Source organism: Abramis brama, assembly GCF_963993115.1.
Source record: "Abramis brama genome assembly, chromosome: 6".
Taxonomy (NCBI): domain Eukaryota; kingdom Metazoa; phylum Chordata; class Actinopteri; order Cypriniformes; family Leuciscidae; genus Abramis; species Abramis brama.
The window spans coordinates 17,332,131-17,620,488 of record NC_139968.1 but is presented as its reverse complement, the minus strand read 5'-3'; the positions used below and the strand labels follow the sequence as shown (position 1 = coordinate 17,620,488).

The window sequence follows — 288,358 nt, the reverse complement described above, 5'->3', positions numbered from 1 at the left end:
AAACAGCAGCAGTAGTAATAAACAACAGCAGCAGCAGTAATAATCAACAGCAGCAGCAATAAACAACAGCAGCAGCAGCAATAAACAACAGCAGCAGTAATAATCAACAGCAGCTGCAATAAACAGCAGAAGCAGCAATAAACAGCAGCAGCAGCAGCAATGATCAACAGCAGCAGCAGCAGCAATAAACAATAGCAGCAGCCACAATAATCAACAGCAGCAGCAGCAATAAACAATAGCAGCAGGAATAAACAATAGCAGCAGCAATAATCAACAGCAGCAGCAATAAACAATAGCAGCAGCAATAATCAACAGCAGCAGCAATAAACAATAGCAGAAGCAATAATCAACAGCAGCAGCAATAAACAATATCAGCAGCACTAATCAACAGCAGCAGCAATAATAAACAGCAGCAGCAATAAACAGCAGCAGCAGCAATAAATAACAGCAGCAGCAATAAACAATAGCAGCAGCAGCAATAAACAATAGCAGCAGCAGCAATAAACAATAGCAGCAGCAGCAGCAATAATCAACAGCAGCCACAATAATCAACAGCAGCAGCAATAAACAACAGCAGCAGCAATAAATAACAGCAGCAGCAATAAACAATAGCAGCAGCAATAATCAACAGCAGCCACAATAATCAACAGCAACAGCAGCAATAATCAACGGCAGCAATGTCACAAATCCACAAGACTAATTACATTAACATTGCCATATACAATAACATGCTAACATGCTGTTGTGATATAAGTTTGGAATAAATATGATTATTTTATTTATTTTTTTGTCTTGGTGAGTCTTTTGTTTTCACCAAGGCTGCATTCATTTGATCAAAAAATAAAATGTAATTTATTCCTGTGATATCAAATGTAAATTTTCAGCATCATTACTCCAGTCTTCATTGGCTCATGATCCTTCAGAAATCATTCTAATATTCTGATTTGGTGCCTAAAATTTGCTGGTTTATTATTATCAATGTGAAAACAGTTGTGCTGCTTAATACGTTCTATTTTTTTATAGTGTTGTAATACTTTTTTTCAGGATTCTTTGATGAATAGAAAGTTCTAAAGAACGGTTTATCACAGTTTCCACAAAAACATTAAGCAGCACAGCTGTTTTCAACATTGAAATTTCAAAAATAACATTTAAACATGTCATAAAATATATTTTGATAATGTACATAATAATAAGTTATATTGTTGTTTGGTCACAGTTGAAAGAAAAAAATTGTTAGTCACAGTCTTTTCTCTTTCCCCTGGACTCAAATGTGAAAATGAAAATGCGATAAAATGCAATTTGCACACCAAACATCATTACATTTTGAGGGCAAATATCTAATTTCAAGGGTATCATTCCTTTTCTCCCCTGAACATGCTTGTACAAATTAATGTTATCTATTTTTGATTGTTTTGTAACTACCGTTCCCAGGATCCATTCCTTGGGGGAATTGAAATAGGCACACGACCACAGCCAGAATCCCAGATAAGGAATTTTTGGTGCCCATGGCCATCGGTGTTCAATTTCTGCAAGAAGAAGCCGTAATCAAATTCTTATCAAACACACTCCAGGGCTTAAAGACACTGGCAATCACTGACAGGGAAAATGAGATGGTTGTGGCACCATTTGTCACATTACTTCAGAGGTGGTAAAAGATACATGTGAAATAACATGCAGAGATTACTGAGCCAAGCTATATAACCATCTTATTAAGAGCTGTTTAAATATGACTCACTATCACAGGTTTTTTTTTTTTTTTTACACAAAAATGAAAGTTGATATAATTTATTCATACTCATATCTATCTATCTATCTATCTATCTATCTATCTATCTATCTATCTATCTATCTATCTATCTTAACTGTTAGTTAATGTAACTAACAGTTAAGACCATTTTTTTATACTTAGGATGATTTAATAAAGGCTATGTATGTATGTATGTATGTATGTATATATATTTATAATTTATTCATATTTATTTTTATATACTATTGTATAGTCAATTGATTAAGACTTTTTTTTATTTATAGAATAATTTAATGGGAGCTTTGTGTTTGTTTTTTATTTGTTCATATTAATATAACGGGAGTTTTTTTTTCTATTTGTTTATATTAATTTGATGAGGGCTTTGCATTTGTTTGTTTTTTAATTGTTTATATTATTGTAATGGCAGTTTTGTATTTGTTTTTGTATTTGTTTATATTCATTTAATGGGAGTTTTTTTTTTTTTTTTTTTTTGATGAGGGCTTTGTATTTGTTTTTGTTTTTGTTTTTATTTGTTTATATTATTTTAATGGGAGCTTTGTATTTGTTTTTGTTTTTTACTTGTTTATATTAATTTATTTAAGTTAATTTCTAATATATAAAGCACAATTTAATACAACAACAGTTTCCAAAAGTGCTGTACAAAGAACTTAAATAAAATACCATATTTAATGAGGGCTACTTATTTATTTACTTAGGATTTTCAATACTTGCATAGACAGTTGCTTAAGACATGAGGGCTATTTATGTATTTATATGTTTTCACATTTATTCACATTTGTATACTTGGGAAAACTTTTATACTGTAGATAATTTATTATTAGTAGTATTATTATAGAATAAATGAATGAGGGCTATATATTTATATAGTACTCGCATTTGTTTATATATTACTACAGAATTAATTGAAATGTTTTACATTCATGTTTAACAATTTATTTTAAAGCAATATCAGGCTTTGGTGCGAGAAATGAATATCACAGCACAGCATTGTGCAAGCTTTATTCCCCCGGACTGATGAAAAAGCGTTCCTGCTAGACGAGAGCTGAGCTGAGTGATTGTTCTCTCCATCTGTCTGTGGGGGAAGCTCTTCCTGCAGGGTTTATCTGGTGTTCATCAGGACCGGCCAGCACAGATCCACGTTTGCTCTGACCCGCGTCGCACCCAGCCCCAAAAAACCTCGGATAGATCTCTCTCTGTCTTTAACCAAACAAGAGCTCCCTTTCTGACAGCCCAGATTAAGTTAAAGAGACATCTGAGCCCAAATCCAGGAAAGTAGGTCTCTGTGTTTAAGGTGTCCCTTGTTTCATCAGGCAGAGCGGATGGAAAGGAACCTCTGGTGAGAGGTAATGAGCACTGGCTGTTTATCAATAAGAACGGATGGAGGTGATTACCTCTTCAATTCAACACCGGATGTTTGTCTCTCTTCACCACACTGGAGAGATGGGGGAAAAAAACACATCCTTGACCCCGGTGCACTTTGTGTCTCTCAATTACCAGATCGAGAGTGTAAATAAGAGAAAATGAAACCCGTCTCACTACAGCAAGCAGCGCGTAGGTGTTTAATGGCAGATTCCTCACATCAGCGAGTCATTACATTTAGTCATTAAAGTTTTTTTTTCTTGTTTTTTTCGCTTTTCTCATTTGAAAGCACCAGATGCATTATGGGCATTCTCACCAAACTGATTAGCAGTTAGATGTTCGCACGTACAGCATGTTAAAGCTAATTCTCACTCTCTGTGTTGAGGCAAGAGACAACAGGCAAAACAGTTGTTGTTTTTTTCATGCACTGCTCAATTTTGAGCTGGTTTGCTTCTATAACATCTTATTTCAGACTAGTGGAAAGAAAAGTAAAATACAATATAATAAATCTAAAATGCACATTTAACTGTCTGTAGATTTCAATTACTTTACATATCTTTAACCCCATAAAGCTTGATATAATGAAATAATAGTCAATTTTTTTTTTTTTTTTTTTTTTTAATGAAACCGTTTCTTGAATATTTAGACAAAATATTTTAAAAATATACATTCAAAAGTTTGCATTGGTGTTTTTTATGTGATACATCAGGCTTTTATGCCTCAATAAGTGAATATTGAGCACAGACTTGAGGAAGAATAAACCTGAATTTTATTCAAAGGCCCAAACTGAGCAAAAATATGCGATTTGGTGCTGTTTTTGATTTTTAAAAGTATGAAATTCTGATGGCTTGTAATGTCAGGGGGCGTTTACATGAAACTGTTTTCAACTAAAAACTGAAAACTTATGCATTTTCGTCGCTCATTTACACAACAGCAGCATTTTGGCCTGAAAATTCAAACTTTTGATAACAGGGTTCATAGTGTAAGCTTCTGAAAATTATACTGTTATTACCTCCATGCAGTCACGGTGATTTTCCCAAAGAAGACGAGTTCCTGGATCCGCATAATTTGTTGATCCTGGAACAGCATTCTCGTCCGAATATTTAGTCGTAACCCTATCTTCCCCCTGAACCTAACCCAACCCATAACAAAATCAGAGGGAATGATAGGTGAATAACACTGATGTAGAAGCACCTAACCCTGGTTGGAAGCCTAAACTTGACTTTTCCTTCAAATCTGATTGGTTGATTGTAATGTTGATCCAGGATCAACAAAGATCTTGCATTTGGTGAAATCATATTCACCGTCTCCATGCGCATGCATTTTACATGCTTATTAGTGCTTAGTAGTATTGCTATACAAAGTGACATCGCCAACTACTGGCCTGACATGAATACTACAGCATTTTTGTTGTTTTCGCGGATCCGTGTGAATGGGGATCGTTTTTGACAACGTTGTCGTCTGTACGCGAAAAACGCAAAGGAAAACCGTTTCTGTTTTTAGAGCATTGTTGTTGTGTAAACGTACCCTAAATCAATAAGATCTTTATTATAGTATAGACTATACTCACATACAGGGTTGCCGGGTCTGCACAACAAAACCAAATTATATGATCAATAAGTAATGACAACATATGTTTTTACATGGCTTTAACTCATCAAAATAAGTTATACAAGAATCAACTCATTTTTATAAGATATACAAGATTCAACTCATTCTTTTAAGTCAGTTTAATGTAATTTAAGTTGAAATTACTTAAAACTTCCAAGTTGATTGTACTTAAAAATGTAAGGCAATAACTTTTGTTTTACAGTACAATTGCGTTCCGGGGGTCCTCTGGTAAAAATGTTCTGGGCGTAAAAATTGCATTTTGGGAGGTGGGGGTTCGCTTTAATCCGCGACAACTCGTGGCAACAGTGTAAAAGTAGCCCAATTCTCCGGGAAAACCACAGACTTGGCAACTCTTCTTACAAGCAGTGCATAAAAATATCAGTTGTCACTCTTTATCTCCCAATAATACTGTCTTAGTAAGATGATATTTAAATATTTTTTATTGTTGGGGACAAGACATATAATGCAGTGCAATACAATACAATGATGCTTGAGAGATGGACAAATAGAGATCCCTTAAAAGCTTGTATCATATTTCAAACACATTTTAACATGATGTTTTTGCTTTATGGATAATTGGATAAATCAACTGGGGAGGTATGGTACAATTTTAACCCTTTTCACCTGTAGTGTCTTAAATGAGATATTTCTGAAATGATCAGCAAATGAGCCAACGTGGCTTTGATGTGTTCGTCGCTTTGAAGTGCAAGCCATTAATAGCTAGCAATTCTCAATTCACAATTATACAGGGTCCAAAAGTCTGCTTAGTGACTTAAATGGTGTAAAATTGTAAATATTTCTTATTTGCTCTTATTTCTTGTTCGTTAAATCCTTTCTGTTCTGTCTGTTTCCAGGATTATCTTGGTTTTGGATCCCAAATGTGGTCCAAGACACATTGCATATGAAAATATGTGCAATTTCATTATCTATACTACACTGCTTGCAGCATTATAACGTTGCTAGGCTTGTATGAAATATTGGAATATATGGTTGCCATAGCAACATATTATGTAAACCCTGAAGTGAAGTGGTGGGGGAAAATGATTTCATTCATCATTATAGCTTCGGTATACAGAGGGAAAATGGGCAGCGAACAATACAGAGAACTGATTTGCACTATACGGGTCACAACAAGACGTGTTGCAAATTATCAGGTTGTGTTGATCCTTCAGCGCAGGTGAACAAAGTCTCCGTCAAGCAGAATTTCAAAGGTACTTGAGCATGAACCAATGAATAATTAAAACGATTCTCTTATGACGTAAAACAAAATATTTTTGTGGGTTGCCAGAAAGAAGGGTCTTCGGAGACAACACAAAATCCACTTTGATACAAGGAAGACTTGCATGTGTTCACTGGTGTTTGGTAAGGAAAGCATCACTGTTATTTCTCTCACACTTATAGGGGTTTGTTGGAACCTGTTGTTTTTCTATTGATGTTCTGCCAGGTAGATGATAAAACAGCCAACAAATCTACAAGACATATCTAGGGTTTATAGTGTCATAGACGTCGGGGTGGGCTGTAAATGCGGCCAGTACGCAACTACCCAGAACACCCTAGCAACTGTGTAATAGTTCAATATCCAACATCTCATTATGTCACAGAAGCTAAAATGGTCAATTTCCTTTTTGTTTTCAGTTAGTCTTTGGTTAGTCTAGTCTTTTTTTAATAACACTGTTTGCGACATGCTTTAACAATAAAAAAATAAAAAAATTCCATACTGTAGAATTAAAAGTCAATGTGGTCAGATGTCGTTTGGACTCCTTTCACTTTCATTGTATGGACACACACAAAAAAAATAACAGAGCCTCTGTCTTTAAACAAACCAAAAAAAGCTGTTTTATTCCACCGTCATGCATTCTTTTTTCTTTTTTATCAACACTTGGTAAGTTTCATAAAAAATAAAAATAAAATAAAAAAAAAGCTGACAAAATAGCATTTTTTTTTAGTTTTGTTTTTTAAGACTACACCGTGCATTAGCAATGCTTTTATCGCTTGTGTCTGCTTCTTCTTCATCTGTGTTTTGATCTGGAGATTATGCACTATTTCAGAAGATGCGTAATAGCGCCCCCTACCGTATAAGGCTGTGCTGCCGAAACAGTTTTTTTTTTGCGTTTTCAGCTGGCTAAAAAGACTTTGGTGGACACATGGCCTAACAGTGAAAACATGGAAAGCCAGAAAATGCTGTCAATGGCGGAGAAAGAGTTAAGTGGGTAAAAAAAAGAAAAATAAACACTAAAGTTTAGCTAACTGCATTTAATATAAACTATATTTTCATTTAATTGTAATCAACATGCAATTAAGTGTCCGAAAATATTTTTTATACATAAAGTATATTATTCTGTGATAACTAGGCTACTCTTTTTAAAAGTATGCTAAAGTGGACTTCGTTTTCACACGGGTTAATAGCTTAGCATTGTGCTAACTGGTTGAGAAAAGCTCTTTTCATTAGCCAGAACGACACGGTTTTACATCAGACAGAGGGATATTGTTGAGGAAGGCAACAATTTTGCATTAGCACCAATAGTTCAAGTTACATTTTAATTTCTTTTTTCTTTTTGTCTGCTTGAGAAGTGAAATTTAATTAGAATATGTCTGATTAGGAAGTGAAATCCCTGGGTAGACTTTGTCTTGGCAGGTACAGTATTCCAGAGAAAGCTGCTTGTGCACTGAGGTCATGGGGGCTCAAACAAATTGGTCTGATGGAAATCCAAAGACTTCCTCTTTCCTCTTTTCATTCGGAAAGCGTGTTGGGGAAATTGCAGGCAAGATTGGGCTTATCGTTACTGGTTGTCTGTGGCTTGTAGAAAACAACCTACATGAGCGATCCCTGCTGAGATGGATTAGGTTCTTACTGTTTACGCTACATCAACCATTTTCAGAAAAATCATTTAAAACATTCAATGCTAAGTTAATGCACTCTCTCCAGCCACACTCTCTCTTTTCCCCTACATCATTCACTCATTGAATAATTTCTTTTCATTTTTTCTTTCTTTTTTTCAGAATTGCCTTTCAGGTGCAAATGGAAATGAGATGTTTTGGTTCTTCAATAATCAAATAAAGGAGCAGCGGACAAAGACAAAGTCCCACTTTGGACTCTCTCCAACATTTTCTTCCCCCAGCAGCTAGCAAACATTCCCTTGGCATTGCCTTATTGTTCCTTCTTATAGGCTCTTATGGATAAGAAAGTTCTGGGCTACTTTTTTCCCCCCAATCTAACCTAGATAGCGTTTACCGCTGTACAAACCGGTGGGGGAAGCTAAAATAGTTTGGCTGACCATGCAGATATTCTCATTCTCATTCAAGCACCAGCTACACGGTTTTCCTCTAAGGAATATTGAGCTTATTCAAATTCACAAGAAGGATAAGGCCAGCCCAGTTTTGAAAAAGAAGCTATTTGTTCACAATTTACAATATTTCTCTCAGTACTCCAGTTTGTGCAGCCGTGGCATCTTTTAAGAATCGTTTAGCCAGTTTTTTTTTTTTTTTTTTTTTTATCATTATATTTGCGTAACCCAGGTCTAATTTCAGCCCAAATCCCATCATCTGAAAATATGTCTTGCATCTCTAGAACCACATTTTAAGTATAGGCCATAATTTGATGGGGGTTTTTTGACAGGTACAATTGTCTTTTCACTTTGACTTTATTTACTTCTAATTCAATTTTATTTCAAACTATTAATATTTCAGTTTTAACAAGTATGCTACTTGTTAGATCCTGCCAACAACGGCATAAATGTTAGATCCTTCATACTTCATCTCCGGATAAAATAATATCATAATAATTTCTGAGCAAATATAAAACTGGCTTGATATTGTATCTCAATAGCAAGCCAGCACTGAACATCTTTGACTCATGAATATTAACTAAGTAATGTGACTGGATTGAGTGCCCAGTGATCACACTTCTAGGTAATTAATATTCATGAGCCAACTAGGTGCAAATTAAATCTTAAAGGGATAGCTCACCCCAAAATGAAAATGTTCTCATCATTTACTCACCCTCATGCCATCCCAGATGTATATGTCTTTCTTTCTTCAGCTTAACACAAACAAAGATTTTAGGAAAGTAATGAATCTCTATGAGTCCATATAATGCCATTAAATGGTTGCCGCTTTTTGATGCTTGAAAATCCCCAAACATCGGGACGGAAATCCATACGACCCCAGTGAATGAGTCAGTGTCTTCTGAAGCGAAACGAAATGAGTGTGTAAGAATAATACTAATATTTGAAACTCTTTTTATCTATAAACCATTGCTTCCAGACAACTGTCCCATAGGTGCGTTCACAAGTTCAGCTTTCCATAAAATGATACCGGTAGTAAGTAAGAAAGTTACGAGAACGAAGCCGTTGTCAAAACATTCCCCATTCACACGGATCCGCGAAACGCTGTATTATTCATGCCAGGCCAGTAGATGGCGATGTCACTTTGTACATGCCTATAGACTGAACATGTAATTTTCATGTAGTTTTTTGTAGTTTACACAGAGATGATAATGGTGCTGTTTTCAAAAACATGCACTTTGAAACCCGTTTTCAAAAGTTTGCGTTTTCAAGTCCTCAAAACACTGTTGTCGTGTAAATGAACGGCCAAAACGCATAAAATGTTTACTGTTTTTAATTGAAAACAGTGTTGTGTAAACGGCACCTAGCAAACACCTACCGCTTCGCTTCAGAAGACACTGATTCATCCACTGGGGTCGTATGGATTATCATCACGATCGTTGTGTGTGGTTTTTCAAGCGTCAACCAAGCGGCAGCCATTCACACATTATATGGACACACAAATTGATCATTTTTCTTTGTGTTTATCTGAAGAGAAAAATACATTTACATTGAGGATGACATGAGGGCGAGGAAATGATTAGAGAAATGTAATATTTGGGGGAATTATCCCTTTAAATTCTTGGGTAAAATGCAGACATATTTAATGCCACAGAATATTTCAGAAATTATTTTATTTTTGGCTAAAGCTATGCTATACAACACCCTCTCATGACAATTCATAACTATTTTACATGCAAATTCCTACAAAATCACCAGCTTGAAAAATAATTACATTTAGTCATGAGATTATAATGTAACTTATATATTTGCAACTGTGCCAACCAACCCCAATGCAGGAATGGTTGGCACAGGTTTTGAGGTTGGTTGGCACAATATTAAAAGGCTTTGGTTGCAAGAGAAAAGCAACAAACACAAAAATGTTTTTCATATTCTTATATGCTTTTTTTAAATCCCTTTTTTAATCCCTTTTTATTTTCTTTCTTTATTTTTATTTTTTTGGCTGCTTCAGTTGCCTTTTAAAGCTCTTTACATAGGCTTTTGAGTTTCATGTTAAAATGTGCCTGCCATAAATGATGTCAGATTTATCACGGTCTTCCAAATCTTGTAGTGAAATATAACTGGTTTGTGCAAAGTTTTAGTAATTAAATCAATTGGATTATTTCTTTTAATTGAACCATGTAATGTAAATGAAAAAGATAATTATACATGAACATAAATTGACTGTTTAAAACATGAAAATGTTGTGAATCGGCTGCTTGTATAGCTATTTCTCTTTAGATGTCAGTATTATAGTTGATTTGTATTGCATTATAACTCATTTGATGAGAAGCCCTGCAGCATTAAATGATCCGAGCTGACCGAGGGGATCAGATAAATCCTCATGTTCAATAAACGCACGGAAAGCGTCTTTCCCCGAAACGCAATCATCTTAACGGGCACATAAGCGCTGATCCTAATCCGGAATGTTTGCTGCGGCCGCCCCTGAAACGGCCCGGCTGCCAGCTTAATCTGCTATGAAAATCATTTTGACGCCTGACTTCATGTGTCTTTGCCTGGACCAGGGTCACAGCTCTCTTGCGTGTTTATCTTTTTTATTGAACACAGCGTTCACTGTCATCTATCTGACAGGCAGCTAACGGACGGGTTGATTCCACCTGTGATCCTAGAATTACACTGTTACCAAACAATCATTTACTGAATATAAAAGATGGCAGTTTTATGTGCATCCTAACATGACAGTAACTCAAATCATGAAAAAAAAAAAAAAAGAAAAGAAAAAAGAGTTTTTCTGTGCACACAATGAAAGTCAATGGGGTCCAAAGTTGCTTTTTTTGGACCCCATTGACTTTCATTGTATGGGCAAAAACAGTTTTTTTATTATTTTATGTTCAGCAGGTTTTGGTGAATTACCCTCAACAAGAATATTCAATGTCCAAATTGTAAAAATAATTACATAAAAAGCCTTTATGGCATAATAATGACATTTTTGTCTCATAATTTTGACTTGTCCAAATTTCGACTTGCCACAATTTAGATTTTTTTTATCTCATAATTATGATTAGGACAAAATTATGACATGACACAAAATCTAAATTATGAGAAGTCATTATGACATAAGTCAGAATTATGAGAAAACTTGATTTTTGGCTTTTTTTCTCAATTTCAAATTTTTCTCAATTTTGATTTATCTCATAATTATGGCTTGTTATAATTTCGACTTTTTATGTCAATTTACAAAAGCATTTTTTTTTCTTATGTGGCGGAAATGGGCTTGCATAGATCTGACATGAACAGTCAGGGTTGAAATAATGGCCATAAAAAAAAATCATAATCTTAAATTTTCTTTCTAAAGCTTAATCTCCAGTTCCCATCACATGTAATATAGGCCTAGCCTAATTGCATGTATTATGCAATTTCTCTTCATCCGAGGTATACTGTACTGTTTTTGACAGTTAACTCATGTCATTTGAGGATATTTCTGGTCTTTGCAAAATCGCACTTGTCAGTTGTCAAATTTTTGGCGTTTTGCATATGGAATATGCTCCAGGGCATAGTGAGACATTAGTTCACTGGTGAAGTCAAGGAAATCATATGATGCATTCCTGTGCTTTTAAATGCATTTCAGAACTGACCAGTGTATAGGAGTTACTCTTCAACTACAGGCACTTATATGTCCCAGGGATTGAATTTTTAAGAGATTTCCAAGTCTTTTTATTATATGAAGGTCATTTCAAAAATGATATTTCTCATGCCCTTTTTTTTTTTTTTTTTGGCTATTTCTAAAAAAAAATCATATACTTTCTATAAATAAATAAATACCTTTATGCTCACCAAGGCTGTACTTATTTAATAAAAAAATATATAGTAAAAACAGTAATATTGTGAAATATTATTACGGTTTTGAACAACTGTTCTATTGTAATGTATTTTAAAATGTAATTTATTCCTAATCAAAGCATAATTTTCAGCATCTTTACTTCAGTCTTCGGTGTCACATGATCCTTCAGAAATCATACTAATGTGCTGATTTGCTGCTCAAAAATTATCAATGTTGAAACTGATGATAATAATAACAACATAATAATTGCCTTAAACTTTTGTCACTATTTATCAATTTATCAAAGTATTAATTTCTTTAAAAAAACAATTTTGTTTTAGAATAAATTTTATACATTGTTTTATCCTTGTCCCGATGTAAAAATCCATCATAAAAAATATGATTTATTCCAGGTAAGACATGATGATCATGTAAAAAAAAATTAAAAAATAATAAAAAGAAGTGAAATAATCTAAGTTCAATATTCATTGTGAGAAAATTATTTATATCATTTCCCCCTCAAATTATGAATCTCCCTTGGTCATAACGTCATTTCCATCATGACCAACCATTTTGCCCCTAATCATTTTTAATTATTATTATTTAGTGAACTTGGTTACCATGTTTTGGTTACCAACAGTTTCAGTGAATAGCATGAGATGTTGTTGAGATGAAATATGAGACCTGATATGTCAATAAAATAAATAAAATCAAAGTAAATATTGCATGTGAATAGAACATTTTTAGTCATATATATATGTATGGCCAAAGTCGAAGAAACACATGCTAATCCAGGGATTACTTTCAGTTCTTCCACATGATAAGTGGCTGAAATCAAATCTGCTGTACACAATGTTGATGTGGTATTTGGAACAAACTCTCGCATTTCAAAGGCTCTTGGCTTTGGTGTAACATGAATCAGGGGCCAAATCCCGAGTGGCTGCAGTAAAGGACCTCTAAAATATAAAACTAAGCCATAGCCGGTGAAGAGTGTCCTCATATTTCATCAATTTTAGATTTATAAAGTCGAAAATTGACATCCCCCTGGCACCCAGCAGTCTCAGAGCAAGTCTGTGGGCTGTGTGGAGTTTCATCATCCTGACAGAACCTGACACCTCGGCTGTGCACTAGACCACTAGTCTCTTTGCTTCCTCCCTGGGTGAGCAATTACACGTGAATTCTAGCCCTGGTGTCATTTCTTATGGCTTTCATATCCTTCCCCTCATCACAAGGAATGGCTAGAGTCAGACCTTCTTCAGTCTAATTAACAAGCTCATTGAGGACATTTTCAGGTCCTCATCAAACTCATCCTCATCATACAGTTTCTAAAGATCAGAATCATGTTACTTTAAGTTATGTATATTAATATATATATATATATATATATAAACGTACAATATCAAACAGTTGACCCAAAATGGAAAATTTTGTAATTTACTCACCATCATGTCGTTTCAAATCTTGTTCTTGTTCATCATGTTCGCTTCAAATTAACATAGAGGTGAATTTTAAATATTTAGTATAATATTTTCGCCTATAATCGCCATGTGATTATAAGTGTACTAACTGAAAATGGCAATTTAAGTCATAAGCATTAACTAGAAAAATGAAAGAACAATGTAAAACATTTAGCAGGCTATTTAGTAATGTTAGGCTCAGTTGTTTGTTCTTAGTTTCGTTTTCATGAACATAAAGGGTAAGCTACGTTCACACGACATTGATGTGCTAAAAACCTAAGAGTTTTTTCTTTGTACAACGTTATCAAAACGATCCCTGTTCACACGGATCCGTGAAAACGACTATAACGCTATGCATGTCCGACAAGTTGGCGATGTCACTTTGTAAAGAAAGACTATGCGCCTGCGCACTACGCATTGTTTTACTACTGTGCATTTGAGCCGAGCGCACATGCCTATAGTAACAAATTACATTATATATCATTTTTTGTCCCATTTTCATTCTAATGATGTTAATCTTGATGATACTGTAAAATTGTAAAAATATAAATTTCATCTTCACAAAACCAGAAACATTCACTGTAGCCTATCTCAATTTTAGAATATTCTCCTCTGAAATTAAGTCCCTTTTTACTTCCTTAGGAAAATGTCAAAACATTTGGACATAAAGGCTTTGAAAATATATATCATCATTGAGTCTGTTGTAAGGAACCTTTAATTAAAAAAAACAAAAAACCTATAGAGTAAACGTAGCTTACGCATGTTCATGACGTCACCGTGTTTCACAGATTCGCAGGGTGTCGTTTTCAAAAACTTGCATTTTGAAACCTGTTTTAAAAAGTTTGTTTTTCAGGCCACCAAAACGCCACTGTCGTGTAAATGAACACCCAAAATGCATAAGTTTTCCGTTTTTAGTTGAAAATTATGTCGTGTAAAGGCCCCCGTTTGTTTTCATTAATCGCATGTGTTCCTTTGTTTGAGTTTCCCGCCACTCATCATTTTCTATGGACACTAATCATCATCACAGCTGTTCATTTAGTTAATCACCATGTGTATTTTCCTCACGTGCACTCGGTGTTTGGTCTCGTTAGGCTATACATGTTGGATGTGTATTAAACTCTGCATTTGAACTTTATTACTGACTATCACCTGTCTGTCTGCACCTGGCCAACAATATATAGAAATATAGCTATATATACTAAATGTTTCTTCATGTTTTCTAGGATATATTGTTGTAAATAGGAATCAATTTGTATGTTTTCAATTTATATTCTGTTTTAGTTGGCTGGTTTGATATTTTGATAAAATATTCCATCCTGTTTTTTATCTTGTTTTGCTTTATTATGTGGTTTTTAAGATGTTTTTTATTTTATTTTTTATTTTTTTAATAGATGGTTTTTAAGATGTTTATTTTATTTTACAGAAATCTTATAATGATAATATAAAATATTAAAAGATGGCTAATCAAAATGTATTTCTGATAGTCTGATATACCTTTTTATAGACATCCTCTAAATTTACAGCACTGCCATATTCATGATTTAAATGTACAGTAACAGAGTTCAAAAGGTTCTTCTTAACAGGAATGACCCAAAAGATGACCGAAGATCAGAAAGCCTGCTATCTCTGGCCTCTTCTCTTGCAGCTCTTCATCCTCATTGACTCATCAGGGTGAGTAAGTTGAGGGTGACTTTTTTTTTTATCTGCTCAGTGTTTTGTGATTGAACTGAGAAATTGGACTTTGGGCATGTGAGATAACATCAGATAATGTGAAATGGGTTGGTGGGATTCTTATCATGGGAGATTATCCGTTGAAAAGTGCCAAATTCGCTGATGATGCAGACACTATTCGCTATAGCCATGGAATGCTGTAGAGGACCTCTAAATGCACACACGGTCAAACACACACTGCTATCAAAAGTCAGCACGAATGACATATATTATAATTTATTAAAATCTATTTTAAAAGTGACTGACTTCAAGACTAGAAAATAATTAACCATAATTAATTAGAAACTAATTAACTGCACCAGGTCATATTATTTATTAATAATTTAGCCTTTTTATATATATATTTTTTATTTTATTTACATTTTTATTATATTTATTATATAATAGTATTGGGATAGGCTTTAGAATCCCTTGACCTCACATAGGACAAGTGGTTTGGAGAATGTATGGAAATATTTTCCAATGCATGTTCACATTCCGAAAGTGAATATAATATACACTGAACAAAATTATAAACGCAACACTTTTGTTTTTGCCCTCATTTTTCCTGTGCAATAATCATGCTGTCTAATCAGCATCTTGATATGCCACACCTGTGAGGTGGATGGATTATCCCGGCAAAGGAGAAGTGCTCACTAACACAGATTAAGACACATTCACACAGATTTGTGAACAATATTTGAGAGAAATAGGCCTTTTGTGTACATAAAAAATGTTCAGCTCATGAAAAATGGGGGGCAAAAACAAAAGTGTTGCGTTTATAATTTTGTTCAGTATAATATAATTAAAATTCATTTTAAAAGTGACTGACTTCAAGAATAGAATTAACAGTAATTCATTAAAAACTAATTAACTGCCCCGGTCAGTGATCATATTATTTATTTATTCAATTTATTTTATATTATATTATAAAAATTAATTTTAAAAGTGACTGACTTCAAGACTAGAATATAATTAAAATCTTATTAACAGCCCCTGGTCATATTATTTTTTATTTATTTAGCCCATTTATTTATTTTTATATTATGTTATATTTATATTAAAAACAATATGGAAATACTTTCCAATGCATGTTCACATTCCGAAAGGGAAATTGATTATAAATGCCATGGTATATGCTTTGGGCAGAAAAACGCATTTCTGCCCAGAGCTAGTTGTAATTTCGGCACATTTTCATTTACTATACGCTGTGAGAGCAAAGTCAGAAACATGGCCTTTGAGCATAAATCCAAGAAACCAAGAGCTAAGCCACAACCTCATTTAAAACCCTCAGATTTTGCATTTGGCAAGCCCTAAATGTCACCCCCTTCTTTATCGTCTGCATCTTATTTTGTGTGTGGGCAGCAACCCGCTTGCTCAGACAGCTGAAATCCATAAACCCCAGAAAATTCAGATCGCTCTCACTGTTGTGTTCCTCCTAGCCAAGCAAACTATAGAGTGGAAGCATTCTTTGGTGGTCAGATGTGACCAAAACCAAATATAACAGCCATTAATATGCCATGCTGGGCCGCGGATGGAAATGTTAGCCGATTTATCCTCATGCTTAAGTGCACTCTGGACTGTTTGAAAAAACCTCAATCTATTCCAGGGCTCTTTAAGCCTCGACCACTCAATTGATTGGTCAGGAGAGAAAGCTGATTGACTTGTCTGAAACATGTTTACTAGATGTGCTCTCAGAGGGGGGGGGTTTAAAATGCACTGAAAAGATGATAAAAACGCTCCAGGCCCCTTTTACAGAGTTTATTTTGGGTAAACTGTTCCGTTACCAACATAATGTTTCATTATAATTGGAATATAAATTAAAGAACTTTCTCCAACAGTGACGGTGTGTTCTAATACAGAAGAACCATTGCGATTAGGTTTTGTAAACAACATTTGTAAACGTAAATGCATAAAAATGTTTGCCGTTACGCACTGTGGATAAAGAGCCTAACCGTTTTGAAGCTACGAAACTCTATTACCGCTCACAACTGATTCACAAATGATTGAGACTTAGTCATTCACAAGCCATTCCGACTGACGTTCTGCTTCTTGAAATTGGAAAGTTATCTGCAGAACAATCACCAAAAAAAAGCTGGAAGAAAGCCAGTAATATTTAAAGTCACGTTTCATTCACTCCTGTCTCACATGCAAGTAGGCTAAACCTGCGTTGCTCCATCGCCGTAAGGATCTTATCAATCACGCTCGCTGATTTTAGTTCAGATATTATACATTAGCAGGATTTTGTGGTGATTCAGCTCGCATGCACTAATTTCTTTTGACACCGTAATTTCTTTATCATTAGCATTAGCATATCATGGCCTTAGGTGCAGCAGACTAATTACAGACTAGTAATTGCAACACAAGTTGTCGTGTCACATTAACTTTACGTTGTTTCAGAAGATCAGTGAATCAGACGGCCACAACTTTGTTTCTCTTGACAAAGTCGTTTGTACTGACAACTTTTTTTCTTTGTTTTTGGAAGGTTGGGTGGGGCATGTTGTCAACCACAGGCTTGCATCTGATATAGAGGATGTGGATTTCACACATCTTGTATGCGAGTGGCAGTCCAGCGCAGTAAATAATCATTTTTAATATATTTCAAGTGATTGTTGAGGTTAGTGGTGGATGCTGTTGTTCTAGAACACAATAGTTGCCTATACATGCAGCACTCATGTAAAAAGTGAAGTGTATTCACATATTATAAATTAAATCATTGTTGAATATTTTATACATTTTAATTCTAAGTATATATATATTTGTTGCTTTGTTGCTGGACTATTTATGGGCGAAGCTTCTGACACTGGTAGGTTATGACAGTGAGAGCACAGTAACCAAGGAAACAAGGAAACAGGCCTTCCTTAGCTCAGGTTGCACAAGTGAGGATCGATAAATCACCGTGGCCGGGACAGAGGCTTAAGTCAGGAGAAAGGAGAATAAAGTGCTTTTGTTGGCTTTTCCAGTTTGGCGACCTCGAGATAATCTCCAATTCTTGTGAATTTTCACTTTAAGGGTAGGAGAGGATGTATTCGGGCCACTGACGTCTGCAAACAGTCATATTCTTTGTTTTATTTTTGGAGATTGAGCCAGCTAGCCACTGTCGGAATCAATATGTATTCAATCCATGCTGTGAGCGCATGGTGCGCAATGATATGCAAAATGTCAAAAAAAAAGATTACAATAGGCAAATTCAATCCAGGCTATTGTGACGATTGTGGAATGCGGAAATCCCTCTCAGTATTCCGAGGTTGTCTTGGTGAAGTCAGAGCTCCTGCAGTGTGCAGTTGCTTTTATCACTGTCTTTGGGCCTCAGTAAGAACCAAAGGCTGAGACACGCCAAAATGAGCCTGAACTATCCAACATCAATGCTATTCAGATTAACAACATGTGCTCAGATCAACTGTTCCTTTAAATTATTGATTATCTATCTGTCTTTCTGTCTATCTGTCTGTCTATACATCTGTCTATCTATCTATCTGTCTGTCAGTCTGTCTGCCCTTCTGTCTGTCAATCCATTTGTCTATCTATCTATCTATCTATCTATCTATCTATCTATCTATCTATCTATCTATCTATCTATCTATCTATCTATCTGTCTGTCTGTCTGTCTGTCTATCTGTCTGTCTCTGTCTGTCTGTCTGTCTGTCTGTCTGTCTGTCTAACCACCTGTCTGTCTGTCCTTCTGTATGATTTTTCTATCTATCTATCTATCTATCTATCTATCTATCTATCTATCTATCTATCTATCTGTCTGTCTGTCTGTCTGTCTGTCTGTCTGTCTGTCTGTCTGTCTGTCTGACTTATTTAAAAAAAAAATATTTAAATTTCTTGTTTGCTTCAAATGCTTCATGTAGTATAGAACATGACAGCATAAGTACACGTTAAAAATAAATGAATTACATTATACACACTCATATTATAAAAAATAAAATGTATTAATATTACATTTACATTAAAAGCATTTAAATAACATGGGATGTTTTCATTGCTGTTTAAAAGGAGATTTGGGGCTCAATAAGTATTAAATACTTTTCGTGGTAGTGCTGCTATAATACCTGAGCCATTTACATAACATCCTCTTTTCAAAACTATAAAGTGGTGTAAATGTCAACATCATCTATTAGAGGACTGAAGTCTGTAAGGCAAAACATGAAATACTTTTATACTGAAAGCCATTTAACTGTCATTTTACTTACTGGACTGACCAGGGAAAACACTGATGTTTTTAAGAGATTTGTTTATAGCTTGACACCTGCTATAGATACTTTTTTTTATCACATTATTATTATTATTATGTAATTGCACTGAATTGTCTTGTTAAATTCACATTCTATTTTTTATGTTTGAATTCACGCAGATTACCCATCCTTTTTTGAGTGCACTTAAAAAAACACTCCACAGCACAATTAATTAATGATAAGTTCCAGAATGCCCCTCTATCCTCAGTAAAAAAAAAAAAAAAAAAAAAAAAAAACTTCAGTTTCTGTGCCCTCAGGGAAATTCATGCATCATTCAGATCACTCTGCCCATCTTTACGCCCGACTGTCCTGGTGTCCTTTGTATCGTGGACCTCCCACCATAACGCACATTCCCGGAGTCAATGGGGTATGGAAAACTCATCATTTTGAGACTTTTCTCAGTTCGGCAGTCAGACCGGGGAGGACTATATTACAGGAAGAAGCAGTACCCTGTCAACCGCCACCTGTTACGGCCCACATTTCAGACATTTCTTGAGCCACAGAGCACAGAAGGTAGGTGTCATCGGGTTGTGAAAACACCTCACATGCCAGCTTTAGAAACACCACATCAGACTCGGAGAAACGGGTGTGATAATGAGCAGTCCATATTAATGACCCTGGCTCAGTACTGTTTAATCACGGCCTTGTAGTGGTGCAATCTGTGGAGCTTACTGTGAGCAATAAAGTTCTGAGGGCTCCCGGGATCCGCCAATGGATTTACATTCATAGAGAACCGTACGTGTGAGACTGGCTCTCTCATTTCCTTTTTTTGTTTTGGCTGTTGTTCTAAACTGTGCATGCAATGGTGCCCCAGATAGCATATCCGGGCCTCATCTGGTCCAACTATGGCACATATGGCTCAGTTCTGGCCGCGGAAAAGGTCATATGGGCCACACACATCAAGCTGGTTTTAGTGTGAGATGTGCCTTGCTGTGTGTGGCCCAGATGTGGCCATGTGACCTTTGCCGCTGCCAGAACTGAGCCATATGTGCCATAGTTGGACCAGATGAGGCCCGGATATGTATGCTATTGCCAGCCACACTCCGGTTGAGCCATCGTAGTCATTCCATGCGGTATATGGGCCAGAAGAATGTGGGAGATGTGGGCCATAACTGCGCAAGATGTAATTTGCCATCTGGGCATCCGCATCCTTCCAAGCGAATGTCCTGTAAATTACATGACTCGTCGCTGCCCTCTGACATCTGGTAGGGTATCAAAAAGCAACTGAACTGCACTGTAAAAAATTTCTAACCCTCCCAAATCCAAAATTTCAAGTGACCGATAACATCAAAATTTTTCAATTGGCCCAAGTGAAATTCTTGTTGCAATAGTCTGTTAACATTGGCTCAATGAGAAATAATACGTCAGACTAATTGAAAAATTTAGATGTTATCGATCACTTGAAATTTTTGACTTGGGGATGTAATTTTTTTTTACAGTGTGCACGTTTCAGAACGCATTCATCCACACTCATCCATAGTTGAGTATACTTTGAAAGCTGTGCGGACGCGACTGTGCTCGCGAGATGGAGCAGAACGCGGAAAATGAAGTATACCTGGACCTTTAGTGGTGTTTGCTATGGCAAGCATCACAAATACTCAGGGTGAAGTATTGCATAAAATGTATTTTCCTTAAATTTGTTCATGGTTTTCAAGGAAGAGAGGGCATGTTATGTCACTTCTCTGTTAGCATCTGGCTAATTTGGCCAGTTTAAACTAACTGGCAAATCAAGCCAATCTCTTGAGAAAACTGTTTCATGAAATTTCATATGAAAAGCATGATGGTCCAGCCCTAAACCTGCGTAAGCAGATCGTAAGAGAAAATGAGTTTGAAAAAATTCGCCACTAATTCGCTAAAACATAAAATAGTTGTGAATTGCCATGAGGGCGTGTTGGACAGATACATTTACATCAAATACCAGAGTTCAATTTCGACACACCACCTTTGACAGAAACAAAATATATGGTTGATATTTTTTCCTTGTTGCACTCGACCAGAGCTGCGCCTCACAAATTGAGAACAATCTACTTCAAATGACCCCATCCCGAAAAGCACATAAAAACTGTAGTTGACCACTTTACTTGTCAGTCAGTAGGACTCTTCCTTTCTAAGTGTGTGGTGCTTGATGAGAATAAGCTGAAACAAGCAAGTCTGGCTATGCAAGCTTGTTATTTTGGCCCATAGACAACCACAAAGCAACCATTGAGAATGAGCACTAACATTTTCGTCAGCAAATCTAAAAGTCTGGTTATTATTTTTATTTTTATTGAGTACAAACATCTCTCAATGCTGAGGCAGTACAACTTTCCGACTGCTCCAAAGCTCAGTTTCTCAATCGAACTATAAGATAAATATAGAGGAGTTAATTTCAGTCACTGAAAGCAAGGGTGATGAAATCTTAACGATGAATGGCCGCTTTAACAGAATTATCCTGAGCTGATGTCAGCAATCAACAAAACAGAACCATTACATCACTTTTATGAGTCAGCAGTCACAGAAATCCCTTTCCTGAAGTCAAAGGCTTTGATTAATAAAGCTTTGGCTAAATTTCCTCAGGGAGCAATTGAACGGAAATTGAAGGAAATTTAGAGCAAAATTAACAACACAAGTCCGTTGCACTCCGAAAGATGAGAAGCATTGCACAATTCATTAGAGGAAAAAGTGCACTGATAAAATTATTTAGGGTTGAAATAACATTATGGCATTTCAATTGGTATGATAATAGTTTCATAATATTAACTAATTCATATCCATAGATAGTATAAAGCACCCAAATAAGGAAATACAAATAAATTACATTATTGCAGGAGCAGATAAGTACTGAATAATTACTGCAAAATGATACATGAAAATTCTGGGACACTTGGCTCTTTATCCGACATTGCATTAACAGCACTGCATGGCTTTAATCATCATCTTGCTCCATCTGTTAACTCCAGAATATAATATGAATGTCTGAACCTTTAGAGTTACAGCAGTTAAGGAAGTCGTGTATACCTGAAGAAAGCCATCTGTTAGCATCAAATACTTGTAAAAACCTAATGTTAGCTTTAACAATGTATATAATACTCAGAGAAAGCTAACGTTAGCATCAAGGAGGTCTATAATACCTGGAGAAAGTTATCCGTTATCAAGTTACAAGCTACAGTAATTAGTTATCATCAAATAGGCTAACTGAGGAAGATAATGTTTGCATCAAGGATGTCTATTCTTGTAGAAAGGTAACATTAGCATCAAGGAGATCTATAATACCTGAAAAAAGTCAGTTAGCATCATGGTGGTGTTGAACCTCATGAAAGTTAATTTGTTAAAATAAAATACCTGAGAAAGCTAATGTTAGCATCAATGCATACCTGAAAAAAGTTATCTGTTAGTAACAAATGCCTGTAGAAAGACTCTGTTAGCATCAAATATGTATATAATACTCTTAGAAAGCTAAAGTTAGCATCAAGCGGATCTATAATACCTTGATAAATATGTCTATTATCATCGACTAAAATATCTATAAGAAGCTTGTTATCATCAAGGAAGTCTAGGTGCTTTTAACATCAAGAATGTAAATATTACCTGGAGAAAACTATCCGTTAGCATCGAGGAGGTCTGCAATGCCTTTAATTAGCATTCCCATTCATCTCAATAGCAGCTGCTCACATATTTGTTTTGACCTCTACCAGTAAGGGCTAACTGGACTATAATGCTAACCAGCCAAACCTTTCTGCTCTTTTAAATCAATTTGAGTAATTTTCCAGTGATTGTAGAATTAATAGGCTATGTTAATGTATACAATTCAAATTCTCAAACTATAACAGCTCCCATGCGACGGGCAGCAGTCAGGCAGTTCATCCCTGTTCAATTATATATTTATTTGATTATGTGCAATGAAGCACATCTGCAGAGGATTGCGTGTCGGAAGCCGCTAAATGAAGGGAGATATTTGCCTCTTAAATTACTCTCATGTTATCTGAGGTCTTATTTTCACATTTAGTGAATCAGAGAACTGAGGACACATGGCCTTTGAGGTTAAGCTTCAGTTTCTTTCTTTCTATCTCGGTCCTTTTTTTTCTTCTTCTTTTTTACATTGAGGTGGTCTCAGTGGTTGAGGATGCGGGATTGCTGGTTGACTAAAGAAACATTAACAGCATGATGGTGTAACTGTACATTTCCTTTCTACTAACACACACTGATACTTGCAATAGCAATGACAGAAATATATTGGCACAGTTAAAATAGCAAAATATGTGGGAAAGAATATTGTATTGCAATAGGTAGCATTTTGATGTTAATACTAGTGCTGTCACAATTAATTGCAATTAATATATATATATATATATATATATATATATATATATATATATATATATATATATATATATACAAAACAAAAACACAAAATTACTCCAAAATGCCTGTTTTGTCGAGTGTCCTCGCAAGCACAGTCTTAAATTAGTTTAACTAAGTCTTAAATGAACATAAAGAGTTGTGAGAAAAAGTGTATAAGATCCGTGTGATGTGTGTCGGGTCTTAAAATGACAGCAGCCTAATAAACTTACTGTTGTCGGTCCTTAAGGATAATCAAAGAACTAAAGAGAAAAGAGAAAATCACTCACTACTCTTGACTAAATAACTTATGTAGCTTTAATAAGGATGAATCTATATTTAATTTATAATTTATGCAGTGAAGACTGTGAAGTGTTTGGTAACTTTATTCGATTTCTGTATATATCCTGTTAGACCTACCTAAAAATCTTAAAGCACTGTTTAATGTTAAATGGGTCAAAAACAATGAAAACAATAATTCTGATGCATTTGATACCGCAAAATCTGCAAAATTAAGCAAAAAGAGTGGTGCGGGTTTAATGTGATTTTTATCTTAAAGGGGTCCTAGAATGCCCTTTTCACAAGATGAAAAATAAGTCTCTGATGTCCCTATAATGTGTATGTGAAGTTGTAGCTTAAAATACCCCACAGATATTTTTTTATAGCATGTTAAAACTTTTTGAGTGAGAGCAAAAACACTCTGTTTTTGTGTGTGTCCCTTTAAATGCAAATGAGCTGCTTCTCCAGGCACAGTGAGTGGAGCTTCAAGAGTTTGTTTGTTTGTTTGTTAGCATCTTCGATTACCTCACACAGACATGCATTGAAAATTTCAAAAACGTTTAGCCTTTTATGTTCAAACCAGAGTCGGACAAAGATGGAGAGACTCAAGAAGACGTCAAGAAGACAACATGTAGAATGCAACAGGACATTTCTGAATGTTTAGTTGATGAATGTATGAAGCTGATGTGGAGTTAACTATCTTCTAGTCATTGATTAGCATATTCTGTCATGATAATCTACGTTCCTGGGGGACGTAATATAATCTACCAGCCGTTTGTTGTAACTTTGAGCGTCGTAACTTTGCAGATGTTGTTTATACTTAAACAGCAACATTACACACTAACTAAAGTTAAAAAAGTGAAATCATAATCAACCACCCCTTTAAATTGTTGTGTGGTGATTGTTTCTTGTATTGTTTGTTGAGCCTTTGTCTGAAGATAATTTTCTACCCCTGTGGGGATAGACAATAAAGCTTTCTGAAATTTGAATATATTGTATAAAATGCTATTTAAAACATAATGTGACTGGAGTGCTGAATTGCAGAGCTAGTGGTCTTCAACCACTGTGACAATTAGCAGACTCCTGAGGTACACAAATCTCGGCATACAGGCTTTAATCATTTTCAGCACCTGTGCCTTTAAGGCTGTGACACGCCAAGCCGTCGTAAAAGAACTAGCGGCGACGAAAGCTGACTGTGTTATCAGCTGCTCTTGAACACACCTAAAGGACTACAGACTTCTAAAATTAGAACAGCCTTCTGTCTGTGGCATCTTGGCTTCTTTGTTCCCTTTCATCACTTTTCCTTTTATTCTCGTGCACTGCCACGTTTGCTTAGCTGAACAGCCAATCAGAGTGATCTCTCTCACTGACGGACGCCGATTCAATATGCTCAATTGAACAGAATACCCCCAACGGGGTCCAACTAGAGGCGACGTAGAACACGACGCAAAAACTGGGCCGGCCGACACTCAACAACCTTTGGCTTATTGTGTCAGGGCCTTTAGGAATCACAAATGGCTTTTCTGGTAAGGAAAAGGGAGTTGGAACAAGAAAGCAAAAGTCTTTGTTGATTTCAATCGTACACAATGCAAGTGATGTCGCTTGTTATATACAGTAGGCACAAATTTCGAAGTCTACCACTTGTAATTCAATCACTGAGAATTTGAGAAGGATGTAACTATCAGTTGTAAACAGAGTCATGGAGCGCATTCAGGTGACTCAAGTTCAAGTCTGGGTCGTGTTCCTTCCTGATGCTGTTCCCTGCTGAATGAATGGCCAAAAATATGATTTTTTTTCTTTTCCAAGTAAGAGATTGAGAAAGTGAGAAGGAGGATGTTCACACCTCCTGCTGACAGCCTTGTTGTGTGCCAATACTATGAAGGAAGCACACTGAGATCTCTCAGCGGGGACTTCGCACACACTTTCTGTTTGCCTTGTAACTCTGCACATTAGAGAAATAGGCCCATACTTTTACTGAGACAGTATCCAGCTTAAGGTACTTATTACTCAGATGAATCACCGCAAAGAAGACTTTCCAGGAAGCTAATATCTAGTCATTAACATACGTCTGGAAATGAAAAAGATTTTAAAGCCGACTGCAGTGTCTCCATCCTTGACGGTGGATGTGGCTCCATATTGCAGAGGTGCCAGTGAAGCATGAATTAGCTGAAATGAGGGACCTTGCTAAGGCACATTAGCTACTACCCCATTGCAACGAGGAGCATTTTGTTATCTTTGGTAGGCCCATTTTCCAGCAAGCACTCAAGCAGACACATTTCCTATTTGTTCATGATTACTTGCCAATCCATTCATCAGACTTTTTTCATTGGGGTCATGGTGGCGTTAATGTCACATTCATTGAAATGTTATAAATAATGTTTTACTGTAGAGATGCACAATATATTGGTACCATATTGGTTATCTGCTGAGATTGTTTATTTATCAGTATATCAGTTGATATTGAATATTTATTTTTGCATGCACTTTTTCTTGTTTTTACATTTACATAATTATGTTTTTACATATTATATTTTTTCCATACTGTACATTATAAAGAACATTTACTTATAGAATTTAAAACACATTTTTAAATGCTTTTAGTTTTTTAGATGTTTTATGTTTCATTTTAGACAAATACCTTAGAAAATATACTATATCATATAATTTTGTTTTATTTTATAGTATATTAAGATAGATAGATAGATAGATAGATAGATAGATAGATAGATAGATAGATAGATAGATAGATAGATACTGTAGATAGATAGATAGATAGATAGATAGATAGATAGATAGATAGATAGATAGATAGATAGATAGATAGATAGATAGATAGATACTGTAGATAGATAGATAGATAGATAGATAGATAGATAGATAGATAGATAGATAGATAGATAGATAGATAGATAGATAGATAGATAGATAGATAGATAGATAGATTAATTTTGCTGTAAAATACTGTAAAAATAATGTTTTTGCAAGTCTGAATTGATTATAATGTACAAAACAATATATGTAAATTCACCGTTAAGTATTGTTAAAAGTTGTAAATGATGATGATTATCAACCAACCGTTGACTGTTTACGACTTCCAGGCGATAAAGCATATTTAGTACGTTGATATAGGATTTCTATAATGCAGTCAGGTGCATTTACAATGACTCAAATAATCTGCTTTTAGACCTGCTATAATATGTTTTATAAACGTTATTGCGTTGTACACAATAGTGATTTAAATGGGTTCTTTAAAGCGGATGTTGTCGCATGAGACCGAGTGAGATTATAGTGCAATAAACAAAATGAAGATGGAAAAAAATTCACAACAGACTGCCAGACTCACACTGTGACATGGCAGCAGTCGCCTGCAGCTAAATGGAAGAACTTCATTTGCCCTTAACACTGTGGGGAGGAATTAAGACAGAAAGAAAATCAATCTCGACTCTTGTCCTCTGGTAAGTACCTGAATACTCTTAACTGATATCTTGATTGTGTGACTGAATTGTGCGAGCATTACCAAGGAAGGGCGAGGGTTTGTTTCAAAGCAGATTTGATTATGACAGTATGCGGTTCATTTAAGCAGTGAACACAAGTTTTGAATTTCGCTCAATTTTGTCATCTGTGGCTCTGTTCCAATACATCTACAGCCTACGTAGGCAGCTGACTTCTAAGAGAGCATCCTAACTGAAATATAACCGCATAAGTGACAGATTTAAGCTAAGTTTACTTAGTCCATTTGATTTGGTACTACATAAATAATTTTTGTCACATTGATGAACTATGCAGTAGATTTCAGGAGAGCAAATTTTGAAATGAATTGCTGTTTAATGTGTTTTTAGTAAAGGAAACTGCAGTGTTTAATATTCAGTTATGTTTGACATTTTAATAGAGGTTCTGTTATTTATTTTTGTGGTTACCATTTTTCTGAAGGGTAGGCTACATGTTTTAAAGCTAGATGTTCTCAATATCTAGACATCACATATAAAACAGAGGGAAACGCCAACATACGCATTAATTCTAAAAAATGTGCATACAAATGTATTAGGATCAATTGAGGCGGATACATTTTTTTTATCCAATAAGAAGATAAAGATCCATGTATAAATTATGATGGATACACATTTACCGAATAAATCCCTCGATGTGCAAAAAACCCTCACATGACTTTGCCTCAACAGTGGATATGATTGGACAATGGTTATTGTTATATTGTATTTTATTGCAACACTGATAGATGGAGGAGCTTTGGTTTCAGTAGCAAACACTATATGTGTTCTAAAATCAGCTCAAAATATCAAACATGTTTTGATATCCTCCTACTGGATGGAAGTAATGGAAGTATTTTGATGTAAAAATGGAGTCCGTGCCCATCATACACTACACGATTTTCTGTGAAATTTGTCAACTCTGACTGACCAAAATCTGCAGACTGCGGAACAGACTTTCGGCAAATATTGTCGACTGATCTAGACTGCAAATTTGGGGGGAAATCTGTGCAAAAGTCAATTTAAGCTTTTTTTAATGTTAGTGTCACATGACTTAAGTTACAATTGATTTCAGTACTTTGGAATTAGCATGTTGCTAAGCTAACGTGACACTGCAATACTTGCATACATAAAAATACCAATATTGGGTAAAAAAAAAGTCATTCTGAATGAGATTTAACTGTTATTGTTGATAAGTGTTGGTTTTAAATTAATTTTAGACCTTTTACCTGCATTCACCAACATCATGCTTTATGGGACTCCACGAAGGACACAAGTGCATCATAAAAGAAGGTAACTTCAAAGGCAGCATAATTATGCCTATTTTTGGCACAGACCCCTGTGATACATTGCAATGCTACCCATGTAGGCTCAGAAAATGGGATCAGGAAATATCATGAGCTTGTATCACCCCCCAAAAAAAGCATCAAGGCTCAGTGTTTCAGAGCATATGTGCTAATTAGACCATGACTCAGTCTAGGACATGATGCTATCTGACTTCCCAAAGCCACATTTCTCTCAAATACTTATATGTAAATAAACCTATGATGGCTGAATACTGCAGCCATCACCACACCCATACACAAAAGAAATATATTGAAATATATTTTAAAGTGTCAAAAATATATGTGGCATATATTCCAAATACATTGAAATATATTTGCATTGTTGTTCACTTATATTTATCATTTTGAAATATATTCTGAAATATAACAAAAATATATGATGTTAAGTGTGAAATATATTTACATTTATAACATGTAATGTAAAATATATGACAAAATATATGGTCATAAAATGTTTAGCTTGCTAAAGAAGGGTCGAAAATGTATTTTGATCATAGTAATTCCTCTACCTTTTCCCCTATACACAACAGTAGGCTATCATATTTCACTAATGTATTATGACACACAGCTATAATAAATACTGTACTTACATTTAAATTACTGCAATGTAAAATGACAGATAGTTGCTTTCCTAGGACTATTAGGCCATATTAGGTGGCACGTACCTAACACTAAGTGCAATTATTAGATTTATTGTTGTTTTATTGACATCTTTCCTGAAGTCATTTAAATATTGAAAATATGCACAATATTTATGATGCAAGTATAACAGTGACACGCCAATCTATTGACACTATCTATCTATCTGTCTAACACCTCATACACACACTATTAAATAACTTTATTAGGCCAATAAAGTCAGTAAAGAGGCAGCTGTGGCCTGGTTAGGGCTTCGGGCTTGTAACCGAAGGGTTGCCGGTTTGATCCCCAACCAGTAGGAAAAATGTGGGTGGGGGAAGTGGTAGAGCACTGCTCTCCCATGCCCACATCCACGGCTGAAGTGGTCTATCTAAAGAATAAATTGAAAATGTGTTGTTTGTTTGTTTCACAATATATTTCAAATGAAACAATTTGCAAAAGTTAAAACATATATGAACATATATGTAAACATATATGTATATGTAACTAAAATATATTTATTGGGCCAATTTCAAATATTTGCATATATTCCAAAAATATATTTTGAAAATATATTTCAAATATATTTATTTTGTGTATGGGCACACTCAAGCAATTAGAGTCAAAGTATAACTTTTGATGCTTTAAATATGGATTAAATGCCAGAGTCCTGCACACAAGAAAACTTCACAGGAAGCCTTTTAAGATTACAGCCTTTCAGTGATAAGAGAGTCATTACTGGAAAAGGAAAGGAGTTATTCTATCTTTCAAAAGGGAGATTGTGCATGCTGTTATTTAAGTCCCGTTTATGATAAAATATTTTGCCGCATTAATTGAAATGTATGTTTTTACTTCGCTAGCAAAAAAGGAGCTATGTAATAGGTGATATAGTTCTGCATCCGGATTGTCTTTAGAGCTGAATTCTTCAATATATTTAAAGGAAAATGTTCACTCTTTCTTTGTCCTTTTCTTCCCTTCTTGTTTTCTCAGTCTGACTCAATTTTGTTACAGCTACCGCCCTCCTACAAGAAGCTTGTACAGTCTCTCTGAGCTGTGAAACAGAGTAACAGCACAGAGGATTATCAAATTATGTAGAACGTTGCTTCCAGCTAGGACATTTGTCAGCCATCTGCTCTGTTTCTGAGCTGCTGTCTACATTTTACTGTCCATCCAAAAACAAGATCCAAAAACATACTGTATATCAGTGTGAACATTTGAAATCTTTGTTTTTATTAAAAACATGCCGTACATGTGCCTGTATTTGCCCAACCTGATGAGTGAGCGTGTATCACCATTTTGTTGTTTTTTCCATTGCACTACTTTTCCATTGTTTTTCGCTGTAAACATGGGCTTGATGGACGTGTTTGACTGTTGAGCTTGTGTCTTGCTCTGCTTGCTACCCCGCGTTCCAGGGGATAAAATTCGCATTCCGGGGCGGTGGGTGTCATCCTAAGGTAAAAATCGTGTCCCAGGGGGTGGGGAGTTGTAAGGTAAAATCGTGTTCTGGGGGTTGTCATCCTAAGGTAAAAATCGTGTTCCAGGGGTGGGGCGTTGCAAAGTAAAAATCGTGTTCTGGGGGTTGAGGGTCATCCTAACCATCGTCTAAAAGTAAAGGTAAAAATCGGCCTAAGGTAAAATTCACGTTCCGGGATGTAAAACTCGCTTCCTGTAGGGTAAAAAACGCATTCCAGGGTGGTTGGGCCTGGTACTCCATTCAACCCGTGGACTAAAGATACAACCCGCGGCAGTGTAAAACTAGCCCAATTCCGAGGGAAAACCACGGACTTGGCAACACTGACGGCAGTATAATATTTTGAGTGTAGACAGTAATGATAGTGCCACTTCCTTAAAGATTTTGATTTGTCATCTGATTCATTTGTTTTTTTTTGTTTTTTTATCCCTTTAGTGTTGTGCTTACCTTTAAACTTTCTTCACTTGTCACTTCACTTCATGTAATTCTGTTAATTCACAGCATTTCTCATTAGCATATGCCTTTTCTCTCTGTTCTATATTGTAAGGCACCCATTTTGTTACATTTTGTACTGTCATTACATCTGTAGCATTTCTTCCAGAAGGTAGTCGTTTTCATCTCGTCTTAATGGATTGGTTACCATGGCACTTATTAGGAAGTGGAATTAAGGTTCCATTAAGGTTAAGGTTGGTGAAACCTTAAGGTTGGTGAAATGGATTAAGGTTGGTGAAATGGAATTAAATCCCTGTTAATGCACATCCGAGAACTTAAAGAGCCCCTCTTTGCTCCTTTTCCATGCGTCACATAGTAGAACCCACTCAAAGGCAAAACTGTGTCACGTTTATGATCTGTTCATCTTCAGATCCTCAAGAGGGTCCTGTGGTGAACAGCCAGTGCACTTAAACAAATGTGGTTTGTTATTTCACAGCTGTCAGTTAGTATATAGGGCTCTGGCACGTTTTCTTCATTTCATAATTTCAGAGATTTGCCCAAAGATAAATGAGCATTACATGATGTTCTTTGGCAAGCTTGATGTATAGGGGATTGTAATGGCATGTTACTGTAGGCTTTGCATGACAGCAGTTTTTGTCTTTGTGTTTATTTATTGGGTGTAGGAGGACGTCAAACCATATGGCCAACACAGACTTTCAGAAATTTCAGACCCACCCTGAAAAAATAAACTGTACAAGTCAATGAAATTATGCTCTTTTTTTTCTGCATCTATTCATTTATACAACAATAAATGAATAAAAACATCAAATGTTTCATAAGCATGTTTTTTATTTCTAAAATAAATTCATCTTGATATTTGTGGGAGGCATAAAGTCAAAATGTAAAAGCAAAATTACATTTTGAAATATATTTTTATAAATTTAAAAAAAATACATGTTTTAGTGCTATTTTAAGTTTAGTGCTATTTTAAGTTCTTTTTTTTTCAGGTTTAGTTCAATTAATGAAAATCATGTTTAGTTTCAGTTAAAGATAACAACACCAGGTCAAGTATCTTAAAATATCAAATTTGATATGAAAATTTGTCCTTTTTATGACAAGGTTACTTCAGGTTAAATGTCATGTGGTTTGACTCCTCAAACAATTCATCCAGAATAAATGTTGTGATGTTATTTCCATCAAAAGGTGCATCAAGTTTTGGTCAAGATCTTGTATTGTCAATGCACTGTCTGGAAATTAATTGCTCTTATATTTGCACCGGTTGCCATAGTGGCAGGGATGGCATGCTTCTGTTTGAGGAGTCAAATGAGTGACTGTTACAGGCTGATGAAACAAGCAAACACACCGGTTCATTATCAGGCAGGATGGAAGGGCAGTGGTGCGGGTTAAACTGGGGGAAAGGGTGGCGGTACAGGAAGGAAGAGTGCTGACTTTTCACCCAGGATACACACCAAAGAGCATGAATTGGTATTTGCTGGGCTGTGGAAATTCGTCCCAGTGGTTTGTCGTTATTTGAGATGGCAGCACTGCATACCCAAATGCAAAATTCCGCTTTGCCTAATGTCTGGTCTGAGAAGAAAAATGGAAACATTTCCAGAGTTTTCCAGCAATTTCATAATCGAGGTTACAGACAATGTGTCATTCAGTGAATCGTTCTGCGCGACCCAAAATACCCCCAATACTTTGGGAATTCTTACACATTCCTCAGGAGTATAAATGGAGAAAAATGTACAGAGCTTGCAAAGATGGTGTTATTTATGGAGTTTGTATTGAAAAAGGCTGTTTAAAATAAGTTAAGTTTAAAATTGCTTAAAGGGATGGTTCAGAGTAATTTCAACCAACCTTGAGCCAAACAAGGCCTTTGTTTGGCATCTTGTTCTATCTTTTAAATCACGCTGCAGTAGTCTGAGGTAACTGTGTCTGACTATCTCACAACAATCCTCTGCTCAGTCACGTCAACAAAGTCAACAAAGTTTCATACGAGAGTATAAAAACATTTCGCTGAATTTTGAAAGTTTTATAAATGCTTGTATTTTCAGATCAACACTTAAAATGTATTTCGAATATCATCCAGTTATCAATAAATTTCTATGAGTTTTAAATTCACTAGCTTTTCCCTTACACTTGTGAGTTAGGCAAAGGACTTTTATGGGGTTTTCCCCAAATCACGGAAGTGACCTCGACGTCCGGGTTAGCGGTAGCATAAGTGAATGGGCGTGGCTTCTGGCTATATCAGCGGACCATTTCGCCATAGGAATCAGGTTTAAATCAACTGAAGCGACAGCACCTGTACCAAGCGTAATAGCACGGCAGGGTACGCAATACGCGTTCCCTTACTCTCAGGGAACCGAGGTTACGTTCCCTTTCGAGAATGGTCTCTCGTATTGCGTAGCTATATGCTATGGGAACCCATTTTAAAATGCCGTGCTATCAGCTACACACATCACCATTAACTATCACCTAGGGCTCGAAGCCCGAGGTTAATAGTAGAGCTAAAGTCAAATCCAATGGGGGCCGGACCATGTCACCTTTTGCCTGCATTAGGAGGTCCCTCCTCAGCGGTATAGGCCAAGGAGCTGTTTCCAGCAGCTGCGTTAACCCGGGGAACCAGACCTGGGTCTTCCAGAGAGGGGCTATTAGGAGGACAGCACTCTTGCTCTTCCTGATCCGTTCGATGACCTGAGGGAGCATCGAGACCGGAGGGAATGCATAAAGAGGGCGGCTGGGCCAGTCGTGGGCCAGCGTGTCCCTGTCTTTGGAAAAGAAGATTGGGCATTGAGAGTTGCCTTCTGAGGCGAAGATGTCGACCTCTGCCTTGCCGAAAACACTCCAGATCAGCTGAACTGTCAGGGGGTGAAGAGACCATTCCCCCGGGGGAACGTTGTCTCTGGATAGCATATCCGCACCCTGGTTCAGAATGCCTGGCACATGCACCGCTCTCAGCGAGCGCAGGTTGGCATGTGCCCATAAGAGAAGGAGTTTGGCCATGGTTTGCAGGTTGTTCAACCTGAGACCACCCCGGGGATTTATATAAGATACCACTGACATATTGTCCATCTGGACCAAGATGTGGTGCCCGCCAGGTTTAGGAGGAAGGCTTTTAAGGCCAGAAAAAACACACTCATTTCGAGGCAGTTGATATGTAATCGCCTTTCCGGGCTCAACCAGAGGCCGGAAACAGGCCTGCCCTCGAACAGGGCCCCCCAACCTAGGTTGGAGGCATCTGTTGAAATCACTTTCCTCCTCGAGACCACTCCCATATTCACGCCTGATTGTTACCAGTCGGCTATTTTCCAAGGAGCCAGGGCTCTGATACAGCCGTGGTTCACCTTGATGCGCAAGTGGCCTGAACGCCATGCATGAGCCTGTACTCTGGGCTTTAGCCAGCGCTGCAGGGGACGCATGTGCAGTAGGCCCAGTTGGAGTACTGATGATGCTGAGGCCATAAGGCCCAGAATTCTCTGAAATGCGCTCGGAGAAGCCCTTCACAGCAGGACCGAAGAGGCCAGTGTTAGAGACTGAGGAGTCCAGAAAGGCAGTCTTGTCTGTGTCCTTAATCTCCATCAGGTTTAGCCAGAGGTGGCGCTCTAGCACAATCAAACTGGCCATACTCCTTCATACTCCGCCTGGGCGGTGGTTTTAGTGGCACGCTGGGCTAGATCAGTGGCACTGCGCAGGTCCCTAAAAACCTCGGGGTTAGGTCCAGACTCATCCATGGAGCGGAAGAGTTTAGCTTGGAACACCTGGAGGGCCGCCATGGTGTGCAGGGCCGATGCAGCTTGGCCAGTGGCGGTCTAAGCTTGGCCGGCGAGAGCTGGAGGTCGGGAGGCCGCCGTCCACTGAGCTGCGTCAGCCGCTTTGCCATAGGTTCGTGCAGTTCCCACAGCACAGAACAATGAGCGCGCTAGTCAGCTCTGTGCATTTTAAAATAAACGCTTCAATATTCTTGAGAAAATGAGTTTTCCCATATATAGCGTATAGCTACACAATACGAGAGACCGTTCTCAAAAGGGAACCTATTTGTACTACTGTAAAAGTTTGGCACCAGTCCGGACATTATTAATGGGGTAATTTACGAGATACAACCTTGGATTAGCGCCTGCACTAAACCATTCGGCTGATATCTCTAAATAAGCTCTAACTTTAATAATGTTCGACCAAGGGAAAAAAAGCTTCTGGGGGGTGTTTGGCTCGAGGTCATGGTGCAAAGGACCCTAGGTTGAAATTACTCTGAACCATCCCTTTAACTTATTTTGATGAGTTAAAGCAATGTAAAAACATATGTTGTCATTACTTATTGATCATATAATTTTTTATAGTGTAGTTGCTTATTAGCATATATATATGCTGTTTATTAGTATTAAACCTAACAACTACCTCTAAAGTGCGACCAATTTGGGTATCTTTAAGTTTCTTAAATATTTATTTGTCTCATTTTCCTTTTCAAAAAAGTTTCTCACAACATCTCCTTTGTGTTCCATGGAAGAAATAAAGTCATAGGGGTTCGCAACAACATGAGGTTGAACAAATTATGTCAGAAATTTTTTTTGAGTGTACTATCCACAAACTGTAGTTCAAGCTTTCCCATTGGAACAAAACGTCTGCAGTCCTCACTATAATCGAATCTTTCACACAGGCCGGCTTAAAGCAAACAGAGTGAAAGATGTCTTTCCAGGGAAGGCTAGAATTGCAGTACTGAGTGATACCTTTTAAGCTACTTAATTCTTGATGAAAATCGATGCTCGTTGGTGTCAGAGCGGAAAATGGATGAAAAGTGAAACCACTGAATCAGAAAAGGCAGGGATGCTAAAATGATACAAGTATCCATCTAGTACTATCTTCAGATTAATAGCTTCATACTGACCAAGAACTTTTGACTTAGGAAATTCTAACCTTTTACGAAATGTTCTGTCTCTCGCCAAAACCATTTCATTTGAATATTGAGCTTTTAGCAGGTAATTCTAGTTTTTCTTGCCATTTGTAACAGCCTTTGCAATTACGCAGTAATGAGCGGCTCAAAAAAGGCATCTAATTTCCCTCCATTAAAATTTCTTTCATTGTGCCCTGACACTAACCCTCTTATAAGAGCGATGTTTCAGAAAAGCGTGCCTTGTTAGTTGTCATTTCCACATATAGATCAGGACGGTTATTGAATTCTGTTAGATTGTCATCTCCATTAAAGAATGTGTAGTAAGAAAAAGTATAGCACTTACTTATTGCAAACCCAACACAATATATTTAGAGTTTACCATCATTAGTCAAAGGATGCCACAAAACTCTATAATCTTTTATATATAGTTTTGTGCACACTTAGCATCTTAACATATCACACCTTAATCATGTGTCCTCGTGTGGTTTTAGCTGTCGCAAGTACACATCCTGTTTTTGTCAATGAATGCAATACAACTGCTAGGCCACAGCATAACATGATAACAGCATGTAGGTTTTCATTGCTCTCTCATTGTTTATGAATTCCCCTGAGCTTATATTGGATGATATGCATCACATCGCACCTTAACCTCTTATGTATCATAGGGTCATTCTGTGTCAACTCATCCAGTGGTCCCTGGTTAATTATTTTTTTTTTTTTTTGTTAAAGATAAATGAGCATTACATGTTGTTATTTGGCAAGCTTGATGTATAGGGGATTGTAATGGCATGTTACTGTAAGCTTTGCGTGACAGCAGTTTTGACATTGTGTTTAATTAAAGGGTCAAACCATATGGCCAATATGGACGTCAAACCATATGGCCAAAATAGATTTGCAATAAACAAGAGGAGTGGCTAGCCGCACACTGATCCACTCAAGACTGGAAGTCTACAAAAACATATTTTATTTTTCAAATTGCATCGTGCAAAAAAGTGCAAAGTGCATGTGGGTTAAAAACAGAATAGACACCAGCAAACATTTCAGCACATTGCTATCTTCAGATAAAAAAAATTTTTGTATAAATGAATAGATGCAGAAAAAAAGAGCATAATTTCATTGACTTGAACAAAAAAGTTGACTTGCACAAAAAAGAAAAAGTTTCATTGACTTGCACAAAAATGAAAAAGTTTCATTGACTTGCACAAAAAAGTGCAAAGTGCATGTGGGTTAAAAACAGAATAGACACCAGCAAACGTTTCAGCAATGTGCTGAAATGTTTGCTGGTGTCTATTCTGTTTTTAACCCACATGCACTTTGCACTTTTTTGCACGATGCAATTTGAAAAATAAAATATGTTTTTGTAGACTTCCAGTCTTGAGTGGATCAGTGTGCGGCTAGCCACTCCCCTTGTTTATTCTATATGCCATTACATTTTGAAATATATTGATACAAATAAAAATAATACATATTTTGGAATGGGTGTTATTTTAAATATTTTATTTAATATTTGTTTAATTTTATTTCAGATTTAGTTCAATTAATGGAAATAATGTTTAGTTTTAGTTAAAGATAACAACAGTGTCAAGTATCTTAAAATATCAGATTTGATATTAAAATTTGTCCTTTCTATGACAAGGTTATATATCTGAGTCCAGAATAAATATTGTGATGTAGAAATGAAAAGCTACACTCCATATATTAGGGTTAAAAGAACTGTTTCCAAACATATAACATGCTAGAAACATAATAATCACTGCAATAATGATCCAGTCATAGACTTTTTTTTTTTCTTTTTTTTTTTTGGTTGAGCAGTGATACATGACCTAATGAAGAAATGAGGAACATGGCAATAGAAGAAAACAGAAGGCAAACACAAATGACAGCAAACTAAGTCCTTGACAACAAAACATTGTTCATTATCAGGCAGGATGGAAGGGTGGTGGTGCGGGTTAAACTGGGTGAAAGGGCGGCGGCACAGGAAGGAAGAGCGGATGCAACACACACAGGCTTCAAACGTTCAGAGTGCTGACTTTTCACCCACGATACACGTCATGTTTTGTCCAAAGTTTGCATGCCTGCAACTCAAGAAGTGTTAAAGATACATACATACATGACATTTAATATTTTGGCTTTTATCACTTTTGATGTTTGCCTAAATCAAACAAAATCAAATAGTTTCCAAAATTTGGTTGATTTGACACTGAAGGACCCTTTACTCTTCCTCTCAAAGAAATATACGTTTCTTGTATTTCATTTGTATATAGGCCTATCCGAAATAAGATATATAGATTGTACTGAATGTCACCTTGCTTATTTTGCTCAAGATGAGGATTTATTAAGTCCACATGTCATGCAAACAAGATACTATGCTTCTAACCACAGGTTTAAAGCTTTCGTTTCCAACCACACAACTTTGAGATGCTGTTTGCGAATTTCCTTTGGAACTATGGTTTTGGTGAACACCGACTTGTTGAACTATGCTGATAGCGACAGAACTTGAGACCATAGTTGGTTTACTATGCTTTTGGGAAACGTACCTTTGAGCCGTGTGAAACATGGTTGGGTGAAATATATCTCGAACAATTTCAAGTAGGGAAAAAAAGGTTAAGAAAGGGCTGGTCCAACTCTTCATCTCATTTCCAAAGAGTAATTTATTCTTCTTTTGAGAAGTTCTCTAAGGGCATGTGCCTCTATCCTTTGATAGCATTACAGTGATCACAGTGTTACTGTACTTCCCCATGAACGGTTGAATGAGATTGGTCTTCACCGCTGGCGCAGTCAATCCGAACAGACCTCTTATGAAAGCCGAAGAGAGGAGCCCTTGCTGGCTGTAAAAGGACCAATTAAGAGAATATGCCTTTAGAAAAACGAAAGGGTGAGCGAGTGGGAGAGAGATGGGCTCTTTTTTCATCTTTAATTCATTAATTTGAGGCATGTGGCAGCTTCAGAGCATGTACCCTTTCAAGCTCTCACCAATTATAGATCCCTTCGCTTTCTGTCTTTCTAGAGGTAAATGTGAGGTGGGAAAGAGGGGCTGTTTTTTTCCCTCTGTGACTCTCCTTGCTATGCTAACGTAGTATGCTACAAAAAACATGTCTATAAAGCCACCATTACCCTTTGACATTGTAGTCCATGGTGCATATCACAGGGTCCGCAGAGTGCCTAGTAACATTTATAGATCTGACATCGACCTTAACTGATGCAAAACAAGGAGCCTTGAGCGTTTCTTAAAGTATTAGCACATCGGAGTTTGAGCAGTGAAGTGGGTGGATAGAAGCATTCAACCAGTCCAACTGTGAGAAAAGAGTGAGCTGAGAGATGCAGCACAAGTCGACATAACAGATATACTTTAGACTCCAGAGGCTGAAATGTGATTGATTTTTGTGTGTAAGTGTTCCATGATCATTTAGATGCCACATGCTAATGCTACAATGCAGCGATTCACAAATGGGTTCTTTGGAAAGTATTCAACACCAAGGACAATAAATATCTTTCAGTCATGAAACTCTAGAGGGCACAGGCTGATAGGTTCTTTACATGCAATCTGCAAGCAATCACATTATTACGGCATGACACAAGCTGATTGGCTTCTGCTGATCCTGCAGCCAATGAGATTGCTTGCTCAACATTTAAATTGTCTGGTTCAGTGTTTGCTGTAATCTAGTCCTGCAGTGTGCTATCAGAGGCCATTGTATGTATTCTGAATGGCAGATTCTACGCTTACGAGAATACTTGATTAGTTGGTGGAAGTAACTACACATGAATGAGCACATATAATTTTGAAAGAACAAAGTGTTTTTGCTAAGAATCAACTTAAAAAATTACACAGTGTAGCTTTAATGTTTACACTAATATAGTTACCATTCTTGGTGCGAACAGGCCTTTAGTCAAAATGTAATTTAATTTGACCATATTTTTGCTTTATTAATGCAAGTTCCTGGTCTCGTATACGTATACATGGAGTTAATGATGAGGTAGCGAAGGAGACGGAAGGAGTGCCCTCTGGTGGTGATCATTGGCACTTCAGCTGGCGGACATGACAGCTAACAAATATTAATTTATTTAACATCGACTTAAAATTTATTTATAAATAATATTGTAAAGTGACGTTTAATGATTTACCAGTTAAAAGGAACACATTTATGGGTTGTTATCAATAACTGGATTCTTGAAGCTGTGGAGATAGGCAACAGAGAAAAACGGTTGGGAAACAGACTGATACATATTATATATTAGTATATAACTATAATATAACTATAACTATAATGTAACTATAATAGTTCACATACATACAATTTAGTCTGGGACTAGGCTTAAGCCGTCTGTGAAACCAGGTAACAGAGTATCAATTATCTTTCTTAGTGACACTGCCGCTGTTGTATCAGGAAACGTCTAATAATGTATTCTTAGACATTCCCTGATAACAGAGGTAGTGTCACTAATAGAGAGGTGTTAAATGATGTTTTATTAACAAAGTTAGGGAGGAGCACGTTCAGAAAATTAACCTAATTAACACGGGAGGAGCTCATTCGGTTAACCACCTCAATTAGCATCAGGAGGTATTTATACAGCAGACTTACCTCTGTTCTATGATCGTTTTCTGATCCCTCCACCACCACTAATAAACTAGGCCAATGGGATGTGGGGGCGTACTCTGGGTTCAGGCCAAATTCTGAGCTCGGAGCCCTCCACTCGGACAGCAAGCCAAAAATGCATAACCTTTACTCTATTTAATTATATGTAAGTGTGAACTCACGAAATGAGCTGTCACTCAAGACAATAGCTGTGTCCCAATGCGAAGGCTGCATCCTCCGAAGGCCGTATTTGAAGGCCGATTGGCTGTATTTGAAGGCCGATTGTGTCACCGCGGCGCGATGAAGGCTGTCCCAATTCAATTCTGCATCCTTCGAAGGCCGTATTCGAAGGCCGGTTGCGTCATCGCGCCACGACGAAGGCTACCCTGATTCAAAAGCGACGCCAAATGCACCCTTCGTTTCCTCGTGAAAGGAAGGATACATAAATTGATCCTTAGCGGCCTATCCTACCTTATCCTACCCCATAAGTCATTGCACGCCGGTGACGACAGCATTTTAATTTAGAAAAAAATGCGGCCGAGAGTTTGGTGGTGGACAGCAAATTCACATTTAAATGTAAGTATTATGTTTTCATTTACTCATAGCAAGCGAAACCACAGTTAAAAGCCACAAGTTTTTCTTTCTTCAAAACTTCATCTTAACTCTGTCACCATTGCGTGGCTTCATTTGTCAGGTGGTTTGAGGCAAAACTTGTGCTAATATTAGTTTAATAATTGTTTCAGGGAGCAAGGAGCAGACAGCTCAATTTATTGAATTTGGGCTCTGAAAATGACCATTTCTTTACGGGGGCAAGACAACAACCTATTTGTAATATTTGCACTAGTCTGTCTCACTTGTGTATTATAAGAAATATCACTCACCCTATAAAGGCCACAACAATAAGAAAAGCAGTAGATAAGGCAATGGGGTTTCACTTTTATGTGTTTTTGTAGTGCTGTCATGAAAGCTATGTCTACAAAGGTTTTAACCAAATTTGAGTATCCAGAAAAATGATTTCTGAAGTATTTTGTATGCATGTCCTGATATGTCATGTTTTGCATTGTTAACAATGCACTGTTAAGATTGCACCCCTGTGTTAATATTTTTCATAAGTACCCTTTTCTGCCAAATGGGTCTGCTGGGGAAGGGTAACTCTCATACAGGCAAAAACAAAAAAAAAGTAAGAAAGTTAATACACACATCTTTGCTGAAATGTATTGTGCTGTTGTCGTTTACAAGCCATGGTTAATTTGCTCTGCCTTAGGATTGCAAGTGACGTGTCCTGGGACATGTGAGGGTGTGAGAGTTCAGCAGTGGGTGCCCACGGTAGGAGCCAGAGGCAGCACCACCAGCACCCGCACCACCACCAGCAGCAACAGGAGCAGCAGGAGCATTAGCACCACCAGCACCAGCACCACCAGCAGCACGAAGGCGGCAAGACAGAGAGGATGAGTTTTTGGACTTGATCAGAGAAGACATGCAACTACAGAGAGAGGCAGAGGCGAGGAGAGCACAGGAGAGTAGGGAGAGGATGGACAGGCTGTTTTCTCTTCTTGAGAGAATGATTGTGTATATGTGTATGTGTATATGTATATATATATATAAAATTCTATATATTCTTGTTTAACTTTTTTTCACTTATTTTTTAAAAGGAAAGAAAAATTCTGTACATTATTTATTTTTATGCAGCTTTAAATGTGTAAATAAAAGAGAATGAATTGTTTGTTTAGGACATTGTTTATTTTTTGAAATGACAGTCATAATTTCTACTTGAAACAGATTCTTCTATACTTTTTTTTTAAATAAAATTGGTAAATTAAAATAATTTGTTCTATAGGCCACATAAAAGTACTTTTTCCAACTATTTACAACATAAGTTAAACATACCAAAATAAACATTTCAATTTACAGTACATAAAATAAGAAAAAAATGATGTAGACTTGTATTGAGCTGAACAGGGAGACCCTGGTGGTGCCGCTGGACCGGGATGGGCTCCACAATAGAGACCCTGGTAAGGCCTCCTGCTGGTGGGACATCATCTGGGATGGTCTCCAGAGTGTTTGAGTGCATATTTCCACTAAGTTGTCAAACAACAGGTTCGCAGGGCTGACTCAATCGACGGCTGCCATGTCACTGATTTTTTTCAGAAAGAGTATATTTTTGAAAAAAGTAATTTTAATAACTATTAATACCGCATTGGGGAAAAAATACAGCGTTGTCCCATATCAAAGAGCGCATCTGAAGCGTTCGGACCGGTCTACCCTACGGAGGAATTATTCTTGTCGCCTGGCAACTGTGACAGCTGCCAATGACAAGCGGTAGTAATATTCAATATTCAATATTCGGTTTTATATTCAAACAGGGTTGAAAACCTGTATGTTCACCATGGTCCATTTGTGTACATAATAAAAAGAATACACTAGCCTACAAAATCGCATCAAGGTAAGATATAAGAGAACATTTGAACCTTTGAATAATAATAATAATAATAATAATAATAATAATATATATATAAACAGTATATACATATATATAGGCCTATGTAAGTTTTATTTTATTTATTTTATTACATTATTTACGTAAGTTAACACCCAATACTTGAACAGTTTAAAGTGTAATCTGCCAATTCAGGATGCAGCCTCTGAATTGGGACGCAGCAAACCAGCTTAATTTATCTGGCCATGGTCTTGGCTAAGCCTAAAATACATGATCCGGCAGAGCCGGGGCTGAAACATCCTCACCATGTCCTCCAGTAAAATATCAAACATAAAAATGACAATAGCCAATTCTGGCTCCATAGCTGTTTACTCAATTATATCAAATGAATTATCAGGATGGCAGCTGTCCTCTCACACCTTGGTGCGAGGAGCGGTGATCGGTAACATCTGGTTGCGCAATTAGGAAATCCTACGAAGGATACATGATGCGCCCTTCGCATAGGCTGCATCCTTCAAAGTCTGTGGCCTTGGAAGGATGCAGCCTTCACATTGGGACACAGCTAAAGTCTCCAACAAAACTTACCACCAAGCAGAGTAGGCTTACGTACGTGCAGTTGCGTGATTTTGCCTAAAGGAAACCTGATTATCTGTGTCTTCTCCAATATCACGCTTCCACACTATCACGAACATAACGCATTTTAAAGACAAATAATAAAAAATTCACTGCGTGTTAAACAGTGTTAATATACTAGTTAACAGTCTGGAAGAAAACAAAATACCACGAAGTGTTCTTTTCACGTAAAATACTCAATTTAGAACAACTGCGTGGAAATATATTAAATGAGACATAAAATATTTTTACATAGGCCTAAATGTAAATACAATAAAAAAACAGACAGATTATGTTTATAATTACTGAATATTATTCTCAGTCGATTAATTCACCATGTTTATAAAGTGATGATAACGTGATGATGGGAAGTAATGAAGCATGTGAAGCCGTAGTTTCCCTCTTTTTGTTTTGCTAATCCTTGTGGATTTGAGAAGATGTAAAGAATGTAATTGCAAAATCAATAAACTCAAATTTAGGCCATGGAGGGTTTTTTTTTATTTTTTTTAGCCCATTTAAAATAGCAAGCTAAATTTAATTTACTCAGTTTGCCAGGAAAACACTTAGCGAGATGAAAAAGAGCAGCTAATAGCCGTGTTGCCTGCATGCTTGGTCTGTTATTTCTTTGTAGATTGCACGTGGCAAGGGTGCAGCAGGGGTCAGTGCTGGAAGCAGGTAGTACAACATGCTTTTAACTGGACCTCAGCATGCCCAACAGCTGGGTTTATAGTGCACCACTGGCCTTAGCAATTTAATAAAGCGCCCTTTGACTGACTACCTCAGACTGGAACAGGGCTTAAAGCCAATGTTTATGTGGCATATATGCACAATTTACACAGCAATGACCAAAATGATATGGGCCGGAAAAAAGGAGCATATACAGTATAGGTGTAACCTGGGGACGTGCATCGGAACGTGTGGAGAGAGAGAGAATCCAATCTGCTATATGCTTCCACCAAAGGCTGAATGTGGCTATTTAAATGTCTTCTGATCGTGCCAAACGGGAATAACTAATTGTATATTTCAAATGCAAAGCAATTCCACTGAGGGAATTCGGAAGAACTGCGTGAAATAGGATTTTGTGTGTCGGTTCCCAGAGGATTCCAATACATCAGCATGCCAAACACTCTTTAGTCCGACTCACATGACACAAAGAAATAAAAACAAAAATGAATCCTTAAATAAATAAATAAAAATTTCTTTGCAGTCATAGATAGATAGATAGATAGATAGATAGATAGATAGATAGATAGATAGATAGATAGATAGATAGATAGAACACTGTATATTTTGTTTACTGTACACTGTAAAAAAATATTTTCATGATTTGTTATCGCAACTTTTTTCTTTTGTCAAATCAACTTACATAATTAATATGGTTCAGATAACATAATATTTTGAGTTTCAGTTGATTAAACCAATCTCCTTCTTTGTATTAACTCAATTTTTTTTCACTGAACTGAAAACCAGGTTACTTAATTTTTTAAGTTAAACCAACAGTTATTTTATACATGGTTTGTTTAGATTTCAATTACTCAATTAATATTTTTTGACACAACTATTTACAAATAATGACACAATACAATTTTACATTCTCTAACCATTTTTATTTTACTGTGTAGTTTTCTAAAATAATTGTGGCCATTTAAACTTGCACACAATATAAGATCTACACAGCATTTCTTTTCCTCTGTCTGAGCCAAGTCACTTATTTCAACTTTGGAAAGCATTAACAAACCTATAAAGAGACTTAAAGCAAAGAACAAGTACAGTATGTACTTCAGGCTAATACTTCTGGATCTGCTTCTAATAGCTCTCGCATTGCTTTGGGTGTTTGTGACTTTCGATGAGCAACTGCGTAGTCCTAATAACATGCAGGCCCCAAATGAACCTGCCTCGTGAGATGCTTTATGAGCTCCTTATACAGCAGCGCTTTGCAATGCTCCATTAGTGCTTAGTATAAACTGTACACACTGTCACACAATACAGCAATCCCTGGAAGCTGGTATTCTATGAGGAAGCTCATTAAGCTAGAAGATGAAAACCTAATGGAAATAACAGCTAATCTCTCTCATGGATGTGAATGCTTGGTTTGGGGTCCATTCCACAAAATGCAGCTTGCTCCTCTTTCTCACTTTGCTCCCTGACGATAAAGCGTATCTATCATGAGAAATACATGAGAACACGATGTGTAGGAGGTATTTTTCCATATTAAGTTATTGAACTGCTCTGGGTTCAGTCAAAATAGGAGTGTGAAAACCCTCCTCCCAGCAAACAGGATGGAAAATCGCATGGATTTTTATTCTTCAGGCTCCTAATTTCATTCCTACAGAATTCCACAGTGATCCTGAACTTCAAAGCCACTGGAGTTTGACTAATTTTTCACTTTGAGGGCCGCTATATCTGCATCAAGATCTACTTTTAGACTCGAGCTGCAGCAGGCCTGCCAGAATTGTGTGCTTATTGAATAAAATGGTGAGTACAAGTACCCGGTGTGTTATCAAACCAAAGGTTGTATTATCAATATTATGCATACTGTACTTAGTACAGTATGAATAATATTGATAATATTATTATATTAAATATTACTTTCATTTTATGGTTTTTGTTTGGCAGCCAGTCATTTGACCATTTTTTTACGATTTATTTTTAAATAGAGGTATATGATCGTGATAATTCAGGAAATACCTGTAAAATAACAGTGTTGTTCAGTTCAGTTTATTTAATTTACTTTAATGTTACAGGTTTTTTTGGGGGGGGCTGCCAGTCATTCAACCGTTTTATCAATTACCTGTTTTGTTACTGTTTAATTACATATTATATTTATAATTTTACATTTTTATGTAATTTAAGAAAACAGAACAAATACTGTATGAAAAATACAGTAAATTTTCTGTATAAAAAATGTGAATTACTGCAATTTGTCATTAATGTCACAATACCCCAAATAACAGCTGAATTTTTATTTTACAGATATTATGTGTAATTTTACAGAGTTTTGAGTACAATTTAAAATTAAAGAAAATGAACGTCAAAAAAATCAGTTATTTTCTGTGAAATTATTTATTTTATTTTTTTTTCAGTATATATATAATAGATTTATTGCACAAACCATTACATAACTCTATTTTTGCACAAATCATTGCGGGTCCAGCCAAATAACACTGTATTGAGGTCTTGTATTTGGTTTGCTGTTTGCCTTGTATTTGGTTTGGTCTTGCGATATCAGCTCTTTCTTGTGCTTGTTACCATATCAAACCAACGGCTATATGTGATGTGACACTTCCCGTGCTGCCCGTGCTCCAATTTGCATGCTAAAGTCTGCGCGTCTTCTTTAATCTCTGCTCTTGATGTTGAAAGCACAAATGCTGGGAAAGAGTAAACAAAGGACGAGTGAGGTCCGGTCAGTCACAACAGCTCAGCCCGAGTGGAATATGAAATGCTCAACATGTTGGAGGTCTCTGCTGATGACAAGTGTGTGTCAGATGTCATGATATTTTGGGCACTGAAAATGATTGTGTACACACGTCAGCCCACAAGATGAGTATACAGGCAATGAGTAGATACGCATTTGTATTATGTACTTGAAAAAAGTGTACATTAGCTCAACATTTCCAATGATTATTCTCCAAGGACATTTGTAAAACAGCATCACAATTGTTTGCAAGGTTAATTTTCTTCATCTTCATCAGGCAAAGAAAACAACTGATGCAGGGAGGAGATCAAAGTCAAATTTTATTTATTTAACAGCAGACAATCAAATAATAAATGAAGAGTAAAATTAATTCATCCATAATCAGGATTAAAAGAAGAAACATAAAATAAACAGTTAAAAATCACTTCTAATATTTCTAAGTAAAATATAATTAAAACGAGTATAATATTCTTAGCCTAAAGATAATTAAAGTTGTTTGAGAGATCTCTCTTTGAAAAGACAGGTTGCGAAGGAGCAAGGTCTGAGTCCAAAGAATAGGCTGTCCTACAGAAATTGATCTTCCTATTATACAGTAGCTAAGTTCCTCTTTTCATAGTATACTGCATCGAACCTAAGTCAGTCAGCTACATTTAAGGCATAAAATGTTATAAAAGAAAAAAATTAAACATCCATTTCAAATGATATAAATGATTAATGATAAAACATAAGCAAATGATAAAACATAAGCAAGAAACATAATTTTTTTCTTTTTCCGATTCATCGACAACAAATATCAACAACTTTTATATCAACATGATGAATAATCAGACCTGACATGGGCAATCATTGAATTGACCAATCAACCAATAAACCAGTGAAATCCCATGAAAAAAAAAATGGTGTTTCAGTTGCGATGCCTGCGAAAGATACTACGAGTATCACTTTGATCGTTTCCGGAATGAAGTAATTTGCCAGTGATGCAAGCTGACAACCGATGATAGAGGAACAGCAATGGCGGTTGTAATAGTTTGACTACGTCTGCAGAATGACTGATATCAGATTACAATACCAATTCCTCTGGAGAACACAACCTTCCCAATGGAAAGTCCAGCCAGTGGCACCAAAGAAAATGTAGGTGAGGCAAGTATAGGATACAAGGAACCACCGTATCGACCTCAATCAAGCAAGGTATATCGGCATGGACCGTAAAGCTTGGAAAAGCATTGTGCAGCAAGTCCGAAATCCTACGGCACCCACAGCACCGTACTGGTTACGCCGCTAGCTAGCTAGGATCAAGAGAAAGATACCTGCTCAATGGTACACATTGTAGGATTTTTGGCTGTCTCAGATGAAAGATGACCGACCGTGTCGATTTCTGTGGTCGTGGCTCCTAAACGGTGGTCCTACGTCGTACAGTGAGAGAGGTTCAAAGACCTCCGTGTCATGGTCTTGCGACCAAAGATTAGTTAAAGATAAATTTTGCATTATCATTTCACAGTGTGTTTGCTGCTACAACCTATACGTCTACTGACTAGCCAATAAAAATGCAGCATGAAATGGCGTATTGATCGACGAGACATGGCGCTAAAACTTAAAACTGCTACCTCAGACTAGACTACCTCAACCTCAAGCAAAATTGCCCAACCAAGTTGCCCTCTTTTCATAAGCCCTAACCGCATCCACATTCTCCTCTTTCGCTTCCTCTTTTTTTCAGCGCACATTAAAAAACACAATTGCCAAAGTGTGATTCGTCTTGCTCTATTTGTTTACAAGTAGCGCATGCTGATGACGTTATATTCTTCTATATACTAACTTGCGTCGTAGCCTACGATTCAGTAGGTGCCATCATCGTACAGTCTACATACATGAATATGTGCCGCTATTACGTTTAACTTAAAAATACACTGATGAGCCAAAACATTATGGCCAGTCACAGGTGAAGTAAATATCATTGATCATCTCCTAACAAGGCCACATATCAAGGTCTGGAAAGATCATAATCAGTGTGTTGGATGCAGGAGAAATGAGCAGGAATAAAGATCTGAGCGACTTTGACAAAGGCCAAATTGATATGGCAAGGCAAGTGGGTCAGAGAATCTCTGAAATGACAAGGCTTGTGGGTTGCTCCGGGTCAAACCACAAACCACCACAGGGTGTTTTCAACTTGAGCGCCTCATTTTCAGAGTGCTATATGCGCAAGACTGCTAAAGGTTACATCTACACTAATCCAGATACATTCTTTTTGTCTACATTTTGGCATTCCATCCACACTGACACAGCATTTTAGTCCTGTGAAAACTGAGCTTTGGCAGAGAAATTAAATTGTCACTTCGCCCGCTTTGAGGTGAGGAGCACAGTCACCGATGCATCTCCTTCACCTGACGGCAACAATAGCTACACACTCACTGTGCAGGAGCATGAGGTGAGGGGGGTGCTCAGTAGAGTAAACCCATGGAAAGCTGCAGGTCCAGATGGGGTCACAGGCAGGGTACTAAACGACTGTGCGGCACAGCTCTCAGAGGTCTTCACAAGACTCTTCAATCTGTCCCTGTCCAAATCCATTGTTCCACCATGTCTCAAATCTGCTACAATAATTCCCCTGCCCAAGAAACCTACCATAAGCAGCTTAAATGACTACTGCCCTGTGGCTTACACCAGTGATCACTAAGTGCTTTGAGTGGTTGGTCCAGCAGCATATCATAGCTAACCTTCCAACCACCTTTGGTGGGGGTGGAGGGGTGAAGGGGGGTGAAGGGGGGGTGAAGGGGGGGGCGGGGGACTTTAGCTCTGCTTTCAATACAATAATTCCTGGGAGACTTGTCACCAAACGTATCGATTTAGGACTCCCCCGATCCATCTGCCAATGGATTAGGGACTCCCTGACCAACCGAGAATAGGTCACATCTCCACCCAACTCACACTCAGCACCGGCTCCCCCCAGGGCTGTGTGTTGAGTCCCCTCTTCTACTCACTCTATACATACGACTGCACCACCATAGGCCGACTCGTCTCGCCACCCACATCAACCACATTAATTATGCGGACGACACAACCATGGTTGATGTGGGTGGCGAGACGAGTCAGCCTATCGGGAGGAGGTCCGCGGACTGGTTGAGTGGTGCAAGGACAATAACCTCATCTTGAACACATCCAAGACAAAGGAATTAATCATTGACATACGTAGGAAAAGGGCAGACACGGAACCACTCCACATTAATGGGGAACGTGTGGAAAGGGTTCCTGTATTCAAGTTTCTAGGTACACACATCACAGAGGACTTCTCTTAGACCACCAATGCCCACCACATGGTCAAGAAGGCCCAGCAGCGACTCCACTTCCTAAGAATCCTCAGAAAAAAACATCTGGAGGAGAAGCTGCTGGTGTCCTTCTACTGCTGCTCCATTGAAAGCATGCTGGCCAACTGCATATCCACCTATGCCATGCTGCTCAGCAGCGGATAGGAAGGCCCTCCAGATCAGAGGTGTCAAAAGTAATCACATTCATTACTCAAGTAGAAGTATAGATACTAGGGTTTAAAAAGACTTCTGTAGAAGTTTAAGTATCAACTCAAGCTTTTTACTCAAGTAAAAGTGTAAAAGTACTGGTTTCAAAACTACTTAAAGTATAAAAGTAAAAGTAATGTAAGTAAAAAAATGCAATTAAGGACAAAAGCTTAGGCCGCACCACAGGGGCCTATAGTGCACTACCCCACCTCCTCAAGAAAACATTTTTCTAAAGGCCATAATGACTATAATGTTATATTAAAATGTTAATGTTGAAAAATTTGGGATGCACTAGGCTGTTTCAGCCGCATATATGCCCATTGAAAATGAACGCATTTTAGTACAATGCAAATGCATTAAAGAACCATATATGTGCACTACTGAGCATTAACATGTTTTTCTTGGATTGGAAGATATGATGACTAGTTGCCTGTAAGTGCAACAATGTTGCCAGATTGGGACAGTGATTTCCAGCCCAAAAGCTCACCAAAACCCGCCCACTCCAAGAAAAAAAACCCCCAAAAATTTTACTGCTAAAAAAATGTGATATAATTTTATTACCACGTCATTCAAGGTTGATAAGCACCATTTTTATCTCCTTAAAACAAAATAACGACGATTAAATAAAATAAAAAAATAAAACAATTTTCCAGGAATATAGCAGTCAAAACTGATTCATGGTTGATTCAAACCTTTTTCAGCAGCTGAGACAAGTAGAGTGCAGTCTGTACGGTGTAAAAGTTGCAGATGTCTGGTTAGGCTAGTGTGCACATGACCATGGACTGGAGTCTTCTTATATTTGATTTCAAGTCATTCAACTGTGCTCTCTCCTCTCACACCATCGAGTCATCTCCCACCACATGTGTACGTTTTTAGAGTTGCTCACTATCTCACTCTTTACTGTAGAAACAACTTATTGTATTATGTCACTTTGGCATTAGCGATGATGAATACAGAAATATAACGTTACAGCTACAACTTATCGAGCGAAATCGCATCTGCCTGCTGATCGCTGATTGGCTAAAAGTGCGTGAACGATGAATCCGGAATGAAAACAAGCCTAAATGAAATAGGAGTAGGCTAACGATGCTATTTTTAAAATGTAAGGAGTAAAGAAAGTATAGATAATTGCGTGAAAATGTAAGGAGTAGAAGTAAAAAGTCGGCTGAAAAATAATTACTCCAGTAAAGTATAGATAGCCTACCCAAAATTTCTACTTAAGTAGCCTAAAGGCGGGCATACACTGTGCGATTTTCGTCCGATTTTGAGCCGAATTCTGACTCGTGCGACGGTCGGGCCGATTTTCTGCTTTGTCGTGCGTTGTTTGTCGTGCAGAGTTCGTGCAGTGTACAGGGGGAAACGAGAGGCGATTAACCTCTCACGACGGCAATCGGGTCGGATGAATTTCTGGCATGTTAGAAATTTTGGTCGCTCCTCGTGACTATATCGCACAGTTGAAGCAGAGCTACGAACCGATTGCCCTAAACTCAGTGTTTTTTCCCTCACTGCGCCTGTGCAAAAACAGTTTCATCTGCAGCAAAAAAAAAAAAAAAAACGAAAAAAGGGAGATCTTTAAAGGAGAAGTTCACTTTCAAAAAAACTTTTGCTGATAATTTACTCACCCCCATGTCATCCAAGATGTCCATGTCTTTCTTTCTTCAGTCGCAAAGAAATTAAGGTTTTTGATGAAAACATTCCAGGATTTCCCCCCATGTAATGGATTCTATTGGGACCCAAACGGTAGAAGGTCCAAATGACAGTTTAAGTGCAGCTTCAAAGGGCTTTAAACGATACCAGACGATGAATAAGGGTCTTATCTAGCGAAACGATCGGTCATTTCCAAAATAAATAAAAAAGTTTAAGTTTTATAAGCACAAATGTTCGCCTTGCTCTGTTCTGTGATGCGCGTTCGTGACGTCACGTAATACGCAATTACGTTGAAAAGGTCACGCTTGAAAAATTTCTGTCCTGAAGAAAATGTTCTTTTTGGCTTTTTAATATTAAAACACCCAGGATACGCACACGAAATGGGCATTTTAAACGATAAACTGACACAAATACATTTGAAAATGTGTATATGGTCCTCCTTCCGCACATTTGTAAACACGTCAAGCGTGACCTTTTCAACGTAATTGCGTATTACGTGACGTCTTCAACGCGCATCACAGAACAGAGCAAGGCGAGCGTTTGTGCTTATAAAACTTAAACTTTTTTATTTATTTTGGAAATGACCGATCGTTTCGCTAGATAAGACCCTTATTCATCGTCTGGTATCGTTTAAAGCCCTTTGAAGCTGCACTTAAACTGTCATTTGGACCTTCTACCGTTTGGGTCCCAATAGAATCCATTACATGGGGGGAAATCCTGGAATGTTTTCATCAAAAACCTTAATTTCTTTGCGACTGAAGAAAGAAAGACATGGACATCTTGGATGACATGGGGGTGAGTAAATTATCAGCAAAAGTTTTTTTGAAAGTGAACTTCTCCTTTAAATTCTGTAGTTCAAAGCTACAAATTACTGTTGCTTACCTCCAGTTCGTGTTGCAAAATGGATTAACCATTACCCACTTCTTCCAAGCCACCTGCGATGTAGGCTACACTTTGCCTCTTTTATTGTTAAAAAATGTTTTTGAAATAAAGCTGTTTTTAATTTTCATTGATGAATTATTGCAGTGTTCGGACATATTATAGACTGTTAATAATTAATTATATGTATATAATTCATTGTAATCGACCTAAATGTTTTAGACAATTTTTAATGCGGAGAAGTAAGCTTCTATGTAATATTTTATTATCCTCACAGTGCGTTGGTTATGCGGTGATGCGCTATGAAATTGTTGCGTGGCAATTTAATTATAGTAGCCTATCACTTTAATAGCCTAGGCCTTCCCTAATAATAATAATAATAATAATAATAATAATAATACAATAATACTAGCCTACTAATAATTGAATATATAAATTGGAAATGCTAAATCTTCTTGATATTGATAGCTGATGCTTGTTTTGACAATACCTCTGGATAGGCTACATGATATCGTCCATATAGGCGCAACCCGGCACAAGGATTTATCGCGCTAATTCGTCGCAGTCAAGTCGCAGCTCGACGTTCGGACCGTACAGTGTGAGCACATAAATCCTGAGCTTTGGCTTTACATCGCATGCGATCTACTCGTTCAGTGTGAGTAGGTTCCTTGCTGAAATCGCACAGACATCGCACAGTGTATGCCCGCCTTAAAGCCGAGTTCAGACTGCACGATTTTAGCCCCGATTTTGGCTCGTCGACAGGTTTTGAGAAATCGCCGACAAATGCCCGAAATCACAGGCAAATCGGTGCTCGTTCACGCGAGTGACAATCGCGATCTGAGAGAATCGCCGACGAGTCACCGACGCCCGTGAGATATTTGGCATGCTAAATATCTGGACCTGTTGGCGATTCAAAATCCTGCTGTGTGAAAAGTGTTCTGACTGAAAACTACATCGGCGATGACCGACAGCCAATGAGAGAGCAAGATACAGAGCAGCGGGGAGTTCGGGGAGGAGTTATAGACCAGAATATCAGTATTTTAATAGATATATTTACAATTATATCAAACAGAAACAAAGCACAAACATTTGCTTGACCAGCAGCAACAGCAGCACATTGCAAAATTATTTATTTACCCACAACTCTCTTTGCAGAACACAGTCCTTGCTCCCCTTGTCTTCCTAACCATTTCCTCCTGCATAAACTGTTTATTTTTCTCCTTTTTGCTGCAAATCAGCGCACAGACAATTTGGATCGCAATCTTCTTGCAGGCTATCATTTTTAATAACAATTTCAGTCTTGCGAGAGCTCCGGTCTCACGCACGCGTGATCTTGCGTTATTTCCTTATCACTTCTCGCGTGTGTTTGGTTGTGAAACGTAGTTTGCGGACCAGACAGAAGTTGTCGGTGATTCTTTCTTTTGTAAAGCGATTCTTCTTTTGTCGGCGATTCTTTCTTTTGTAAAGTCATGCAGTGTGAAACCCCCTGCCGCTGATCCATCGTGCAGTGTGAACACACCAGCAACTGAATGTTACCCCAGATAGTCATGCAGTGTGAAAAGAACAGTGACCCAACTACTTTGAAAATCGTGCAGTGTGAACTTGGCATAAGGTAGGCTAATGAAGTGTTTGTACTTCGTTACTTGACATCTTTGCTCCAGAGGGTCATTAACACCGCCCAAAGGATCATCGGCTGCACTCTGTGCTCCCTGCAGGACATCTTCAGTTCTCGCTGCCTCACCAGATCTGACATCATTCTAGAGACCCCTCACACCCTGGGGGATGAGAAACACCATATTGATATAACATTCTTGTTTTTAGATTCTATTTATTTGTTTGTTAAGCACCGAGAGAAATGTCGTCAAATTTCGTTGTACCCTGTACAATGACATTAAAGAATTCTATTCTATTCTATTCTATTCTATTCTATTCTATTCTATTCTCACAAGTGGATACATTTGAAAAAAAAGACATGGAATGCTGATTGAGTGCAACCTGTAAGAGGTGACATATTTGCTAATAAAATGATCGTGCCAGAAGAATAGAAATCAGAACTTTTGTCTCTCAGTATCCTCTCGGTGAGCTCAGTGAGCCGTGTGTTTTCTACATTTTTAACCTATTTGGCCATGACACAAACTTTCTGTTTCCTGCAAAGGTTAAACATTATCAGAAATATCAGTTCGCTGGTACCTACGCAAACATTTTCTGACCTTCAGCAGTCTATTGGGAGTCTATTATGTGTTTTTAATGGTTCTGTCTCTCAGAAATGTTGATAATCTGATTTATTTGCTCTATTCCAAAACTTAATGGGCTGACAATAAGGAGGCAGTATTTTAAGCTACCACAAGGATGTTTCGAAAGGAATCACATGTATCTGTGATAAAGGCAATCCCAGAATGCATTGCAATCAGGTGAGAGAAATGTCATGGCAATTATAAATAGAATGTCAGTGTTAATTATAAATTTACTTCTATTTTATTTAATGTGGCCCCCGGTAAATCTCAGTACACTGCTACGCCACTGATTTTATTCAATAAAGTTCTGCAGTTATGACTTTTTTTTTAGGCCAACCCAGAAGCTTGAATCACCAAGGTTGCTTTGACGAAAACGCAACTGGATTTTCCCACTGCATTACACTGCAATTTGACCAACAAAATTGTATGATTCTTACAACTTTTATGCATTTTGAAGCCTAAATACAATAGCCAGAAGTAAAATGCTAAACGAACTACACCACGGTCGTATGACTTCAACGTCACCAACAATAAGCTTCCAACAACTCTTTCCAACTTTATTTAAAAAAAAAAAATCATTTTCCCTGAAAGTTAGAGTTATAATAGTTTGCAAGAGCGCGATTATAAGCACAACGAGGCTGTGAAAGCGGACTAATGAGTTTGAATTAACCTGTTCACCGTGATGATGTTTAATGTCCCTGACTATTTCTGTAGTCCTATTTAGCTACTTGTTAGCAACCGCCTTTTACAAGACAAGTAAAAGCTTTAGAAAATCATAATGGAGCATTACTTATAATATCTTGTGATATTATATACAATTAAACTTATGTTCACCACAGACCTTATTTCAGGCATTTAATCAAAAACTCATTCAAAAAACCCATTGACTTTAGGACGATGGAACCAGAAGTGCTAAAATGCTAACTGTTTTTTTTTTAGGCTTGAGGTTTTGGCCTCCCTGCAGCACTCTATTCTTAAGTAGATAAAAATGTTAACAACATGTTAACCTCAAACTGGAATCAACAGAACTGGTCAAGCCTATGCCCTATTCCCACTGAAATCTTTACCTATCACAGTGAGAGCTGTTAAAACGTTTTAGCATGCTTGTGTAGTGAAGTTGTGTGACGTCAGTACAATTTGGTAGGTGGCCAATGAGCATTCGCCCATTGGGGCATATAAACCGTTCATTCATGCCTCCTGGTGTGTGTCATGGTTGAAAGCCCGCCCCTTCCTGTCGCAACTATGGATTGAGTGTGCCGTTGGGTGGCTGAGGGTTTGTGCGCGTGGGTGGCTGCTTACTCCCAGGTAGGCTTGGTACCATCTTGGGGCGTAGTGGGAAGTTTTATTTTTGTCCTGACTTGGGTTGTGACAATTTGTTTCAGTACGGTGTGCCTTCAGGGCTTCCATCGGTGTGGCATTGCAGCTTAACTGATCGGAACACCACCTGTTGCAACCAACAAGGCTGTTACATGATTCTCTTACGGTATATGTTGAAGTGTAACGATCGTATTCTCTGATCTTCACGGATGCTAAAGTGGGTTAAGTGAGCAGTCGCATTAAACAGCGCGCGCGCTCTCTCTCTCCGCCACTCGCTCTTTAAAGCCACGCTGCTGCTTTCTACACACCATTACATTTAAGTCAAACATGTTTATGCGGGCTTGAAAGATTATTTTTTTTTGTTATTTGATTCTGAGTGATTGTGTTTGCTTGGAATTATTTTTAGGTGTAATGTCATTACTGTTAACGCTGTATTTGGTGTAAGTTTCTGCCGCGGTCACAGTAGATCTGTTTGTTTCTCTTGAATGTGAATGTGTTTTTTTCTTTAATGTGAATGTGAGTGTTTAGAGTATTTATATTTTGGGATGCATTGTAAATTGTTTATTTTCTTGTTGGTTTCCGTCATGTTAGAGTCAACAAATTGACTTTGAATGTTTCTGTTCTTTGTTTATTTAAATTTAGTTTGATTATCTATTTTTCTTTTTTTCTTTAGGAGCTGAGGACTTCCAGGAGCGGGCTGGTTGTCGGTTTCACCGCAGGTTTTGCTTCACTAAGAGTGTTATTGCAGTTTCATTGCCGTGTCACTACCATTGGTTATTTGCAGTGAATTTGGTGGGTGTACGTTGGGTTGGCGTGCTTCTTATGGTAGACCTGCTGCCAGCACACTAGCCTGCTCCTGACCGGAAGCCTCAGCCCCTGTGAAAGTTTATTGTGAATCTTGTGATGGTTTATTGTGAATCTTGTGATGGTTTATTGTGAATCTTGTGAGGGTTTATTGTGAATCTTGTGAGGGTTTATTGTGAACCTTGAAGGTTTAATTTTGTCGCTTTGTCCAATTCAATCATGACCCATGTGAACTACTGATTTTAAATTATTGATCAACTTTTAGCTTTAAATAAACATTTTTGCACGGAAGCCCATGCCTCTTGCCTTTTCTAGGTGGAACGTATTTGTGTGCTTTATTTGGGTTGTTTTCCCCGTTAACCTGGGGTGGCGTAGTCGCTAAAATTGAGCCACTTGCTACATGTGGCGTAGTCGGCAGGATCCACAGGATTTTTTGGCAGAGGCGTGGGACCGTATAGTAGTTTGTTTTGTAATTGTGTTTTTTTCTTTTTTTTTTTCTCTTTTGTAGGAATAAAGCAGCAGCGTGTGCTCTGGAGACGGTAGTTTCTGGTTTGACTCCCTTCGGTGACGTCCCTTGGGGTTGGGTATAAAATATATATATTTTATAATAATGGAGGGAGAATTACAGGAACTTAAAGAGCTGGTGGCTCAACTTCGAGCTGATAACGAGAGATTGCGACGGGAGGGGGCGTCTGAGTTGCAGGGGGCTAGTGTTGCTGGACCTAGCACCTCTGCCACAGGCCTTTCCTCCATACCTCCACCATTGACTGGTACTAGGAGGTGCCCAAGTTAGTGCATATAGCCGTCAAGGCAGAGAACTTGTGTATCACTCGTTTCTCGTTGTATAGCCGTCAAGGCAGAGAACTTGTGTATCACTCGTTTCTCGTTGTATAGCCGTTATGGCAAGAGCACTTGTAATCAGTGTTTCTTATTATGTAGCCGTCAAGGCAGAGAACTTGTGTATCACTCGTTTCTCGTTGTATAGCCGTTATGGCAAGAGCACTTGTAACCAGTGTTTCTCGTTGTATAGCCGTTATGGCAAGAGCACTTGTAATCAGTGTTTCTCATTATGTAGCCGTCAAGGCAGAGAACTTGTGTATCACTCGTTTCTCGTTGTATAGCCGTTATGGCAAGAGCACTCGTAATCAGTGTTTCTCATTATGTAGCCGTCAAGGCAGAGAACTTGTGTATCTCGTTGTAGAGCCGTCATGGCAATAGCACTTGTAACCAGTGTTTCTTATTGTGTAGCCGTCAAGGCAGAGAACTTGTGTATCACTCGTTTCTCGGTGTGCAGCCGTCATGGCAGAGAACTTGTGTGCCACTTGTTTCTTGGTATGAGTGTCAGTTAGTCTGAATGATTTGAGTATGATGACGCTGATCCATTGTTCTCTGTATTCTCAGATTTTAGGTGCGGTGAAGCATATCCATTGCCTTTTTGTAAATGATTTTAAGTGTTGTCGCTATGGTGGTTTGTTTAATTTTGTCTCTACCTACTTTAGGCCCTGGAGTTGAGTGGCAAGGGTTTGCTTATCGTCGGGGCGACGACACAAAAGTAAGGGGTAGAATGTAGTGAAGTTGTGTGACGTCAGTACAATTTGGTAGGTGGCCAATGAGCATTCGCCCATTGGGGCATATAAACCGTTCATTCATGCCTCCTGGTGTGTGTCATGGTTGAAAGCCCGCCCCTTCCTGTCGCAACTATGGATTGAGTGTGCCGTTGGGTGGCTGAGGGTTTGTGCGCGTGGGTGGCTGCTTACTCCCAGGTAGGCTTGGTACCATCTTGGGGCGTAGTGGGAAGTTTTATTTTTGTCCTGACTTGGGTTGTGACAATTTGTTTCAGTACGGTGTGCCTTCAGGGCTTCCATCGGTGTGGCATTGCAGCTTAACTGATCGGAACACCACCTGTTGCAACCAACAAGGCTGTTACATGATTCTCTTACGGTATATGTTGAAGTGTAACGATCGTATTCTCTGATCTTCACGGATGCTAAAGTGGGTTAAGTGAGCAGTCGCATTAAACAGCGCGCGCGCTCTCTCTCTCCGCCACTCGCTCTTTAAAGCCACGCTGCTGCTTTCTACACACCATTACATTTAAGTCAAACATGTTTATGCGGGCTTGAAAGATTATTTTTTTTTGTTATTTGATTCTGAGTGATTGTGTTTGCTTGGAATTATTTTTAGGTGTAATGTCATTACTGTTAACGCTGTATTTGGTGTAAGTTTCTGCCGCGGTCACAGTAGATCTGTTTGTTTCTCTTGAATGTGAATGTGTTTTTTTCTTTAATGTGAATGTGAGTGTTTAGAGTATTTATATTTTGGGATGCATTGTAAATTGTTTATTTTCTTGTTGGTTTCCGTCATGTTAGAGTCAACAAATTGACTTTGAATGTTTCTGTTCTTTGTTTATTTAAATTTAGTTTGATTATCTATTTTTCTTTTTTTCTTTAGGAGCTGAGGACTTCCAGGAGCGGGCTGGTTGTCGGTTTCACCGCAGGTTTTGCTTCACTAAGAGTGTTATTGCAGTTTCATTGCCGTGTCACTACCATTGGTTATTTGCAGTGAATTTGGTGGGTGTACGTTGGGTTGGCGTGCTTCTTATGGTAGACCTGCTGCCAGCACACTAGCCTGCTCCTGACCGGAAGCCTCAGCCCCTGTGAAAGTTTATTGTGAATCTTGTGATGGTTTATTGTGAATCTTGTGATGGTTTATTGTGAATCTTGTGAGGGTTTATTGTGAATCTTGTGAGGGTTTATTGTGAACCTTGAAGGTTTAATTTTGTCGCTTTGTCCAATTCAATCATGACCCATGTGAACTACTGATTTTAAATTATTGATCAACTTTTAGCTTTAAATAAACATTTTTGCACGGAAGCCCATGCCTCTTGCCTTTTCTAGGTGGAACGTATTTGTGTGCTTTATTTGGGTTGTTTTCCCCGTTAACCTGGGGTGGCGTAGTCGCTAAAATTGAGCCACTTGCTACACTTGGGAGTGATGTGTCCATCCGTTGAACCCTATAAAAGCTTTCATTTCTAAAGGTCTTTTTTGAAGTAGGTTTATTTTAGAACAGTAGCTTAACTTAGCATGGCGCCAGCTATGCCAAGGGCATGGGTTCAATTCCAGGAAACACACATGGAAACAGAAATGTACCTTGAATGCCAATTATCTACCATGGATCAAATAAGATACAATTTAGTGGCAACACACCAGTGGTAGACTATTTAAGCACTTCTGTTTGGAAAGATGCTACATAGCTACCACAATTATTATTCCTTCCAAGTGCCCTGCATAGAAATTGATGCCATTTGAAACTCACAAAGTGAGTTGCGTCTCCCATGCAGAGTGCTATTTGTGTGCTCTATCAGAGGACGAGCGAGTTATTATATTTTGATTACGCATTACAAACGCATGCAACAGTTAATTGTTCACAATAACACCAAGAACACGCGTTAAGAAAGCCAATTTTCATTTCCGTTAGGATGCTGCCTTAAAAAGTAGCTATTTAGGCAGTGAGGCAGCTCATTAGGTTTGGAACAGAGCTGGAGAACACAGCCCATGTGAATGGAAAGAAATCTGAACTGGAACAATACACTGTGTGCCAAGGAATGCTGTATTGCTCAAGATAAAAGTTCGATACCTCAGTTTGTGTTTATTGTTTAGAGTGCAGCATTTTAGGTATATAAGCAAACTGACTTTTAGTGATTCAAAGTCAGTTATGCTCTTTTTTTGCCTTTTGGTACTTAATATTAGGAAATCTCACCCTAAATATATCACGTTATTAACATGCAGGCTTCTGATCAATCAGTTTGTGGGAAAATCAATCTGTCCAGAATCACCTCTTTCTGACTAATATGCTCACGCTGGTCAGGTACCTGAGCTAATGGCTCCCAAAGCACTTCTGTCAACGAGAAAGCTTCTATTAATTATTCAGTCTCACTAAGGCTCTGAAACCACAGTGATACCTTGCGTGGTATTCACAACAGTCTGCAGCCAGTGCTGACACAGGGCAAGTCAGCTTTTAGTGTATTTCCCCCCGGATTGGATAATTAGAAAAGGGTGAAATTAGACACATTAGAAAATGTGAAATGTGTTGCAGGCTTATAGACAATGGGGATGGGATGGGATTGGGGCTAGTTGTCACACAGAGAAGTTGGCCCACGTTGTTCCAATTTTAAACCATTTGTTAATTATTATTTATTTTAGTCAAAAACTATTTTAGCAACCGCCTTTTTCAAGACACGTAACAGCTTCAAAAAGTCACGAGTGGGGTAATACTGATGTATTTTATGTTGTAGAATAAAATGTGGAAGTGTCTTGTGTTAGGGGTTAACAGTTTAGGACCCAAGGACCAGATGTTTGAAAGAAGAGTCAGAATTATAAAAAATTGAAGAAAAGTTTTACTGAAGATAGTTTGCAGTTTCATCAGCAGAAGTCAGCTTCAAGACTCACACAGGAGTTCGTAGGCCGCCCCGCTTACAGTTACAAAGATCACAGTTATACCATTTCCAAGGTCTAAGCTACGTCATTGCTTACAGGTTGAATGATTCTCATTGGCTAAGAAATTGATAAACATAGTAGCCTAATTTTCCCCACATATACAGACAGACTGAAGCATATCTCCATAGATAATGCAGCTGACACACGGACCCGAAGTCAGGCACGTCGTGACCTTCCAGGTCGCAGATTTGGGTTGCTGGGTGCCAGCATGTCCCGAACAACAACTCAGTCAATCTCCAATAATGCCAGTGGTTCCTTAACCTGTAACCAAGAAGACTAACACACACACCGACACACAGCTTTTCCAAGGTTGGATTTGGCCAGGCTCTAACTATAAACAGGAGTCTCGTCTCAAAACATCAAAATAACAAGTTATTTTTCTCAAGGATATAGGACACTTTAGTGTAAATGGAAAATATAGGCTTTAACTGAGAAATGGTCCCTAAAACTATAGACTTCAATGACCCCTATTTGTTTCAACACGTTGAAGACCTTTCTCAAACACAAAACCAGTCCCTATTTCATTTCTTGAAGCCGTGCTAAATGAGCAAGCACTGTTACTGCATTCAGATATAAAATACTGACATTAAAGAATACATGAGAAGAACATTTCAGTAATCACACTGGTAACTTCTATAACAAAGTAAAATCTCCAGAGAAGTCATTCAACTCATTTGATATTTAGAAGGAAAAATATTGATTAATACCTTGATTATAATCACTCATTACATATACATTGAAGAAGCAGTGGATTCCAATCCACCCCTTCAGTTGACTTTGAGTTCACCACAGACCTCATTTCAACCCTTTAACCAAAACCGGAACCGAAAGTGCTGAAATGCTAACTGCACATAGGCCTAACTGTGAGCCGTGCAATTGGTGCCTGTGCGATTTTTTTAAAACGACATTTATGAAACAAATTGGGAATATAATCATCATAGTAATGAGAGCTCCAAAATATAGCCTGTTGTTGGTAAGTAATTGCAATTTGTGAGATTTAAAAGAAAAGGATTGAGTCAGACTTAGCCTATATTGCATCAAAAAATGTGTTCATGATGTATTGCAAAACACTTTAGCTGTTTAGGTTAGGGACGGATTTCCTTGTATGGTTAAGTTTAGTAATAACAAATAAACTACAGCTGTAACTTAATTACATGCAGGTATTTTTATAATAGTACACTATATGTAGCTACAGAATAAGCGCATTGTATCAAATGATGAAAATAATACATACTAGTAGCCTAGTTAAAGACACTTCCTATAAAGTGGGACCAAGGATTTTATAGTAATCACGGACGGCTTGAAAAGTAACGTTAATTGTAAACAAAACAAAAATCGTTGGTCAAAAGATGTTGGAATCCCGTGAGAGGAAGTCCACATTTTAAAGCACAAAAAAAACCCGTTGTCACTGGTAGACACTTAATATAATATTTAAAATTTTATGAATAGCAATATAAAATGATTCGTCGGAATAAACGGCTAGTTTTGAATGGTCGTCAATGGAGACGGATCATTATTGCCCCATGATAGTGTAGTTACGACATCTACCAGCAGGGGCTAACTGTTGAAGCTAACCAGCCAAACCGTGGCCCCTTGGCGAGTTAAATCCATTCTTCCACTGAGGAGGAGGAAGAATGTGTGGGGGAGTGGGAGTGATTCTAAATGGATCACGTGGGATTCTCCTCTAAGTAGGCAGTGACGTCGCAGAGGCTCAGTCAGTCAGTCCTGCTTTCCCTCCCTGCTTTATCCCATTCCCACCCCACACATCATTTGGAGAAGAGGACAGGCTTTGCTGTTTTCTCCTGCACTTCGGGGTCGTGTTCCGTTACACCAGGCACGGAGAGGCCTCTTGCAGCCGTTATTCTGACAGGAAGAACCACCCTGCTCGCGTGCATCCGCTGCCTCCCCCGTTAACGTTACTCCACCGGACATACCTCTTCATAATGACTGCAAACGCGCGACGTAGAGTATGACCGTTGAAGTTCTGTTTTTATATAAATTCTCCGTTCCCGCCTCCCGCTGCTGTTTATATTTGTGAAGAAATTACAGGAATTCGCATTAACGGACGAAGAAGTAGCGGTCTCAGGGACAGTACCACAGAAATGCATGGGAGATAAAGCCTAATGTGTACAGTGCCAGACAACAATAGCCCCTGACAGATGGAAGGAGGGGTTGTGCTCCACGAATTCAAGATGGAAAACGAAGGAATGAGCTTAAGTTCTTGTGAGTAACAGTGAAGAGGTGGTTTATCGTCGGGTTTTTATTTTTTTTAATTTTTTTTTGGCTGAAGGGAATGATGGCGCGTGGTGAGGGTCGACAGACGGCGCGCGCATCTTTCCACTTTGTCACAGAGTGAGGTAGGTCTCCAAATATATAGATATCGCATTATAATGTTGTTTTTTTTACTCTTTAAGAGTAACTATCTTAATTATAAACACCATAATGCATACCGAGGAAGAAAAGGGATCAGTAAATAGTTCATCACTAAGTTGTGTGAATAAAGGACATTGCAGAAAACTGCTTGAGCACTGTCTGTCAACACCAGAAGTCACACACACACACACACACACACACAAAAATACAAACAAAACTTGGCTTTTGCATGTTAATTTGATCGTAGTTTAACCAAGAATATAAATAAACGTTGCATTAAATGTGACTGCTATGGTACCAGCTGGTAAAGTATGGAAACACCACAGCTGCCTGGTGAGATGTAATAAAAACCTTGAGAACAAAATGTGAATACTTGCACAAAATAAACTAAAGTAGGGTCTTTTAATGATATGAATGCATTAAAAAATGTTGCAGTTCATTAAAAGCACTGTAACATTGTTCATTGCAGGGATGCTGGCAGATTGTGACAGTAATGTGCGTGAATCAACAAACCTATTTGCTCTCGTGGGAGATGAGACGTCACATTAGTCACATAAGCCATATGACATAAAAACAATTGAAACAACCTGCTGAAGTATGCAAGGGCCAATATGTATGCTGGCATGCTCCAAGTATCTTGTACAGATTATTCTGCAATAGTGTGTGTGTGTGTTTAATTTGGCCACAGTTCTCTTTTAGCAGAATTTGGGGGGGATGGTATTCATTTCAGTCCAAGTTAGATGACAGATGCTCTGAGAATAAAATGCTTTCAGCTTCATCCTCACAATGTGCGATTCATTAAATTCACATTTCAAAGGAACATTCGCAAACTTCTGAATGAGGTTTATAAAGACCCTGGCATTTGAGTAATGGATGCAATTATATTTAAAACAACTATGTCCCAGTAAGGGCCATAGTGAATAGTTTAAGAAAACATTCAAATGTGGTGTCACATGTAGTATAAACAAACACAGCCATCAAAGATATGAACAGATGCAGAACTCATGATAAGTGTTTTCACATGGGACACTCAATGTCAAATTAATAATTTCTCCAGGGAGAATCACTAGTGCATATGGAGATTTATTGAATCTGGTGCGCATTTGTTGTGATTGTACATTGCATTTATTGCCCTCCATATATTATTTGTTTAATGTTATTCAGAATTTCTGGAGGGTTTTATCAGTTTTTCATTAGCTTTGACATAGTAGTTTTACGTTTTTGCTTCAATCTGTATGCTCAGATTAAGGCAATATGTTTGTTTAACAACACTGAACATATTACTGTACAAAAAACATTAATATGCAATGCAAATTATTCACAATATCGGGATGTCATTGCAAATGTGAATACTATTTAGAAAGGCATGCTATGCTACCTGTCACTTATTACACTGAAACCGACATTAACATGGATAGCCGATAGAAAAATTTCAACAGTGCATTGGTAATGAGAAATGGTTTTGAAAAATCCTAAGCAAAACCCTGTGGGAGCTGTGCCTTAAAAAGCTCCTGCATTTATTATTATAGGGTACACTGATTGCCGAGTTATGCTGATCTCCATCATAATTTCTTTGTTTGCAGGTGTTTCCTATTAGAAGTCTAATAGTCTCATGTTGCTCTTCTAATTGCTGACCGCTGTGGCCACATCATGCTCTTAATTTACGTAACTGTTTGAAATGAACTGAAATTAAAGCAGCTGATTTTAAGACTTAATCTCTGTCGTAAGCAAATACACAACTATTTATTTATTCTCGTGTTCCTCAAAACAAGCATGTGTTGGCTTGACACGGAAAAAAAACACCTAACACCAAGTGAGTGCAGTACGTAGCGTTCTCTAGTGAGGCTCTCATTACAGGATATCAAATGGATGACAAAAGAAACCTTTGGAGCATTTCATTCGCTCTGTTCTGAAGTGTGTTAACCTTTAAAGTAAAGCCAGGCTTAGCCTCTTTCCATCTAACTGTAATTGCCCACGCTGGGCGAGCACATTTGGTTGAAAAGGTTATCATCCTCTGATCCAGTTGTTGCAACAAAACAGGGAGACAAACATTTAGGTGGTAGGTAGGTAGGTAGGTACAATGGTAGCGCATGGAACTCTTCACAAATAGGGTACAAAACAGGGCCTGGAATTTATTTATATTTTTCAATAATAAATCAGTGAGAAGAGACGATAAAAAATGTTGGTCGTCAACCTCAGGCCATCACACTAAATGTTAATTGAGCTTTGGTTTATGGTATATGATGTTTGCGCATTTCTGCAACCCTGTTACTGTGTAAACCCAGTTCAAAACCCTAATTTGCAAGTTTTTTTTTTTTTTTTTACCAATAAACGTTACATAAACACTACTAATTAGGGGTGTAACGCTACACAAACATGATGGTTCGGTACGTATACATCGGTTTTTACATCACAGTTCAGTACGGGTTCAGTACAGCAGGGGGGAGAAAACGAAACACAAAATTACTTTTATCTTTTTTTTATTAAACTGTTTTTTTAACAAATGCACTCTGTGTTTAAATAAATTTAATTATAATTAATATAATAAACAATGCTCAAATATATAAAAAAAACATGCAAATTGCACATATGGCAGGTTTTGCTTTACCTACAAAATCGAATTATAAAGTTATTTTTCCTACTCCAATTAATTTTTGAAATATAATTAGAGATGCACCGATAATACATTTCTCAGCTGATACTGATAGTTGATTATTCAGAATAATATCGGCCGATAGCGATAATTTTGTTTTTCTTATGGAAAAAAAATCTCTCCCAAATAATGCTGCAAACTATACAGAGAACCCTCTCGTTTGGTACACTATAATATTGGTAACAATTAACAACATTGGTATTATATTAAACTGCTATTTATTTTCAGATATAATAGCCTAATTACACCCAAAGAAACTGAAATGTTATACAACTCAGTTGCACATATAAGGTAGTTTTCATTAGCACTTGTCTTCATGGCAAATTTATTCAAACATACATGTATAATTAACAGTAAATAAGCTCCTCTCTAGTGTTTTTTTATATCTATCTAACAAACTGAACATCAGATACCTTTCCTGAGGTAAATGCAACGTTAAGTGATGTTGCTCACAAGCTGTTTTATTGACATCTTTCCACGGTTGAAACACTGATTGAGTGATTACATTAGACATGATACTGAGTTCTGTAAGTTGTACTGTTTCTTTCAACATACCTTCTAATGTTCATTCATGCTTTTTCGAGCTGTAACTTGTATTAAAGAGGGAGAGATGACTGAGACGCTACATTGATCTGTCACGTCACATTTAAGAGCTTCAAAACGGCATTTATTGTTTGAATTTTGTGATAAAATGGACAGAATTTGAAAGATGACACTTTGTTTCTTTTTAGAAGTATCAAAGCACAGAGCTATTTAGGGCTGTCGCAGTGAAGAAATTTCCCTTGCGGTAATTATGGGTGGCTCAATAGCGTGATATGCGGTATTACCGCCGTTTTTTTTTTTTTTTTTTAAGCAAACCTCATTTATCCTGATTTTAGTGCATATAAAGTTCTATTGTTGAGTTATTATTATTATGTAACATATATTGTTGCTTTTTAACTGACAGAGACTTGTTTTAAAACATTTTTGTTTATTGTTAAATGCCAAACAGCAAAAAGAACATGCCTTTTCCAATTTGAAAAATGAAAGAATTCCAAAGTGTCACATGAAAACAAAGTGTAAATGAAAATTCAGCGAATAAACGAAATATTACTTTAGCTTGTGATTTAGACCTGGGTTATCATGTCTTTGTTTCGCGTTAGGAAAACCATCATATTAACTTTATGTGGTTTCAGGGAGGATTGCATAGGGGTAACAATGTTCCCGGCGGCACTGGACACCCTTTCTGATGGTGTGCTCATTGCACAAATACACATGTACTTGCGTGCGACTTTGGAAAGCAGCGGAAATCTACACTGATTATCGCGCCACCAGGACAGTGGATTTGCGTTGGAGCCTCTGGGCTCCTCCTGTAGGTAGCGCGTGAGCTCGTTATCTGCTCGAGCACTCTTAGGTATGGACGCTGACGCGGAGGTTGTCCGTGACTTAAGCATGTCTCCAAGAGTCTTTTTCTTTGCTGGCACCACCGCTTGCCTTTCATCTCCAACCACTGACATACTGGCAGCACTCCCTTCGTCCTCCACTCCCAGCATCTCTTCGATGAGTGCTGATTTTGTTTCCGAGTTGGCAAGTTGTTCAAAATCTTTCTTTTTAGTAAACTCTGTGTACACACAAACAATGTTCTCAATGCTCGAGTTCATGTGTAGAGCCCCTGGTGATACTAGAGCAAAGTTTCATGTTGTGTCTAGCCTTCTTAGTGTTTTAAAAATAGCGATTTTTGATGCTATCATAGAAGTGCCCCATGCACTCCCATTCAAAAGGCAATTTGACCGAAAACAAAAATACGGTCAAACTTAAAAGTGGTGTTTCCATTCTAATTATGCTTTTAAACGAAAGTTTGCCTCGGGTAGATTAACAAAAAGACCCTAGGTTGCATTTTGGCGAGAGTTACCCTTTAAATTAATCTGAAATTAGCCTTAATATATATTTATATTTTTAATATATCCTATTTGAAATAATTTTAGTTTCAAAATATTTATTTTTAAATGAAAAATACATTTAATCCAGCAACAGAAAAAGTAGGCTTGTAACCGTATTTTATTGTTTAATTTTTATTGTTTCATTCATATTACTTCATTCTTATTTATTTCCTATAAAGGCCTAATAACATGATCAATAAGTTATCAAAAAGCTTATATTTCATAACTTACCAGTAGTAAGAGGCCATGCTGAGGGATTTGAAGTTCCTCTTGTGCTTTCGCCAGATCTCTTTTCTTCAACCAGCTCTGAGAAAATGTACTGACCAATGTGTGATACAGGCCCATTGCTCGGGCTGTGCGGTTCTTGATGCTTGTCATTGCGTTTGTCACTGCCAAATTTAATTTGTGACCAAAGCAGTTCAACTTTTTCACTGCTGCCACGATGTTGGCCCCGTTGTCTGTAGTGATACAGGCCAGCTTCTTTTCATCCAGGGACCTCTCTTCAAATGCATGATTCCGGAATATTGTCGGACGTGTGGTTCTCGGGCATAAACACTGTTTCGAGGCAACGTGATTTCAGAGTCCAGTCCATGCTCAGATAATGAACCGTTAGACTCATATAAGGAGTCATATTGACACTTGACCACATATCAGTTGTGGCAGAGAAGTAGTCGGCATTCATAAGCTCGCTTTTGATCGATGTCTTTACCGTGTTGATGTCATCTCGTGTTAGAGAGATGAGACCTCAAATTCGATGTATTGCCGCGTGTCACAGGGACCTTTTTGCCGCAAATATTGCATATTGGCTCATCTTAATTTGCTGGCTCGCCCTTTTCATTCGGTTGAAAGCCGAAATGTTCCCAAACTGGCGACGTTACATTAGGTTTTGGTACAAGAGCACCTGCCATCTTTTCTGTCTTAATCAAAATCAACAAAACACCGGATGCAAACAGTTTGCGGGAAAACGACACTCGTAACACTCTTGTATTCATTATTAATTTATTTAACATTCAGTGCACAATTATGAACAAGAAATGAGAGGGAAAAAAAACAAGAAATGAGAAAAAAAGTGAACACTGCGGTTTCTGCGGTTGCTTTCCTTCCTCTGCAGTTGGCTTGTCAGTAGCGCGGTATTACAATATTGCGGTTATCGCAACAGCCCTAGAGCTATTTGCGATTATTGGATGAGAGGCGCTACAAATAATGTTTAGTACAGGGAAAAACCATGACTTAAACTACGGGTGATTCAGAGGGTCAAATAGATCCTGCTTTTATGTAGCTGTTTTTAGCTGTTAATGCGTTATTGTCACATTAACTTGCCCTAAATTCAACACGAGAAATTTTCTTCACACGCAGTGTGAGTTGCAGTCGGACTTGTTTTTCAGCACCCTTTTGATTGACAGGATATAATCGCCACTGATCATCGGCTGTTTTTAAACAATCTAATAAAATAATAGTCATGTTGTCATTGGTACATTGTTTCATTGTGCACAGGTGTCCCTTGTCTTGTCATTAGTCTTGTGTGTATTTAAGCCCCAGGGAACTACACTAACCTTTTCCACTGGTGGCACTTGCGCTACTAACTTTTTCAGTTACTGGCGCAAAACATGATTTGGTCGCACAAATTATTTATAGTAAGCCCCTCTGGATAATAATGAACAATAATGAAACTATATTGCATACAGATGTGCTTTTTATTTTACTTGCCATCTTTTAAACCACATGCCTTGTTGTTTTTGTTTTCTTTAACATTGGTTGGGATAGATTTACTGCGATAGAAAATACAGTAGCCTACACAATAAAGTGCAAAATGGATTTCAACATGCTATGGTTGGCACAGATGGGCAGACTCCTGAACTCTTAAGTAGTGATGCACCGATGTGAAAATTGTGGCCGATACCGATAATAAACGATATATTAATATTGCTGTTATGGCCGATACCGATATCGATATCTCTGTATAGAAAACAAATTTACTGATAATCAATTAAAGAGATAATTTCCAAAACATTTTTTTTTTTTTTTTTTTTTTTTTACTTTAGAAATGATTGATATTGGGCACCTTTACCTGTGTGCAAAATATGTCACACATAGGACACACATGCATTATATTGCATTGCATTGCATTTAATGTGTGCTGGTCAACTTGTCTAAAATTAAGAAACCCCTAGAAAACAGTAAAAAACAAAACAAAAACAAAAAACAGGAACATTGTGTACAATTAAGATAGGCTACTTAATTTATTATTCCAATATCCAAATATGATACCGGGAAAAGGGCTTCTATTTGTGACGTGCTGTCTTTGCGTTTGAACATTGCACATTTTAAACAGGACACGCATTAGCTGAATAAATGTCATGCATAAATGTTAGCCAATACAAACATATTTATAGAAAACAGTTGACAATGAATAGACAGGAGTCCAATAATAGCATAACGAATCACTTATTCTAAAAATAATATCAAGTATAAGTTAGACGAATCCGACATATAACGAGGGCTGTGTTAACAGTAGCCTACGTCCGTCATTTAACGAATTTAAAAAACGATGGATGGATAATACAAAATGCTTTCTGACATTTTGACAGAAAAAAAAACAAGCAAGAACAACATTTAAACTATAGCCCGTCAATTTTCATTTTACAATTATCTTCTTATTTATCATTTTGGTCGCAGTGTAGTTCCCTGAAGCCCTCATGTTTGCCACTTGTCCTTGTCAAGTATTGTTTCACTGTAACCTCTGTTTTGAGTTTCATGCCATGCCAAGCCTTTGTTTGATGTTTGATCATGTTTGGGATATAAACTGCACTTGGGTTCTACTACTAACTGTTATAAGTGCATATACAAAATGCTTCTCTAGAGTTAATTTCTCTAGTGAACTAACCGGCTGTCGACACTAAATGCCTGAGGTAAATCTTAATGCTACGTAACTATACATGTAATTATAATATAACACGAGAATAGAAAGAACATTTAAACATAGCTCTGAAAATGATTCTGAACAAAACATGACTTTCTCTGCTTTGCCTTTGTAATAATTTTCTTCTATTTTTGTTCACCATTACTGGGCAGAGGTTCTAGAATCTAATAACCCCCGGTGTGAGAAAGCAACGGTTAAGAGAGGAAATTGCTAGCAGGGAGGCCTATCCCTCTGGTGCAGTGTTGATAAGTTTAAGGTGGAGGGTGAATAAGGGGTGAGGGCTGTTATCACTCGCAGCTTCTGGCTGCGTTTCCTGCAACATTGCTTGCTGGAGCCTGAAAATTCATTTTGACGGATACTTCCCCTCTCTGGCTGTTAGAGTGCATCTGGGTGGGGAGGTGGCTTCGAGGGCCTCTGAGGCAGCAGTGTTCACACTGAATGCCATGTTGTGCAAACCTGCAATTTAAACTCTCATGCAGGGCAGTAAAAGTTAGCTCATGATATGCAGAGACCCCTGTTAGCAATCTCCCCCACAGTGTTGCCATGCACAGCAAATGTAGGAGTCTGAAAAATCATTACGTTGCTGCTCTAAAGAGAAGATTTGTGCTGTCAAAAACCTTGTTTGTTATGAAAATCACAAATTAATTATGAAATAATGAAATGAATGGCAAAATTACTACTACTGTAGCAGTATACGGCTCATAAATGTAATTTAACATCTTCTGTCATCCATTGTACATTATCCATGTGACAACACCCAGTATTATTCATTGTTTTTCTCTTCTCGTTCTTAGATCGCAGAGACATCAGTCGGAGGAAGCAGTCGTCCTTCAGAAGGAAACTGCCCCAAAGCATGACCGTCTGCCACTGGAGAGGGTCAGAGAATCGCATCCCTGCAACTCTCATGAACAGTTTGTCATCCCCCTCGTAGGTCCACCTGCGGCCCTGAACACACCCATCTGCCAGCTCAGATAACCCTCAGGCTGTTTGCAACACATGTTTGATGTGATTGGTTGTGACTGCCGCGCTTTGCTAAGCAGCCCCACTCTACATCATGCAGTGGCGTCGGCGACACTGCTGCCCCATCAAGATGACCTGGAATGTCAAGCGGTCACTCTTCCGCACACATGTAGCAGGCCTTCTCTCGCTGGCCTCAATCTTCGCCCTGTTTCTCATCTACTGCCACCAGGATTTGCTGCAGGGCCGGAGTTGGTTGCGAGACAACCCTTTGGTCTACACCATGCGGGGTTTGCGCCCCCACAAGGAGCGTGCGAAGGGAAACCAAAGCTCACTGCGTAGCCTCTGGAAAGACAATACTTATGTGCTCCCCAAACCGTCTGTTAACTTCAATTTGAGTTCTCACCAGGCTGAGATTACTGCCCGGGGGATTGTGGGACTGGAGATCTCGCCGAGTGGCAACAACTCAAACACCAACAGCAACACCAAGAGCTTGCACAGGGAAATGGGAGTGGGAGGCCGTCTGGCAGCCCAGCCTTATCACTGGCTGCTTAATGAGCCCTACAAGTGCAACGAAAGCAGTCCCTTCCTGGTTTTGCTAATTGCTGCGGAGCCAAGGCAGTTGGAGGCAAGGAACGCCATCAGACAGACCTGGGGCAACGAGAGCGTGGCCATGGGTTATGGGTTCGTGCGGCTCTTTCTGCTGGGAAGGATACCTAAAGCGTATCCTCAGAGCTCCATTGACGAGGAGAGCTTGCAGTACCGTGACATCATCCAGCAGGACTTCTTGGACACCTATTACAACCTTACCATCAAGACGCTGATGGGCATGAGCTGGGTTGCTCGCTATTGCCCGCACGCCCGTTATGTCATGAAGACGGACAGTGACATGTTTGTCAACACAGAATATCTCATCCAAAAGCTGCTAAAGCCAAACACAGCACCTCGACTGAATTACTTCACAGGCTACCTAATGAGAGGCTATGCTCCCAACCGCAACAAGGACAGTAAGTGGTACATGCCACCAGAGCTGTATTCCAGCGAGAGGTACCCTATCTTTTGCTCCGGGACAGGCTATGTATTCTCGGGGGACATGGCTGCGAAAATCTACAATGCCTCATTGAGTATCCGTCGCCTTCATCTCGAGGATGTGTATGTGGGAATCTGCCTGGCCAAACTGCGGATCGACCCAGTGCCACCACCAAACGAGTTTCTCTTCAACCACTGGAGAGTGTCGTACTCCAGCTGCAAATACAGTCACCTGATCACCTCTCACCAGTTCCAGCCCAACGAACTCATGAAATACTGGAATCACTTGCAAAGCAACAAGCACAATCCTTGCCTTAACATGGCGAAGGATAGGAGCGGGCGACCGCGCCATAGGAAGTTGCAGTGGGAAGGTCTTCGGTGATTAGCCAGGGCTCAGGGGTGCAGTAGTGTTACCACAGCATGTGCAAATTTCAGCAGTATATGAGGTAGGGAACAGCACAGTGTTTTTTGGTATTGTCAATTACAACTATTTTTTTAATTTCAAAGAGCTGTTATGTATTGTAAACCTGTCTTTTTAAAGGGAAGCCAGAGACATTGATGTGTGCAGTATCTAGCATGCACTACAAAAACAAGACAATGGTGATACCACCATTTTCAGGTGCCAATTAACCAAGACATATTAAGAGGTTTCTCTTCAAGCTAACACCTGACTGATATTACTGAGGGCCAATTTTATTGGGATCCTCACTGTTTCTGTATACAAAGGAAGAAAAATTGGGAATATCATATGGTGGTGTATCTGTACTGTGACACATTTCTTTGATTCTCAGAGATGTCCATCCTTGACATTATGAGAAGATGTTGATTTTTCTATCTACCTAAAACCTGCAAATGGTTTACAGTAACCAAACCAAATTAAAAACAAGTATGTATAAAAGATAATATATGAGATTTAATTGCATCATAGTCAGATATGATTAAAATAATATTTTTCAAAGCTTTTCATTGACTAAATATACAGGTCTGCCCTTGATGAGGGTAAGTTAAAAATATTTATTAAATGTATTTCTTAAACATATTGTCTCGGAGGTGTGGTCATTTAAATAATGTGACATTATTCAAATAATGTATTACTCGGCATGAGCTGAAACCCAATTTTACTATGTGATTATTCAGATCAGACACATTTCTCTTAAGAAATACTACCTCAGTGACCCCCATGAAATTTCCATCAGTATAGAACTAAAAAGGAAATCTGACATGAGACTTTAAATCTGATAAAATAAACATTACTGCTAATAATTCACTTCTAATTGACTTTTACAGACAGTTGCACCCTTCATTTGCAAAATTAAAAATGTCTTCGTTGTCAAAATTTGCATAATTCATGCAAATTTCAAAGCATTATGGAGAAATATCAACATTCAAATCACCATTATGTACTCATTAAATTAAAATGAGGCTTGAAAAATCCTAGACTCAGTCCCCAGATGGAACCGAAGACTAATGCGTTAATGATAAAGTGGATGGTGTTGCTCTGGGTCAAAATATATAATTAGTGGGGGGGCTTCACAACACATTAGCAAAGAGTAATCCAATTAAATTGACGCTGGCAACATTTGAAGGGTTTATTTATCATTTTCATTACTCATTTGTCATTCTAATTTTAATTAACCACATATTCGAGTGACTACGGTAAGTGCTAGATGCTGAGTTTGTGCATCAATTACAGGTGACTCGAACCTGTTGTAAAAATAAGTTTCACAATATAACAATTATTGTGGCACAAATGAGCAACTTTCCAGTTCTACTAGTCTACTTGGGTTCACCTCCAGTAAATACGACTTTGACCGAGAAAACAGTAACTTTTTTAAAGATAAAAGACGGAACTTTACTCTAGAGTAAGAATGGAATAATTTACTTGCATGCTCTTAAGGTTTCATGTCACTTCATCTTTATAAATATAGTAACAAAAATAAGAAGTGCTAAAGACTAAATATCACTTAAAACAGATAATTTGTGAAGTCATATGGACTATGCACACATTTCTACACTCAAATATGACAAGGTAACACTTAAAAAGTGCAAATTGTCCTGAGTATCGGGAGATTTCCAGGACCTCATTGCTTTAGACCCTAAAAACATCTAAGAATTACTTTCTTGCTAGACAGAAGTTAATTTGCACAACAACGTGCAATTCCATTGCAATGCATCCATTAAATCCTCATCTCTTGTTAAGCATTTATCTCCCTCAATTAATAGGAATCAAAGTCGTGGCCAAGGGCGAGAGAATATAACCAACAGAAGCAGCTTTCATTCCGCCGCGCCCTGTGCAATCACAGAGAAAGATTAGCGCACTTCATCCACAGCACTTTGTCCCACTGATTTACCAGAGAGAGAGAGAGAGAAACCAAGAGAAAAAAATAAAAATAACTGGGGGCGAGTGATGAATGAACAGCAAAGAGGCTGTGACTGATCAGTATTGAAAACCTGTGCTGCTCTAAACGTGTGAAAAGTGAACCTGGGAAAAGAACTCTGATGTCCACCATGATGGAGTGGCTCGCCAAAAGCCCGGACCCAGAGACGCGTTTCCAGAAATATAGCGAGTACCAGAGTATGATGAATGTCCCAACTTCGCTGAAAGCCAATATCACGGCAGCGAGATTGAAGAAGTGAAACTCTCACTGATTTTGCGTGGTCATTTTTAGACATTCAGACAAAGCAAATTCAGTTCTTTATTCATGAAAATGTTGACATTGCGAATTATTCAGAAATAACCATCTTGCTCCATTACTGAGTGCAGTCGATATCATCGGGTCTAAAAATATTTTTGACAGATATTTTGAAGCAAGTTAATACCTTAGGCCACATTATGCCTTGCTGACATCCATGCTTTTGAGGTGTTGGCTCTTTTCATGAGGAAACGTGCGAGGAATTTGTGATCGCTGTTGGGGCATGTACAAAACAGCGCTAAAAACTGTCCTTTGTACTCGCTGAAAAGCAACCACTGTTGAATCACGCAGAGTGGTGTTTCAATAAATAAAGTAACAAGACATGCTGTGTGAGTAAATGTACCTTTTTAATGGAAATATCCTGCAGTTCGGATCAGGTAGAGCGCTTTTCCCTCGCAAGGATACCTGACCATGCAAGAACGTCCTGAAGAATTTCAGTCAATTTAGCTAAACCCACTTTCCTCATTAACTCAGTCATTTTCACTCTCACAGCAAATGGGAACAACATAAATATAAATCATTGAATACTAAATTGGAGTCAGTGGCTTTCTTTTTCTCTGGATATAATAATTTATTCAAAAATTAATTCAAATGCAATTGATAGATAGATACATTAATTAAAACATTTTTGTGGTGGCCCTAAAAGTGAAAAGAGGTGATAATGTGCAACTGTCCTGATATCAAAATGAAGAATAACAGCTTTGTTAAAGGAACGGAATTCTTGAAAAGAAAAACTGATTAAGTAATTTGTATGGAAGCTTGTTTTTTTTTAAAGATAATTGCGACTTTTTATCTCATAATTGACAGTTTATATCTCACAATTGTGACTTTATAACACGCAATTGCGACTTTATATCATGCAGTTCTGACTTTATATCTCACAATTGCGTGTTATAAAGTAAGAATTGTGTGGTATAAACATGCAATTCTGAGAAAAAAAGTCTGAATTGCGAGTTTATATCTCACAATTCTGACTTAATTGTAGGAAATTGCGACTTTATATCACGTAATTGACATGTTTTGTAAACTCGCAATTGTGAGAAAAAAAGTCGCAATTACCTTCTTTTATTTTTTATTCTGTGGCGGAAACACGCTTCCATAAGTTTGCAATAATCTTTTATCATTATTTCTTTAAAGGAATGTACATTTAAAAAATACCATTAAAACATCAATCTATCTATTACATTTCAGCTAGATTTCTTTATCATGGACGCTCTTATTTGCTATTGACCTTAGGAGATGGAGTCATTAGGAGGTGAATAACCTGCAGTAGAACCGAGCAATGCAGGATTACTTTTCTGCTCAACAAATCCAATTCTATTCCATTCTGGAGCCGATATTCTTGTGGATGTTTGCCAAAGTATAACTTGTGAGGGAAGATGCTCCTAGCCCAGCACTTAAGACCATCTCCTTTAAGGAGCAACACTGCACAATTTCTCTGACCAGTAATGGCTATGATTTCCAGGAGATGTCCGAATGGAAAAATCAATGTGTTGATCTGTTTTGACGTGTAGAAGCTGAGAAGGACTTGCTTTAATGATAGGAACACTGCTATAAATGGCTCTTGAAAAAGCTGACAAGGACCAGACCCCAATGCTATTTTTGACCACGGCAACAACGGCGTAACCCTCATACCCCTGTATCTGTTCAAACACAGTAAACAAGCTTTAGATCCAACATAATGGCCTCATGTGGCCATTTGTTACTTCTGGCTAAATGACTTGCTGCCTCAGAGGATCATTCACACAATATGAACCCTTTGTAACCCAATGACAAGCTCACATTGATTAAATTTTTTCATCAAATGTCAGCGACGACTGATGGCTGACATTTGTTGTAAATATTCCAAAGAATGGCCTCCTTCCACAATGTCCTTCCAGATTCCAGGGAGATGAAACACAACTGATTATCATGGACGATGTGTACGCCGTTATCAAAACCAAACGTGCGAGAGATCTTCATCAACAGAAAATTATTTGCAATTAGCCCAATTAATGGGTGCATATGTTTGTGTAATTTCTCATATCCACCTACTCAGGAGCAATTTTACACAAGATATTAGATGGTAAATAACTATAAGAGGAGATTTTACATATTTGGTTCCTGATAATTTAACATGTTTTAATTGAAAATCTCTTCTAAAATGGACATTTACCTTTTATACATTTTTGTGTGCATAAAAAACCCCCATCCATACTGCAACATGAAAAGGCATGCAAGTATATTTCCCAAACGGTTGTTAATTATTCATAAATAATGAGTATTCATAAATATTGAATAAACATTCATTTGAATCTGACTCGAACCTTGTATTTGACATGCATTTTCTTTGAAGACATCTTGAAACTGAATCTTGGTTATTTTTTTATCATGGTTTAATTCAAACTTGACGGATATCCTCACATTTATGACATTAAAATCACATCTTGACAAGAAACAAGCTATAAAATGGTTGATATTCCAAAGATTTTGTGGGCACAGTGGTTCAAACACTTCAAGTTCTCATTAATTTTTTATAGTGCTTTCGATTGATTTAGTGGTCCATGGAGTCTGTGCCAAAGCGACAAACCCTGACCATTTCTGTTTACAGAGAATTCATAATTTATATCGCTAGTATTAATGTGAACTTGAGATCATCCTAATAGCTCAAACTCTTTGAGAACACCCAGAACAATCACATGAATGAAAAATGTTCATATTTTCCTGACGACACATGTTCTGATACGCTCGACTGCTCTGCTTTGAAAACTCTCAAAAGGAAGAACTCCTGCTATTCTCAGCTGTCATTTATCTAATTGGAAAGCATATTAATACTCAAAAAAAAAAAGGAGGATTGGAAAGCCTTACATCTCACTTCCCATGACACACTGTTCATAGGAGTGCACATGGTAACACAGACTCCTCAACAAATTCAAGCTGGCAACTCAAGCAAGACTGCAGGGTTGACTGGTTCGCTAGCATGTGTAATATAACCAGATAGACAGCCAGGATGTCAATCTAGCGTTGTGCAGAACTTGAGGAATGCATCAGGGGTTCCCTTGAGGTCTGTAAAAGGTCCACAGCTTTCATTATGTGGTCTAGAGGGGGTTCACTTAAGCTTGTTAAGTAGAGACGCAGGAACCGTATCAAGAACAGTTCAAACAAGTTCAATCATACGCTAAATGCCATAAAAAATTAACTAAATGATTTTTCTAAAGAAGGAAGTGAACTGAACAGTGCTGTCTGCAGTTTCGGTCATGTGGACTTTCTTACAACACAAAGTTCATTCAAGCGTGCTATTCTTTCAGTTCTACTTCTCAGAAACACACTATATGTGACCATATGGACATTTTTGTCTCTTTCAGTTTTTGCTTTTTTGATCATTTTGCCTTTGTTAATGCCAGCTGCATAAATTTGGCCACAGGTGTATGTGTATTTTTGGAACGTTACCATTTCACCCCCATTTCCTTTAATTAATCTATTTTACTCTAGGTACACAAAATAGTTCCACTTTGAGGACAAACATTTCTCCATTGAAATCCATTAAAATTGCAATTTTTAATCCCAGGGCCATTCAACTATAAAAGGATGCAGTCTTTGTTAATAGGCTTTCATTCTGTAAGGCTTCAAAATTTACATTTTTACTATTTTTACCAGATGGTGCTGTTTTCTCAGGTTTGGCCTATAAAGCAAATACTTGCTTTAAAGCCAGTTGGATAAATTATGCAGCTATAATTGTGTAGGTGTGTTGGTATGGATGTCAGAGTGTGGTTTGTGTGTAATAAAAACAATGTGTGTGTGTGTGTGTTTGTGCTTTCAATATTTGAGAGAGAAAAACTGTACTGCAAATCACAAATCCAACCACTGTGCACCAGTGGATCTTTTGCTAGCATCTACTGCTAATTTTACTGAAAGCTCCTTTTTTTAGACAACGGGATCATCAACTATTAAACTGCATATAAATCAAAACTGCCTCCCGTTACCAAATGAAGTATTGAACCCATGAAGAGGAAACGACTGTGAAGCTTTGGGGGCGTTAATGGACTCGGTCTACTTCATCTAGATATTTGGTTAAAATGTTGCTTTTTTTACTGAAATTTATCAAAATAAAAAAAATATGATAAAAAAGGATGCATGAGGCTAGAAAAAAAAAGTATATTTCAAGTATAAAAAATTAATACCTAAATTGGAACATATAGTATACTTAAAGTGCAAAAATAATATATAAATAGTAAACAATCAGTATGATGTTATGTTCACTTAAATAAAACTTACAAGTATACTTAATACTAAACTAGTAGTTTACTGAGAGTATACTTCAAAGTGTACTTTCATAAACAAAACAAAAAAATTCTACATGTATTAAAATAGTAAACTACTAGTACTTATAAGTTTACTTGTAGCCTAGTACAGATTCAGTACAAATCAGAAACGTAGTTGTGAACTATATGCACTTGAATTTGAATACTGTTACTCTTACAATACACTTATATACTAAAATTGGGCCTATTTAGTCCCAAGCAGTATTGAAATAGTACACTTACAAGTTTACTACTGGTACATTGATATTAGTATACTTGCAAAAATGCCAACCCGTTCTCATCAATCTGCATATAAATAACATGACTTTACACTTTCAAATTACGTGTTATGCATACGCCAAAGTCAAATTTTGTGCGCAATTTTCATACGCCAATCCTTCCCATTAACTTTGGTGGAGAGCAGATGCGTCCAAATACCACGCATCACCTTCAACATCACCAGCGAGGCTCGTTCGCCCAGTTCACCTGATGCACGTAGCCCACATCTTCAAACGGGTAAGGAAGGGCAACAGTCCTTTTTTGTAATAAGATCACGGTGTTAACTGTATTATTTTAATTATTTCAGTGTTTCTGCATCACGTTACATGGGGTCATGTGTCAAAATGGCAACGAATGCGTTTAAATTAGTTGGTGAACAGTGGGCCGATATCGGCTTCTACTGAATGTTAAACAGACCTGTTGCAGTTTGAAACTAGAAAACAAAGTTTGTTGAGACAAACTTTAAGTTGGCTTGAGAAAGCCGGACCAGAGAGTTTGAAGAAGTTAAAAGTAGTTAGAAGTTTAAAGTAGTTAGAAGTTTGAAGTAGTTTGAAGTTTAAAGTAGTTTAAATTTTGATTGATAAATTAGTTAGAAAGAAAGAATAGTAAGAAAGAAAAAATATTAGTTAGAAAGAAAAAGAAAGATAGATAGATTAGTTAGAAAGAAAGAAAGATAAGTTAAAAAGAAAGATTAGTTAGAAAGATAGATTAGAAAGAAAGATTAGTTAGAAAGCAAGAATGAATGAAAGAAAGAAAGACAGATTAGTTAGAAAGCAAGAAAGAAAGATTAGTTAGAAAGAAAGAAAGAAAAAAGAAAGAAAGATTAGTAAGAAAGAAAGAAAAAAAAAGATTAGGTAGAAAGAAAGAAAGAAAAAGATTAGGTAGAAAGAAAGAAAAAGATTAGGTAGAAAGAAAGAAAGAAAGGGTTATGTAGAAAGAAAGAATGGAAGAAAGAATGGTGGATTAGTTAGTTAGAAAGAAAGAAAGATGGATTAGTTAGAAAGAAAGAAAAATGGATTAGTTCAAAAGAAAGAAAAATAGATTAGTTAGAATGAAAGAAAGAAAGACTGATTAGTTAGAAAGAAAGAAAAATTGATTAGTAAGAAAGAAAGATAGAAAGAAAGATTAGGTATAAAGAAAGAAAGAAAGAAAGAAAGAAAGAAAGAAAGAAAGAAAGAAAGAAAGAAAGAAAGAAAAAGAAAGAAAGAAAAGATTAGGTAGAACGAAAGAAAGAAAAATTAGATAGATAGATAGATAGATAGATAGATAGATAGATAGATAGATAGATAGATAGATAGAAAAGGTTTGAAGAGATAGATAGATAGATAGATAGATAGATAGATAGATAGATAGATAGATAGATAGATAGATAGATAGATAGATAGATAAGAATTCTAATGTGGTTTGTTATTTTTACTTCCAAACAGTTGGTACTTCTCCATGTGCTAGTTCCTCCATCACATCTTCACCATGTACTAGCTACACTGTAAAAAATTAAACCGTGATTTTTATGGTAAAAAAACTGCAGTTTTTTACTAATATACTAATATATAGAAGCTGCACAGTGTCATTCACACAAACACCATCACGGTAACACACATGAAATTTTAAAAATGCAATAAACATTAATTTAACAACATTAAATGTAACATAAAACCCTAATGTACATAACTGATTAAAAAAAAACGAAGAAAACTATGAAGAAACATAGTTATTTCAACAAAAATACATCAAATGTGAAGTGTCACACAGGGAACTGTGGGACTGTCAAAAACGGTATTTTACAGTAAAATTACATTAAATGTACCATTAGTTCTATCACAGTTATTTACCGTATATAGTACGGAAACTTTCTGTTAACCAATTAACAGTTTTTCACTGTAGCATTTTTACAGTCTTTTACCATTAAAATTACGATAATTTTTTACAGTGTACCAAGATCCTGGTAAGTAGAAAAACTCTACTTTAAAAACACTTTTCATAATAAGGTATGCTTCAAATGAAAACAGATGTAAGTAGCTGTAAGGCTGTACAGTATTGCAAAAATGGTGGTTGAGTCTAAGCAGGGCGTAAATTCAAATATACCCACATATGTAGTTCATGGTCCACAAGTGGCTGTAATATTTCAGGTTACTGAAGACCATACTAGACAGCATTGTCATTTGCATCCTTGTTGGATTTGAAATGGGTACACTGACAATACATAAATGGGTGATCTAGTAGTTTATTGTCATTGAAAGCTGTACTATAATTTATTTCAGGCTGGCAAAGTGAATGCAGATGCTTTTCAGGGGAGCTTTCTGCAATACGTATACTGCAACTCTGAAGTGGACCAACTTCTGGGAAAGGAGCCATTTGTTTGTCCAGCCTGTAGCCCTGAAATGGTGGCTGTTTCAGTGGATGGCAACAGAAAACTCTACAGGTTCCAGAAAACAAACCAGTGAGTTTTGTGTGCACATTAAAAACAGCCAATTTAGGCCCTGTTTACACGAGAACGCTCGCGGGTGAAAACGTACAAATATTTGATCAGATGTGCCTTTAGTTTAGACGGCGACTGCGTTTTGGGGGCCTAAAAACGCAAAAAAGTGAAACCACCCTCCAGAGTGGAAATCTTAAAAACGATCCACCGTCGCGTTCCCGTCTAAAGGGAAAAAACGCAAAAAAGTCTACTAGGGAGAGAAGTAGAAGGAAGGTTGTACGCAGGCGCGCGGACTTGGTGTTGTTGTGTGGCAGTGCTTCACATTGCCACCTAGCCGCCTGGAGTGCTGCATACTACATCGAATTTCACACACTTTTGCGTCACCATATGCGTTTTCACTTCAGATCGTTTCCGTGTAAACATAGCCTTAGTTAATGAATTTACTTGCTATTAACATTATCATAAGAATATAGTTCTCATTTTGTTATTTAAAATTTAAGCTGTTGATGCTGTAGCTGTTGAATGTAATTTCTATGTTAGAATGTAATATCTATGTTAGACTTTGTAACCTTTAAAAAAGTGCCATATAAATACTATTATTATTATTGTTATTGTTGTTATTACAGTTGTTATCCAAAATACATTTTATTGTAGGAGTCAAGAGCCAGGGTTCTTTGATGGAGTGTTTTTAGCCCAAGACTCTGAGGTGTCCAATTTTGTTGAGGAAGTCCAGGGGGGCTGTCAGTCAGGCTGAGAAATAGGTATCTCAGGCTTATTTTATAACTAATTATGTGTTGAGATGGCAATGGCAGGGTGCTGAGCTTAGCGATGCTGTCGAATTTCACAAAGAGTGAAGTTGTAGAGTTGGATGAAAAAAATGCAGCTAGATTCTAATCCAGGTACTAGTTACAGATTAAAGATGGGTAAGGCAATCAAAGACAAAATCTTGACTGTAATTGTTGGTGTGTTTGAGCGTACAGCCCTGCTATTAATGTCCTTGAATGAACTACTGACATGTTGAAACAATATACTTTGGTAGACGGCAGGAAAAGCGATGTGTGGGGAATCCCACTGGACAGCAGCAAGAGAGACATCGAAGCAGGCCAACAAGTTGGATGAAGAAGGTGTAGAAATTGCTGTGTGCAGGCATGGATTCCTCCTCAAAGGTTGGTATTGGTCTTGATAAATTGCAATTAAAAATATTTGTATGATGATGATGATGATCTGAAGCCTATTCTTCATTGTGAAATGTGCTCTCTACTTATTTCTATTTTCCAATAGGTCTGAATATGTATAGAGGAGAAATCTTTGCATATCCAATGTTTCTCCAAAAGGAGTTCCAGAGTGCTACATTTTTGGCCATGGATTTGACCTGCCGTTATGTGCCATACCTGGAGAAGGTGTCAGAAGCTCTGATTCATCTTCAACCTCTTCAGAAAATGAGACATTGTTTGTCCATGATGCATGCCAAAGCCCACAATACAAAATGCAAGGTGACTTGACTTTTACATTTCAGAGTATGATGTAGCCAACAATTAACGTAAAGTGCCACAATGAATGACATTGTGACCCAAACAGCAGCAACCCAGGAGTGTGTTTTGAGTTGTACATGAGCCCCTGTGTGCTGTCCTCTAAAGCTGGTGACCTCGGGATATGCATCGATCTTGATCACCCTGCTGTCCATTGTCATGATTCCTGTCTTGTGTTCCCCTTGTCTTGTGTGGACTTGTTATTTCCTGTTCTGTGCCATGTTTTGTAGTCCTTTGTAGTTTTCTAGTTTATTAGTCTTCCCAGGTGTTTCTAATTAGCCACACCCCCTTGTTATCTTGTTTAGCTTGTTGGTCCCTGTGTATTTATAGCCCTTGTATTTCACTTGTTACTTGGTCAGTTGTTGTACATGTAATGGTTGCCTCTGTGATTCCCTGGTTTTGTTCCTTTGAGTTTTGTGTTCCATGTTTCTTATTACTTTATTAAAATACCCTGCGTTTAGATCCTCGTCTTCACCTGTCTTCCTCAGCAACGTTACAGAACAACTGACCAAAATATGGATCTAGCAGGAGGTAAAGAGGATCCTTTGAAAGTGCTTTGCTCCATTTTTCAGGACGGTCAGTCTATTGAGGGGTATGTGGAGAAGTTTTTGACTTGCTGTCATCTAGCACCATTAGATGAATCCCAGCTTATGGACCTTTTTTGGAGCGGGCTGGATGAGAACATTGCCCAAATGATGCTGGAGGAATATCCTGGCTGGACCCTGGCCCAATATATAAATCTGGCTCTGCAGTTGTGTGGATCTCCCTTCACTGTGGGCGAAGTGGAGGAGGATTCACCTTTAAGACTTTTTTTGGGGGGGAGCTATACAGCCGAAGCTCCGTCGGCCGTGGAGCGTGGTCAACCGCAGATCGCACCATCAGCCAGCACAATTGCGTCCACTGGACCCGTCCGAGGGTGGAGAGGACTGGTGTCCAAGCTGGCTGATCTGCCACTGACATCTGCCCGAGCAGCCGATCTCCCGAGATTTTCACTGGTCTCAGCGCTCTCAATTCCCCAGGCCCCCATGCCAGAATCTCGTTCCGCCGAGACCACCGATCCAGAGACTGTTCACGTCACGTCTGCCGATCCAGAGACTGTTCACGTCACGTCTGCCGATCCAGAGACTGTTCACGTCACGTCTGCCGATCCAGAGACTGTCCACGTCACGTCTGCCGATCCAGAGACTGTCCACGTCACGTCTGCCGATCCAGAGACTGTCCACGTCACGTCTGCCGATCCAGAGACTGTCCACGTCACGTCTGCCGATCCAGAGACTGTTCAGGTCACGTCTGCAGATCCAAGGACTGTTCACGACACGTCTGCAGATCCAAGGACTGTTCACGTCACGTCTGCCGATCCAGAGACTGTTCACGTCACGCCCGCCGAGCCAGTGTCTCCGGACAAGATGGCCGCTGCCGAGCCAGTGTCTTCGGACAAGATGGCCGCCGCCGAGCCGGTGTCTGTTCCTGTGCCTGAGCCGGTGTCTGTTCCTGAGCCGGTGTCTGTTCCTGTGCCTGAGCCAGTGTCTGTTCCTGTGCCTGAGCCGGTGTCCGTTCCTGAGCCGGTGTCTGTTCCTGTGCCATGGTCGCCTCCCTGGCCGCCTGAAGGGTCGTCTCCGCCCTGGCCGCCTGAAGGGTCGTCTCCGCCCTGGCCGCCTGAAGGGTCGTCTCCGCCCTGGCCGCCTGAAGGGTCGTCTCCGCCCTGGCCGCCTGAAGGGTCGTCTCCGCCCTGGCCGCCTGAAGGGTCGTCTCCGCCCTGGCCGCCTGAAGGGTCGTCTCCGCCCTGGCCGCCTGAAGGATCGTCTCCTCCCTGGCCGCCTGAAGGGTCGTCTTCTCCCTGGCCGCCTGAAGGGTCGTCTCCGCCCTGGCCGCCTGAGGGGTCGTCTCCGCCCTGGCCGCCTGAGGGGTCGTCTCCTCCCTGGCCGCCTGAAGGGTCGTCTCCGCCCTGTCCGCCTGAACGGTCGTCTCCTCCCTGGCCGCCTGAAGGGTCGTCTCCTCCCTGGCCGCCTGATGGGTCGTCTCCGCCCTGGCCGCCTGAAGGATCGTCTCCGCCCTGGCCGCCTGAAGGATCGTCTCCGCCCTGGCCGCCTGAACGGTCGTCTCCGCCCTGGCCGCCTGAAGGGTCGTCTCCGCCCTGGCCGCCTGAAGGGTCGTCTCCGCCCTGGCCGCCTGAAGGGTCGTCTCCGCCCTGGCCGCCTGAACCAACTGCTCCACCCTGGTCGCCTGCACCGCCTGTTCCGCCCTGGCCTCCTGAACCGCCTGCTCCGCCCTGGTCGCCTGCACTGCCTGCTCCGCCCTGGCCTCCCATCTTGGCGCAGTCTCCAGGTCCTCTTCCATTCCACGGACCTGGCCCTCCATCCCTCCCCGTTCCACCTCTGCTCCACCACCCTCCTTGACTTTTATTTATTTTTGTGTGTGGAGCGTCTGGAATCCGCTCTTTAAAGGGGGGGCTCTGTCATGATTCCTGTCTTGTGTTCCCCTTGTCTTGTGTGGACTTGTTATTTCCTGTTCTGTGCCATGTTTTGTAGTCCTTTGTAGTTTTCTAGTTTATTAGTCTTCCCAGGTGTTTCTAATTAGCCACACCCCCTTGTTATCTTGTTTAGCTTGTTGGTCCCTGTGTATTTATAGCCCTTGTATTTCACTTGTTACTTGGTCAGTTGTTGTACATGTAATGGTTGCCTCTGTGATTCCCTGGTTTTGTTCCTTTGAGTTTTGTGTTCCATGTTTCTTATTACTTTATTAAAATACCCTGCGTTTAGATCCTCGTCTTCACCTGTCTTCCTCAGCAACGTTACATCCATACTGTTTAACAAGTCCACTGCTTCCTGTAGATTCTGTGGAATGCAAGGAACCAGGAAGGTGCTGGAACCACTCTTGGTGAAGAAGTGGAGCAAGTCAACAGTTTTCTCTCCAGATGTGGCCAAGTCAGGTTTGTAAGGTTCTTTGCCCCCTGCTAGCCTGCAAATGTACACATTAACATTTTATTGTTTCAATTTATTGTGTTTTTCTATTGTTCTTTAAAGTAAGAACTGATATGCTTATTGTCCATGCTATTGGGTGGAATCAGCGTAAAGAGAATGGCCTCCACATTGCCTTGTCTTCCAGATTCAAAAAGGTATGTTAATGTATTGAAAAATGATTAACTATATTAAACAGTCAAATTTGAGCCTAAAAGTCCACCCAAAAGGCATCACACTGTTACCCCCATGTAGACATTGTAGGAGTGCAGGTCCTCAGCTATGTATATGTAGTTTGTTAGAGAATTTACAGTTAAAGACCCAAGGACCAGATATGATTAATTAAGACCCAGAGTCAGAAGTGCAGTCAATCTAAGACAAGAGTCAGAATTATAATTAATTGAAGAGAATTTTTACTGAAGATAGTTTGCAGTTTCATCAGCAGAAGTCAGCTTCAAGACTCACTAGGTGTGTTCGTAGGCCACTCCCTGTAGAGACAGTTTTACATCATAATTATACTCCTTACGAAGGTCTAAACTACTTCATTACTTCAGGTTGAGTGATTCTGATTGGCTAAGAAATAGATAGTACATTTCCACACATGGACTGATAGGCAGAAGCATCTATTCATCAATGACAACCAGACCCTGAATTAGGTATGGGTTGATCCCTTGTTTTGCAGACAGTAGAAAAGACCTCAGATGTGACAGAAAGCCTGAAGACAATGCAGGACCAGTTGCATTGCAGTGATGACATGCTAAAACTAAGGGTTGTTGATGTCAAGCAGTGGGCAAGTAGCGGTAAGGACAATGGTATAATTTGGTCGTAAATCATGTAGCTGTAAGCTTAATGTTAAATTATGGTGTGGGGATGGGCACTATTTGATGGTCAAGTCATAAGTCTTCAGTTAGTATTTTGACTTAAAGAAATTAAACTTTTTAGCAATGAAAATAGAATGATTGGTGCAACAACAATATCATTTGAGTTAGTAAATGAGAGGCCAAGCACAATGTGCCAGTATGACCCAATATCCAGGGCTCCATGTTTGCAGCATTCATGAATGCTCAGTTTGTAAATCTGATATTTTCAAAAGGCACTTGTTGGTTCATATTCTTGGTGCAAGTATCTCAGTTGTTTTCTACAGATCTATTTTCTGTTTCCAATGAGCAGATATGAACATTTTTACTTTCACATGTTACTTCTGTCAGTTTAGAGGATACACTTTTTTCATCATTGGAAGTTCAGCCTATTGGTGGAGCTAGAATAAAGCTCATGGGGTCACCAAATTTGATGTGTGGATATAGGGGACATAATTCCTCATAAATTACTTTCATAAGGAAAGACAGTGGACAATGGACTGCCATTAACTCAGACTACAGCAAAATGATGATAAAGATATCACACAGAGTAGATGCCTATGCCTCTTTGTTGCTTGGTCCCTAATTGTTGCAGTCAGTGGAGGTCCAATACGTTTAGAGAAAACATACAAGATACAAGATAGATAGCTGTCCAAATTAAATATTGTCCTAAAGTCTGTCTGTAGCTGCTTTATTATGTGCAAGTAACATAACTTAAGTGTGTTTGAAACATATTAGTTTCTTTTTCCTTTAGGAAATGCAGCAGCCAGTCCTGTTGATGCGCGTGGTTTACAGATCTCCATCGAAGCACTCTTTTTGAACATTTGTCAGAAGAAGCACTACCTTTATAGACAGAATGGTATGTATTAGTAAATGTAAGTAATGCAGATGTAAGTTAAGGCAGCTCTTGTAATACCTTTGTTTTTGCTCTTATTACAGATCGCAACAAAAGGCGTCTGAGGATTAGTCAGAAGACTGCCCAAGAAAAGAAACGCTTGCTAGAAGAGATCCAGAGATACAGCCAACAACCTGATGGTGACCTTGTGGACACAAACTCAGTTGTGCAGAAACTCTCCAACAAAGCCGCAGAGAGCATGATCTGGCCTTGGCAGGAACAGTAGCCTGGTTAAAACCAGACCCTTCTCAGTTGAAACTGAGTATAGGGTCTGGGGAAGCTATGTAGACAAATCATTACCAAAGGGGCGTCACCAACCGACGTAGCTCAAATTCCTCTTGGCGCAATTTGATAGTCTTAAAACCAATCAGATCGATGAAGGAGATGACGTATGCTTCGAGTGTTGTTCTTTGCTCCGGTTTTAACGAAAACGGTAAGTTTAAATCGCTCAAAACAGACGCGATAGCTGATTCGTTTATATACTGTCTATGATTCGAACGAGTGATGTTCCACGGCGGCAACCGGCGTCACATATTGACGCTAAAGGGTGCCCTTTGCGTCGGATATTGAAGAAATTTCAAAAGCGTCAGTATTATGACGCCCTAGGATGAGAATGCGTTGCATGTAAATCCCTCCCCAAACGTTTCCGATTGGTGCCGCGATTTCAGCGGCACAGTAATGAGTTTGAATGGGCTCTTCTCCAGACTATCCTGGAGAGAGAATTAAAATTCGCCGGAAGTAGTCTGGGTTTTCCCAGGCTACAGGAACAGAACACTTGTGAAGGATATGATGCAGCACTCTCAGTACCTTAAGGACTCAGTAGCTGATGGCCACCATTTCAGTGTGCACACAAACAGGAAGTAAGTGTAAATCAAACTATCTGGCTTTATGCACTTTAAAATTAATAGGTCAAACTATTTTCAATTAAAAGCAATCATGCTTGTATTGGCTCAAGAACTAAGGATAAATTCCCTTCAAAGATTATTTTATCCAATAATGATTATTTTTTCCAATTTGAGAATGGTCATAACATTTATAAGCTCTCTCTGATTAAAGGGGGCTTAAGTGTTATTTCAAAAACGCTGTTGGACATTGAAATCAACCCAAACAAACACACCCCTCTCTTCAATGCTCCGCCTCCAAAACTCAGGCTCCAATCCTAACAGCCCTGCTCCGATTCAGTCTCGAACCCCGATCCCCCTGCCAGCCAGTCGAGCGCACTAACAATGACACTAAACACCGCGTTCACTACCAGTCGTCAGCGCGACTCACTATGTCCTCCGTTACACACACACAATCCAAGAGTGGATGTCATAGCAGAAGCTTCATTTTCCAGTGATTTCTTCTGAGCTTTTCTCTTTTGTATTGATTCTTTTGTATTGACGGTAATTCCATTACTCTTCATTACTCTTCATGTGTGAACTTATAGGCTATCCGAATGGATTCATAGAGGAGGGTTCCAAGGGCCTCATCAGTCTACTTAAGAGAAGACTGCAAGACCTCCGACTCAAACAGCAGACTGTAGCATGCACGTACAGAGGCATTCTCGAACCAACCCCTAGGCTGGTGGTAGAGGAGGAAGGGAAATGGATGGAGAAATGGACTGGCAACGTGACATCAGCTCTGAGGATGAGGATAATAATGATGCAGAGGTGGGGACTCAAGTCATTTGACTTGGGACTCAAGTCACAGTTGTAGCCTAATCGCTTTTGCTTTGACTTGTACTTAGATGTACGTTTCTGAATTCTTGACCAAAGATCCTGGGTTTAAAAAAAAAGTTAGATGTGAAAGTGATGAGATTTGTTCCAGCAGACAACTGAATTTAAATGGAATGATTGAATTTATTGAAGTTGAAACTGACTATAGAACTATGCACGCACGCACTTGGTTTGTCATAAATGCTGTTTTACACTGCTGTAATTATCAGTAGCCATAGCCAGATTTTAGTATTGTTTCTGTTTTGCAAAAACCTTCTATCTTCAATTTTGGTATTGATAGTTTGCACAGTTCTCCATGTTGTACGCTTTCTCTCAGACGTGAGCCCATTTTTGTTTATTCTGCTCTGTCAAATGCATAGCATCTATTGTTATCCATTTTCTACTCTCTTTTATGTAGTGAAATTGTAATATTCATAATACTCATTGTAATATTGTATGCAAATGATAATGTCTGTAAATACTTGCTGATACCTGTATATATGTGTATGCAAACAGAAATATAAATTTGATTGATCATCAGACTATTGAGTTGACTTTGGCTCATCACACGTCAAACCTTATGAGAAGAAAGAACTGAGAGAGAACCTAAAGTACTTTTGGAACATTAGAAGTCACAGTCACACCAGGTTCCATATTAAGATAGATGTACGTACATACTGATTAACTTACATACTGTACACAGTTAGACACTGGCAGTGTAACATGCTTCAATACTGACTGTAGAACCATTATAGAGGCTTGTCTAAATCTATATAAATCATATAGTTAACCACGTTATACCGAGGATCGGTTAGCAGGGTTGGGTCAGATTACTTTGAAATGCTCTAAATACAATATTAGTAATGATTTACGTAATATATCTTTTAGCAACAACCCAAGATGGTGTATTATTTTAAGAAGCTCAGTGATCTGAAGCCATGCAAAGTGTAAGACCATCTGATTATCAACTCATCCCATGGTATGAATAAGCCACAAATAAGATGTGGAGACTGTCACCTACAAAGTTCATAATGGTGTCATCTTCAGAAATACATGTAGGAAACTTTATAAACAGAGGGGTATTAAGGCTACAGCATAATATAATCCTGGCTATTTATGACCATTCAGGTGGTTTGGAGGGGCTAAAGCACTTCAAAAACAACCACTTTGAATGTTGTCGCTCGATTGAATGGGCTTTATCAGTGGTTATATCTCAACCTCCAATTGCAAGAAAAACACTAATGTTTCAAAAACTACAATTCCCTATAGCCACGCCATGTAGCTTGATACAAATCAGCACTACAGTTTGTAGTTCTTCTGGTTTTCAAAGTAGGGTTGTAAAAAGATATTTCTACTGAATATATCAAATATCTAGTACAGCCAAACTAGTAAATACACTGCATCTAGATGATCTATGTTAGCAAAAAGTAAATATGTTTGTTTATATCAGATATTTGAGCCAAAACAGGAGTGGAACGCGCAAACTCCGCCCACAATACAATGCACTTCCGTACCTTTATGCTATCAAATAAATATATATTAAAAGTGATAGCCTTAACATGAACATATCGTTTTTTTGTTTTGTTTTTTTACAAAAACATAGCTTACAGATATAATAATATGTGTTAGTGTTAACAGTAAGGTTATTCTTAACACCAAATCTGGCTATACCTGGAGCACTGCAAGGCTTTTAAAGGTTACTTAGACAGTAGCTTCTATGAAACGTGTTTATTGTCCAAAACAGAAAGACTATGTAGTGAGAAAAACAGCATGTTTAAACCAGTTTTTTTTTTTTTTTTTTTTTTTTTTTTACATTGGCAGGACCGTTCACATTTCATGAAAACCAAACCAAACATTTGTTGATGTAAGACTAACCAACTGATCAGCTACAATGCAAACTGTAGTTTTCTGGGTGGAAGGTTGTGAAATGGCAAACTGCACAATATAACAATTTGACTTTTGGATGATGGATTTTCTAATATATATAAGTGCAATGTGTAGCCCTACAGTGAATCTGTGGTGCAGTGGATAAGGTGGTGTATGCATCCTTCACCTTCATCACAGCCTCAACACATCACATAAACATTATCCCAAAAATAATCTTTCCTGTTTCTTTTCCATTACAATACAGTGAATCAGAGTATGATTTGATGTTCATAAATTTAGTATAGTATGAGGTCCTTGCCAACATCCAGACCCACTGAATAAATAATGAAACACAGAATTATAAACAAATACTTTTTATTCATGTTCACTCAATTCAGTGCAAAATAACTTTGTGGGCACAATATTTTTTTTTTTGGCTCTTTGCGGACCTTCCTTTATCACACAGTCATTTGTATGTTCTCCTGTGGTTCCCAAGATGGGGCCAGTCCTTTTGGCTGAAAGAAATGGCAAAAAAAAAAAAAAAAAAAGTTGTTAATTAAATGATGTATTTAATTTCTAAAATATGTTAAAAATAAGGATAGCCTCTGACATAACTGTAACTCTGTAACTATTTACCCTCAAGCAAATAAAAAATTAGCATACCAATTATGGCTCAGTCATCTCTTGGTGTAACGCCACTAAAAACAGCAGTACATGCAAGTTGTAGTTGTGACCAAGCTTAAAAAAACAGATGCCACATGTGGAGATGTCTCAGTCCATCCTAATTGAGCAGCCCATCTTGACTTCCCAAAAATAAATGTAACATTGGTCCAGGTGCTTATTACATACACTTAAAATAACTCCCAATGCAACATAATTAAAGAGTTCCAGGCCCTGTTTTGAACATATTCATTGAATGTGCCAAGAATATGTTATCACATGACAACAATTTGCAAATAAAGTTAAAGACGTTTGAGTTTAACAATTCAGCGTTTACAAAAAGTCAACACTGTAAGATCCAGTAAATGACATCCAGCTTTTCCAACTGTTTTTTTTCCCCAGTGTTTTCTAAGAGACAACAACAATTTAAGTACAGGCAAATACTTTAAGGGTCAAACTCTTCTTCTGCTTCTCTTTTTTGTCAGTTCAATAGATTGCTCAATTCTAATGGACACATTTTGCAAAGGGAGTTACATATTCATTTTGCAATGACTGCACTTTTACAATGTCCAAAAGTTAAAAACACCCCGGTGTGTTATTTCGACACCCCGGGATGCCAGTTGGCAAAAAACACAGCGTATCGCAAAATGCATACAAATCACAATTAAATAAATAGTCAATACTGTTAATTATAATTATTTCAGTTTAAAAATGTAAAATTTTCACATTTTTGAGACTGAAGATTGAAAATGTGGGATATTATCAGTATTTATTTGTTTGTTAATTTATTTATCCATCCATCTTCCCGAGCAGCACTTATGGCTGTCCCCCCCCCCCTCTATAGTAGACACTTTCCTTTCGTTCAATTATTTTTCCTCGGAGTCCCCATTCGTGAGGCGGCTGTTGCAGAAACACTTGATTAATTTCCTTAATCTACTCCGGATATAGTCCAACACACAGCTAAGGAGCATAATCGCAAGCTCATTCCGGACCCTTCCCGTTTCTCCATCTCGCAGAACTTATTACTATGCACGGCAACCTTTGTTTTGCGAGGTCAGGCTCCAGAGGTGCGAAGCTCACCATCTTTCCTCTCCATCCTCCCCTCCACTCTTGCAGATAATGAAGTCAACTGTTTGAAAAAGGAAACGGCACCGTTCTTGGTTTTATGATAATTGGCCCATCTGTCTTCCCATAAATAAAGCGGATCAGCTCGATGTGTATGGTGGGAAGCGGGGCAGGGCGTATCCAGGAATGACAGGGAAAACAAATGACTTCCCCCACTCGGCAAGATTCTTCAGGCATGAACGTGGCACGTTATGTGGAGAACGCGTCAGTGAGAGGCGGCTGTTTTCGAACACATCTTGCCCTGCGTTAGGAGATCACAAAAGCACAATGAGCATTTGAAATGCACGTCTGTGGAACAAACAGCTATTCTTGGCTGTTTATCTGGAGATTGATGTTCATGGGTGGGTGACGGCTTCAAATCTCTAAGCCTGAGGGAAGACGGTTGGGTGCAGGTAGCCTTGGAGTAACTGGGCTGTTGCATCGCCATGGTAACCAACCACTGATCTGCCAAGTTGTGGTGGAGGGGAGTGGCAGTGACAGAGAAAGTGACAGACACATCACAGTGCACAGGAGGCGAGGAAGAGTGTGAGAAAGACGGATAGAGAGAGCGATATGTGAAATGGAGACAGACACCTGTGGGAAGAAAAAGGAGAATGTATGTATGTGATTCATACACATGTTGACTTGGCAAGTAAAGACCACTGTAGGTGAAGTGTGTAATTGTTGCTCCCCTAGTGGCTCTAGAATTGCAAAAAATAATTAATTTCATTCATAATACCCATATTCATCCTATATAGAACTGTGGTTCCCAGAATACAATATCCCTTAAAACTTCTGACACTTCCACAATTTTGTGTGAGGTCAAATTTGATCACAACGGTCATTAGGGGTTTTCGCACTGGAGGAACCTTTTCATAGTTCCTAGAACTATTGGCTGAAGTAACCGTTTTTTTTTGTTTTTTTTTGGTGCGTTCGAACCGCAGGAACTACGATTTTAGTACTAGGAACTCTTTTGGAGTAACTAATTTAGCTCCTCCTTCAGAGTCGGGTCTAACCCAGCACTAGTAGCCTAACTACCAGTGACGTACACTAATTTGCCGAATGCACGCGAAACACCAACACCCGCCATTTAAATAAAATCTCTGTGTAAACACACAGATTATAGCCTATATATTTACTCAACTAACTCAGTTTAAAAAAAAAAACAGAAAAAAAAAACAGTGATAGATGAACCTCTCAACCTTTACACTGAGGAGAAAACCCAACGCAACTTTGAGGGGACCAAGCAAAACATGATTAAGTTATGTATTTCTGCTCAGTTAGCGACACTGGACATCAATCTCACGGCATACGCTAATAACTATTCATTACTGTCTACTTTCTATGTATAACAGTTGTATCTAATAACGTATTAGACAGGACTGTTAGACAGATCGTAAACTACTGAACACTGAGAATGCAAGCACTGTTTGTTTGCTCAGGCTCTGGTGTTCTTATCGCCGTCAAAACCATTAGGGGAACCATTAGTTCTTGGGAAACCATCCTGGTGGCTAGTAGGGCCTACCTAGTTCCTAAAACTACCCGGTCCGAAAGCCCCTATTAATCGGCTGACAAACTAACAACTTCCTTATTTCTTCACAAAACAGAAATGGGATTTATTTAATTGTCCTTGTTACATGTACTAACTGTAGTAATAACAATAAAATATGCATAATTACATAACCCACCTAATACACACCTAACTAACCCTATAGTCAGTTCTGTGAATTTTTGCAAGTGAAATCCAGTCAATTAAAAATTTTGCTCAACTTTTTTATTCATCGCACTATATGCCTAGCTCAATTAACAATGCACAGCCGCAGATGGTAAAACAAAAAAATGAATAAAATAAATGTTTGTGTAAATTTTTTATTGATCATGGCAGAGTGTTTCATCAAATGATGATAACTGATATGCATAGGCTACCTTTGATGTGCTAATAAATAATGTTATCAGTGGCTGCAATTCATTTTGTTTTGTTTTTAAGTTTAGACAAATATTTCTTATTAGAGTTTAGCCAACACGGATATGACTGAAATACTCATTGTTCATCTAACAAAAAGTCCTTTCAAAGACAATATTTAGTCTAGAGGCAGTGCTGAAATGTTAAAGGGGCGATTCGAACTTGCTTGTCATTTAACTCTGATGTGTTTTACTGTGGAAAAAACAAAACAAGTATTGAAGCCTCGATAAGGAGTTTCTGCAAGGTCAACGCAATTCCTGGCTGAGATAAAGTAGTCGAGCTGTTAGTGAGCAGCAGGAGTCTCTGAAGCCAACTGATAAAAGCTCCAATGCTGAGGATGCTGAACGTCTTGGGTGGAAAGGTATGATAACATTGATGGGCCTTTAGATCACCTATTTGGAGGGGAAGTGAAGGGCTGACAAGTCAAGTGACAGATTGATCCGATTGAGAATACATTCAAAGCGTGCGTACAGTATGAAGACGAGATAGTATATTTCAGGTCTCAGCTTCCTCCTCCATTTAGATTTCTTATTTATTTATTTATTTTTGTAGAACTAGGCTACACCAATTCTGTTAAAGATGTGCCTGTCATATATGTGTGTCTGTCCCTTTAACATACTGATGTCATTTTAATTAATTGTTTTCAATTGGGAGAGGTAGGTTACTGTTAAAGTACAATGATTTTGAAATACTAATCTTTGCTTTAAAAGTAAGCATGTGTATTTTTCTCAATTGATGCATTATTTGAACATTTATTGGATCATTTTAATATTATATTTTATTGAATTTCATCACATGTAACACTACTAGCAAAGTGATTTTTAAGCATTTTTTTAAGACATGTTGATTTTTTTCATGTTTTCTTATTACATTATTTATTTTTATTTAGTACATTTATTTTTTTATTACAATTAATTGTGTATTATCTGTACACTAACTCCAAAGTTATTTGTTTTGAGTTTCGATGCACAACAATTTATGAAAAAACTATTTAAGAAATAATCACAGAATCATTTTCAGGGAAGAAAAGACTATTGCAACATCCATTTCATGCCGACTTAGAGCTGACGTGACGTAATTTCAAACAAAATCAGGCCGAAACAAAGTTCGTATGGAGTTCGTTTTGGGAGTTCGAAACAGCTTGCCAAAGCGAACTTTCTGGAAAAGTTTGCTCCGTCTGGTAACACCTTTGTACTACCATTCACTGTCAGAAATAGGGATACAGTAGGAGTCCATTTCTGTCCCCCAAGGTACAATCTACACGAACGTACCCCATAGGGCTTATTATTGGACCTCAAGGTACATATATGTACCTTTTTGAGGGTCAAAAAGCATTAAAAGGTACATATATGTACCGTTTCTTTTAAAGGTTAAGGTACAATATTGTACCCTTGAGGGTACAGCCCCAGTGACAAGCCATTGTACCCCTAAAGGTACAATTATGTACTTTATTTTCTGAGAGTGTTGGTCCATGGCGATTACGTAATAGGTGGGTATGCGCTTAGGCTCCGCCTTCTTTCACATCGAAACTTTTCCAGTTCATTTCTCCTCATGATTCGTTGAGGTCAGACGTCTACGAGGGAAAACATGAACACAACGGAGAGCTGCTCTATAGTAGAAAATGTTGTACTTCTGATGAAATGAGATACTGACACTGTTTTTCATTTTTGTCAGGACCACTATCGTCAAATACGATTGACAGTTAGCATACAGTTTGGATTGGCGGTATGGTTCTGTTCTGGGCAGCCTAGCATGGATAAGAGCAGGGAGAGCAGCAATAACCCCCCTTAGGGTAAAAAGAACAGAACAGAACCAACATGAATGTATTGCAGATATCATTAATTGATTTTAATGTACAACATAATTAAGAGAATTTTAGTCTGATTCAAAGGGGAATCAGAATGCCAAATCCTGACTGACGAGAGGAGGAGCTGGGGATGGAGGAGGGTAATTAGCTCTTGAGAAAACGCGATAGCTGCTGATAATACTGAAGGAGCTTATATAAATACAGTGATAGGTGTCGTATTCCTATAGGTAGACGTGGATCAGCTGAGAGTCAGCTAATGCGAGCTTGACTAACATGACCTGCCAGAACTGACGCTACGCTTGATGTTTAAAACGTTAAAGCTGCTTGATTTTAAGCTATCTATTGTATAAAGTGATATAAATAAATGTGATGTGACTTAAAGCTCATGCAAATATATCCACATCGCTATGATCAGATGCTTTTCTTATGCTTTCTTAAAATGTTTGCTGTTTTGTTGTGCGTTTATTTTGTTATTGAGCGGAAAGCGCGCAGCACATATTTACATATTCATCTAAACGTTGCTCTCAGCAGCGTCAGATGTTCGCTACCAGTATGTCGCTGGTCATGTATTTCGAACTTCGTTTTACTCCTAAACGAAAAACGGAAAAAAACTTTGCCGTGAGTATATCAGGCCTTAAGAGGGTGCGCCACTCTAAAAAGTTTGTGAACCACTGCTCTATTTGATAGCTTTGGAAAATAAGTGTTCAACAATGTGCACTATAAAGTTTCATGCTTGTCCACTGTCTGCACTATTTCTCTCTAGAAATAGCGATAAAGTTATGCCCGATTTGAGGTTTCTCGCTCGCCAAGACGTACTTCTCATCCAATCAGAGTGAACCTAAAAAAGTAATGTTTTTAAGCGTAGTGCTTCTTTGTTTACAGAGGTTACCAGAGAAAAAGCTCTAATTCCGCTGTTCCATGAGCGCCACCTACTGTCAGAGAGTGGATTTACATTTTCTTTCAGCCTGTCTGCCTTCTTTGTTCAGACCAATGTGAAAATCACACCAAATATTTGCTGTAAATTTAAATGTAAATGGAAAATAAGCTAATGTGCATTCTTTTCTCTGACATTAAACGGTAACGTGTTTACAAAAACTCTTTCAGGTGTATAACAGTTTGGATTGGGGTTAATTTGAGAGTTATGATACGAGATTTAAGTATTGTATAACATGAGTAGCTTTTTTACAAAGTAGCTCTCAAAGTTATAGAGACCCTAGCGTACAGAGTAAATAGCTGATGACAAAATTTACATCACGCACACTGTACGCATACCCTAGCGACATGTAAAACTGAAGTATACTTTGGGCTTTTAACATCTCAGATAAAGAAGATTATGAAGACTAACAACCGAGTCAATTGTGATTGTTGTTTTTAAGAAGTGGCCTACATACGTTTTGTCCTCTATCAACTACAGTGTTTCTTGTTTGTGGAACTCTTGATACACAGCAAAACCAGCCTTATATCTTTTGAAAAGCAGTGAAGTCTCCATGACATATTGCTTTTTCCTCCCAATCAAAATATGATCCACACTTTTTTTCACACCTGGTACTGTCCAATTATAGCAGCGCTGCACTCGGATGGAGGTATCTATTTCCCCCAGCCCCTCTTTGGAGTGTATTTCATTTGCCGTCTTGAATGGACACCAGTGGATTACTGCGCTCAAGAAGCTGTGAAATCCCTTCTGAGACCTTGAACAACCAGGATCACTAGTGTGTGCCCTTTCAACAAATGCCACCAAGGGCAAACATCCCTCATGAATACAGAAGAGAAGCCCCCGCCGTACACCACCACTAAAACACACAGTGAAGCCCGTTCACTTTATATTACTGTCTTTTTTAAAGTTAACCGTCAAATTCATATCCCGCTTGAGTCATTTTCTGATCCCAGCAATATTAAAAATTTTATATTTATCAGTTTCTTTTTTTATCAAAGTTATCTCCACTCCTTTGTCTCATAATTTTTTGCTGGACGTCTGTTTCCTTTAATTCACGTTCCTTTATTGTTTATTCACTGTCCTTTTATCTTTAATTTCTGTTCTCTTATATTTGATCTCATTTTTTATGGCTCATATTTCTTTTCTCAGGAGCAAATAAATCAAATTCATGGTTCAGCTGTTTTATTTGCTTATTTGAACATTTTAAATAGTTAGATAAATTTGTAGATGAGCTTTTATAAAGTCACTGAATAATCTGTGCATTAAAGCGCAAGTAATGTGTGAGGATTGGTGAACTTTCTTCTGGCCCGTTCAGTAACTTTGCTTGCTTGTTAATGTTAATATACTTGATTTATATGCTGATTTACTAAATATTCAAAATGATATGGATAATCATTTACCTACAGTTCTTATGGCGTCTTTCTCTTTCCTTTATTTTCTTTAACGGTGAACTGATTACTGAACATTTGAAAAATGTAAAAACCTGGGAAAGGCATGGAAATGAGTAAATCTTAAAACGACAAAGTCAAATTTTTGTTTTGCGCTAAAATAAAATAAACAGAACTTTTGTGAGTTAAAAATATCAGGTGTGATCAGATGAAATTCCAAAGATTCAGAGCTCATACAAATGGAAAATTGTATGGGAACACTGCAACTTGTATCACAAAATGTAGAAATGATGGATTCATTATTATTTTTATTATTTATTTTATTTTTACTGTGCCATATAATACATTAAATTATACAGAATCCCACTGGAATTGTTGTGGGCCACCAGATTTAGTAATATTTTAAAAAGGCAAGCAAAAGTCACATTAATCTCTAAATAATAATTTAAATACAGTATTCTCTAAAATACTTAATTAGCATTATTTTTTTAGCAGTACAAGTAAAAATTTCAAGAAATTTTAAGTGTAATTGTTTAAATTTTAATGATTCATAGATGACGTCCTCATAAATGGAAATTCTCAGCAATCTGTGTAAAAATAATTTTTAAGAAAATTATATAAGGACACTGTGCAACTTGTTTACAGAGCACAATTTGTGGATTTATTATTTTCAGTTGCGTCACAAAACACATTTTATTAATACTTTCTTAAAATAGTATTAAAGATTCTTAAAAAGTCATGGAAAAGTCACATTGTTGCTCTCCTGGGCAAAAAAAAAAAAAAAAAAAAAGAGCCAAGGGCTAAGCCTATTTAAGCCTAAGGGCTATTTAATGGTCAAAACCATTTTAATCACTGGTCAGGAAATTAGCAAGAATTGCACAATTACTGTAAAGTAACTTAACACTGAATAGCTTCCCCAACTTGCAGACTTTTACAGGAAGAAGAGTCAGTGTTGTTCCACTCAATGTTAATGGCTTCAAACAGTTCATAAGTAGTTGAAAAATGTCTCCCAGTTTGTTTGAGGCCAACGTGAGACCAAATATAGGCTACACTATAAAGTTCAAATCTGGACTCTGACCAAGGACAAACAAGAGCCTGATGGACTTGTTCCCAAGCCACTTCTTGGTTGTCTTTGCAATTTGGGCAAGAGCATTGACTTGTTGAAAAGTAACATCTGATCGTTCCTCTTCAGAAAACAACTTTTCAATAGTGGGAAGCAAGCCATTCTGCAATATTCTCCTGTACTCCGAAGCATTAACCCTTACGCTGTGTTGAAAACCCTATAGCACCTTTGATGATCCCAGATCATCATGATCATCATCATGATCTTCACTGTGCTGATGCGTTTATTATTCTAATCCACAGATTTTCGAAGACCCCTCTCTGGAGCATCGTCACTGTGATTCATCACTCCACACACAACTTCCCATATTCTGCCCAAAACTTCACTCTGTCTTTGATGTTTTTCTGAGACAGCAATTGCTTTTGAAGTAGTGCATTGGCTCAATTTTTGCTAATTTCCTGATAAATTCTTTGTGGTTAAGACAATTAAAGGAAACGTAAAATCAACCGCATGAAATCAAAATTGTAGTTTTTGGCTTTTAGTATGAATATGTTAGCCTTAACTGTTATCTATAAGTTGGTGTGCTCCAAAACAATGACAAAATTCACATTAGGAAGATATAAGCATTGAAAACTTACAATCTCTCACTTCCACCAATACGGATCAAAGATTTTGATGACATCACTCTGCACTTCAGATTTACTGTCCAATCAAATGCTCTCTAGAATCTGAAGTTCCGCCCCGTACACTATAAATAGACGCTGAAGCTGTGGCTGAAATCTGTCACTTGTTCACACTATTTTCTACATGGTTAATGGCACATAGTGCAATATATAGTGGATAGGGAACGATTCAGACAGTGTAAATATGCTTTCTCTTGGGGCGAATGTCTTTTGCCAATTGAAGTCTGGTTTCACATTAGTGTCACGTGGTCCAGAGACATGATAGCACAGAACGGATCACATGTGCGAGTCAGCGCAGACCAGAAAATGTACCGGACCCATTTGAATTCTGCACAGAATGCTATATTTTAATAGCCTGGTCCTACCAGACTCTCATACATTTCCTTGTACAGAGAGTCTGGCCACTCTCCATTGACAAGCGTTAACTTCCTTGAAGGCGGGTACTCTGTTGAAGTTTAAAACTATTGGATCTGCCCAGAGCCACTCTGGATCTGCCATAACCAATCGCTAACGTTTGGTCGTGACGTAAACCTACAACTCAAACTAGCGCACGACATCGACGTCATCGTTCTCAGCCAGTCCCTCTGTTCGCTGATTGGGCCGGTAAAAAATTGGCCGGAGAAAACCTGCGAATATATTGCAAACCCAGACGACATACTGAAGGAAAATGAAAATTGAGCGGAAGTACGCAGGAGGGCGGAGCCAGGCTAATATTTTAAAGCATTATGGAGGAGATTAAGAGGGGAAACGGGTTAGAGATTAGGAGGAAACTGCGGCTTTAATGAGCTCAACAGCTCTGGCCGAGCTGTGATATAAACTAAACTCTATTTTTAAAAAGGGGAGGAGCTGTTTGATATGCCCCACCCTCTCTTCCTGTTTCAGTGGAAATTACGTCAAAACATAGACCCCTTTTCAGTTGGTAAACATGGCGACGTTTTTTTGTGGGCGTAGCTTAGGTTGAGGCAGAACGATCCCCCTGGCTGCTTCACTAACGTTAGTTTGCAAGTTTTGTTAGCTTGTTTTTTAATAATGACTGGAGAAAATCCGATTTTATCTTAATGTGCAAGGTCACTCACTGTCCAGGACCGCGATTGTTATTTGCAAAAGTTAATTTTAACGGACATCCCAGATTGGCTGACCCGTACACGCTCAGTCAATGGATGGACGATCTGACAGGATTAACGTTAACACTACCTCCGGTTGAGTGGCCTGACTTCACCTACCTGATAGAGAAACTGAGTGTAAAGAGAAACTTAGGGCATATAAATCTTTAGATGCCTATAACTGTGCTAAATGGTCACGCACAAGACTTGTGTGGTAGCCTAGCCAGCACCAAGGCCAGACAGAAGACGACAAGTGACATTACGGTGCAATTTTAATGATGTGAATATTTTCTAGAAATAAAAATTCCAGATACAGCATATTAATTTTTAAAGCTACACTGTGTAATTTTTTAAGTTGATTCTTAGCAAAAAACACTTTGTTCTTTCAAAATGATATGTGCTCATTACATACCCGTCAACACTCCCGTTTTCCCCGGGAGTCTCCCGTATTTCACACCCAACTCCCGCCCCCCTCCCGTTTTTTTATTTCTCCCATGAAACTCCTGTAATTTGTATGGCCCAAACGTTGTTATATAAATAATCACATCAATATTATTCCAAGGTTGTCCAGTTGCCAGATCTTGTTTGAAACCTTTCCTACTCGCGCAATCAACACATCATACACATTTCAACCCTTTTGTGAGCTCAACCTGGCAACCTACAACCCAGTTGTGCCGTCGATATCTGTGCAGGTAGTAGACGCGGGAAGTTGAATAAGCGTTACTGGTAGAAATTTAAACCATTCAAGCCATATCTTTTTTTAAATTTTTTTTTACATATTTTTATTGAAAAACCTGGAGCATAACAAGAACATTTCCAAAAAACAAAACATTTTATATATATTTTAACTATCTTCCCACCCTCAGCATCCAAAAAATCAGTTACACAGGTATAGAAGTTATTATACAAAGGCTAAAATAGACATGTCCACATATTTTCAAATACATAAGCACATCATACACGTATCAATCAGTGGAGTGAGAGGTATCTAATATTGCCTGTATCGATATTTGGTTATTTTCCAGAAAATTTATAAAAAGATCCCATATTTTATGGTAATCTTTTAGTTTGCCCTTTATACTGTAGGTTATTCTTTCCAATGCAATACATTGTGACAGATCTTTTAACCAATGATCAATGGATGGACCTTCTATGTTCTTCCAGTAAAATGTTACTAAACGTCTTGCAAGAACTAGACAAATGTCAATCATTTTAGTGTGATAACCTGATAATGGTAGACTTACAGGAATTAAACCCAAAGCACATCATGTGACCCTGGACCACGTCACCAGTCACAAGTCGCACGGGTATATTTGTGGCAATAGCCAACAATACATTGTATGGGTCAAAATTATTGATTTTTCTTTTATACCAAAAATCATTAGGATATTAAGTAAAGATCATGTTCCATGAAGATATTTTATAAATTTCCTACCGTAAATATATAAAACATTTATTTTTGTGAGTGAATGCTGCACAATCTTGAACATAAATGAACAACTTTAAAGGAGATTTTCTCAATGTTTCGATTTTTTTGCTCCTTCAGATTCCAGATATTCATATAGTTGTATCTCGGCCAAATATTGTCCTATCATAAAAAACATACATCAATAGAAAGCTTATTTATTCAGCGTTCAGATTATGTATAAATCTCAATTTCAAAAAAATGGATTGGTTGGTTTTGTGGTCCAGGGTCACATATTTCAGGGGTCATTGGAATTGGTTTTGAAATAATTGAAGAAATTAGTGCTGTCACTTTTTGCCAGAATGTCTTGATCACCTCACATTCCCAGATACAATGGAAGAATGTTCATTCAAGCCATATCTTACGTGTTTTATAAAACTTTAAAAGCGGAAAGCGCATCACTCATTCCTGGGAATACATTTCGCAGGAATACATACATCGCAGTCTGACCTTGACGGAAATAAATATCCTACGCCAAAAGTACCAGAGAAAAAGTCTCAGATTTGTAAACCATACAGTTGCTTTGGTTTTTCAATCCATTTTTGGGATTTTCAATCCATTTCACACAAATCTGTGAGTAGTTTGCAAAACTGAACAGGTGATGTTGTGTAATATTCAGTTACTGTAAGAAACTGTTCCAGCAGGTGGAGTTCACTGGAACTGAATGTTACACAACAATATGCTGATTGATTACATAATATTTGGATGTAATATTCAGTTCCAGTGAAACTCAGTTAATGGGAGTATACACAGGTGATGTGTAATATTCAGTTCCAGTGAAACTCAGTTAATGGGAGTATACACAGGTGATGTGTAATATTCAGTTCCAGTGAACTCCACCCGCTGGAACAGTTTCTTGCAGTAACTGAATATTACACAACATCACCTGTTCAGTTTTGCAAACTACAAGATTTGTGGCCTATACCTTATTTTAGAAATCTTTTTTTCTGTATATTGATTTGTTGTGTATTGTTAAGATGAATACAACTGTCTTAAAGGGATATTCCACCACTGGAAAGATGAATGTGTATTTAAATTGGGTCGTTTATGTAGAAGAAATGTGAAATTATTATTGAATTTGGAGCTTTCTAGACTGAGAAAAGCCAGAAAATGTATTTTTGGCTCATGTGGATGAAAGACTACAACTCCCAGAATGCACTTGCTTCGCTGCCCTAGGAGACCACTCCCAAGCCACGCCTACCAGTAAGAGCGTGCAGTTAAACAACAATGCTAGGCTATAGTGAGTCTCCGTGACGAGTCTGCCCGGGATTTCGAGATCGCCCAAAATGTCCGGGATTCGGCTTTTGCGTTCTACAGTCGCCATTCATTCATTATGTTTACTGTGGCGAGCAGGACGAGGCTGAGGGCCGCGGGAGAACGGCGCGAGGCTGGTGGCGTCATTACTGATGCAGACGCACCGGTCTCGCATCTCTCACGGAGGACCGGGAATTTTCTTAGCAATGTTAAAACGCACATCAACCGATCACTTGTTTAGCGTTCATGTAAACACTACATTCAGATTCACCAATCGGAATGAATTCAGTTAGATTGAAACACAAGGTGTGCATGTAAACAATGAATGGCGACTGCAGAAAGCAAAAGCCGAATCCCGGACACTTTGGACGATCTCGACGGCCGGACATGTCCGGGAAAAAGAGGAAGGTAACCCCTACTACTCAGCTTTCTCCTACTACTCAGCTTTCTCCACAGAACAAGAGCCTGCTAGCTTAGCTTCCAAAGAAAGACAGCTGTACATTCTGTGAGTGAGATCCCTCTATGGGCGGGTTGAACACATGCGGGACAGCTCCTCCTACTGGCTGTAGTCTCTCACCTCTGGCCAAAAAATCCTCCGATGATGCTAAATGACGATTTTTACATCATCAGAGGATTTTTTCCAGACAAAAAATACATAAATCTCTCGTCTCAGGGGACATGAGGGAGGGAAGCACGGTAATTCGAAAATACTACAGGTTTTCTACTAATACAAAGCTTAATGGTAAATCCTGAAGTATCCCTTTAAGTGGCGATGGGGTGTGTAATGTATAGATGACATGAATTCATTTCATTTCATTCATTTCAATTCATTTAGAAAACATTATGCGATAAAATTTGAAATTGTAGCCTGTACTCCGTCGATTCTTGCACCCAACAACACAAAAAGATGACATTTAATAACAATAACAATAATTTAAGCTCCTTATTATGTAGCCGAATCTGTGCTGGTTTGTATTGGCCGCCTCCAGTTTTCCCTTTGTTTTGCCACCAGCTAACGCCGTGACGTAACTGTGACATCGGCTCAAAATTGGTCTATTGAACAATGCTGTGCGTTTCAATGCACTTAAGTGGGCCTGTAAAAGCTTGAGCAGGCAGGCCATGCAAAAGTGATATTAAGTAAATGATGATGCTGTACACAGAGCGCAATTTGTGGATTTATTATTTTTAATTGTGTCACAAATCATTAAATTAAAAATTAGATCCTTCTAGAATTTTCGCTTTTGTTTACTTTTAAAACTGGGATTTTAAGGCCTGGAAAAGTCATGGAAATTAGCCATATCTTAAAAAGTCATCTTTCTCCCCATCTAACGTATCCGTCAATAATGTTAAGTCTCAAGCCTATACCTGTGAAAGTGCAGGTTGTGGCCTTCAAAAACAAGCCCTTATGTGACAAAGTGCGGTAACCTTCTCTAACAAAATGCCACAGCTTATTGCCGAGACGAGTCTGTTGTACCTTCTCCAGGAGGAGACCTTAGTTGGCTTTGACAGGAGGGAGGAATCGCGGGCAGTTCAGTGAGGCGATACTCCAGAGATTATTGGAACGGCACCCTCTCCTCCTGTGAACTCAATTGAGGCGTCATTCCATCACCGCGCCAAATCATTTAAGAGCGAAAGACGGACTGCCGCAAATGACACGAGGCCGATAAATAAAAAGACGCGCGCGTTTCCTTCGGCGGGAACGGTTTTAATAAGGCAGTGAGTGTAATCAGTGGCTTCACTAGGGCCAGGCATGATTGTCCGCCAGGGACGGTGATTTATGAGGGCAGGCGCAGCAGTGGCTTCTTGCTTGATTACATGGCGGCCCGCAAATGCATGCAGCAAACAGATATTAAATCAGTGGGGCATATTCCGATGACACCGCTCTGAAGGGAGCGTGGGCGAGGGGCGTCTGCTGCTCGGTGTGAAAACCCTGCTGGGGGCGGGGAATTACGTTTCCAGGGGTTCTGATGAGTTTCGGTGTATGGCGGGTCATTACTTGTCATGAGGCTGTAAATAGCAAGGAGGGTTTCGCCATTATTATGACATGTGGGTTACATGCGGACCCTTGAAACTCTAGATGGGAAAAGGGCGAATGGAAAATATTAAAGGGCCTATGTGTAGCTCTGGCTCTGAAGAGTGTGGGGTGAACTCTCAATGTGCTTTTGCATCATAAAGGCCTATTTTTTTTTTTTTTTTTTTTTTTCAAAACTGCAATAAAGAGCTATAGAACAATTTTAGGGCCTGTTTAGTGCTGTAATATTTCATATGGAATTCCTCATCCTTGGGGTTTTCAAACCATTTATTGTTGACAAAATAACCATAAGCTGGATAACTGATGCCGTTGTGTAAAAAAAAAAAAAAAAAAAAAAATGACAAGAACAGCCTTAATTCTTTTTTTGGTTAATTCATAAGGATTAGTGGTTAGAAAAATCAATTGCCTTTTTCTTGCAAACGGCAATGTGGCGTCTTTTGTGAAAAAACAGATTAGGGAGCAGCATTAAATCACTTGTCATAAAATGTGGGGGAAAAGAAAGAAAGGGATATTCGAGATCCTCAAGAAACAATAATATCTTGTGTCGGTTCTATGCATTTTACAGAATGGCACAGTGCCACCCAATGGATGCAAAACGACACTTCTTTCAGATAAAAAAATCTAACTTTGAAGGACAAGGGAGATGTAACTAAACATTAGATATTTATATAAAACACGCTGGTGAAGATGGACCGTTTACTGTAGTTTGTGATTAGAAGGCAATGCATTTTAGGCATTCAGATTACTGTTGCAAATTAGTTGCATCCCAGATGCCAATTCTTTAAATTATTAATAGTATAGGTAAAACAAAACAAAAAACAAAACACTTTTATTGTGCACATGTCTACAATGAGACAATAAATGGTTCTAGGATTGGGTTTATGAGCCACCATGGCCCCCTAGAGGAAAACAAGTGTCTCATAATGTCAAATGATCAGGACAGGCTGGTAGAAATTGTTCAGAGACCCGTGAAGGGCGGAGACTATAGACGGTGCTTTTTACGTCATACTAATGTGTTTCCGGTTGAGAGGTACGCGTGTGTTTTAGACTTTGGATGAAAATAGAAGAAATATATTTGTATGTAAAACCACTGTCATTGGGACAGTCTTTTATTTACAGAGCGGCGCGTGTCGTTTTACACTCCACGATGTTTACGAGAGGTTGTTTATACAAATACAAACAGGCTTATCAGATTCTAAGGTCATTATGAGGACAATTAATATTACATATTTTAACATGATTGCATACATTAAATTAAACTAAGATTGAAATCAAGACCGCCGTGTTTTTTGTCCGTTCTGTTACTTTAAAAGCGCTAGGGTCTTTAAATGTTTAAATCTTCCCTATGATCTTATCAGATTACAGTTTATCTGTGTGATCCTGTTTACTTGTTTCAGCCGGCAACAAGACAACAGTTGTTCGACCATGACTGACTTAAAATGCCAGTCTAATTATCTTATTTTTGCACTAACTGCATTTGCTTTGCTTGTATCTTTTACATGTATTTTTTACAGACCAGTGATTATAACAAGGTCACCACGTGTGTTAATCTCAGTATGTTTTTGTGTAAATGGTTGTGTAGTTTTCTCTCAGTTTGAACTCAATTCATGTCGTTTATCTAGAATGGGGAACTTCACGTCGTCTGCGCCTGGGCTGTCGAGCACAGCATGTAATCAGTTTGTCCAGGTAAGATTGTTTAAGCTGGTTTGTTTTGGTTCAATAGATCACCCGAAAATTTAAATTCTGTCTAGTTACTCACTCATGTCGTTTCGAATCCTTATGACTGTCTTTTCTGTTGAACACTAAAATTCCTTGCGATTCCCCAGATCATTAAGATTCGTGAATGAATCATTTAAAGAACTGTTTTTATGAACCGGATCAATTGATTCATTGAAAAGGTCTGCGGAATGTAAACATCTTAAAGGGATAGTCCACCAAAAAATTACAATTCTGTCATCAGTTACTCACCCATGTCGTTCCAAACCAGAAGAAATTTTAAAGAATGTTGGTAGCCAAACAGTTTTGGTCCCTCCCTATTGACTTCAATTATATGGACTGAAAATACATGTAAGAAAAACTGAAATTATCCTACCACCAACATTTGTATATATATTTAGGCTGCACAATTAATCAAAATATAACCAAAATCAATATGGCTAGGTGGATTTTCACAAATTTTTAAATTTCAGTACAGACGACTTGGTACTTCACGAGACCAGCATTGAACGTATTCTTAAACCCCTCTGATTGGCCATTGTGTTGATGCGCTCAACATGTATGTCTGAGATTGGCTACAATGATCAACGCTTCAAAAACATGTTGTCTTTGACGCTCTTCATCAAGCGCTTACACAGATACACATGAGAGCTTTGAAAGCAGGCGTCTATCACTGGATATATATGTCATTCTTGATTAGTAGCCAATCACAGACATATATGTTGAGCGCGTCAACCCTTTAAGTGCTCCTTGCGGTTTCTGACAAAATAAAAGCTGAATGGCTCAACGTTTGAAAATGAAGAAATTAAGACAGCCATAAATATTAGCACCATTATTTTTTAAAATATTATTATATTTTTCTCAAATAATAGATTTTTACTGGACTTTTGAAATATTATTATTATTATTATTATTATTATTATTCAATATAGTCATAATCATAACATTTTGGGCCAAATTGTGCAACCCTACAAACAACAAGCAAAGCAAACTTGAAGTTTTTTTCCCCCACTTATCTTGCAGCCCTAATAAATATGTTTTAATTCAATAATTCATTCTTTTTTTTCCTTTACAGGATGTTGTGTCCAGTAACTGTGTTGTAATATTCTCCAAAACCACATGTCCCTACTGTAAGATGGCAAAGAATGTCTTTAATGAGATTGGAGCTACATATAAAGTTGTTGAATTGGATGAGCACAACGATGGCCGACGTCTCCAGGAGACCTTAGCACAAATAACAGGTGCCAGAACAGTAAGTCTTGTCATTTGTTTACATTTACAAAACCATTCCCATTCCTGGATGCTGATTGGAATTTTGAATGTGACTATATATAGGTAGATACATTGCTTTTGTCAAGATGGTATTGTTGACGATAGTACTTTTAACTCTTTCAGGTGCCAAGAGTCTTTATTAATGGGCAGTGCATTGGAGGTGGCTCAGATACAAAACAGCTCCACCAACAAGGGAAACTTCTGCCTCTTATTGAACAATGTCGTCCATGCTGTTTGAGTACCAGCCCTGAGGGCTCGGGTGATAGTCAATATCAACCTAATCAGTCATAATGTTTTATAATGTATATCTATATCTATACTTGTTGGTCACCCTTGAACAGCCCAAATACAGGTTAAGTATTTGTGTCTTAAAATGTATGCTGCTGAAACTGCCTGATTTGACTTTGAGTATTGTTATTTTGCTTCTTTTTATTATTTATTTTTTTTTTTTTTCTGGGACTCTGGACTTGAGTTACAGTACCTAAGTATTAATTTATGTACAGTATACATGTATTTGAAATAAAATATTAATGTTTTCAAAAAATGTTTTATTTTTTTCTGATGTAAGCACACAAACACCCAATGGTTTGAAATAAAACCTTATTTTACATCGTAAACTGATTATTGACGACTAGAATTCTGTAGGAATATCAAAACATCAGCCCAGTTAATAGTTTGAAAGCCCTGTTATATCCCAACATGTATTAATTTAGCGTGTTATTTTTGACACAATATGGAGTTTATTACCATTTAAATGCACTATGTTTGTTTAACGACGGAAATTTCCTTTCAAAATCACTTTTGGAAAGTAACTTTTGGAGTCGAAGACACTCCTAGACACACGGAGGCGGAAGCGCGCCTCACATGTTCAAGGCACCGCATGAAGCAGAAGAATGACGCTTGTCGAAAGGAATGCCGGGAAAACTACTGTATTTGTGAATGAGTCTCGTTAGCCTCGTTTAACCGCTACACGAGAACAGTTTTCTGTTTGCAATAAGATATATAATTTCAGAAATGGCGGGAAGCGCTGGGGAATGGTGTCTTATGGAAAGCGACCCGGGAGTTTTTACAGAGCTGATAAAGGGCTTTGGTGAGCACTCAATATTTTCTTACATTAGCGGTGCGTCGCTAGTTTTGTTTCAGTTCAGTGATTTTGGTCACCAATATGATTGGTAATCATAGGGTGTGACTGCCAGCCTGCCATGTGGTTCCTGGTTTAAATCCACATAAGCATATTCTTTGAATGGGCTCAGTGTATGAGTCAGCGCTGCACTATATTGTTAATGAATGCAGAATGACAGCTGCCTCACATTTGGTCATGTCTCAAAAAATATTGAGCAACCTACCCAGACGGCATTTTTCAGCATCCTTTACAACTTGCGGTTTTGGATGCGTACAAACATTTGTATGGCATATTCAGGCATCATAGGGCAAGTTCCGAACATTCCATTCATTTTTTTGTGTTCGAACATTTGATTCAGTATATTCAGGCATCATAGGGCACGTTCCGAACATTCATTCATCTTTTTTTGTGTTCGAACATTTGATTCAGTATATTCAGGCATCATAGGGCACGTTCCGAACATTCGATTAATCTTTTTTGTGTTCGAACATTTGATTCAGCATATTCAGGCATCATAGGGCACGTTCCGAACATTCGATTCATCTTTTTTGTGTTCGAACATTCGATTCAGTATATCCAAGCATCATAGGGCACGTTCCGAACATTCGATTCATCTTTTTGTGTTCGAACATTTGATTCAGCATAATCAAGCATCATAGGGCACGTTCCAAACATTCGATTCATCTTTTTGTGTTCGAACATTTGATTCAGTATATTTGAGCATCATTTGCATGTTCTGAGCATTTGATTAATTGTTTTGTGTTCGAACATTTGATTCAGTATATTCAGGCATCATACGGCACGTTCCGAACATTCGATTCATCTTTTTGTGTTTGAACATTTGATTCAGTATATTCAGGCATCATCGGCACGTTCCGAACATTCGATTCATCTTTTTGTGTTCGAACATTTGATTCAGTATATTCAGGCATCATAGGGCACGTTCCGAACATTCGATTCATCTTTTTGTGTTCGAACATTTGATTCAGTATATTCAGGCATCATAGGGCACGTTCCGAACATTCGATTCATCTTTTTGTGTTGGAACATTTGATTCAGTATATTTGAGCATCATTTGCATGTTCTGAGCATTCGATTCATCTTTGTGTTGGTATTATTGTTTGAATACAAATCTTGAATCCAGTATATTTGGGCATTAAGACCCTGGCAACTTATTTGTGTCTGTTTATCTTTTTGTCTTTTTTTGTTTAGTTTTTCCATGTTTATCTGCATTGCTTTAATACTTTGTAATGTTTAATAAAATAAATTAAAATAAAGATATTACGCGCACGTTCCGAACATTCGATTCATTATTTTTGTGGGTGGCATATTGTTCGAACATTTGATTCACTATATTTGGGCATCGTTTCCATGTTCTGAGCATTCGATTCATCTTTTTGTAGGTATTATTGCTTGAATACAAACTTGAATTCAGTATATTTGTCCACTATTCGCACGTTCCGAACATTCGATTCATTATTTTTGTTGGCATCAAATTGTTCGAACATTTGATTCAGTATATTTGGGCATCATTTGCATGTTCTGAGCATTTGATTCATCTTTTTGTTGGTACTCTTGCTTGAATACTAAACTTGAATTCACTATATTTGGGTATTATTCACACGTTCCGAACATTCGATTTAGATTTTGTCAGCATTAGTTGCATATTAACACTGAATTCTGTGTTATTTGGGCATAATTTGGCATTTGTTCCGAACATTCGATTCATATTTGTGTGGGTATTATTGGTTCAATGTGTTTCAGTATTGGGCATCATTTGCACATTCCGAATATTCTGTTGCTATTTTTTTCTAAACATTATTGGTTGTGTACGAACATTTTAAGTATACAGTATCTGGGCATCATTCACACATTCTGAACACTAGTCCTAATTTTATGGACATTATGGGTGCATTCAAGCATTTGATTCTGTATTTTTGGGCAACTGTCTTTTTAGGTATTATTGATTGCATTCGAAAATTTATTTCAGTGTATTTGAGCATAATTTGCACATTCCAAACAGCATATTTAGTTGTCGCTTGCACATTCTGAGCATCTAATCAATGTTTTTGTTGGCGTTCTGCTCAATGTTCCTCAGCATGTTTGGGCATTATTGGTGCATTCGAGACATTATTTTTGATCATCATTAGTACGTTCAAATGTTTTGGACCATTACTGGGATAGTTCACCCAAAAATGAAAATTAGCCTATGATTTACTCACCCACAAGTCATCCTAGGTGTATATGACATTCTTCTTTCAGATGAATATAATCAGTTATATTAAAAAATGTCCTGGCTCTTCCAAGCTTTATAATGGCAGTGAATGGCTGATTTTGTTTTGAAGTCCATAAAAGTGCACATTCGAACAGCCACAAAAGACCGTCTACACTCCGCCTACTGACCTAACGTGTAAACATAATGGGAAGCGCGCTTGCTAGAGGGGATTTAAACTTTACCGGCTGGAGACCCAAGTTTGGTTTGAAAATGAAAAATGTACCAAACCCAATGTTCTCTCACCATTCCTGATTTCTAACACGCACTTACCGCGTTCGGTCTTGCGTCTGTCAGAGCAGAAATGAAAGCTGTTGCTCTCAGTGTGTTTTCTGTCATCTCCGGTCGCATTCATATGTAAATTGTGTGATTTTTATTACGTCCATTAGATTGAAAGATCTGCAAAAGCCCATACATTTACCCGCCCATAGACCCTCCCCCCAAAGAAATCAGGACAGAAGTTTTCGAAAAAGTGGACAAAATAGACAGATTCAAACACCAGGTGTAAACAGAAATGTGTCTTCCTCGTCAACTTGTGATCCGATCGACCAAAACGCATTTAATACCAGCTATTAAATCTTTTGATTCCGCAGCATTTGTGGCTTTCGAATGTCATGTGACACTGATCTCTCTGTTTTCATTAGGATGCAAAGGTGCACAGGTGGAGGAGATATGGAGCATGGAGCCAGAAAACTTTGAAAATCTCAAGTAAGCAAATATCCATGAATCTATTAACATACGCAGTGTTCTTCCAGCGTTCTAACTGCAATTGAATATGCGCGTAAATCATTTCAGGCCCGTTCACGGTCTGATTTTCCTCTTCAAGTGGCAGCCCGGTGAGGAGCCGGCGGGGTCTATTGTTCAGGACTCAAGGCTGGATCAGATCTTCTTTGCCAAGCAGGTGAACGATTATGCGTTTAATTAAATCCTGTTACCATATTTGGACATTTCTGAATGCGAACGTGCCGTTTCAGGTCATCAATAATGCCTGCGCGACCCAAGCGATCGTCAGCGTGTTGTTGAACTGCACGCATCCTGATATGCTCCTTGGAGAAACGCTGACAGAATTTAAAGAGTTTTCGCTCAGTTTTGATGCCGCAGTAAGTTGGCGCATTTATATAACTGGATACATTTCATTAGTACAGTTTATGAACCTTTTCTTTTTTCTTTTTCAAGATGAAGGGTCTTGCTCTCAGTAACTCTGAAGTTATCCGACAAGTTCACAACGGCTTCGCTAGGTTGGTTATTTGGAGCCTTTTTCTCTTTTACCATATGACTGATATCACGTATAATGTTTTTGCCATTTTCTTTTTTTACCCCCGTAGACAACAGATGTTTGAGTTTGACGCGAAGTCGTCGGCTAAAGAAGAGGATGCTTTTCACTTTGTGAGCTACGTTCCTGTTAACGGGCGACTGTACGAGTTGGACGGACTTCGTGAAGGACCCATAGACCTCGGTAGACGGAATCGACGTTGAATAGTTCGTTTTTTGCGCGGTTGGTTCATGTTCTTAAATGATTTTGTCACTTTCTCAGGTGTGTGTAACCAGGATGATTGGATCAATGCTGTACGGCCCGTCATTGAGAAACGAATACAGAAGTAAGCATCAAGCTGATGTGATTCATTTCGAGTCGTTGGTGTTTCTACAAAGCTGTTTAAATCATTTGGTTTTTAGATACAGCGAGGGAGAGATTCGATTCAACTTGATGGCCATCGTTTCGGACCGCAAGATGATTTACGAAAAGAAGATCATTGAACTACAGGCTCAGCTCACAGAAGTAAGACCTTCCGACTGTTAAATACTGGAATGACAGAATGAGGACGCTTGCTTAAAGACGTTCCTGCTGTTCACAGGAAGAGCCGATGGACACAGACCAGAGCGGGAATCATCTGAGCTCCATCCAGTCAGAGATCGCCAAGTATCAGCTCCTGATTGAAGAAGAGACCCAAAAACTTAAAAGATACAAAGTATGTACATGGGTGTTCCCCTCAATGAGCTTTTAAAGAGAAACTTATTGTATGATAGACCTTTCTTTATTATTATTTTTCCACATTGATCCTCTAAAATAACTTCATATCACTTTACTTTATATTATAATCATATTTATTATAAGTTTTCCTCATTTGTTTTTTTAAATGTTAATTTTATTAACAAGTAACATTACTATTGATTTCCTCATTGGCTCTTTAAAAACTAAGTTGTTATAAAATAGAAAATTCACTACTTTATTATGAATATAATAAACTTTATTATTATTATTATCCTCTAATTTATCCATTCAAATGTTAATTTTGTTTCTAAGTAATATATGTTATAAAATATGGAATTTAAACTTTTAATTAATAATTATTAGTATTACTGTTATTAATAGTAATTGTTATTTTTCTCATTGGTTCTTAATTTCTGTATAATATAATGATGACAATAATACATTATTATTATGATTGTTTTTCCTAATTTATGCTTTACAGTTAATTTGTTTTAATAAGTAAAATGTTATAAAATATCACTTTTCTTTTTTTATTATTATTATTATTATTGTCATTTTTTTCTCATTGGCTCTTTAACAACGTATGCATGTTATAAAATATAAAATACACTACTTTATTGTAATATAATAATAATCATTATTATTATTATTATTATTATTCACCCTTATTCATCCTTTCAAATGTTATAAAATATATAATCACTTTTCTGTTGTTATTATTATTATTATTATTATTATTATTCCTAATTGGTTATGTTACAAGTTAATTTTATTAATAAATGATATGTCATAAAATAACTATTATTATTGGTACAAAGTCGCTTAAATTATAAAAATGTTGATGTATTTTTTTTTTTAAGGTTGAGAACATAAGAAGGAAGCACAACTACCTACCCTTTATAATGGAGTTACTGAAGACATTGGCTGAATATCAGCAGCTGATTCCACTGGTGGAAAAGGTAAGTACAGTCAGAGCCGGTGTGTGTGTGTGTGTGATGGTGAATCTCATCATACCACTAGAGGGCATGATTGATGCATTATTTCTACTCTGAAATGTGTTTCCCTCTCTTGGTAATTTGACTGCATGAAACCTTGCGGTTAGTTATGTTATTTGAACAGTACTATGCTAAGATTAAAGAGTAAACGCCTAAGTTTAAAAGCTTAATGCAGTCCTGCAGTAATAGCACCCATATAGTACCATGGTGCATTTGCGTTTATTCACCCAGCCCATTGTTGGAAAGGCTGCATGTATTCAAATTCAAAGTACTTGGAATTCTACATTTAAATTCAGTTTCTTAGATATGAATATAACAATGTATTTTTCTTTCTTTCCTCTGTTTCTTCAGGCAAAGGAGAAACAAAGTGCCAAAAAAATACAAGAAGCCAAGTAACCCCACATTGTTAGACCCCGTTTGATGTTATGCCACGGAATCACTCGATGTGCTGTTGTCTTCTGTATCCCATACAAGGAGCGCCTGGAAGTGAAGTCGAGCGCGGTGCTTGATGTCATTTCCTTCATGTCTGCATGCATGTGAAGAGATGTTTAAATAATGTCTTATTTTCATATAAATTTCATTTCAGTAATATTGTTGTTTCATGTTTTGTTCTTGTTAGCGCACAGTAAAAGATGATAAATGAGTCTTAAATTACTGTAAAATACTGTACAATAAAGCACTAATCTATTATTACCGTTTAATAATTAGGATGGTACATTTTAATTTAAATGATACACATGTGAAAAGTCTCTTTTGTCAGTAACAAATCAATAGGGGAAGGTTTTTAATTATATAATGTATCATAAATCTGCCCTAATAACATGGAAAATGTTCCTGTCTGTTAGGCAGAAGCAACTGCTTCATGTTTTGGAAGAATTTGTTTGCTTTACATGGCAGCTTCGTGCTTCTCATGTTAGCAAATAGAGCTGTTTTTTGTCCTGATGTTTCCTGTCATCTGCAATGTTTAATTTGGGAATATGACGCAGACTCACATGGGTAGACAGACTGCGGTCAGGCTTGTTACAACCGTAGCAACCAGTGTTGAAACGGTATCTTTATTTCCATGTTCCATTCCTCAGAAATATCACATTAGCTAATCACTTTTTTGCTGACAATACTGTTTTTGTTTACTTTGACTTTCAAAAATGAAACTACTGAGAAATATTCACTGGTGGAGTGATGGGTAATTTGCTTCGTAGTGTTATTTTAGTATTATTTAAATACTATTACAGTATTAAAGAAGTAAAAACTCAATTTAATTTCTTCATAGGGAAATTGATATTTAACAATAACTTAAACCTTTAGTCTGCCTTACTGTAAGCTACAAGGTTGTTAACTGATAGTATTTGCTTCTGTTGAAGCCATTAGCCCACATTTAACAGCAGAATTCCTGGTTCTACATTACCCATAATGCTGTACAGACATGCAAAATTTGCCAAAAAGCTCTTTAGCTCCGCCCACTCCCATGAAGCACTGCGAATAACGTAATTGATTAAGGCTGCATCCGAAATCGCATACTTCCCTACTTTATAGTTGGTGAAAAACGAAGTATGTCCGAATTCACAGTACTCATAAAAAAGTTGTCAAAAAGTCCCCGGATGACCTACTACTGACAAGTGTGCATACGAGATGGACACTCTAATGTCCCATGATGCCACGGGAGAGGATTTGTGAATGGCAGTGAAGCAATGCAACTGACGCTGGTAGGTCACATGATAATGATTGACAACCTGACGAATGTAGTTCGTCCACAATACATTCATACTACACACATTCATCTGAAGTGGCGCTGCGCAGATCTGAAAAATCCCTATGGGATAATATAGAAAATGAAGAAAAAAAAAATACTTCTGAAACCAGGGCCACTATTAGCTTTTACTTTTATATTTTAATTTTATGTAGCCTACTTTTGTCATTGTATATGTATATATATATATATATATATATATATATATATATATATATATAAATTGACAAAAGTAGGCTACGTAAAAAAATAAATATAAAAATAAAAGCTTTTTCAGCATATATATATATATAGCTGTAATTTATTTTTATTTCAGTTTTTCATTGCAGTTGGTTGCTAAAGCAACATTTCAAGCAAAAGTTTTTCCTCTAATTTATTTTTTTATTGTTCGTCCAATCATCATTTTGCAGTGCAGCAGCTCCGGTTGGTGACGTGCGTTTGCATTTCGCGCCACTTTCTCTGTCCCGGATTTTTGCCTTACCTGTGCAACAGTTCTCATGAAGTGATGGAAACTTCAGTAAGTGTTGTTAGAAAGAGCTGAAAGGGTGTTTTAATAGTGTGCAGCGTTAAAGCAGACACTTAAATCAAGTTTGGCAATAGTTTTGTATTTTTCATCTGTTCTTGCAGCTCCGAGACAGTCGTTTACACAGTGACGTGTGACTTGAGTTTCTATTTTTTCCGAACTGTTTATTTACATTCTCTCAAACAACCAGACCAGTAAGTTAGTGATGTTAAGACAGCCGTGATAACCGTGTCACGATACAGTCTCGCCCGCAAGAACACGCTATCGTGTATGATTGCCGTCACTGTAGCTGATAACAACCTATGATTATAATAAAAGCTCAGCTGATAAACCGTCAATAATGCTTTCGTATGTAGTCGCCATTAGTGCTACCTGCTTTGTGACGCGCGTGTAGTGTAATCCGTTTAGTCTAAACAATGTGAAACATCTTACTCTTGCCAAAAATAATGTGTAATGTTGTTATAGTGTGCAAGTTTGTGTACATGTGCAAAAGTTCCTAAATTCCAATCATTTGAGTTATCTACATGACTAACAGGAATCATGTGGCAACAGCCAAAAAAAAAAAATATATATATATATATATATATATATTCAAGCGTATTTTTGGACACTGAAAAAATATGAATGTTATTACGGCATATCTAATTTTAGGTATTAAATGCACTGTTTTTTCTCCCCCTTTTATTTTTATTTGTTTTGTTTATATATAATATTAATAATAAACAGACCTTGTGTTTATATATTCAGTGGCTACAAAAAGAATGTTAGTCACACTGAAAAAAAGTTGAGTGGCATATATTCAAAGAATTGTGCAAAATTCTCAGAACTAGTTTAACTTTTATAATGCTTTTTTCCATTTAACTGACTGGTCACAAGGTGTTTTTTAGTGTGTGTATGAACTAGTCCAGGTCATCACATTTACTATGTGTCACTTTTAAAAAGTATTTTGCTTGGAAAAATGTTTTTTTTAAATATAGGCCACTTGCTTTAACATTCCCTTTATTTTCTTTCAAGTGTGGCGTAAGTGTCCCAATACATCTTGAAGCCACTGTAGATACGAAGACAAACCATGGGAAGTGAGTTGAGGAAAGCCAGTAGTGTTGTAAATTATGAACACGTTCTTGGACGGGTCAAACGGGCCGAGTGTTTGGTGTCTGTTCAGTGTCCGACCCCTGTGAGATCATCTACAGGAACAGAAGGAACACGAAGGTAAATGCGTCCCCACGTACACCCAAAAAAAAACAATTAGCTGTATCAAATGTGTGCAGGTTTGCCACTGGAACAAAACAAACGCGTTAAGTGCAGGATGTTCTGCTCTCTATATTTGCTTTAAATGTTTGTCTTTAAGGAGAAGCGAGTTTTGTTATGCAGGTAGGCCAACATCTCATGCCTTAAATGTAAAGATGATAAACTCTTACACACCCTGCATCTCAACTTATGTGGAAGTGTGCAGTAATTTATGGATGCACTGGGTGAGTTTGCTGAGATAATTGCAGTTTGGTTTTGGCTAGTGAGACTAAACTGGTAAAACTGGTTATGGGACATTGAACTGATCAGATAATATACATAAAAGGGCATTTAGGAGGTCTTCTTATCTTTGCAACTAAAAAAAAGCTTTAAAGGTGACAGCAGAAAATGGTGTGAGTTTGGGGCGGGGCTGTTTGTTGAAAATGTTTTGCAATCCTGTTTTGCAACGCAAGTGAAATTACACTTCAACTTTAATATTATAAGTAACATCGATATCATCAACTAACATATATTGCGAAAGGACGGTTTGTGTAGAAATAAAAACATACTGAAACGTGCATGTTATAGCCAATGTTGTTTAATACTATTTTGTCTAAATAAAAATAAAAGCTGAAATTGTTTAGGCATCAAAAATGATAATGTGCAGTAAGAAAAATGGATATCCATTTTTAGATTTGTTAAAGATTATATTTAACAGTATTATTAAATTATTAGTGTTTTTAAGCATTAAAGGGTTAGTTCACCCAAAAATGAAAATTCTGTCAGTAATTACTCACCCTCATGTTGTTTCAACCCCGTAAGACTTTCGTTCATCTTCGGAACACAAATTAAGATATTTGTGATGAAATCTGAGAGCTGGATCAGTCCTCCATAGGCTTCTATGTTATTGAAACTTGCCGGCCCAGAAAGTTAGTAAAGACATCGTTAAAATAGTCCAAGTGACTACAGTGGCTCAACCATAAGTTTATCAAGCGACGAGAATACTTTTTGTGCGCAAAAAAAACAAAAATAACGACTTTATTAAACTATTAATTTTCTTCTGTGTGGGCCTCTGAGTGAGTTCACGTAGTGTAACAGCGCAGCGCTTCTGGGTTGTACGTCAGAACGAAGGCTCACTATTGGCTGACGCTGGTCATGTGTGTGATGCGTGTGATGCTGGCCAATGAGCCTTCGTTCTGACATACAACCCAGAAGTGAGGATCCCACTGTAAAAAGTGAGAAAACCTGTTGCCTTAAATTGATTAAGTAATAAACTTCATGCGTAATAAAAAAAAATAATTGAGTTACGTGAACTTGACAATTCCACATAACTTAATTTTTTCAATTTCCCATGAAGTTTATTTACTTCATTTTAAGGCAACGGGTTCCTCACTTTTTTTTAAGTTAAGCCAACTGATCACTTTTTACAGTGTAATGGAATGACAAACAAACATGTTTTAATCCATATTTCTTCTTTTTATTGTTTTTGTTATTATTAGTGTTTTTAAAGAAAAACTTTACATGTGTTAGATTACAGCAAAGGTAATCTAAATGTAAAAAACAAAGAATAGGGGAGATGAGCATGTACAATTAAATATGTAATATACCGATAAAATAAAAAAAAACTCAATTTATACATCTCTTTATATATACACACACACACACATTTCTTTTTGCTTGCATCTGCTTTGCTGTAAAATCCAGAAAAGTAATGAAATGACAAATAAATAAAAAAAGCAAAAAAATCCACAAAATAGTACAACTTCAAAACATTGATGCTGCTTCATTGCAGTATTAATATTTCACCTGACATTCACCTGAACTATATACAAATTTGTGCAAAATATGCAATATTTAAATACACTGAAATCTTAATAGCACTATAAGAACATGAAAAGGCAGATGCGTGTACATTCTAAAACGGACCAGCCATTAGTTTAAATGCAACAACTGAAAACATCATTGCTCTCCTGCAGCAATTCTGCATAGTCGACGGTAGAGTTCAGAGTCCAGGAACCGCGGGTACGAGTTGTGCTCCATCAGGAAGTGAACTCTGTTCTGGGCTGCTTTGAAACTAGACTGTGTTGGGATCAGAAGGCTTTGGTGGAGGGACTCCTTGGTGTTGAAGTCCAGGTTGACCTAGAGAAGGAAGAATTGAAAGATATGAGAACGCGTGGCACCGCTTGATGAAAAGGAATGAACTTTGCCTGGCGTTGATGAAACCTCACCTCCTTCGGAGACTCTGGCTTGACGAATTCTTTGTATATTGTTTTTGCCCTTGATCGGAGCTTTGATCTCGACCCGATCTTTCTAAACTCTTCGCAGGCCAGCCAGAACTCGATATTCTCCTCGCAGTGTTCAGACTTCATGAAGAGGCGCAAAGCAATCGTTCCATCTGAAATATGAAAACAGTAATAAGATCAGTTGGCATTAAATAATGTGGTGTATTTCCCCCCTCAAAAAAATAATAAAAATAAATAAATTATATATATTATATATATATAATTTATTTATCTATCTATCTATCTATCTATCTATCTATCTATCTATCTATCTAGAGATAGATAGATAGATAGATAGTCAAAAGTTTGAAAACATTACTATTTTTAATGTTTTTGAAATAGTATCTTATGCTCATCAAGCCTGCATTTATTTGAGCAAAAATTCAGAAAAGAAACTGTAATATTGTTAAATATTACTACAAAATAATGTTTTTCTTTTTTTAATATACTTAAAAATATAATTTATTTCTGTGATCAAAGCTGAATTCTGAAGGATCATGTGACACTGAAGACTGGAGTAATGATTCTGAAAATACAGCTTTGCATTACAGAAATAAATTATATTTTTAAGTATATTAAAAAAAGAAAAACATTATTTTGTAGTAATATTTAACAATATTACAGTTTCTTTTCTGAATTTTTGCTCAAATAAATGCAGGCTTGATGAGCATAAGAGACTTCTTTCAAAAACATTAAAAATAGTAATGTTTCCAAACTGTCTCTATGTGTGTGTGTGTGTGTGTGTGTGTGTGTGTGTGAAGATAAAATTTGTGAATATTTAGAAATATCAATTACATTTGCTGCTCAACAAGTTGTCCAGAGATTGTGCCCATTGAGTAACTTCTTCAGTAGTTGGCCTGTGCGGATATAAAGACAGACATTTTAAAATCAAATTAAAAATGTAAAATATTTAATGTTGAATTAAATTATCTTTATTTAATAATTTATAATTTTTGATTAAGTCAATGATCCCAATTTATTATATGAACATACATAGTAATTAACAAAAGCAAATGAACAGTTTTTCCATATGCTCACCCGTATAATTTTCTCTGTGGCGTGGGTTGGCGCGATTCTCTCGTGGGAAACGTCTTGAACAGCATTCTTGATGTCCAATTTGTTTTTCTGTTAAACAAAATCAACAAACATTAGCAACCACATGCGTATCGCTCGGCGTAAACCAAATGCGACTTGATAAAATGCACATCTTACTTTATTTCGCTTTGTTCTGTAGTCATATCAGGGTTGCTGAAGTAGATCAAGAGATCCTTGCTCGAATCTGGTGCGGAATTTCTCATTTTTGCCAATCTATCCAAGACTATCAATTGAACTAAAACAAGTTGTCTTGAAGTGTGCTGCTTTTATACCTAAGGACTCTGTGCTGTGGGCGGGGCTTCATCAGCAGGGGAAGCATCTGATTGGTTGCATCAGCATTTGAGTGGCCATGTACTTGTGCAAGTCTTGTTGGCAGGAACACTGCAGTTCTTTCTCAAATAATCTTTAATCAAACAAAACTTAATGTTTATTTAAACTGTGTGTGTGTGTGTACACTAACCTAATCTAAAAACTTTGTGATCTCATATTTCCCATTTCCCATAACTTCCATTTGTGCTTGTAAATATTTCTGATGACTTTTTTATTATAAAACGTGCAAAGCAGTAAAAATAAGGAGTAAGTATACGTGCAAGTTTAGAGATGTACAAAACCTGAGTAACTTGTAACTCGAGGATGTTAACGTAATATCCGTCTAAGGCAAAAAGTACTGAACAAACTGGAATGTTCCCAACCAACATTCCACATGTCTATTTGTGGAAGGCAGTGTTTTATTTATAGAAACTCTTCTAAAAATAGCTCATGTCTTTGTCATTGTATTAATTACTTTGGACGTGATTCAAAACACAAAACTCTCGTAATCTTTGCCGTCTTCACTTTTTGACTGCAGATATCAGGCTAAACTGCTTGATGCAGAAGTTGAAAGATTTTAGATGATTACCTGAAGAATTATTCTAATATCCTAATCATATTTAGATATGCACTAACTCTCGTCAGGCTTTTTAAGGGGGAAAAACAGGGCTTTAAAACCTTCATTCAGAATCAAGGGCCTCGCTAATAAACATATTGTGCTGTGGTGGAAGAGTAAACATCTGTGACAAGATAAGTCGTGTTGGAACATTGACTTTAAAGTGCTAAATTAGATCAACATGTTTGCAGCTGACAGACTTGCCGTTTTTAGTCATCCTTGAGCACAAGTGTTTGTGTTCTCTTTTGAGAGAAAAGCTTAATGCATTAGTATACGCCTTACGCATCCATTATCTCAGACGTAGCACTTAATTGTGAGAAATGCAGTGCAGAAACTGTAACTTGCATGACAAAATGCATGACTAGATGGCAATGTCTGATGCAACTCAAATGTCAGGTTTTAAAAACCACATGCCACAAGTGCATTTCTCATTTCAGTAGGGCTGTAATAAACCAAAGAAAATCTTGGTCGACTGAAGTCCTGAAATTTTCGACTAAAAATGACGTTAGGAAAAAAAGTGTTAAATTAATTAGCTGCGCACTGTGCGCAGTATTTGGTAGCCTTGTTGTCCGCCTAAATGAATTATAAATAATCAAATAATCGACTAGGAGATTACAGCCCTACATTTCAGAGAGCAAATCTGTACAATTTGTACAGAACAGGTTTCCTTGCTTCCAAGTACAAGCGCCGTACTTCCAAGTACGGCGTGGGATTGCACGTATTGTGCATGATTTAAAGCCGCCTCTCAGTACTAAAGTGAGTTATTTTTGCTGATTATTGCACTTAAACAGTCAAACACACACAAAATAATGTAATAATGCCGGTCTTAACGAGTATTCACGTAAACACAGTCAGTTGTGTTTTAAGTGAACATAAATAGTTGAGAAAGAAAACGCATGTGTAACAGTATAATGGAACTGTGCGTCAGGTCTTAAAGTGACAGCAGCCTAATATACCTGCTACCAAATTATGAGATAATATAAAAACTATCTATATGGCAGTTTTTCCCCATGGTATCAATGTCAAAATTGTGGCCAGTGAAAATGCCAGTAACTTTGGTAAACCACTAGCCACAGTGGGTTGGGAATTGAAAATCGATTCCAATTCTAAAAATCGAAAACTTGAGGTCAGGAATCGAATACTTGTTATAAAATAAAAATTTCGATTCCTTTGTGACCATTTCAATATGACTTTTAACCATTCAAACGCTAGACGACTCTCACGCTGTTTTCTGTGCTGATAACACATCCAAAGTGCGCTCACAGATTTTTTTTAAAAACCATTCAGCCGTGAAAAGACTCGAGTGCTGTTTTCTGTGCTGCACACACATCCAAAACATGCGTTCAGATTCAAAAAAAGTGATTTTAATGTGATTTTAAACCATTCAGACACCTCGAACGCTGTTTTCAGTGCTGCAGGCATGTGTAACTATTTTGGATCCGTGCAACTCTTAAAGTGACAGTAGCCTAATATTCCTGCTGCCGTCTCTATAACAACACTAATCAAACAACAAAAGACAAAGAGAAAATGTACTTGTTCTTGACTGAATAACTTGTGTAACTTTATTTGTAATGTATATTTTATTGATAAAGTGCAGTGCATATTCCTGCTGCCGTCTCTATATTTATTCTGTTTTCTCTATTTAGTTCAATTGTATCTTTGTTCAGTTGTATCTGTTTGTTGCGATTGCTAATTTTTTATTTGTTCTTTTTTAATTACTGAATGTTTATGTATGGTATTTTTAAACCACAGGCAAACGTTCTTTGCGTAAGTGTTCTTTAGCCTGTTGATTTTTGTTCATGATAGTCAGCTACAATTAAATGTTTTGCAATAAGACTAAATGTGAATGATATGTAAGTTATTTTAAGTTGTTTTTTGATAAGCAGAATCAAAATCAGGCCTATATATACACTCACCTAAAGGATTATTAGGAACACCATACTAATACTGTGTTTGACCCCCTTTCGCCTTCAGAACTGCCTTAATTCTACGTGGCATTGATTCAACAAGGTGCTGAAAGCATTCTTTAGGAATGTTGGCCCATATTGATAGGATAGCATCTTGCAGTTGATGGAGATTTGTGGGATGCACATCCAGGGCACGAAGCTCCCGTTCCACCACATCCCAAAGATGCTCTATTGGGTTGAGATCTGGTGACTGTGGGGGCCATTTTAGTACAGTGAACTCATTGTCATGTTCAGGAAACCAATTTGAAATGATTCGAGCTTTGTGACATGGTGCATTATCCTGCTGGAAGTAGCCATCAGAGGATGGGTACATGGTGGTCATAAAGGGATGGACATGGTCAGAAACAATGCTCAGGTAGGCCGTGGCATTTAAACGATGCCCAATTGGCACTAAGGGGCCTAAAGTGTGCCAAGAAAACATCCCCCACACCATTACACCACCACCACCAGCCTGCACAGTGGTAACAAGGCATGATGGATCCATGTTCTCATTCTGTTTACGCCAAATTCTGACTCTACCATCTGAATGTCTCAACAGCAATCGAGACTCATCAGACCAGGCAACATTTTTCCAGTCTTCAACTGTCCAATTTTGGTGAGCTCGTGCAAATTGTAGCCTCAAGGTTGTGCGTGTTGTGGCTTCACAAATGCTTTGCTGCATACCTCGGTTGTAACGAGTGGTTATTTCAGTCAAAGTTGCTCTTCTATCAGCTTGAATCAGTCGGCCCATTCTCCTCTGACCTCTAGCATCAACAAGGCATTTTCTCCCACAGGACTGCCGCATACTGGATTTTTTTCCCTTTTCACACCATTCTTTGTAAACCCTAGAAATGGTTGTGCGTGAAAATCCCGGTAACTGAGCAGATTGTGAAATACTCAGACCGGCCCGTCTGGCACCAACAACCATGCCACGCTCAAAATTGCTTAAATCACCTTTCTTTCCCATTCTGACATTCAGTTTGGAGTTCAGGAGATTGTCTTGACCAGGACCACACCCCTAAATGCATTGAAGCAACTGCCATGTGATTGGTTGATTAGATAATTGCATTAATGAGAAATTGAACAGGTGTTCCTAATAATCCTTTAGGTGAGTGTATATAACTATCAAAATGTGGGATAATGTCTTATGCATTTAATGTTCCTAGATAGAACACAAATGAAAGAAATTAAAGTTCTCAGTTGAACCTTTTGAATTTGCAATATGCATGTGTTAGTCATGATGCACCGTGTAATTCACCTGATCCTATTCCCTTTGAACATGAAATACTGGTTTTCAGCCTTTGGTGCTGGAAAGAGAACACATCCCTGAATAGCACAAATAGAGCGGTTTGTTCCTGTCACCAGTGTGGCATCAGAACTATGCATGTTTCCATTAGTTTAGTCAATGAGATGCAAATATAGATTTGTGTACGTGATTAGTGTCAAAGCCTTGTTGTCAGTGCAGTGCTAAAGAGGATATGGAAAACTGCTTGATTTGAATATGGGACTATTAAAATTCACATGATCAAGTTGAAGTTTACATGCACTTTCAGTACAAGTATGCCAACAGGTTTTGTGTGTGGTTACCAAGAGGTTTCTAAGGTGTTCTGTGTGGTTGCTAGGTCAAATTTACCGGCCTAATTCAAAATAGCCCATGTTCAATGATATTTTGGTGTATCTTTCCACATGAAACATCCTCCATGGCTTTATACATTAATAATTTGCCTTTTGCAACACAATGAGCACTTTTGACCACTTCCTATTTGTTATGTCATTACAAATTCTGCAGATGAATATCTGCAGCTCATGCAAGTTTCTTAGTGAACCTCAGCCGATCAGAAGATACGCGTTTTTGGGAAAAAGACACACTAGGGAGACCTACCAAATGAACTCTCTGCAACTCTGCTCCATATAAAGTCCATTTTTATGAGCCCATCTGTATCGTCCAGCTTTGCAGATGCCAGACAGTGTTTTTAAGAGACTTAGCGTCTGTTATGGTGTTCAGACTGTAAATATCAGTGAGCTTCTTAAGTGGTTCACAGTGAGATCGGTGCCAAGTTTCCGTTCGAATTGACGATAGTCCAAAAGTTTTACGCACAAGGTATTTCCCAGCAATGACACATGTGCTGTACTCATGGGGGACTCCAAAAGTACCTCAACATGAAAACAAGAGCACTTCCTTTTGGTGAGGGGGCATGTTTTTGACATAAAAGAGACAGCTTGCTTGATGAACATTTTTGTGTGTGTGTGGGCCTATGTGTGCAAGGACAATTCAGGGAGTAAAAGTACGAAAGTACAGCTGTTCAGTTTGTCCTAAAACAGAACTAAGATTTTTTTTAGTCATGTCTGTGATTTAGTATTACTTGAACAGACTTTCATATAATGTTCTACAACATAAATTAGACACAAAACCACTGTGTTCTTTGTAAACACAAGATGCTAACAGGCTAACAAGCCACTATTCATGTATTAATGAATAAATCAAAGTAATAAATCAACCACGACCTAGCATGTCCAACTTGCTAACTAAAACGCAATCTCTGAAAGTCTTCTGACCATGTTTGTAGTTGTTTTGACCCCTTGCAACACACTTTTGGTCATCTTTGATAAGCAGTTTTATGCTAGCTATTAGCAAAGTGCCTTTTAAGGTAGCATGCTAAGTGTCCTAAGTCCTGTGATTGATGGGGAACAGTCTTTATAGGAAACAACATAGAAGACTCAACACACTTTTGACGTCAGTAGAGTTGTCAGAGGTGTTTGCGTGTTGCTAATGCTAGAGACAGTTTCTGAAATGAAGCAATTGATGCATCGATGAGCTTTGCTTGCTTCTTGGATATGGCAAATTAGCATTCCAGATTGACTGTAAATTGACGTCATGACTGAATGGCTCTATATTTAAAGCTCAATTCATTACAAACTAAATTGGGCATTAGTGTTCTGCGCGAGAAACCATTAAACGGATGGGTGAAGACTTCTGTCCCTAAAAGGAGACACAGTTTTCCGGTCACAGTTCTGCTTTGCCCTTGACCAACACATTTAAGTTTTTCCAGCGGGACAGTCCCTGCAATTAGTGTGAAGTGTCTACTAAATGGCAAGTCTCACAGAGGAAGGCTTGCGTCACAAACTACGTTAGAAACACTAGGCATGCAATAGCAGAAATGTACGAGTTGCAAGATCTCATGACTTTTCAGTATCTGGTGCAATGCACACTTCTCTGGCACTTATGAAGTCTTTCTTTCTTAATTCCCTGTTCTGTGGGAACTGAAACTCGTCTGTTCCTGTTTCAAAGGTAATTGTTTCACTAAAAAGTCATGGGATCTCTCGGCCAAAGGGTTAGAAAATAATCATTCCTATGATGTTTTAATTAAACGAGTTGACATGAGCTGTAAAGTTTACATTTAGTGTTGCTTTTGGTGTTTGATGCAATATCGGTAATGGATGTACTGTTTTGTTTTCCTGTGAAGACATCTAAACATCCTTTAAACATTGGGTAATAAGACATTTCACCCAATAGACTGACATCATATTGGTTATTTTTTATTAATCGTATCAGGTGATATTGTTTCTGTATAGTTTTTAGATTTAGATAGTGGAAGTTTTTCGGAAGATTTAACCCTTTAATGTGTGTTAATTGCATTTAGAGAAATATATATTTATATATCTGCCAGTTATCGGTTAGAATATATTCTAACCGATAACTGGCCGATATATAAATATATATATAAATATATGAAAATATATATATGAAATATATATATTTAAATACATATATTTCATATATGAAAGTCAATTATAAGCTTATTGTGTCGGCCATAAATATAAATACTTTTATATATACACTTACCAAGGATAAATAAAATGTTATATATATATATATATATATATATATATATATATATATATATGTGGATATATGTGGTTATAATATATATATATGTTATATATTAAGTGGAAACAAGACAAAATACTGAGTAAGAAAAATTGTTTTCAGTAATTCGCAAAAGAAAAGCAAAGGAAACTGGGTGAACAATATGAAGATATCACTATGAACAAACCAAAGACATCAAAGAAAATGGAATGAAAAGTTCAACAGTGTCCAATCTTTATTTTATCGTCCTCAAAAATGACAAAAGTCAACATCCAACCAGTGGCTGTGGCTAATAAATAGTAGTATATCTTCATTTAAATTAAACGTTATAACATTACAAGTAATGCCTACGGTTTTTGTGTGTGGCACACATGCTACAACTGTACTTGTTTTTTTGTTTTGTTTTCATCTTGACCTCTCTAGTAGGTTATTTCTTTCTTTAATGTTATACATCTGTGTGGCAATAAGGCACTGATGTTGAAATAGGATAGTCCTATGTCAAGATCCTCTCAAAAAAAGTGTCCAAACCACCTCAACCAATAGGCTGAGGTAGTTTTTTGTTACTAAAGTCATTGTAGGACATGGCAAAGCAGTTTATAAAGATCTTCTGGAAGTGCCAGGAAAAGACGATAGTGTTGTCCCCACACTGTAGCTTCGGAAACCACCGGAAGGGCTTGAAGGAGCTGCGTCCTTATCTACACAGGAAGCACCCTCAGTTGAGAAGCACTCCTGGCATTTCAGAAACACGTCGGACTTGTGTTTCTTGTCATTTTGCCTTGATATCAACAGCATGTTCCCAACCATTGCTCCTTTTTGTCTCCTGCTAGTTTCAGAAGTTCCACACGGCGGGGGGCGCGAGCTTTGGGGTTCTGGTCCTGCACACAAACCAGACCGTTCCAGTTTTAGCATTGGTGTGATATATCCACACAGTCATCCTCGAGCATCATCCGCAGCAAGGGACTCGAGGAGGGTCTTGTACATCTCAGATCGTAGAAATCTGGGGTAAGAGTCACGTTCCATCAGACCGAAAACGATCTTCTGAGCCTCGTCGAAACACTCTGCCGTCGGACTCCTCACATTTCTCTTGATTTCCTCCCGTGTGTGATAGTCGATGTTTATCTGTGATGCAAATGAGAGGCATTTACACTATCCCTACACTGGAAGCAACCGATTATGAGATGTACTGTCCAAATAATCAGAAATTACATTACGGAAATATGCAAAATTAGGTCGTAATTGAATTGCGGAGAGCCTGGAGAATTGCGAGAAATAAAATTTTAAATACGATTATTTACAAACTGTATGCGTAATACATCGCAAAAGAGACAACAATGTACCACGATTAGTATAAAACAGTATTACTGTAAAACAGTATTAGTATGTGTAGGGGCAAATGTGTAGGCAAGTGTAGTATCTTATTAATTTCACATTCAAGTGCTGTTCCTTATATTTGTTTTACATCTGCTATGGCTCCTTTCCAGGTATCGAGATCCTCTGCTGGGGGCCTACAAATTAACTTATAATTGTTGACTTATTTTTTATAATATTAATATTTTCGAATAATTATAGTAATATAATAAATAAAAAAGAATGATATATAAACACATACATAATTTTTATCCATTATATTATATGTTAATTAGTAAGTTTAATATTTTAATAGAATATTATTATTAAAATATTATAATAAATTAATAGTAAATGAGTATAATGAATAATTTATAATATTTGTAATAATAATATTCTAATAATTATACTAAATATTTTTATTTTATTATAATATGTATAGTAATAATATTATAGTAATTTTATTTATTATACTATTATAATTATTAAATGAAGTAAATTATTATTACAATAAATAATATAATGAATTATTTATAATAATTGTATATATATATATATATATACATATATATGTATGAGAGGGAGATTTGTATTTATTGTATTGTTACTGTATATACAAATAAATATGAATACAAATTACTTTTAATTATTATTTTAAAATATGATATATTATATTGCTACTGTGTACATTTGGTAAGATAGAGATGATTTAGTGTTATTTAAATATATTTAAATATAAATATAATATATCAAAATAATTCTTTTTTCAAACAGAAGGAGAAAATAAAGGTGTAGAGCAGCTCTGCAGCACATGGAAAACTATAATTCAACTGAAAGCATATCGTGACATTACAGGCACTTCTAGTGTAGACATCCTCATTGGTTATATAGAGATTTACAAGCGTATAGAGACAGGGTGTTGTATGGTTCCTCCTTTACCTCTTTCGGAGATTCTGCTTCGACGAATTGCTCAAAGATTTTCCTCGCCTTCGAGCTCATCTTATGGGACGAAGTTATCTTCTTGTAGTCCTCACAGGTCAACCAGAATTCGATGTTTTCATCGCTGAATTCTGACTTCAGAAAGGTGCGGAATGTGGCCATGCCATCTGGAGGGAAGCAAATGCGGGTGCGCGTCAAAACACGAAACCAGCACCTCTTTAATTTACTAGTGTTTTAGTTTACTCTCGCCTCAGCAAGCCAATGCCAAAAATAGATATCAGTGCTTTGGAAAAAAAAAAAGAAAAAAAAAGAAAAGTGACTTACATTTGGAACCGAGAAGCCGTTCCAGAGACTGGGACCATTGTTGGGTGTCTTCTAAACTTAGCCTGCTGAGATCAGACGGGTTTGATTAGTTGACCATAACTGGATTAGGAGCAATAACTCTTGTTTGAACTATTTTGGACCTGGTGTCCTTATATGTGTGTCACTTTTTCCTTACCTCTCCGGAGCAGATGAACTGGTGAACATACACTTTAGTCGGCACATGAGGTTCTTTCCTCTATAGAGAGAAAGTCAGCTTTGTTGTCTGCATTTCATGATTCACACATCCAAAACCTACGCTAAAGCATCCTGGGACTCATAATGGATTCCCCTGTGCTGATAGTTGAGTAAAAATGCCTGAAGATCACACTTACAAGGTCTTGTTTCTCCTGAAGTCGTCTCTGTCCATGTTGACGTCCGTTGGGAGAGGTTGTGGGATTAGGCCAGGCATGGTAGAGCGAGGGCTTATTGCCCAGAAATCCACAGCCGCACGGTCCTGCTAGTGATCATGCTGCACTTGGTGCTCTACAGGTTTCCCTTCTGCGTATCCGGCTCTGCTTTTTATGCCCTGCGACGGTTGCTAAGGGCTCGTTTCACCAACAGGGACTCGGCGAACCACAGCAAAGAGGAAGCCCCATCAAACCCTTCCCCTCCTCCCAGTCAGTTGCTCGTGTGCGAAAAGCATAGCATGCTTCTTCATATTTTTAGACATGTAAATATACACGTTACCTGCTGAAATAGCTGATAAGCAAATTACAACTTTGCATGTTTTGGCTTTTTCAGTAATCTATGGACGTAACAGGGCCAAATTTTAACGGCGCACAAATGAAAATAAGAGTCAAATGAGATGGTTAGGCGGCTTCGTCTGTCTTTGTTTTGCTTTTTATTAGCATCTAAGGAGGAATCCTTCTCCAAACATAGATAATGAGTAACTAGCTTCACCTGCACTAAAATACAAGAGTTTTACAGCCTGGAGAACTGATGCTGAAGTTCTGCAAGATCTTTGGTTCTCTAGTTCTTTGGAAAACCATCTATGTTCTGGTGCTTTAAAGAACCCAGAAACAAACATGCTGATCTGAAGAACCTATGATAGATCTTTTAGAAACTCCAAGGAAGCATATGGCAGAAACATTTATTGAAAAGAAAAGAGTTATTTGCTAAACCAACTAAACAAAATAGTGTACTATTACTTATTAATCCTTAAATGCATGAATGTTTCGCCAATCATTATTACATATTCAGGGGCCTCATTTAGAAACGTTGCGTACACCGCTCTCTACGCAATAATTGGTATTTATAAAAAGCAAACTTGACAGGAAAATGTGCGGTCCTTCACGCAAACTCTGACCCAGGCGTACGCACAAAAACGGGTGAAATGAGAAATGGTGACACCGTTGGATGGAAGAAACACGTGAAAGTGTGTGAAACTGTAGATCATTGTGTAAAAGAAATGGCAATACTGCCTCTCATAAATAACATGAAGACTTTACAAAGCAAGTCTTACAATTAACAGCCTACACGAACACCCGTTTGATCGATCTGCAGTGTAAAACAAACAAAATCAAACGAAGATTACAACAGAATTGCAAATTAACACATATTTGCAAAAGGAAAAGTGAAATATGTTCTGCAATAATACTGGCATGTTATGCAATTCATCCGTTATTTATTAATAAAAAGTCACCAACATGCAGGAACCTGCTGGAAAGAAATATATATTATAAACCCCAGCAGACAAAAAGGTGTTTTTATGACAAGACAAGATTAGTTCAGGTTGCATGTATCATGTGGTGCAACACTACAAAAAAAACAAAAACAATACAACAACAATAACATAATGATATTTATAAAAAAAAAAAAAAAAAAAGTCTTATGAACAAAAAAAAATATTTACAATTTTGTTCCTATCAATATATATATATATATATATATATATATATATATATATTGACAATATTTGCAACACATCAGAGTCATTTGGTGCAACCAAAATGCTGGTAAAAAGCATATTTTATGATAGACTCTTGTCATGACTGTGTAAAGTCAGTATATCTCTGAAATGTTCAGATAATTTGATCTTTTTTTGACAAGAAAAAATTAGATTAGGTTGTAAAATGTCTTGTGGTGCCACTCCAGAAAAATACGTCATGAAATGTATTAATTAATATTGATGATATTAAAAAATAAAATTAAAAAATAACTAGATAAAAATAGGTATAAAAACTTTTTGGGAAATAATGATTGTGTTGTGGACAATTACATGTATTCAAAGTGTATGGAAACTATGCTTGATGGTTACATCACATGACATTTTTAGTCATTAAATTGAAACTTTTCTTGAAAAAGGTATAAAAGTTTTCGAAAACCATATGAAACAAACTTGAATACAAAAAAAGTATGTTCTAAAAAACTGGATTTTTAAAAGATTTCCTTTATCATGGTCACTCATAAATCATGAACCCTTTCAATGGACCATTTCTATGTTTTTTATGTGCATTAATCCAGTGACTTTGCTAAGTTTTTTTCTCCATAAGTTTAGTCAAAAATGGATCTAGGCAGTGAAGTGTTCACATTAGACTCCATGTGTTAATGACAGCGTGTGTAGACATCCTCAAAGTCACCTGACCAGCGCAATCGATCTCACTGCTCCACACATACTGTAACACTGCCAGTTTCTCCATTGTGCAATTGAGCAATTTTGTGCCTCTGGCAATATCAGCGCTTGAGAACATTACTCATTTCCGTTTAGTTGCCATGGCGACTGTTTTGGCGGCAGATGTTGGTCAGATTAAGTGAGAGATTGGTCTAGGTGTCATTCTCAGGCTGAAACTGACTAATAAATAACAGACACATATTGGTGAAACGGTTTTGTCAATAATTGGTGCATCCGCTGGATAATTTCAAGAGGCGAGCTTTCATTTAACTGTGGCCTGTGTAAAATCATTTCCTTATGTCAGTGTTACCACATGATTTCACATCAGTGTCATTTCTGAATGACAACATTTGTGTTGCGTTGAGATGAGAAATTAATGTATGGGGGAAATTAAAATAATGTATGATTGAATTAGTTGTACACAGTATAAGCAGCAGCAAATAGTGTCCAGAAAAATCAATTACTTATACTCTCTCAACTAAAGAAATAACTGTTAGTGTCATTTTTGCCTCTTTTAGTACTATTATCTTTTTCATACATACATACATACATAAAAAAAGTAATTTTTTCAAGAAATGAACTTACTTTTTAAGTACAAGCAAGAAATATCTCCTGCTTGTTTATCACTTTATTTTACATTTTGTCATGTTTGTCAGTAGGAGACGATCTTAGAATGTCAACCCTGTTACCTTTGTGATTTATATTTTATATTATATGAATGTGTAAGGTACAGTGAATGTTTAGAAGTAAATAAAGACATTTTCAATATCTCAATTGTTTATTTTAAACGGCAGTGAGATTAAATTGAAAACAAATTGAGCTTTCTAAGCTGTTGCTTCTCAAATTTCAACTCACTTTACATATATATCAACTATTTCAACTATATATATATATATATTATCATGATGTTTTGAACTATACATCAACAGTTGTCAGATTTCTATTTTCATTTCTCCTCAGCTATTTTAAGAGAAACATCTGAGACAAAGTTGATAAATATAACAGAACTCCATTAGTCTCCTGAGCTTTGAAAGAGTTCTTCTGGTTCTGCTTTTATATTGTCATATTTTAATGTCCAAATTAAAAATTTCCATGAAAAACCCTTCATAAAATCAAGTGCATTCAGTAATACTTTTAAATTAAAAAGCGCCTTAATCCAATAAACATGGAATTACTTTCAATATGACGAGGACAGTTATTTCTTAAAACAGTGCTGTCTTTGTTATAGAATTGCTTTCCCCAAGAAAGGACATACACTGAGTGTGATATTTCATGCGTCACACGACCATTGACATTCACTGTTTTGGTAAAATTCGAGGTTAGTCAAACATAGTTATGCTTAGCAGCTCAGAATTGCCTTTTAAAGTCTTGAACCTCAGGATGAAAGTTTTTGTCACAGTGGGGTCAGGCGGTGACCCGGATTATTGTTGTACTTTATGGCAGTGTCTCTCACTTAAGGCTCGTCTCTGCATCAATTCGCTCGGGTCGGACATTTGACCAAAACACAATTCTTCACAGACTATGGGAAACCTCAGTTTTCTGCTCATAATTAGTCAGTGTCCACAGACTGTCTAAATATAGCTAATCTGCTATTTACTGTATGCTTGTGTGTTCTAACCATAAAGATGGCATGACATTCACTCATACTTTGGATGGATGAAGATATTGAATGCCTGGAAAAAATATATCAAAAAGTTTAATTGTAAGTTGGATCAAAACATTATATCTCATGTAACATGACAAATGTTTACTACCAATTGTGTGCACTGAATAGTTGATCTACAATTTACTATAGAACTTTTTCTTAAAATTGAAAAATCCATATAACTTTAGGTTGTTTCTAGCCTGTTATGATTATAATTACCACTAAAACAGTAGAAATACGACAGTAACAGGGCTGAATCATAACCTAAACGATCATACAGTTTATATGAATACGGTGAAGTGAATGTTTATGCTGTAACTGGTCCCATGTGGTCTCTCAAATATTATGAGGTCATAAAAGTATAATTACTATAAAATAATGAGCAAAATGCTGTTTGAAATATTTTGAAAAGGAGACACCATGACACAAAATCTTGTCACAATACAATTTATCAACACATTTTGTCTGATATGGTCTTACAGAAATCTTCTTTCAAGATCAACTTTTATAGAAAAGGCACCCATTACACAGAACAGAACAGTCCATCTCTCAAATAACAGTGGAAATGTACATTCATTCTAGATCATTTCCTGTAACAGTGACATTTTAATTTTTTCTCATTCATCTTATCACTCAAAACCAATGAAGTTGAGCATCTGCACACCACATACACTTTCTGTTCTCCTCAGTCATTTCCTCTAAACCACGTGCATATGTCCTCTTTCTGTGCGGCTGCTCATTAAGAAACCTTTTTCCAGTGAATTTGCTGTCATCGGTACGGTTGGTCTACATTGGTTTCCTGGCTGTATTCCTCAGGTTCTGATAGACCTCAGATTTGAGGAACCTTGGGCAAGAGTCTTTCTCCATCAGTCTGTATATATGCATCTCAGCTTCATCAAAACAAGTGAGGTCGGGCTTCACCAAAGATCTCTTGATCTTCTCACGAGTGTGATGGTCGATGTTGACCTGTGAAAATGTAACATTCAGATCTATGAAAGATAAATTGAAGTATATTTCTATAACTAATTTAAATGGTGTTTGTTAAGCAAATATACCAGATGCAAAAATTCAGGTTTGTTTTTCTGTTGACCCATTATTAATGCATTTTAAAATTTGTGTCAATTAATTTGCAACATAATATTGTATTTTATAACTTTTCAGTTACCATCCCAAATATTCAACTACCATTGCACCTATTAATAAACTTTACTATGATGCAATGGCATTTTAGTCGTAATGCACCGTAACTGTTTGGAAAGGCCCTACTCTTTTTAATGTTTTAATAAGTGTATATACTGACCTCTTTTTGAGCCATGGGATGGAGAAACTCTTTGTAAATATCTGCTGCCTTGTTAGAGAGTCTGCCAGATGAAGTCATTCGCTTATATTCCCTGCAGGCAAGCCAAAATTCAATGTTCTCCGCACTAAACTCAGACTGGAGAAATAAACGAAAGGCAGCCAGGTAATCTGTTCGGAGAAGAATGTAAAAAAAGAAATAAATAATAATAATAATAATAATAATATATATATATATATATATATATATATATATATATATATATATATATATATATACATAAACTCTTAAAAATAAAGGTTCCAAAATGGGGTTTTCATTCTGATGCCATAGAAGAACCATTTTGGGTTCCCTTAAGAACCTTTCAGTCAACAGTTCTTTAAAGAACCATTTATTCTTAGAGTAAAGAACATTTTAATAATATAAGGGTTTGTTCACACTTGGCAGGTTCAGTTAAAATAAAACAAACTTTGGTGCGATTGTTCTGTTAGGGTGTTTACATTTGTGTTTCGGTTCTCTTGGTTCTTTTGGTCCAGATCAAAAAATTAAAATGCTACATTTAGTCCTGGTTCGCTTAACGTTCACACTGTCATTTCTAACACTGAAACGAAAGATTAAAAAAAATACACTTTTGTGATGTATATTTTGGGGTCAGTTTACATTGAGTATATTCAGGGGTCAGTTCGCATTCGCCTTTGGGGGGCCCCCTCAAGTGCGGGGTCCGGTGCCATTGCACCGCCCTAAGGACGGCCCTGTGCTTGAGCATTGTCCTTTTTTGGGTCGCATCTTGTGACATCACATCCTGTTTTTGGTTTGTTTATATGGTCCGTGTTGTGTTCACATTTCAGTCAAACTATACACCAGAGTTCATTTGAAAGAGGACTGAGACCAATCTTTTCAGCAGTCTCAGTCCGCTTGTTTGGTGTGCACCAGGGTTCAGACGGCAGCACTCACACTTATTCAAATGAACCGCTCTAACAGAGCAATCACACCATAGTTCGTTTTAATCGAACCAAACCTGCCAAATGTGAACACACCCTTAGGCCGTGTGTCCACCAAAGTGTTTTTTCACGCAGTTGGCATATTTTTTAAATTGTTTTCAATGGGAGTGCCACGTTTTTAAAACGCCATGAGCGTAACGAGGAGCTGAGCGTTTTTTTCACGCTGAAGCGCTGAGCGTTCAGCGTTTTTTACAGGTCGCCGAGAGTTGAAAAATGTTCAACTTTGGGTAAAACGCAGTGCTCATCACTGTCACTTTTTACACAACCGTCCAATCACAGTGGAGGAGGGGCGGGACTAATACCACACCGACCAACCGCCACATTCTGCTTGTACAACGTCAACAGAGGACAACAACAAGTATAATAACGGAACAAAATAATTTAAAACAAGAGCCAGAGAAAATGTTACATTGTATTGACATTTTAATATAGAATCAACACAGAAACAAAATATGTGTGAAATGAGATACTAGTAACACTTTTGCGGATATTCCGTATCATAACAAGCAAAGCTCTCAACTGAAAAAAAATGCAGTGCAGCCAAAACGCCCTCAAGCGCCCATAGCTAGGCGTTTTCAGCTGGCTAAAAACGCTTTGGTGGACACCAAAGCCTTAGTGTGGTTCGTCTGAATAAGTGTGAACGCTGCCGTCCAAACCTTGGTGCGCACCAAACAAGCAGACCAAGAAAGCTGAAAAGGTGGACCTAAGACATCTAAACTAACCAAAAACAGGAAGTGATGTCACAAGATACCACCCTAAAAGGACAGAATGCTCAAGCATATGAGCCCATTACAGTTTGGTACAGGTGTCAGAACCGCTTCTCCTCTCAGCAGATCTTCGTCTATGTGCAACATAGGAAGTCCTGGTGATGTTTTGACTCCTTTACGTTTATAAGCTCTTCAGCTTTATAAGTTCTCAGCTGGTAAAAAATACCTCAGGACTTTTTTCTTTTTGGTCTGGACCAAAAGACCAAAAAGAAGTGTGAACACTCCATAAAAAAACTTTTTTCCCTAAGAACCTTTAGTGTAATGCAAAAGTTCAATGTATGGCAAAGATTCTTCATGGAACCATCAATAAAGAACTGTGTGTTGAAGAGTGGTTGAACTAACCTCTGTTTTCTAGCAGATCAGCAAGCTTTGGCCCATATGTCAAACGGTCCTGTCTTAAAAAGATGAAGAAGTTTAGTGCCTAAAGTAAAATATTTATGCCATCCATAGTGATATAAAACACTTTTAAATACATTTGACAATTTTTTTATTTTTTTAAATGACCTGTGGTGCGACATGCTATAGCTACTATATATTTATTTTTATTTACCCACATTTTTCTTATTTTATGAAGACTACATGGACATTTGTACTGTTTTAACCAAAATTTCTGTAAATTAAATAAATAAAATTGTCACACCGAAAAAACATTTAAAATGTTCTATAAAGGCAACAACACTTTCTCCTATAGTATACATTCATATATGGTTTGACCTAAAAATTTACTACTTATGCATCAAGTACCCATAAACTGATGATTTCAGATTTAATTGATCTATACACATAGGCATATAACAATAAACTTACTGATAATGAGATACTTCAGTCTTTTTCTGAACCAAAACGCATCTGATATTGTTTTTCTGCTTTTTTCTGCTCAACAGGACGTCCAGTCTATGGGATGAAAAAAAAAGCACTTTTGTATCCATCAAGCATATCAGTCGATTTAAGAAGTTTATATGTAGGCTATGCGGAGAGACAAGTAAAATTATTTACGTCATTGGTTGTTTCTTATTCCGAATAAGATCCCTGAACTCGTAGATCCGAATCTTCGAGAAAAGCAGTTTAGGCATCGTGAGGTGGCATGAAATATTTATTCAGAATGATCTGTGTTTCATGTTTTTGACAGACTTTTCCCATCTATATACGGTCGCCAGGCAGATAGAGTGGGATGTTTTCATTCCTGGACATGTTCACACAAATCTCTGGATGCCATTAACACTACGAATCTTCCGCCGGTTATCCATGACTCATAAATATCACAATATTAGGTCTGTTTTCATGTTTACTCTTGAATTGGAAACGCATTATGATCATTTTCTTGTTTCTATGACAGCACGACATTTGAAGATTATGTAGGCCTATAAAAATAATATGATAAGGACGAACTCGGGTCGCCCACAGCGCAACAGTTGAGAAGCTGTTGTCTGTCTTCTGACTAAAAGTTGACGTATAAAATATCTAGTAGTTAATGTAGGAAAGTCATTGTTCGTTCTAAGGTTTCAAACATGTGAACCGGGTCACATCCTGCTAATGTTGTAATAAAATTCTTCATGGGTTTGCGATTCATTGGTGTACACCTAACAAACACTTTCTTTGAGTTTCATAATCATATCAAACGTCAATGTTGGGCTCATTGAGGCGATAGTATCGTTGGTCATGTGGGAGTGGTAAGAATGTGATGACAGTGCTGGGAACATGATTGCTTGGTAAGCTAAACTAACTAGGCTATGCTACAGTAGCTACAAAATGCACACTTCACTTTAAGTCACGCTTTACCCCAGGACATTAAACAAACAAATAAATAAATAATAAAAAATGGCCTGTAAGGTTGATAGTGTGCATATTTGCAAATAATTTGCATTGTGATGTCTATCCTCATCTAAAACAATTAAAACTTGAAATAAAAAATACAAATTATAACTAACTAATTAAAAATAACTAGTTGATTTATTTAAGGAAAGGCTGTTATATTGTTGTTGTTCTTTGGCTGCTATATGTTAGCCTAAGACTATTTTGCCCTATAACTTCTGCTCTGTATTGTTTAACCACCAGGTGGCATACATGGCAAAGAAAACACTCTCTCAAGGAACAGAAATATTTTATTTTGTCTTACAGATAACATGTTCCAAACACCTACCAAGGGTGTGTCCATATCAGTTTTGTGAACGTAAAGCATTGAAATGAAAAGATTGCAGAAAGGAAAACTTAAAAAGAAACAATTGATTCATTGTAAATGGCTGCATACATGAATGCTTACAAAATGATTACACATTCATGGTCATGCATAGCTTTTAGTATGTCATAAAATCAAGTCTCATTATATATTGGTGTACACATACATAATTCTGAGACCATATTGAAAACCATGAGATTAATTTTCATTGACACCTGGAAACAAGAAATTCATTTAGCTTTTCACGTCAAATGTTGTGCTGAACATCATTTGTCATTGAAACTTGTATAAAAAATGCAAGATAGAAGCTTGATAGACTTTTGTATTCCTCATAAATATGTGTAGAGTGGAATTAGTATGCATAATAATGTGAAAACACAACTTAACTTTAAGCTTCCTCTAGAGTTTGACTTTGAAGCTTCGTACTCTTCTAGTCATTATTCTCTGATTGTCTTCCATAGTGACTTTCTGTAACATCCACATCACCTTATGAAGCCGATACAAAGCATACCAGGTGGCCACAATCAGTACTACACCTGTGACCAAGAGAACAATGTACAAAGCCGTCATGAAGCCACTAAATGGACCGGTCGACGGGACAGTCCACAGGTACACCCAACCACCGTAATGATTGTTGTGAACAATTTCAGGTCCGTTATCCAAAACAATTTTTTCGTAGAACGCCAGATCATTGTTGTAGTCGTTGCTTTGTTTTATGTAAATATGATCGGAAGTAGGAGAAAAGTGAGAGGCTGTTGTTGCAAAAGTGCTTGCAATTGAAGGTGCAGTTGAAGTCGCTGTAGTTCTTGCATTTGTGCTTGAAGCCGTAGACGATTGTGGGGTTGATGTTGTAGGAACCTGTGTGGGAATGATGCTTGTAGTCATAATCATTGTCTGGGAAACAACCTGACCACATTTGAGCTCTGCATGGGTCAATGTTTGCAGCGAATGGTTTTGTAAGTGGTACGGTTCATAGCATGCTACTCCTTTGTCCGAGTCATTGACTAGCCTTGGGTTGTCGCGAATCCATTCTGCAATACCCATAATGCTACAATCACACTTCCATGTGTTGCCGCTAAGAGAGAGAACATTCAGCGCCCTTGTGTGTGTGAAAACATCTCCAGGGAGATACTTTAGATGGTTGCGGCTCAGGTCCAGTATTTCTAGTCTTGGGGTATTGCAAAAGATAGTTGCTGGGAGAGACTCAAGCTTGTTATCATTAAGCATTAGAATTTGAAGACTGGTCAAATTCGAGAAGAGGTCCGGCTCCAGCGCCCGAAGGTCGTTATTTTTCAGGGACAGTTTATTCAGGTTGGGCAGGCAACAGAAGAGGTCATTTGGTAGGAAGTTCAACTTGTCGTTCAAGTGTAAACTGAGAAACCATAGGTTTGTCATGTTAGCAAAAAGGTTCCAAGGGACAGTGACAAGACTAGTATCGTAAAGGTACAATTCTTGGAGCCTCGGCATGTAGCCCATCAGCTGGTCAGGTAGGGAGATCAAGGGGTTCTTGAAGAGGGTGAGCATGGTCAGGTTGGGTAAGTAGTAGAAACTCTCGGCTGGAATATACTGGAGTTGGTTGCCCGACATTGAAAGTTTGAGCAGGGATGGCAAGTGCCAGAAAAGATGCGGAGGAATCTCTCGGATCTGGTTCTTTTGAAGCGATAAAAAACACAGCTTGCTTAGATGGTCAAAGGAACCACTTTCCAGAGTCTCCAACTGGTTGGACAAGAGTACCAGAGATTCGAGTTGACGTAGGTTGTGAAAAAGTGTCTTTGGGAGGTTCCTTAGTTGGTTACCAGCTAAGTTTAGGTGAATCAACTCAGTCAAGTTCTGGAAGACGTCGGCGTCCAGCTGGGAGATGCGGTTCTTGCTCAAATCCAGATCTTTTAGGTTGACCAACCCCTCGAAGAGTTCTGAACTAATGGAAACTATTTGGTTATCATCTAGATGCAGTTGCTCCAAGTTGCTCTGCTCACTAAACACCTTGGGTGGGAAGACCGAGAGTGCGTTTGATGACAGTTTGATAGACAGAAACTGTGGAGCACCATAGAAGGCTTCTGCTTGAATTGTGTCAATAGCGCTATGTGTGATCATTACTCGTAGCAGAAGAGAGAATGACTGAAAACTTCGGTCTTTGAGGACCTTTATGTTTGTGTCTTTTAGCAAGAGTAGAAAGGTTGTTTTCGGGTCGAGAGGGGGGATGTCGCTGATGTCTCCAATGCATTTTGCGGCACCCCTATTATTACAAACGCACCCACTGGGACAGTGAGCGCTGAGGGTGAGCTGAGGCAGAAGCGGAAGTAGAATAAACGTGAACCACATTGTAACTCTCAACTCTCAAACTAGGGAACAAATATAGGTACATGTTAGTATAAGAATCACATATTTGCAAAGCACGTATCTTCATTAAACAGGAAAAATAAATTGCAGCATATAGGCTACTTCACTTGTGATTAAAAAGGTTATTCTGATATTCCCCTCCAAAAGACCGACCATGCTTTAAAGGTATAGTTCACCCAAAAATTAAAATCTTATCCATACAATGGAAGTCAATGGGGTCCAAAACAACTTTGGAACTGAAGAAAGAACTTACCTCTCGCAAGTATTGAAGACTGTCTGTATGAAATGGATGCGTTCATGCTTTTAATAACCATAATTTGGAAATAGCTCTTCCCTTTCTACACATATCTTGCTCTGCAGTGCAGCCCACATGGAAGACTGCATCCGTCCTGATGAGTTTTTTGTTGTTGTTGTTTATCAGATTTGCCAGTTGAATGCCAGTAAAATAGTTTTAGAACTCACATTAATGTGCAGTGTTTCACCATGTGCATTTGTAGAGGACTTTGTCTTCCAATGTATATGTTTTTTTTTTGTTTTGTTTTTTTTAAAGAAATCTTTAATAATGCAATTTGGGACAATAGGAGGTGTCCCTATTGAAAATTAAAACAGTGCCTTTTTCTTTTCTTTTCTTTTTTTGTGAAAAGAAAGTATCCAAAAAAAGATAGAAATTGTACCTAATTCTTGTTGGGCAATTTTCAAGTTAGTTTAATTTAGAATTTCCTTAAAGAGCGTTTCTAATTCAATAATTTATGGACATTATTTTATGTCAGTAATCCTCTCTCTTCATATGTTCATATGTTTATGGTAAGGGAAAATATGCGTCACATTTGGAATGTTCAACACTCAACACGTGTCTCAACACTAGAGGGAGGCAAGAGCTCATATCATTCAAAGCAGAGGACAATCAGTTCTACATTAATATAGAAATTATTCCAGTACAAATATTCACTCATGCATTTAATTATGAGCTCAAGATCACTAAAGAATGAGATGAAAGAGTAACATCAACATTTTTTTATTGATATTGCATTTAAATAAAATACACTTTTGTTTTAAGAGTACAGTCATGAGTACATTATTAAATGACTATCATGACACATTATGAATACATATATAATTTCATATCTAAAAATGTTCTAGTTGTTTGATGCATCTTTAAGGCATTAGATTATTTTGCAGATTTTCTTGCTCCTGGCTCTTCGCTTTAAGATCCTCAAACACAGTATTTCCAGAAACAGGCTTAAAAATAAAATAGAAAAATTAAGCATTTGTATTTATGCATTTGACAGACACTTTTATTGAAGATATCATTTTTTTGTGTTCATAAAAAAAGTAAAGCTCACCATCATCTCTTTTTCTGGTCATAGATCTCTCTTTTTCTATTGCATTTGACACCAATTTTCTTTCTAGATTTAGCTCCTCTTGAAGGACTGCAAGCTGAAACGAGGATTTCTGACAATTAGCTTTCATAATAATTTTTCTTATTCATAAATTTGCCGTGCCCGGTAAATTACTTACAAATTGTAGTCCATTACTGAATACAAATTACATGTTGAAAATTGTATTTAGGAACGTAATCTATTACATTATACATTTTAGGTAATATAATCAAACTACTTTTAGATTACTTTTCTGTTCAGCAGAACAACAAAATTAATACAGGTTTGGAACATAAGGGTGAGTAAATGATGACAGAATTTTAAAATACACTTTTTTCCATTAATTGCACATAAGCAAAGTTAAACATACCTCCTGCAGCTCTGTGATTTTTCTGGCCAGCCCGAGCCCTGTTATTCATCAAGAACATGTAAGTAAGTGCCGTTTTGTATATTATAAGATGCTTAAAATTAATTTTCAATTTGTCTAGATGTTCAGATAATCCTGTTAATTTACCTAGTACATCGTTTTCTTGGACAGGCATGATGTTTTTCCGTAGTAAAAATGCCAAAATCTGATTCTGGATGTCAGAATCGTCCTTTGAATGGAAAAACTGGTTTTCTGTAAAATTGGAAATATGCAGTTTAGCTTACAATCAGCCAACCAAGAACTTCATTTCAATCTGTCATAGTTTAAAATAGTAATACAAATGTACTCACCTGGACTTGCGAGGCTTCTTGTGTGAACGTTGAGAGCACCAATCAGAAGTAGAAAAGCAAGGCGTGGAAGAATGCATCCTGAGGGTTTTCTGTCCATGGCACTGAGTAAAAGCTGGTGTGTATTTGCTCCTATACCTGACCAAACGCTCGACTGCTGGAGGCTCATCAGATGGGATACTTTTAATCAGGCGTGAAGACGTGAGAATGTGTCATCGCTGTAAATCAAAGGTGGAAGGGCGTGCGGTGTGTCAGAGGGCGATATCTAAAGAGGGTCCGTGACAGCTGGGACTGATGTTCTGATGTGGTCTCAGGGCCAACGACTAGCAATCAATCAGAGGCGGTGTGAGGACAAGAGTAAATCACCAGCACTACTGGGTATCATTCATCTGTGGATGGTAAAAGGTTCTTGGCATTCTTCTGTTAATTTTACTTAAAGTAAGTGTGAGTCAGTGACTAGAATAACAAAAACAGTGTAATGATGGATACAGTATAATATGAATGATATAACGCGTCTTTCTTCAAATTTGGTGGCTTTTCCAATATGATATATGAATATGAAGACTTAAAACACTGACATCCATAAACATCCATTTCATAATTAACAGGCCTATTGTGTTAAAAAAAAAAAAAAATCTGGGTAAGATATTTTAGCCTTTTAACAATTTCCATAACATCAATGACATAACAGTAATTTAAAAGTAATTATAATATTTCTTATAATTAATCATAAATAATATATCTTCAGTTAATATACTCTTTGAGTTACTCTATATTTACCATGAAAATATTTTTTCAAGAAAAACATGAAAGATAAATTTTATCATGATATATTCTGTATTAGTGCTGTCGATTAATCGATTCTAACATAAAAGTTTGTTTATATAATATATGTGTGTCTGTGTATATATATTATTATATATTATATGTGTGTGTGTGTGTGTGCACAACCATGTGTGTATGTATATATATATATATATATACATACAGTACCAGTCAAAAGTTTGGAAACACTACTATTTTTAATGCTTTTGCAAGAAGTCTCTTATGCTCATCAAGCCTGCAGTTAAAAACAAAAAAAACAGTAATATTATGAAATATTATTACAATTTAAAATAATGGTTCTCTTTTTTAATATACTTTAAAATGTAATTTATTTTTGTGATGCAAAGCTGAATTTTCATCAGCAAGTACTCCAGTCTTTGGTGTCTTATGATCCTTCAGAAATCATTCAAATATGATAATTTGATACTCAGTTATTATCAATGATGGAAACAGTTGTGCTGTTTAATATATTTTTTTGGAATACTTTTTTCAGGATTCATTGATGAGTAAAACGTTAACAGCATTTATGCATAAAAACAGCATTTATTCAAAATAAAAACATTTCTAACAATATAAATCGTTACCATCACCTTTTATCAATTTAACGCATTCTTGTTGAATTAAACTACTAAAAAACTACTTAAACTTACTAATTTCTTTAAAAAAAACTTTTGAATGGTAGTGTATATTGTTACAAAAGATTTCTATTCTAAATAAATACAGTTCTTTTTAACTTTTTATTCATCAAATAATCCTGAAAAAAGTATCTCAGGTTATAAAAAAATATTAAGCAGCACAACTGTTTCCAACATTGATCATAAATCAGCATATTAGAATGATTTCTGAAGGATCATAAGACACCAAAGACTGGAGTACTTGCTGATAAAAATTCAGCTTTGCATCACAAAAATAAATTACATTTTAAAGTATATTAAAAAAGAGAACCATTATTTTAAATTGTAATAATATTTCATAATATTACTGTTTTTTTTGTTTGTTTTTGTTTTTAACTGCAGGCTTGATGAGCATAAGAGACTTCTTTCAAAAGCATTAAAAATAGTAGTGTTTCCAAACTTTTGACTGGTACTGTACATACATACAGTTATTGCCAAAAGTATTGGTACACCCCTCCAAATCATTGAATTCAGGTGTTCCAATTACTAATTCCATGGCTACAGTTGTATAAAAGAAAGGCACCTAGGCATGAAGACTGCTTCTACAAACATCTGTGAAAGAATGGGTCGCTCTCAGGAGCTCAGTGAATTCAAGCGTGGTACCGTGATCAGTTGCCACCTGTGCAATAAGTCCACTCGTAAAAGTCCTCACTACTAAATATTCCACGGACAACTGTTACTGGTATTATAACTAAGTGGAAGCAATTGGGAACAACAGCAACTCAGCCATAGAGTGGTAGGCCACGTAAAATCACAGAGCGGGGTCAGAAGTCGCCAACTTTCTGCAGAGTCAATAGCTACAGACCTCCAAACTTCGTATGGCCTTCAGATTAGCTCAAGAACAGTGCGTAGAGCTTCATGGAAAGGGTTTCTATGGCCGAGCAGCTTTATCCAAGCCTTACGTCACCAAGTGCAATGCAAAGCGTGGGATGCAGTGGTGTAAGGCAGCCGCCACTGGATTCTACAGCAGTGGAGACATGTTCTCCGGAGTGACGAATCACGCTTCTCTGTCTGGCAATCCGATGGACGAGTCTGGGTTTGGCGGTTGCCAGGAGAACGGTACTTGCCTGACTGCATTGTGCCAAGTGTAAAGTTTGGTGGAGGGGGGATTATGGTGTGGGGTTGTTTTTCAGGGGTTGGGCCTGGCCCCTTAGTTCCAGTGAAAGGAACTCTTAATGCTTCAGCATACCAAGACATTTTGGACAATTTCATGCTCCCAACTTTTGGTTTGAAACAGTTTGGGGATGGCCCCGTCCTGTTCCAAAATGACTGCGCACCAGTGCACAGAGCAAGGTCCATAAAGACATGGATGAGTTTGGTGTGGAGGAACTTCACTGGCCTGCACAGAGTCCTGACCTCACCTTTGGGATGAATTAGAGCGGAGAAGAATGGTCAAAAATTTCCCCCAAAAAACACTACCAATACTTGTGGAAAGCCTTCCCAGAAGAGTTGAAGCTGTTATAGCTGCAAAGGGTGGACCAACTCCATATTAAACCCTACAAATTAAGAATGGGATGTAATTTAAGTTCATGTGCATGTAAAGGCAGACGTCCCAAAAATTGTTCAGATAATCCTGTTAATTTAATTACATCGTTTTCTTGGACAGGCATGATGTTTTTCAAGTTCATGTGCATGTAAAGGTAGACGTCCCAAATTTTTTGGCAATATAGTGTATATGTATTATATATATATATATATATATATATACACACACACACACACAAATATATTATATAAACAAACTTTAAATTTAGAACCGATTAATCGATTTGACACTTGACAGCACTAAAATATAGTGTGTGTGTTTTGATATAAAATGTTGTATTACTCATACAACAAGATTTTTATAGTTGAAACATCTTGAAATGTGAAATATGACATTTACCGTTATTAAACCTAAATAAATATGGATAGATTTTTTTTTAAACAATAAATTCTAGAACTGAAAGAACTCGAGGACTGCGCAAGTTCAGTGGGTGTGTTCGCGTTTGTTTGCTCGCGTACGCGCGCGCGCGCGCTTCCCTGCGTGTCAGAATGTGAGCGCGTGCTTGCGTGGCATGTCCCGCCCTGCTATCCGTAGCAAACACAACACACACATTGCTCAGCTTTTTCTCAGTTTCGTGTGTGCGCGTGTGAGCTCATCTGCTAGAGAGAGAGAGAGAGAGAGAGGGAGGGACGGACAAGACACATCGCTTGGCGACATAAACCAATCAGAGCGACACATTACCGAAGACATCGATTGGATTTATTTATCAATCTGACGGAACCGCCACCAGTCTGTCAAACAATAACCTTCAGAACCCCAGAGAAACAATAAGCGCCGACGACATGGCTGATTTCAGTATTGATAAGAACAACCTGCCTGGCGTAAAAGAGGGTGAGTGAAGATGAAGAAGATGATGGTGCGCGTCCCGAGACATTGTGTGTTTGCGTTCAAATAAACAGGCGAATGGCACGCGCTTGTCTCGCGCAGAGAGAAACGCATTTAACGTTAAACCTAAACGCACGACACGAGCGCGAGCTTCATTCAGAGATGGTCGTTGAGTCCTGTCAGATGATTCAAAACGTTAAATATGATTACATTGTGTTGAAATATGAATGGCTCAGTAAATTGGTCATCTTTTATAACATATTTCCGTCAACACATACTGAGTCGTCAGCGGTGAGAAACGCCGTTATTAAAATATCTAATATAGAAAGAGAAAGCGATTGATTTCTGGCCTGTTTTGCCTTAAATATCATATAATAGATGGCGTAGAATGGCTAACAGTAGCTTTAGTTGGTGTGGTGTGTATTGGCGGATAGCAGTGTGAATTCTGGCACATGTGTTGAGATTCAGCATGAAATCTTCTGCATACTGAAGATGACTGTGGTGCAACACAAGCTGTTGGTGGCTGATCATCTTATTAAAGGAAAAGCTTGCTTTGCAGGATTTCAACCCACTAATGTTAACCTCATTTGATGCTTAGGGAGGATTAATGTGGCAGTATTTACAGACCTTGTCATTTCTGCCCCCAAATCCTGTGCGTGATAGTTTATTATCTGAGGTTCAGGGTCAATTATTGGTCTAAAAAGTGCAATAAGCAGTTATAGTAATTGTAGACAGAATATTGTTTTCTAAACTTCCTTTTTATTTGATTCATATAAAATAAATGATTTAAACTGAAATATGGTCGAGAAGGTTAAGGGACAGGCCAAATTCACAATTTAAAACGAATTAATTTTCATTCAGATTCGGTTATTGGTCTGAAACCGAAATCCAAATATTAGCCCCCTAGTGTTTGTAAGCAATTTGCGACCAAATGTTGGTTTCTAGTTATTAATTTCATTTGAAATAAATAATTTTACCATAAATGCATTAAAAGAGGTTAAAGTTGCGGTCACATTTATACTTATAAGGTGAAATTCAAATGGCAAAATGCAGTAATTTCAATAGAAATATGTACAATCTGGAAATTTGCATGAGACAAATCATTTCCCTGTGTTGATTTTTGTATCTTCACAGTTTAAGTTTAGACTAGTTTGTTGTTTAGACTAGTCTAGTTTGTTAAACTTTTAACTAGGGATGCACCGATACCAGTATCGGTATCAGGCCTGATACTGCGCTCTTGTACTCATACTCATTAGATAGTTTTTCCCTCTTTTCCACCTCACTTTTAAATTGCTTATGAATGCAATTCATGTTTGAATGCAATGCTTCTAATCCACATTAGCGGCAATTCGGGCCTGGCAAATTGGTTGAATGGTGGGTTAATTATTATGCATTGGAAATGTATCGGCAAGTGCTAAAAATCTAGGCTAAGTATCAGTCGGTATCAGACTCGTTCTGGAAAAAGTGGTATCAGTGCATACCTACTTTGAACACAAATTTGGCCAATAAAAAGCTGCTCAGTCTGGAAGTGACCTTTGAGTAAGCGGTTTGTTATTCATTGTTATCTTATGGATAATAGACAATGGATCTTCTTTTCCCACAAATGTGACTGCCTTCAGGTGAGACATGTCAAATTCACCATTTTCAGACATTTGATATGTTTAAAACAAACTACTTTTCATTCAGATTTAGTTATTGGTATGAAGCTGAAATTCAAAAATCAATTAATCTAGTTAATTAAGGACCAAAGGTTTCTAGTTGTTTATTTAATTTCAATTATTTTCAGTCTAAGACCGCTGAGGAGTAGAACAAACTACTCTTTAAACATCATGGCGTTGTGTCTCTAATGCTTAAAAAAAAGGCCATTAGACACCAAAGTGTCCCATATTCGTGGAAAGTGGCCATTAGACTCTTTGCATATGTATGAAATCCATTGGTCACAAGATGTGGCAGCATTGTGAATCATTGAGCCTATTTATACACCTAGAACCCCAAAAGTCTATTGAAAGACTAGTGAAAAATGTGTTTTTTTCTTGAACACGAGTTGAACGAGTTTTTTGAAACTTCGTGTTCAACTGTGAAATTTAGAATAATTTCACAATGTCATAGTATTTAGTTCTGCCAGTGCTCGAGCTGCATTAAAGTGTGTGCAAGTTTATGCAAATGTTGGTTTGGATATTTGAAGACGAACGTGACATTTCTCACTCATGGGTTTCTGTTTGTTTTTCCTTGAAGAATGTCCTTGTGGCTTTCTGTTTTCAGTTGTTCCGTGTGTGTGGATTCAGCATTTTGTTGTGTTGCAGCTGCTTTTTGCTCATCGAGGCAATTTTGGGGATGTTTGTCTGGAAAACTTGCAGGCTTAAAAATTGTGCTGGTTTTGCTGCCTTGCTAAGATCTCATGGGATGCGTTCAGCGTTAGTTTCATGTTTGCTTTGGGTAGCTTTCAGCTTTTCCTTGTGTAGCTGTTTCTTGTTTGCCAGTCGCTGCTCGGCTGGTGCTTAGTAGTGCCTTGAGTATCATCATTCTTAATTAATCAGACATTTTAATTGATGTCTTATTGTTTGTGTCGCTTTGGGCTGTATTGCATGCTCTAGTAAGGTGTCACATGCTCACATTTATTAAACTATTTTGCATACAAAGTGGAAGCTAGGTTTTTTTTGGTAAGAGATATAGATTTTTTGGGGTGGATAGAAATTAATACTTTAATTCAGCAAGGATGCGATAAATTGATCAAATGTGACGGTTAAAAAGGTTAAAAAAGATTTCTATTCAAAATAAATCTGTTCTTATGAACTTTTTACACATCAAAGAATCTTAAAAATGTATCACGGTGTTCACAAAATATTAAGCAAAACAGGTTTTGTACGTTGATGTTAATAAGAAATGTTTGTTGAGCAGCAAATCAGTAGGCCTATATTAAAATGATTTCTAAAGGATCATCTAATTGAACATTTTTACAATATTATTGTTTTTACTGTATTTTTTATCAAATAAATGCAGCCTTGATGAGCATAAGAAACAAATTTCACAAACCACAAACTTTTGAACGGTAGTAGTGTATATATTTATTATATAAAATGTTTATACATTCATTCAGTCGGTCAATGAAAATATTGAAAGCAAAATGTTTTTTTTCTCAGTTTTTCTCATTGTCCAAAAATGGTCTGATTAATCAACTTGGCCCATACATATTGGTTTACCCAGTAGTTTTAAACTGCATCAACTGCTCCAGTTTTCTCATAACGGTAAACCACGGATAACCTGAGAAAGTTTCCAGTGAAGGGTTTCCAGCACAGGTTCAGCAAATTGGCCATTAAAACTTTGAAAAAAATTGTCATCAATTACTCACCATTGTGTCGTTCCAAACCTGTAAGACTTTCGTTCGTCCTCGAAACACAAAAGAAGATTTTTTTTAAATGAAATCTGAGAGATTTCTGTCACTCCGTTGACAATCCACACAACTACCACTTTGTAAGTAAGGAGATTGTAAAACTAATATGAATTGAGCGGTTTAGTGCAAATTTTCTGAAGAGACTCGATCGCTTTATATCATGAACAGATTGAATATAGGCTTTTACTCGCATATAGGCCTATACATTGATCAGCAAACAAACAGAAGCTCAACTGTTCTTTCTTGACGCGCAAGAACAATCCTCATTGGTTCTTGCTGAAGCTGAAACGTGCTGCGTAACACGTGAACGAACCTCATTGTAAGGCTGCGCGATATAACGATAGTCACATCGCAGGATGTGTGATGTCAAGTATAGGGATCGTAGTTGATCCGTGATCATGTGATTCACAGATTAATTGCAAAGTTTAACATCAGAGTGAATGTTTATCATTTGCATGTGCTTTTAAGTCCTGTCAGCTTAAGCATCAAGCGCAAGAAGTCTGGAAGAATTTCAAGAAGGAACCTCATTGTTTTTTTTGTGGAAGTTCAAACATGCGGCGTAACACAGGGTTTCCGCGGGGCATTAAAAAGCATTAAAAGTCATTAAATGGATTTTGCGATAATTTAGGCCTTAAATGGCATTAAAAAGCATTAAATTGTAATCCTACAGGCATTACATTTTTTATCGTTTTGAAGAAAATTTTATATTATCAATTTATTTGAATACAGCCTTCATAATTAATCATTTTTATTTGCTGTCGCAATTTCAAAATATGTACGTTAGTGTGATAAACACGCGGAACCAGTTTGGTGATTGCTTGCGGCCGGAGAGTTGCGGAGGTGACGCGAGTAATTTTGAACATCAGGAACAACAGACCAGAAAACTGGGAAAGTGCAAGGAAGACAAACAATTTAGTACATGGTTGCGGCCCGTTGGTGGTCAAAATAAAGAAGGATTTTGCAGCGTTTGTAAAAAGGTATTTAAGTTGGGTATAGTTACAATGGGAATCAACACCGTAAAATCTCATATGCAGTCTGACAGCCACAAATCGACGGCAAAAGGCAGACAGCAATTAACTATGTGTAGTAACTTTCTCTCATCAGCTTGACATCCTATTGAAGCTCACTTTGCGTTTTTTTACTCGTTAACGCATAAGGTTATTTTTTGTCCAGTTTAACGCATTAAAATATTTAACGCAAAACGCAGCATTCGTTAATTTTTGTCATCCTTTGGGTAGTGTTACATTATATGATCCCGCTCTTATTCATGTAAATGCTTTTAAACGCGCTGCCTGTGAATGCCACACACACACACACAAGGAAAAACGCGCGCCAGTATCATGCGTACAGACTGCTTGCCAGAAAACTCTTTATTACATTTTTATATAGGCTATTACCAGACAGGAAGGGCAAAGGTATTATATTATTATGGGTTTATGTGAGGATTGTTTGTTGAGTTCACTTAAATTAAAAGTTGTCATATTTTTTTAAAGCCTAATGTTAAAAAATTGTTAGCTTTCAATTACAACTGTAATCAGGGCTCGACATTAAGGCTTGTCCGCTTGTCCGGGACAAGTGGATTTTTTTGTAGGACAAGTGGAAGAGAAAATTAGTTGTCCCACTGGACAAGTTAAATTTCAAACAAAACTAGATTAAAAAGTTCGTCGAGACAAACTTTAAGTTGGCTTGAGAAAGCCGGACTAACAAATTAAAATGCCATGTTACTTCACGTTATGTGCCACTCGCTCGCATCACTGCCAGATTCAAACTGTGCTTTCGTGCGTTGGCTGGCGCTGAGCCAGAGTCGGACGCGTTCAGCGCTGTCATATATCACAACTAAGCAGTGTTTTCAACCTCATAATGTTTATTTTAGGTTTCAGATATTTAAAAACACATAAGCATGAGTAAAACAATACATTTGGAGTTTGTAAAATACACACTGATGTCTGTGGAAGCAGCAATAACAATCTATTCAAATATAATTTGCCGACATGTGTTATTCATATCAGACAAACATAGTGGAAGTAACGTTAACTATAAAGTTTACTCTATTCTTCTCAGTTCACCGGCCGCTTTCTTGCATTTATTTCGGGAGAAACTGATGAATTCACGTGCTGTAATCCGACTGACAGGACAACATTGCGGCGCCCATCTCATGTTATAGATCAAGATTATTTATAAAGGTTTTTAAACGACCAAACACACTCACACGTATTTGAGAATCGGAATATCAGACAGGCTAGTTGATGACATGGTAAGCAAGTTTGTGAATATTTTGAATAAAAAGGAAAAGCGAAATAAAAGCGACACATACAGTATTATTGTGGCTGCGGTGTATCGCGTGACGCGTCGCCATGGAAACATTAAAGGGAACGTTCGCCTTGAAAAAACTCACTCTGGGGGTGGGGGTGTCAGTTAGAATATTTTAAACTTGCGCGTGAAAGGGTTAAAGAAAAGATCGAAAATAAATATTTGTGTGTGCTGTAAAGTGGTTAGAAAAAAATTAAATCAGAATCGGCTTAAATCGGTATCAGCAGGTCAAACTCAATGAAAAATCGGAATCGGCCTAGAAAATTGTAATCGGTGCATCTCTAATTGTTATGTCTACAAAATTATTTTAGATATAGTATACAGTAAGTCTAGCTAGCTTGTCTAGCTAGCTTGCAAATACTTAGGATACCTACAAGTCACCACTACCTCTGGTGATACACTGCACACCAGCGTGCAAAGTATTACTTTGTATTAGTCTGGAGATCCTTATTTCTTGTTGAAAGGGAACTCTATTCTTGGGACACGTTCCTTTCTACTGTTTCAACTGAATTTTATTAATATTGGTAGTGTTTGGATGCTTTCAACGGTTTGTTCGAATTCTGCATTAGCAAAACACAAAAAAATAAATGATAAAATTATAAATCTTTACCCGGACAAGTGACTTTTGTGCATGGACAAGTAAAACATAAATTTACTTGTCCAAAGGACAAGTGCCTCAAAAAGTTAATGTCAAGCCCTGGTAATGTTGGATGGTTATAATTGGATGGTCTATATTGTCTCTAGATTATCTACAATGTAGATTAACTGTGAAATTATTACATTATAAAATATATAAACCTAAACAAATTTAAGTTTTTTTAAATGCAGAAAAAATGTTTGATTAATCAAGTTAATTTTTTTATCGATTGACAGCACTAATATATATATATATATATATATGTAATTACATACATACATATAAGATCCGTGGTTAGTCATGGGTCGTGTATGGCATTAAAAATGAAAATAATGACATTAAAAAGGCATTAAAAAGCATTAAATTTCAATTGAAGATCCCTGCAGAAACCCTGGTAACACGAGAATGAACCTCATTGGTTCTCGCACGTCAAGCGAACTTGCTTGAGCTTCCGTTTACCACAGCTAATGTGTTGACGAATGTTTAAATGTGAAAAAAGCCTCATCATCAGATCATATTAAGCAATCATGTCTCTTCAGTATAATTGGACTAAATCGCTTGATTTATATGGATTAGTTTTACGACCTCTTTATGAATTTTTTGAAGTGTCAAAGTGGTAGTTGTGTGGACTGCCAATGGAGGGACATAAATCTCTCAGATTTCATTTCATTTGTGTTTCAAAGATAAACGAAGGTCTTACGGGTTTGGAACAACGTGAGGGTAAGTAAATGATGACTAGACTCGTCAAAAAGAGCGCTGTTGAACAGAATCGTAAACGCCTCTGATTGCCCATTGTACTCACTTCTAGTGCTGGGCGGTGTACCGGTTCATACCGAATACCGGTGTTTATTTTTGTTATGATATGAATTTTTAAAATACCGCAGTACCGGTGTATGCCGTTTTAATAACGATCGGAACGCGGCGCGACACTGTTTGAGAGGGTCTTTTTTCACTGTTGCACTGTGGTGATGCACGTGTTACTAAGCGTGACTTTGAAAGTGGATAGGTTAAACTATAATTGATAGCTGTCAAATTATATTACAGTGTTTCCCATACATTGGTTCACAATATCAACGCAGCCTTTTGGAAAATCTATTTGTGGTTGGCATTGACATCGTTAAATAAACATGAGCACTGCACGTTTCAAAATCAAAACGCAGCGCGGGTGTTTTTATATGAATGTATCTGAAGTGAACTGACGGTCTTTAGAAAAGTTTCTTTTTTTATTACGATTGAATCTTTCTTTATCTTTCCTGATAAAGCAGCGTTTATGAGCGTTGCTTCTTTGTGTACAGCCGTTACCGAGGAAACCGCTATTTCTGCCGCTCCTAAAGCGCCTCCTGCTGGCACCTCTTTGTAAACAGCCTTGGAAACCTATATTAATACTAGTGTGGATTTTTTTTCTACAATATTCACTCATGACAGTAAAATAGGGCATTCTAAATCAATCAACTGCAGTATTTCCTCTCTCACTCAGTGAAAAATGTGTTTTACACCCAGTCATGCTTGAAAAAAAAAAAAACGTCATATACCGTGAAACCGGTGTAATTTAGAAAAATACTGTGATGTGGATTTTTGGTCAAACCGCCCAGCACTACTCACTTCGCTCATCGGATATGTCTGTGATTGGCTACAATGATCAACACTTCAAAATCATGTTGTAAATATACATCAGTGATGCTTTTTATGACCGAATGGATGACTGAGCGCTTACACAGATACAGACGGGAGCATTCAAAAGCAGGCGTCTATCAGTGGACCAGTCTGACTTGGTACCGAAGTCGGTACTTTTAACTAATGATGACAGAATAAAAACCTTTAAATAGTCTCCATGCAAATGGAGATAAAGCCCATAGTAGATGCACAGTCAGCACCAAGACGCTTGTTGTCACTAGAACTTTCTTGGTTCCTTCTGCCCAATGTTACTCAGCCGTTATATAGGGCATTAAGAGTGCTTCACCAACCAGTAGAGTAGAAAGGATAGTTTGTGAAATGTACATTTTGGTATTGGTTCCTCATTTAACACTATGAATATCCTATAGTCTCAGTTCCGCAGCTTTTTTTTGTCCTGGAAACACTGAAGTTGTTAATCAGCAGCAGCAGATGGACAACGTCTTTAATCACAAATCTGCAGCAATGGCTTAATCTTATCCTCTAGTCTTTACATGTCTCGCTCAAGCTAAGCGAACAAACACAGACTGATGTGAAAATTGCTAGGTAAATTAGTGTTGTGCGAATTGTTTTTCACATCAATATTAAACCTGTCGCTAAATTCGCTCACAACTGTAGCACACAGTCTGATTATGGAGTGAAACTGGGTGTGTGTGTTTGGTTATATTAATTACGCTCAATTCCCTGAAACAGTAATGCAGTTTTCTTGCAGACTGAAATGCAAAAGTTGCTTTTATCTGATTCGGGTTATCAGAGCGTGTATCAGAGACTAGAGGGAGTTTTTTTTTTCCAGTCACAAATTAAGTACATGATTTCTTCGCTCCTGCACCTGTGTTATGAAACGTGTCTCAGTAGCCGGGAGGCTGCCAGGTGCAAAATCAGGCCTGGATAAGACATAAAAAAGGCAGATAAGAGCATGTTAAAGGGCGGATGTGGAAGACGTGGTTTCAGTTTCGCAAGATATTTATAACTGAGGTGTTAATGGTCTGTTTCCCTGCAGTTTTAGACCAATATAGACCCCTCAAATAATACAATAATATATTAAACTATACAAGATTCTATATAGTTGCTATTGTATGTTTTTGTTTTTTATTTTTGCTATGAATATAGCCTTCACTGCTCTTATGGAATTAATAATAAATGAATAAATGTATTTAAAATATACACCACCATTTAAATGTTTGAGGTCTGTACGATTTTTTTAAAAATGTAAGTCTTTAGGGCCGATGGTTGGCCGTTGGGCCGTCGGTGAGTGTCTGTCGGGCTAGTTTCTGCTGTGTCTTCCACATGTTGGCTCTAGTCAGGCCCCCATCTATGACAGTGCGACCGATTCAGCTTTTTGAATCGATGTTGGGGCCGTCTGTGAGACAGAGACTATGATTGGCTGTTCAGTTTAGCGAACGAGTTACCGCGTGTGTCACGGCCTTTATGCGCACCAAGGCTGCATTTATTTGATCAAAAATACAGTTAAAATAACATAAAATTATATGAAAATTTTGGCCCAAAAGTGATAATTCTTTATTTTTGAAAGCCGATAACTCTAAATAAAAAATGTTATATAATTTTTGAGAGCCTGATTACAAAAACAAAATTCTCACTATTAAAAGCCATGTCACAAGCACACAATTATAATGTTCTCATTATAATTTTATGTAGCTTATGTGACAGACTTGCACTGCACATTAGGGGTGCACGATTCAGAAAATGTCACGATTCGATTCGATATCGATTTTTAGGCTCAAGATTCGATTCAAAATCGATTCTCGATTCAAAAAAACGATTCACAGTATGTAAATGTTAGGGGTGGGAATCTTTAGTCACCTCACGATCCGATCCAATTCCAGAATGATTCTTTATCTACTCCTCCCCCCTCCCCCCTCCCCTCCCTATTAATTCATTAGTTTACATAGGTAATTAAGTACTTTTTAAAAAAAAAATACAAATAAAAAAAAAAAAAAATTAAAACAGTTGTATGTTAAGAATTTTAAACTAATATAACTTCAAAACATACAAGTAAGTAGCAAATAATAAAGAGGAGCATAGAAACATAACAAACAAACAAATAGTGCTTTCAGTAGCCTATTTAAGATTATCAACGTTTTCCATTCAAGAACTGTGAGTGATTTTTCTTCATCTTTACTTGTTGTTTTTTACTATGACATCATAGACTGCGGGAGATCTATTAAGCTGCATTCACGCACGGATCTCTTTTGAAATATAAGAAGTAAAGTGGTTTGTCCTGTCCGTTTAATCCCTTAAGACATAACTGGCTGTGTTTACGTTAATTTTGCACAAGTATATTAAACCACTTACACGGAGTCGCACAGCCGCATGCGCGAGCAGTCTACACAAACAAAGTGCGCGTGTCAGCATTTGAAATTGAAAGCAGCCTTCTGTTAGTCAGGTTCATATTTTAAACATACAAGTCCACTGCATTCCAAACCACATAAATGATGACTTCGTAGAGCATTTGTAAGGAAAATACCGAAAGGCGAGACAGCACGCTTCAAGTGTAACGTAACATCAAACAAAGCGCGCGTCTCTCACAGCGCATCCTGTGCAATGAAGCCTGTGAATGTCCTTGTAATTCGCTTCAACCTTTCCGAACTTATGAAAGATTATATTATGGAAAGTTTGATTGGTGTATGTATGTGTGTGAGGAATTGGAAGAAAGCAGATTACGGGTGTTTCTAAAGCAAACTCAGCGATATCGCATATCTGGTTAAAAACTAAGCTCAGAATCGATTCTGAAATTCTCAGAATCGATCCAGAATCGTTGGAGAGAGAATCGCGATGCATCGATGGATCGATTTTTTTCTCCCACCCCTACTGCACATGTTGCTCTTAACTGTATTTTCCTTTTTTGAAATGTGATTCTAATCATATTTCAAGCAATTCAAAACCATCATGGCGAACAGTGCGCATCTGAAGGAAAGAATACATTATTTATCGGCTTTAATATTTTATTTTTATATTATATTTTAAATAAAATATTAAATATAAAATATTATATTTTACATTTTTTTTTCAGGATTGTTTGAAGAATAGAAAGTTCAAGAACAGCATTCATTTGAAATCGAAATTAGGGATACACCGATATATCGGCCAATAATCTGTATCGGCCGATAAAAGCACTATCAGTCAAAAACAGCCAATGATCAGGCCTGATTTTATAACTCTGTCAAAAGGGGTCAGAAAAACATGTTATATTGCATCTGTGTGTGAAGAAAATATCTATTGTGTTGAATTTAGAGCTGTCGAAGCTTATTTACTGTTAATTATATACATATGTTTTAATAAAAAAGTGTTGATGAAATGTGCAACTTAGTTTTATTCAAACCTTTCCTTTTTTATTTGAGTGTGATTATTATATAAATAGCAGTTGAATATAATAGTTTGGGCTCTGTTGTTAATTTCAACCTCTAATATCATAGTAATGCACCAAATTGAGAGGGTTTCCTCCCTGTATAGTTTACAGCATTAGTTGGGAGAGTTTTTTCCCTTATAAAAGAGTATCAGTGCATCTCCAACAGAACTCTTTTGTAACATTATAAATGTCTTTACTGTCAATTTTGATCAATTTAATGCATCCTTGCTGAATAAAACTGTTAATTTCTTCCCTAAACATTTGAACCTTTGTGTAAATCCAATACTAACTCATACTTTGTTTGTTTTTACCTAAACCTGTTATCCTGAGGTTTGCTTTGTGGACTTCCTGCATGTTCTGAAACTGTGACGTAACTCTTTGTTAACAGTAAATACTCAGATTTCTATCTCTTTTTGTCCGTCTGCAGTGTGCCGGGACTTTGCCGTGCTGGAAGACCACTGTCTGGCCCACAACCTTCAGGAACAGGAAAGTAAGTTATTGTATAACCTGTACTTTTTTAACATACATGAATGTTATTGCATGGAATTTTATGACCTGGTATCCTGAAGCTGTTTGTTGACACTAAATGAGTCATTCAAAGCCTATGTGGTTTTTTTTATTTTTTTATTTTTTTAACGGTTTTATTAAACACAGTGAAACGAAAAGTCCAAACTTAGCTTCCCCTTTTGCTCCAATGTGAGGTTTTACACCTTCACCAGAGATCACATCTATATGTATTTTATTAGCACTCGTGTGTGAGAACGATGCAATCGAAAACGCCTCACTGAGCTCTTGAGGACACAATGACGGACCTAGACAAAATGTGGATGGCTGTTAGACAAAGCATCTGATTCGACATCCTCCAGCTGTGCTTCACAGTCCTCGTGTTTTTGTGAAAGGATGTAACATTGCAAGGACGCTCAAATCAAAAGGAAGTTCCCTTTCCAGGAAGAGTCGGTATCTGTGTCATACCGAAAAAATCATAGAAAGTTTGTTACTGCAAAACATTCGTGCTACTGTATGGTTTTGGAAAGATCTGAAAACTCCCTCTTTATGTGGGCAGGTGTTAGAAACACAAGTGCTCTCTCGGGGAATTCAATTATTAAAAAAGTTTCCCGGCAAATTCATATTTCTGTGTTATCTCAAATGAGAAGTCCTAAAAAAAAAAAACTGACCATGAGACTTTATTTTCTCTACGGTAGAGCAGTTATTTTAGTGTTTTAGTATCAGGTTTTATTTTAAGTTTTAATAATCTTAGTACTTCAATCTAATTTCTCTAATTTCCACTTGTTACTAAAGCAAAAAAAAATTGTTTGTTTAATATTTTCATATGATATTTATTTATTTGTCTTTATTTTGTATTAACTAATGTTAACGAACATTAACAAAAACAAGTAACAAATGTATTGCTCATGGTTAGTTCATGTTAGGAAATACATGAACTAATGTTTAATAAATGAACCTTATTGTAAAGTGTCACCATTTTAATTAACTGTTTTAATACTTTGTTACCAATAACAACACTGTAATGGAGTGTTAAATCAACAGGCCTGATCTTTCATCAACTTTTAGTCGCACTGTCAGATGGTGCTAAACCGTCCCAGCTGAATGAAAGCCAGAGAAGGACTCGTAATGTAATGTTCAAATTGCTCATCGCAAAATAAATGTCCTGGCTTGACTGACTTGAGCTATATCTATCACACAAATGATTCAATTTATGGATTTTTTTTTTTTCTGTTACACGTTCTCAAATATAACGTGTGCTCACAGTCACAGGATCAATAAAAAGTGCTCAGACTTCGGGAAGATGATGCACTGTGTCGGCTAGACTTGCGTCAATGTCTACGATTTACTGCCGTGTCGATGCAGCACGTTGACTCGGCCTTGAAACGGCAACTGGTTTGATGTGACCCCTCTAAATGTGCTCTCAGTTAAGATGTATAATTATGCAATGACATTAATTTTCAGTCCACAGTCATATATTTTATAAACTTTAGAAAAAAATTGTGCAAAAAACCCCCATGTAATTTATTAATTGTTTTTATTATTATTATTTGCATTAGTTGTTTTCACTGAATTGTTTGTTTGTTTGTTTGTTTTCAAAAAATTGCACAACAAAAACGAATTTATCTTTTCATTATTCATGTTTTCGCATTCTTTTTCCCCACTGAATTACAATTACATTTTAATATTGTGTTTAATTATAATTATTCACTATAGTTATTGCTAGTTATTGCATTATTATGACTAAACACAGAATATTAAACAGTAATTTAGATATTATTTGACTTGAGTGAAAATGCTTTTGTTTTAATTATTAATATAAAAAATATATAATTAATTGAATAATAATAAATCTGAATTATTTTGACTTAATATTCTGTTTAGTCATAATAATAATAATAATAATAATAATAATAATAATAATAATAATTATTATTAAAATAATAAAAAAACAGTAATAATAATGATTTTATTAAATTACTATAACTGCAATAAAAAATATTTTATAATTGTATTACATTTATTTTTATTATCATTATTAATAATCATTATCATTATTATTATTATTATTATTATTATTACATAATAAACAATTTTAAAATTCAAACCTAAATCAGTGATTTAAGATCATTCAATGTTTCTTTAAAAAAAAAAAATATATTTAATAAATACTTTTTCTTACAAATTTTTGTAAATATCAGTCTTGCATGAAAATGCTTTTTCGACCAATCATGTGCTTCAGATTTCAAGATAGGTGGGCAGTTGTGGCCTAATGGTTAGAGAGTCAGACTGGTAACCCGAAGGTTCGATTCCAGTACCAGCAGGAAGTGACTGAGGTGCCCTTGAGAAAGGCACCTAACCCCCAATCGCTCCCTGGGCGCTGCCCACTGCTCTGTGTGTGTGTGTGTGTGTGTGTGTGTGTGTGTGTGTGTGTGTGTGTGTGTGTGTGTGTGTGTGTGTGTGTGTGTGTGTGTGTGTGTGTGTGTGTGTGTGTGTGTGTGTGTGTGTGTGTGTGTGCTCTTACTTGGATGAGATAAATGCAGAAGACAAATTCCGCATATGGGTTACCATACTTGGCCTTCACATCTCACACACACACAAAAAAAATCTTAAACTTTTGTGTCATTTATTTGCATTAGACATGGTGTGAAATGAGTCTTCTCTAGTGTCTGTTACACCTAAATGCTCTAAAAGGTTTCTCCTCTTCTTCTCTTCCAGTCGAGAGCCACCTGGCCTCTAACGTCCACAAGAGCCGTCTGGTGCAGCAGGACCTGCAGGTGGCCAAGCGTCTGCAGGAGGAAGAGGACCTGCGGGCCAAAGTCGAGAGCAAGAGACAACATCGCCGCCTGTGAGTGACCTTTGAAAACACTATACTTCCTTAATCCTCTTCGTCCCATGCGAGACATAGAGCTATATGAGACCAGAAAGTTGTGGATCATGTAGATCTTAAAGGTCAGACTGTACTGTGTCTGTTTGTGAAAGAATGTGGAGAGGAAGTTTGTTCTTTTCTCAGACCTTCCCAAACTCTCGGCAGCAGACGTCTGATTTCAGATTGTTTTTGCTGTCTGTTAAGATAAGTGGGTGTACTGTAAGTGGGAGTGGATGACATCATGGACATAAACCTGTGTGTGCACTTGTGCTATCAGTCCTTGATAACTCATGTTGTTTAAAGTTGTGTCTCCACTTTATACAGATAGTATGTGGAGTTTAGTTTGGCTCCTGCTGCGCTTTGAGCTTGTGTCTGCACACGAAGGCCTTGTCGTCTCGTAGTACGCTGTCGCTGTAAAATGTTTTGACTTGTGCTCATGCCACATGCGGATAAAGTGTTCCTTCCTGCTGGGCGACGTCTCAAGGTCTCTGAGCTGATGGTATCATCAGAGTTTGAGCATGGCAGAGAGAGAGAGAGAGAGATGAGCCTGAGGGGAGACTCATTCCACAGCTCAGACATTACAGTAGAAGATATTGTTATGAATTTTAGTCGTTCATCAGTTTGTTACAAATACACACTATCTGCGCTCATTAAGATTTTAGTTTTTAAGAAATTAATACTTCTATCAGCAAAGAAACATCAAATTGATCAACAGTGACATTTATAATGTTATTTAAAATGAATGCTGTTCTTTTGAACTTTCTATTAATCAAGAATCCTGAAAAAAAACTATCACGGTTTCCACAAAATTAATTTTTATAATAATCAGAAATGTTTCTTGAGCATCAAATCAGCACATTAGACTGATTTCTGAAGGATCATGTGACAGACTGGAGTAATGATGCTGAAAATTCAGCTTTGAATCACAGGAATAAATTACATTTTCTAATATATTCCAATAGAAAACTGTTAATTTAAATAGTAATAATATTTCACAATGTCACTGTTTTTATTCTATTTTTAATCCAATAAATGCAGCCTTGGTGATCAGAAGAGACTTTAAAAACAGTGTTAGGCCTGATAGTGTTCTTCAGTCCTACAGTCCTAAGTGTGTCTGAGTCAAACTAATTACGTTAACTAGGTTGTAATGGGATTGCTTTACTAATTACTCTATAAACGGTAATCACATTACTGATTACTTGGGAATTAATCTCCTAAACTCATGTAAATCTTTACCAGAAGTTAGACACCAGTATTTACAAAACCTTAAAGGAAATTTATATTTTATTCAGTGCTGTTATTGTTAACTAAAACTATTAAAAATAATTTCTGGTAATTGGAAGTAAAGCTGAAATAAAATATAAATATTAGATGAAAAACTTATTTTCATTCAAGTCAAATTACTAAAATTGCTAAAACAAAAAAAATCATAATTACATGTATTTAAAAAAACAGCAACTAATAAACATGACAAAAGCACAAACAAAATTGCTAAATAAAAATCTAAAATGAAAACTAAAAGCTAATTCAACATTAATAAATACTATAATAGTTTATAAATAATACTGATTTTATTGTATGATTCCAAGTTTATTGTGAATATCAGAAAAAAGATCCGCACACGAAAATAGGCCAAAAAGCTCTCAGGATTTTATTGTCCAGAAGCCACAAATAAAGAGCAAAAAAGTGTGAGGTACGCAAAATGTTTTCGGGTTCAACCCTTCATCAGTGAAGTTTATTGTGAATAAATTACTCCTTAATCATTAACAATTTTTATTCCATGACAGTTAATCAGCAAAAATGTATTACGATGACAGCTCTAGATAATAGTAACATGTTTCTTTGTAACCCATTGCACTCAATGCTGGAGACTGGTCTTCCAAGAGCAATTTCTTCTCAGACACAGGAACTGAAAGGTGGCTGATTGAGAAGCTCACAGAGTGAAAACTCAAGTGTTTTCTTTCCCTCTGTCCTGTCAGGGAACGCATCGACAATGAGATTGCTCAGGAGATTCAAGAACAACTAGTCCGGCAGGCTGAACAACAGAGGCAGCAGGAAGAGAAAGATGAGGTGAGAGCAGGCCACCTTCCAGCCGTTCACAACTTTCACACACTTGGGTTGTGTCATCTGTACGGGATTGATTTAGCCACGCCCACATCGGTCACGTTACTTCATCGTGATTGTGTTTGTAACACTTCAGAACTCGCATTCTCTGTGTGTTATTCATCAGTAAGGCATAGACGTAACCACACCCATGTCTGTTACATCATTGCTATTCTCGTTTCGCTCCACTCATTCTTTTGAATTTGTTTATATGCGCTCAACTAGGCCATTGCCCGGAAGCTACAGGAGCGAGAGATGAAAGAGGAGAGAAAACGGCAAAAGCAGATGGAAGAAAACTTTGAAGAGGAGTACTATGAAGACAAAGGTGTGTAGAGCGCCCCCTGGTGGAAGGTGTGCAGTCGGGCAAAGATGAGGTTTGGAGAACAGAAAATGTGTTTGGATCAGTAAACACATTCGACCGCTGGAAAATCTGCATTTGTAGGGTTTTAGCCGAATCTACTGCTCCGCATCAAATATTTTACCACAGTACGAAGTTTGAAATCTGTGCCTTTTCATGGTAGCCAGTAAATTCAATAAACAAAAAACAGACAACATGTTTTCATTAGTTGCCCACAAAAGCAAACATGCAACACAACCAGTAAAGTTTGATTCAGATACAAATAACTCTTTCTTGCAATGAACCAGTCAAGACTCCCAAGCTGTTGTTCTGAGCAGATTAACTAAAGATATAAAAAACATTTGTTTATTGAAATAAAGTATAGGTATTAGATGAAAACGTGACCTAACAAGAAATAAACTAAAATAAAAATAAATTGAAACCATTCATAGAAAAAAAAAAAACGAATAAAAATGAAAAGAGCACTTAACAAAATCACTAAAAATTTAACTTCATACAAATGCAGCTGCTGCCATTTTGTGTCTATTGTTTTGTACACTGTTGGATTATAAGATGCAAACAGGTATGATTTTAAAAGTTTAATCTGAAATCAATATCTCTTATCTCCATAATTATGTGTAACAAAATAATAAAATACTAAAAATACTTACAATAAAAAGTTAGAAAAAATACATAGTTTTGTTAGTTAGGACCAATTATGTCCAAAAGTAGGACATTGAAGTTTTGACATTCCTGCACAAATCATGCCAGCTCAACATCGTGATGTCTGTCAGCCAATCGCGATGGATGATGGAATCGTCTATCGGCCCAACCCTAGTACTTATGCTTTAGGAAGCAATTACAGTAATGAACACATTTCATGCATTTCAAGCCCCAAGCACTCCAGATACTTTCATCTGTTTGTTGAGAAGTTAAACAAATGTCAAATAACTTGACCGCATGTTAGTGTGCAACTTATTTTGTTTAGTAAACATAAGGCATCTGTGGGAAGGTTTTCTTGCCTCAGATCTAAAACGGCACCAGCAGACCATGTTGCATTCGTAATGGGAAACCATTTAGTGACTAATGCTACAAAACTGGACATGCAAGTTATTCATGTCAACACTGCATCTGTTAACTCAACCCGCCCTGCATGGCTGCCCTTGCGTGCCAGTGTTTGCATTCAAACTGTTTGCTTTCACGTGTTGTGTAATCATTCTCTCATGCAATCATTTGGATGTGTTTAGGGCCTCTCGCTGGTCAGCCAGTATCGTACCCGTAGGGTCTGTTCGCCTCGTTAAACAATCATTCAAACCTTTTATTCATTGGTGCTTAATGAAGAGTGCATTTCACCAAAACTCCCTAACCCTAGAGGTGAAACTTCAGCACGCATTGCATTTCTTCGTGTTGTTGATATTCTGTTCATAAGAACCCTGCTATGATAAGCTCAGATTAGCACCCGCCTACAGGGCACAACATAAAAGATTCAGCATCTTTGTGCAGGAGTATATTTAGCTCGTTCCCTATCGAACCGTGACAGCGTAGCTAAGCTCTGTTCTCACACCAGGATGCTAACAATTAGGCCTGTGTTGCGTTTCTGCAGTGATGTGTGGGGAGGGGATCAGACTTGTTTCTGAACCCCTGACCTGTCAATCTGTGATAAAGAAGTCGTTTTAGGAGGGTTATCAAGATGTTTGCAGTCTAAAAAGTCATAGTCCTGGTTTGTTGGCATTAATCTGAACGAAAATGCACATGGGCCTTTTTATAAACACCTACCGTATGCACTTTTCCCCCCCCTGTTGATTTGTTTTTTGTTTTGTAAAATAACCTAATCCACAAACAGACTTTTCTAATGTGCTCAACTGGAGTTGCTATAAACAAGACCCAAAATTAACACTCTGCAAGTGTCAAATGCACTTGCAAGTGACTGGAGAAAACTGAAAATGTATTTTGCTAAATATATACATACATACATACATGTATATGTATGTTTATAATGTTTAGCAAAATACATTTTCAGTTTTCTCCAGTCACTTGACTATGGCAAGTGTGGCATAGTTAATTCTGGACCCTGGCTGTAACCTCTTCATTTGAAGGGCTTGGTACTACTTGTCAGCAATAGCTTTATTTAACATTTTACATCCTGCATTATCCAGAGTGAACTAACCCTTGTGTACTAACCAGGTTAAGTTTTATTTCCCTCCTTGTTCTGCACTCCACCTTTTCCATTGCTCGCTTTCACGCAGCCGCCAGGAGCCTCCCGCACCGTCCGCCAGACTTGCAAGAGCCGATTCCCCTTTCCACTTCTCCGGGTTACAGAAAAGAGAAGCATCACAACCACAATCAAATTCTTTCCCCGTACAACTCTCCCGTGCCAGATAGAAATATATATCCCCGTAGTCGTTATCCAGAATATGAGTCTGTTGAAGACGTCCGAACTAGGCATCCAGAGATTCCAAGCAAGGAAAGGATCCCAGAGTTTCACTCACCTGAGCGAAGACCGAAATACCCGGAAGATTACTCAAAAGAGAGAAACAAACCTCTCGATCTCGATTACAAAGAACCTCGTCGAAGAAAGAAGCCAGATCAATGGGACGACCTGGAGCCTGTGGTGCGGCAGAAAGAGAAACCTCCCAAGGATTACTCTGCCGGCCAGGATAGGGTTTGGGACAAGGAGAGGAACAGGGATCGAGAACGAGAAAGAGAAAGGGATGGACAGAGATCCAAGGACAGGCCAAGAGATCGAAACCAGACAAGAAGTCAAGACCGACTGTTTAGCGGAGATGTCAAGCAGATAGACAGGGGTAGAAACGTGGACAGGGAGATGGACAGGAATGGCTACGGACATGCTAGCAGAGACAGACAAAGAGAACGAGGCAGAGATGGGAATAGAGAGAGGCACAAAAGCAGAGAGCAAGAACTGGACGAGTACAGTCTCACCCCAACTAGAGGATTGTCAGAAGACAGCTTGGAGCGGGAGGATCTCAAGAGCAGGCCGAGGCTCCCGTCAGGCCCTAACGAGGTGTTTGAGGAGCTCACTCTCGGAGGCCCTTCAAATGAGGGCTCGTCCCCTGGCCCTTCCTCCAGAGAGAGAGGTATTGACCTGGGTCCACGTGTTTGATTGAACCTTCTTGGACTTTGCTGTGCCATCTGGTGGTGGGAGTGCTGTCAAGGCATACTCTTGATTTCCTTTTTCCTATCCATTGGTGATTGTGGTTTGTGGGAATCTTGTGCACTAAATCTTGACGGTGGCTACAAACTTGCATTTTTTATCATTCCTTTTCAATCCCAAAATAAAAATGGCTTCTTGAGCTGCTGTGTGAATAAATAAAGTGTAGTTCTGTAGTGTTTTCTTTGTGCTGATATCCTCTAATGCCCCCTGCAGGCCGAAAGGTTAGAGGAGAGTATGGCATGAAGGAAGCAACACATGGATTGGCCAACTTAGACCTACAGGACCAGGAGCTCAAAGACTTGGAGGTGGCACGCAGACTACAAGAAGAAGAAATTAAGGTAACTTGAGTGAATCTTTCTCTGTGCTTTTAATTATTGGTGATTTGTAATCCAAAAAAGTAACTTCGGATCTTTTTTACAGGCGAGTCAAATTGACAAACGAGCCGCTCAAGTTGCTAAAGATGAGGTACAGCATGGCCCCCCCCCACACACACACACACATAAATTTGAGGTTGTTGTTACCTCCAAACCTAATTATTTTGTGTGTTTTGCAATTTAATTTAAGGAATTAGCCCGACTGCTATTGGAGGAAGAGAAAAGGGAGTATAAGAGATCGAAAGAGGAGAAGAAGCAAGTGATCGATAGAAGACGACCCGAGGTAGAATACAAGGTAAGCAGATTTAATCTTTTTAAAAATTCTGTTTTAAATTTTTAAAAAGATTTTATCTGCTTCTTTTTAAAAAGCAGATTAATAAATGTTTGTTTATATGTTTGTACAGAGCTCGACGTTAACGCTTGTCCGGGACAAGTGGATTTTTTGAAGGGACAAGTAAAAGAGAATTTTACCTGCCCGACCGGACAAGTAGCCTGATTAAAACGTCAAAAACAAAAAAATAACTAGGGAATCACTAAAACTAGAGAATGATTTATTACATTTATTGTTGCGATCGATATTGGATAACAAATGTATTATCGATGGCAACAATGTTGTGTTGTTGAGGCTCGCGCAGCCTCTCGAGGAGAAATGGAAACCAGTGTTAATTTTGGCAGCCATTTTTGATTTAGTCTTAGTGTTCATCTTCAGACGAAAATGCTTATTGGTCTTAGTCACATTTTAGTCATTTACATAGTTTTAGTTGATGAAAAGTAATTGCATTTTTTGTCAGCTTTTAGTCATTACTTTTAGTCAAACTGCAGTTACCGATATTAATTTTGGTAGCTATTTTATATGTAGTCTTTAGACAAAAAATGTCATTTATAATTTTTCTAGGCCAATTCAATTAAGCTTATGAGAAATGTAAATTAAGGTAACAGGCTGTATTGACATAGCACTCTTTAGCAGTAGCACTTGTGCAATTCTACATACCCCTTTTCCTTAGTTTAGTTCGGTTCTCCCATTTTTTTGAGTGCCGTACCCCTCTCTTCCACTTAGACTGCAGTCACACCTTTTCCATTAAAGGACAATTTTTGCCCCCTTTAATCGATTTTTCCAGTTAATTTTTTACCTTTATAAAATAAATAATGCTTTAAATAAAACAATGTTCAATAAAAAAACTAAGTGAGGCTTTTAAATATTAAATTAAAATCGCCAGTAGGTGACGGTAAGTCACTGTCATCGAGTCATTCATTCATTCAGTAACGAAGCAAGTGGCTGTATTTATGAACGGATCAATGAATCTCACGATTCGTTTAAAGCCACAGATTCGTTCGTATGGCTTTCACTGCAAAATAGAGCAATAAGCCTACTGACAATCCTGTTTTAAATGTAGTACATCACTTAAAGTTACCCTTCTGTTTGTTGAACTGTTGTATAAAACCAATGTCACATTTGAAATTGTGTGGATATTCAGGAAACATTGCATTCTTGCTCGTATAATATGAACAACATTAAACACTGCTGGATATCAGCCTGCATTTTGATCGCAGATTTAGTTGCACAAACAGCGCAAGCGGCTCGTGACAGAACACAGACCAACTGAATGACACTTTAATTTAGAAAATCTTAAATGAAGATCGCTGAACTCCAGCTTACTTGTGTGTGTTTTCAGATCACCCACGCTTCTTCAGTAGTGTAGCGAGAGCGCGTGCGCATGTTTGCCAGATACTATTGAAAAGACCGGGTAGAAAACGTGTTCTTTTAACAGAAAAGCTGTGACTGTGGGTTTAAATTATTGAAATCTGGCAACCGTAAGCATGAACACTCGTAAAAACAGTATATGTGTTGTCTCCTCCTTTATTCGACAAAAAAAGTGGTTTTGGTTACTTTTTTTTTTTTTTAAACACATTTCAGTCTCGCCTTCAACGATATTGCATGTGTTGATATTAGGGCTGGGTAAAAAATATCGATTTCTCGATTTTAATCGATTCTCATTTTTACGAAACGATATCGATTCTTAAATCCCAAGAATCGATTAGTCATCCTGTTTTCAGTGATGAATGAATGGAACATTGTTGCGCGCATTCCCATTCAATAAATCGCAATAATCTTTGTGCTTTGTTATTATTAATATGAAACAAAGTCTCAGATTTCAAATTACGTCCATTTTCGTATGAAATTCAAAAACATAAATACCGTTTTGGCGCTGTGGCGTGAGATCGCTCTGGCGCAGCTCAGCTCAAGAGAAGCAGCAACGCGGAGCGCACACAATCTTCTCTTCCGCCTTAATAATATCCGTTACAGCGCGAGATAAACATGAATGAGCATCTGAAAGTGTGTTAAAAGGTAGAGTACAACTTATCGAAGTCCGTATCATGTCACATGGAATCGCTCAATCAGTGTTTCAACCATGGAAAGACGTTAGTAAACAATGTCATGTAACGTCACATTTACCTCAGAAAAACCATATCCAGTGACCATAAACTCGTTAGTCAGCTAGAAAAATTAGAGAGTAGCATTTTGTTAAATATATGCACCATATTACATATTCATTATAATTTTTAATGTTCTTCAATATTTAATGCATGTTTGAATAAATCTGGAAAGTTTTTTTTATGACAGCCTCCATTTAAATTTGTATATAATTTAATATAACTTTATTATTATAAAAATAAATAAGTGTATTTTAAGTGTTTGTATACAAATCAGTTATTTTTTTACCTTCAATATTATAGTAGGCTAATGAAGCCTATAGGCTACAACTGACTCCCATAGTTTACAATAGTTAAGAGATTTGTTTTCCTTGAGAAAAATTGCAATGTATTGTACCTGATATCCAAAATAATCGATATTGAATCGAATCGTAATCGAAATCGAATCGAATTGCAAGCTTGTGAATCGAAATCGAATCGAATTGTGAAATTTGTGTCAATACCCAGCCCTAGTTGATATAGTCACAGTTATCGTTTAATGACGTGGGTGTCGTCTCTCATCGTCTTGTCTTAGTCTTTTTTTGTGCTTTAACCCCTGCGTACACCACTGACATTCTCTCTTCTGCTCTGTCATATTAGCCCGGGCAAGAAGAAGTAGTACGGCCACGCATGCGAGAAGAGGTGCGTAGCAGAGAGGACGAGTACCAGAGAGCGCGGAACCACAAACCTGTCAGGTACTACATCTCTGCCTCGTTAACACCCATACGCTATCAGAAGTCCTTCAGGAGTCTCATGTTCCTCTCGGTTCTTTGTTCCAGGCCGCCTCCTCCTACACAGCACTACGAGAACATAAACCCGAGCTATGCTTATGTGGAGAGCCCGTACAACCCTCGCCCTCCATCAAGACCAGAAGCGGCGTACAAAGGTTCACACTGCACCAATGCACCTGAGGTATCGCTTCAAATTTGATAGATTTTTTTTTTTAAATGTGCATTTTTATCTCCTTCTCTTTTAGGTGCCTACTACAGACAGTGACCATAAGCCTCCACTGCTGCCCAATCACGAGTCCGTTCGGCCCTTTACTTTGTGAATCAATAGAGAAGCAAGCGATTCAGAAACTACTTTGAGTTCATGAGGCTTTCGGCGGAAGCTACTGACACTTTAATTTTATTTTTCCTCCAAGTTTCTCGGCTCATCGCATCAGATGAGCCGTTGTCGTCTCTTCGTGTTGTGAATGAGTCTTTTACCCTGGAGTTATCAACTACTGGGCAACAGGGACGGTTCCTGTTCGCTTCTCATGTTCTTGTCTTATTGTGGATGACTGGACAGGAAGGGATCTACTGCACAGCTCTTTTAAACATCCCTTTTCTTTTCATCCCTCTCGGCATCTATATTCAAGCCTGGTCTTGATTCCATGTTGCATTGCAGGATACAGCAGAGAATTTTTGTTTTTTTAATTTAATGGAAAACATGCTTGAATTGTGCTCTATATTTATTGATTTATTTTGAGATGATATAGTTTATTTTTTATTCGTATTATATTGTTTTACCCTTTCAACCGATCTATCCCAAGAGACTGGCATAAACTGAAGAGATCAAGTTTCTGGAGAACTGTTTAATGCAAAATTCCAGCCCTGCTCTAACACATTGACATCTTGATGAGCAGGTTCAGTCTTCAAACCAATCAAATATCGAGGTGAGGTCGTCAATGCTTCTTCATTTGCCCTCCAAATCATTTGTGAGAGACTCGTCATGCACACTGTGGGCTCACGTACTGCTAGGGTTCGAGACGCTCAGCCCTTTGGGTGCCTTTGTTATTCTGATATTTCCTGCAGTGTCCGTAGCGATCATCTCATCTACTTCATAGGTCTTCGGGACCTGCTAATATATGCTCCAGTGTTCAAATGCATGCTGGCTGAATGTGAACTCCGTGGGGTCTATATGAATCTTGTCGTCCGGAAACAAAAAGAAATGGCCAAAAACACATCTCTACTTCTCAATTTTTTTTTATATATGTATTTTTATTTGTAATTCAATAAAAATCCAAAATAGAAGTTTTAAGGCATGTAGTAGCATTGCTATTGGCACAGATGTAAACAGTTTTCTTGCTTGCATCATCATATGCAATTCATGCTATATCTCAGTGTTCGGATTTACAGTGCTTTGCATTCGGTGGCAAACTTACTTTAAGCAGGGACATAAAAACTGACCAGCAAACGAGTGACTACGGCAGCGTTTATCTGGCACTTTCCACAAATAGTGTACAAAATAGGGCTTGAAACTCTTGAAAAAAAAAAAGTTTCGTTTGTTTTGTTCAATGAAAAGATAAACCTTCAGAAGTTTTGTTTTGTTTTGCTTTTTGTTTGGGTTTTTTCCAACAAATCAATGAAAAGATGAACCGCCAGAAAAGATTTGTTTTGCTTTGCTTTTTTTTTATTGTTTGGTTTGTTTTTAGCAAAGGATTAATGAAAATATTAACCTTCCGAAAATGTTTTGCTTTGCTTTGTTTTTTGTTTGGGTTTTTTCCAACAAATAATCAATGAAAAGATGAACCTTCAGAAGTTTTGCTTTGTCTTTCTTACTTTTTGTTTTGTTTAACAGTTTAAGCAAACGTCGTCATCACAGTTTAGGACTTGTCTAAATATAATTTAAAAACAATTTGTTTGATTTTGAGTTGTTTTATTTTTTTTAGCAATTGTTTATTTCTATCAAAAAAAAACAAAAAAAAAACTGAATATACAATAACTAGCCTAAATTGATCTATCATTCAGAGCTGGCTAGTCTGAGACCAAATGTTGCATTTTTGGTTATTCAAATATGTTTAACAGTATTATGTTGCTGTTGTGTGATGTGATATACAAAATAATACTACGGTAGCTACATGTAAAATACTTTATCTAGCAAATCTAATAGTTCTCTGTTAAGAGCATGGGATGTGTGCATTTATTTCAGAGACAAAGACCCATTGTGTACCCTATTCATGGAAACTGCTGAATGCACATCACTTTATCAGGGCATTTTTTTTTCCTTACTGATCAATTATTGCTTGCATTCCATATTCCTGTCATAAATTTGTTCTAAAGGGATTACATTCCGCTTCGCTTTTGGGAACGGGAATATGTTTGTGCGGGTTACATGTAGCATCCTGTACAGAGACAACTTAAGACAGCAGCTACTTTTGTATCGCATTAGTGCCTATTTAAGACCAGTGTTCGATCGCTAGTGCTGAACGCTCTCATATTGCGCTCTTGAAAATGACAATGTGCTAGTTTGTGTTGGTGCATTCCAATGAAAGGCATGGCCTGAAATGTGTCCAATAAACTTTTAGGGAAAATCTCTTCTGTTACCATGCGGCTATAGGCTTACAAGGTGATTAAGAACATTTTCTGTAAATTGTATTACTGAATCAGTTTTGAATCACTTTATGTGTGTGTTTTAGTGATGAATGTGCATATACATATATATATCTCTTTCAGTGCTGTCAGTCTAGCGCATATCATGGTGCATATCGCAGTGCGCTGTAGTATTTGAAAAGAAAATTGTATGTTACAATTATCATACTAATTGGCTGGATTGGTCTGTGCCAAATGTTTAACATTCAGGGATTTTCAAAAAAAGTATTGCTGTAAAACTGACAATATCTGATGGTCATGTGATCTGTTTGTTCTTGGGGACAAAAACTTCTGGTTTACAAAATTTTTGCAAAACTGAACTTTTCGCACCTGATATGCCATTGTAAATGTTCGTGTATGTGTGTGACTGAGTGACAGACTTTAGAAGTTTTCAATCAATGTATTGAGACGACGTTCATGCCAGTTTCTTTTACAATCAGCTGTTGCTGGAAACGTTTTGTGACCGGCGAAAGTGTTTGTATCTTGCACATTCTCATAGCTTCCACTGGCCAACTGTAAATACCAAATAAATTACTTTTAAAGGGTATGTTTGTGTCAATGAAATATTTGAAATCCACCATATCTGATTCAAATAAACAGCAATCTCCTGGATATAACCTGACAGAAGCTTCCCTTCAGTTCAGTAGACCTAAGAGTTTTTTTATTTTATTTTTTATTATTTGCACCTCTATCTATATATGCATTACAATTCAATTATATATATATATATATATTTTTTTTTTTTTTTTTATTATTATTATTATTTTTTTTTTTTTTAAGAAGATACAATATAATCACTACCCAAGAAGCCATTTTGTTGTCATGTGGCAAAAAACAGAACAGGAAATGATATCATAGAGGGCCCTGACAGACCTACTACAGTTTGAATTTTTTTAATTATTATTTATGTAATTCTTCGTAAGGAAATGTTACTTTGTGGATACAATACTTTCATTAAATTAAAACTTGGTAGAAAAATAAGTTTGAAACCATCATAAACATTCATCATCTTTATTTGTCACTGACCTTTAACAAACAACTCAACCTAAGACAACAGGAAAATTACGAAAAGCTTTAAAACGAATAGCTATAAATGATCAAATGCATGATCAAACTCTGGTGTGGTTATTTTCTGCATATAAATGCCTCAACTACAAATGAATGAGGAAGTCTAAACGCCAAACAAGTGCCTCTCCAGGGCAGGTTCACCAACATGCCAAAGATGTTCACGGTTATTTGCATGCTGAAACTGCAAATCCCATAGTTGTCCGTTGTCACTTTCCTTGCGGTCTACTGCCATCCAGCGGCGACACAAGGTGTTTCTTGTACACGTCCATTTATGTGCCATAGCTTACGTGTATTGTATTAGACATTGATCTCATTAGGATTGTAGATATGACTCCAGATATTTATGGCAAAAAGCTGAATATCTGCAGCGCCCACTACTAGAAACAATGACTGAAATCCTGGTCTCCATCTCAGCCACGATTCCTAGCAATGTGCACTGCAGGTCAAAAACTCCAAGTAACAGGTGTTATGCAACATCTGAAAAAAAAAAAAAAAAAAAAAATTCATTTTTGACATTTATGCATTTCATCAACAGTCCAATAGCCTAGCTACGGAGCCAACGCTATAAAAAAATGTTGGGTTGTTTCAACCCATGTTTGGATCATATATGGGCAAACCCAACTGTTGGGTTTAAAAAAATAATAATAATTTAAACCAACCACTGGGTTTTAAAAAAAAATAATAATAATTTAAACCAACGTTGGGTTCAAAAATTAAATAAAATGTAAACCAACCGTTGGGTTTGCCAATATGTGACCCAAACATGTGTGCAATACGCTACAATAGCTTAGCAGAAAATTATCTTTGAGCATCAATGGTTGATATTTTAAGGATCGAGGGACAGCGGTTTTTTCCAGTGTGACGACGATAATTCATCTACAGTAAAACGTAGGCCCTATTTGAAACATTTTCCCAAATTGTGTGTAGTCTAATAATATTCCGTTTTTATGACCTCATATTAGGGGGTTATATGGAATATTTGTAGCCTACTTTTAAAAGTGATTTATGACAAATTCAGTGAAATGCAACAAAGCTAACTGAAATTAAAATGATTGATAAATATGATATCAATAATTTACACACATTTATAGGCCTAGAACATACATTTTCGATATGCATTTAGTAGCCTATCAAATTTTTCATTTGAACATACGATCAATTTGACTATTACAGAGCCATGAATCGCGAGGTAAAAGTTGTTGTCTCCCTTACAGTTTGTTGTATTTTTTGGAAGTTTATCTTTTTCTTTTCTTATCTGATTTAGCAGTCAAATAACTGTGACACTCAAACACTGTAGCCTAATTTCCTTCCTTGTGGTTCTAGGATTCCGTCTAGACTAGACCATTAAAGTGAGAGCCACACAAAGCCATGTATTTTTCCATAAAAAAGAAACGCACTGAGATTTAGAACAAAACGTTTTATTTGAACTTGGCGCGCCATCTTAAAACGCAACGCACCGTGAGACTCGACGCAAGTACCCAACCGTCTGAGACGCGCGCGTGTGTGTTTAAAAACAACAAGAACGCGCCATGCGTGAACACCTAGGCTCTGTGTATTAAACTAAGGGTTTTTTTTTTTTTTTGTATCATATTTAATATCACATTCGACTGTGTCACTTAAACTGGCTGTCAGTTACGCAAACCGTTCCCCTCCGAATGACAGTTGCTTACCTGAGAGAAACGCAGCAACGGCGGTCCAAACGCGAGTCTCGTGCTGAAACATCGATATTTACCCACCCGAGACTCAGAAGTGACAACCTCCAGACAGTTCTAAAGTATTCACCTCAACACTTTCTCCTCGGTGAGTGAAATGTGGAAGCTTTAGGTGTGTCTGCTCGCAGGTGTGAATGTAGCTCTATTGGCTTTCCTTTAATTCTCGTCATTTACTCTTCTCAGGCCGATAAGCCTGCGGCTCATCTTCAGGAAAAACCGGTACAGGTGGTCACATGAGGGTGTGTCGAGTCAGTGCTTATTAAACTCAAACAGGTTGGATATGCGTGTAAAAACATATTATGCTGAATAAAAAAAAATATACATTTCAGACTACTTGAAAATAAGTCCACAATGTTGTTTATAGTTTTGCTTTCTGCAGACAGAAGGAAACTCGAATCTTGAACTCAAGTCCTACATAAAGCGATAGTTCACCCAGAAATTGTCATTAATTCCCCCAATAAACTTTGTGTTTGCTCGCAAAACGTTTCTGGTCCTTCGCGAGCGAACGCAAAGTTTCTTGGGGGAACGGAACAACTTTGTGAGCAAACGCAAAAGTATTGACATTTATTTTTCTTCCCATCCCCCCCCCCGTCCCTTTCGTTGCTCCATATGTTCCAAACCCCTCACTTCATGAAGAGTTTTGGGTGATTAGACTTTCAGTGGAAGGCCAGAAATCTCTCAGATTTCATTAAAAATATATTTGTTTCTGAAGATGAAATAAAGTCTTTTACATACGGATGAGGCCTACTTTATGACAGAATTTTCATTTTCCAGAAAAGTGTAAAATTTGTGGCGCTCTTGTTCTGCAGTGCTTATAGTAGAGTCGACAAGTAGGCTTATGTGATGAAGTACAAATATGCTGAGAACGGCTCCCATTAAAAATAAAAGCCCTCATATATGCTCCACATTTAAATAGTGTTGAGTGTATGATATAAAAAGAGAGAAAGCCACAGACATTCCCATAGTACTGTGTCGTTGGGCCTCAGGCTGTCTTTCCTGGAATGACATCTGACAGGTTTGAGAGTGGGTGGCAGTAGGGCGCATGCTGGGAGTTTTGACATGAACTTGTAACCGATGTTTGGGTATAGCCGGTTACTAATATCTTAGGTAACTTTCAAAAATAAGTCACTAAGAAACATTATTATGATAAATGCTTGATGGGTTGGTCTAATGAGTTGATGTACAATCAATTTATTAATTTATTACGGAAGGACCACAAGATGACACTAGATTCTTAAAAAAAAAAAAAAAAAACTATTAAACTTTTGTGCCTCAGACACGAATGTGACTTGTGGAGATGTTCGCTATTACTTTTCAACAGAATGAAATCATATAGTTATTACAGCAATACATGACTCCTGTGATGAAACAAAACAGTAAAGTTCAACAAGGGTAAAAGGCTCCATTGATTTTATTCCCTTTTCAACCACTAGATGGCACAAAAATTAAGCTCGGCACTACAATTTTTTGAAATTGAGATTTAATATTGAGAGCTAAATAAACAAGCTTTCTATTGATGTATGGTTAGGATAGGACACTATTTGGCCGAGATACAACTATTTGAAAATCTGGAATCTGAGGGTGCAAAAAAATCGAAACATTGAGAAAATCGCCTTTAAAGTTGTCTATTTATGTTCGCGATTGTGCTGCATTCACTCACAAAAATAAATGTTTTCTATATTTATGGTAGGAAATTTACAAAATATCTTCATGAAACATGATCTTTACCTAATATCCTAATGAGTTTTAGCATAAAAGAAAAATCGATAATTTTGACCCATACAATGTGTTGTTGGCTATTGCCACATATATACCCGTGCGACTTGTGACTGGTTTTGTGATCCAGGGTCACATATATAGCCTACTATAAGAATATCCTGTAAGTTTCAGAACTGAAAACTTCAGACTTTTATTGTCAGCAAGCCTGGTGAACGACTCGTTGTGGAATGTGCCTATCTATGATAGATAGGTGAAAGACGGCCTCTGCAGAAGAAAATAAACGCCTACTTCACCAATACAACTTTGGCCCTGCCGATTGGCGTGTTTGTTAGATGAGGAGGAGAGAAGAAAGATGCAGGATCACTCCATTAAAATAACTTATAATTTATAATTACCTTCCAAAGGAACCTGATGCTAGAAATGTGTTTATTTATTCACAACAATGTGAATGTCTCAGCTGAGCATTATTTAGGCTATTTGTATTCAGTACTGTACATTTCACTGTGGATTCTTTGGTAAATCAGTCACAATTTCGGCGCAGGCTTTGCAAACAGACTTTTACGATATGGACTCGACATTATTGCCTCAACATGTAAGTAACTGTGTTAAGCTAATTCTAATGCCTGATCTGTGACCAGTGATTTCTGATATATGTAATGATTCATGTACAGTCAGATGTTCTTTGTCTATGTGTCACTAAATCAAACCAGTGACTAAAAGGTCAACTTCACATTGTTTCTTTTAGTAGGATGAAAATAATCTGTTATTTAAACTGTGATTAAAGGCACACTATGCAAGATTTGTACATTAATATAACAGCTTCGAAATCATTTTGATGGTAAACGAACTCGTAGTAGGGCGAATCATCCCGATAGCGGGGGGGGGGACGCCGCTGGCAAAACCAGAATGCAGGTTTGAGACAATCACAACTTGCTTTACGGCATGACGTCACATACATCAACAACATATGAAGCAGCCTCTATGGAAGACACTGGGTGCTTCTCAATATCCCTCCTAGTCTCCTCTCTCCTTCGTCCTCCATTCTATGACCCGGAAACCGATCGAGCTCAGCCATCTTGAAGGACATCTCAATTCTCTAAATGCACCGCGAGGAGTCAAGGATCGAGGAGTTAGGAGGCTTCCTGAGGAGTCATGAGCGAGGATACACAGGTGTATCCTATGCGGAAGAGTTTTATCGACTTAAACATGACGCACGTCTAAATTCTCCTCCCCCTTCACATCTGTCACAATCATTTTAATTTATACTTTACCTTTGCAGTTTATATAAACCACACATCTCACATATTTCAACAGGGTATCTTAATTATTATTATTTATTATGAATTTCTTAAATAAACAAACTTCAACAGCATAAGGGCAGATCATTTGAGCGCTGCTGATGACGTGATGAAGTGACGCTTGAGTGATCAAGTATTCCAATGTATAAAAAAAAGTTACATTCGATTCCTCCGTCCTCGCGTCTTTTCCTTGCAGCCTTCCCTCGCATCCTACAGGGGGCAGAGCTGAGACGCGAGGAAAGGAAGCGAGGAAAGGAAACGAGGATGCACAAATAAGAAATGAGAAGCACCCACTAACACGCATTTCAGACGTGAATCATGGCAGAGTCGACAAAGAAAACGAAGAAAGCGCGGTTGGAAGAGTGCAGAGACGGCTCTGCGTGAGTGGTATTTATGACAGTAACATTAAATACAAGTACTCCACAGTGACTCTAGGGGTCGCTGTTTGAGAAAAACAGAAACTGCATAGTGTGCCTTTAAATTATATAGCCTATAGAAAGCTATCAAAGAACGCTGGAGCTGTCAATCAAACAGCTCCAGCTAGTTCTGGACTCTCGCCAAAACTCCAGTTATAACAAAGTCCCTTTTTATCTATATGGTTATAATCAATGAATATCTTATTTACATTGTGTTTGTACTGTTATGATGAAAGCATTCGTTAATGTGCAGAAATCGAATTGCAATGACGAGATCACTGCATTCATGCGCTCAACATGTCTATGATCGGCTACATGCTCATCTCTTTCATGCCACGATCTAAATACAATGCCATAGATCTAAATATAATGCTATGATCAACACTTTTCATGATTAGTTAACCTTAACTGTAATAGTAAAAACGTGCTAAAAGTTTTCAAAAGAGTTAAACGTAATACTAGCTATTTAATATGCAAAGATGTTAGCCAATCAGGTCTCACAGCAGACACGCCCCTTCAAACACAGCATTCAAATCAGAGGGCTAAAATCAGGGTTGGAAAAATGCCTTTTATTTCTAAATTATGACCATTTTTATGTAAAAATCATACTAACATTATAAGTGCACCCCAAACATTATAAAACAGTGCAGTTCATGACCCCTTTAAGTTGGGTGTCCACCTTTGAGATAATCACCATATTTATAATGAAACCATCATAAATAAACAATATGATATTAATCATATAATAAAATATCATATTTTTTACTACTGTAAAGCTAGTATTTGTATCAGTAATTTTTGCCCCATGCTGGTTTAACCTGTGTGTGGGGTAAAAGTCCCACCTTGTCACCTCATACACCTCATTCAGATTTTTAAACAAACATACCACTTTTATGATTTATTTTCACACAAAATCTGTTGCTCCATAGATGTTTGATACAATTTTTTTATTTTTTTATTTCTGCAATCATACACTATGGGAGGAGTGAAAAACATTTTTCTTAGGGTGTGCCTTTAGCCCTGTTGTACATCCTATGTGTTTGCTCAGTCATCAGCTTGAGGCCTGGAATACATTTTTGTGCAAGAGCCAAGCATGCATTGCTCTGGTGTCGCTGGGACTTCTTTCTTTCTTTCTGTTTTGGTGTTTACTTCAAAGTGTCACAAAAACAAGTTTTGTGTTTGAACATAAACATGATTTTTTTTTTTTTTTGCAAAATATATATTTAAATTGGTATTTGTTTTAAGGAGTTTTACAATTATAAAATACATAAAAGGACATTTTAAAAAGGTGTTTAAAAGTAATATGATGAAGGTATTGTAAAACGTTTCCCAGTCTATTTTAAAGTGACCTTCACATAACAAAAAGAAAGAAAATGTGAATCTAAAAAACAACCGCTAAAAGTTGTTGACATTAATTACAGAAGCACTTATAAATTCATGAGAATGCATGTAAATTAATCATGAAACAGCTTAAGAAATAAAATAAAATAAACAGTAATAACCTTTTTTTATCAACAATAGTATTAGTCACTGTTACTATTTTTGGATGACTTGTCTTCCCGACATATTAGTGGCCATCCTCCCACCCAACCACTTATTTCCAGTAAACAACACGTGATTATGAGTAAAAACAAAAATATATAAATATATCTTTTGGACTGATCTGTGAATAAGCAGGTGTGTCTTTGAAACCAGATTTATCATGATGCATTTATCATCAGATGGAATGTGTTGATTTATACAGTTTTCACTTCATTTCAAATGAAACGTTATTCATCTCTGTAGCAAGGTTTAAAGTTCAGAGAAGGAGGAGGAGGGAAACGCAATGTTCAATGAAACTTTAATCTCATAAAATAAATAAACACAAAACGAATGTAAAGCAGCAGCCCCTCAAGATTGACTGCCACTTAAAAATACAACATAAATGTCCCAAGCCTGGTGCTCTCTCATCCTGCTTGCCACATGGTAATGCATCAAAATAAAACTGCAACTGTTTATTTTAAAGGATGCTTTTATCCAGAATGACTTGTTATAGGCGATTTAACCAACAACCTCCAGTTTTCCAACCCAAAACTTCAACCACTACACCTATGACTAGATGAGTTCAAGCTAGATTTTTGCCGGAATAAAGCTGCTACTTCCAAAGAAATCTGACCCAATGTCCTGTCCATGAATGTCATGACAATCGATTCACACCCACTCTCCCGATAATAAATAGCAGCCCAGATTACTCAGTTTGCAATGAGCTTCAGTGACAGGACAATGGTCACAGAGTACTGACTCTTCAAAGAAATCTACTCGGTACAGTTGTTGTTCAATTCATCAATGGCTCTTCAGCTCTTTGGTTATATCATGTCCATTACTGGACTATGTGTCCTAATTTTGGGCACATTTACAAATGAATGGAAAATCACTGGACACGACAATGACGAAACTGTGTTTTTCGATGAATACGAAGGACTGTGGATGGAGTGCAAAATATCCACTTCGTCTGTCGTGCAATGCACAAGTTTCAATTCTCTTCTTCATCAAGCTTGTGAGTATCTGTCCAATGATTTATGGATCCATCTGCTGTTTGACTTATTAAACAGATGTGCTCTGATTGTTGCTGTGCGTTGCAGTTGAAATTCGGCTGGCCCGAGTGATGATGCTCATCAGCATCACTATTTCAAGCCTCGGCGCGCTGGTAGCCATTTTCGGCCTCAGGTGCACGAGATGTCTAGACGAGAACAAGCAGTCGAAGGACAGAGCTGCCTTCGCAGGGGGAATCCTTTCTGTGTGCAGTGGTGAGTTCAACCCAGATTTGAAAAATCATAAAGAAACTGGAGTAAAATCTAACTTTTTATTGCTGTCAAATCGATTAATCGCATCTAACATAAACGTATGTGTGTGTATATATATAATAAAACTATATATATATATATATATATATATATATATATATATATATATATATATATATATATATATGTGAATAATCGTATATATCCAGTCAGGCTGTTTTTAAGCCAATCATTTACAAAATTTTATGTTATGCGATTAAACGCGATTAATCGATTTGACTGCACTACTACTAGTGATTTTTAAACATATTTTCCAATATTTTTCTTGGACTATCAAAAAATTCCTTTAAATTGAAACTAGTATAGTTGCTAGTAAGTAACTTGTATTCCTAGGCTGTTACTTAAAACTTTTTTGGAAACTGTTTACATACTTTTTTCAGGATTCTTTTAAGAATAGAAAGTTCAAAAGAACAGCATTTATTTTAAATAGAAATCTTTTGTACTAATGCAAAAGTCTTTACTGTCACTTTTGGTCAATTAAATGCATCCTTGCTGAAAAAAAACAACTATATATTTTACATAATACACTACCTTTTAAAGGTTGTGGGGTAAGTACGATTTTTATTTTAATTTAAGAAGAAATGAATACTTTTATTCAGCAAGGATCCATGCAGTAAATTGATCAAAAGTAAAGACATTTATAATGTTAGAAAAGATACTTTATTTCAAATACTTTCTATTGATCAAAAAATCCTGAAAAAAGTGTCACTAAATGATTTCTGAAGGATCATGTGACTGACGACTGGAGTAATGATGCTGAAAACTCAGCTTTGCATCACAGGAATAAATTACATTTTAACATATTAAAATAGAAAACTGTTATTTTAAATTGTTAAAATGTTTTACTCTATATATTTTACAGTAAAAAGCCTACATTTATATCTCTGTGAGATAACATAAGACACGTTTTACAATTGCCTCTGATGTCCCTAACAGTTAAACTTAAGCCTTGTGAATATGTGCATTCTTTTTTCTTATCTTTCTAGGTCTGCTTGCTTTGGGCATAACCAGCTGGTTTATGTATGGAATTGTTGATGATTTCTTTCAGGAGGACGGTCAGGATAGGTAGGAGTTTTTTTTTTTTTTTTCGTATTGTTCCTAGTATTCAACGGAGCTTCATGTTTGTCATGTCTTTTTGTACTGATTATGTACTTAAAGTACTGATTATGAATACTAACCATCTGTGCTGGGTCTTTGTAGGTATGTGATCGGCAGGTCTCTGATTGGTGCATTTGTTGCATCTTTGCTTTGTTTATGCGGAGGCATGCTCTTATGCGCCTGCAGTGTGACGCACCTACGATCCAACGAAAATCTCAGCAAGCTCTCCAAGATTCCTGGAAAAGACTACGTTTAGTAATCCTGAGAACCATCTGAATACCTGAACTTAATCTGAACTGTTGTGTACAGTATGCGCACACATTGTGTTAATAAATAAGTATAAATACATTGGATTTAGTTTTTGCTTTATGTCATGATTAAAGCATTTTTTTCATAGCTTTGGTGTATTTTTAGATGTTTGGGATGGGTCTCCACATTCAACTTTGACCTCTGAGTCAGTTTAGCTAAAACAAGAACGCTGTGATTGCTTCATTAACAGTTCAGTGTTGACCACAGAGGAAGTGATGTCATATCCCATTAACAGTAACTTTTACTATTTTAAGACATTTTTAAAGAGGAAGATTCTAGGCTTATATGTACTGTAGATTATATGCCAATGCAATATAAGCTTGTTATTTGATGCTTGTTTGTTAATTTGTTTAGTTAAATATTTTTAAACATTTACTGTCATTATTTCAGAATTACACAATAAAGGTTTGCTTTTACCACATGCACTTGTTTATTATCCCTCCTTATAACTGCAGAATGCTAAGTGTTTTTAGCACTTAGCTACAACATCAAAATCCAGAACAATTCACATTTGTGCTAGTTACAAAACGGATACAATAAAAAGGTTATGAGTATACTTATTACATGTCTCTCTGAAACTGATTATAATTGTGGTATTAAGGGGTCAAATATTTACTTGATTCCAATTACAATCCACTTCAGAGAACTGTATATTTAACCATTGTCCATAGCAACATACCAGGGCTGCGTTTAAGTCCAATTATTTATGCCCTTCCCTCGCTAACTTCCCTCCATCTCGTTCACTCAAAATTATATCAATAGGGATCTCCCAGTCACGTGACCCCTAGCCGCGTGTCAGCCATTTTGACGGAATACTTCAGCGCACCTACATACATGAGAATGCGGATTATCACGTTTTATGGCAGCGAATTGATTAAAATAATGAATAATGGTCACTGTATTAATTATCTTGAGCCTGCTGAAATGTTCCTATAAATATATTTTCTTTCCAACTGTACAATCTGAATAAAAATAGGCTAAATTTATCCACTAAGCTGCAGCTCGTCTTCCCATTAACAGTTTTTTTTTCTCTTTCTGACATTTCATACCTGTTGGGTTTACATTTTTTAATTAAATTGACTATAAAAAAGATTGCTTGTGTGTGCTGGTGTTTATTCCAGTCTTTTAAAATAGTTGAATGAATGAATGCTCGCGAGGTGCCTGTAACGATGTTAAATAAGCTAGGCTTATAATGTACACACAGGGTAGAGGAGAATTACAGTCAACTACTTTGAATAGTATAGCATTTTGGGCATAAACATGTAAACAGTGAAAAGATTGACATTGAAAAATGACACAGAATGATAAATTTAATATTTAATCCAAATAAATAAATGTTTGTGGTTAGCACTGATGTTATTCATTTATTCTCACACACTTCAGCGTTGCGGCCACTGGTTTAGACGAACACTGCCACTATCTATTATATAGCGCACCGTCTCTAACTCTTCACGTCATGTCATCACAAAAAGAAATATACAAGAGGAAGATAAAGGAATTAGGAATCATAGATCCATATGAAGCACCACAAGTTCTTTTTACAGGCATTTAATGTGTAGAAAACTTCCTGACACTGAGTTCGGTGACATTTACAGCTACCTTATTCACTTCTCATCACGTTACACCGGAGCTTCATTAAAAGCATACAAAAGCTTAGCAGGCTATCGGTATCACAGCATCGCTCGGGCATGATAGAGATGAATATTTCGCAACGAGCTGTATTATCACCAGCGGTTTAGCATTTTCTATTCCGTCAAGATGGCTGCTCCAAATGGCGTGACGTCACGCGGGACGTCCCTATACAATAAACTATAACTGTCAGCTTAAGGTATTTTTTTCCCAACAGCCCAAGCATACATACAGACCTATAGAATGGTGCGTAAAACAAATTCACAGGGGAAAAATAGAAGTAGATAGAAGGCTTTGGAGGCACTTTGCGTGTTTAGGTGTCATATGAACATGGGACGGTTTTCATTAATTTGGAGGGTGTGATGTCTTCACTATATCTCATCTGTCAACAATATTGAAATATTGGATTTTCAGGAGAGCTGCAGTATGATTTCGGTCCTCTAGAGGGACTTTCTATACTCATCCAGGTCTTTTTTGCCTTCTCTTTTATGAGTAGGCCTACTGCGGATTCGGACATACTCCTTTTGTCACATACTGTTTTTCACCTACTACACAGTAGGAAAGTATGCTATTTCGGATGCAGCCATTGAGTTGACTCGCTCCTTCTGTCAAAATCAGGAGGCGAGTAGTAAAGGGTCTGTCCAAATAAACTTCCCTCGCCCACTTGACAAAGTTGAACGCACTTAAAAATGGCTGCGGGGATTTGTTTTTTAAGGCAATCAGAAGGCTTTTGAGGCGCTTTGCATATTCAGGCATGATATCATATATAAAGCTGATCTTGCTTTATCTTGGCCTTTTCTGCCACAACAATTGTGTTTTACAAACACAGTTACAGCAGCCAAAGAAAAGCTATCGCAAGATGAACGGGGACCAAGAGCCCAACTAAAGCAAACACTGATCACCACAATGGTGACTTCAAATGAAACTAATATCAACATCTAAACCTCTGTTAATTCTCAATAAGATCTTCTGTAGATGTCTGACTGAAATAGTCAAAGTATCTGTATTGTATGTCTGTGAGTAAGGGCAGCACAAGTGTCTGAGCCAGAAAGTCTTTCCTTCAGATCTGGTTTCTCTCATGATCCAAAGATGTGTGATTTACAGATCTTTCCTTTATGTTCATGATTTCTGGACAAACACAAACTGTCTGTGAGTTGCTTTGCAATTACAAAAGGAAATTAAATGGAAATAAACATGAGTTTTAATTTAATGCATCCTGAGAGTTTTTATTTGGTTCAGAAATAGTATAAATTATATCTAAATGAGACCATAAATGATGTTGAAAATATGTCCACAATGGCCACATTTGAACTAGTTTTTAACCTTATAAGAAGGCTCCATGAACGTCTATATCAGACGTGCATAATACGTCAAAAAAACTTTCATTCTGGCTCCTCAGTGGACGTCTTTTCAGCGTCCGACTTTTGTGATAAAGACGTTGAAAAGACGTCTTTTGGACATCATTTTGTTTAGTGGTCATTCAGGACTTTAGCCTTCTGTTTTTCGAGTATTCAGACATACTCTTTTGGCGTACTGTTTTTCACATACCATATAGTAGGGAATTATTCGATTTCGGACGCAGCCTAAAGCTATTCATCTCTGGAGGGAGCGAGAGAATCAAAGCTCTCGAAATGAGAGGCCGATCTTCCTTGGTTTGTTTCTGTTTGGCAGATAAAACTACCATGGTAAAGCCAAAAGGGGGCTAGTTAGGTATAGCCTAAGTTTTAGAATAATTTTGCTCACGCTTAAAATAGAATTGTTTACATTGTTGCTAAGTTGAGCATCTGATTGTGTATCCCTTACATATAGGCCTACTCATTTAAAACGTTTTAAAAATGATCCAACTTTTAACTGAACAATTGAATTAAATGGATATTGTGATGGGTTGATATGAACATATATTATATTTTCAGGAGAGCTGCAGTATGATATCTGTCCTCTAGAGGGAGACGTTGAAACCGTGAGGATCTTCGCTTTGAGGGCTTTGTGAGGATCTCACTGGAAAGTTCTGTCTGTGAATCATCATTGTATAGTCTGTAATAGAGACACGAGTCTTTTACATTTAAAACACCGTTTAATGTTCTAAAATTCAGAAGCTCTAATATGTCGCTGTTCAATGCAATAAAAGTAAGTCAGCTGGGGGTCGTCAACAATTGTGGTTCCCGTCATGTGTGGGCTGTAGGGGAGGGAGGAGTCAGCTCAGAATGGATGGGAGGGACGGGGGTCATTGTTGAAATGTCTCTAGAAATTGGTCATTCATTATGAGTGACAACGAAACTGCCTTGAAGCTTAGAACGGTAGTTCAGGCGTAACTTTCATTAGTCTGCTCCTTGTCCCACATAGGCTCATTGGGATTGTTTATCCATCATTCGGAGCGCATTATTTTGCGCACCATATTACGGAGAAGATGGATGTGAACCCCAAACTCTACGGCTTTTTGACTTGTATAACGTTACTCCAGACACTTTTGCTGTCATCGGCCATCCTGGAACCGTTTGACCTGCTTTATGAAAACGGATTGCAGGCTTTTCATAAAGGAGACTATGGCAATGTGGTGCGGTACATGGAGAGCGCGCTGAGCAGTTTCTCTGAAGTGCGCCAGACCAAAATCAGATGCAGACTGAAATGCAGAGACCAGCATCGCTTTGACAGCCTTCAGACTGATAAGTTTTTCGAAGCGATTCTTTATAGGGCGCACTGTTTAAACGAATGCTTTGAGGGAAAACTTGGAGCTCAGTCCATGCATAAAGTTAGTGAGGATGTCTTTCAGGATTTCAATAGAAGAATTCCCTATAACTACCTGCAGCTTGCGTACAGAAAGGTGGGTACAAGTTTTATAGATGCGACAGACCATGGCTTGTTTAACAGTGAGGTGCCTACATCAGGAACGTTTGAATGAAACGCTTCTGAGCATCATTCGAACGCTCGAAGGGAACATTGTTGTGCATCTTACGTGTGTTTGAATGATACATGCTGGGCATCATTCTAACGTTGGACGAACTTTAGAACGTTAAATCAAGAATTTCCTTCAATTTGAGTTAGAACATTGAAAATCGAGCATTTTTGGGCGTTAATCTGTGTTTGAAAGTTCGAATCAAACCTTTTTTGCGCTGTTGTCCCATTCTAACCAGTTGTCTATGTAGGCAGCTCCCAAAGGTTTTAATACACAGCCTTAGTTTTCTATTGGTGAAAGTCGTAAATACACATATGAAAATTTAATTTGTAGTACGACATGTTTGTTACGCAATTCTGAGAGCCACCTACAGGGATGGGATGGGAAGGGGGAACACTCTAGAAAACGTGTCTATAAGTCTGTTAACTTCAAATGATTCATATGCATATTAGTCTTACCCGATTTAAGTGTCTATAAGTGGTGCATGTAAATTTGTAAACATGTAAAAATGTAAATTTAGCGCTACAGAACTGGAACTGAGGTCAAACACACTTAGGCTACAGCCATAGTTACCATTTTCTGCAAAATACCACAAGTGCAGTTATAAATCTGTGGTAGTTTCATCTAAAATATTCTGGAAGGTTCTGAAGTTGAAGGAAACCAACGAAGTTGCTATTTTACAGATATATTGCTGTAATTGTGGTATTTATATTTCCAAATTTCTTCCATGTGGTATTTCATAAATGAGTTCGATATGGTATTTGTGTTTTTTCTGAAAAACTGTCAACCATAGCAGTAAATTTTATGAGGTATTTGACACCTTTTAGGCTTTCAAACATGACCATATTGTAAATCCAGAGCTTTGATACTTTAATTTATTAAAGGGTTAGTTTACCCAAAATTTTAATTATCCCATAATATACTCATCCTAAAGCCAATATTGGTGTACTATTTGAGTTTCTTCTTTCAGCCAAACACATTATAGTTATATTAAAAAACATCCTGGCTCTACCAAGCTTAATAATATGAGTTAATGGTACCTTGTTTTTTGAAGCCAAAAAAAGCGCATCCATCCATCATAAAAGTAATCCATACAGCTCCAGGGGGTTAATAAAGCCCTTCTGAAGCGGAGTGATTCATTTTTGTAAGAAAAATATCCATATTTATAACTTTATAAACTCTAATCACTGGGTTCCGGCCGAAGAGTGACCTCTGACCCGACGCATGACATACAGTGCATTCACTGCCATTATAAAGCTTGGAAGAGCCAGGATATTTTTAAACATAACTGCAATTGTGTTTGGAAGAAAGTCATATACACCTAGAATGGCTTGAGGGTGAGTAAATTATGGGATCATTTTCATTTTTGGGTGAACTAACCCTTTAAATATAAAGAGGCAGAATAGGTTCACATAAAGAAAGGAATACACAGAAAACCCCATAGACAAACCTTCTGCAATCCTAAAAAGATTGAGATATTTAGAACAGCTCTTAGCTGGCAGTCAAGACCGATGGGAACAGAGCGTGACATTCCGGGAGCAACGGGCTATTCTAGCCAAATCAGACATGTGCCTTTGCCCAGGGACAGAAAGAGATTCAAAAGAAAAGCGCTAGAACTTAGTAGATGAAGTCGGCACAGTTCTACGATGACCAGGGCGAGAGATCAGACACATTCCTGTCAGCACTCCAGGTCGTTGAATGTCATAAAGAGATGTCTATGTGTGTGTATATGGGGTGATATTTGTAAAACATTCCACCGCTCTTTGAAATTGTAACCACACAGCCCTCTTTCCCATCATAATCCTGGCATAAAGAGGCTTTTCGGCCTGGAAGCAGGGGCCACAGACGCCAACTGTTACTTCATTGACAAGCTTGTGTGTTTGTTTTCCTGGGTCAATCAGTATTTATCTAGGCAAATATTTTTCTTAAAGTGTGTTTGCTGTTCTGAAAGGAAAGGCACCAGCTTGTTTTGGGTTATGAATGGAGGAGTTTTGTGCCAGCAGTCACCCCTGTTGCTCTGTCATTTAGTTTTTAATCAACAAGTCCAATCAGAGAAGGATCAAAGCTCAGTGAGAATGTCCTGTCAGATCTGTCATGTGTTAAGCGAAATAGAAAGTGCGGCAAAATGATCATGCAAAAGCACATCTTATACTGAGTTGAGCTTGCAGGCTCACGTAAAAACAAATTGCACATGGTCTGTAGTTCGATTCAAGCGCAAATGACTCTTATGAGTCAGTTGAATTGTTCAGAATGACTCACTAACTTAGGAATTACCAATTTGAATCTGCCTGACGAATCCTTCACTGAATCAGTAACAGCCGTTAGTGAATCATCTGACTTATTTGCCAAACTTATGATTGTTTTCAGTGATATCTGTCTCGAAATGAAATATTATTTTACTTAACAACCAGTATTTTATGATTATTTATAGTCAAATAACTTTTATGCAATAACAGATTTAAAATTGTTTTATCTCTAGACAGTACTACTAAATAATCATAGCACTGCAATAAAAACCTTTATTAATTCTAATTATTTGTAATAATAGCCTAATACAATTTTATTAATTTATTATTATTCTTTGAGCTGTATCTAACTCTTAAACCAACACATTATTTACTAAATAATCATTTGACAATGCAATAAAAACATTTAATAATAATAATAATATGTAAGCCATTATATTGCTACAGTGTTTTAAATGGTAATGTTTTTAATTTATTTATTTTAAATGTTTTGGGCTATATCTAACTGACATAATCCTTAGTCCACAGCAATAAAAACTTTTATTATTCATAATAATGACAACATTATTATTTTTTAAATCTTTATATTGGGCTATATCTAACTTGTATGCTTAAAAGCCTATGCATTTCCCGCTTTTATAGACCAGTTCACCTGTATAAATAAAAGGACATTCTATTTTGCTATTTATTATCATTTTTTTGTGTCTCCAAAAGTATGTCCTGTATTGATACTCACAAGTTTACTGTTCTATCTGTGACCTCAATGTTACTGTTATTGTCTTTCAATCTTTTCAGAAACTCTCAAAGCCCAACCCATATCTATTGTGGTCCCACCAATGCTAGGACAGATAACATCATGGAAACGCCTTGTGAATTGTGCTTTGGCAGCATTGTCTTTCTACCATTTTCTTTGTAATCAACCCAGCGCAATCCAATATAACATAATTGAACCCGTCGTATATATTTTCCTATAGATAAGCGATGTGACTACCCAAGAGCTTCATTCTAGCTAAGCAAGTGCTTGTGTAGCCTACTAAGCAAACGGTGCACCTGCGTTGCCTGGAAAGAGAGTGTGTGTGAGTGTGTCAGGTTTCCCCAGCCACTACACGTTCGGTTCGTGCCCATCAACATGCTCAGCCAGACAGCATGGCACTTCCTCTGCCAAACATTTTCTGGATGGCCGACTATTAAGCGGATAACAGCACAGCAGGAATGTGTGGGCATGTTGCCTTATTTCATTGCACAATAAATGGCCCTGCCTGGGATTACCAAGAAGAAAACATGACCACTGAATTGCATGCGCTTCCAAGAGACTGCAAATTCTGCAAAGGCAAGCTGCTTCATCGAGCCAGATGTGTATCTCATGGGGGGTTGTATTTTCCAGACCACAGGGCCAAAGTTTTGCGCTAGAGTGAGAGTGGAGATGAACAACAGGTCGCAGATATGCAAGTCTTCGACTCTGTCCGTTCTTGTTAATCTTGATTTACGTCGCATGGCCTATTTGACTTTTTTAGTCCCTTATCGGTGGATCTTCTTTGATTTAGTCCCACATAAAACTCTGTCGGATATAATGCTTCGGATATAAAGATAGGAATCCCATTGCTCTGGTTTTAGGAGTCCTGCGGGGTCACAGGAAAGACCCAGAGCTGTTGGGCAAAGCCGATGAATGAAAGGACTCTTGGGGGAATTTTGGCAAAGCCTGAGAAAGTGTGGAAAGTGGGATGCGGTGGCCAAAGCAACATCTGTTTGCTCTGACAAATGGCTGTCTGCAGTCTGGAACAGTGTTCCTCTATCACTCTTGGCTTCTCTTACACTTATTTTGAATGAAATTATATGGTTTCCATCTATATGAGTCTATGAAGAACCGTGTTTAACATTACAAATATTTATCTAGTATGTTTTAGACTTTCACAAAACATGAAAAAAGGAAATCCATCAAAACAATAGCTCTGCGTGTGTCGCACGTGTACAATTTAAGAGGAAATTGTTTCTATTTTGGTGAGAGACATGGGGAGTCCCCTCTAAACTTTTTGTGTAGCTAAAGTGTACAGTGTCTGGCAGATAGAGCAAATTAAAAGAATAGTTCACCCAAAAACATAAAAAAAATGTTTTGCAGAATGTTCACTCTGCTCTTTTCCATAAAACATATTAACACCAGGGGCTTGTGAATAAGAAGTGCGCTTAATTCATTTGAATGTGTACTTCAGATCTTGCAGATAAGATAATATTAATGGAATAAAGGCCTCTTAAGTGTACTTATACTATGTTTCTTAACATACTTAAATATAGTTTTAAAAAGTACACCTTTTATTAAAAGTTTTACTTTAAAGTACATTTTAAATCCCGATGTTTGAATGATCTTTTTTTATCATGCTTTAAAGAAGTGCACTTATCTTGATGTGTTGACTAAAGTACTTGGTTATCATTTTAACTGCATGTGTCTTATTTGATATTACATTAAATTATATAATTTTTGTATTCTTTTTAAAAGTACATGCTTAAGTGTACTTCTTTTTCACAAGGCTTCAAAACAGACAGAAAAGGTACCATAAAAGCATGTTATTATAGATAAAAGTCTGTATTACTTATGCATTATATAACATGTCTTCTGTAGCCATACATGTCATTGATGTTCTATTTTCTTAATATGCCAAAAATATGCAGAAGCGCAAATGAGATTTGGTCTCCTATTGCTTGGCTTTAGAAGACTTGGAATATAACGCATGAGTCATGTAAACTTTTTCTTGTACTTTTTTTTTGTGTCATTTTTGAAGCTTGACAGCCCCTGATTACTGATGTTTCCATAATATTCAAAGGAGCTGCGCGAACATGCAGCAAAACATATCTTGTGTTCCACTGATGAAAGAAAACCTTTATGTATAATCTACTACTTCTTTCTTAAAGGGTTAGTTCAACCAGAAATAAAAATTCTGTCATTAATTTCTTACCCTCATGTCTTTCCAGATTTGTAAGACTTTTATTTATCTTCAGAACACAAATTAAGATCTTTTTGAGGAAATCTGAGAGATTTCTGTCCCTCCATTGGCAGCTACGCAACTACCACTTTGATGATTCAAAAAGTTTATAAAGAGATTGTGAAACTAATCCATATGAATTGAATAGTTTATTCAAAATGTTCTGAAGAGACACAATCGCTTTATATGATTAACAGATTGAATTTAGGCTTTTATATAAACATTGATCAGCGAACATAAACAGAAGCTCAACTGAACCTGCTTGATGTGCGAGAACAAACCTCATTGGTTCTTGAGGAAGCTCAAACGTGCTGCGTAACATGAGAATGAACCTCATTGGTTCTTGCTGAAGCTCAAACGTGCTGCGTAACATGAGAATGAACCTCATTGGTTCTTGCAGAAGCTCAAACGTGCTGCGTAACACAAGAATGAACCTCATTGGTTCTTGAGGAAGCTCAAACGTGCTGCTTAACATGAGAATGAACCTCATTGGTTCTTGCAGAAGCTCAAACGTGCTGCGTAACACAAGAATGAATCTCATTGGTTCTTGAGGAAGCTCAAACGTGCTGCGTAACATGAGAATGAACCTCATTGGTTCTTGCAGAAGCTCAAACGTGCTGCGTAACATGAGAATGAACCTCATTGGTTCTTGCAGAAGCTCAAACGTGCTGCGTAACACAAGAATGAACCTCAGTGGTTCTTGCAGAAGCTCAAACGTGCTGCGTAACATGAGAATGAACCTCACTGGTTCTTGCAGAAGCTCAAACGTGCTGCGTAACACAAGAATGAACCTCATTGGTTCTTGAGGAAGCTCAAACGTGTTGCGTAACATGAGAATGAACCTCATTGGTTCTTGCGGAAGTTCAAATGTGCTGCGTAACACGAGAATGAACCTCATTGGTTCTTGCTGAAGCTCAAACGTGCTGCGTAACATGAGAATGAACCTCATTGGTTCTTGCGGAAGTTCAAACGTGCTGCGTAACACGAGAATGAACCTCATTGGTTCTTGCAGAAGTTCAAACGTGCTGCATAACGAGAATAAATCTCATTGGTTCTCACACATCATGCTTGAGCTTCCGTTTACTATAACTGATGTGTGAGTTGATGAATGTTTTTATGTGAATAAAAGCCTAAAATTTCAATCTGTTAATCATAAAAAGCGATTGTGTCTCTTCAGAAAATTTGGACTAAACAGTTAAATTCTTATGGATTAGTTTTACGATCTCTTTATGATCTTTTTGAAGTGGCAAAGGGGTAGTTGTGTAGACTGTCAATGAAGGGATCTTCATTTGAGTTCCCGGAGATGAACGAAAGTCTTATGGGTTTGGAACGGCATTAGCGTGAGTAAATGATGACATCATTTTAATTTTTGAGTGAACTATCCCTTTAAGATAATCTCACCATCTACAAAACCTGTTTACTGCCTCTTTCATAAATGGCGAGCAGGTTGGCTTTAACTTCCACGACCCTGCACTGACCTAGAACAGACTCCACTACATCCACCGCATCTGTTTGTAATAGGACGCCTCCACAGTAAGTTATTGCTCACATTGGCGTCAACAAGTACCTGAGCGGAATGCTAGTGTGCTGTTGTACGGGGACGTAGAGGACTGTTAGAAAGAAGGATGGCACATTTTGAATGGAAAAACGATCAGCCATGTGTTTTTTTGGACACAAACATAATCCTATTCAAGTAATTTCCCAGTTTTATTGGCAGATGAGACCATTTTTTCTATGCTCATTTTATTGGCATTGAAAATATGTTATGTGCTTATTTGCTGCATTAATTCATTAGGAACCAGTTTTGAAGTTTGTTTTCTTCTGTTCTTTTGTTGGTTGTAAATTTACATAACCAACAGATCTTCCCGTTTCTTTCATTTGCCTATAAATTTAAGACAATTGCTCGGTATGAACTCAGTTCTTTGAGATCTTCTTTAGATGGCCCTATGGGGAGGCCTGATTTCAGTCTCAACTCTCAGATCTCTACTGAAGGTCAGTTGTATGGTGAGGGGGTAAAGTACACTACTCCATTGTTGGCTGATGGAGACACTGGAGAAATTATTGGCGCTCTAATCACTTTGCCCTGCACTTTCACTCACTCGTGTATTTAATCTTGTGGGATTTGCCTAAAAGCGGAGGGGATCTCAGGTTTGCTACATAAATAAACCTCATAGCCTCTCCAGTGTTGGAATATTTGGAAAGATTGTTGTGTTTTTGTTGGGCAATTTTATTTGTAATTGACCTATACATCTAGCACTGCATATTGTATCCCTATAAAGAAGAAGAAAAGTTTTATTTATATAGTGCCTTTCCGTAGCTCAAAGTCGCTTTACATTGTACATTACAATACATTTACATACCCGCACACACATTACAATCACAAAAAGGACACATATAGTCACATTATCCAAAATACATGTTAAATATATATTTTTTTAGCTGAGTCTTGAATGTAGCCACAGATGAGATATTACTAAGTGTAAGAGGTAGTGAATTCCATAATTTAGGAGCATTAACACTAAATGACCTTCCACCTACAGCAGACAACCGGAAACGAGGGATGGACAATAAACCAAGTTCAGCTGATCTAAGGGACCGGGCAGGGTGGTAAAAGTAAAGTAGATCAGACCAATATGGAGGCCTACTGGATCATATTTGATATGCAAAAAGTCTTCTAAATGATCAATATGATCAAACCTTTACTGGAACACCTGCCTATATTGTTATAAAGATCTCATTGATTCACATTGCAAGCTGTCATGTATCTTCATTTTTGGCCAAATAAATATCAGCATCTGCACCAAATTGCATATTATTTTGGGCCTCTGAAAAAACTTGTTTTTTCCTCCTTGAGTTTGAGCTCCATTTTCTCAATATATCATACTATATGTGCCATAAAAGCATATGAAAACTTATGAAACACATGAAAACTTTTTTTTATTAAAAAAAAATATATATTTGTCTAGAGGTTCAATAAACTGATCCATTTAAAAAAAGAAAAGAACAAAAAAAGTAGTATTATTTCATAAGTCAGGCTTTACATGGTCAAGATTTATGTTATATGATGATAGACAAATACTACTTTATAGAACCCTTTCTGTTTTTTTTGGAGGGTTGTCTTTTTGTTTGGAATCATTTAACAAATGAAAGTGCACAGTCCTACACTTGTGGTAGACCAACTTTAAACACAGACAGTGTGTAGTCTCAGCATGTCTGCTGAGATGATGATGTCGGCTAATAGTTGGGATGATGTGGAGACTCAAACTCAGGATGTGACTCATGTGTATAATTGCTGGAAGCCACATTCTGGTTCAGTAGTCAAAGAAACAGGGCTCCCATTCATAGATACTGTGACGTCGACATCTAAACTGTGGAAACTGAAGTAAGTGTGATTCATGACCTCTGTAAGCTCAGGCCCTGTTCCATATTACCGTATTTACTGCCCTAAAGACTTGGATTATCATGTCATTTGTTTTTCCAGGCCTTAATGTATGTGGAAAAAGTAACTTTGGTATTTCCTGTTAATTTTCTTGTATGTTCTTGTCATGGGAGTGCTCAACATCTCTTTAATCATTGTTTTCCTCAACTCTTGACATGAAGGTTTTTTTCAACTGAAATTTCCAAGAATTTCCACCAATCAGTTCCCACCTCTTCGCCAACAATTCTTAAATCACTTTAGTAAATTGTAGAGAGGGAGTTTCCTACACTTATTGGCTTTTGAAGTGACTTGTTCAAGCTCGAAGTGTATGCAATACACCCATGAAATGTTTTTTGTTTTTTTACACACAAAATTGGTAATTATTCCCTTGGCTACTCTTGAATCGTCTACAATGTTAAACTTTCACACAGAGAAACTCTATAGAGTATTTTTGTCAAGGCAAAGAATTGAGATGCAGGTTACTTTTGTTCTTTTTAAATTATATTTTGTCTGTGCGGTCATAGCAGTAGAAAACTACTGACAGCCAAGGACCTCTGAACATTAGTCATCCAAGTACATTATTGTAAACACAATCGTTGCTTGTTTGGACAAACGGAGGAACTAGTCAAAATTAATGTACAGATGGAGTTGCAGATGCTGCAAAGGTTCTTTTTCCGAACGTTTTGTATCTGGAACATATTTTTTTATATGAATCATTCCCTCACTTCCCTAACCAATTTGTTTTCATTTAAGCATTAATAAAGAATAATGAGCTAGTCTTTAATTTAGCCTGCGTTTTCTCAGCTATCAAGTGGAGTATACTTATAATATATTACTTATTAATATATACTACTACAAAGGTTACTCGTTCGACTGTACGCATACCCTAGCATACGTGTAAGAAAAAAAAGAAGTATACTTATGACTTAACCCTAATTTTCTAATAATAATAATAATAATACATTTAAATCATATTGGTCTTTGTGCTTTCAATGTAATTATTACAGGCAATGCATTGGGACATGTGTTTCAGACAGCTGCAGCTAACATGAGGATAGGGTTTATTTTAACTCAAAACCAACTGTAACAGTTTTCCAGAGTATAATTAATAAGCATTTAATTTGTGCTCTTCATAAAGGCTTTCAACTCATTTAAAGTTTTAAGAACCTGTATATTTGGCTTGATACCTATGAATATTTGGTCCAGATCCTTCCAAAGATAACCTTACAAACAGTCACTAGGCCAACGGTGATACAAATACAGATCTTAATGAGTGGTTGGGAGCTCTGCGTGGTGGCTCAGGGGATATCTTCATGAAGAAGGAATTTTTATAGGCAGCAATGATGAAATTTGTTCCGTTCTGTGGGCATTTAGAGCAGATGTCAGGCTGATAGTGATCCTCAGACCCCGTTGGTGGTTCATGGGTTACATGTGCCTCAAGTGTGTCCACTGATTGAGTTGTGTGGCATGTGGTATCGATTAAAGAGCTGGAGCGTGAGTATGAAATAACCAGTTTGAGACCGTTTTGCTTTAGGAAAATTAAGTAGTCTCATCTATCTTCAATCTCTTAATAGTCAACTCTCCCGGTCGGCTCAGTGTATATTTACACCATAGGAAATGTTGCATTTTGAACATTCTTTCTAATTTGTTCTTTCATATAAATAGTATGTTTGATGTTATAGATGTATGTGATTGTCCTGCCTATGGGAACCTGTTCATAGTGAGGTGCCTTTAGCTCAAACACGCATATGAAGTGCTTTGTCAAATGCTTTTTGCAATACAGCAAAAAACCAGAAGGTGTTTCTATCATATTTTGACCTTGACTGAAAGGGTCTGGATGCTCTGTCATGGGAAACCTCAGCGTTGACATGATCTACCTTTATCCCAGGTTCGAAAGTCTTTGTGATCTCATTGATGCTGCAGGCAGTATTTTTTTTTTCTTAAGAAGACCTTTTCTGCGAATATCCCTACTTTGTAACAGAGCCACAGAGGCTTAGACATCAAGTTAATTGCTTATTCTCACACCATGTCAGCACAAAAGAAGCGCTGGAAACCGTTATTTTGTGTCCTGAGTGTGTTTTCAATCATTGTACTGTCAGTTCTGAACACACACCAGAATCTAAGACTTCTTTACCTTGAGTTCACCAAGGCTCTCATGGCTTTAGACTTTTGAAGTCTCAATGAGATTTGACATGTTTGAGAAATCCGTAACACCCTCCTGCAAAGCCCTGCAGATTGCGTACAGGCTAAAGTTTCATTCTCGAATTTCATTTGCATCGGTTCCATGATTAGGGCACAAAAATTTGGCACAAATGATACTTAATGTGCAAAATGTTAATATCCCCCAATTAAATTTTAGAGCTACAGGGAAGAAGATGTTCAATGGTTTAATTTTTTTGTGAACTTTTCCTTTACGCCTCACCCAAGAACTGTCAGGGCAGAACATGCACATTTGCTTTGAAAACAATTACAACTGCCCCTAGGTTTTGCACAGAAGCCAGATATTATGTCACCCCGTAACCATAGCTTACTTTGACTTACTGTTTGGACTGCCAGTGAAAGTTGAAGCTTTTAAAGTCACACATTCAGCTGTACTGTAATTAAGAACGCCCTGCTCCAATTACCCTAGTGGGAACATCAGCCATTACCTCACTAATGCTTTTGTGGCATGTTTCTTAAGCTTTTACTATGCGTCCTATCTAGTTTCCTCTCAAATCCAAAACCACAGGCCAATTATCTCATTCCTAAAGCTACCTGTCACCATTTCCCTATATTCCCCTGAGCTCCATTCAGCCATTCTGATGGTCGTTAACTTGAATTACAACCTGGGATGTCAATTTATGTAAATTCCCTTAATCGATCGTTGTTCCACAGTATACACATGATGCAAAACATTAGTAAACCATAGCAGATCGACTGTCTTTATTTAGAGCAGGTGGTCTCAAACAAGCCCAAATGCAGCATAAGACAATGCATAGATTGTGGAGTGATGTGAAATGCTTATTGGCTAAAGCCAAGTACTATAGACTTCCTGAATCTGATCACGTCACGATCATGACGCAGTGTTTTTCAACATCATTTGAAAGTTCAACCAATGGAAACGGGATCTCGGGGTGGGCGGGCATAGTGGGTTGGGATGATGTGTCTAGACCAGGGGTGTCCAAACTCCGTCCTGGAGCGCCACTTTCATGCAGATTTTAGGATCCAACTTGCTTCAACATTCCTAATTACACCAGTGTTGCATAAAAGGTTAGAGGTAACACTTTATTTCGATAGTCCACTTTAGACATTCTACTATCTGTCACGATACACACACAGGAAACAGGGAAAGTAGATCCAAGAGCAGTGTCTTTTATTTAGGGTAATCCAAAATCGTAGTCATCCAGGCAGGGGTCAAAATCCAAATAAGCAATCCAAACACAAAACAATAAACAGGTAAACCAGAGCAGAAACAGACCTCAAATGTGGTGTGACGAATAACAAGGACTCTGTAACAAACACTAAACAGGCAGGGTATTTATACACACAGAAACTAACAATCATGATGGGGAACAGCTGGGTGCAATGAACAGTGATGTGTGCAGACAAGGATTGTGGGGAATGCAGTTCCTAATGTGAATGACACCGTGGGGGAAGAGGACCTCTAGTGGACACCAGGGAACATAAACCAACACTGTGACACTAACTATGAGTAACTTTTCAACTACATGTCAACTAACTCTCATTAGATTATTAGTAGACTGTATGCTTAATATCTGGTAACACTTTATTTTGATGGTCCCGCAACAGCTATGCTACTGACTATAACTAACTTGGCAACTACAAGTCAACTTATTCTACTAACCCGAACCCTAACACCTAACCATAACCACCTAACAGTCTACTACAGTCTACTAATACTCTAATGAGAGTTAGTTGACATAGTTGAAAAGTTACTCATAGTTAGTAGAATGTCTAAAGTGGACTATCGAAATAAAGTGGAACCAGGTTGGATGCATCATTTCTCCTCTCCATGCCGAGCCATGTACAAAAAAAGTCTAAATTCCTGAAGACCTTCTTACTTATAATCGTAACTGGGATTAGATGGCATCTAAATCTCTTGGGACATGTGTGGCAAGGGGTGAGACAACCGTTCCCTGGACAAAATCCCTTGAACCTTGTAATATAGTTGAGTGGTTTATAAATTATATGAACTGTATAAACCAGGTCTAGGCCAGGTCCTTTAAACTTGATGAGGACACTTTGAAAGTTTGCAACCAGAAAGATATGGATGACGTGGATTTTCTTCCCCCACATTAGCCGCATAGACCAACCATTTAGACACTACATCAAGTTTTATGAGGGTGATCTAACAGTCCAGAAATAACTGTAATATAACCCTCCTTCAACCACACCATCATTCAAGTTTAACCATTTCTACAAATTTTACCAATCATCCTATTGCTGCAGCCACAATGTAGCTTGTGGTTGTGGTTCGATATTTGTGTCTTAGGAGGCAATTCAATGATGAGGTCATAATAGCATACTATATCATACTAATTATGCCAATTTGACAGCCCACCGGGTGTGCTTGCCTTGGTGCCAAGGAGCAGAACTGGGTGAGTACAGTACTTCCATTCTATTATTTTTCTTATTTTAGGAATACAGACATTTTCTATTTCATTACCCGCAAATAGAGTCCATGTTTAAAGATGGTTATCATGGATAATTCTAGATGAACTCTGAGGCTAAATCATGTCCACAGTCACGTTTATGTAGTTCCTGCACGGTCCACTAATGGAAACGCTCCAGTGAGTCTCAGAACCCATCCGAGACGTCTATATTGAATCATGATGTTACCTTGCATGTTTTTCTGCTTTATATTATTACCTACAGGTTATTGGCTCCGGCGGCTACGTGTTTTACAGCCCCTAAGGCAAGACCCCAAAATTAGCATTGAATGAAGCCAAGTTTTTTTTTTTTTTTATTACCACTGCATTTGAGGATGGAACATGCTTACTTATCGCTGCACCTGTGTGAAAAGCCCAGGCTGTATTTAAGTATTTCCTGTATAACAGGCCAGAAAGGAAATAGCACTGAACTGCCAGCACATTTTCGTCTGGATCGTACCGTGCTGTCAGATTTGGGTGGCGGATGATGTAAACGCATGCTAGTCTGTTTCTGCAACCACAAGCATGTGCTCTCTCAGTTCATGCATTGTTTGCCAACAGACTTGCGCATGACCGATGTTTGATCACGAGTCTCTGAGAAATTGCTGAGAGCATGCATTGTGTTTCCAGTTAAAGTGCGTGTAGCTGGAAAGCATTTGCGTTGAGTCCACTGTCACACTCACTTAAATGTAGACTGAACGCAGGTCTGGTAGAGTCGTTACAGATGAACGCAGTTCATGGGAGACCTGTTTTTGGGTGCAGTGTTTTAGAGGCACTTGAGAGAGATAAAACTTCTCCCCGGACTATTTTAAACACATTCTTGTGGTCACGGTTAATTTGCAATGTTTGCTTGACACACTCTTAAATGTTTCTAGAACAAACAATATTGTTAGCATTTTCTTGACATCTTTTTTTGTGGGGTTCACCTGTCATGGTCCCTGTTGAAAACCAAGAAAATAAACAAGCCTATGGAGGTTTGCTGGTCTTAGCTGATTTAAGCTGGTCTGAGCATGCAGGTCCCTAAAACCTGGAAACAAGGTTTAGGCTGTTTTTTGTCCATCCATTTTGGTCTAAGAGTACGTTTACACAACTAAAAACTGAAAACTTTTTCATTTGCGTTTTTCGCGTACATACAACAATGTTGTCAAAACAATCCCTGTCAGTATCGGTCATTAGACAAAGGCGATTGACTAATATCCTAGATGGCCGAACTCCACTTTGCTCATTCTAGAATATATTATTTAGTCCCCATAGATTTGAACACAATTAAGGTAAGATTATATCTAACCAGAGGCCACGACCATTATCATAGAACCAAGCCGACCAACTTAACTACTTCTAATGGTAACTTTGTATAATCATGTAGTGGTTTCCCACGTACACTTAGTTAGAATAATACTATAGAATAATTAGAGGTTGAGGCTCACCCTATTTAGATTGATCTAACAACACTGTTGTCAACGGAAAACTCATTATTAGCCTCTACAGTTCTAAGTATACATTACTAATGTGTTAGTCGGATCTCTGAAATTTCAGTCGGAGTGCTTCTCTGCTCCACCTAAGCTGGATTTCAGTCTGTTTACTAACCTGATCGTAGAATTGTGGTGTTATGGACTTAACTTAATCTACTAGAGTTAATAATTTCAGAGTTAGTCACAATATATCCAACAATTTATTGTTAGTCAGGTAAGTGTATCATGCCAATTACATATCCAATTCAAAGATAATCAATACAATAACATCAAATGATCAGAGATAAAGAGTAAAAGATGTACCTGACATTAGAAAAATACATAATGCTGAGTGTCTGGACATTCAGCATCACAGGCTGATCTGGCTACAAAATCGCCCCGGGCCTCTTGAAGAATTTCTTTAAGTACTCCGACCAAGACAAAACATCCCCCAATGTGGGGAATGAACTTACAATAGGAATTTGCATTGACTAGAGTTATAGACACAGGGAGATCACACCTTGTCGAGGAACAGGAGGTATTTTGGATGAAGGACACTGGGAAAAAGTGCACACCCAGTAAGCGAAGTATCTCTAAACCCTTATTACCATTTGGTTTACTTCTGTGGAGATGAGAGCATTGTACCAGTCACACAGAGTCATTTTAAATGATACCAAACATGACTGTTAATTCACTTGAATTGACATAGAACATTATAATTTTTATCTAATCTTTCTGTGAAGAGAAGAATTGTAAAGGGAAGGAAGTGGGGGGAGAAGGAACAAATGTTAAGTAAGGACAGGAGGGAAAGAAGCTTTCCCGCAACTTCACTCTGTGGGGTGTCTTACACATGCGCATGATGTCACCGTTTTCACAAATTCGCGTTTTTGTAGTTTACACCGAACTGATAACTGTACCGTTCACTTTGAAACCCGTTTTCAAAAGTTTGCTTTTTCAGGCCCTCAAAACGGCATTGTTGTGTAAATGAACGACCAAAACGGCATTGTTGTGTAAATGAACAACCAAAAAAGTTTTATACATAAATGCATAAATACATAACCCACATAAGTAGACTTTTAATCGACACTTGTAAATACTTAATTATACTTATAGTCCAGTCATTTTAAGCCAAAATGGGGGTCAACCTTGCACAAATTGCAACAGAAGCAAACTCAACTGATTTTGTATCCTCAATATGTCCTGAGTAAGAAAAAAAAAAGCCCCGAAGAATCCCATTAGGGGAAAGTTTCGAAAAAGACCCAAATATAGCCTATTCATACGCCTATTCATTCTTTTTCTCACGTGAATAGGGTAAAAATTTTAACCTTTAGATATCACTATGAAAATTACTGAGTTGATTACTTACATCAAGACAAACAAAAAATGTATTACAAGTTTTTTGAAATGGTTTGTTAACATGGACAAACGGTGCATAATCTAATATGTGCTAATTTGCATAAATACCACAACAGATCTAAACATTGGGTCTAGCCAGGTGAAAATGTCTTGTTGAATCTTGTTGACACATAACAGTAAAATACTTAATGTTAAGGTCTGAATGGAACCCATTTAGGCTAACTGATGAGCATTAATACATAGGCAGGAAGAAGTACTTTAGAAACCAGCCTTTATTAATTTTTAAGAGATTGGGTTTGGGGCTGGGTCCGTGGGACTGTTTCTGGGGGACGAGTCTGAGGGAAGAACAGGAGACAATGGTAAGGAGAATGCAGAAGACAAAAGGTAGGCAAAATAAAAAGTGAATCCCCAGAAACAGTCCCACGGACCCAGCCCCAAACCCCATCTCTGCAATAATAATTAATAAAGGCTGGTTTAAAGTACTTCTTCCTGCCTATGTATTAATGCTCATCAGTTAGCCTAAATGGGTTCCATTCAGACCTTAACATTTAGTATTTTACTGTTATGTGTCAACAAGATTCAACAAGACATTTTCACCTGGCTAGACCCAATGTTTAGACCTGTTGTGGTATTCATGCAAATTAGCACATACGTAATTAGATTATGCACCGTTTGTCCATGTTAACAAACCATTTCAAAAAACTTATAATACATTTTTTGTTTGTCTTGATGTAAGTAATCAACTCAGTAATTTTCATAGTGATATCTAAAGGTTAAAATGTTTACCCTATTCACGTAAGAGAATGAATAGGCGTATGAATAGGCTATATTTGGGTCTTTTTCGAAACTTTCCCCTAATGGGATTCGTCGGGGCTTTTTTTTTCCTTACTCAGGACATATTGAGGATACAAAATCAGTTGAGTTTGCTTCTGTTGCAATTTGTTCAACCTTTTTTCATAAAATGACTGGACTATTACTACTTACTGAATGAAACATCATTTCTCTTGACTCCTGCCATCTTAAATTAATATTTTTAATGAGCTAGTTGCTGCTTAAAATCTCTTAAAAGGTAGAATAATGTTCGTTCCTATACAAGCTTTGTGTTGTGAGTGTGCCTATGATGCCTTAAAATACTAATTAGGCAGCCAATTAGGTTTTAGAACAGAACTTTCTTCGTTTTTGGATCATTTTAGCAAAAACTGTTTTTTTGTGCTGCCTTTTAAGTGCTGTCATTTCCTTCAGGACATCCAAATTTGGTTTATTTTACCATTTTGTTTCAGTACTATATGTGAGGAGATTGCAGCATAGAAAATGAAAAAAATATGCCAAGCAAAGATTTGGGACATTACTTTCCTCAGGGCTTGTTGAAAGCCCTCTTTCATCAGCGTTTGCCACTGGTAAAACCACAAGCTCTAAAATTAAATTATAAATAGACTCTGGCATCTCTTGTCAATGTTTTCACTTGGGCAGATGTGTTTAGGCTTTTATTAGAACTATTTTGCATTTAATAGTTTAAGTCAAGTGGAAAATCTCTAGCTCTGAACACCTTTTATAAATAATTTAAAACCATCAGGGGCGTAAGCCAACACCTCAAGATTGTTTTCTGCAAACCTGCTCAGCACCCCGTTTTTAAACCAGAGCTATTTACAGTTTGAGGAATGTAGTTTACTGACTTGGAATAAACCCACTTCTGATGTCTGCGTTTTAATAATCAAGGGCTTTGTACGCTGGAATAGTGTTTATCCACTATATAATTAAAGTTTTCCGTATGGAACAGATGTGTTACAGCATTTGTGCTACAGTTTATTTCAACATGAACAAAAGGATCTCTGCTTTACATTTAACAGCTGCGTAATTGTAAACCCTCAACTCACAAATGCCATGCCACTTTATAGCTGTGTAGCTAAGGAATGTCGTGGGATGTTTATTTGTCCATGCAAAGTCTTGCTGTAAGAAATTGAAACCCTTCCCCCCTCTTGGAAGCATCCAACTCTATATTGCTGAGATAATGAAGTTGATCCTTACGTAGCCCTAAATTTGTATACTCAAGAAGATTTGTCTTTGCTAAACAAATCTGCCAATTAAACTGAAACAGTGAGTCTTGTTTCAGAGTCTGGGTAAACAAGGAGATGACATTTTTAGTCTTTCGAGCTCTTTTGGTTTACAAGACTCTGGGGAGATCCACAGCAAGAAGCTTTGTATAACCTAATATAGATTTATTTATCCTTCCTTCTTGAACCAGGGATCTGCATCTGAGATCATTTTGAGCAGAAACTTTGTTTTTCTCTGTCGCTTCATGAAAAAGATATTAACATGTTTAAAAATGTAAGTACATCTGGAATTTTCTGATTAAGAATAATGTCTGTTTTTATTATCAAATGGATATCAGCCTCAATCTATTTAAGCATCTGTTAAAAATCACATGATTTTCATCATCATGCAACCAAGACTGAGTCAGGCTAACAATGTTTTATTTGGCAAAGTTTTCTTTGAGAGGAAAGACATCCCCTCTTTCAAGATGAAGTCAGATGTATCTTTTAATTGAGTCCTTATGACTTTCAGCTAACTCATTAAAATCAGTTATATTTATATCCTCAACATACATAGTAAAGTTTCTACCACTAGAGCAGATGATGCTTTTAATGAAGGAATGGGTCTACTTTTTATAAACGACAGGATGAAAACCAAATATACTACATAAACATGTATAATTTTACTTCTGCTTAAGTGTTTGCTTTTGCAAAAGTCAGATTTGCAAAGACATGGAGATCTTCTCATGGGATGCACAAGATCATTGCATTTCCTTGAATCAGTATTAACATATGGATGCGATCAGTGTGGTATTGCTTCAGCGACGAATAGTCTTGTGTACAAAATATACTTCATAAAGGCTTCATATTTGTTAACTTGTGAAACAAAGCCAAATAAAATAACTGCCATCATATTTTGTACATCAAGCATTAGCTGGGAATATATCCCTTATGTGGCTTCGTCATTCTCTGGATTCAGCTTTCTGTCCATGAAGTGTTGAGATTTGTCAGTTTGTAGGTCGGTTTTGGTGGATGACAAGAAAATGTGTCCGTTTTAAGATTCTGAACAGTGAAAATTATGTTTGCATGAGAGCTCTGTGCATACATTAGCATTAGCATATTTATTTAGCATGACAAATAATGACTTGGGACACACTAAGTTGTATAAAACCAGTTTATTTAAACAGAAAAAATATGTATTTGCTTAATTTATAATTTTTTTGCAGCTTGAATTTGTATTTACACGAACTCCAACTCGATGTTAATACATCTAACCTATCCACAAACAAACCTAGCACATTGCTATTTTGCTACTAGATTGGTACATTGGATAAGTCCTCTGAATAGTAAGTTATAACGAATAAAACTACTGGGTGGTTACAAAAAATACTGGCTGCAATTGTAAAATTAAAGGTTAGTTGTACTTAAACATCAGAGTAATAGTTGTAATGTTATATGGATGAAAGTATCTGTTAAATGTCTACTTGAATTGAAATCATTATTTGGAGATAAGCCGTTAGGATTCATTGTTTCTACAGTGTGGTTGGTCAGTGCAATTGTCTTTCTGCTTGTTTTTACAAGAGGAGTGTGTCAGATCCTGCCAGGCTTGACCTTTCGCAACCATCCCAGATCAAACGTCCTTGGATTCTTGACTGCTCCATACTCGTGGCACCGGCCGGCAGTGAAGTCATCACCCAGCAGGTTTAGGACCCCTGACCTATTGACACACAGTGTAATCAGAGATGACCTGTTATGTTTCCACCTCCATTATCATGTCCTTCGTCTCTCATAAAAATATGACAAGCCAAACTTAACTTGCGCCCTTTGATCCGACTGATTTCTGGCAGGGTAGAGGTCATCAGAGCAGTTGTGTTTTTGTTATTTCTGCTCATTTTTCCATCTCCCTCAAAGCTGATTCTGTTGCCTTAGTTGGAAAACACAACAGATCTCATTTCGTTCATGTGGATTTTGCTCCTGCTTTCACTGAATGTAAATGCATTCCATTTTAAATGCATTCAAACATCTATGAAACAATATAATGTAACAGGCCAGAGATGTTTGTTTTTTGTTTTTTTCTGTTCACAATTGCCATACGACTCCAGTGGGTTAATAAATGCCTTCTGAAGCAAACCAATGGGTTTTTGTAATAAAAATACCCATATTTAAAACTTAATAAACTGTAATCACTGGCTTCCGGTAACGGCCATACGCACGTTCACGAGAGATTCGAGTTACGGTGGAGGACTGACCTCTGATCCGACGTTTGACGTTCATGTGGTTTAGCATTTTTCATTTTTCATTTACATCAGGTATTTTTCTTGCAATATTCAGTGTTTGGCTCCTAGTTGTAGCTGTAATTTATGTGCAGTGGATTTGGTTTGGAAATGCCTCTTCAGCCAAAGTGTTACTAAATTAACCACTCACCATCAGTCATAAATCAGTGTGTTTGCTGAGTGGTTGTGAAAGCAAGCTAGAAATGTGGCTAAGTTGAACCTTTGACACTCAAGATGTAAATATTGATCAGTAAATGCTAGTCAACAACAAATCTAGTCGTTGAGGTCTGTTTTTACTGATTTTTTATTGTGTCCACAACTTTAAATGATTCATTGATTTGTTTGATCTTCTTCTTGGTTAGAAACTTTGTATAGTAACTAAAACTCAAAAAACAGATGTTCTTTCCAACAATAAATCCCTCCTTAAAATAATTTTAAAAACAAATTAATAAGTCATCCTGTTTAATAAAACAGTTATCCCATCTCAGAAAGGGGTTACCTCCCTGAACGCCCCCTAGAAAGCGATTTATTCCCATTTGTCGGAGTACAGCTGGTGTTTTCTTCAGCGGGGGCCGGGATGAATCTCTGGTGGAGATGCTTTTGGCGGCTCTGGGGCTGAAGGGAGCTTCCACTTGGCTCAATATTCGCAGGGGTCTGCCAGCAGTATTAGTAGCCAGGCTACTGTCAAAACTCCAACTCTCTACTCCTCTAAAGATAACAGGCCCCTGCACCTCCTCCGCTGCTCTCCCTGGGTTAAATAACCTGCCTCATGCTGTGATCTGAAACGAGGACCCACGCTTGGCACACTATGGATGCATTTGGAGTTGGCCTGTGCTAACATCGCCATAAACCAACAAGCGAATAGGTTTGCCAAATCTCATAACACTAAATTTTTTAAAAACCTCATATTTTAGCCTGTTAATGTTGTAATAGTTTTGCCTTGTAGATGGCTTTGTTTCAGTTGTTTCATTAGTAATGATCTACTAAAGCAGCTCAACTTGAATTAACATACATCAACAGGCCTTAAAGGGATAGTTCACCTTAAAAATGAAAATTCTGTCATCATTTACTCACCCTCAAGTTGTTTCAAACCTGTATGAGTTTCTTTGTTCTGTTGAACACAAAAGAAGATATTTTGAAGAATGTCGGCAATCAGACAGTTGACGGCAGTCATTGACTTCCATAGTATTCTTTTCCTAATATGGAAGTCAATGGCTGTCGTCAACTGTTTGATTGCGGACATCGTAAACGATGACAGAATTTTGTTTTTGGGTGAACTATCCCTTTAAGGCCTGTTGATGTATGTTAATTCAAGTTGAGCTGCTTTAGTAGATCATTACTAATGAAACAACTGAAACAAAGCCATCTGCAAGACAAAACTATTACAACATTCCGCATTATGCATCTTTAACAGGCTAATATATGAGGTTATTAAAAAGTTTAGTGTTATGAGGTTTGGCAAACCTATTCGTTTGTTGGTTTTTGGTGATGTTAGCACAGGCCAATTCCAAATGTATCCATAGTGCGCCAAGCGTGGGTCCCTTATTTAACCTTTTTAATTGAAAATAAATCACCTTGTCGTAACCAAGTGCAAGTGAAGAATGCTTTGAGAAACAGCATATTTTGGCAATCGTTTGTTTCTATTTACGCACCACTCCAAAAGTAATTTATTTTCACGGTAATTGGCCTTAAAAATATGTATCTGACTCTACGTCATTTTTAACAATAATTTACAGTGCTTCATGGGATTGTAGTTATTTCCCTTATTAAAGCCTTTATGTACTGTACACAGTCTTGGAACATTTTGTCTGGTTTGAAAATGTGAAATTTGTAATGTTGTGATTCACCTGTGATTGAATGGGAAAAATCCAAAATTGGGCGGGCACTAATGCACTCAATTAAACATCAAATATTTTCTAATTGGCTGTTAAGTTGTCACGTCGCACAGCAGTTTCACGTTCAGTGTGGACTGGCAAATTGTTTGACACTGCTCATCGCACTCACAATATTTGTTGCGTGGGAAGTTGAATCCAGGCTTAACTGTACTAACTTTTCCGTTAGACGGGATGTTTATGTTGCTTTGTGAAAAGTCTTCAAAGCAAACAGAAAGAATAATAATGACAACTGCCAAAACTTTGTATGGTTTTCCCCCATTGAAAGATAAAACAGAAGAAAAATATCCCATAGACTTAGAGAAACCTGAGCCATACCTGGGGTTTACTTTGAGTTTGCTTTGCATTAAAAACTTGTCAACAACACCGTGGACAAATCATTCATCACTTGGCACCCAGAACCTCAGGGTTCCCAGAATTCTTTGGGGCCTCTATAAGGGTTGTTCATGAGCATTCACACCTGACAAGGCCAATACAGTAATCTTTGCTCCGTTTTCTTGCACTCAGTACAGAGCTATAGATGTAGATGGGCATCCGCAACATGACAAAATGCAGCGCGCAGACCTCCAGGGAGGAAAATCGAGGGTGCTGGTGCTTTCGTGGGAGAATGAAAGGCAGCTCTGTGAAGTCACAGCCTCCTTTATAAAGTCCAGGCCTGCTTTAGATTGAACTCTTTAGTACAGCTTCCCCATCTCGCTCTGTTTCCAATCGTTTAAATGGCGCACTGATATGCCTCACTGGAAGCCATAAAAGGCTCTTTGACCTCTAGAGGAACTCATTCGTAAAGGAAAAAGTACTTTGTGATGTATATTGAATAAAGCTTCACAAGTTGAAACGGATTCAGCTCATAAAAAAAGCGCCTGACGGAGGGTGAGTGCAAGTTCGCATCAGGCTCGTGTTTGAACTAGAGATGAATTAGGTTGTTTTTTGATCAAATGTTCCCTGCTCTCTCCAGTGGGGAGTCTGGTCATTAGGAGGTCAGCGTGAGTCCGGGCGCGCTGATCCGAGGGGGCTGCCCTCTCTTAGGCCTAGGGCTCCGCAGGAATGTGGAGGATGTGGAGGGAGTTCTGACTCACCCCTCCGCTCCGGGCCAAGAGATCCTACGGAGTGACATGAAAAATGAAGTGCTGGAGCAAAAGATGTTGAGGACTATTAACTGTGTGCATTCATCAAATTTTGGGTAGATTTTTATAATCGAGTGAAAGCTGGATGATGTTTCAAGAGAATTTTAACTCTATCCATAACATAAAACTTGTCTCCCTTAATGCAACAGGAAATTTTAGGAAAGCTGCCTACCATGATTTATAGAACTATTACTATTTTATGGGCCTTTTAAGCCTTAAATGGGATTCGTAGAAGTGAGAAAAGTGAAAGGAAATGGTGGGATGGGTTTGGGAAGAGAGGTGAGCTTGGATACAAATGGGATACAATTCCCTCAATCAGCCGAGAAACTGCTATGAGATGAATGGAAATGCTAATGGATAGTTTTCTTCAGGTTTTACGAACCTCCTCAATTGGAAGTCTGAAGGCCTGTTCACACCAAGACAAATGTTTGGTGTGAAAATTTGGTCCAATAAACATTTAAATTGGTTAAAACGTATGTTTAAAACGGCGTTCGTCAATGTAACAGTTTTTGCACTGCAAACAAAACCGGCCAACCAATAAGATTTGCAATTTGGGTCACATGCCCAGAGCTGCTACTGTTACATGTATTGGTTGCTAAGCGACAGTGAATAGCAGAGGAAGACTCCCGTCTGCCATTTTTCATTCAAAAGACAAACTTATTTTATTTTATACAATTTGAAATATTAACTACTATTAATATATGTATAAATTGTAGTACAGTCGTGTGAAAAAGAAAGTACACCCTCTTTAAATTCTATGGTTTTACGTATCAGGACAAAATTAAAAATCATCTAGTCCTTAGCAGGCCTTAAAATTAGGTAGATTCAACCTCAGATGAACATCAACACATTACATATTACACGTGTCATTATTTATTTAACAAAAATTAAGCCAAAATGGAGATTCCATGTGTAAAAGAAAGTACACCCCATGATTCAATAGCTTGTAGCAGCAATAACTTGAAGTAATAGTTTTCTGTATGATTTTATCAGTCTCTCAAATCGCTCTGGAGGAATTCTGGCCCACTATTCTTTAGAACAGCTTCATTTCAGTGAGGTTTCAGTCAGGTTGAGGTCTGGACTTTGAGTGGGCCAGTGCAAAGCCTTGATTATTTTCTTTTTCAGCCATTCTGTTGTAGATTTGCTGGTGTTCTTGGGATCACTGTCCTGTTGTATGACCCAATATCAGCCAAGTTTTAGCTGTTGGACAGATGGCCTCACATTTGACTCTTCATGGTCGACTCAATGACTGCAAGGTGCCCAGCAGGTCCTGCGGCTGCAAAACAAAACAATCATCAACCCTCCATCAGTGTGATGGACAGTGGGTGTGAGGTGTTTATGCTGATATGCCGGTTTTGCCACTTTGTCCTCGTCTGCCCAAAGGACATTGTTCCAGAAGTCTTGAGTTTTGTTCAGATGCAACTTTGCAAACCTATGCCATGCTGCCGTGTTATTTTTAGAGAGAAGAAGCTTTCTCCTGGCAACCATTCCAAACATGCCATACTTGTCCCGTCGTTTTCTAATTGTACTGCCATGAACTTTAACATTTAACATGCTAACTGAGGCCTGTAGAGTATGAGATGTAGCTCTTGGGTGTTTTGCAGTTTCTCTGAGCATTGCACTGTCTGATCTTGGGGTAAATTTTCTGGGACGTCCACTCCTGGGAAGATTGGCAACTGTCTTGAATGTTTTCCACTTGTGAATAATCTTCCTTACTTTAGAATAATGGACTTCAAATTGTTTGGAAATGGCCATATAACACTTCCCAGATTGATGGCAGAAACAACTGCTTCTCTAAGATCATTGCTGATGTCTTTACTCCTTGGCATTGTGTCAACACACACCTATATACTCCAGACCAGCAAACTGACAAAACTTCTGCTTTTATAGAGTTGATCACACTTGTTAATGATCAATTAATAAAGAGCTTTTGATTAGCAGTGTAGCACCTCTACATACATATTAATATTTAATTCATGTCAGTAATATATGTAAGTGAAAAGGATTAAGGTTGTCATTAGAGTGGACTGCAGATCAACGTGCTTCTGCATTTTTCTCCGATACGGTTGAAAATGAAATGTGGAGGATTTTAACTGTGACTAGATGATTGACAGGCCAGTTTACTGTGACAGGATGCGACAGAGAGCAACCATTAAAGACGCAATTGTGTGACATGATAGTACGTCCCAAAGCTTGTCTACTGTTTGCTACACACTCAAAAGTATCTACTTTTTTTCACAAAAAGAGTACATACTTTTAGGGCGTAGTATAAGTATGCGAATTGAGACGCAGCACAGATGTATCTCCAAGTCTGCTGCAATGCCTCGCTGGCTGGATTTACCTGTGCTTTTTGGAGTGTTTCGTGACTGTTTGCTTATACAATTGGACCCATCACTGTGAGCGTTGGAATATCTTTTTGGGACAGACTTTTTACTCGGTAATGAGATATTTGCTTCAGCTGATATTAGAGAGACACTGAGACTTTGTTCATCCTGTATCTATCATTGTTGTGTGAAGGGGTTGGGACTATGTTATGATTGGTGGATACAATACACTAAATTTGCACGTGAAGGGGGAACCGTATTTGTGTTCGTGTAATCTTGCTAATATTGTATAAGATGTTACAGCAGCACCTGACAGTTACTTACCCTCTTAATTCCTATGGAATCATGGGGTGTACTTAGTTTGTCACACATAGCTTCTCCATTTTGACTTAATTTTTGTTAAATGAATAATTACACAATGTAATATGTCGTGTTGTTGTTCATCTGAGGTTGTATCTACGTAATTTTAAGACCCGCCATGGACCAGATGATTTTTATGTGCTGATATGTAAAACCATAGAATTCAAAGAGGGTGTAGCCTACTTTCTTTTTCACATGGCTGTATGTAGGAAATAACTATCTAGATTAATAAATGCTGTAAAAGTATTGTTCGTTGTTAGGTCATGATACTAAATACTGTTAGGGGTTAACAGTTTAGGACCCATGGACCAGATGTTTGAAAGAAGACCCGGAGTCAGAATTATAAAAAATTGAAGAAAAGTTTTACTGAAGATAGTTTGCAGTTTCATCAGCAGAAGTCAGCTTCAAGACTCACACAGGAGTTCGTAGGCCGCCCCGCTTACAAAGATCACAGCAGTTATACTATTTCCAAGGTCTAAGCTACGTCATTGCTTACAGGTTGAATGATTCTCATTGGCTAAGAAATTGATAAACATAGTAATTTTCCACACATATACCGATAGACAGAAGCATATCTCCATAGATTATGCAGCTGACACTCGGACCCTGAAGTCAGGCACGTCGTGACCTTCCAGGTCGCAGATTTGGGTTGCTGGGTGCCAGCATGTCCCGAACAACAACTCAGTCAATCTCCAACAATGCCATTGGTTCCTTAACCTATAAGCAAGAAGACTAACACACACACACCAACACACATCTTTTCCAAGGTTGGATTTGGCCTGGCTCTAACTATAAACAGGAGTCTCGTCTCAAAACATCAAGATAACAACTTCTTTCTCTCAGGATAGGACACTTTAGTCTAAATGGAAAATATAGGCTTTAACTGACAAATGGTCCCTTAAACTATAGTCTTCAATGACCCCTATATGTTTTAACACGTTAAAGTGATACTCCACCGTTTTTTCATATTAAACTATGTTATTCCCTTAACTAAGACGAGTTGATACATACCTCTCTCGTCTCAGTGCGTGCACTCAATCGCTCTGTCTTGCGGGCGAAACTTTGTTAGCACTTAGCTTAGCCCAGTTCATTCAATATGGGCCAAGCAGAGAAGCTACCAAACACCTCCACGTTTTCCCTATTTAAATACAGTTACTCGCGTAGTGTAACTCGACCTAGGACGGTGACACAAAACAAAACGTTGCGCTTTTCTAAGCGTGTAAAATGGATAACTATATTGTATGGCGGAATACAATAGCAAGGGCTTGTAAGCACTTCGACTTGGCGCAGTAATATCTTCACTCGTGAAAAATCCTCTCACCGGCCCCCGCTCCCTCTAGTGAAGATATTACTGCGCCAAGTCGAAGTGCTTACAAGCACTTGCTATGGTATTCCGCCGTACAATATAGTTATCCATTTTACACGCTTAGAAAAGCGCAACGTTTTGTTTTGTGTCACCGTCCTAGGTCGAGTTACACTACGCGAGTAACTGTATTTAAATAATGAAAACGTGGAGGTGTTTGGTAGCTTCTCTGCTTGGCCCATATTGAATGAACTGGGCTAAGCTAAGTGCTAACAAAGTTTCGCCGCAAGACAGAGCGATTGAGTGCACGCACTGAGACGAGAGAGGTATGTATCAACTCGTCTTAGTTAAGGGAATAACATAGTTTAATATGAAAAAACGGTGGAGTATCCCTTTAAAGACCTTTCTCAAACACAAAACCAGTCCCTATTTCATTTCTGGAAGCCGGGATAAATAGGCAAGCATTGTTACTGCATTCAGATATCAAATACTGACATTAAAGAATATATTAAAAGAACATTTCAGTAATCACACTGGTAACTTCTATAACAAAAGTAAAATCTCCAGAGAAGTCATTCAACTCATTTGATATTTAGAACGAAAAATATTGATTAATACCTTGATTATAATCACTCATTACATATACATTGAAGCAGCAGTGGATTCCAATCCACCCCTTCAATACAAAAACTAATGATAACAAATTAATTAATTGTAAAGTGTTACAAAAAATACCAAATTGAAACAGCTACAGGAGTATGGGATGTTATTGTCTGAAGGTTTTCTTTCAGACACAACAGAAGTACTGTTTACCAAAGAAAAGTCTTACAAGTCAGTCCTGACCTTTAATCTAACTTCTAATCAACTAACCTCCCTCTAATTATGTGCAAACAAATCAGCTACAGACAAACACCTCATCTAAACAAGAAACGACTAAAGAAACCATCTAAATACCAGATCCCACCTTCACAGACTTCCACTGAGCGGTAGCATACAGTAGCTGGATTATTGTAGGCCTATTTTTACTCTTTACTTTACTTTACAGCTATGCCATGTCTTCTTGTTTTCGCTCTAATGAAAGAGGCTGTCTGTTCCATCCTGCTTTGAAGACATTCCTCAGACATTACCTTATTAAACCAAGATGTGTGTGGAGTGGGTGTGGCCCGAGGCACAGAGAAAAGGGCTAGTGTGTGTCAGCACAGGCCACGCCCCAGACGTATGACATCATCCACAGGATTCCCACAAGTTTGGGCTGTTTTCTGCAGCACGTGTCGTACGTGCCCTACAGCCGTTTGACTTTGAGGTTTTAGCTGTGGTGAAGAAAGACGGGGATAAATAATAATTAGGTGGAGAAAGTGGATTTTTCCTCATAGCTGACTTTGTGGAAGAAAATGCGATCTATTAGTGACTGTTGCAGCCTGATGGTTTGTGTCACAATAGCTCAGTTCAGTTTGAAGACGAGTGTAGTATTTTGAGAGAAAAAAATGCAGTTATGTTTGGTCATTTTAGTGGCACAGAAATGACATTTTGGCTTTAAAGTTTTAGGTACCCTCTTATTTTAAAGCAGATGGATGGCTGTAGATGCAAAAAAGGAAAGACCACTTACATTTCATGGATGTTTTCCAAATAAAATAGAATAAGTGCATTGCTCAGTAAAACATATGATCAATAAGTTATGACAAGATATATTTTTACATCACTTTAACTCATCAAAATAAGTTTAGTCATTTTCAAGTTATTCACCTTATTCCGCCCCCGCCCACTTTTACTTCTGTCCAGTACTTCCGTTGTAAACCAACTTCCGGTTTAGCGGACCCTTATTCAATTTCGAGGAGAACTGCAGAGAAGTCTCACTGATAAAATGTCACATAAAATAAGCTAATTTGTGCCAAATGTGCCATGTACGTGTGTACCAACAGCACAGCAATGCACTGTTTCTCAGGGTAATTTTTAAACGACTTTTAGGTGTTTATATGACCCGTCCGCCTGTCTGATCGCAGCCCGGCCGATGTGTAACGTTAGTGTTTAGCCTACATTAGCCACAAACATCTAATGTTGTAATGGTCTCACTACAGGACACATACACATGCTATACCATGTTTGAAAGCTATGGTCCTCTAGAATTCAGTCGCTGGATTTATTTTACAGCCATTACTTGTGTTAGAGATCAAACCATAAGAAATTGCAGCTAGCAGTTAGCTAAGCTAACGTTACCCTCTTGTTCATCTAGTTGAGGCTCCAGTTCGTGGCTATTTTTTTCTCATCTGTTGGCTATACACTGCAAATGTATCTGGTGATTAAGCAAACAAACTGTGGTGTAATAATGTTTCAAACTTTACATGTAGTAGTGTTTGTGCACACCGGGGGTCGGTGCAGAGTAAATGCTGGCCCACAACATTCAGATCTCTTCTTTTGATGCTCATAACGAAGCTGAGACAGCGTCAAATTTCTTTTTCTCCGGCTGTTATGGCAGCCACGGACTGCACAGTTAACACTGGCCATCTCTAATTTATTTAAATTTGAAGGCAATTAAATTAAACTAAGACAGATAACAGATTGGACCAGGGCAAACAAAGCGCTAAGTAGCTAAACCAGGAAGTGAGATTACGCGGATGGCGCCACCCAGTGCTACTTCCGGAATAAGGTGAATAATTCAACTATTTTTTTTTAAGTCAGTTTAATGTAATTTAAGTTGAAATGACTTAAACATCCAAGTTGATTGTACTTAAAAGTTTAAGGCATTTTTCTTAAAATGGACAAGGCATTTGAATTTGAAACTACAATAGTTCCTGAAAATAATATATAACTTTAAAACTGACTACTTCTATAAATACAAAACTCCCACTATCCATTGTTATTATTGCTAGGTTAAGTTTTATAAACTCTAAAACATGTTTGTGATTGAATTACGGTTAATGTGAAGTCAGAAAAATAGACAACTAACTCAACCCCTCTTGTAAAAACATTGGATTTAATATAGGGATTCTGGTGCATTTGAATAGATTCTTGTGGTTTCACTATTGCTTAGTGTTGAGTGAAAACAGGCCAATGGCAGTTTTCACTGTTCAGACAATATGTTCTGCTTGAACATGTTAAATATTAGCTTATACTTTGATTAAACTATATGTTTTCATTTGCTATTTGACAATTGAGTTTTATTTATTATAGAATATTTAGTTTTAAACAAATCAGGTTTATTCATCCAGTCTCTAACCCAAGAATAATTGCATTTGTAAATGCCCTATGATACTTATGTTCACTTAGTCCAAGAAAAGCACATTAATGGATGCTCTCTTTTCTTGTTAACACCTAAAACATCCTTTACATCTCCACCAAACAGCTTGGTTTTCTCAGTACATAAAATGTACTATTAACATGTTGTTGACATTCTTCATCTGAAAAAAAAAAAAAAGCATGCATGCTTCGACTTGGCTTCGACTGTATCCCACATCAAACATGATGTGTTTTTTTTTACAGCCAGTGAGTAAATGGTTTATAAACTCTGGCTGGAGATGCAGGGAAAAAAGCTTCGGTGGTGTGGGCTGTATTAAAGAGCAGTTACGAGGGCCACAGGTGGGTGCTCTCTGGAAAATATTTACCCAAAAGTCTCAAATGTTAGCTGAAGTCTGTTTATGCAATTTGGAACAAACTACTGGTTCATGTTGTTTGGTTTTTACTTTTTTCAACGTCTTGCGCACTATGTTTGTCTATGGGGGTGTATCCCTTTGATATAAAATGAAGGGATTTTCTAAAGGTTAATATGTAATCAGTTTTACTGAGAATATCTGGTAAAGCCAGCACTATGGATTTGTGTAAGTGTACAGTGAACAGCTGCAGAACCACCTGTTGAAGTAATTTAGAAGTGAGCTAAAATATGTTTTCAGAGGACTCGCTAGCAACAGGCTCAGTGACTCAGGTCTTTGTTTAGATGTTATTCCAGCTACTCTTTCAGTCAAGCTAATTAAGCCTAGCGCACACTTAAAGACAAACATGTGACACTGTTTCATGTCTCTACAACTAACAGCACGACCCCATTTTTTATGGTTAGGTTAGGTTAAGTAGTATGCTATTTTATGCTAACTTATAATGTTATAGGTTGTTATGTTATGTATTATTTAATGTTGGGATAGCTTATATGTTATAGGTTGTCATGTTATGTTCTTTGTAATGTTAGCTTATGTTATAGATTTGGTTATGTTAGGTTGCATGTAATGCTATGTTAGCTTATATGTTATAGGTTGTTATGTTAGGTTCCATGTGATGTTATTTTAGCTTTTATGTTATACGTTATGTTAAGTTCTTTGTTATGTCAGGTTAGCTTATACAGTTATAGCTATGTTAGAATGTATGTTATGATAGATTATATGTTAGGTTAGGATAAGCTTTTGTTATGTTATATGTTATGTTATGTCTTATGTATGTTAAGTTATGTTAGGTTGCATGTAATGTTAAGTTGTATGTTATGTTAGCATATATGCTATAGTTTGTTATGTTAGATTGAATGTTATGTTAGGTTCTTTGTTCTGTCCGGTTAGCTTATGTTATGCTAGGTTGTGTGTTAGGTTAGCTTATGTTATGTCTGGGTAGCTTATATGTTATAGGTTATGTTAGGTTGCATGTTATGTTTGTTATATGTTATGTTAATTGTAATGTTAAGTTATGTTATCTTATGTTGGGTTGTATGATATAATTTTAGGTTATCTTATCTTATGTCAGGTTACTTTATATGTTATAGGTTGTAATGTTATTGTTCGCTTGTATGTTGGATGCACGTGTTATATAGGTTATCTTGTTAGGTTTATGTTAGATTAGTTTATCTTATGTTGCATGCATGTTATGTTAGGTTAGCTTATGTTATGTTTGTATGTTACGTTAAGCTATGTGAGGTTATAATATGTTGTATAATGTTAGTTTATGCCAACATAATATTATAACACAGCGGAATGACCTTGTAATACACACCCAAGCTGCATTTAGATGTGTAAAATGTGCAAGAAAACATTCAGGACAGAAAAGTCGTTTGCAATATTCACAAGGCATTAAGGAGCAGTTATTGTTTAAAGCTGTTAAGACCATGCGTAGGAGGTTTATGCTTCAAAACATTAATTCACTTAAAATATGCTGGTTGTAAAATAGTCATGTGCTTCTACTTCCCTTTGTCTACCAGGTTTTGGCAGAGTGAAACATGACTAGTATTTATGAGGCAACGATTTTATATAAAAACATAAAACGCATATGAATACAACTAAATTTGGAGGTTTAAACCTTTGAAGTCTCAGAAATGCAAGTTTTTAGTAAATAAAATTGAGATGCAGCTGCGCGAGATGTGAATGTGAGCAGACAATGTGCCGAGCCAGGCTAATTCCTAGCTGTGTTTGCGCTTTTGTGACTAACTGGGCCATTTTCCAATAACCTCTTGTGAACTCTTTGGTAACTGTTCAGTGACGATTACAGGATTTGTCAGGGCATGAGGATTTTTTGATAGCTTACTGTACCGCATGTGGGCTAAACTGGCCAGGTGACTGAACATCACAGTCGGATCAGAGGGGCCAAGCCTGGGATCTGACCTGCTTAGGAAGAAAATCAGACAGGTCAGCATTTGGATGGGCAACAAATATACCCCCCATATCCAATCAGGGTCTTTGCAATCCATTCGCAATGGGGACACGAGAGTGCGTGTGGACGAGGGGGTGGTAGAAAGAAGACACAGGAATGCAGTCGACGCCAGCTTGCTCTTTGGCCTTTCAGAGGTAACCAAGCATATCCTCCTAAGCTTTTAGCCTCCCTGCCTCATTCCGTAGCAGATAAAAGACCAAACCTTGGCTAAGTCTCAAAAGAGAAGGAAAAAAGAGGCGGTTGATTCAGGATCATCCTTTCTACTGTGCATTGGTCCATCTATGGTTGTATCTGGAGACATCAGAAGCTACATAACATTGTGCAGTCACATCATAAAAATTACGTCAAATTTCCATTTGCAAAAAAGGTCCACTGTCTATTATCAATAGTGTAGGGATGTATGTAGCACAGCACGCAAAGAAGTCACTTTCAAACCAAGAAGCTTTCAAATTGCATGAACAATTCCAGATTGCGTGTATTTCTATTGAAATGACTGGATGACTGAAAATGCGAGAATCGATTCGATTTACGAAATGGTAAATGTGATCACACTATGGTCTCTCAAAGTTCACACAAATGAAAATTTTGTCATCACTGTCTCATTTCATTGCGAACTTGTCTGACTTACTTTCTTCTGTGGAACACAAAAGGAGATATTTTGAGAAATGTCTAAGCTGCTCTTTTACACACAACAATAGCAAATAGTGACCAAAGGATGAATAATAAACCACCATATAATGTGGTCCATGCAACTTGTTTGAGAATGTTTTGTTGAAAGATATGCAAAAAGTGAAACCAAGATCAGTTTGAGCCTAAAAGTGTCTTGAGGTTGATAAATTTGTTGTAGTACATTCCAGAAGATCCATGCAATGCTGTTGTTGTTTTTCTTCTTCTGTGAAATCATCAACTTTGTCATTTTGTAATGAGTCATTTTTCATATAATATATTGAGCCTATGAAGGATTAAAGAAACAGATGACAATCCAAGATCTGCCGAACAGATTTGAGGTCTGCAGTTCATAAAAGCTGAAAAATAACAGCTGATGGCTTCTGTCAACTTGTTTTGACTATTTCTTCTAGTAATATTATTGATCAAAAAAGTCCCCGGATTATTTATTTAAATTCTTAATCCCTTTTAGAGGCCAAGATGAGCATGACATCTGAAAGGATCAGTTCAGACCAGAATACATTTTTATGCTTGTCCGAATTGGTAATACCATGTTGTTCTATGTTGTTTAACAGGGTTTCTATCAACTCTGATAATGATTTGTCGTGTACTAGTTGTGGCACATAGTTGTCTCTTTTATTACTGGAAGACCATGATGTGGTCATTTCTTACATATAATTGCATTTGGGACATGATCTCGCAATTACAACTTTTATTTGACATATTGGCAATGTAATTTCTCAATATTTGAACAGTACATTTCAAAATTGCGACTAGAAAGGGCCTCCAGAGTTCATTTCTTAAAAACGTTTCTGTGTTCTCTTTGTTTGAAACAGCTTGGGCAACTGGACAAAGCTGTGTCTGCTGCTCATACGTATTTCCAGGCCAACCCTGAGCATGTGGAGATGGGCGAGGATCTGGAGCAGTACAAAGCCCAGAGGGGTGTAAAAGAGGAACACTTCATTGACCGGGAATCCCGCCCACATCAAGTGAGTGACTGTCAACACCAGTTACTAGTGATGCACCGAAATCTTTTGCACTGTTTTCTTTTACCCAAAATATGAAAGCAAAATTAAACTTGATTTAATAGCAGGGTTCTCAAGTCTCACGCATTGGCCGTGAGACACACGCAATTCAACCAGTTCACACGCTCACACGCCACACCGTGTATTTCTCACGCTGAAAAGGCAATGCCAACCAAGTTGTCCTGCAAGCTTTATATATAACGTTGTATACGAGGCGCAGGCACACAAAGTGAAGTTTCCTGCCACCAGCAGGTATCTCGGCCAGATTGCGTTCGTTACTAGGCAACATAGATGCACGAACACACGGAGGTTGACGGAACATTCTCGGCCACCGTACGTTTGTTACTAGGTAACCAACAACATCGCGTGAACACACGTCGTGATGGAGAAGGTAAGTTGGACGAAAGCTTGTCTAACATTTTTAGGCTAGAACATTTAATATATAGTCCATCGTATACATTATTATTGATGCAGTCAAAAACTCTACAACTACTTTGCAACCAGGCCAGAAGCTTTGGCTCAGTTTGGCTAGTTTACGTTATCTGAAACTAAGGGAAATGTTAATGGGTATGGGAAGGAATGAAGATGTATTTCTTCATTTTATTTTAAATGATATATTATACTGTATTAATAGTCTTTCTAGTTACATTAAGGCTACATGTATTAAAGCAGAGTGCTCAGGGTAATATTTTATATCCTGTCAAAACATACATTAATCATTGCCATTGCACACACACACACACACACACACACACACGCACACACACACACACACACACCTTAATACTCTAATATGTCATTTGTTCACAATGTCCCACCACACAATAAATCATTATACCATTTTGACTAGACACATTCAAAATGTAAAAAGATTTGTTTTTCCAAACTGTTTGGAGCAATTTGTTATATTTTGAAATATAACATTAAAGAGTATATTTGATGTGATGAATTGCTCTGTCATTTATCAGATTTACCAATTGTTATAATTTCAGTTTATGCTGGTTAATTATGAAAAATCGGTAAAATTGGTGGGCGGGGACGGGTGGGGGTGGGGCTCCATTAGGGCTCCTCCCCTAACCGCATGTGATCTCACTCCAAGCTTTTGATAAAACTTGAAAACCCTGTAATAGTCAATAGTCAGGAGTTTATAAAAAATGAATTGCATTTAAATTCAACTTTTTTATTAATATATTAATCCGTTGTTGAAATATAAACATTTAAATTGTGGCTGTAATAAAAACTTGAATGGCTTTCCTGGGGTAAATGTAACGTTACGTGACATTGTTTACTAGCTGATTTACTGACGTCTTGCCGCGGTTGAAACACTGATTGAGTAATTACGTGATAAGTTGTTTCGTATCGTCCAACATACCTTCTGATGTTCATTCACGTTCACGTCATGCTATAGCTTGTAGTAAAGAGGAAGAGATGATTGGTTCACGTGCAAGCAGCTACAGCGATCTGCTACACCATGTTAAACAGTGACATTTATTGTTTGAACTGACAGAATTTAAAAGTCGAGACTTTTTCATATCAAAATTAACAATAAACGATTATTGGATGGCGGGCATGCTACATTAAAGTTTAGTGAAGTTTTTCTCACGCATCAGCTGTGCACAGCATAGACTAAAAGATTTTGGTTCATCAGAATGAAGATTGATTTAAAAACGTCAAATCAACCTTCCAAATGTGTTTCAGCTGAAACCAAAAATTGTTCATTAAAATTTTTTCGGTCGCCAAAATTATGGTTACCAATTACGCCACTGCTTGATGTTTCTTATACCTGCAAAAACACCCTACAAGGCCTGAAACACCAAGTTCGGTATCATGAAGTGCATCTTTGTATTTACAGAGAGCCTTTTTTGCTGGGGTGAAGCTGTACGACAAAGGCAACTACGAAGAGTCTGTGATGCTCTTTGAAGAGGCTCTGACCGAGTATTATCGTGCAGATGTGGAGTGTCGGGCTCTCTGTGAAGGGCCGCTGCACTTCGAGGAGCAGGATCATGTCTTGTACAAATACAACCTCTACGAGCTAATCTCAGGTACAGATGCTTTTGTACTCAAAGCTTTCCTGCTTCCTCTTAATGTGGTAAAGCTATCATCTGCAGTCTTGAGAAGAATCTGGGAATTTTCCGTTTTCAAGTGGTTCTTTGGGACTTTCCATTGTGGATATCATGTCTTCAGAGCTATTTTTGTTTCCAGAAATGGGAGATTTTCCTGTTCTCTGACCTCTGTATAAGTCGTTTCTTAGTAGGCAGTTTTTTCTGCAGTACATTCTGTTATTGTTGTGTCTGACAGGCAGTTCATGATAGTACAACATGAAAGTACAAGCTTTTAAACTTGAAAAGCTTCTTTGGATCAAAGATGAATCCAGTGTTTGATTTTTTCCATTTTTATAATTTATCAATACTAAACCAGCTCATTTGAACTTTAGCTCTTGAAGTTACTCTGGGAAAACAGGCTTATGTCTGATGCAAAACACAAGCCATGTTTTGTCTGCATTGCATTCTTTCTCAAACCAGACTACTGTTTTGAAATCCAGCAGTCCAGCTGAGATTTAATGTTAATCAAAGTGATTTTAAATATTAATGTTTAGTAGTTTAATTTACTGTTTAGTTTATCTGTGTTTGTTTTCATTGACAATAATCAGAAATGTTTCTTGTGCGTCAAATCATCATATCAGACTGATTTCTGAAGGATCATGTGACACTGAAGACTGATGCTGAAAATTCAGCTTTGATAACAGGAATAAATTACATTTTAAAATATATTCAAATAGAAACAGTCATTTTTAACTTGTAATAATATTTTAATCAAATAAATGCAGCCTTGTTGAGCAGAGAGACTTCTTTCAAAAACAATAAAAGAATCTTACTGGCCTCAATGCTTTTGAACAGTAGTGTATTTCATTTATCATATTTTCTTTTATCATATTCATATACCCAGTTATTGACAAAACTCACCGTTCTAGCTGCGTGTAACTCTTCAATTTCAGGAAAATTGCTGCAATATTAGTGTGAAGGGCACCAATATAACTAATGGACATATTTTAATCATGTGAAAGATACAGTGAAATGGGGAGTCATAATTCACCAACACTTATGTCATAAAATCCCCCCGTTATTTGGCTTATAAAACAATGCATTATGCTGCCATAACAGTTCTTAATTATTGCTGATGGCATTCTGTTGATTAAGGAAGGGTGTGAACAACTCTAGCATGATTGACATGGATTTATGGCCTAAATGTGGAAAACATTTGGAGAAAGATTGAAGAATTGGCCAGTCGTGAGAGGACTTGTTCTTCACAGGATTTGTCAGTGTTTCTGACATTAGCTTCAGGGGGTTTTGTGCATGATGGCATATCTCAGAGTTCAGCAAGGAATCTTCAGAATGATGTCACTGACATTTTCTGTTCATTCGCTGATTGATTGTAAATGTGATGATGCCCATTTGAGAGCGTGTTTGTATGTTTTTTTGTTAGCCTGAGGACATTGTTTTGGGAATTTTTCGGTTTTCTACAACTAAGGACTCATTATCGTATTAATGAAAGGTATTTTAAAGCAGATGGGCTGGGCTTCATCATTTTCATGTTTTTTTTAGGTTATTATTGTTAAATTTACAAAAGAAGTCTAGCGCGAGTTACATGCCTTTGTGCATACATGAATAGACTGGCAAAAAAGCCTCTCCAACCCATAATATGCTTGTTAAACCTGTTTTTGATAGATGCTCTTACTCATCTTTTTAATTTGTGAATCTGTTCCCACTTTCATGTGGGAACAATCTGTCTACTACCCTATCATAAAAGACCAACTCACCCTTTAAAGTGAGTTTAAAGTCTTCTCAGCTCTTTAATATAATCTTCAACCTTTTCCACAGTAAGTACACCAGAACCTCAACCAGTTCGACATCTTTGATATGATCCCAGTTAAATGATCTCACTCCATTACACTCTGGGAGAAGATCACATCTCAACTACATCAACCACGATTACAGTGTGTTATTAAGCCATTAAATCCCGCCGCAATGCCCTGTTTCTGTTTTTATAGTATATAGTATATAGTTCAAATTCAGCATCTGTATGTGTTGAAACTGGTTCAAGATGGAGAATATAAACTGGCTAGTGGCCACAATTTGAACTTGAGACCCTAAATTATGTTGTACTTTGTCTTCCAGATCATTACATACAGGTTCTTCACTGCGAGCACGAGTGTGTCCGAGATTTGGCCACCCGCCCCGGTCGCCTGTCACCCATGGAAAACTACCTGCCATTGCATTATGACTACCTGCAGTTTGCTTATTTCCAAGGTAAACACCCATATATGTCAAAACTGGCTTGAATGATTCCAAATGTGTACCTGACCCCCAATTCTCTTCTTGAACCTTTTACTCAGGATAGAAGATATTGGCAATAATACTACTGACTTCCATCAGTCAAATTGTACAAAGTCCGTATTGGAAAGAAAAATGTCAATGGTTATTATAATCAACTAAAAGCAGCTTGAAAATAATTTTGAATTGACAAAACCTCATTAATCATGAAATTACTCACTCTAAAGGAGAAGGAGAGTCTCATAAATACTTCAGTCTTGATTGATTTCTTCTTGGAAACGTCAAAGCTGAACTTTTCACTCCTACCTTAAGGAAAAGAGCTCTGATATGAGAAATTGTACTTTTACAGACACTTATTGTTCATAAAATGGTAAGTTATGCAGGTGTGTGTACAAATGGCGTCTCTGTTGTGTGTCTCAAAGCCGTGTTTCCACTCGCTCAGCACTGTGGAGTTTGTTCCATTGTGGTCACTGGCCTGGAATGCTAATGTTTCCGAGCGCGTAGGTCTGCAAAAGGAAATAAACGTGACTGTGGGAAAAGATGACTCCAAAGAATCACAGGATAAATAATCTCCCAGATGAGCCAAGAAACAGAGCCCTGGTGGCTTCATTAACACTTAAAAACTGTTTCTGTTTTCTGTGTGTTCAGCTGGGAGGAATGAAGAGGCTCTGGAGTGCGCATTGACTTACCTGTTATTCCACGAAGGCGAAGAGTTCATGACTGAGAATGTGGAGTATTACAGGGAGGTGCTGGGACATGATGGCCAGCCTCGTAAGGTGAGACGCAGCGGTGCAACATGCAGAAAAAACTTAACACAGGAAATGTCACACAGAGGACCCCTGCAGACCCTCATTGACTGTCAAACTCAATAAGGCTCTTCAATATCAGTTCATTTGACCTTTTTATGTCATGGCAAGGTTATTTCAGGTTGTAAAATGTCATGTAGTGTGACTATAAAAAAAGAAAAAAAAGAAAAAGATATTTAAGGACAATTCATGAAATTCACAAAAAAACACATTTAAATAATTATTAAAATTGGTACATTCACCAATGTTATTTTAGTATTGTTAATATATTATTATAATTTTTTATTAACATTTTGAATTAGTTTTATTTTCTATTTTAATTTGAAAGTTTTAGTAATTTTCTTGTGAGTTTTTTGTCATTTCTATTTTTTTTTTATGCCTACAGTATATAGTTTTTATTACTTTTTATTTCAGTTTTAGTTATTTTAGTACAAGTAAATAAATCAAAATGATAAATGCTACCTTGACAACTAGCTAAAATAAGATAAGTTTAAGTCTACATATATATATATATATATATATATATATATATATATATATATATATATATATATATATATATAAATGATATGTATGTAATGAAATGATATGTATTATAGAGTAAGAATGAAAAAAGATACATAAAATATCAGAAATAAAAGAATATATCAATGGGTCTCCTTAGATAATACATTTAATTTACATTTTTTTCCTTTAATTTAGCTTGTCTATGAAGTAACGCTACCCTATATACACTAGCAACAGCCCCCATGGGGCATGTTCGGGTTCATGACAGTGATAGTTCTTGGATCACCGTTTGCAGCATTTGAAGATCCAGATCTTCCTGGTCCAGATCTATTATGAAATCACTTGAGCAAACTCGTTCACCAAGGGCAGACTGCAGAGATTGGCAGGAGGCTATATGCGCATAAACACATTGTAACAATCATGTCCCATAAGTGAGTTTGGTATTCGAGATGTACAGTAGTGGCTGCACGCACTCTTGAGCCATCCAAAAGAGTTTTTCCTCGGAAAGTCTGAAAGCTATTAGCACTGTAAAAGGCACATAAGTTTAAGTCAAGAGCCAAAGGGCTTGAATGCGTCTTTCAATGCAAGATCCTTAAGTTCATAGCTCATAACAATCGAGTACATTCTTTTCCAGAGTGTTTCCATCTAACTGGCTTGCTGCCATGTCTGATTGCCCGATTTCTAGTCCCTCTGGGACCTTGTTAACCCACTGCCGAGATACTGTGTTGACAGCACAGTCTTTTCGTACAGGGTAGAAAAGTTTCACCGAAACACCGCAGAGCACCCTGAAACAATTTGCGAGCTGTTTGCATTCGGATAACACAAAGCCACAAATGCTACCAATGTAACTCTTCCCCCAAAAGGACACCAAGGCTGCCATTTCATGTGGTCTCAACCACACTTAGAAGCAGCAGACTTTGCTCTAGTTATATCAAGCTGCTTTAAACGAGTGCCTGTGACTGCTAATAAAAAGTCCTGGAGAATGCCAAGAGAAATCGCCATACATCCCCCATTGACTTGATTGATCGCAAACAAGATGTTTGATGGCCGTAATCTTCAACCTCCCCCAATTAGGAAATGCAATCAGTCTCGCTATGCTTTTTATGCCACAGGAAGCTGAACAGTACCTAAGGCGACACAAACAGGAGTCAGACCTGCTCCTCATGGGCAGCAATAACATTGGAGTGGCCTATACTGAAGGGGTAAGTTCACAGAATGAGCCAGATATGGTTTCTTAAATTCTTTTCTTCTATGCCAGTTTAATATGCAGACATGTATAAGCAAGTCATTTGTAGGTTGATTTCTCCAAATGTAGGCTAAAAAAAATGACCAACTTAAAAAATACTACAGGCAAATGTATTAGTTTTTCTCAAATTATATGTATGGCTTGGTTCAAATCTTAAAGGGGTCATGACATGGATTTTCTTTATTTATTATATTAATATGTTCCTTGAGGCTCACTTATAATGTTAATAAAGCCAGTTAATTTTTGTATTGGGAGCGTTATTTGCTTTAAGCTGAACTTAGCCAACAGCTTTAAACCATGATTTTCCGATGCCTGTTTGAAAACATATCATAAAATAGTTCAAATGTACCATGTAGACATAGGGAATGGGCCATAACAGTGAACAAGACATGTTTCAATCATGTAACAGCTGTGAGAGGGAACAGGTGCACCTGCAAGATTTGAGATTAAAAAACAACCTACATCGCCCCCTTGTGGTGGGATCATCGAACAAGCCCATCTATCATCATGAAGCCATAGCTCTTCATAATTAGAAGGTGTTTAATGGATGCTTTTGATGTTTCTCTTCAGAGCTACTGGAGCAGTTCAGGCGGTAGAGAAGATGCTAACAGGTAGGCGTTCTTCTTACTTATCTAATAAATCATAATGAGAATCATCCTTATGTACTGAATATGTGTCTTTAGGATTCCTTCTGGCACCGATGGCTGGATGGACTATGTGCCGATATCAGCAAAGAGAAATGTCACAATGTCTTTGTTACAAGAGCTGCGGGAAGGTGATGTTTACCGATTTTAAATGATCTGGACCTTAAATATTGTAACAGGCGAGATAAAGCTGCTCAGCATAAACATAACTTGGAAAAAAATGCAAAAAGGAGACCGAAAATAGTCTTGAATTAAGAAAGCAGTTCATCCAAATATGAATATCATTTGCTTCATGAAGCTGTTTTCCACACAACGACAGTTTTAAGTGACAATATTATAGAGACCTCAAAGCATCAAAAAATGGATGCTTTTCCGTTACTATTTCAAGATGTTTTACCATTTGTATTGGTTATTAAAAGTTAACTTGTGTTCACCTGTGTATAGGAGGTCCATTGCTGTATGAGAATGTAAGACTTGTACAAAACTCCCACACCTTGAATGGAAGTCAAAGGGTGCTTCTTGATGATGTCATCAGTGAGGACCAGTGCTCCGAGCTCAAACATCTGGCGCACGTGAGTGTATTTACACTATTGATGCTTGTTTGACCTAATAAGCATTTGCCATATATCACTGTACTTCTTTATAGTAGTATTTTATGTCATATGACTTTACAATTAAATGCTGTAATTGTAGTTGGAAGTATAACATGAATATTTTATTTGGCAGAGTGTCACTGCAGCTGGCGACGGTTACAAGGGGAAAATGTCTCCCCACACACCCAATGAGAAATTTGAAGGGGCGACAGTACTGAAAACACTGAAGGTAAGACCTTCCTTAGTTTTTAACATTGACTGATATTTGTGTTTATAAATAGCGTGCCACATTTTAGCTTGATTGCTAGTGACGTATATAAACGGCTTCACAAACAAGAAAAAATGTAGGGCGGGACTTGATTTTGTTCATCAGGAATTGGTTGGATGGTTGTGGTTTGCTATTGGGCGATCTCATGTGAGTGACAGGTTGATAAATCATTTATAATAAATACTGGAATATTCCATAAAAAAAAAAGAAGAAGAATTGTTTATTTTGATTTCATGTCGACTTTTATCATATTGTGTATGTTTTGATTGGACAGGCATGAATAATTAAAACAGTCCTGAGTGTAACAATAATTAATTATTCATTATTTAACTTTGCAGTACGGCTATGAGGGACGTGTTCTTTTAAAAAGTGCCCGCCTCTTTTATGATGTCAGCGAGAAGGCCAGGCGGATAATTGAGTCGTACTTCATGCTAAACTCCACTCTGCATTTCTCATACACACATCTGGTGTGTAGGACTGCCATATCTGGTATGGTTTCAGCTCTCAGTTTCTACCTCAGATTAAACCACAGTTTAATCACTTGTGTAAGAGTATACTACACATTGCATCATGAATTATGTTTATATTCGTATACTAAAGTTTAGTATATGTACATACATATGTGTGTATATATATATATATATATATATATATATATATATATGTATATATATATAATGTATTATATTATTTATGTACTATACTATACAGTTTTAATTGATATTTATTTATATAAATTGATTTATAATATTTGTTATATTTATATAGATTACTTGTAATATATATTGTATGTATATATATATATATATATATATATATATATATATATATATATAATTTTTTATTTACAATTTGTATTTATTACTTTATTATGGCTATTTATATATAGTATATATTTATTATTATAATTATTATATATAGTATAGAATATTATATTATATTATATATATATATATATATATATATATATTTGGGGTGTCAAGCAAATACAAATTTTAATCTAATTAATTACTCGATGTGGCAATTAATTAATCAAATTAATCGCATATCAAACTTGGCTGAGAAATTAATTAATTAATTAATTAATCACATGAGATAATTTAAAGTCGTTATTGTGTTAAATGAGAAAAGCATCAAATAGACATTACAAAAAGTAGCTATAGAAATAACATATATTTTATTTTATTCAACATTGAATTTATCACACATAAAACTTTTAGGCTTCAACGGCTTCAATATTGTAATTTTAGGCTTCAATATATATATATATATATATATATATTCAATATACACACACACAGTTGTTTTATTTATTTATTAATTTGTTATTGTTTTCTAGGTCAGCAGGACTACAGAAACGACCTCAGTCATCCGATACATGCTGACAACTGTCTTCTGGACCCAGAAGCGAATGAGTGCTGGAAAGAGCCGCCCGCTTACACCTACCGAGACTACAGGTAAGAGGAAGTGTTAAAACTGCTTTAAACCCCTCAGAATTACATGTAATTGTACTACAAGCTGACTGTGAGCCTGATTGATTGTATTTAGTGGTAATTTTAAAAAGTTTTACATTAAGAAAGTTTCCATCTTATTTTTAACATGAGAATAAGCGCGGCCAACTGTACCTTGAATGTGTCTGGCTTCCGGTTTCATTCACTTCCAGTACAAAAACGGCCCGTTATGCTGCTTAATATTGAAAACTGGTATTTCTTATATTATTTTAATTTATGATCATAATCATCAACACTGGTTTATCATGCAAATAGTTTTACAGTTTACTGCACTTTTTGTTATTATTCTAGTTATTTACCTAGCAGGTAAATTAATTGTAAGTCTCGCACATTCAAAGGAAATTGCTTACTTCTGCATTAAAAAATAAGATAAATAAAATAGTAATTATCTTTCCCCTGTTTTTTCCATCCTTCAGTGCCCTGCTGTATCTGAACGGTGATTTTGATGGTGGAGAATTCATCTTTACAGAAATGGATGCCAAAACTGTCACAGTAAGGAAAAATAACTGCATTTTGCTCCTCTGTCACCTCAGGTAGAGTTTAGTGTTTAAAAGCTCTGTTTCCTGTCGCAGGCGTCAGTGAAGCCCCGGTGCGGGCGGATGGTCGGGTTCTCATCTGGCGGTGAGAATCCACACGGTGTGCGAGCGGTCACTAGGGGGCAGAGATGTGCCGTGGCACTATGGTTCACTTTAGACCCCCTCTACAGGGAGCTGGTGAGAAACCTTGTTCGTTTGTCATAGAGATTACATTTACTGTAAAATGTTGGTTTTGATAATGCTTACGATATGAATATGAACATGAACATGAACATGGTTGCATATTGTTGTTCAGGTCACTAAATCTTTATGTAGTTGGAAATTAAGTGGAATTTTCCATTGTATCAGGCACAAGTCCCGAGCCACAGTTGCCCACCGATACAGAAGTGTTATAGCCACCTGTGAATGTTGTCAAACCACAAAACCACTTCCTGTTCTCACAATACAGAAACATGATGCCCCTTTGGGTTCATATACACGCGTTTCTAAGCCCTTTGGCCTGGAGTATTTCTTTACCCGTCAGTGAACCCTGACCACTTTAATTGAATACATAACTGAATTGTACCTCATATTACTTAAACAGTATTATAGGGGTCATATTACAAGACATTTAAATTTTCCTGGTTTTTTTTTTAAATAAAACTTACTTCTGTAAGAGACCATTTATAAAAATGGAAGACTTCTGATGTTTAAAACCTAAAAATAATATATATTTATATATATATATATATATATGCCTGAACATCAGTGATATGATGAGGAAATAAGTTCATTATATATATATATATATATATATATATATATATATATATATATATATTAAAACCTCACAAAAAAACTGCTGCAGATACTCCTGTTTTGAAGAAATCAGGGCCTCATTCATGAAACACAAGCGTAGCAAATTTTTGTGCAAATTGTTTGTAAAGGCGTTCTGAAGTAAAAATTTTCAGATTCATGAAAGTGTTCGCATTTTCTAAATATTGGTTCGAAAGAAATTTGCACCTGCTCCCGACCATGTCTAAATCTGAATGTTTTGTGTCCTTTTAGGCAAACTAATGACACTGCATTTTGATAACACTATGTAACAATAATATTTCATGAGTTTGTTTGCCCATAGCTTGGTAATGTTAAACTATTAAGGTTGCTGTCCGCAGTGGAGGGGCTCGAGAAAGCGGCTTGTATTCAAGGCATTATTAAAGCTTGGACGATATGGATGGGTGCTTGTCATTTTTTTCTCGTCGTCGAGAGTTGAATTGTTTTAATTTTGGGTGAAACGCAACGCTGGTCACTGTCACTTTTTACATAGCCATCCAATCACAGTGGAGGGGCGGGACAAATGCCACACAGACCAACTGTTGCATACTTGTACAATGATTGAACAACAATGGGGGAGAAGTTTTGAGAATATTGCACTTTTATATTCACTAATTGTTGATAAAACAAACTATCTGCAAATCTGCAAACTGCTGTGACGTCATTTCAAACAAAATCAGGCCGAAATGAAGTTTTATTGGAGTTCGAAACAACGTGCCAAAGCTCCGTCTGCTAAACACCTTTGTACTACAATTGGTCCATGGCGATTACGTTATAGGTGGGTGTGCGCTCAGGCTCCGCCTTCTTTCACGTCGAAATCTTTTCCAGTTAATTTTTCCTCATGAGTCCGTTGAGGTCAGACGTCACGTCCGTGTGTAAAAACATGAACATGCTGGAGAGCTGCACTGCACTGACACTGTTTTTCATGTTTAGCTATCTATTGTATAAAGTGATATAAACGTGATGTGACTTTACTAGGGCACCATAGAGCTTGTGGAAATATATCCACATCGCTATGATCAGATGCTTTTCTTAGGCTTTATTAAAATGTTTGCTGTTTTCTCAATTTTGTTGTGCGTTTATTTTGTTAATGAGAGGAAAGCGCTCAGCACATATTTACATATTCATCTAAACGTCGCTCTCAGCAGTGTGGGAGATGTTCGATAACAGTATATCGCTGGGCACGTATTTCGAACTTCGTTTTACTCCTAAACGAAGAACGAAAAAGAACTTTGCTGTGAATATATCAGGGCCTTAACACGTATATTCTGTATCATCAAAAACTAATAATTTCAACTGGAAAAACGCCGCGCCTCCAAAGCGCTCTGATGCACACCCCAGCTAGGCCTTTTCAGAAGAGCGCCTGGCATTTTCAGCTGTCTAAAAACACTTTGGTGGACACGTGTTAATTGAATATTTTTATTAGGTATATGGCCAGTTAGCCTCTATACGCTCTATGTACGAATGCTGCTGACGTATTTCCGGTAGAATCTCTATCGAAGTGTACTAGCGGCAAAACTTTCATACAATTAATTTTCGCAGAAACGGAGACAACGATTTTAGAAACCGATTAGCTAGTCGGATTTCGCATGATATGAGAGAATACTCACCCTCAAAGTTGTCGATGTAGCTCGAAATATATAATTTAAAGCCCTTCTCTTTCTTACTCTTAGGTGTGACAGCTAACTGCCTTACAATATTGTTAACATCATTCACGGTAACCGCTGGAAGTTCTTGTAAACAGCGAGTGTAATTTACCATTATCTTTACCGAATGCAAAAACGTCTTCCGACGCAGCACCGCATGTAACTGGGCGGGCTGAGACAAAATGCGGAAGCGATCGTGCATAGATAGAGCCTATTGCTTTTATACAATATACTCGATCCAAACCTGATAAGGAAGTCCAGAAGATTCCACAGTGTTCTTGGACATGTCATTTATGTAGTTGTCATTAGTGATGGCAAAATGAGGCTTCCTGAACCACTGAGACCTCGCAGCCCATTGCTTCACCCAAAGGTTCATTACGTGACGCTTCATTCGGCATTGCTCACTAGTGACACCTAGCTACTGTGCAAAGAAATAGCAGACAAATTAATTCATTTTGATCCAATGACCTGAGCAGCTAATGTCCATTGCCTGGGTATAAAATAAAATATGTATCTTTCTCTGTCTGAATTTACTTGTGCAGAGACAACTGTCTGTCACACACACACACACACACACACACACACACACAATTAATTAATTATTCATAAATTGTTTGGATAGTGACAGTACGAACAGCAAAAGTGACACGTGTTGAGTGCAGTGCTTATGGTGGAGGGAGTGTAATAAAGTAAACTGCAACAGAATAGTCTGGGGTGGTAAAAGTTAAGAATGGTTTCTGGGGGGTTTTGTGCAGTGAACTGTTACTAATTTTAGTGCAGTGTTGTGCTTATGGGACTGTGGATATAGAGGAGCAAACTGCAACATTGCAGTTTGGGGTGGGTGAAGGAAGGATTACAATAGATTTTTATTGAGAAACAGAATTATTTTCAAGTGTGTTGGGGTTTAGACAATTCCTCTTCTTGGAAAAAACCTCTCCAGCCACAGAGGATGCAGGGGAACATAAAAATGCCAGTGCCAGCTGGTATAAATGAGGACACTGATGCTTCTTTTGAGTCCAGACAGGGGAGGATTTCCTCTTTCTTGCTGCTCCATTACCAGGAAAAAGGAAGAGGTCACAAAAAGCAAACAAATCAAAAAGGCCAATCCAAATCAAAAAGCAGTCCAGTCCAGATCCAAAAATCCAAAGCAATCCAAATAATCTAATTAATAACAAGACTATAATATAGCTAGGCCTACTATAATTAATAATAACAATATACTATAAATATTCTAACCTGATATAATGTAATAATATACAGCCCTAACACATATATGACACAATAACAATAATGACAATGATAGTTATCTAACTCTCTGACTCTCTGACACTACTACAACTGCTTCTACTCCTGACAACACCCACAAGGTGGTGCGAGTTTCGAACCCCCTGCATCCGGAAGCGACACTCCGATGACGTATCCACACAAACTGAGGCCTCGTTTGTCATTAGTCACGTGATTTTCACGTTAACAACACAAGCCTCGATTCGTGGCTTCATCTGGCACGCCCATTTTTTCTCGACACAAGCTCCGACGCGTCGGTTCAAATGTCACATCACTAGTTGTCATTTATAGGCTGCGATTATGCTGATTGTGAATGAGCATCACCCTTTTTACAAATGATTAGAATTCATTAACATACACGCGTTTACAAAGTGTTCTTGAATCCATTTTACGCACAAATTACTCAGAATTTACTTGAGGTGTCCCACAAGGCTCTGTTTTTGGTCCTCTTCGATTTAATATTTATGTACTGTATAAATGTATGCATGTATGTTTGTTGGTATCTTGTTGCTATGTCTTTACATTATTATTTCTCTGACCTTGAGCATGGGAAAGGCACTTTATAAATAAAATAAAAAAATAGAATCATTTAGTTTTATATCATATAAATTGTTTTAATAATGTTTAATTTAAAGGTTCAGAGTAAATTATGACATAAAACCTTTTCCAACATTAAGATGCTAAAGAAATGTATGATATGCTAAAATATGATCCGTTTTAAATCAAATTGCAGGAGAGGCTTCAAGCAGATGAGGTGGTTCAAACCCTGGATAATCAGCACATGGATCACGGCCTGCATATAAACCCAAAAGACGAGTTATAGTCCATCGGCCAATGGAAGAGAAAGCACAGGGGTCATGTCAATACCTATTTATTTAATGATCAGAATGATTTTATTTTTTTACTGTGATATTTTGTTTTATTTTGTTTCTGACTGTTTGTGAGAATTTTATTATTAATATAATAATTATTATTATTATATGTGTGTGCATATAAAACCTCAGTTCACGTTTGCATATTTAATAACTTTCTAGTTAACATGAAAGCAAAAACGACTCGTTGCAGGTTATTCCATGTTATTTCCATTCTGGTATTGAACACACTTTTCATGATCCAATGTTTTTCTTAGTTTTTTCTTCTTCTTTCTTTCTTTCTGAAATGCATCATTATATTACAGAAGTAAAATGGGTTACGAATACCTTTTTATGTTGACTTTAAAAGATACATGGAACATTTCATTTATATTAAGGAAACTATGGTTTGACTTTCATTTTATTGAAAGAAATGCATCATTCATCCCACCAAAGAATGAATTGACACTGTACAACAGCATACGTACATTAATAGCTGTTTTAGATTCATTTTATATTCAAGATCATTTAACTAGACATAATCCAAGTTACCTAACGTAACAGACTATGAAAAATAAGGATTTGCACAGTTATTTACTTACTGTACACTCTTCTGTGATATTAACATACAGTAGCTGTCAGTTTTTTAATAGTGCACTGTGATTTTTCACATTGTGACACCACAATGTTATTTATACTGTTTACAAATGAACTGACTCAAGCTATGATTTAGTTAGATCATAGATGGCTATGATAGCAAGCGTCAGCATTTTATATTAGGAACCTTTTTAATAAAAGATGCTATTTGTTCCTGTTTCAAGGAATTTGAACTTAAACGTGGCATATTAATTGTCCTTTCCTTTCAAATTCATTGACTCGTGTCACTCATCTCTCTGTGGATAGTTGAAATGTGCTTTGAACTCGTCAAATTTGAACAAGGACGACGGTCACTTTTTCTCACTGATATTTAATTACATGAGTATTTAAGTCTGCTTTTATGTATTGCACAATGATGTTTGCAATATGTATTTTAAATTAAAGACTGAAAAATACTTATTTGTGTCCTTGACTTGCATGCACTTAGTACAAATACATAGGACCTGTAGATAAAAAAATGCCACCGTTGCATTTTCTGTTTCAGTTCTGTTTCAGACGTTCGCTTTGCTTTTTAATCCCAATATTTTACTAGTTACCGATCTGTTATGTTCTATAATGCATTTGAACTAGAATTATTTGCATAAACAATTTCTTAAATACTACAACATTTTTAGTAGACCTCTTCTACAGGAAGACGGCATCAGAAGCTTTTAAAATTACACTTACTCATGTGCACGACCACACAGGAACCCATATCTTTGCCAGACTTTGAGAGCTTTAACCACCATGACAAACTGTGTTGCCAAATGCTGTTTTTGTTTGGTGTAGTTTGATCAAATTGAATTTATCGTTCATCTTCTTTATCTTCTTGTTTGACTTCTGTTTAGTCTCGGGGCGAATTATTATTGTGTTCCCATTTGTTCCCAGCGTAAACATGGATCGGTTTTGCAGTACAATCTTTCTTCATTTAGTTATAGGTAAGTGAGATTTGTGCTATTAAAAGCATTTTTGTTGAGAAAATTGTTTGACATAATCTTTTGCTGAAAGTGAAATATTTTTGGAAATTACGAAAATATGACAAATGTGCTCCAACAGGCACTTATATTACATGTGCAAACACAACATTTCTTCCAAATTTCAAACACATTTAGACTTTATTTGCATAAAATGACAGCTGGTCAGAATAACAAAAAAGATGCCATGTTTTCACTGTGACAACTTACCCCAGTGGATTAGCTTATAAAGTGGAGATGTGCATTTAAGTCGTCTTTAGATATTTTTTATTCAAAGTTATAATCCAACTAGTGCAAACTAATTTTAAAAACAAGAAACCATCATGTTCACAACGTTCAAGATCAGCAATATTCCGATCATATATCTTTATTGTTATTATTGTTTGTACTATATTGTTTTTTGTTTGTAAATTATTGTTATCCTTTTCTTTCCCTATCTACAACAGGAGTTTTGATCAGTTCTACTCTTCAAGAGGAACAACTGAATGTCCATTTGGAACCAAAGTACATTCAAGTCTGTGAAGGAGAATCAGTCACAATCAACTGCACTTTTCAGCCCAGTGGAAAATACAGAGTGAAATTCTACTATAGCCCGACACCTGATTTAGACTGTTACTCTCCAACAGTCAGAACAAGTGAAAAGTGGCGTATTAATACAGAAAATGGTTACACTTGGTCAACGTTCAGCATTAGTTCCATCAAGACCGATGACAGCGGATGGTACTTCTGCAAGGTTACGAGAGATATTCCTTTTCTCGTACATAAATGCAGTGATGGAATACAAGTACTGGTCAGTAAGTAGAAGGATTCATCATGTTATAATGTAAAATTAAGATATTCTTCAGGTTCTGCACTTTTTTTGATGTGAACTCCTCCGTACAGATGGTCAGATTTCGTCCATTGAAGCACAAGATGCTCTTTGGATGATTGTCAATCATGCTGGAGAACATGATGATCTGATTTTACATAAACGTAATGAGTTCATGCAACTCGAGTGCTGCTGTCATTAAAGACTTAAAACTCAAACCAAAGACTTAATATAAAAATTCATGCAAATTGATCTGCTGATAATATAATTTTTCATCAAAAATGCATGAGTATTCAAATTAAATAGGCTTACAAATGAATAAAATTGCAAAATAGACACATTTTCAGCAGTGGTCTGTTGCATCACACCTCATTGATTAGAGCTTGATCTCTGTATATAAACTGTTATGTGAAAACCTTTTTTGTACAGACTATTTATTATGTTGCATTATAGCTTTGATCAGATCAGATGTTTTTGGGGAAAAGGCCATGTGAACCAATATAATGACCAAATTTCCAATTTGACAACAATTGTAGTTAATAGTATTCTATCACTTTCCCTATAGCTATCAGCACTCATCAAGACATTTTAACGGCCCGAGTTCATAATCCTTCATTGAAATGAATGTAACAAAATTTACAGTTTCACACTTTTAACAACTTTCACTGTTGTTGTCTTTTCTCTACAGATGCCAACTGCAGCCCTGAATATCCGAATCAGCCGGACAATCAACCAGACAATCAAGCACAAAATCCCACTACAGCAGATTTACCCACAAATTTCTTTTATAATACTCTTCAAGAGGAACAACTGAATGTCCATTTGGAACCAACGTACATTCAAGTCTGTGAAGGAGAATCAGTCACAATCAACTGCACTTTTCAGCCCAGTGGAAAATATAAAGTGAAATTGTACTATAGCCAGACACCTGATTTAGGCTGTAACTCTCTAACAGTCAGAACAAGTGAAAAGTGGCGTATTAATACAGAAAACAATAAAACGTCAATATTCAACATTAGTTCCATCAAGACCGATGACAGTGGATGGTACTTCTGCAAGGTTAAGAGAGATATTCCTGTTGTCGAAGAAAACTGCAGTGATGTAATACAAGTTCTGGTCGGTAAGTAGAAGGTTTCATCATGTTATAATGTAAAATTAAGATATTTTTCAGGTTCTGCATTTTTTTATATATATTTTTTGTTCTGTTTTTTTTTTTTTTTTTTTTGATGTGAACTCCTCCGTACAGATGGTCAGATTTCGTCCATTGAAGCACAAGATGCTCTTTGGATGATTGTCAATCACGCTGGAGAACATGATGATCTGATTTTACATAAACGTAATGAGTTCATGCAACTCGAGTTCTGTTGACATTAAAGACTTTAAACTCAAACCAAAGACTTAATATAAAAATCCATGCAAATTGATCTGCTGATAATATAATTTTTCATTAAAAATGCATGAGTATTCAAATTAAATAGGCTTACAAATGAATAAAATTGCAAAATAGACACATTTTCAGCAGTGGTCTGTTGCATCACATTTCATTGATTAGAGCTTGATCTCTGTATATAAACTGTTATGTGACAACTTTTTTTGTACAGACTATTTATTATGTTGCATTATAGCTTTGATCAGATCAGATGTTTTTGGGGAAAAGGCCATGTGAACCAATATAATGACCAAATTTCCAATTTGACAACAATTAGTATTCTATCACTTTCCCTAGCTATCAGCACTCATCAAGACATTTTAACCGCCCGAGTTCATAATCCTTCATTGAAATGAATGTAACAAAATTTACAGTTTCACACTTTTAAAGGGGGGGTGAAATGCTCATTTTCACTCAATCTCCTGTTAATCTTGAGTACCTATAGAGTAGTATTGCATCCTTCATATCTCCAAAAAGTCTTTAGTTTTATTATATTTATAAAAGAAAGATAGGCTGTACCGAGTCTTTCCGGAAAAAAACGAGCGTCTGGAGGCGGGCCGTGTGGGCGGTGTGCTAAAGCTGTGCTAACCGAGCTAACAACACACAGAGACATTTGAAGCAGTGTTACTCACCACCTGCGACCGGCGCGAACCTTTATCATTGTGACTGCTCCATCCTTAAGCATTAGACGATCTGCAAATCCGTCGATCTGGGCTTTGTTTATAAAACAATCATCGTTGAAACTTCCCTAAAGGAGCAGAGCGCTTAGATGAGGTACTGCTTTCGCTCTCTTCTCTCTCTGTCTGGTCTACGAGTGCGCGCGCGCCCGCGGAGAAGTGCCCTTAGGACCCATATAAGGAAATTCCGCCCCATCTGACGTCACACAGACCCATACTCGAAAAAAACTTTCCGAAACTTGTGACAAACCGGAAGGACAATTTTTGGCACAGAAATACAAACGTACAATTTAATTTTTGAAACCTTGTCCATGTTTAGCATGGGAATCCAACTCTTTAACAGTGTAAAAAACTCAGTATGCATGAAATAGCATTTCACCCCCCCTTTAACAACTTTCACTGTTGTTGTCTTTCTTTACAGATGCCAACTGTAGCCCTGAATATCCGAATCAGCTGGACAATCGACCAGACAATCAAACGCAAAATCCCATTACAGCAGATTTACCCACAAATTTCTTTTGTAAAAATTTTCTATTGGAACAACTGAATGTCCATTTGGAACCAAAGTACATTCAAGTCTGTGAAGGAGAATCAGTCACAATCAACTGCACTTTTCAGCCCTGTGGAAAATACAAAGTGAAATTCTACAATAGCCAGACACCTGATTTAGACTGTAACTCTCCAACAGACAAAATATGTGAAAAGTGGCATATTAATACAGCAAATAATGACACTTGGACAACATTCAACATTAATTCCATCAAGACCGATGACAGCGGATGGTACTTCTGCAAGGTTACGAGAGATATTCCTTTTCTCGTAGAATACTGCAGTGATGGAATACAAGTTGTAGTAAACAGCACATGTAGGATCATGGCCTGCATATAAACCCAAAAGACAAGGTGGGATGAGAAAGCAGAGAGTTCATGTCAATACCAAATTATTTAAAGTGCCCCATTATGTCCCCCCCCCTCCTTTCATATTGTGTAATATAACTGTTTGTGAATGCAAAATGTCTGCAAAGTTTGAAAGATCAATTGCTTGATAAATGGAGTTATTGTCTCCCAAAAGACCCAATTCTGAACTGCCTGAAACGAGTTGTCAGATTTGTAAAAAATTTGCATAATGCCATCCTATGGTCCTCATTGAAGATCTAGAGCTGAAATTCAGATGTGGTAATGGCCATTTAGTTTCCAACACACACTGTAAGCGGCTGACCAATCACAACAGACTGAGCCATCTGACCAATCAGAGCAGAGCAGGCTCGTAGAAACGAGACTCCTTTATCAAACAATATGTGAGAAAAGAGGTGATGCTACAATGTATTATGAAGAAATGAAAGTGTTTTTTGACAATGTTAATCTATTGAAGGAAAACTATATTTGAGTCTGCTTTTACAGTATGTAATGCATAATGATGTTTGCAATATGTTTTTTTTTAATTAAAGATGGAGATATACTTGTATGTCCTTGCATTCTTTGTGATAGATAATGCAGTAAACATGAAAAATGTTTGATCTTTCTGTTTCAGTTTGACTTTAAACAGTCTTGCTTTTAGATTTAGCCTAATATTGAAACCACATTAAACTGTGTCACAGTTCTCAGCAAGTTGTGTGCTACTACTTCATGTATAAGATGTCAAAACTAAACTATTAAACGTACAGGATCCCAAAAACTATTTGGCAACTTGAGTCGCACTTAAAAAAACGTCTAAATGGCTTGTATTCGACATATTGAATCATAAATATTAGACAAAATATCAATTAGTGCAATTTATTAGAACTTAATATAGGATAAACACATTCCAAGTTAAAAAATTACCAAAAATATTTTTCCACAAAATATTTGACCAAAAAGAACTTCAAATATTCACTAAAAATGTCAGTTGATTAAAAGTCATTGAAAAAACAGCTCATAAATTTTCTGAGAAAAGCTCATGCAGATGCTAAATCTCTATCTAAAGCAGTTAAATGCTCAAAACTGTGACTTAAAGATCCAAATATGTGTAAAAAACGCATTTTGAGGCCATTATCTTTTAAGCGATGCCATTTCTGCGTGTGAACAGAAGTGTCTCTGTGTGTTCCTGGGACGCCTGATGTCAGTCGTGTTTTTTGTGGTGCTGTTTCTCATTTCATGTTCACACGGCTGACCTGCTTTCATGCTTCTATACTCTTACGTGTTACATCAAAGTAACTTCACCCACTTTTAGACCGGTAAGTGTAGGCCTACTATTTAAATGCTTTTGAAACCCATTATTTTTCCAGTTGCAGATCTGATATGTTGTATATGCATTATATATAATGCATTTGAAGAATGATTATTTGCTAAATCCATTTGTAATAAACATTGTTGATTTGAATAATATAGACTTGAGCTTCTACAGGAAGACATCACAAGGCTTTTCATAAGCTATCGATAGACAGCTATTCATACATGACCACACAGGAACCCTTCTGCATAGTTCTGCCAGACTTCAAGAGCTTTAACCACTAGTGAACGAGGAAGCTTCATGCATTCGCATTTAAAGGCTCCACGTGCAGTGTTTGTAGAAGTTGGATCATTTCATTAGTCTTTTCTTTTTTTTTTTTTCCTGTATAGAATAATTTTGCATTTACTCTGAGGGGGGTTTATTATTCAAGGCCCACTCTGTGCCCAATTTAGGCATGGATCGACTATGCGCTAGAATCGTTCTTCTTTTAGTCACTGGTAAGTGGAATTTCTGCTATTTTAAAAGCCTACTTTGATTTGATCTACCACATTGAATTGCAACAATAGTTTTTGACACTTCATAACCAACATATGACCACGGCTATAGTTGCCACAAAAGCTTAATCTCAGCAACTATAAGATTTTGTGTCCAAGTCTGATTTTGCAAATGTGTTTTGTGCATTTGTTTGATAGTTTGAAGAATAGTTCAGAAACCTCACCATTTGCATAATTTTGTAAATTCTGGCCTTCAAACCAAAATTCTGTCCTGTGTTTTATGCCATTTATGCAGTTTATTATTTACAATATTTGTTGGCAATGGTTTAATGTCTTTTACATTTTGCTTCATGAATCATTTTGTGCTTCATAACAGTTTTATTGTTTAAATTTGGCAGAAAAGCAGTTAAATAGCTTATAACATGGAATTTAATGGTAGATTCCCATTGTGACAACATGCCGCACTATGCAAGACTTACTTAAGATCATATTTGACTAAGAAACTGACTTTCAAAATAAACCTATCCCCTTTAATAATCATGTTGTAAAAAGGACAATTAGCCCTGGTCTACTTTTTAGTTTAATTTGAATAAATTAATTAAAAATTTTTATTTAATTTGAATAATTTTAAATAATGTGTGTAAGTACGGGCAAACTACAGTACGTGTAAAAAACGCACTGGTTGATTGACCCAAAGTAGCTTATCTGAGGGGTATAGAGTAATTAAAGCCATATCGTTATTAGATATTTTGCATTTAAAGGTCAGCCAACTATCAACCAATATTAAAAAAACTAAACAAAAATGTATTTTCACAAGGTCAATGTTCCAATCATACTGTTTGTACTTAGCGGCAGACAATAAGTTGTTGTTTTTCTTTTCTTTCCCTATCTACAACAGGAGTTTTGATCAGTTCTACTCTTCAAGAGAAACGACTGAATGTCCATTTGGAACCAAAGTACATTCAAGTCTGTGAAGGAGAATCAGTCACAATCAACTGCACTTTTCAGCCCAGTGGAAAATACAAAGTGAAATTCTACTATAGCCCGATACATGATTTAGACTGTTACTCTCCAACAGACAAAATACGTGAAAAGTGGCTTATTAATACAGAAAATAATGACACTTGGTCAACATTCAACATTAGTTCCATCAAGACCAATGACAGCGGATGGTACTTCTGCAAGGTTACGAGAGATATTCCTTTTCTCGAAGAAAACTGCAGTGATGGAATACAAGTTCTGGTCGGTAAGTAAAAGGTTTCATCATGTTATAAAGTAAAATTAAGATATTTTTTAGCTTTTGCATTATTTCAGGTCACTTATCAAATATGTAATTTTTTGAACTAGATCATGTGAACAACATGGTCAGATTTCGTCCATTGAAGCACAAGATGCTCTTTGGATGATTGTCAATCACGCTGGAGAACATGATGATCAGGTTTTACATAAACGTAATGAATTCATGCAGCTCAAGTGCTGCTGTCATTAAAGCAGAAGAGGACAAACCAAAGACTTAATAAGAAATTCATGTACATTTTTCACTTCAGCTTTTCACTCAAATTGTTTGTGGGCAAATAAAGACAGTGTATACCAATATACCAATCGCCAAATATCCAATTTGACAACAACTATCAGTTTCCTTTGCCGTAAGCTTCGCCAAGACATTTTAACCACCAGGGGCGAGTCTAGGATCTCAATTATTAGGGGGGCTCAGTCCCCAATGTCCTCTGCTTCTGATGCTGGCGCTGAATGTAACAAGAGATTCACAGTTTTAACAGCTTTCACAGTTGTTGTCTTTTCTCTACAGATGCCAACAGAAGCCGTGAAAATCTGCCGGACAATCAGACGGACAATCAAGCACAAAATCCCACTACAGAAGATAAACCAACAACTTGCATGACGAATGGTGAATAATCTTTAATATTTAGCTTTTTACACTTTTAAATACTCTGCATTTAACACTTTGCATTTTAAATTAAGAAACGTAAACTATTTACATGTACATTTTGGTCAACTGCGTGAACTCCTCAAGTCACGAAGTAATGGATTTATTGAATATTAACTCCTAATTCTACTTTTACTACAAATGCAAGTGGTCGAGTGTAGTTTTGTCTTAAATATCAGTAAACTTTTTCTCAAATGCAAGTAGGAAATAAAGTGTACTATTCTTACAGAATTAATTACAGGCATTCAATTGACATTGGACAGTGGAGTTCAGAAGTCTGAGACCACTAGAGAAAATGCTTCAGGTTTGGCTGCTTCTAATCTAAAACAACTGAATATAAAATATATCTTAATAATTTTTATTTTTTTTTGTATTCAATTTGTTTAAAACGCTAAACCTTATGTACATATTTAAATTACATTTTGAATCTAAGATTTTCAATGTGCGTTCAGCCTTTTAGATCCCACTTGCACGTACTGTATGATATTAAATTTTTGGAGTTTTGTAATTGAAATCATGGCGAAAAAATACCTGCAAAGCAACTAATAGTTTGTAAAGCAGGTGCGTAAAGAGATTTTGAGGGAAACTTGTTTGCAGTTGGGGAAAAAAACAATCATTTTTGATTCAATACAACTCAGTCAGATTCATGAATGCATTCTTTATGAAAATGCATCTTAATACACTGTAAAAAGTGATCAATTGACTTAAATTAAAAAAAGTGAGGAATACCATTGCCTTAAATTAATTAAGTAAATAAACTTCATGTGCAATTGAAAAGAAAGAAGTTCTGTGGAATTGTCAAGTTCACATAACTGAATTTTTTCAAGTTTATTTACTTTTACGGTTTTCCTCACTTTTTTTAAGTTAAGTCAACTTATCACTTTTTACAGTGTACTGTAACCATAGGAAGAGCCACACATCTGAAAGAATGACCTAATAATATGCTATTTTTTGTTTCTTTTTGTCTTTTACAGCTACAACAACTCAACAGTCGTCAGTTCCCTCCATCCTTAATCGTTGGTGGATATGGCTAGCGCTGGCAGTTGGATGCGTAGTACTAGTTGTGTCAATTGTTGTCATATACATCCTCACTCGCAAAACTACAGGTACATCTACAATGACTCAATGTTGCATTTAAATAAAATCTTTGATTTGCCAGATATTGTTTAATCTTAAACAAATTTATTTAAAAAATATAATGTTAACTGAACTTCGACCAAAGCTAAAGTTAAGATGCTTAAGTTTAACGATGTCATCCATTGTCCGTCCCATGTTGTGTATTGCTCAGTATGTAAGCATCATAATGCAATATGACAAAACATCACTATGACAACGAAGTTAGAACATTTTATATAACTTTACTTTTATACTCTCATGCCAAAAAACCTGGTAGTTGTGCAGAATAATTGTTTAAAAATACAGTAAAAATATAAACGTATTTTCAGAACCTGTACATTTTTCAATTTAAAACTGTAATTTACAAAAAAAATGTAAAAAAAAAATATTAACCAGTAAATCCAACAGCCCTTTTCAGCTGAATTATTAATTTAACAACATAAGATGTACCATAAAGAAGAAAAAAACATTATTATTGAAATGAATAACCATTGAATGTGAAGTTTCACAAAGGGAATTCTGGGAATGTCAGGTTACGGCTTTTTACTGTAAATTATAAGATGACTGTTTTTTTGTTTTTTTACTTCCAAAAACGGTACCTTTAACAGTATTGTACAGTAAAATTATATGAAATGTAAGGTTAGATCTATTACAGTTTTCCCCATAATGAAACGATATATGTTTTACAGTGCATATACTACTTAAGCTTTGTGGTTATGAATGGTTACATCCTGTAACAATAAATGTTTGCTATAAACTGAGGCACGAATCTAGATTACTTCTTGTTGTACTTAAAATCATGCCATGACAGAACTCTTAAACGTCACACCGATTGATTGAGAAACCGAACCCTACTGAGAAACAACAACACATCTTCAGGAGTCTTTGTTCAAGGTCAGATGTTTCCCTGGTTGCAAACTGAGTGCTGAATGAGTGTGGGTGGCATGTGGTTAGTTAGTTAGCTCCAGTATATGACGATTAAGCTGCCTCTCATCATCTGTGGTTAACTCGAGCAGCAGAAGCATGCACAGCAAAACTTTCCTCCAGACCCTCAGCGTGGCCTGTGCTTTGCACCGTTAACCATTTGATGTAACTCTACGTTATTTGTTTCTAGAGATCATATATGAGAACACCAAACCAGTGGAATCGGGCTGCTGGAGGCGAAATCGGAATCAGATGGAGATCTCCAACTTAGCTACATCCAAAAAAACTGAAACCATTAAACCGCTGAGGAAGTATGACACTCTTTCAAGCAACAGAAACCGCAGGTCATAAGCATGAGAATTGTCCTCTGAAAACTATGGAAACCCATTTCCACCACATAAGAAGAAAAAACATCATGCTATGGTAAATCTTGATTATGGCATTAAAAGACAATTATCACATAAAAAGTCGACATTATGTTAAGTTGAAATGTCATAATTTCGAGTTAGTATGTCATATTTAAACTTTTATGTCATAATTTTGACTTGGTATGTCATAATTTCGACTTTTCATCTGATAGATTTGACTTACTATGTCATTTTAATGATTTGCAAAAAATAAATAAAAAATCCCCTTATGTATAGCAGAAATGGGCTTTTATAAAAAACATTCAATGTTTTAAATACTGTAAGCACATATGTAATGTAGCATTTCTCAATAGATGGGAAGTTGTAAATATAATGCTGATTTTCCTTTATGTTTCTTGGTTGAATGACTCATAAATGTCTTTGTAAACTTTAAAGAAGTCATGAGAAAACCTAATTTTTGTTGAATGACTTTAGGTTGTATCATAGTGAAACATTCCGTGGACTGTGGTTACGAATAAATGTGAAAAATAGAAAATCATTCACACATTTTTTCCACTCTGAATTGCTCATTATTGCCTATTTTGACGGCACAACATGTGAGGATCACAAAACCAGTCTGAAGTCGCACGGGTATGTTTGTGGCAATAGTCAACAATACATTGTTTGGGTCAAAATTATCGATTTTTCTTTTATGCCAAAAATCATTAGATATTAAGTAAAGATCATGTTCCATGAAGATATTTTGTAAATGTCCTACCATAAATATATAAAACATTTATTTTCGTGAGTGGATGCAGCATAATCGCGAACATATTGACAACTTTAAAAGCGATTTTCTCAATGTTCCGATTTTTTTTTGCACCCTCAGATTCCAGATTTTCAAATATCTCGGCCAGATATTGTACTATCCTAACAAACCATACATCAATAAAACATTTATTCAGCTTTCAGATGATGTAGCCTATAAATCTCAATTTTAAAAAATTTACCCTTGTGACTGGTTTTGTGATTTCAGAGCTCAAAGGATCGGTTGACTGTGATTAGATAACAAACCATATACTGTGACGGGCAAAAGAGGGAAGAATATGAGGAATCGAGCTGTTTCATACTCATGAATCATTCATTCTTATGAGGTTATTAAAGGAACTAAGAACTTTCTTTAAACGTCCGTTGTTGCCACATAACCTGTTCTAACAGACGCCACAACACGAAATAAAATATACCAACCAACAATCGTACTGCATTGTGGGACATGTGAAGTGCCTGAAGTGTACATATGAAGTAGACTCGCTCCCTAGGTCAAAATCAAGGGAACGAGGGTCTGTCCATATAAACTTCCCTCGTCCACTTCACAAAGTGGAACACACTTCAAAATGGCGGCAGGGATTCCCCGAGGAGAAGTGCTTAGGGAAGTTCGCAAGTGCGTGTCTACAAGTGGACTGGAACGCAGCCTTAGTGCACTTGCAGGGAGAGCTCCGCCCACACAATCCTCTGATTGGCTATAATTAATAATTGATTATGTCGTGTTTCGAAGCCTTGTCTTGTCTGGTGCGGTCTGGTGTGGACAGACAAATTGTCGCTAAGAGTTTTTAAAAAATATTTTAAATCAGTATTGTTATTCAGCAAGGACGCATTCAATTGATCAAAAGAGACAACATATTTATATTTCAAGTAGGCCTAATTACTGTTTTTCAAGTTGGCCTAATTACTAATTGCTACCTAATTACCTAATTCTTTTTTGAAGGCTGGAGTAATGATGCAGAAAATTTAGTTACTTTAAATTGTAATATTATTACACAATATTACTATTTTTACTGTATTTTGACCTTAATATGCAGCCTTGGTGAGCATACTCTTAATAGTTCACTCAAAAATGAAAATTCTGTTATGAAGCGACACAAATACTTTTTGTGTGCAAAAAACTAACAAAAACATTAAGGTTAAGCCACTGGAGTCACTGGACTATTTTAACAATGTCTTTATTACCTTTCTGGGCCTTGAAAGTGGTACGCTGCAGTTTATGGAGGGATCAGAAAGCTCTCAGGATTTCATCAAAAATATCTTAATTTTTGTTCTGAAGATGAACGAAGGTCTTACGGGTTTGGAACGACATGAGGGGGAGTAATTACTGACAGAATTTTTAACTAACCCTTTAAAAATAAAGGTTCCAAAAGGGTGTTTTCTCAGTGATGCCATAAAAGAACCATTTTAGGTTTCCCAAAGAACCTTTTCTTGAACAGTTCATAAAATAACTATTTTTTCCCCCATGTAATTTAAATAATCTGAAGAACCTTTTTCCACTATAAAGAATGGTGAAAGGTTCTATGAATGTTAAAGGTTATTCATGGAACCAATAAAGAAGCTTTTTTTTTAAGAGTGATAAGAGACTTCTTTCAAAAACATGTATAAATCTTATCAACCCCAAACCTTTAGTATATGTTCTGGTGTGAAAGATCCTTAGATAGATGGTCATTGGCTGAAATGCAGAGGTAGGACAGTTAGTGCCTCATTATGTGTATTTTCAAAGAAACGCGCACAAAGTGGGGCACAGTCCTGCTGAGAACAATTCTGCCCCAGTTGCAGACTGTGCATTTAATGCGTAAAAAAAAACACGAAGGCCTTTGCCAAACAGGGTCATGCTTACCAACAGGAATTGACGGACACTTGGGTGCCCTTAAAAGCGCAGCCTCAAAATGTATCAGTTCCTGCAGTTCCTCTGTGACCTAGATTCAACCAAACTGAACAGCAGTAAACTCACAAAGCTAGAACGTCATTTGGACACTAATTTTATACTAAGTCAATACTTTGTGGGATAAACAGGGTACAAAATAGGCCTTTAAACTTTAAAATGAGAAGGTGCTTCACCTTCAGGAAATGTGGGTCAACCTCATGAGGTCAAAAATGACATGAGCTGTTTTATTTTCTATACATTTGCTATTCGTGCAACCCTGTTACCAACATTTGAGACTGTCTAAACACATAGCAGAAATGCTGACTGTGTGATTTCACTAGGTTTTTTATTTTTTTTGCATTAAACATTAAATGAACATCAAATTTGACAGAAATTTATAACATTTAAAAAAGAAAAGCTAAAAAAAAAAATGGGTAACAGGGTTGCATATTTGTTTAAACATCAAGCTCCCATTCAGTGGAGGCTACTGTATCTAGTATGAGACCAAATGTTGGTTTGTATTACTAATTTAGATTTCCAATAAAATAAAAATAAATACATTTGTTTAGTCTTTTTTGCCTTACAATAATCTAGATGACAGGTTTGAATGGTTGAGTCCAGAAGGTCAAGAACTTAGATATTTAATGTGTTTAAAACTATATACATTTCTTCCTAGGCTAAATAATATTTTAAGTAACATATCTAATAATTCTCACAACAACATCAACAACAAAAACTCAACTTTGCAGATTCACTCATCGTTGGTCATCCCAATGAGTTGCACTTCCCTACTATATAGTAGGCGAAAAAATGTAGGCTATGTGACAAAAGAAGTATGTCTGAATTCACAATCCTCATAAAACAGTAGGCAAAAAGTACCTGGATGACCTACTACTGCGCAGTGTGATTCTGAAGTGTGCATTCCATGGGCACTTTACTATCCCATGAGGCCACGGGAAAGGATTTATGAATGGAGATGAAGCGATGCAACTGACGCTGGTACTGATAGGTCACATGATAATGACAATATGGCCAGAATACATTCATACTACACACATTCGTGAAGTAAATACACAAGAGAGAATGCGATTTTGGACGCAGCCACTATCCAAATGAGCTTAATTCACAGATTAGGTCAGCAATACTCATCGATTAGTTTCTTGGTAAGACTAAAAACATTGGGCCTTTCCAAAATAGGCTACCCACATGCGGTCTTGATCATGAGAGTGTGTGCGTGCGACAGGAAGTAAGTTCAAGACTGTGGGTCTTAAAAATGCTTATGGCACACTAAACCAACACTGTCTCGAATATTACGCGTATCCCATCATGCATCATGTTCAGGAACTCACGTATATGCCCTTAATTCATGAGATGTCAAGGAAAAAATTCCACTGTAAGTTACATTAATTAGATAGTACATATAATTTGGTTGTCAAACATAAAGTTTTGTACATTTTATAGGTGCAAAGATGTGTATTTTGTACAACATTTGCAACTGCTTTTTATCACTTAATTAACCACAATTACTAAATTGTGTCATAGGGACTGCTGAACAGACATCTAAAAGTTCATTTTAAAATGCAAAGTATTGAATATCAAAATAAAGTAGTCTACTTGCACTTACCCCATCGTCTTCACGCCCACTTGAACACTTAGGCCAAATACAGGAAATACGTCATGTAGTAGACAGGTGGTCAAGTGAACAAGTGCAAAGACCGCAAGTGTGCGTATTTAAACAGGCCCATATTTTGGATCAGTCCTGTTCATATAATGTTCATATAAACCTCCTGTTTGGGCATAGTGCCCTCAGGTGTTCATATAACACAACAACAGGCTTGTCTGCTATCTAGCAAGAAACATAAACATTAACTATCAAAATTAAATGTAGCCTATAAAATTCATTTATATATATAAAAATAACTTTAAACAATGTTATTTCTTGGGTGTCACAATTTTAAGGTATGTTAAATATTTATGTTTTTGTCCATTGCATATTCCAACCCAAATCATTTGAATTCGCATCATGTCATATTTGCGATTCCCAAACTTATAATTGACCTCAACCAGTTAACCGGAGCGCTCGCTCGGTGGGTGTGACCGGAGCGGCGCGCGCGTGGCGTGGTGCGGCGCGGCGCGGCGCGTCTCTCCGCCGCTGCTGATGGAGAGTGACAGACGGAAGGTGGGTGGGGACATCAGAGCCATTGTCGGGATAAACGCACCTCACGCTCGGGCGACGGAACGCTGAGCTCGCGCTAATCCGCGTTGGAAGGAACGCGCAGGAGAAGATTGACTAAACAATTCGGGCTTGGCCGAGGCTTGATTTTAGGTAAGATTTTGGAAATGGTGCATGGATCTTTTTGATGGTGTCTTGCAAGCACGCAGAGAGTTAAAGCTTCACTGCGTTGCATTGGGAGCCAGACAGGGCATGCATAGCCTACTGTTTATATGTAAATGTTAGAGAAAATGACACATTCGAGGTTGCATTCAGTTAATAAAAAGGTGAGATCAATAATCTAAATATAGGCTCCCCAATGCTGTCTCCACATTCAAACGCAAGCTTCTCTTTGCTGACAGTAACGTTACTGCATATGGCTCAAGTTGTCGCAGTACTTGCATGCAACTATTTGCATTTATAATAAATCCAGACTTTTATTTTCTCTGGGTCACGTGGTTTACTTAAATGATGTACGTAATATACGCTTGATTTACTTAGCAGCATGCCTGAATAATTTACTTACCATAATGGGGTCAAACCATTTCTATTGTGTTTATGTTTTTTATATAGCTAATCCTAATAATTACTACAGACTAACTAACTCCTTATAAATATTTGCATTTATTTAGTTAGTTAGCCTAGTATTTGTTTGGTTTAATAAACCGAGCTAATGTTAACCCGTTTATTTACCATTCTGTAATCTATTCCTAACCCTCACTTAGCCTACTTACTTACTTTATTTATTTATTTATTATTATATTATATATATATATATTTAAATGTTTAAGTGTATTTATTAATGCATGGATTTATTATTTATTTTGTTTAATATGCTGAGATATTGATGATTATTTACCTGAAACCTAACCCTCACTGTATTTATTTATTTGTTTGTTTATATTATATATATTTTTTTTTATGAAATGCTTTAATTTATTATTTATTTGTTTTAACATACTGAGAAAATTATGTGTCTACCCCGTAAACTCAAATCTTACTATTTTTTTTATTTTACTTCAAATAAATATATTTATTACATTTATTATTTATTTAGTTTAATATATTGATATTTCTGAGGTATTGATATTTCCTTTCCCTTCAACCCAATCCTCACATTTTTTATGTATGTATGTATGTATGTATGTATGTACATTTATTTGGTTTAATATACTGATATATTGATATTTTCTTTCCCTTAAACCTAACTCTCATATTTATTTATTTGGTTGTGTGTTTGTTTTGACTCTATTCAAATATTTATTTCCCTTAAACCTAAACACCACAAAGTTTTATTTATTTACTTATTTGTTAGTTAGATTTTAATTTTGACATGTTATATGTTGGTGGAGGCTGTTGTGGTCCCACGTTCTAGTGGATTTATTACCCTTCTAGGGATAGTAGGCCAAAGACACACACACACACACACACACACACACACACACTGTCCTTGCTCACAGATAACCTTCTCCCTCTGTCCCTTCAGGAATCTGACACCATGACTGCAGAGGAGATTATAAACATTAAAGAAGCGGAGATAATCAAGCTGATCCTGGACTTTCTGAACTCCAGAAAGCTGCACATCAGTATGCTGGCGCTGGAGAAGGAGAGCGGCGTCATTAATGGACTTTATTCAGATGATATGCTCTTCCTGAGGTGAGTCTTTGAAAACCTAAACAACAAATGTATGCTTAGTGATTCTAATACACTACTGTTCAAAAGCTTGGAATCAGTAAGGCATTTAGGTATAGGTTTCTGAAACAATTTTTATAGTATTCTTGTTATATATTCTAAAAAAAAAGTCGACCTACGACGGCCATTTTAGCAGCCATTTACTTTAAGAAAACACTGTGCTGAGAAATGGTTGTGCTGCTTAATGAAGTGTGGACTAAGCAAAAGTTGCTGAAGTATTGAGTACACTTGCATTTTTTGCAGTGGCATCACTTCTTTAACTGGGTAGGTGAACTAATTTTGGGCCTTTTTCGATTTTTTTCTAAGGCAACTTGTTTTAGACGGGCAATGGGAGGAGATTTTGCAGTTCATTCAGCCTTTGGAGTGCCTAGATAAATTTGACAGGAAGAGGTGAGCGACGTCGGTTCGGAATATTTTGCCGACACCCAAGCGTGTTCTTTGTTTCAGTGGTTTTTTTATTGATTTATTCTTTCAGGTTTCGATATATCATCCTAAAACAGAAATTTCTGGAAGCTCTGTGCGTAAACAACGCCATATCTGCGTCAGATGACCCTGAGAATGTGAGTCTTTATGCGTATGGACAAAATGCCATCATGCTGTTCTAAAAAAGATCCATTTTGCTTGTCTTTTATGTCAAATGGAAGATGTTTAATTATATATTGTATTATCATTATTATAAGTTTTTGCCAGAAATAGCCTAAAATACTGATAAATAAATAATTTATGCAAAACAGAAAAAAAAGTGTAATTGTTTATTATTGCTATTATATAAAAGTAAACATTTAATTTGGCATAAAAGCAGACAAGCATTATTTATTTATTTATTTATTTATTTATTTATCAGTAATAATAATAGTAATATTTGTCCCATGAAAATAGTCTTTAATACTGATAAATAAATAAACAATGCTCATGTTTTATACAAAATTATCAATGTTTACACATTATTATTATTATTATTATTATTGTTGTTATTTTTTTGTACCATGAATAATAATAATGTAGAATTAAACTTCCATTTTGCAGAAAAAAATAGCGTTATTTATTTAATTTCTTTATTAGTATTGAATATTGCTTTATTATTATTATTATTATTATTATTATTATTATTATTATTATTGGTACCTTGAAAATAGGCGTTAAAATAAATAAATGAATGAATAAATAAATAACGCTTGTCTTTTATGCAAAATTAATTGTTTACTACTATTATTATCATTTGTACCATGAAATAGTCTGTAAAAAAATTATATATATATATATATATATATATATTAAAGTAACATTAAAGTAGTATTAGTACTGATAAATAAATAAACAAATTAATTAATTAATTAATTGTTTACTACTATTATTATCATTTGTACCACGAAATAGTCTGTAAAAAAAATAAAAAATAAAAATAAATATATATATATATATATATATAAGTAGCATTAATAATGATAAATAAATAAATAAATAAGATTGAATTAAAAAATATTTTGAGCCATCTCACACTAAACCTCTTGCATCTTGACTCAGAATGTGCCCAAAAGAAGGTTTTATTCAGGAAGCATCCCATGATGACCTCTCTCTCTTTCCCTCCTCCAGCTGGAGCTGACCATGCAGGACGCGGTGAAGTCCCTCCATTCCCTGGAAGAGTTCTGCCCGACTAAAGATGACTACAGCAAACTCTGTCTGCTCCTCACGCTCCCGCGCCTCACCAACCATGCCGAATTCAAGGACTGGAACCCCAGCACGGCCCGCGTCCACTGCTTCGAGGAAGCCTGCTCCATGGTGGCCGAATTCATCCCTGCGGACCGCAAACTGAGCGAAGTGGGATTCAAAGCCAGCGGAGACCGTCTGTTCCAGCTCCTCATCAAAGGAATACTCTACGAATGTTGCGTTGAATTCTGCCAGAGCAAAGCGACTGGAGAGGAGATCAGCGAGGAGGAAGTTCTCCTAGCTGTCGACGTTCTGTGCGGGAACGGGTGCGAGGAACTGGACTTGAGTTTGCTTTCCTGGCTGCAAAACCTCTCGCCATCGGTCTTCGCTTGCGCGTTTGAGCAGAAGACCCTCAGCATCCACGTGGACCGGCTCATCAAACCGGCCCGGACGGGTCACGCGGACCTTCTCACGCCTCTGCTCACCAAACTCTCGCCCTGCCCGGCGTCGCCACTACGCCGACCCCAGTCGGCGGATACTTACATGTCGCGCTCTCTCAATCCCGCCCTGGACGGTCTGTCGCACGGTTTGGTGGGAAGGGAAAAGAAAAGCACTGAAGGCGACGGAAAAGCAACGGCCATGTCGCAGTCTTTCGCCAACTTTGGGTATCCCGGGAGCAAAAACGCATTTGAGAGCAACGTCTTCAGTGAGTCGCCAGACAGGTGGGCTCGTGTTCTCACTGAAAGGGATAGTTCATGCAAAAATCACTTCCCCTCAGTCCCTGTGTTATTTTGTCTATACAATGAAAGTCAATGGGGTCCAATGTTTGGACCCCATTGACTTTCATTGTATGGACATAAATCTTTTTTTGTGTTCCACGGAAGAAAGAAAGTCATAAGTATTAGTCATAAACAATTACACACTTCACCTTAAAGTATGAAATTGTAAAATCTAGTCTGACATTCATGCCCTAGATGCAGCGTTGTTACTCTAGTCAGGCGTTACTATGAGTGGTGAAATTCAACATATGGTGGTCAAGCTTAACACTTCTAATCCAGTTAAACCTACAGAAATAGACACGGGAAGCTTTACTAGTTAAGTCCAAAACAAACTTTCTATGCCAGTCAATATACTTTAGAAAAATGTGTTGTATACTAGATAAGTAGATCAGAAATCATAATGCCAGTGTCACAGTTTTTAGCAAAAGATAGAGATATTAATATTGATTTTGTAATAAATCAAAGTTTTGGGTCAGAAATATTTTTTTTTACTTGGAGAATTATTACTTTTATTCAGCAGGATCATGTGACACTGAAGACTGGAGTAATGATGCTGAAAATTCAGCTTTGATCACAGGAATAAATTACATTTTAATATAAATGCAAATAGAAAACAGATATTTTAAATAGTAATAATTTATACTATATTTTTATATAAGTTACTATAAGTTTTTGCTCTATTTTTGATCAAATAAATAAGAGACTTATTTCAAAATCAATAAAAAATATTACAGACCTCAAACTTTTTATTGTATATTTATTTGTTAGTTCATGCTTATTTTCTCTATTTTTACATTTAGATTACTTTTACCGTCATCTAATGCTCATTTAAAGATCATCTTTTAAAATACTATTAATAACAACAAATTATGTGTTTCGAGAGAACAGTGTATAATTTTAATATTCTGATTGGTTGTAGCGTAAAATGAATGATCAATTTATTGTATCAGCCTGAATTTAATATCTGTGCATCCTTAGATATTAAGATGTTGACTGGCTTTGTCCTGTTCCTCCAGAGCACAAGCACAGACCGAGAGGATCAACGGCTCTGGAGAAACGAACTCACTGCGTCCTCCACTGACTCCCGGCAGGGATGGTGGAGTCATGGGTTCAGGCGAAACACCAGAGGTAATATATTAGTTCCCTTTTTAACCAGAAACATAATTCTAGTACATGCCCAGGACCTTAAAGGGTTCCCCGACTGCAACATAGTGTCGGCCCAGATCCGGCCCACATCTGGTACACGTGGATTTCACACGGCCCGCAGATGTGGGCCGGATCTAGGCCGACACTATGTTGCTGTCAGGGTCAGTTCACCCAAAGATCATTTACTCACCCTCAATTCATTCCAAACTCACCTTCATGCCATTCAAAACCTTTATGACTTTATTCAGTGGAGAACAAAAGGAGATGTTGATGTCTTTAAAATCATACAGGTTTGGAACGACAGGGGTGAGTAATTGATGACAGAATTGAAGGTGAACTGTCCCCGTGTGTGTGTGTGTGTAGGAGCAGATGCAGGAGTTCCAGCGCCAGCGTCTGCGAGTGCAACAGCATCTTGAGCAGAAGCAGCAGCAGAGACAGCTGTACCATCAGATGCTTCTGGAAGGTGGAGTTCATCCTCCAGACCAGCCCACAGACGCAGCACAGCACAGTCTCACACAGAAGTTCCTGAACAGGTCAGATCAGGTGCCTCGTGTGCGTAGGCATCCAGGTGTGTTGTTGAATGATGATGTGCCTCTTCTGTTGGTGATACGGATGATAGTGCGAGATTGTAAGTAAGAGCGTCTTGCCACAGACTCTCAATTGTTTCACTTGATTTATCGATGCGCCTTTACTTTCAGGCTGGGATAAAATAAATAGCATGTGCTTTGTTATATATAATATTATTAATCTTAAAATAATTTATTATTATTTGTCATATACTCCTAGTGATAAATCTAAATTTGAGATTACCAGCAATTCATTATATTACATTTATACCAATTTTTTTTTTCATGGCTTTTCAGCAATTTTGTGATCATTTTATTTGCTTTCATTAATGTAATGTAATGTAAATGATAAAAATGTAAAAATTATTAATTCAATTGTGTTAGGTATATTTTGGCATTATTCATTAAATCTGTCTATCTGTCTTCTGATAATATACTGATAACATAATATAGTTAATCTGGTAATATTTGTCAATTTTGAGTTACATTGTAAAAAACTTTACTATACATATTTCCAATTATTAATTTTATTAAAAATAATAATTGAATAATTAATAATAAAAAAAATAATAATAAAAAAAAAATATATATATATATATATATATATATATATATATATATCTCAGCAGTTCATAATATCATATTTTTATTTTTTTTTATTGCTTTTTAGATTTTTTTTTCCTCATTATTTATATTATGTATAAATTACCATTTATTAATTAAATATAATTTAATAATTAATATATTTTTTTTACATATTGTAAAAATGTATATAATTTTGAGATTTTTATGAAATTATATTTTATAAATAAATTTAATAATTACTAGTTGTAATAAGTTTTTTCAATTTATTTAAAAAAAAAAATGAAATGAATCTATCAATTGTTTTTATTATTATTAATTCTTTTTTCCAGACCCTTGGGTCCATATCAAAAAGTAAAAAAAAAAAAAAAAAAAGAAAGAAAGAAAAAGATAACATACAAACATAGATTTACATACACCAAACATTATTTAAGAACATACAAACTTGAGTTCCAGTGCTTCCAGAACCAGGAGGAATACCTTGTATCACTTAATATAGGCTCATTTAAGACCATTATGATTGTATTTCTCGAATCACCCAATCGACACATGAAATTATAGATATAATTCCTTAACACAGCATGCAATGAACATCACTAGATACGAACATTTGGCTTGCACTTGTCCACCTTGGGAGTTTAAGCAAAATTCTTAATGCATCCTTAAATGCCACCTGAAGCTTTTTCATTTTAGCTTTCCTATATCTACACCATAGATGTGCCGTGTAAAATGATGTACAGTAAGCTCTAAAAAGAGTTTACCTGTGCACATATATTTGCCTGTCTATATATCTTACAGTTAAATGACTGCTTTGCTGTCATTACATTTTATATATATATTTAATTTTATATATCTCAACCATCACCATCTTGTTCTCTGGAGATCACCATCAGCCATCGTTGTCTTGATGGTTTGTGTAGGTCCATTCAGAAACTGGAGGAACTGAATGTGGGTATGGAAGATCTGGGAGAAGACGTCCAGGCTTTGGCCCAGCAGTGCAACGGTACGGCAGCGAGCGGAGCCGGTAAACAGACCCCAGAGAGCGGCTCCGGCCGGGACAAGACGCCGGTGATCAGCAGCACCCCTCAGAAAGGAGGAGGCCGGGGGGTGCCGTCTCTGGACGAGTCCCCAGTGCTGGTCAACCAGAGGTTTCTCAAAGCTCTCAACCCTACCAAGCTGAAGTAACTCTGCTTTTGTGAGCTTGTTTTAATGCTGAGATATCATGACAGTGTGTTTCAGGATGAGAAACCCAAATCCCCATTCGTTGCAGTAGAGACGCTGGAGGACACGCAGGCCGTGCGCGCGGTCGCCTTCCACCCGTCTGGGACTCTCTATGCCATCGGCTCCAACTCCAAAACACTGCGTGTCTGCACTTACCCACAGTCCCTCAAAAACAGGCATGTGCTCCGCTTTTAACACGCTTTTAGGGCTGCACAATATTGGGAAAAACTGACATACATCTGTCTGTTCTTCTTGTATAGCACTGAAGCTCCAGCAAAGCAGCCTGACATCTGCTTCAAGCGTATTAAACACCATAAAGGCTCTATTTACTGTGTGGCCTGGAGTCCCTGCGGGCAGCTTCTTGCCACGGGCTCCAATGACAAGTATGTCAAAGTTCTTCCTTTCAACGCAGAAACCTGCAACGCCACAGGTAATGTGCCTAATAATGTCAGATCACACAATGTTTTCCTACTAAATCATAACATGCACTGAAAGTAATTTTAGTACTGTAATTGACTGAAAGTATTTGGCTGTACATTATTCTTTATTTCACAACTACTTTCACAAAAAATGAAAGTGTATGAAATATAATTTATTCCTGTGATCAAAGCTGAATTTTCAGCATCATTACTCTAGTCTTCAGTGTCACATGATCCTTCAGAAATCATTCTAGTCTGCTGATTTGATGCTCAAGAAACATTTATTATTATTATCCAACAAGAAATATATTATATTATATTATATTATATTATATTATATTATATTATATTATCACACATTTTCAGGAAATCTTTGAGATTCTTTGAGTAGAAAGTTCAAAGGAAATCTTTTTTTTAAATCTTCTGCAATATTATAAATGTCTTTACTGACACTTTTAATCAGTTTAAAGCATCCTTTCTGAATAAATATGTTAATTTTTTATCAAAAAAATTACTAACACCAAACTTTTTTAATCTTAATATATATTAAATTAATATACAATATATAAAAGCATAATACATTTTATTTAGAAAGTCTATGACTTTATATCTTACATCTTGTGAATTTATTTTTTATTTTAATATAATTGAATATCTTATCTCATTTTACCTTTTATAAATTTCTATTACACTGTACAACAACCATTTATTGCACACATTGACGGCAACAACCAATGTACAAGAATATATAGAATTTGTAATATATAAAATATCAAATTATAGTATTAAATATATAATGTATATGAATATATAAAATGTGTATACATGTATATGTATGTATATGTGTATATATATATATATATATATATATATATATATATTTTTTTTTTTTTATTATATACATTTGTATTATTCACAATATGTTCATTTATTTTGTGATAAAACATTTTTATATATATATATATATATATATATATATATATGTACTGTAATTATTGTGTGCAATAAATGGTTGTTGTACATTAAGTGCAATAAATAAAAATATATAAGGTAAAATGAGATAAATAATATTAAAATTAAAAAGAAATTCACAAGATATAAAGTCACAGACTTTCTAAACAATGTATACATATTTATGATTTTATATATTGTATATTAATTTAATATATTTTAAGATTAAAAACTGGGGTTAGTAATTTTTTTGTTAATAAATTAATATCATATTTATTTAGAAAGAATGCTTTAAACTGATTAAAAGTGACAGTAAAGATGTTTATTATATGTTTTTTTTATTATTTTTTTTTTAAATGTCCTTGGAATGGAATATATCAATATTAAAAGGGTGTGTGTGTGCATTGGACTGCAGGGCCGGATCTAGAGTTCAGCATGCATGACGGCACTATCAGAGACCTGGCGTTTATGGAGGGTCCCGAGAGCGGAGGTGCCATCCTCATCAGTGCTGGGGCTGGAGACTGTAACATCTACACCACTGACTGCCAGAGAGGACAGGGCCTGCACGCGCTCAGCGGACACACAGGTGCTCTCACACGCTAACCCTCTTTATTTACGCCCTCAGTGTCTATAACAGGACGTTATATCCCTGTGTTGTACAATACGCAGGGCACATTCTGTCTCTGTACACGTGGGGCGGGTGGATGATTGCCTCCGGATCTCAGGATAAGACGGTGAGGTTTTGGGATCTGCGCGTGCCCAGCTGTGTGAAGGTGGTTGGGACGGCTGTGCATGGAACAGGTGTGTGTTTCCTCTCAGCTCCTGTAGATTTGAAAATCATGCTTTTCCCCATTATTGTTGAATCACGGAAGCTACACCAGTTACTTTGCCAAGAGATTTATTATTTTTATACATATAACCCCAAAAAAAGAAATGGCTGAATCGTGGTCAGTGGACGAGGTGCAGACGTTCCTCTCGTCGGTTGCCGAGGAGTGGATGGGGAAACACGGAATGAAAAATTCGCATTTAATATGATATCATGGCAGTAGAGACGGCAACTATAACGATCAGTCCCACCCACTTTGAAGCGGTACTAACTGCAGTGGAAAAGCAACCGAGCTAAAGCGAACCGTGCCGTACCGAGTCGAGTCGTACCACGCAGTGGAAAAGCGAAGCGAGCCGAACCGTTCCGCGCCGAGTCGAACCGTACCGAGCCGTACCATGCAGTGGAAAAGCGCCATATGTTTCTCCTCCCTCACCCCGTCATGCCTCTGTTTCTCTGGAGAGGTACAGTAAGGATTGAGCTTATATACACCACTGAGGGACTTAAGTTACAACTTCCTCGGTAGCAAAAACATGTTGCTTATGTTTAAGGAACGTATACCTCATGCTTACACATGGCACAATCCACTTTCCATATTAAGAAACTATCCCTCGGTGTATACATTTGTGGTACATTTGCATCAATTGAAAAACATTTCTTTCCTTGTAAAGAATTTGCCAACTGTACACATTTGAAGTATCATCATCAGTGGAACATGTAACATTGTACATACTTCTAAGCAAAATATAGCTCATCCCATATCTCTCTTCAGTACACATATACAACATACTCTGACTTCATAAAATACATTATGAAAATGAATATAGAAAATAGTACTAAAAAATAACATTAGACAGTAAAATTTTAGTCTTCAGCTCATTTACAAGCCTGTATTAAGGACATTGTGTGACAACAAACAAAAAATATTAAATACAATATAATAATAATAACTACAACAACAAAACCAGTAACAACAGCAATAATGATAATAATAATACAAAATATTATATGAAAATAACCTGTAATAATATATTGCTGTTATTATTAAACAGTATTAAAATTCTAAACTAATTCAATGGCAACCAATACAAAAAATATTCTTTTGAATTATAAAATATCACATGATGGTGATGATAATAGTAATACTAACTAAACTACTACTAAAGTATTAGTATCAGTATTTCAGTAATTATTAGTATTAGTATCAATATCAGTAATTCAATGACAATCAACACAATAATAATAATAAAAATCACAATAAAAATGATAAAAAACTACAACAATAATAATAGTAATAATTCTGGATCATCTGTATTGTTGTGTCATGTGACAGGAAGTGCTGTGGCCTCAGTGGCAGTGGACCCCAGTGGGCGGCTCATGGCCACCGGATTGGAGGACTGTCGCTGCATGCTGTATGACATCAGAGGCGGGCGCAGCGTCCAGGCGTATCGCCCGCACACCAGCGACGTTCGTTCTGTGCGCTTCTCTCCTGGTGCTCACTATCTGCTCACCGGGTCCTATGACAACAAAGTCATGATCACTGATCTTCAAGGTAGGTTGTGCTACAAACAATGTTAATATCATCACATCATTATTTCTTATTTTTCAACCCTCTCTCCAACCACATAAAAAGTTTCCTGCCACTTCTTGATCTAATCAGTTCTCATCAAATGAATATTTTCACTCAAAATGACAGTAAATGTCACATTACAGAAGTAATATGCTTTCTGGGTGACATTTCATATCAGTTTAATATTAGTATTAATATTTCATATCAGCATTTAATAACAGTGTGTGTGTGTGTGTGTATATATATATATATATATATATATATATATATATAATAACAATTTATATATATATATATTATAACAATTTATTATTATGATTTAAATTTCAATTATTTATTGAATTGGTTTTGAATTTTAATATCAGTTCGTTTCACTGATTTGGTTTTGAATTTTAATATTTTGTAATCCTAATGATGATAATAATAATACTGTGTATTATTATTATTATTATTAATACAATTTAATTCCAAAGTTTTTTTGCCACATTGCAAAAGTAATATGGCTTGTGAATATTAAATATTATTGTTTTTAATGAATTTTTTTGAATTGTAATATGATTTAATAATAATAATAAATCCCACTGTACTTATTCATGTCACATTATGGAAGTCATAATTTTATGGGATTTTTTTATGAAATTGAATTTTCTCTGCTTTTCTCCAGGTGATCTCACCAAAACCCTGCCGGTTACTGTAGTCGCTGAACACGGTGATAAAGTGATCCAGTGCCGATGGCACACCAGAGACCTTTCCTTCCTGTCCTCTTCAGCTGATAAGACTGTCACACTGTGGGCGTATCAGCCTTGATCCACACAAACACTGATCCTCCTGCATTTAGAAAGACAGTTAAGAGTCAGAGTATATCAGTGTGTGTTTCTTTGTATCTCCTCCAAACCGACTGTTCGTTCTCAGCCCTAGTCATGTCTACATTTGGAATTGCACGTCTACTGGAAGAAACAGCTTTATTGTCAAATATATTGCAATTCAGAAGAAAAAAAACCCACGTTTTTTCACTTACAAACACGGAACATTCCACTCGTAGCACTGCTTCTGTATTTTGCTATTTAGAGTGAATGAAACAGTCCTGAAAATGTGAGCTGAATTGTGCCTTGATGATGTTCTCTGTAGTTACACTTATTCAGCTGAATGTCTTGTAAATATGAGCTTTTGTATAGGCCTAAATGCTAATCAAGGCATAAAACCATTGTATAGCACATTGCACTATGAACACCATGCCAACACTGTTTATGCAGCATGAATATTCATCTCTTCATTTAAATAAGTGTAAATAAATCAACAGCCCGTAAATGCTGAGGATAAATGTTTCGTTAAAGTCATCCTCCTCAGTGTTGTTGAAACGGTTTTGTGCATTTTAGGAATGCTTTTATTTTGGATTGTCATTTTCCTAATGCATATATTTATATGCATCACTTTTGCACATCAATTCAGCACCTTTTTCTATTGACGCAGCAGAGGACAATTATAGGACTCTCAATCATTTGTTGTATAAAGTATGTATTGGTAAATTATTTGAACATGGAAATAAACACAGTTTTCGACTATGGGATTTAGCCTAATGAACGATTCACTGTCTTCTACAAATCTACTTATTCATTTTTAAAACAGCAACATTTTCATTCTGAAATGAATCACTATAATATAGTTTATCACTATATGAAATGTCAGTGCGACTGGTACAAAGGTCTCACTCCCAAAGAAGTACACCAAAAGGTAATAAGGTATTTAAGAGTTTAGAAATAACTCGCACACAGAGGAGGGTGTCTTCCAGGCATACATATATACAGTATATCTATTATGTAAACCAGGGGTGGGCAAACTTTTTGGCTCAAGGGCCACACTGGGTTTTAAAATTTGACAGAGGGCCGGCCCAGTAGCAGATTATGAAACACGATCTCATTAAAGTGCGTATCTATACCACGAATTTTATTTCTCGTGCCATTTATACGCCAAAAATATTTTTTTTTTGCGTGCATATGCTGCGCACTGTAAACCCTTTGGTTAGGATTAGGGGTGCGGAGTGCGTGCCTATTACACGCCATTAAAGGGATAGTTCGCCCAAAAATGAAAATTCGGTCATCATTTACTCACCCTCAAGTTGTTTCAAACCTGTATGAATTTCTTTTTTCTGCTGAACACAAAAGAAGATATTTTGAGAAATGTCGGTAACCAAACAGTTGATGGACCCCATTGACTTCCATAGTAGGAAAAAAAAAATACTATGGAAGTCAATGGGGTCCATCAACTGTTTGGTTTACCCGAGATTTTTCAAAATATCTTCTTTTGTGTTCAGCAGAAAAAAGAAATTCATACAGGTTTGAAACAACTTGAGGGTGAGTAAATGATGACCGAATTTTCATTTTTGGGCGAACTATCCCTTTAAGTGCGTATCATATGCACGCGAAAACTGCGTTTCATAAGAACTACAAATACAATTCGTGGTATTCGCACTTTCATGAGATCGGGCTGGGCAAACACATTTACGTTGTGGCAACGTCTGCGCGAAATTCAACAACTGAGAGACGACATTCTGACAATACATTTTTTTTATGCTAGATATCCCCCATGTTATGTTTTGAGGTTAATTTTAAAAAAACGAAAATTTGGGAAAAAAAAACGAAATAAACGAATATACAAATTTATTTTAAGTATAATAAAATAAAACATAAAAAGCAAATGCAGATCAGAACATTTAATGAACAAAACCGGGTTCTGTACATGGCAGACGTCAGGGGAGCGTAGTCGAAAGCCGGGCGATAAAGGTTTTGTAAACGGAATCAACTACATCCACAAATCCAGAGTAGCAAAACTAAATAGCAGAAAAATCAAAGGAAAAACTAAACACGTGTGCAAGCGGTTACCAAACATTTTTTTCTCTGTGAGTTTTCAAAAAAAGGAAAAAACATTAACGTGCACCAAGTCTATGCGCTTAAGTTGCTGTCTGTTTGGTTTCCATGGTGACGCGTCTAGCTGGTTACGTGACACACACACCGCAGCCACAACAGCGCTGAATGAATGATGATCTGCTTTTATGTCATTTTTCCTTTTTTTACATTTGTTAGCTATGGCATGAAATATCTGATATTCCGATTGTCAAATATATGCAACGCAATTTATATATAACGCAAAGTATTGCAAGAAAAAGGCTAAATTAATGCGATCTTAAGACAATTTTTTAAATACTCGACGGGCCGGATTAAACAGCCTAACGGGCCGTATGTGGCCCGCGGGCCGTAGTTTGCCCACCCCTGATGTAAACGAACGAATTCAACCCAAGCGCTCATTGGTGACGTGGATGATTACGTTACAGTTGATCATCTGTCCATCATCGTATAAAGCCCGTCCTGGTAATTTCATTGGTCCGAACAGTTCGACTTCGAGCCTGGTTCGAGCATGAGCCTTCCGGCTCATGGGACCTTATTTCGGAAAAAAATATGTATGGAAGTCAATGGCGAGAGATAACTTATCTTTTTTTTTTCGTCTGAACTGTGCCCTGAACTACACATATGATGTTTGTCACATTTAAAAGGTAATTATGAAAGTCAAGAAAGTCGCAGTTTGTCATAAAACAGAAGAGTAACGTTTAGTTTTATGTGAAAATCGCTCAATGAACTACATCTCTCGACTCGCACTATGTGCGTCACAAGATCCGTTGCTCGTATGTGTGTATTCTGGCTCAAAACACTCGGGCATGACGGCGTAACGTTACGATTATAATGTAAGACTATAGAAAAAATGACAGACGTTAGCTTCAGTAAAGTTAGCTTCATTCATTGAGAGAAAAGGTATGACGTCGCATGTGCGCCTTCGGGGTTTGTAGTCTTTGTAGTTACGTATTTTCACAGTCTTATACCTCAGCAGGTTTACATCAAGCTGCGACTTTCTTGACTTTAAAATGTATCTTTTAAATTGACAAACATCATATGTGTAAATCAGGGCACAATTCAAACGAGATCAAAATATTTGTTGTCTCTCGCCATTGACTACCATCAGAGAATGTCTAATAGGAAGAGAATTGGCACCAGTGTTGCCAGATTGGGACGGTGATTTCCAGCCCAAAAGCTCACCAAAACCCGCCCACTACAAGAAAAAACCGCCCAAAATTTTACTGGCAAAATAATATGATATCATTTCATTAACATGTCATTCAAGGTTGATAAGCACAATTTGTATCTCCTTAAAACAAAATAACAATGATAAAATAAAATAAAAAATAAAATTCCAGGAAAACAGATCAAAACAGAGCAATAAATAAGGAGAATTAGCCAATATTACTAAAATGTCCAGATGGACACTGTCAAAACGGCAATCAAGAAATGAACCGATGACTTTAACCCTCTGAAGTACACATTGCAGAACATAACGCAGAATTAGCAGTCAAACTCATTTATCGTTGATTCAAATCTTTTTCAGCAGCTGTCAGGGTCGAGTATTGTGCAGTCTGGACGGTGTAAAAGTTGCCGATGTCTGGTAAGATTAGGCTAGTGTGCACATGATCATGGACATATTTCACGTCCCATATTTAATTTCATTTCAAGTCATTCAACTGTGCTTTCCTCAGAGTTATATTCACCATCGATATCTCCCACCAGGTGTACGTTTTTAGAACTGCTCACTATCTCACTCTTTACTGTGTAGTAGATACAACTTACTGTTTAGTAGGCTATATCACTTTGGCATTAGCGATCACTTGAAACAGCTACAACTTATCGCGCTCAATCGCAACTGCCTGCTGATCGCTGATTGGCTAAAAGTGCGTGCTCGTCGGTGATGTCAACACTAACGCCAGCTGACTCTGCATGGGCGTGTGTGTACAGTAATGTAATGATGACTGATTTTATGGACTACATGCACACTTTAGTTTAGTTTTTTAACCAATTAGACTTTAAAATATAGATGTTTGAAAACCGCCGAACTGACCCAAAACCAGCCCAAATTTTGTCCACCCGCCCAAACCCTTTTTTACCCGCACAATCAAATTCAAAACCGCCCAATTGGGCGGGAACCCGCCCAATCTGGCAACACTGATTGGCACTCTCTGCTTACTTCCGGTTTCTGGACTGGCTGCAGTAACGCGTCTCTGTCCATGCGGGGGTGCTCGCAGGCGAGTGCAGAATGAATGGAGGTCTATGGCGAAAAACCCTCAAAATCCACTTTTCTCAGGATATAATTTTTTGTCTAGTAATTTGAATGTTGTATTCGAAAGGAGATGCAAAGAAATTACACATTGCTGGGTGTTAGATTTTTTAGAGTCACTTATTTGGTTTAAAAAGTCTTTTAAAATGTCAATGACGTCAGAATGCTGACGTCATTAGCAGAATGCTAGCGTGTTATGGGCAAAAACAACTCAACCTGTAAGAAATCGAAAAGAAATAAGTACTCGTTCATTCAACTTTCGACCTATAACCCATGTTGAACTTGCAAAACCTACAATAAAATCTGAGATTTCTCAACGGCAATCGGGTGAAAGAGACACATTTAGCCGTCTAGCACCATAGACTCCCATTCAGTCTGCACTCGCCCGCGATCACCTCCAGTGGAATTCTAATGGAACTGCAACCAAGATCGATACAATGGGGCTAATAGGAAGTGCCAAGGCTCTCCGTAGACGGGCTCTGCTACCATACAATATTTTTCCGAAATAAGGTCCCATGGTGGTCGACCGGAAGGGGAGGGACTTAGGCTTAGACTGAACATAATTGGGCTAGTAAAAGTGTGTAAATTGTAGGTCCTGTGTACCTTTACTCTGTCCTCCTGTCAGGGCCTGTCTGTGTCTGTGTCTGTGTGTGTGTTCTTGCATATGGTTTATGAGGACACAAATGTGTATGAGGACATCTGTGTCCTTATAAACCAAATGGCTTAAAAAACATACTAAATGTTTTTTTGAAATGCCAAAAGTTTTCTGTGATTGGTAGGTTTAGGGGTCGGGTTAGTGTAGGGGGATAGAATATACAGTTTGTACATTAGAAAAACCATTACGCCTATGGAGAATCCCCGTAAACCACATATCTGAATGAGTGAGTGAGGTGTGTTTGAGTACAAGAGTGAGTTTTGTGTTTCTACCCCTGCCGTTCCCGCACAGGGTTTCAATTCTTTAATGTGATCTAACAAAGGTAAAGAGAAAATATTAACCATATATGCAGTTTATATTGCTTGTAATTGTGATGAAGTAAACATCTGTTGAGAATTTTAACATATCATTTTTGATTGTGTTGAACTAAAAACCCAAACATACAGCGGGTCCACCAGACCCACGAACACTGGCTGAATAACAAAAATATGAACACCACACAAGGTTTAAGTAGGGTAGTTTCAGCTGGCTATCTAGCAGTAGCTAGCATCATGCGATTACATATTTGATTTAATCAAATTACATGTTGATTACATGTGCATCTACCCTTAACACAATTTGTTTTTTTACAAGAGCAGTGCACAAGTTCCAGCATGGCCTCTGGAGCTGGACGTGTAGAGATCACGGGCACAAGACCTCAGAGCCCGTGCTTTTACTGGAGTTGCCTCACCATCCTCTGCCTCTACCACTACAAAAAGTGCAAAACAATAGTTCTAGGTTCTGCACCCTTCCCCACATCACTGATGAAGGAAAAATGGTTTGTAACTTTCAGCAGGGGAAAACTCATGCTCCATAAATTGGTTCCACCTGTTCCCTTAACATAGGTAATAACCAGTTTCACAGCGTTTAGGTGTCCAGCCACAAAAACACTGATTTAATGAATTTGTCCCAACTTATGTCTGTGAAGGGAATGGTGGGTCCACTTCCCTCAAATATATGCATGCAGCACTTCATGTTTTGCCATTTCTACCCAGTAAACGTGCAGGACAAAAATCGTTTTTATGACGTTGTTTCCAAGCAATACAGAGCAAATTTGTGAAATCTACTATATTTTCAAAGATTTTAACCCAGAGGAGGTGAAGGAATTGAGAATGAATTATCTTACCTTTCCATGTCTCCCTAAAATGAAAGGTTCATTTTAAAATAATAAATGACATATACCCATCTAAAGAATTCATGAAATCTAAATTTGATATTGGAGAAAACTCTTCTCAATTTTGTGAAACGAGTATTGCAACCACTGAACATATTTTTTTTATTATTGTAATCACTCAAAATTGTTTTGGTCTCAATTGAACAGTAAACTGTCATGTATTATTATACATGTGTAAATCCCCTTGAATACAAATTAAGTTTGGTGTACTTAAGAAAGATTGTCCACAGTACTACTTGCTTAATAATCTTTTTGAATTCGCGAAATACTTCATTCATAAATGCAGATTTATGAAATCCTCCCCATCCTTTCCTCATTTTACTAATGAACTTAAAGCTTTTGCTGCTTCACTTTGCAGTTTGCACCCTTCCAAATGAAAAAGCTTCTATAGTAGCCAATTTCTTCAATGAGCTAAGTGCACTTTAGCTCCTACCCCTTGCAAGGACTTACTTTTACATAAATGTACTTCATTTATTTATTTTATAATTATTTTATGTACTTATTTATTGTCTTTCTTGATTGTATATTTGATTTGAGACTTCGTCACTGTTACTTACTGTATTTTGCAATTGTGTCTGCCTTTTGAAAAGGGTAAGTTAATATTGTTTGTTCAATACCCTGATTTTGTCTGTAAATTTGAATTCAATAAAAAAAATTAACCGACACAAAAAAAAAAAAATTGTGAAATCAGAACGGTGTATTTATTAAAGATTACAACTAAATGACAGGACGTCGTATGATAAAAGATGGTTGTATAAAATAAAAACAGTAAGAATGGATAACGTTACCTCTACATTCACATTTTGTGTCAAACTTAATATGTAGCATAAGTGGGTAAAATGAGTTAAGTTAAATCTTTACTGGGTCACCAACACCGACACATTCCACGCACGCTATTGGATGAAGGCAACAAATACGTCATACATGTCAGACCCCTCACGTAGCTGCCTGCTCTATTCGCCGGGAAAATAACCTGGAAAAAGTTACCGATATTATAGTAATGGACAAAGTATGTGAGTGGCAACAATTTTTATTTGCTTTGTTGAAAAGCGTAGCGGTTACATATAAAAAACTGGGTTATCCCTCACCACAGATCGTCCGAAAACACGAAATCTCCCCTCGGCCCACCGTCTATATGGGATGGGAAGTATTTCAGAGTATGTTGTCGCATCACTGGCAAAGGCTCAAAAGAGATCATGCCTTTCTAAAATATCTTTTATTAAAAACAGGATGCTGATGATATAGGTAAAAAATGTTTTTGTTCAGTACTTAGCTAATATGATGTAGGCTACTGCAATATTAAATATAGAATACTTCAATGTGTATATAATATAATGTACTGTGCTGCTTTGTAAATTTAAATCAGGTACAGGCAACTCAGTCCCTTTTTTAGGTCTCCTTTTGAGGTGAAGTGTTTTCCTCCAACCCTAATCAAGCACACCTACATTTTTTAACCAAAGTCTTCAGGTTTACTTATCGACAATTATAGGCAGGTGGGTGTCTTCACAACTGTGAACAAACTGGTTAGAAGAATAAACATGATAGAGCGTGAACACGATCTGTTCGAGGCTCTGCCCCGCCCCTGCCTGCACCTGAAATGAAGTGAAGATCGGCTCTCCCATGGCTCTCCCCGGGAGAGAGGAAGCGGCGAATCAGCTCGTTCACGAACGACAAATCACTATGCGGGCGCGTGCACAGGGGGGTGGCTCGGTGCCTAGAGAGCCACTGCCCTTCTGCCCCATAGCTCTGCCCCTGCCTGCGCCTGCTATATATATATAAAAAAAAAAAAACAGTACCGGTAAGTTCTGACAGTTAGTCTGAGTTTTCTTATTGTTGTCGGTTCCAGTGTCGGATTAAGATGACAGGCTGTTCGTTGTTTGGATTATGTGGATTCCTTATTTTTTGTTGTCTGTTTGTTAGTGCAAATGCATATATCCAGCAGGAAGATGATGAACGAGCGACGAGAAAACCCACAGAGGTAAAAACTCTTTTATTAAATTCTTCATAATTTATTTATTTTTTTTAGTGTAAAGACTCCATTGAAACATTTCATTGTAAAATGTCAGCGAACCGTTGTTCTGCTCGGGATGTGCTATTTATTAAATTTATTAGGCAAGGCAAGGCAAGTTTATGAGGTATTTATTAAATTTATTTATTTATTAAATTTATTAGGCAAGGCCCCCTGAGTTCGGCTCTCGTTTTTCCCTTATCAGTGAAAAAAAGAAATAAAATAAAAATATTACTTTTTATCTTATATGCTTGTGTTATACATCAATCTATCCTGTTAAGTGTGTATTATTTTTGTGTTTACTCACAATAAAAACAAAGTGTTGTGCTTTTCGCCAAATAAAGAAAAATAAACATGATGCGAGTTCTGCTTTCTCTCTGTCAGTGTAGTCCATTCTGAAACGCGTCCGAAAATGAACCATAACTCAGCGAATACTCAGTCAAACAGTCACACAGACACACAGGCATGAAGCTTGAATTCTCTTCTTTTAAATGAAGTAATTGTTATTATAAAAAAAATCTCTGTTTATGTAATCTTTATGAAAAGAGAGAGATTTCAGTCGTTCTCATCTCAGCTCATTATGTTGTAATCTGCCCCGCCCACGGAGAGCACGCGCTATTCAAATGCAAATGACTGTGGCAATCCATGCAAACTCTATCAGCTGGAGAAAACACTTTAAGTTTATTCAGATCATTACTTGTTTACACTGTCTCGCAGCGCTGTGAGGAATAATAATAATGGAAAAGAGAGGGGGTAAAATCTTTGCGAGGCAGGGGGAGCTGCCACTCGACCAGTCACAGAATATATGCGCCTGCCACTCGACCAGTCACAGATATATGCGCCACTACGTTATATGCGCCTGCCACTCGACCAGTCACAGATATATGCGCCTGCCACTGCGTTATATGCGCCTGCCACTCGACCAGTCACAGATATATGCGCCTGCCACTGCGTTATGCGCCTGCCACTCGACCAGTCACAGATATATGCGCCTGCCACTCGACCAGTCACAGATATATGCGCCTGCCACTGCGTTATGCGCCTGCCACTCGACCAGTCACAGATATATGCGCCTGCCACTCGACCAGTCATGGATATATGCGCCGGCCACTCGAACTTACACAATATGTAAGGTTTAAAAAAACAAAACAAATGCAGCGCGCGTCTTGTGGCTCTATTAGCATCGCGCCGGCCACTACCAGCCACACGATCTCTCACTGTTTACATCTATCAGACACTCCTAATCATACACGAGAGCACGCAGACAGTGAGAGGAGTGGCGGCTTTTACTTTATGTACTTTATCAAATACTCTCGTAAGAGAACGTACTCGGTTACTAACGTAACCTCGGTTCTCTCTAGAAGAGGGAACGAGTACTGCGTTGAAAACGCTACGGGAAAAGTCTCTTTTCACGAAACACTGAAGCAAAAATTATCCTTTAATTTTTCATATATGTAAAACGCGTTGCGGCAGCAGCAGACAGCTGAAGCAAGACGGCTTGTCTGCTCATTGGCTGCTCTGCGGCAACTGCATAAGCCTATCGAGCGCAGGCTGATGCAACATCAGACCAATGAGGGCGCTTCGCGCCCTCCTCGCCACTTCCCGCCGAGACGGGCGTGGCTTACCTCTATAAAAGGAGCTCGAGAAGGCTGACTCACTTGATTTTGATCGCCGAAGCGAACCAGAGTGAACCAAACGCACGGCAAGGGAACGCAGTACTCGTTCCCTCTTCTAGAGAGAACCGAGGTTACGTTAGTAACCGAGTACGTTCTCTTACGAGAGTTCTCTCGTACTGCGTATATAGCTCAGCAGTAAGTCATGTTATTATAGGCTACAATCCGTTTTCCAAATACAAACACGTATTCCATCGGCAACAACAGGCTTCTATTATTTCCTATAATCATGTAGGCTAAATGTCATACCTGATTAAGCTATATAAACTGCAAACACTTATTTGGCCACAATTGTTATTATTATGTTAAAAGAAACGTTAGAAAGTATCACACAGACATACCTTTGCTATTACCACGGACATAAACTGATGGTTATTTGCACGTTATATCTGTTTGATCCAGCTGTAGACGTAAAGAGACTGGGCGCAATCAATTTTCGGCGGACCATCACTTTTCGGCACGACACCGGCTCTTGTAGGTGAACGACGGGAGCCGGCTCGCATATCTGAAGAGCCGACTCTATTTTTAAAAATATAGCCTATAGAAATTAAATCATTATGTAGGCTAATAATGAAATAATGAATGATTTTAAATGCATTTAAAATAATTGACTAATTCAAAAACCAACAAAAACATAATTATATAGGCCTAAAGGCGCACACACATTTGTTTCGACTGTCTGATCAGCCTCACATTCTGTTCCTGTCAATCATACACGCGATGTCAACCAATTAAACTGCATGCGGGAGGGCTGAGCAAACTCACACACACACACACACACACACTAGAGATGCGGATAAACCGCGGATCAGGCGGATGACGTGACGAAAAATAATATTTTAATTAAATTCGGGCGGGTGGCGGTTGAACCAATCAAATGAAAAAAGTTTTTTCATGCAAGCAAACCTGCAAGCCAAGCAAACCTGCAAGCTATGCCCAGCTGTCAGTACTATTGGAGGAGGCCTAAACTTATCTTAGATGAGACCGCCTAGGTTATTTTGTTATTTTGTTTCGATATTAATTATATTTTAAAACAGCCAATCGTAGCCTACTACCACTGTGGAATATGCATTTAAAAAGAGAGATTATGGTCTGATATGACTCAGAAATGACATCGGGCAATTGCAGCGCAAGATGTTCAGAAGACACAAGAGCTAAACTTCTACAAGCTCAATAATATCCACATTAAAAAGTAAAAAAAGAAGGTAAGAAAAATAGTCATAACTTTGCCCATTAATTAGATGTGCAAGGCAAGCAGGCTAGTTTTTGGGTTGTTATGGACAATTAAAAATGTGAATATTCACGTTGCACAGTTGTGTGGAGGTCTTTCAGCGAATTAAAACATATTTTTTAAAGAGCCGTTTGTGAGTCAAAAAGAGCCGGCTCTTTTCAGTGAGCCGAGTCAAATGAGCCGGCTCACGAAAAAGAGCCGGAATGCCCATCACTATTAACCACATATCTCTCGAACCGTTAGTCCGATGGATTTCAAACTTGACAGGTGTCTCGCTACGGTCACGAGTAAGTGCAGTGCCAAGTTTGACGTTGTTTGGATGAGAAATGCTAAAGATATCGTTAAATATATAATTTTTAAAAGGTTATGGTTTAAAAGTAAACATTCTGACTTTAGAGAGTTGTATCATTCAAAGAAGCCCCAAGAAGGTTGTGGTTTAAAAATAAACATTCTGACAGTCAGTCAGCTACACTGTTTACTTCTGGATATTATAGTTTGGTTCCAAAACGTGATAAATCCATTTTGATTAATTTGAGTAAAAATGTGTTTTCTTTACCAAGAAATCAACAATTACTAAAAACACATACGAAAACTGATTTTGCACGGGCACTTTGCACTGCTCCCTGAATCGACACGCTTATTCATTTGTGGATGTAAACTGAATCTATATGTCAGCTATGCTGTTTACTTCTGAATATTATGTTTCATTCTGGTGCGCTTAACGTTATCGCTACTGTGTAATAGTAGCCTATGCTATTTACCAACTAAACATATCCTATTCAGTGCGTTCACAGTCTCTTTCACGGGCATCATTTGTAGTAGCCCATTTTGCTGTGCAATTGTAACAATGAGCATTCAATCACACCAAACCAACAATTACTAAAAACACACACAAAAACTGATTTTGCACGGGTATTTTGCACTAGTTATCATTTAAAGACACATGCACTGAAACGGCGTGCTGAAAACAGAGCTGTTTTTGACCAGGTAAAATGAGTGTTTTCTTACAATACTACTGAGAATTTTTAATTAAAGTATATTACAAACTTTTAATTTAGACCCTAAAGAATCATATTAGCTTGTACAAAAATGGCATTATATGACCCCTTTAACTGAAAGGTAAACTTCTAAGAACGTGAAGCTGAACGTGAAGCTGAAACACGGGCTAGTGAGAGATTTCATGTTTGTCATGATGACGTCTAAAGTCCCCGCAAAAGGATGTAGTCCCTTTTAACAACTTGTTAGCAACCACCGTTTTTAAGACACAATAAAGTTTAAAAAAATCACAAGCAGGTTATAACTGGTGTGTTTTATGTCAAAGATCAAAACGTGAAAATATTTAGAGGCTTTGTTAACCATAGACCTTATTTCAGGCGATTTAGCAAAAACCCATTCAAAAAACCCATAGACTTTAGGGCGAGGGAACCGGTAGTGCTAAAATGCTAACTCACTTCCGCGTTTTGGCCTACAAAGTGACGTCATAACTTCGGCACTCTATTACATAGAAGAAGAAATTAAAATAATAAAAAGAAATAAGAATAATTAAAACAGTTTAGAAAAATAAAATAAAATAAAATACAGTAGCCTAGGCTATAGCTTACAAACAGTCGGACGAACAGTGGCACAGTGGTCAGCGTAGCGGGTGTGCCAGTGCCAGCATTCTGCAAGTATTATTTTACTAGTAGACCTACTTACTTATGTTTATTTAAATGTCTGAAACATAAAATAAACATTATGTGGTTGAAAACACTGCATATTAGTTGTGATATAGGCTATGACAAGTCTCTAGCTCAGCGCCAGCCAACGCGAAAGCAGTTTGAATCTGGCAGTAGAGTTGTGACGTTCGCAAACGAACCAATTCTTTTGAACGGCTCATAAACATGAACGATGGGAGCCTAGTCGCGGCTGTAGGGGAGCCGTTCTTTCTGTCGTTCTTTTTTTCCTATGCGTGTTTCACACAGATGCACACAAATTAGCTCCTCCGCGAGACAGAACAGTTATAGGGGGAGAGGCGCACCCAGCGCAGGGGTGCTACTGCCCAACAGCATGATGACAGTTGTGCAATCCACACAGTTGTGCACTTACTCCAGTAAAAAAAAAAAAAAAAAAAAAACACGTGCGAGTGCCTCTCTGTCTCAGTGCCAACGTCAGTAATAGCGGGTCGTTTGAAGGAAGAAGATATAGTCCACACATGACAAATGAGGTAATAATCAATATTTCAGAATAATTCAAACTCAGATATTGGTGTGTGATATCTGAGTTTTATTTATTTGACTACAAATCTCACCTCATCATTCCTCCCAATGATTATTTCCAGGATAAACTGAGATGCCCCCAAGCTGGCTTCTTAAAACTGACTAAATATTTAAAAAGAGCCAAAAGAGCCGTTCTTTTGAACGGCTCTTTGAAAGGAACGGATCGCCAAGATCCGGATCCCCTCAAAGAGCCATAAATCCCATCACTATCTGGCAGTTCTGTCACTACTCAGGCCCTGATGACAAGGGTACAGCGTCGCCACTCCCACCACGCGCATCACGTGCTGTGTGTAGGGCACCGACTCACGGGCGGATCTACAAGGGGCAAGTCCCCCCAGAGCCTTGCCCCCCCCCCAGCTGCCCCCCTAACTTTGATGATCCAAAAACTGTACTTGTAAAAACAACCCGCCACTATATCCAATACATTTACCAAAAGGGAACAATTTAATTTTTAATTTTAAATGTATTATTTTCCCCTTCCCCCTGCCCCTCAAATACTTAGCTACGTCCCTGATTCAAACGTGCAGAGCGGTGTTCGCTCAGTCTGGCTCACACACAGCGAGTCTGCTGCGGTGCGGTGGCCTACAACCCGACTGGAGAGACTGAGCTGCCCCAGAGCCTCTGAAGGTGAAGTGAGCTTCCCCAGGTGTAGTTTAAACACACGTTTAACTTAAAGTTACATTTGTAATGAATGTATTGTATGCTAAAGACGATTCAGTTAGCCAAAATCAGCAGTCAGATTGCTCCCTCGTGATTTGTAAGAGCACTCTTTCCTTTGATTAGCCTAATTTTGATTTTAGTAAAGACAAGAACAGCTTAATAAAAAATATAAAATATTGTTTGTATCCATAACGTTTGATGATAACGAAATGAGTTCAGTGATTCAGGTCAAATTATGATTGTCAAAACATAACCAACACCACCTGATCAACATTTCTCTTTGTTCATCTGGCAGTTATAACTCAGATACAACAGCCAAACAAAATCTAATGTTAACAGTTTAAGGGTCAAGAGCCTAACTGAAGCAAACACTGAAAATTGGCTTAGCAGAGGCTGTCTCTTGATATTGTACCTTAACCTTTAAAAGAAACGGTACATGTACCTTTTAATGTTTGGGAACATATACAGTGAGGAAAATAAGTATTTGAACACCCTGCTATTTTGCAAGTTCTCCCACTTGGAAATCATGGAGGGGTCTGAAATTGTCATCGTAGGTGCATGTCCACTGTAAGAGACATAATCTAAAAAAAAAATCTAGAAATCACAATGTATGATTTTTAACTATTTATTTGTATGATACAGTTGCAAATCAGTATTTGAACACCTGTCTATCAGCTAGAATTCTGACCCTCAAGACCTGTTAGTCTGCCTTTAAAATGTCCACCTCCACTCCATTTATTATCCTAAATTAGATGCACCTGTTTGAGGTTGTTAGCTGCATAAAGACACCTGTCCACCCCATACAATCAGTAAGAATCCAACTACTAACATGGCCAAGACCAAAGAGCTGTCCAAAGACACTAGAGACAAAATTGTACACCTCCACAAGGCTGGAAAGGGCTACGGGGAAATTGCCAAGCAGCTTGGTGAAAAAAGGTCCACTGTTGGAGCAATCATTAGAAAATGGAAGAAGCTAAACATGACTGTCAATCTCCCTCGGACTGGGGCTCCATGCAAGATCTCACCTTGTGGGGTCTCAATGATCCTAAGAAAGGTGAGAAATCAGCCCAGAACTACACGGGAGGAGCTGGTCAATGACCTGAAAAGAGCTGGGACCACCGTTTCCAAGGTTACTGTTGGTAATACACTAAGACGTCATGGTTTGAAATCATGCATGGCACGGAAGGTTCCCCTGCTTAAACCAGCACATGTCAAGGCCCGTCTTTAGTTTGCCAATGACCATTTGGATGATCCAGAGGAGTCATGGGAGAAAGTCATGTGGTCAGATGAGACCAAAATAGAACTTTTTGGTCATAATTCCACTAAACGTGTTTGGAGGAAGAAGAATGATGAGTACCATCCCAAGAACACCATCCCTACTGTGAAGCGTGGTAGCATCATGCTTTGGGGGTGTTTTTCTGCACATGGGACAGGGCGACTGCACTGTATTAAGGAGAGGATGACCGGGGCCATGTATTGCGAGATTTTGGGGAACAACCTCCTTCCCTCAGTTAGAGCATTGAAGATGGGTCGAGGCTGGGTCTTCCAACATGACAATGACCCGAAGCACACAGCCAGGAGAACCAAGGAGTGGCTCTGTAAGAAGCATATCAAGGTTCTGGCGTGGCCTAGCCAGTCTCCAGACCTAAACCCAATAGAGAATCTTTGAAGGGAGCTCAAACTCCGTGTTTCTTAGCGAAAGCCCAGAAACCTGACTGATCTAGAGAAGATCTGTGTGGAGGAGTGGGCCAAAATCCTGCAAACCTGGTGAAAAACTACAGGAAACGTTTGACCTCTGTAATTGCAAACAAAGGCTACTGTACCAAATATTAACATTGATTTTCTCAGGTGTTCAAATACTTATTTGCAGCTGTATCATACAAATAAATACACTGTAAACCCGGATAAGTTCTACTAACTCAAAAAAATTGAGGCAACTGATTGCCGCTATTTTTATAAGTTTGCAAACTTAAATATCATCAGTAAGCATATAGCTACTTACTTTGAGTACCTGTAAATTATAAATAAACATTAATTTAAATCAAAATATATATTTAGTGTATTGCTCATCTTTACTTTAATGCAACTCAAAGTTTTGAGTACTGACAACTTTAATTATTTCACTTAATTAAAATATCCATCAAATATATATCAA

General features: G+C 37.2%; 15 protein-coding genes and 2 long non-coding RNA genes across 32 annotated transcripts; 12 read left to right on the top strand and 5 right to left on the bottom strand.

The window, feature by feature from the left end:
• Positions 1 to 56,501: 56,501 nt before the first annotated feature.
• LOC311085140 lies at positions 56,502 to 57,796 on the top strand. The gene is made up of 2 exons (XR_014606749.1): positions 56,502 to 56,689; positions 56,767 to 57,796. It is a non-coding gene; the product is annotated as an uncharacterized lncRNA (long non-coding RNA).
• Positions 57,797 to 58,346: 550 nt separating this feature from the next.
• LOC311085141 lies at positions 58,347 to 60,375 on the top strand. The gene is made up of 2 exons (XR_014606750.1): positions 58,347 to 59,268; positions 59,346 to 60,375. It is a non-coding gene; the product is annotated as an uncharacterized lncRNA (long non-coding RNA).
• Positions 60,376 to 62,818: 2,443 nt separating this feature from the next.
• b3galt2 (UDP-Gal:betaGlcNAc beta 1,3-galactosyltransferase, polypeptide 2) lies at positions 62,819 to 74,886 on the top strand. 3 transcript variants are annotated; one of them, XM_084117370.1, is made up of 2 exons: positions 62,819 to 62,971; positions 72,658 to 74,886. In XM_084117370.1, exon 2 carries the CDS (start codon positions 72,918 to 72,920, stop codon positions 74,229 to 74,231), a length of 1,314 nt encoding a protein of 437 aa, XP_083973496.1. In that variant the 5' UTR covers positions 62,819 to 62,971; positions 72,658 to 72,917; the 3' UTR covers positions 74,232 to 74,886. The 3 variants fall into 3 exon arrangements, with proteins under 3 accessions (XP_083973496.1, XP_083973494.1, XP_083973495.1); XM_084117368.1 differs by lacking the exon at positions 62,819 to 62,971 and adding an exon at positions 63,607 to 64,355; XM_084117369.1 differs by lacking the exon at positions 62,819 to 62,971 and adding an exon at positions 63,611 to 64,221.
• Positions 74,887 to 75,031: 145 nt separating this feature from the next.
• LOC311084998 (uncharacterized protein) lies at positions 75,032 to 92,132 on the top strand. 4 transcript variants are annotated; one of them, XR_014606696.1, is made up of 8 exons: positions 75,032 to 84,686; positions 84,802 to 85,013; positions 87,881 to 87,978; positions 88,073 to 88,164; positions 88,689 to 88,806; positions 89,618 to 89,722; positions 89,803 to 90,191; positions 91,188 to 92,130. XR_014606696.1 is itself a non-coding variant. In XM_084117372.1 (7 exons), the coding sequence occupies exons 2-7, from the start codon at positions 84,985 to 84,987 to the stop codon at positions 89,982 to 89,984; spliced, it is 624 nt and encodes a 207-aa protein (XP_083973498.1). In that variant the 5' UTR covers positions 75,032 to 84,686; positions 84,802 to 84,984; the 3' UTR covers positions 89,985 to 92,131. The 4 variants fall into 4 exon arrangements, 2 of the variants coding, with proteins under 2 accessions (XP_083973498.1, XP_083973497.1); XM_084117372.1 differs by having other exon boundaries at positions 89,803 to 92,131; XR_014606695.1 differs by lacking the exons at positions 75,032 to 84,686; positions 84,802 to 85,013 and having other exon boundaries at positions 87,092 to 87,978; positions 91,188 to 92,131.
• Positions 92,133 to 109,776: 17,644 nt separating this feature from the next.
• Positions 109,777 to 112,210, top strand: glrx2 (glutaredoxin 2). 4 transcript variants are annotated; one of them, XM_084116710.1, is made up of 4 exons: positions 109,777 to 109,807; positions 110,400 to 110,463; positions 111,569 to 111,745; positions 111,889 to 112,210. In XM_084116710.1, the coding sequence occupies exons 2-4, from the start codon at positions 110,401 to 110,403 to the stop codon at positions 112,054 to 112,056; spliced, it is 408 nt and encodes a 135-aa protein (XP_083972836.1). In that variant the 5' UTR covers positions 109,777 to 109,807; position 110,400; the 3' UTR covers positions 112,057 to 112,210. The 4 variants fall into 4 exon arrangements, with proteins under 4 accessions (XP_083972836.1, XP_083972834.1, XP_083972835.1 ...); XM_084116708.1 differs by having other exon boundaries at positions 109,790 to 109,854; XM_084116709.1 differs by lacking the exon at positions 109,777 to 109,807 and adding an exon at positions 109,811 to 109,937.
• Positions 112,211 to 112,627: 417 nt separating this feature from the next.
• uchl5 (ubiquitin carboxyl-terminal hydrolase L5) lies at positions 112,628 to 118,835 on the top strand. The gene is made up of 11 exons (XM_084116811.1): positions 112,628 to 112,855; positions 115,805 to 115,868; positions 115,956 to 116,061; positions 116,135 to 116,260; positions 116,337 to 116,398; positions 116,486 to 116,616; positions 116,695 to 116,758; positions 116,835 to 116,937; positions 117,014 to 117,127; positions 118,011 to 118,109; positions 118,497 to 118,835. The coding sequence occupies exons 1-11, from the start codon at positions 112,780 to 112,782 to the stop codon at positions 118,539 to 118,541; spliced, it is 990 nt and encodes a 329-aa protein (XP_083972937.1). The 5' UTR covers positions 112,628 to 112,779; the 3' UTR covers positions 118,542 to 118,835.
• A 4,266-nt stretch (positions 118,836 to 123,101) lies between these two features.
• Positions 123,102 to 125,293, bottom strand: rgs2 (regulator of G protein signaling 2). Its single transcript, XM_084117930.1, has 5 exons — positions 125,137 to 125,293; positions 124,963 to 125,049; positions 124,720 to 124,781; positions 123,871 to 124,037; positions 123,102 to 123,781 (listed from the first exon to the last, which is right to left on the bottom strand). Exons 1-5 carry the CDS (start codon positions 125,220 to 125,222, stop codon positions 123,602 to 123,604), a joined length of 582 nt encoding a protein of 193 aa, XP_083974056.1. The 5' UTR covers positions 125,223 to 125,293; the 3' UTR covers positions 123,102 to 123,601.
• A 6,675-nt stretch (positions 125,294 to 131,968) lies between these two features.
• rgs13b (regulator of G protein signaling 13b) lies at positions 131,969 to 135,055 on the bottom strand. Of its 2 annotated transcripts, none has more exons than XM_084117884.1 (5): positions 134,740 to 135,055; positions 134,544 to 134,603; positions 134,369 to 134,433; positions 134,045 to 134,211; positions 131,969 to 132,877 (listed from the first exon to the last, which is right to left on the bottom strand). In XM_084117884.1, the coding sequence occupies exons 1-5, from the start codon at positions 134,814 to 134,816 to the stop codon at positions 132,689 to 132,691; spliced, it is 558 nt and encodes a 185-aa protein (XP_083974010.1). In that variant the 5' UTR covers positions 134,817 to 135,055; the 3' UTR covers positions 131,969 to 132,688. The 2 variants fall into 2 exon arrangements, with proteins under 2 accessions (XP_083974010.1, XP_083974011.1); XM_084117885.1 differs by having other exon boundaries at positions 134,369 to 134,430; positions 134,740 to 134,925.
• Positions 135,056 to 138,696: 3,641 nt separating this feature from the next.
• Positions 138,697 to 142,903, bottom strand: LOC311085486 (regulator of G-protein signaling 21). Its single transcript, XM_084117995.1, has 5 exons — positions 142,725 to 142,903; positions 142,536 to 142,622; positions 142,071 to 142,123; positions 139,964 to 140,130; positions 138,697 to 139,629 (listed from the first exon to the last, which is right to left on the bottom strand). The coding sequence occupies exons 1-5, from the start codon at positions 142,799 to 142,801 to the stop codon at positions 139,450 to 139,452; spliced, it is 564 nt and encodes a 187-aa protein (XP_083974121.1). The 5' UTR covers positions 142,802 to 142,903; the 3' UTR covers positions 138,697 to 139,449.
• A 909-nt stretch (positions 142,904 to 143,812) lies between these two features.
• Positions 143,813 to 146,626, bottom strand: LOC311085485 (uncharacterized protein). The gene is made up of 2 exons (XM_084117994.1): positions 146,498 to 146,626; positions 143,813 to 146,246 (listed from the first exon to the last, which is right to left on the bottom strand). The coding sequence occupies exon 2, from the start codon at positions 146,224 to 146,226 to the stop codon at positions 144,304 to 144,306; it is 1,923 nt and encodes a 640-aa protein (XP_083974120.1). The 5' UTR covers positions 146,227 to 146,246; positions 146,498 to 146,626; the 3' UTR covers positions 143,813 to 144,303.
• Positions 146,627 to 147,383: 757 nt separating this feature from the next.
• uts2d (urotensin 2 domain containing) lies at positions 147,384 to 148,437 on the bottom strand (the record flags this gene model as incomplete). Its single annotated transcript, XM_084118475.1, has 5 exons — positions 147,384 to 147,483; positions 147,588 to 147,681; positions 147,994 to 148,031; positions 148,138 to 148,242; positions 148,341 to 148,437. The coding sequence occupies 5 exons, from the start codon at positions 148,435 to 148,437 to the stop codon at positions 147,458 to 147,460; spliced, it is 360 nt and encodes a 119-aa protein (XP_083974601.1). The 3' UTR covers positions 147,384 to 147,457.
• A 3,423-nt stretch (positions 148,438 to 151,860) lies between these two features.
• Positions 151,861 to 179,314, top strand: ccdc50a (coiled-coil domain containing 50a). 3 transcript variants are annotated; one of them, XM_084118101.1, is made up of 12 exons: positions 151,896 to 152,213; positions 164,011 to 164,073; positions 166,806 to 166,935; positions 168,936 to 169,026; positions 169,285 to 169,384; positions 171,643 to 172,491; positions 172,782 to 172,906; positions 172,989 to 173,033; positions 173,133 to 173,237; positions 176,015 to 176,109; positions 176,194 to 176,300; positions 176,391 to 179,313. In XM_084118101.1, the coding sequence occupies exons 1-12, from the start codon at positions 152,165 to 152,167 to the stop codon at positions 176,408 to 176,410; spliced, it is 1,779 nt and encodes a 592-aa protein (XP_083974227.1). In that variant the 5' UTR covers positions 151,896 to 152,164; the 3' UTR covers positions 176,411 to 179,313. The 3 variants fall into 3 exon arrangements, with proteins under 3 accessions (XP_083974226.1, XP_083974227.1, XP_083974225.1); XM_084118100.1 differs by lacking the exon at positions 171,643 to 172,491 and having other exon boundaries at positions 151,861 to 152,213; positions 173,133 to 173,225; positions 176,391 to 179,314; XM_084118099.1 differs by lacking the exon at positions 171,643 to 172,491 and having other exon boundaries at positions 176,391 to 179,314.
• A 7,906-nt stretch (positions 179,315 to 187,220) lies between these two features.
• On the top strand, positions 187,221 to 189,650 carry LOC311085620 (claudin-1). The gene is made up of 4 exons (XM_084118155.1): positions 187,221 to 187,516; positions 187,602 to 187,766; positions 188,810 to 188,888; positions 189,024 to 189,650. The coding sequence occupies exons 1-4, from the start codon at positions 187,306 to 187,308 to the stop codon at positions 189,175 to 189,177; spliced, it is 609 nt and encodes a 202-aa protein (XP_083974281.1). The 5' UTR covers positions 187,221 to 187,305; the 3' UTR covers positions 189,178 to 189,650.
• A 3,405-nt stretch (positions 189,651 to 193,055) lies between these two features.
• Positions 193,056 to 243,612, top strand: p3h2 (prolyl 3-hydroxylase 2). 2 transcript variants are annotated; one of them, XM_084117447.1, is made up of 15 exons: positions 193,056 to 193,680; positions 228,272 to 228,424; positions 230,313 to 230,502; positions 232,636 to 232,767; positions 233,440 to 233,567; positions 235,217 to 235,306; positions 235,921 to 235,961; positions 236,034 to 236,125; positions 236,439 to 236,566; positions 236,721 to 236,816; positions 237,194 to 237,344; positions 238,195 to 238,312; positions 238,783 to 238,858; positions 238,939 to 239,079; positions 243,379 to 243,612. In XM_084117447.1, the coding sequence occupies exons 1-15, from the start codon at positions 193,267 to 193,269 to the stop codon at positions 243,466 to 243,468; spliced, it is 2,040 nt and encodes a 679-aa protein (XP_083973573.1). In that variant the 5' UTR covers positions 193,056 to 193,266; the 3' UTR covers positions 243,469 to 243,612. The 2 variants fall into 2 exon arrangements, with proteins under 2 accessions (XP_083973573.1, XP_083973574.1); XM_084117448.1 differs by lacking the exon at positions 193,056 to 193,680 and adding an exon at positions 226,408 to 226,903.
• Positions 243,613 to 244,889: 1,277 nt separating this feature from the next.
• LOC311085051 (uncharacterized protein) lies at positions 244,890 to 249,483 on the top strand. Its single transcript, XM_084117449.1, has 4 exons — positions 244,890 to 245,070; positions 245,553 to 245,900; positions 246,603 to 247,034; positions 248,442 to 249,483. The coding sequence occupies exons 1-4, from the start codon at positions 245,028 to 245,030 to the stop codon at positions 248,906 to 248,908; spliced, it is 1,290 nt and encodes a 429-aa protein (XP_083973575.1). The 5' UTR covers positions 244,890 to 245,027; the 3' UTR covers positions 248,909 to 249,483.
• Positions 249,484 to 250,091: 608 nt separating this feature from the next.
• Positions 250,092 to 255,618, top strand: LOC311085048 (uncharacterized protein). 4 transcript variants are annotated; one of them, XM_084117444.1, is made up of 7 exons: positions 250,138 to 250,232; positions 250,618 to 250,725; positions 251,621 to 251,968; positions 252,530 to 252,628; positions 252,897 to 252,971; positions 253,642 to 253,773; positions 254,898 to 255,612. In XM_084117444.1, the coding sequence occupies exons 2-7, from the start codon at positions 250,683 to 250,685 to the stop codon at positions 255,056 to 255,058; spliced, it is 858 nt and encodes a 285-aa protein (XP_083973570.1). In that variant the 5' UTR covers positions 250,138 to 250,232; positions 250,618 to 250,682; the 3' UTR covers positions 255,059 to 255,612. The 4 variants fall into 4 exon arrangements, with proteins under 4 accessions (XP_083973572.1, XP_083973570.1, XP_083973571.1 ...); XM_084117446.1 differs by lacking the exon at positions 252,897 to 252,971 and having other exon boundaries at positions 250,092 to 250,232; XM_084117443.1 differs by lacking the exon at positions 250,138 to 250,232 and having other exon boundaries at positions 250,453 to 250,725; positions 254,898 to 255,618.
• Positions 255,619 to 259,897: 4,279 nt separating this feature from the next.
• wdr47b (WD repeat domain 47b) lies at positions 259,898 to 272,921 on the top strand. Its single transcript, XM_084116682.1, has 14 exons — positions 259,898 to 260,072; positions 261,445 to 261,614; positions 261,957 to 262,040; positions 262,126 to 262,210; positions 263,244 to 264,019; positions 265,093 to 265,204; positions 265,586 to 265,755; positions 267,291 to 267,518; positions 267,600 to 267,767; positions 267,852 to 268,021; positions 269,377 to 269,547; positions 269,631 to 269,762; positions 271,118 to 271,336; positions 272,019 to 272,921. The coding sequence occupies exons 2-14, from the start codon at positions 261,457 to 261,459 to the stop codon at positions 272,159 to 272,161; spliced, it is 2,616 nt and encodes an 871-aa protein (XP_083972808.1). The 5' UTR covers positions 259,898 to 260,072; positions 261,445 to 261,456; the 3' UTR covers positions 272,162 to 272,921.
• Positions 272,922 to 288,358: the final 15,437 nt, after the last annotated feature.

Bases quoted from the DNA above. Each gene is read 5' to 3' on its own strand.
- LOC311085485 (XM_084117994.1), bottom strand. From the start codon at position 146,226: ATGTGGTTCACGTTTATTCTACTTCCGCTTCTGCCTCAGCTCACCCTC.
- glrx2 (XM_084116707.1), top strand. From the start codon at position 110,203: ATGACTGACTTAAAATGCCAGTCTAATTATCTTATTTTTGCACTAACT. The intron at 110,310-110,399 runs GTCACCACGTGT...TCGTTTATCTAG, and splicing joins AGACCAGTGATTATAACAAG to AATGGGGAACTTCACGTCGT. The intron at 110,464-111,568 runs GTAAGATTGTTT...TTTCCTTTACAG, and splicing joins CATGTAATCAGTTTGTCCAG to GATGTTGTGTCCAGTAACTG.
- rgs13b (XM_084117884.1), bottom strand. From the start codon at position 134,816: ATGCCTGGCCTAATCCCACAACCTCTCCCAACGGACGTCAACATGGAC. The intron at 134,604-134,739 runs GTAAGTGTGATC...TTCTCTCTATAG, and splicing joins TTCAGGAGAAACAAGACCTT to AGGAAAGAACCTCATGTGCC. The intron at 134,212-134,368 runs GTAAGTCACTTT...GCTTCCCTCCAG, and splicing joins ACGGCTTCTCGGTTCCAAAT to ATGGCATGGCCACATTCCGC.
- LOC311085048 (XM_084117443.1), top strand. From the start codon at position 250,683: ATGGATCGACTATGCGCTAGAATCGTTCTTCTTTTAGTCACTG. The intron at 252,629-252,896 runs GTGAATAATCTT...CTATTCTTACAG, and splicing joins AACAACTTGCATGACGAATG to AATTAATTACAGGCATTCAA. The intron at 253,774-254,897 runs GTACATCTACAA...ATTTGTTTCTAG, and splicing joins CCTCACTCGCAAAACTACAG to AGATCATATATGAGAACACC.
- rgs2 (XM_084117930.1), bottom strand. From the start codon at position 125,222: ATGAGAAATTCCGCACCAGATTCGAGCAAGGATCTCTTGATCTACTTC. The intron at 125,050-125,136 runs GTAAGATGTGCA...TTTGTTTAACAG, and splicing joins ACAGAACAAAGCGAAATAAA to AAAAACAAATTGGACATCAA. The intron at 124,038-124,719 runs GTAATTGATATT...TTCATATTTCAG, and splicing joins CAACTTGTTGAGCAGCAAAT to ATGGAACGATTGCTTTGCGC.
- LOC311085486 (XM_084117995.1), bottom strand. From the start codon at position 142,801: ATGCCTAAACTGCTTTTCTCGAAGATTCGGATCTACGAGTTCAGGGAT. The intron at 142,623-142,724 runs GTAAATAATTTT...TTCATCCCATAG, and splicing joins AATAAGAAACAACCAATGAC to ACTGGACGTCCTGTTGAGCA. The intron at 140,131-142,070 runs GTTAGTTCAACC...TTCTCCGAACAG, and splicing joins TGATCTGCTAGAAAACAGAG to ATTACCTGGCTGCCTTTCGT.
- b3galt2 (XM_084117370.1), top strand. From the start codon at position 72,918: ATGCAGTGGCGTCGGCGACACTGCTGCCCCATCAAGATGACCTGGAAT.
- wdr47b (XM_084116682.1), top strand. From the start codon at position 261,457: ATGACTGCAGAGGAGATTATAAACATTAAAGAAGCGGAGATAATCAAG. The intron at 262,041-262,125 runs GTGAGCGACGTC...TTATTCTTTCAG, and splicing joins GATAAATTTGACAGGAAGAG to GTTTCGATATATCATCCTAA. The intron at 268,022-269,376 runs GTAATGTGCCTA...ATTGGACTGCAG, and splicing joins AGAAACCTGCAACGCCACAG to GGCCGGATCTAGAGTTCAGC.
- p3h2 (XM_084117447.1), top strand. From the start codon at position 193,267: ATGGATGTGAACCCCAAACTCTACGGCTTTTTGACTTGTATAACGTTA. The intron at 228,425-230,312 runs GTGAGTGACTGT...TTGTATTTACAG, and splicing joins GGGAATCCCGCCCACATCAA to AGAGCCTTTTTTGCTGGGGT. The intron at 236,567-236,720 runs GTGAGTGTATTT...TTTATTTGGCAG, and splicing joins AGCTCAAACATCTGGCGCAC to AGTGTCACTGCAGCTGGCGA.
- ccdc50a (XM_084118101.1), top strand. From the start codon at position 152,165: ATGGCTGATTTCAGTATTGATAAGAACAACCTGCCTGGCGTAAAAGAG. The intron at 173,238-176,014 runs GTAAGCAGATTT...CTGTCATATTAG, and splicing joins GACCCGAGGTAGAATACAAG to CCCGGGCAAGAAGAAGTAGT. The intron at 176,301-176,390 runs GTTCACACTGCA...CTTCTCTTTTAG, and splicing joins ACCAGAAGCGGCGTACAAAG to GTGCCTACTACAGACAGTGA.
- uchl5 (XM_084116811.1), top strand. From the start codon at position 112,780: ATGGCGGGAAGCGCTGGGGAATGGTGTCTTATGGAAAGCGACCCGGGA. The intron at 112,856-115,804 runs GTGAGCACTCAA...TGTTTTCATTAG, and splicing joins AGAGCTGATAAAGGGCTTTG to GATGCAAAGGTGCACAGGTG. The intron at 118,110-118,496 runs GTAAGTACAGTC...CTGTTTCTTCAG, and splicing joins TGATTCCACTGGTGGAAAAG to GCAAAGGAGAAACAAAGTGC.
- LOC311084998 (XM_084117371.1), top strand. From the start codon at position 87,771: ATGTTTCTTATTACTTTATTAAAATACCCTGCGTTTAGATCCTCGTCT. The intron at 88,807-89,617 runs GTAAGGACAATG...TTTTTCCTTTAG, and splicing joins CAAGCAGTGGGCAAGTAGCG to GAAATGCAGCAGCCAGTCCT. The intron at 89,723-89,802 runs GTATGTATTAGT...CTCTTATTACAG, and splicing joins CTACCTTTATAGACAGAATG to ATCGCAACAAAAGGCGTCTG.
- LOC311085620 (XM_084118155.1), top strand. From the start codon at position 187,306: ATGGCTCTTCAGCTCTTTGGTTATATCATGTCCATTACTGGACTATGT. The intron at 187,517-187,601 runs GTGAGTATCTGT...TGTGCGTTGCAG, and splicing joins TTCTCTTCTTCATCAAGCTT to TTGAAATTCGGCTGGCCCGA. The intron at 188,889-189,023 runs GTAGGAGTTTTT...GGGTCTTTGTAG, and splicing joins CAGGAGGACGGTCAGGATAG to GTATGTGATCGGCAGGTCTC.
- LOC311085051 (XM_084117449.1), top strand. From the start codon at position 245,028: ATGGATCGGTTTTGCAGTACAATCTTTCTTCATTTAGTTATAG. The intron at 245,901-246,602 runs GTAAGTAGAAGG...TTTTCTCTACAG, and splicing joins TGGAATACAAGTACTGGTCA to ATGCCAACTGCAGCCCTGAA. The intron at 247,035-248,441 runs GTAAGTAGAAGG...CTTTCTTTACAG, and splicing joins TGTAATACAAGTTCTGGTCG to ATGCCAACTGTAGCCCTGAA.